This window comes from Rhodnius prolixus, unplaced genomic scaffold (genome assembly GCF_049639745.1).
Source record: "Rhodnius prolixus isolate KJV_2025 unplaced genomic scaffold, Rpr scaffold_5, whole genome shotgun sequence".
NCBI classification, from domain to species: Eukaryota; Metazoa; Arthropoda; class Insecta; order Hemiptera; family Reduviidae; genus Rhodnius; species Rhodnius prolixus.
Genome location: NW_027411624.1, coordinates 7,509,074 through 7,752,866, shown reverse-complemented (window position 1 = coordinate 7,752,866; position 243,793 = coordinate 7,509,074). Strand labels below are relative to the sequence as shown.

The 243,793-nt window shown below is 32.1% G+C and overlaps 5 protein-coding genes and 4 long non-coding RNA genes across 53 annotated transcripts; 5 read left to right on the top strand and 4 right to left on the bottom strand.

Moving 5' to 3' along the window:
- Positions 1–211: 211 nt before the first annotated feature.
- LOC141458474 (solute carrier family 35 member F3) lies at positions 212–27,704 on the top strand. Of its 9 annotated transcripts, none has more exons than XM_074136483.1 (13): positions 212–342; positions 412–522; positions 829–1,002; positions 5,363–5,469; positions 5,974–6,117; positions 6,726–6,894; positions 6,985–7,163; positions 7,885–8,013; positions 8,105–8,294; positions 8,756–8,845; positions 9,665–9,794; positions 12,057–12,086; positions 26,005–27,704. In XM_074136483.1, exons 3-13 carry the CDS (start codon positions 846–848, stop codon positions 26,117–26,119), a joined length of 1,440 nt encoding a protein of 479 aa, XP_073992584.1. In that variant the 5' UTR covers positions 212–342; positions 412–522; positions 829–845; the 3' UTR covers positions 26,120–27,704. The 9 variants fall into 9 exon arrangements, with proteins under 9 accessions (XP_073992584.1, XP_073992585.1, XP_073992583.1 ...); XM_074136484.1 differs by having other exon boundaries at positions 245–342; positions 397–522; XM_074136488.1 differs by adding an exon at positions 15,508–15,572 and having other exon boundaries at positions 246–522.
- Positions 27,705–32,786: 5,082 nt separating this feature from the next.
- prtp (thioredoxin domain-containing protein pretaporter) lies at positions 32,787–39,353 on the bottom strand. 3 transcript variants are annotated; one of them, XM_074136495.1, is made up of 9 exons: positions 38,888–39,353; positions 38,671–38,817; positions 38,489–38,597; positions 37,496–37,627; positions 37,260–37,415; positions 36,377–36,567; positions 36,156–36,288; positions 35,374–35,466; positions 32,787–32,990 (listed from the first exon to the last, which is right to left on the bottom strand). In XM_074136495.1, the coding sequence occupies exons 1-9, from the start codon at positions 39,061–39,063 to the stop codon at positions 32,907–32,909; spliced, it is 1,221 nt and encodes a 406-aa protein (XP_073992596.1). In that variant the 5' UTR covers positions 39,064–39,353; the 3' UTR covers positions 32,787–32,906. The 3 variants fall into 3 exon arrangements, with proteins under 3 accessions (XP_073992596.1, XP_073992599.1, XP_073992598.1); XM_074136498.1 differs by having other exon boundaries at positions 35,370–35,466; positions 38,888–39,351; XM_074136497.1 differs by lacking the exon at positions 32,787–32,990 and having other exon boundaries at positions 34,226–35,466; positions 38,888–39,351.
- A 62-nt stretch (positions 39,354–39,415) lies between these two features.
- On the top strand, positions 39,416–53,892 carry LOC141458477 (programmed cell death protein 2-like). Of its 3 annotated transcripts, none has more exons than XR_012460999.1 (8): positions 39,416–39,577; positions 39,689–39,892; positions 39,963–40,123; positions 40,568–40,721; positions 41,021–41,257; positions 42,242–42,534; positions 42,984–43,287; positions 53,542–53,892. XR_012460999.1 is itself a non-coding variant. In XM_074136499.1 (7 exons), exons 2-7 carry the CDS (start codon positions 39,770–39,772, stop codon positions 43,234–43,236), a joined length of 1,221 nt encoding a protein of 406 aa, XP_073992600.1. In that variant the 5' UTR covers positions 39,417–39,577; positions 39,689–39,769; the 3' UTR covers positions 43,237–49,306. The 3 variants fall into 3 exon arrangements, 1 of the variants encoding a protein (XP_073992600.1); XR_012460998.1 differs by lacking the exon at positions 53,542–53,892 and adding an exon at positions 45,053–49,306 and having other exon boundaries at positions 39,417–39,577; XM_074136499.1 differs by lacking the exon at positions 53,542–53,892 and having other exon boundaries at positions 39,417–39,577; positions 42,984–49,306.
- Positions 53,893–54,676: 784 nt separating this feature from the next.
- Positions 54,677–113,501, top strand: LOC141458471 (diacylglycerol kinase theta). Of its 11 annotated transcripts, none has more exons than XM_074136474.1 (21): positions 54,677–55,303; positions 56,334–56,623; positions 78,394–78,473; positions 90,021–90,123; positions 90,682–90,902; positions 91,961–92,117; positions 92,199–92,321; positions 93,542–93,676; positions 93,767–93,884; positions 96,221–96,408; positions 96,725–96,937; positions 97,973–98,107; positions 100,962–101,136; positions 102,548–102,696; positions 102,796–102,966; positions 103,926–104,054; positions 106,411–106,537; positions 108,049–108,204; positions 108,727–108,883; positions 109,205–109,312; positions 109,874–110,231. In XM_074136474.1, exons 2-21 carry the CDS (start codon positions 56,512–56,514, stop codon positions 109,967–109,969), a joined length of 2,853 nt encoding a protein of 950 aa, XP_073992575.1. In that variant the 5' UTR covers positions 54,677–55,303; positions 56,334–56,511; the 3' UTR covers positions 109,970–110,231. The 11 variants fall into 11 exon arrangements, with proteins under 11 accessions (XP_073992575.1, XP_073992574.1, XP_073992572.1 ...); XM_074136473.1 differs by having other exon boundaries at positions 106,405–106,537; XM_074136471.1 differs by lacking the exon at positions 109,874–110,231 and adding an exon at positions 110,238–113,501 and having other exon boundaries at positions 54,797–55,303.
- Positions 113,502–119,404: 5,903 nt separating this feature from the next.
- LOC141458485 (uncharacterized) lies at positions 119,405–132,054 on the top strand. Its single transcript, XR_012461018.1, has 5 exons — positions 119,405–119,624; positions 120,645–120,819; positions 121,106–121,295; positions 128,461–129,985; positions 130,705–132,054. It is a non-coding gene; the product is annotated as an uncharacterized lncRNA (long non-coding RNA).
- LOC141458486 (uncharacterized) lies at positions 120,663–122,410 on the bottom strand. The gene is made up of 3 exons (XR_012461019.1): positions 122,235–122,410; positions 121,160–121,327; positions 120,663–120,802 (listed from the first exon to the last, which is right to left on the bottom strand). It is a non-coding gene; the product is annotated as an uncharacterized lncRNA (long non-coding RNA).
- Positions 132,055–132,537: 483 nt separating the features above from the next.
- LOC141458483 (uncharacterized) lies at positions 132,538–164,565 on the bottom strand. 17 transcript variants are annotated; one of them, XR_012461014.1, is made up of 13 exons: positions 164,425–164,565; positions 164,218–164,343; positions 141,421–141,666; positions 139,388–141,123; positions 138,721–138,852; positions 137,964–138,117; positions 136,986–137,494; positions 136,125–136,307; positions 135,528–135,659; positions 135,097–135,244; positions 134,502–134,634; positions 133,359–133,488; positions 132,538–133,241 (listed from the first exon to the last, which is right to left on the bottom strand). It is a non-coding gene; the product is annotated as an uncharacterized lncRNA (long non-coding RNA). The 17 variants fall into 17 exon arrangements; XR_012461002.1 differs by having other exon boundaries at positions 164,218–164,563; XR_012461004.1 differs by having other exon boundaries at positions 141,421–141,586; positions 164,218–164,559.
- Positions 164,566–167,810: 3,245 nt separating this feature from the next.
- LOC141457700 (uncharacterized) lies at positions 167,811–171,987 on the top strand. Of its 5 annotated transcripts, none has more exons than XR_012460495.1 (3): positions 167,811–167,961; positions 168,053–169,992; positions 170,791–171,987. It is a non-coding gene; the product is annotated as an uncharacterized lncRNA (long non-coding RNA). The 5 variants fall into 5 exon arrangements; XR_012460499.1 differs by lacking the exon at positions 170,791–171,987 and having other exon boundaries at positions 168,053–168,210; positions 169,831–170,780; XR_012460496.1 differs by lacking the exon at positions 170,791–171,987 and having other exon boundaries at positions 168,053–168,210; positions 168,753–170,780.
- Positions 171,478–179,364, bottom strand: LOC141457699 (uncharacterized). Of its 3 annotated transcripts, XR_012460494.1 has the most exons (5): positions 178,178–179,364; positions 177,931–178,092; positions 176,741–176,836; positions 173,630–175,343; positions 171,478–173,237 (listed from the first exon to the last, which is right to left on the bottom strand). XR_012460494.1 is itself a non-coding variant. In XM_074134901.1 (3 exons), exons 1-3 carry the CDS (start codon positions 178,200–178,202, stop codon positions 176,806–176,808), a joined length of 222 nt encoding a protein of 73 aa, XP_073991002.1. In that variant the 5' UTR covers positions 178,203–178,451; the 3' UTR covers positions 176,755–176,805. The 3 variants fall into 3 exon arrangements, 2 of the variants coding, with proteins under 2 accessions (XP_073991002.1, XP_073991001.1); XM_074134901.1 differs by lacking the exons at positions 171,478–173,237; positions 173,630–175,343 and having other exon boundaries at positions 176,755–176,836; positions 177,931–178,096; positions 178,178–178,451; XM_074134900.1 differs by lacking the exons at positions 171,478–173,237; positions 173,630–175,343 and having other exon boundaries at positions 176,755–176,836; positions 177,931–178,465.
- Positions 179,365–243,793: the final 64,429 nt, after the last annotated feature.

The following is a 243,793-nucleotide window of genomic DNA, read 5'->3' as shown; positions in this document are numbered from 1 at the left end:
CTGGGCTGTTATAAGTAAGGTTCTATTTTCCCCTAGTCACGGGCATAATTAATTTAAAATTTAGATTTATTTATTTATTTTCAATTTCTAGCAGTAAAGATAGTTTTGAAAATTTTCCATTTTCACGATACAGTCCCTTCTAGCTGCCAAGTACTACTGACTGACAAGGGCAACACAAGAAGGTAAACGGAGAAGGGTTTGAATCGGCACACTCATGCGCCCTTTGTACAAAACCCTGAGGAGTTAGGCAATCAATTTCTACTACCCCTAGAATTTCGCCTCTGTGATAAATATTCTGTTAGATAGTGATAGTGCTAGTATGAGGATAGATATATCATCAAGGTGATGATCTGATGATACCTTCAAGTGCTTACCTCATTCAACATCTAAATTTAGTTTCTTTTTTTACAGTGATTCATTGAATTTTTTATTTATATAAATAAAAAAAAAAAAGTTTAAAAATGGATTTACTCCAGTTTATCTACTTATACATATCAACAAGAGCAAGTTTGATATATTAAGGTAATTATTGTTTTAATATTTATTAAAGAATTAATGTAATAATTGAAATGATCAGATAATAGTGAAAAGAAATGTTCTAAGCTGTGGACATCATATAGGCCTAACCTAACTTTAGAGTTGAAAATAATCTTTCCAGACAATACTATGATCTTAGCTAACATTTTTATGAAGTTTTCTTACTATAAGAAAAGACAAAGAAGAGTTAAATATTTATTGATTGAAGTGACCATAATTTTTATATGTAATTTAATAATTATATCCGACTATATGTGTTTTAATAATAATTATTTTTTGGTAAAACGACAGGAATAAAATGTTTTGATATGCGGGGTGAAGGGGATATCCCAACAATATTTAACCCTCACCGGGTGAGGGCTCCTCCAAATCTTGTTGTAACCTCGGAAACATCGCCAAGATCAGGAACAGTTCCCAATGGACCATTTTCCAGGACACAACACACCTTACAGCATAATGATTCGGGTAAATATGTTTTTTTTTTTTTTTTTTTTTTTTAAGTTTCTTATTTAAGTGAAATAGTTTAAACACTTAACTTTCACTGATTGCGATTTACGAAAAGAAAAGTGTCCAGAAAATCACAAACTTTATGCAGCACTTCTAATCAACTTATTTTCTTCAAATTTGGGATTTTATTTACAATACCGAATTCCTATTTATGTTAACTGGTAATAAGAACGTACACTACACGTAGATGACACGTTAGAGGGAAACTTATCCTCATCTCCCCTTCAAAACTGCCTTAAGATGCATTTTTCGTAGCAAATGTTTCAAATAACAATTATAGAACTGCATTTGTGTAATGTGCATTAGAAGTTTTAAAAATAAAATCGTTGAAGTCATACACATTCTGAGAGAAATTTGAAAGCTCCTGTTTTTCTATCTAGGGGACCTCATGTTCGAATGTTTTCGGTTAAAATTCAAAAGAGGAAATCGTAAATTTGCAGTACACGTTCTCTAACTCAGGCTACAATCAATCAAGGAATAAGTAAGAATTATGGAAGGATAAAAGTGCGTTGTAATAGATGTAATTATTTATAAAATGGCATTAATTTTGATTGAATTATTTTGAGAAATAAGAGATGAGCGCTTAATACGAATCTCAAACTTTCTAGCCTTGGTGTTACGTAGAGTTTTCTACTAAGATCCTATGTAACGCCCATTTTATTTGGAATATAATATCGACGTGGCCCTATAAGTTTGCAAAAAGAATGTAATGTCTAAAAATGTCTTTAAAAATAAAGGATGATACGAAACAGAAGCTGCGGAAATTGAAAGTGTAATACATAGTTTATGCAGTGGACACAGCGTAAATTTCAGCAAAACGTAAGCATCTAACTCAAAAGGCTTGATAAAATTCAGTTACAGTGATGGTGAGTTGAAGGTGATCTACATTTTAAAAAATTTGAGAATCCGTAGTCCCCAGTGAGGTTGGTTTTATTCAAGAAGTGGTAACGGTTTATCAAGTGGCTAAATTTGGCGCTTTAGTCACAAAAAAAATTAAGTATCTAAAAAGCACTAAACAACTTATATGGAAGAGAGCAGTCCATCCTATAATGGCTGAACTTCAATGACAAAAGCGTGTTAAAAAAAAAATCTTTCATTCTTACTTTTGTAGTTAGAGAAAGTAAAAATATTTTTTAGAATTCAGTAAGCGAATTCCCGTAGGAGGATGTGGACTAGCTCCCTTACGAATCTTGACTCCCTGGGGGTGTCTGAGCCTAACTACACGAACCCACTGGCAAACTGTACCTTATTACATACCCCCACAACCTGCAAAAACACTTTAGTTCTCTAAAAGCATCCACATTCTGTGCAAATATTGACGCTTTCAGAATCCCTAATAGATGTTTTAGATTGCCGTGAATTTGGTTGCCGTCTTATGATCTACAATAATAAGGAAAAATAAAAACTAACCTTTCTTTCTCCTCCGTTCCTCTCGTATCTTTCAACAAGCGCAAAGGTTCACTTTGTGTGTCCATCATCTATGAACAAAAAGAAAAACTTAATTTAAAATATACTTCTCAAGCAACATTAATTTCATTCTTGACCCGAACTTTAAGGAAAACCTCATGATTTGAGAATTCTTATAAGTAGAATGACTTGCAGGCTTGAAGAGGCGCCTCACATCTAACGGTCTGCTTTTATATAAGTAGCAATTTGTTTGAAGAAAAGAAGAAGAAGAAAAACCAAAAAGAACAGCATCCACATTTGATGACATTTAACAGGTCTTTTGAAAAGAACATGGTTGCTGGCATGGTCACTTCTAAATTGTAACAGAAACTCGAAAAATTAGCATACAGCTTCTATCTTATATTAAAACATAGGTACAAATATATTCATCAATGAGCAGTAACTTGTATTAGATAATTAGATGCTTAAAAAATAATTTTAGGCTTCTCCATTTCCTTAGTGTCTGAGTTGCAGACAGTTCTAGACAAAACCATACTTATACTGGCAACATAGATGTAAATGAACATGAGTTTTAAAACAACGAAAAATAATCTTTATAAAATTACCCAAAATAAAATGGAGGTGGAGGGAAACGTAGACATATAATAATTATTTTAAATTGAAACGAAAAAAGACTGTTGAGAGTTTTTATTTGAATAAGTCTGCTCATCGCTAATCAAACAATTTAGCCCCTTTTCCGAAATAAATTCAAACAGTTCTGCTGCCTACCATGAAAAATGTTTGTTTGAAATTACAAGGCGGTAGTAAAATGAAGCTTGAACTTGAGACGAATTAATAATTAACTAGAAACTATTGATTCTTGTTGAATGCTTTCAATTCCTATCCTAGTGAACATAGTTTTTTTTCCAAGAGCAAAGGTATCCTCAGGTATTATTAGTTTTTTTCTATAGTAATGTATTTATTTGTTTAACTAAAATGTTAATTCATATTTAAATGTCTTGAAGAATATTCCCTGAAACTATTGAGAACAGTCATTGGTGAGTAATTACTTAGAATTTGTAAAATGTTCACTAATGAATGTAATTTTATTAATCACTATTAATATGGTCGTAAATGCATTTGTAGTACTTTTTTGTTTTAATGATTGATAATATTTCAATTTATTTGCTGATAATCTATTAAATATTAATATAGATCACAATAGTTCATAAAAATATGACATTATTAATTTCTGGAAAACTAAGAGAGTTGAAATTTAAAATTAGTTAAAAAAATATTTAAATTACCTTTTAATCTTTGATAATTGCTTTCTAAATATAAACTTCGTTATTTTCTTATCTAAGAATTTGTTATACAAAACATTAAGATTATCAATTATTTAATTGTAAAATTATTCTCAACAAATTTTTCAAATTGACTTCCATCTTGCTGCTTGAATTAATCAAAATGGCCGACTTAAACTGTGACGTACCAGCATGTGCTGCAGTCTAGCAGGAAGAGCAGGAATTTCCCATCAATAGGGCTAGTTTATGTTAAACTGATTATAAAATTGGGAATTTATACTTATATATTACATATATGTATATATTTAATCAATTAATATAATATTATTCTCTTAAAAAATTAAATATTAATTTTGGGTCAACACTATTTCTACCTCGTTTTTATGTAAACCTATTTCTACCAAAAGTATTCTTTAGACATCATGTTATTTAGGTAAATAAATTTGGAAGTAATAATTATAAAAGTAATTAGAAATATTTGGAACTTCTTAATTTTTTTTTTTTTTAAGAAATTAACTGAAATTTTACTGTTTAATAAAGTCAGATTTAAATATTGATATCACACACTGATATCCATGATGTCCTGCATTAATCTCGGTTTAAGTCTTCTGTCGTTGAGTTTGAAATCAATTCTTGAAGTAATGTTGGAGATTTTAGGACTTCTAACAAAATGAAACTTAAAAAGAGGTAATAAAAATGCTTTCTTTTATTAACAACATCTTATAGACTGTGTATTTAATTTTTCTATTCAATGCTATATTATTTCTCCAGATTTGTGGTTGTTCTTACCGTAATATATATATGACGTAATTCTGTGTTCAGTAAACACATTCAGTACCTGAATAACGGATATGTTTTGTAAGAGAAAGTCGTACTTATTTTTGTCCTTTAAATTTTCATAAGAAAAATTCGATTTCATACTCCACTGAATGGTTGGTACAAAATTCGACTTCATACTCCACTGAATGGTTGGTACAAAATTCGATTTCATACTCCACTGAATGGTTGGTACAAAATTCGATTTCATACTCCACTGAATGGTTGGTACAAATTTGTACGATCGTGATACAAAAACGGAAAATCGTCAAAAGTTCAAATTTGTATTTCTAATCAGTGCCACATTGGGATCTAGTAATAAGTTTTTAGAGAAAATCAGCCATCCTGAATTGGCCACTTTGCTGAAACTATTTTCAGTATCTTTTAACTTTATACATTCATTGCACACAAGTAGATCTTTAAGCTTTATTTAAAAAATGGTTCCAGGCATTGCCTTTTAAGGCAGTTATGAGAGGAAAGGTGATTAAGCTTCCCTCTAAAGTGTTGTTCAAGTTAATGAACAGCCTAATTACTTAAGTTATAATCATAGGATATAAATATGTAAGTAAAGATCAAATATAAAAGAAATTGGTTCATTGGATGTACCCCTACCACTTTAAGGAATAAATTTTGTGGTTGGTTGGGATCTTTTTCTTTTTGTAATAAACGTTTTCAAGAAAATTGTTTTATGTAAATTTCTGTGAGGGAAATCAATGTTAGAGTTTCTCACAAGAAATCTATTTTCTTTCTTTTGTTTTTTGAAATAAATGATATACATATTACATAAAATAATTATAAATGGATATTTACAGTAAGTGGAAGCCAACAGGATGGTGTGGAACCTCCCGTCAGACCTTCAGGAGCAATGGGAAGGTTGAGAAGTTGTACGAATTCCTGCTGTTCTAAATCTGCCAAAAAAGTAAGTAAATCATCTTTAGGCTTTTACAAAATTTAAAACGTTGTTTAATTAAATTAATGAAAACCAAATAATGGCCATATTAGTTAAGTGTCTCAAATAGAAGAAAATTTACATTGAATCATGATATTGCGTCCCTCTTATGTTTAGGACTTAAGTTTTCCAATGATTCTATTGTTTTGGTATTGAGGCTGATTCTCTGAAGCAGAATTGAAGTGTCAAAAAATCTTACAAAATGTTTAAATTACTATTAATTTTTTTAGAATTACTATAGATTTTTTTAAAAGAAAGAAAACAATATATTTTTCCCTTTTTTAGGACTGAAGCAACACTTTAGCTTGTGAAATTCTATTAAGGAAACTCTTACAGTTACTAAATATTCATGATCTCGATTCATTATTTGGTTTGAAGTTTTTTCTTTGTAAAATAAGATTTGAAAATTGCATTTTTCTCTCTGCAGTGCTTTATAAATTAATATTTTGGTTCTTTTTTTGTTTTTGTTTTTAGATTTATTGTGGAGTATGTGTGACAGTTTGTGTCACAGCTTCCTGGGTTGGAGCTACTCATTGTATAAAGTATATGTATGTTCCCACCTTCAACAGTGTTCCAAATGCAAATGTAACTACTTCGGTTCATATGTCTCAAAAACATGTTAGTAATATTTATTTGTTGTCACTATTTATTTTATTTTATGAGGATTTGCAAATCCTCCATGCCGAAAAAATCTTCCAAAAGATTTTGTCTTTGATAGATTCCGTGATTATGGGTTCTAATTATTATTTTTTATATCACCTTCCGAGTTTATTCAATTCTATAGACACTTGAATAGAGGGATTTCTGATTTTAAGTTCTTCTTCACCGGAGCACACATATCCTGAAATCGTCTGCATTCCCTTAACGGGTATTTGGCCATTCTGAAAACCTAAAGCCTAACTTCTTTTAGAAGTTAATCAAAGTATTTTGTCCTATAAAAATTAAATTATGATTTATTTCGTCAGGTTTAGATATATTTTTCTTTTTTAAGCGTACCAAGACTCAAATGATTTCTGAATCCTTCTTTTTGTGTGTTAATCTGATTACAATTATCATTTTACCTGGTTGTTAACTGTTGGTACCTTCTTTTCTGTTATTTTTCTTTCTCTAATTATTCAGTTGTATTGTTCATAGATAGCAGCATGTTCTTAGAAAAAATTTCATAGAAATGTTCTTTGTATCAATTATTAGATTTATAAATTCAAAAATATTTACTATTCTTACAGATGATGAGATATAATGCACCATTTTTTACTACATGGTTTTGTACTAACTGGACTGTACTGTTCTTTCCATTATACTTTTTCTGCCAACTTATTTCGAATAGATGTAAATCTTCTACAGATATACTTACTGAAAGTATAAGAAATTTTAGGGAGAAGGGTTTTACTTTAGGTAAGTATATTTAATCGTGATTTGGTTTTCTTTATTATTTTTTTAAGTTTATTTATTTTTTTTATAACACAACTTTGTTCTTATTTACAGGTAGATTTATGACAAGAGTTAGTTTATTTTGTCTATTATGGGTAGCAACAAATTACATGTACATACATTCATTAAGAATACTTCTCGCTACGGACGTTATGGCGTTGTTTGCAACGAATGTAGCATGCGTTTATCTTTTGTCTTGGGTGATATTACATAAACAATTTGTTGGAGTCAGGGTAAATTGTTATTTTATAATTTTGTTTTTTTACTTTCTCTTAGTAGATAAGGGAATGATGTCAAATTTTAGATTTCGTGTATTCAATGGAAACTGTCTACAATTTTTGTTGGAAAAATTTCGCCTGGATCATTTCTGTAAAATGTACGGTTTTGTGACTAATATACTCGTATTATAATGGAAGGTTGAATGTGATGCTGTTATTCCGAGTTAAGATAATTTACTTTTTTGAGGTTTTTTTAATAATGGCGCCAATGATTGGTTTTCAAATTTTTTTTCTCCTCATTGCATTAGTTCTTCTGCGTTAGTGTTCTTCATCAAATTTTATTTTTAGAACTTTTTCTACGACTATTTGATTATTTGATATGAGAGGTCATTCATCTCTCTAAAGTACCATTGCAGTTCGACTTTTGAGTTTGTTATATAATAAAAAGAAATTAAAGTCTTGATAAAAATCTCATTCTTAGAAAATTCCAAATCTGGATTGGATTTTTCTCTATCCTGAGAGTTTTCCCAAAGTACCTCGTAAATTTTGTAAAATGTAAAAAAAAATTGAATAATTTTTCTAAGAAAATTTAATTCGGACATTTTGAAATGTATTAGAATGTTCCCGATAATCGAAAATTTGACATTAAGTAAAGCCCTATCTATTAAGAAAAAGTAAAACTAATTATTAAATCGACGAATTTCTCATATTTTATAATTGAATCTTAAATATTTAGATAGTAGCTGTAATCTTGTGCGACACTGGGACCGCATTACTAGCATACATGGATGGAATCACTGGAAGCCCTACGTTAAGTGGTGTTGTTTTAGCAGCTTGTGCAGCCGCTGGATCGGCCATTTATAAAGTAATTTAGAATATCGTTTATAGAAAAGAAATTAACTTATATTTCTAGACAAGTTATATAATATTCATGCGTGAAACAATATTTCTTACAGGTACTATTTAAGAAAGTTATTGGCGATGCAAGTTTCGGTCAAGTAGCGTTATTTTTTTCTTTAATCGGCCTCTTCAACGCTGCCTTCCTCTGGCCAGTTGTATTGACTTTGTACTTTACTGGAGTTGAAATACTCTACTGGCACTATATTCCTTGGCCTCCATTACTAGCAGCATCTGCACTTTCACTTGGTTTGTTCCATTATTTTTTAACGTTAATGTAATATTTTTTCTGAACGATAAAAGAAGTGAAAAATACTTTTAATATGGCATTGACTTTATTTGACTTGTGTTTACTTATCAATGACAGTAAATGTTAAGAATAAAATGACATGAGTCACGGCTAAAAACCCAACCGAAATGACTTCGGTGTGGCTAGAAATATTTAATATTTGATGGACTCCCTTAAACTTCTGCTTCGAATTTGAGAGATAAAGATTGTTAAATAAATATCAACACAATTGCAGTCAAACAATTTCAAGCATTAAATAGACTGAAAACTTATAATCAGCCTTTGTCCTCAGAAGCAAAAATGACAAAATTATAGATTCATAGTCTTACGAGAATTTTAGAGCATTGAAAATAAAATCATTTTTAGGAATTTATTTATTGTTATTTAAACGTTATAATTGTAGGTTTTTTTTTATTTCTAGTGGCAAACTTATTGGGTAACTTCAGTGTGGCGTGGACGTACGACCTTTTTATTACTCTAGGTTTAATAACAGCGGTGCCTGTCTCAGCAGGTTTGTTTATTACTTTTTTTTAAATTAATTGTAAATTATTTACTCGTATTGCTTTAAGAGTTAAGATTGCTGTAAGATTGTACCTATCAACCCAAATTTTCGATGTTTGAGTTTTCGTCGAGAATGCCTAACAGTATTTTAGGCATTTGTTTTATTAACCTGAACGATAAGAAGTTGCGGTTGCAATTAACCAATTGGGCTAGTTGAAGATTTTTAAGGCACTGCTCTGCTCTGCTCTGCAACTTTAAGCATTAGAGCTTAAACGAAAGAGAACCGGTGCCTTTATTCCACTACTGCCAATATGTCACGGTAACTGGTCAATTCTTTGTTGTTAAATTATTTTTAAGAAAAATACTATTAACATTTTTCTCACTAATATTTTCCCATGACTCATCGCCTTTTATTTCTTTCATGATTAAATTGTCTAGACTCTAGGGCAGCTGCTCCATCGTGCCCGTGGATCATAGTTTACTTCAATTTGGTCGTAATGCCATTGTTTTGTATTATCTTGGAAGATGGATTTAAATTAGTATGGTTTCAATAGAGGAATCGTGAAGTTCAGTTGTGCTTTCTAGCGAATCTGTCACTCAGTCTGTTTGTTGCCATAGAGACTTCATTGAATTGCAAACGTTACTCCGATTTTCCAAAAAACGTTTCAATATTGAAGAAAATCTTGTATCCAGAAGAGTAAATTTTCTTGCAAGAGGTTGATTATGTCTCAAGAGGAGCATCAAATTCAAAACAGACATTTCCGTTAGGTTGAAATTTGATACCATCTCCATTACTTTCCTTACATAATGCTAATTAATTATTTTCCAGCTCTAGACGTTGTACTGTACGGAGCTCATTTCTTCGGCATGAAGCTGGCTGGCATGATACTCATCTCCATCGGGTTCTTCTTAGTAATGTTTCCTGACAACTGGCCTACGTACATTACCAGATTATTAAGGTAATAAAACTTATTAATTTATTTTAAATAATTTATTAAACAAAATATTATTTTGCTTGAGTTTATTATTTATCTCATTATTTACTTCCTTTCACATTAAATGATTTTTCATTTTGGTTTTATTAAGAAATTACTTATTTTATTTTGTTTATCCAATTACATAATGCAATTATTCTCTATTGTAGTTTACAGATTAAATTAACATTTCTTCGGTTATCTTTTTTATTGATTTAATTTTTTTCTTTGATTTTTATCCCTTTTGTAGTGCATCAAATATATTTTTGAATAATTCTTCAAATTCTTTGTCCACATAAAGCTTCAATTGAGCACTAATATTTTTCCAATTGAAATTTTTTATTACTATAATTTTTTTTTTAAATTATCCATTACCTATATTTGAAGTAATATTTTAATTAAGAATATAAAAGATGCACCGTGTCCCTCTTTTGAGTTTTTTAGTTTATTTACTTTCGTATTGTTTAAAATTAATTTCAGTCTCACTTAAATGAAATTATTTGTATATAAATTAGATAATGAAATGTTTAATTAGGATATGTATATACATTGAAAACCAAGTTTTACTTTCTGTTTAAGAAACAGAAACCAGTTACTTTTTAACTTAAAAACAAAATTTAGTTTTATCTATAATTAATTTTAGATTAGAAAAATTTGATAGCTTGTTTTTTAATATTATTAGTAGAATGAAGTAGAATTGTAAATTTTCAGATTAGTAAACATTGAAAGTCGGATAATTTTATTGATTATTTTTAGATTACGAAGAGACCAGTGCCAATTTTTTTTTAAAAAAAATTTAACATGCTCTTGTTTTGTTTTTATGCAGAATTTGGGAGTTAGTGTCATAAAAAGTCAATGAGTTTTCTCTAAAATCTGGAAATTCGTCGGTTTTTTTCTGGACTGTGATTAGTTAAAATTATATTCATTAGGGTACCACTTGAAGTAGTATTTGAAGTAATGTATATAAAATGGATAGTGTAAGTCCTATTAGAGTTGTTTGAGACATGCAGATTCCTGAAGATCATGGTCAAATTCATAAATAGTTTACATAAGACATGTGGGGCCATCTTAATGAAAAGTTTTACATCAAATAGAGTGTTTTTCCGAGTGTGGATTCAGTACCTTTCTAGATTTTCTGTGATGACAGTACCCTTCTTATCAAGCACGCATAAGATCTATAATTTTGTCCACCACTGCGAATCCAACAACATAATTTTTGAACGTTCAGCTCTTGATGGCAAGTCCAGTTCTTTGGAAGAAGAAACAACTAGTCAATAACTGTGTGACTAAACTGACAGCTTAAACTTCGGGGTACTGAATAAGTGAGAATACTGAATGTTGCTGTTGTTTTTACTTCTATTTGTAACCTAATGGCGTTTCCAACTTGTTGTTCTAAAGTTATTCATTTGCCAATTGGTTTTTTACAAGTCAAAAGAACAGTAAATTTAAAATAATCAGTATAATATCACAATTTCAATTGTGATGTTGTTAATGACTGAAAACTCTGTTGAGATATTTAGGGGTGTTTATTTCAGTTGTTGATCAGATAGGGTGAATAATTGGTTTTTGTCCAATCCTTGTACAGGTTCTCTGGCTTTCATCTTCTTTCTACGAGAGATTGCTTAATCAGCTTCATACAGACATTTGCGATCCATTTTTAAAGCCCAATGATAGTAGCGTGTGTAGAAATTCTATTAAATGGAAGGCAAAAATGTGTACTACATTTGTGGCTTAGATTGACCTATTTCCTTAGTAGGTGGATGAAAAATTAGAAAAAAAACTTGCAGGTTGTGAAGGAAAAAGGTATATAATGAATAAAATCAACAATCTTTTCATTTTGGCCTAACTCTACAATTCTAACAAGACAAGAGCCATAATTCTGGAAGAGAGTTTAATGAAGCAAAAAAAAAAAATTAAGTTTGTTTAATTTAAAATAATTTAGTTATAGCAGAAAACCAACGAGAATAAAGAATTAGTAAAATAATAATAGCCATAAATATTGTGATTTCTTTCTTAAATTATTCATTTTCTCATTGTTTCCATAAAGGATTTTTATATTTTTCTTTTTGAAACCATTCGCCCATCCAAACGTTCTCCTTTAGACAGTTCATATTGTTTTTTGTTCTTTTTTTTTCTAGATAATTTATAAATCTAGAAAAACCTATTTTTTGGTTTTGTTTTTTCTTTTTCTGTTTTTGTTTTTTAATTAAATCGATTTTGCAGTCAGTCATGTTTTGTGTATTACAGAAATATCATCCTATTGAGTCATAGTGCAAGGTGAGTGTTTAAATAAAAATCGGCTTGAAATGAAATTAAAACAAAAAAAAAATAGAAAAAAATAAATGAAATAAATTATTTAAATAACAATAATAAATGACAATAAATAATAATTAATTGCATGGGCTGATGATGTAGCATGATTGTACACATAATTTTTTTTTTTTTGAACTTTTTCAAAAAATTAAACTTGAAGAAAGTAATAAAAAGTAATAAATAAATAAATAATTATTTTAATGCGGGTGTACACGAAGAATCTTAACATTTTATAAAATTATTTTATTTTAAATATTCAAACTGTTCATGGTAATTCATGTAATTGTTTCCGCTACAGAAAATAAAAAAAATACTACAAAGATCCTACTTAAAGCAGTATAAATTCTGAACGATGCATTTGCGCCTCAAATAATTCTTGAGAAAATTGCTTAAGCGTTGGGCTTGATGTGATCTACAGTTACTGAAATCTTATTACTTGTCGAATTGAAGGTCCTCACAGTTTTACGGCGAAACCTTATTATTACTTTTTATGTATACTAAGTAACTTCTGCATATGTCAATAATAATCATCTATATTACATTAATTTCCTTGCTTCGGTATAGAATAACAAAATTAGAAAAGCATTGGGGGTGCGTGGAAAGAAGGGTATCTCCAGGGTAAAAAAGTTTAAATTAGGCGAAGAATATTCTCTCTTATGCTTACTGATCCTGAGTGCTTCAAGTTGCGATGAGGTAGTGAGGGGGGGGGGAACGTTTTAGTTTTGTTTGTTTGGGAGAGAGAGAGATGGGACTTTCAAGATATTGTTTGGGGGATTTGGAGCTCAAGAATAAATTTCGGAACAAATTTTTGTAACAAACAGAACGCAATAATTGCACATGTTTTCACAGTGCCTTCATTCACACTTGCGCACCCCAAACGAAGTCACTCTCAATACCAACAGCATAACAGCAACATTCAACAATTCCAATTAACTCATTAAATCCAAAAATTTGGCTGGTTCAGTGCTGCAACATACGCCATCAGTTGCCGATCTCTTGTTCTATTTCCTCCTATTCAGTGCATTAAAGAAATATTTTCCTGAAGTTAGTAGGTAAAAGAAAGCAGGCTATAATTTTGCCAAAGAGAACGCGTACAGTTCGGTAGAAAATTAGCGCAAATGCATCACACTGAATTGGGACTGTTGGAATTAGTGCGACTTTGTTATAACAAATATTACAATGTTCTATGCACAGTTCCGAAAGAGCAAAACAAATTGATGGACCCAATGCAAATTTTTTCCTGTTCACCCCTCTTAGGTTTTATTAAGTTAACAGCATGGAATAAAACAAAAATTTCAAAAATATATAAACTAAAATCTATTAATATATACTTAAACATTTTCTTTATTTACTTTTTTTTTCTTTCTTAATTTATTAAAATATATTTATTTTTATTTTTTATTCAAGGAACACGCCAAATGAAACTACAGTTCATGAGAATCATTCCCAAAAATGAGCATCTTTCTAGGATTCGAAAAAACCTGGTTTTAGAACAACCGTACATGGTGTCCTTTTATTGTAAATCTCCTTAATTAAAAGTGTCAATTTGTCTTCACTATAGAATGTTAACCAAATCAAAATATTGATTGCTTAATTCAATATTCATTGCTCACCCAAATCTGCCCCTTAAAATCAATTTTCTGGAAAACAAATTTCTAGTAGATTTAGGATATATTACAAACACTTTCTTATTGAGAGTATTCCTGAGTACTTTGCTTTTCCAAAATAAATTAGACACTATTTTTTTCTTTGAGCTATAAAAAAATTTTTTTTTAGAAATTAATAGTCATTTTGTTTGATTAATTACTTTAAAAAAATCATACTCTAGCAAAATTTACGGCATAGCAGAAAAGCACAGTAGTGCAGCAAAAAAAAACATAGACACTTGTAGCGATCGTAGCAAAAACCTAGGACCACTTACTCGTACATTCAATTTTTAAATTAAAGCATTGCGTCGAGAATGAAGATAGCAGATAGATTCGTGGATTCTGTATCACAGCGAAGAAGGGACCATTGAATCTTGTCTTTGAGCTGGAATTTCGTTAAAAAGGGATATTATAAAGATGAGCCCTGCAAAGCTGATGTACTATAGAACTGGGTTCAATTAAAAGTCTAGCCCTTAATTTTTTTTGTTTTGTTTTATGGTTAATATGAGAAATTAACAGTAAAGTACATTTTGCTAATCAACAAAGGCACCTAATTCGGGAATTGGACTTAAAAGTCCGCCTATAAGTTTTGTAGGTAATACTTATAAGTTTTGACAATACAATATACATATTTTTGGAATACTTTATTTTTTCATATTTTCCAGCGGAGGCGTGTTCATCTTCTAAACCTGTCCTTTATTGTTTTGAAAATATTTTAATTGAAAGCTTTACTTGGACATCCTTATTAGTACATTTTTTAAATTCTAAAACGAACAATCTATTGCGAATGATTCTCATATTTATTTAAACAATGAAATACAGAAATAAATGATAGGAATTTAATTACCCCTTACCCTTAAATTCAATAGAAATAATAATTTGAATAGTTGTATTGAACGATTCTCTCCTTATTTTATTTTTTTTTCTCTTGCAACAATCACTAATTCACAAAGGCAATTTACACACAATTTTTGTTTAGCAAACTGGAGTTTTTACTTAGGTTAACTTTACTGCTTTAGTGAAGCATTTCTTCTCTGCATTAAATTTTTGTTGTTTTGATTTTTTTTTTCTTTTTTAAATAAAAGGAAAAAAAAAAAGGCGATTTGATTTATTGAATTAATTTCTAATTCTAATTTTCTAACACTGCACATTTTAATTTTTTGTTTTGATGTTGACATATTTTCTTTGCAATTATTTGTGTAGTAATCTATCAATCGTGATTATGTCTTGAGTTGATATGCTAATAATGGAAAATAGCATGAATCAATTTAATTGAATTAATGTTATACTTTGTGTTTTTTTTCATGTTATTGAATCGTTTTTCTTATTCATAAAATTTTTAATAGTTGCAATGCTAATATTAATTTTATTAAAAAGAAAAAAAAATTAAGAGTTTTAAATTAACAAAAAATGCCTTTCATTCTTATTAAATTTTGTTTTCAAATAATTTAGATAGATTTCCAATTATCCTATTTGTGTAATCTGTTGATTTCCTTTTAAACCTTTTGTTTTACATATAGTTACCCAATAGTTTTATTTATTTTGGTTTAATTAGTAAAATATAATTAACCAATTTTTAGAAACCAATTTTAATTTTTCAAAAAAGAAGTTTGGCATTAAAGAGAAAGTATCTGAGTTTGGAAAAGAAATTAAATTTGCAACTATGAATTTCTAGTACATTGTTTGTTGTGTGTTCGTGTGTATTGGCTATTTATAATAGTTAGATCCTGTTTCTTCAGAAGGGAGCATCTTCCTCTAATGGAAACAAGCCATTCATGATGATCTTGTTGCGCAGTTGGGTAAGGTAAGGGCTTATAATAATGTCTGTCTGTCTAAAATTCATCTATTATTTAAATGTTTGTTGAATGCTGCAGACCGCTATCAATATTTTTTGTTTTATTTTTCCCAAATTCTAAACACAGTGCATGATCCAGAAAAAATGTTTATATTTAAAAATATAATTACGTTTTTTCATACATTCAGAGTAATCCAACCTGGAGCGTTGAATTCTGTTTTTCAATTAAAATACTAATCCTTTAAGCCAGTGTCTTAATTGTGACAATCTTGTCTCATATAATTTAATTTGTTCACCAAAATTAAAATTATTAAATCTGAATTATATTCTTTTAATTAAATCGATCAACTTGTCAAGGGAAATATTTATACAGTGGTCAAAAAAAGTATTCATACACTAAGTTTTCTTACTTTATCTACTGAACTTTTGTTTCTAATGAATTTAATGCCCTCATTTTCTTTTATAAACATAAAGAATTGAGTAAAAAGAAGAAAAATAAAACCCTATTGAAAATCCATGGTCTTGTTTGGAGCGAAAAATTCGAAAATTGAAATGTTCTTCCAGAAAAGAACTCAGAACCAATTTAACACGTTCGCGGACGGCCTGAATTTAGCTAGGGTACAGATATCAGCACCCTCCTAAATGCAATTTCCAGGTTTGTTAGATGAAATTGGACAAGAGGTTTTTGATACATCTTACTATATAGCACCAAAAATATATAAATAAATAAAAAATAATAACTGCATTAGCAGTACTGTTTCATATTGCTCAATTTTGCAATCGAAAGAGTCAGCTACTTGCAATTGCAATTAGACTCATACAATAATCACTGCAAATGCAGTAGTGACCCACTAGAACATAGCGAAAGTACTGCATATGCAGTAGCCGTCCGCAAACGTGTTAAAGAAATCATGGGCAGAAATCATATCTCAAGAGACACCAAACCAGGTGTAATCTATGCTAAGGAGGCTTCAGGCAATAACAAATGCAAAGGGTTTGCTTACAAAATATTAGGTCTTTAGTGTTGCGTTAATTATAACATTCAGACTGAGTGTACGAATACTTATTTTGCATCCAATAAATTATTTTTCTGCTTTTAAATCAATTCTTTATGTTTATAAAAGAAAATGAGAGCATTAAATTCATTGTTACTATCTTCGATTTCAGTGCCGAAGAAATAGTCATCCTAGAAACAAAAGTTCAGTAGATAAAGTAAAAAAAATTAGTGTATGAATACTTTTTTTGACCACTGTATTTTGCTTACTTCCCGAAAGAGGAGGTATTGTACGAACTCATGTCATCGTAATTTCTAAATCTTCAACTTATATTTTAATTGTTTCTTGTTTGTATTTAACGCCTTTTAAAATTCATACAAATCATTGTTATTTTTTGCTAGAAAAAATCTTGCTTTTTTTTTTTATTAGATGTCAGTTTTCTCTCTTATTGGGCTGAAATCATTAATTCTAAAATCGTCTTTTTCGTTAAAAATAAAATCTTCGACAAACTGTAATAAAAAGTATTTAGTACTGACAAAGAATCGTACCTCAAAGAAACATACATTCAAGCTCATGATTATTTTAAACGTATTTCTTGATAAATCGATACACCTAATGTGCTAAAACCGGTTAATTTAACGTAATTGTTTTATTGATTTAGTTTTAGGTTCAGGTTGTATAAGGAGTTCAGGCTATAAGTAATCTAGTCGTTTGAGTGTTTCAAAACTTTTTAAAGTAAAGTTTTGAAATGGGAGTTATTTTCTCTTGGTCCCACACTCAAATTTAATTTTTCAATTTTTGAAAAATGAACACAATATAGGATTGGTGAATAAATTTCAATTATTTTCCAAATAAAAGAAATCTTTAAATCATGATTTACTTTTCTTTCATAATTTGTATGATTGTAAAGATTCAATTAAATAAAATCACAGCTCAAAAGAAAACAGAAAAGAAAGAGAAGGTTGAATTACTCTGTAGTATTTAGTGATGAGCTACTCGCAGACATTAAAAAAAATCATTGGTTCTGAAAATTATCATAAGAAAAATTTTGAAAATGCTAATAATAAATTTATACACTGCTTCTACTCAGAAATTTATTTATTGTTTAGCCAGTATTTGAATTTTAATAAAATAATAATAATTATAAAAATAATTATGCTTTTTAAGTGCAGAATAATTTGTATAATTGCTTGAATTAAATGAAGAATGAAAGAGAAAAATTAAAACAAATATGGCTTGAATGAATATTGGTTATTGGCTAAAAATGAAACAATAGTAAGAATGATATTGTTATAATTATTTTTTTGGTTTTTTTAAATAATTAAAGGTTCACTTCACACGAATTATGAGAGGGAATGGACGAATTATCTCACTCACTTTTCTATTTTATTTAATTTTATTCTGCTGAATTCATTTAATAATATTTAAATCTATATTTTTCGGAAAAACACGTGGGGAAAAAATTCTGCGTATTGTAAGATTCTGAGGCAATTTGCTGCGTTTTCTCAAGGTGTTTTTTTTTTTTTTTTTTTGACTTTCGTGTTTTGCTTTTTCCAAAGAGAGGTAAATGCAAAGTTGGATGTTTCGAACAGAAACTACATTTGTGTGCTGAACAATAGACACAAAAAGTGAATACTGTATTTATTTATTTTTGTTCCATAATATATTTTGGGGAAGCTCAGCTTGGCATATATTGAGAAACTTCGTCACTGTGTGCAACTATTTGGGTTTAGTGTGAGTGTAGGGCTTGAAGGGCTTATTCCAGTAATAGTTCATGAGAAAAGTTGTCGGGTAGGGCGAAGGCAGCAACTGCAACAGCTAGTTCTAGCGAAAGATCCGTGCTGTGGGTAAGCATGCTCTAAGTAGCTGAAAAGAAAAACCTATGTTAAAGGTAGCCGACGCACCCTGCAGCTAGACGAATTTTCTACTTTTCTTCTGTAACATGTTCATTTAGCATTGCTGGCCTAAAGCATTACCATATCGGTTAGATGCTCGGCAGCACAGTACTGCTCTGGCCCTTTCTTGTAAAACGAATTCCATATTTTAATGAGACGGAAGGAGGAGTAGTTGTGGTTCTTAAAAACCTTCTAGAATCTCTACTAAATTCTTACTAAAAGAAAATCTAGATAAATGAAAATAAGAACTTAAACAAAAATAAAAGTATAACTTGCCCTTGATAGTTAAAGTAGATGCCTTTGGAGATTTTGATGATGATAATACAGTTTAGGATTTTTTTCAAGCATACATTGCTTCAGTAGGTATTATAAAGTGAGGTAAGAGGTGTTGTTCTGAATACCAGTCCACAGGGTATACCAGGAGGGCCAAGGTTACGAAATGATTCTATAGCTCCAAGAAAGCTCCAACTTTTTCTAATATTTTTTCGCTTTACGAACTTACTTCCATAGAAATAACCTTAACCCTTAAGGGATAAGAGCTATGGTAAATTTAATTACGCCGACCGAAAGTTTCCATAGCATGTCAAAAACCCTTGCTCGAGTCAAAAAATAAAATGAATGCGGTCTCGTTTGAGAGCTATAACAAATTTCATTAACTTCAAAAATTCATCTCTTAATATCTTTGTTTCTGTTTTGAATAATAACAGTTAAATCTCCTAAATTAAATCAAATTCTATTCAAATGTATTTGTTTATATTTTCTTATTCGTTTTTAGTGCAAGTGTAAAAGAAAAACTACAAAATGAAATAAGTAAGAAGTAATTGATTTTTTTAAATATTTAATCCTCCATTAAATTTTATGTTATCACCCCGTATTTTGACATAGAAATGCACCTAGTACAGCCATTCCTTGAAATTAAATTTGTAAACAGCAGATTTGAAAATGGTTGAGAATTTGGCCATGTTTATTTGAATATGAACTCTTTAATCACGAATGATCGGTTCTTTTTCTTTTCTGTGACCATTTTAATCTTGTATGTTTCCTACGATAAGCCATAATTATGGCCTTGGTGCTGTTTAAGGTAGATTGAAGTTTTAAAAAAACCGTCTTTCGTCTTCTTTTGTATATATTTTATATATATATATTAAGCACTATGTAGACATTTCGTTGAAAAAAAAAAAAACACTAAGATTCGTGTAGTTTTAAAATTCACAACTATCTTATTGTTTAACTGCATGCTAGTGATTTTTTGAAACTAGAAGCAAAAATGTTTATCTCTGTGGTACAAACAATACTAACAGAGGCTGACCCTCTTGTGTATGGTTTCAATTAATTTTCTTTAGCTTAATTTTTAATTTGTAAAATTATTATGAGTATCTAATAACTTGAAAAACTTTAATTTACCAAAATTAAAACTTGAAGTTTAGATAAATGTAAAAAAAAAATATTTAGCTAACCACAATGTTTACTAGTTGTAATAACTAGTAGTAGTTTGAGATTAACGAAATGCAATAAACTTATTTGAACTATAATTTGTTTTCTGTATTCTTCAAGAAGATAGATTGAATGCTATTTCTGTTGAAGTTTTACTTGTTCTTTACTAGTATTTATTTGAGGTGGCCCGTCAAAGAAAATAATTTCTTTAGCTTCGGCAGTTATTTTATTCGGTAGATGCCATAACTATAGTTTGATTAAATGATTTTTACCAAAATAAGCCAATTTCCATTGCTTAGAGTCTCTTACTTCCGAGTATGGGGATTGTTGTCTATATCAAGAAAGTAATGCCTGGAATGTAGAAAAGCAATGAATAGTTTCTTTAGGTCATTTTTCATCAAATGCTGACGCTTATTTTAAATTAAAAAAAAAAAGATAAGAAGAAAATAACATTAAAATTAGATTTTCTAGATTAGGGTAGGGTCCTTTTCCGCTGGTTAAGCCAGTCTTCCTTTTTGCTTTTTTTTTATTTTTTCTTTAAATTTATGAATGCAATCACAGTGTTGGGGAAAAGTTAGAATCTGGCGTCTTTGAGAGTAAGGGTTTTTTTTAGGCAGTCGCAATAAAAATTGGGTTGCAGATTATCTTGTTCACTGATTTATTTTGGCTCTTAATTGAAGCTTGAAGTTTTTCAAGTTTCATTGAAGTGCAGTTACATCTTTCCCAGTAAGATGTGGCTGAAGATGGTCATGCTTCTTTGGTATTTGTACAGAATACTCTCAATAACGTCATACTTTGCAAGCACGATTCATAAGGTCATAATCAAGTATGTATGTAGTCATCGTCCTTTTAAAGATGTTTTTCGGCTTTTCTTTAGTCTTTACAAATAAGGTTTTCTATGTTCCCTATTATGTCAGTTTTCCGATTTGTATACATTTTGTGCATTAGAAAATTTAATTATTATTTTAATCTATTTATGTAAACTAAAATAGACAGATATTTTTATAAGACATAGTTACAAGCAAAATTTAATGCCTTCTTTAGTAGTTAAAATTTAGTCAAACCAAAAAACACTTAGGCTTAAAGCTATAGAAATTGCACCGGCTAAAATTAAATAAAATGTATTTTAAACCAAGTAGAATTTTAAATAACAACTCCGTAAATTCTGTGTTTAGAAAGCATGGAACATAGCTATTGTAGGCATGTATATAATATAAAACAATTAAGAATATGGAAGGACCAAACCTCTTGTGAATCGGATTATCCAGGTTTTCTTATAAAGAGTTCAGTAATTTACTAGAAAGATAAACAAACACTTGCAAAAAGCTTAAGATTAGTTAACCATCTTCGAAGAAAGAAAATAGAGATAAAAATGCATAAATATACAATATTTGAAAATATTTTATAGCACTTTATTACAACCACTTTTCCGTCAATTTTTTTTTATTACAAATACCTTTAATTTTATTGCATAATGCTTCCTTTTTTTATAGTAAAAATCCGAATATAAAAAATTCTTTCAAACTAAGATGGGAATTTAGTTTTTGCAAAGTACTCTTTCCTTTCACCATTTCTTAACACTTAATTGCACATTTTTAACATTAATTTATCAAATTAAATAGTTTTTCAAATAATATTTTTAGTTATAATCTTTTTTATAATCATTAAATCAGACACTTTACAGTTAAGTTATTGAATTGAAGATTGCGATTTCCCTATCTGCATTAAGAGAATAAAATTGAAATAATCAGCAAGAAGATAAAAGATACTAACATAAGAAAAAGTGGTCAAGACAAACTTGTGTAAGGAACGTTTTTAGCTTGAGCACGAAGTCAATGAGAAGTTTAGAAATTGTGAATCAGAAGTATTTGAGAAGATAATGATGGTGGCAATTCTAGGAAGAAAAAAAACCTAGGCAACTAGAAAGTTTTCTCTTCATCATATAAGAACGACTTTTCTTAAAAAAAAAGTCATAAGAAACAAAATATTCTTGAAGAAAATGTGGTTGATTCATTAAAGACAACTTCAATGATAGGCAGTGTGCTACCTTTTTCAATGTTAAATTTAATTTAAGAAGGCAACGTCGAGATTCGTCGAGAAGGGCTTCAAGGATCTTCCTTGTAAGGGTCTTTCAAGAATAAAAGACAACAGAAACATAATAAGGTTCATGAAATCAAACCAAATTCCACCGTTTGGACTAAAACCCCCGTTAATATAAAATATTTTGAAAATTTTCTGCCTTTATAAAAAGATACAAAATGGATAAAAGGAGTTGAAAATTTCATTAACTTAAATCATCTTTTAAATGCACTGCTGCAACGTTTCAATGGACCCGCAAAAGAATCCATGAGATTAAAGAAAGCTGAGCTACTGATCTCTGATCCAGTTATTTATTTTTTTTTTTTTAATTTAGGGCGCATTAATATCTGAAGTTTATTTCAGAACTCTGCCAGCCTCCTGATAGTGTTCTCTCTTTTCAAACAATATTGTCCAATTCCTTGACATTGAATAGTAGAAAGCTCCTAAGAAGCAGCCTTATTTTAAGAAGGAAGGCTAAATTTATAGAGCTCCTGACCAATTATGATTTTATCAGGGCTCACATAATTTGGATGTGGGGGTTCTTGATGTTTCAATATGCCCACTCTGCTTGATCGAACCAATGGATTATCTCTAGCACCAGCAAAATTGTTCATTATTTTCTTATCAGATCTCAAGAATGGCAAGAGAAAACTGCAAGAAATATCATTTTTGAGAAAGCCTTCTAAATTGCGTGAATAAAAAGTTAATAAATAAAGTAAATTCAATAAAATTAAAGATTTTATACAATTTCTGGAAGTAGTTGCTAGCCCTCACCTCTTTTTTTTTTGCCTGAGTTGGGGGCGGCAGCTTCAAAAACAAATATGGAAAACTACAGTACCTTCGAGAAGAACCTAGGTCTTCCTAATTGGTTGTAGCGTAAGGGCTAAAGTTTTAAAGTGTTCAAAGGCAAAGATCAATTTCAAATTCAAGAGAACAGTTTCTTTATCTAAAGTGAGCACCTCAAAAGTTAATTTGGCCCTATTTTCATTATTTAAATAAAATGACTAGCATTTTAAGGGAAATGAAATTTAAGGACTAGCTCAAATAAAAATTTAATGCATACTTTTTCAATTTCTTTTTCAATGAACGAATGTATTTTTAAGCTACCAAATTCTATTTTATTCATTATACTCTTCACTTTTATCCAGATTAAAATTTGGCACTTGGCTTTATATGGCAATATATTAATATTGTTTTAATTTTAAAAAAAATGGATTTAATTTAGCTTTACTCGAAAAGTTAAATGAACTGTTTTTTATTTTTTTAAATGAAAATACATATTATACAATCCTACTTCTAAAAGAATATAACAAATAAAATATCAAAATCATCGCGGGATTGCAGGGGAAACGCCTAAATAAATTTTATTATTAATGTCTACTGAAGGAAAGTTTGTATACTCGAGTTTTCAGCTAGATTCTGTTTTCCTGAAAAATTGTTAGATTATTGAAATTTTTTCCATTATCTTGAGTTTTTCAACAACTAGGACATATAAAGACGAGCCGTGGTTTTATAATCTTAAGGCATGTAAGAGTTACAAAGTTTTGTTTTAGTCTGTTGCAACATCTTGGGTCTGCTCGTGCCCTTTATTATCTTCGATGGCCACCAACTAACTACTCAGCTTCCTTGTAAATTATGTACGGCCTTCAGCAACCTTTTTTATATTATTTTCACAAATCAAATAATGCCAAAAAAATAGGCTTTTAAAGGTGGAAGCAACATTTGTATCTTTTTGTGCAGGTACTTTTATAATATTCATTTAAATTGAGGTTTAAAAGCACTCTGCAGTTCTCCTTGACTCCGTTTTATCTCATCAGGGAACCTGAAGGGTACTGAACGAAATAAGTGTGTTCTTCCCAAGTGATATTAATTTCGTATTGTCGAGTGGCTACGGTTACAATTGTTTACTAGCTTTCTGAATTATCTGTTAAGGCTTTAACAAAAATATCGGCCTGCCTTATCCAACTAATGCTAGTGACCATTGTGAAAATCTATTATTTTAGGCGTTTCCCTAAGAAGGTTTTCGTTCTAATTAAAAGAGTTCGCTACCCTGAGCGATACATCTTATCCTTTGAACATAGTTGGAGCTAAAATTGATTATTGCATTACCTCAATTTTATTCTAAAGATTTCATACGTATTTGTAAAATATAATATTTTCCATAGTAGATTTAGTTTACTTTTCTTCCACTCTGCTGTTTCTGAAAAAATGCAGTTCATTCAAGCCCTTTGCTGTCTGCTCTTTACAGCTTTCTTTCAAAAGTTATTACGAACCGTCGTCCTTGATTATGAGTTTGATGCTGGTAAAAACATCAGCTTGTACGAACATTAAATTATAAAATATTTCCAGTGATTGTATCTTTAGAGCTGGCCTTCCAGTCAGTCTTTCCATCCATCTTCATTCATTTTAGGGTTTAATTCGTTACTTTTTTTTTTTAAGATAGCATTAAAATCTACATCATTAGAGCACTAAAAAGAAAACTTTGTTTATACAAACTTATAAACGCATCTGATAAAATAAGGGGTAAACAATAAACAAATTTTAAAGAAAGGGAGCTATGTTTTTAAGATAAGAAAATCAATGAGGGATGTACAAAAACAAAAAATCATTTCTTTTAAAGAAAGGATTTTGTTCTTTAGCAAACTTTTTTTTTTATTTCTAGGCCGCACAAAATTTTTAATAATATTGCTTAACAAGATTTTAAAAATTGTTATACAATGATTCCCTCTTAATATATTCATATTTCATGATTGTGTTGTCTAGAAAAAAGAAAAAAAATATTTAAAAATTAGCTGAGATTATAATAAAATAAAAAGTAAAATAAGTGTTTACCCATTTTGTTTCAGATGGTGCTTGTTATAACATTATTTGATCTAATTTATTGACTACATTGTAAATATATAGTAATAAAAATATTTTGAAAAAATAATAAAAGAATTTGTTAAAATATTTTTGCACAGAAATAACATAAAAATAATATATATACATTATATATTTTATTCTGCACATAAATTAGCTTTTTATTTTATTTTATTTTTCGTTTTAACATATATTAAAAAAATATATTTTTTCCTTAAAGAAAAATTAATACTTCTGGTCATATTGACTCATTTTGTCTTCTAAACTAAAAAAAGTATTTGTAATCCAATTTTTTTGGTATAGAAAAATGAATAATAGTAATAAAAAAAATTGTCTGCCTCTTAATTTCCTCTTTTGTTGATCTTCCAACCCTGCTACATATACCCGGGATAAGTACGTTTTAGATTCATGCAAGAATATACTACGCAGCATCTAACGTAATTATGTGACATTCTGAGAAGGCCCGCGGTATCTTGTTGTACGTTTGATTGAAACCAAAATAGAACTGTAGCGTGCCCTCCGCACGATGAAGTAAAGGTAACGTGAGAAGGTTCAAGGATTTAAAAGCAACATAAGCATTTACGTAACAAACCCTTTCATAAGGGTTAATGAGATAAATTGGATTCTACCGGGGGATGAACAGCAAATCAACACCTCCGCATTCCAGAGAGTCTACCTCTGGCTTCTACGAATGGAGAGCACTTCTCCTAGTCCTGTCTCACGAGGTCGCAAAGCTGTCAGAACCAGGAACAGTCGCAGATTAATGATAATCTAAGTTTACTAGTTTTAAATATTCACTTCCTCTTTATGCATAAATAGATATGTATAAAGCTTTAAAAATAAGAAATTAAAATTAAGGAAAAATATTTCTTTCAAATTTTCTGTAGACAAAAAAGAAGCATTGTATAAATAATTGGAGTAGTATTTTTTTAAAATTATTTGTGAGTAGCACATTTTATTTTATTCTGCAAAAGAGAAGAAATGAAAATAATTATAATTATAATAAGTATATCGCTAGCAAAATAAATATGCCTTTGCATTAGTGCGTAGGGGCTGTGTCCGTGTGTAGTTAAAAATTTTATTTTATTTTTTATTTTATTTTGTAATTGTTCTGTGTGTATTTTGTACGTATGAGTGTGCGAAAGTGTAGCGTAGCAAAGTCATGTGACGGGGCCGCAGGTGGAGTCGCCGCCATGGACAGGGTCTGCAGTCCAGCCAACAGAGGACGGCCATCGACTACAGAACTGGATACATCAGGTCACATCTGCGTTCGCCTTCAGGCAGGGTCAGATGACCGGACCCCACATATTTGGATCCAAACGCAGATATTTAAACTTATTTATTACTTATATTATTAATAATAATACGTATATATAGGAAAAGAAATAGTTATTTATTTGACAAGAGAGTAAAGTAACAACTTTTTCACAAACTCAAGTTGAGGTTTGTTCATGCAAAGCTGAGCTAGAGTTGTAAAAAATCATTTTATTCTCACCTTAAATATATATATAATCTTTTTTTCTGCAACAGGTATAAAAATCATGGATTAGGGAAGATTTAAATCTTGTGCAAAGCCAGATAATAATTACTTAACAAGGAGATAGATTTCCTTAATTGGTTAATTTTGAAGTAACGTAGTAAGTTTGAAATCGAAAAGCAATCAGGAACTTTTTATAATGTTCCCTCTGTGCGGTTTCAAGTGATTTCTTTTGGAACTTTCAGTACAATCAGAATTTTCAAATTAAAGCAATAACAAATTTAGATGGAAAATAGTAATGATTTCAGAAATAATACTTTAGTAGAGCATAGGCCAAACAGCTCCTTTGAGAATTCTTCTAAAATCAAATTTTACAAAGAAAAGATTGAATCAAAACTAGTAAGACCTTTACAAGAGCGTTGTGTGACTTGTTGAAACAGGTTTTCAAAAATATGCTTGAATTTAAAAAAACTATTCAGAAAATTCGTGCTTGTTTTGGTTGAGAATTTTAGTTCATTAAATTTTAATTAAGATTACGAAAGTGATAGGACCAACGATTTCTCTAAAAGAGCACGTTAGAGGTAAGTCAGATCATTGACTTACCAATAGTGCTCTAAATAGAATTTTCAGGAATAAAGTTTAGAAACAAAATTTTCCATCTAAATATGAGTAATAAGTAGGCAATGCGTTTTCCATTGTAAAAGGAAACCGTTGAGCGTTTTTTCCCAGAAAAAGTCAAAACCAAAAATTCAGTGAAGCGGGGAAAGAAGGATTTTGAACGCTAACTTCCTTTCGGGTGCCATGAAAGTATCTCTCTTTTGTTTTGTTTTTGTGATTAAACTGAGATAGTTTTCTAAAAATCACTTTTCCAGACTCTTGTTACCTCAAAACTGATATTTCTTATGAAAACTGGATATTGAAAATCTGACTTGATACTTCTTCCCTGAGAGCTTAGGGACAACTCTTATTATTAAGCATTACAACTTAATTTTTGTTGTAAAAGCTTTCTAGAAGTTCCCTTGTTAAAGGGCAATAATGGTACCCGAAACATAGAGCAATCAATCCAAGAAAAATGTCGAAAGAATTTCTTTGGCTATTGCCACAAACAATTTCTCATCTTATAACTTCACTTTTATCCAATTTCGCTAATTTGAAAAGTTCATTATCCAACATTTCAATTAGAAACTTTCAAAAATCATTTTATAATTCTCTAATTTCATAGAAGATCATCTTTTGCAGAAAGAAAAAACAAAAAAAAGTTACTTTCACTTTTTACAGGGTAGCTTCTCTTCATATTTCTCTCTTGCATTTAGATTGTTTTTCTCCACAACCCACAGAAAAAAAGAAGCAATAATGTAAATTTAAGATAAAGGAGAAAATATTTTGCTAAATTTGATTTAAAGTAGGTAAGAATTTAAAAAAAAAATACGAACATCTGAGATTTAACAATGCAAATAATTTAACAAAGATGGAAAATTGCCTCCTGTCTATATTTTTTCTCATTTTATGAACAATAAGTTGTCTACGAAGCTAAAGCAGTTTAACATTGAATATTGAATTCTTTTAACAACAATTTCCTTTAATTCCAACATAAATTATACATTACTGGTGTAAATTATATCTATTCTTGCCATAAATTATACCCTAGTCTTTCCATAAGTTCCGTCGCGAATACATATTTATTTGCATTTAATAATTCTCTAACCAATTAGTTAAGGTAAATCAGGTAAGTTATTTTATTGAACTGGAAGAGACAATAATAGAAAATCGTGCTCCATTGTAATGTGAGAAAATCTCCAAGAGAAATTTTAAACTTCTCAGATCATTAGGAATCAGAGATTTGGGTATAATGTGATTGAAGAAGTAGAAGTAGAAGTAGTAGAGTGCGTACTGATCGGCTAAGGTTTGGGAGAACTTGGACGAGAATTTAAGGCGGTAAGTGTTCGGGGAAAAAATGCTTTGAAAACGGAATTCTTGGGCCTCAGGATATGAACATTTTTGCTTTGACCATTTCGAAAAAAAAAAAAAAAATAGGCATGTTCTAGACTTAAGGAATAGGAAAGGCACGCTTTAACGAACTGACTTTGGATAATGAGGAAGTAGAAGTAAAAGTTGTTACTGAACTCACTTCTACTATCTTCTTGCTTAATTCTTGCTGGCTAAAAATCATTTTAGTATTTAAGAAATTATTAATCGACAGGATGGTAGATAGTGTTCTACAGGTTTCAAAGAAGGTGCCAGAATGGTTGAGGTTCAGAGAGGACAGCATACTGCAAATGGATGAAAAGTTGTGGGCAAAGACACAAAATCAACGTTTATTTTGTTTTATTGATAATTGTCGAGCGAAGAAGCCCTACTTTTCGACCTACTTTTTGAGTCAAACAGAAAAAATTAAAAAATACAATCATCAATAACAAATCAAGCGAAGTTATGCTCTCGATTGATGGAACTTGATTGAAACCTTCAAATCGAATGCAACATTTTGTACACTAAGCTTCCTGGAATTTTTATTTATTTTTATATAATTTTCACCAAAATTCAGATGATTCCAAAATGTTTTTTTTGGGGGGGGGGAGGGGGAAAGAAATCATTTTCAAAATTTTCCAAAACACGAAAAACAGACAACTTTCTCTTACTGCTATTCCCTCAGGTATAAGTGCCAAATACTCTTCAGACTGAATTTTTAATGAAGAATTCGCCTTATTTCAGTATTAGGTGACTTAAACCACCATTAATAATTTTTGTAAAAAAAAAAAATCGTTATACAGAAAAATCGTATATCGGGTTGATAGATGTTTCTCAGAATCTTTTTTTATTTTTAGGATTTTGAGAACCTTAAATGCATTTAAATTTCAGCATTTAAGCACCGCGCAATATAACTCTTTTGAAAGGGTGAGCGTAAAATAAAGTCAGCAAAGTTTCTCCTTTATCTTTTTTTTTTAAATTTTAATCTGAATTAATTTATTTTTAATGTTTATTTGAAAAATTATAATAATTTTTTTGTCCTTTTTCAGTGAGTAAAACAAATTGTTAAGCATATTCTTTAAATTGCCAGTGAAGGTATTAAAATTCTCCCTCAGAATTTCCATCATTTGCTCAGTATTTATAATTGAAATTTTCACAAAAATTTTGTAGGATTTTTAATTTTCAATTGAATTAGTGAAATTTCAAGCCATAAGAAGCGGGATTAAAAGAAGAGAAAATATAAGTAAAATATATCCAGACATAGTTGTAGAAGAATTTACTGTAAATAGAAATCAAAAGCTGCATCTTAGAAATTTATTCAAACAAATGATATTGTACAATAAAAAGTTTAAAGAAAACTGCTACAAATAATTATACTATTTAATAGTTGTTTGTTTATTGGGAAAAGTTTGTTGAGCAGGTAAAACAAGAAATTTATTTAAATAAGCAATAAAACATTAAAACTACTACTAGTCTTTGTTAAAAATAAGATAAACAAACAAAATAATTTTGGAATATTGATCTAAAAAGTCCCTTAAATTGGCTACAAAATGATTTAAATAAGAGCTTTGAATTTCAAGTAATATAGCATATAAAAACAAAAAATCTGAATCTATTGAAAATCGATGCACCATGAAAACATTTTTTGGGAGAATCTACCAAATTTTATGTTAATTAAAACTTACAAAATTGCCTCCTCATTTAAACTAAAGATATATGTATATATTTTAGTTTTAACCAGCAATGTAGCTAAATTAATCTGGACCAACTTTTTTTTCTTTTTTTTTTTTACAAGAAAGACGGTAAAAGAAAGATAGGTATTAGGAATTGATTTTAATTCAGTGGAGAAAAAAAGCAAAAGTACGAACAAGACTAAGATGGTCTCAATTAAAGGCCCACGGATTTTTTTATTTGTTGTTAGATATCTATATATGGGCCTGTAAAAGATAAAATAATAAATGGCTTAAATAATTTTGGTTATTAACTCAAAAACATCATCATTTCCGATCTGACATAGACTTTTCTTATAAGTATCGCTTCAATTGCAGAATCATTTCTTATTCTTTCTTTACTCAGCCCTAGAGTATTCAAACTCATCTTTAACTTAAATTTCTTAAAATCTTAAATTTCCTTGAACGGTGGTTTTGAAAATAGAAAAAAAATCAAATGATTATTCAAAAATGGGAGAACAATAATTTTTAGACTTTCCCTTAACTTAATCTAACTCGACTGCAATTATTTGCTGTGATTCAGTAGAATTTTTAGAACTTTACATTGATAATTGACAAATTAAATCAGTGAAGATAAATTTCTAGCTGTCGAGTTAGTTAAACTTAACTTCAGTTCTAAATAAGGATATCTTAGAAAAGAAAAGATCTGTACTTCAAGTCTCGAAGTAAGGAGACAGATAACTAGCGCGTCCATTGTTTTCAGTCCTAAATTCATTGCCTATAACTAGAATCATTTATTCTTGCCATTCTTTAAAGGCCTAATAAGCACTAATTTTTCAGGTAGTGCCAGAACATTTTTGTAAGAAAAATAGATTGCTTCTTTTTATTGTAAAATCGAAGGATTTTTTTCAATCAGCTATTTTTGCAGATCGGATTCTTGTATTTATCGGTAGTAATGGAGCTCATAGAATGTTGATTGGCTAAGATATTGACAGTAATGGCAAGAACTCAGTGCAGTTACTTATATACTACTCCTTTGTCTAAAATGTTCTTACGGCAGTTTTTTGGTTTATACAATTTCACGCTCATTTGATTTCTTCCTGACTTAGTCCTTTTAAATACCTTTTAGCATGAAGACAACCTTCAGTGTTTCTCCAGTGCTTCTTCAAACATTGAATCGGGACCACAAACTATCCCACTTTAGCCAACAAGCTGGCTCATTTGCTGCCTTCTATCCTGGTATGTTCTAAGTATCCAGAAACTATCACATTACTTCTCTGATCAAGGCCGTACATACAATCTTCTCTTACATTTGCCAATAGATTTAGAATTTCAACATGGTATGTTCAAAGCCTTGAGCTCAGCGTGCCCAACCGACAACACCCTTATATCATGTTAATCTCTCCGTTTCCTCTTCACCTGGCAGTAGTATTCAATGTTATTCATGATCTATGCTTGAAAGATCGTGGGTGCTTCTTTAAGCTCAGGCCAAACACCCAAAATTTCTGTTCTAGACAAACCAGTTTCCTTCCACTCTCTGGAACCATAGCAAAAACGTATGTCACCTTAGGATGCTCTTCCACAAAACATCTCACGCTAAACTTTTGGGGCTTCTCAAAGCCATATTTCTTGTTCACATCTATTTTGGGATGTAGAAATTAGTTCACTACGCTTCTACACGCCTCTACGCTTAATCTCTATTTAATTCCGAATACTTTCAACCAATCTTTTCTACATTTCATCCACCAATTGCTCTTTACACTACTATCTACAGATATTATTGGTGAAGTGTAAAATACATACGCAAATCAGATCTCGACAATATATAATGATTTTTCTATTATTCACATTTTCTTTCTTTAAGGGTTGGAATTTGTAAGTTGAATTATTTATTTACAGTTACATAAAACAAAGAAACAAAAAGAACCTTTTCTTCGTATTTAATGCCAAAGAAAGCTGTCAATTAATTGATGATATGTACAAAAATCGTTACACTGAAAAAATAAATTTAAAAATAATATTTCGATCGAGGATATTGCCTTAAATATCATTCCAGAAAATAATTTACATGCCATTTTGAAAATCTAAATGAAGAAAATAATATATTTGAATTTTATTGATTTTTTTGAATAATGTGTTAAAAAAATGCAGCAAATAAATTGGAAAGAAATGAATAGATTTAAAGAATATATAATTTAAGTCTTTGATGAGGTAAATTGCGATGTGAGGTGTTTTATTTATATTTATTTGGAAAATAAATTTAAATCTTTAAATTGAAATTGGGATACTAAACTTCTAATTGGTACTAATTCTACAATCTTTCCTTTTTTTCTACAATCTCCTTTTTTAAATTTCAAGCTAAAATAAAACAAAAAAACCTAAGAATATGAAATAAGTGAATTGAAAATGTGAAAATATGCATTTTACTAATGAAATGTTGTTTAAAAAATGATTTGCTGTTAGTTTTTCTTTTGTTAAGAAAGAAAATATATAGTTTAGGGTCCGTCCTTTTTATGATTAGTACTGATCGTAATCCATTTGTGATATGTGTTAGAATAATTGTTGAAATTATTATAAAAACTGTTTTTATCTTTTTGTTTTTTATCTTTTCAAGGAACTTGTATTTATTAAAAAGATCTATATAGATTCAATTCAAAGGGACAAAATGATTATTTACTTTTTATAAAATGTATAAATTGTAATTCTGCTTCAGCCAATTCCTTAACAAAAGTTCATAAAGAAAATGCAAATAAGAACTGATGAATAAACGAAGAAAAATATGCTAGAACTGTTGAGGTAAATAAATGTAAGATGAAATATTTTAAAATAGTCAATTCATTAAGTTTAAATCACAATTACAATTCTCTATTTTTGAATGATTAAGCAAACAGATTTTACCCCATTGTTTTTATTTATTCAAAACTGAACTGGCTGGTAAAAGAAGCACATACGTATGTCTCATTTCACATTCAGATTTCGTACTTCAGTTTATATTCCATTTTACGCAGTATGGTTTTCCAAATATATTTTTGAAGTTTAACGTACTGGGACATCTATAATAAGTTGGAATCATTAATATAAGAAGCAATTATTTGGTACTGAAGATAAAATTAAGTTTAATTAAAATAGTAATTGAAGCATTTTCGTTTCTTATCAATTCTTTGGTTTTTGTTACTTGTTTTATACTCTGTATTGTACGAAATGCATATATTGTAATCAATAATTAAACTAGAGAATTTGAACTATCATTTTATATTCATAAGGTAGAGAACCTTAATTTCTGGTTTTAAAAGAGGTAGAGAATGCGATAGGTTGTTCTTAGATTGTTTATTTTTTTATATACTCCATCCGTGGGGCGTGGAAACTCTGCCATGGACCGTAACATAACTTTGATTTTGACGGAAGATGTGGTCGGACGTAGCAAACTCCTCACTAACCTGTATCCTCTGTATGAGGACAAGATCAATGTGGGCTGATGTCGTTGATTAATTTCTAAGAAGAACATTGTATGCACAGGATGCGTCCACTAATATTTCTATGCGGCGTATTAATGAGCCTTTAAATAATCTTGCTAGTGATAAGGCGTAATTAGGCAACCTTATCTTTGCACATCATTGGGAGTTACTCGCATTGTTTTCTAGCAAATCCGTTGTTTTCATTTCCTATGTACCGTATCTATTGAAACCTACTGCCGCTTTCGATAAGGAGTTTCTTTCGTTACACTTCATTACTGCTCTCGATTCTGCGCGATTTACATTCTGCACTTAAAAGTCCATACCATTACCATCATTCGTACTGTAATTTTCCCACAAGATTAGTTATCTTGCCTGAAGAAAATCGAAATCGGATGATTTCTGTGTCCACTCTGGTGCCTGGAATATACCTAGCATCTCGGACTTTAAAAGCATTGAGCAATTTTGATGTTGGACACTGTGTACAACTTATGGTTTTCAAAGTAATACCCTAAATTCAAACTAGCTGTTTTTTCAGCATAGTTAATAGTATCAAGGAGATATGAGCAGGATAGTTAAAACACATTAAAAGGGCAGAAAAAATAAATAATTAAAAAAAACAATTTTTTACTACTTTGGTTATTTTAAGTGAAATTTTACATTAATCTACATTATGGTATCTGACAAATCTCTTAATAACAACACAAAATTAAATCTAATCATTGGAAATTTGTATTTTTTTTCCGCAGATTACAATTTTTTTTAAAAAGTATAAAAAATGTATACACAATGCAAATCACAGTCTCAAATGACTATAATATACAAATTAGGTATACTATAAACAGCTACCATAAAATGTTAAAAGGAAACTGAAATATTTTGATTTTTTTTTTTTTAAGTTACGTTCTTTTTTCTAATTTCCAAAACATTATTCTATAAATAACACTTGGTTTTATATAAGTTTTAATTTCCGGAGCTAATTTATTTACACAAATAAAAAAAGTAAATACATTAATAAATAGTGAGCTTTTTCGATCACATTGACTAAAATCCATTAATATATATGTGATGTATTAATTTTTACTTTTAACGATTAGAGGTTATACCAAATATAACCTGAACAATTTTATTTCAAATTAAAATAAAGCTTTTAGAAGGTATAGGGCACGTGAGCAACTGTTCAGCAGCGTAGGCTTTTATGTATGTAGCAGGAGATGCATACGGACATTAATTTCGACATGCTCCTGGTGTTCACGTGGTACTAATAAGAATAATTGTTAATTAGAAGTTAAAAGTTTTTTTATTAATGATAGTCATGTCATTAGCCGGAACTTTATTAGTACAATAACGGCATTTGAAAATAGTCTTTTGTTAAAAAGAAATTTGTTTATCACCAGCCAGCGAATGACACTGGAAGAGAAAATCTAAGGGAAGTCCTGAGTGGAGTTAAATTCCAGGATCTCCGAATACTAGGTCTACAAGCTATCATTGAATTCCTCATTGTTAACAATTTGTAAAAATTATTTCATTGCTGCTGGGCCACTTATTGCAACTCAGCGCTCTACCATGAAACATAAACAGAGTAAATGGAACAATCTTTGCTAAGAAACTAGAGAATATTGCTTGTATTGGGGATAAAAACCTACGTGATAATCTATTTAGTTCAGACGATTATTTAATAACTTAGTCGCTACGTTCAAACGATAGGAGTGAAAACTGTTCATGTGCATTACTATTGCCCTAAAATAACCAAAACAAAAACAAACAAACAAATTTAAAGATAATATGTGCAAACGAAGAAACAAGTATCAAATTTCATATAAAACAGAACCAATCTTTTTTTCCTCCTTATAATAAATGGAAATGAATATCCTTTTGAAATTACTTTAACAGTTAGAGGAATTACTTAGAGAGGTAGTAAACAAATCTAATGAGCAAAATTTGTCTCTCTTTAAAGCTCATCATGTACAAAATGTTTACCTACAAATTCATATAAGTCTTCAAGCGATCTGGAGCCGTTGTATTCTTCAATTTTTTCTCCATCTTTATACAGAAGAAGGGTGGGAAATCCGTCAACCTAATTAAAGAAAATAAGTTTAAGTATAATTTTATTTGTTCTCAGGGTATTTATTACAAAATTATTGGTACAAAATTAAAAATTAAAGAAAATATATATATGAAAATATTAAAAAAAATAAAATAAAGGATTGGATCGAAGGACTGTTTTCAAACTAAAGTAGTTCTTACTACGTAGTAGGATAAAAACCATTTAACAGTTCTAACAATGAAAAACGCAATATTCCGAGTTACAATTTTCTTAGACTTGAAGAAAAAGTGCAAATAAAAGTTATTTAACAATGTGTATGAAAGTAATGGTTTAATAAGAGATTTGTAATGGATTGTTGCTGCCAATTTCAGACTAAAACCTTTCTTTTAAAAGTGTAATCGAATTTTAAGATTCTCTAAAGATATTTTTTTGATAAGTCCAGAATAAAGTGATTTTATTTAGCTGAAAGCAACTGATTATAGGTAAAAATTAGAATTTTGAAAAAACGCTACATTTTTTTTTAATCTGAATTGCGGCTGATTCTTCTAATAGTATGATGAATTTGTTTTAAAGACTATTTACCTAATTTGACAAGTTAAAAGAACATGTTTTCCAAAATCGATCGCCCTGTACATATCTACTAAAAAATTACTGAAAAACATTGGTTTCTAAGAACTTTGCTCTCATGTGGAAACTTTTAAAAAAAAAAATCAACTTACTTCTTGATCATTGCATAATTCCTTGTTATTTTCCACTGTACAATCAACTTTTGCAATTATTATATTTTCTTTCGAAGCAAATTTCTTGCCCAAATCTTCCCATGTAGGAGCTAATCCTTTACAGTGACCACACCTGATAAAATAAAAGCACTGTTTAAACAATCATGCAATAAAATTCGCCTACCGACCAATATCGGTTTTAGTTACTTTTTTTTTCTCACCATGGAGCGAAAAATTTAACAAATGTGAATCCAGTTGCAATTCCTTTATGGAATGTTTCCCCGGAAAGTGATATTACTGGACTTGGAGGATGTGCTTCGTCTTCTTTCACTTGATCCACAGCTCCTCCTAGCATTTCCACAACGTAATTCTTAAGCTCATCTAATGTTCGAGCACCCTGATACTTGTCGATCTAATTAAAAGTAAATAAGAATATATATTTACAGATGTTGTCTGCAAACTTTGGCTATACAGATTTAATTATTTATTTATTTACAAAACGGGCAATCACCCAGTTACAAAGAAATATAATTTCAAATAACATATAATAAAAACTCAACATTTTGTATTCCTTTTCTATTAAAAAGAGCCAAGAATAGAACCCTGAGGTACACCAGATGATAGAAGAAATTCTTCTGACATTACTGATTTGTATTTAACAGATTGATGTCTTGCGGTGAGATAGGAATAAAACCAGTCAAGTAGTGATCCATGAATTCCACAATGGGATAGTTTCTGAATTAGTTTAGAATGATTGTCACGATCGAAAGCTTTGGCGAAATCAAGATATATAACATCGACCTGCTTGGCAGTAACTAAGGCTCTCCGTAGATAGTCCTCAAATAGTAACAAATTAGTGAGCGTCGATCTACCAGAATGGAAGCCGTGCTGTACACTGAGGATGAGGTTGTATAGTAAAGGCCGAAGAATGTCAATTACAGACTTTTCAAAAATAAATATAAAAATTGTACTGGCCATTGAGTTTTACTGCGCAAAAAGTTTACATGAAAAAAAAATGAAGAAAAGCAGTATCTCTATGCTTAGTAATGAAGGCATTTCTAGTTTTTTACTAAACAAACAAAATAACTCCAGGTAATTACAAACCTTTCGTCCATCTTCAATCCACAACAAAGTAGGATAAGATTTTATGTCGTACGCTTTACAAGCTTCTTTGTTAATTGTACAATCAATTTTTGCAATCTTAACTGACTTAGAATTTAAATAGGTACTTCCTACATCTTCCCACGTTGGCGCAAGTCTCTGAAAGGAAGATAATGACAAATATGAATGAATTATGCAAAAGAAAATGTAGCAGCTTTAAGATTTACTTGTTAAAGTACCTGACAATGACCACACCACGGCGCATAAAACTTTACAAAATGTTTTCCTGTAGACAAATGTGATGCATAAGTTTCATCTGATAATTCTGTAGCACCTTTCTCTAATACTTCATTATCTTCTTCAGCATGTTTCTGGAAAGTAATGTCAATATTTCTCGAACGATGATTTCACAAGGACAAAATAAAATTATTATAGTTAAATGGTAAAAACAAACATCAAAAATTTCATATAATCACTTCAGTCGGTCGAACATTAATGATTTCTTAAAACATCCCTTTCTTGCTTTTTTTATGATGTAGCGCAATAATTGATTATTTGCGGAACATTGTCGCAACTCCCAATATATTGGTAACTTCTGCCTTCTTCCAATAATCTCACAAGTTGAGAATACTCCTCGTGGTGGACGCAGAGTGCTTTCTTCCATTTGTACCACAACTAAAGACACATTTCTCGTGGTCGGACAGTTTTTAACACAGTATAACATTTAGAATATGTCAATGTTTAGCTCTAAGTTGAAAACAGATTTCTTCAAAGAAAGAATATAACTTTAAGGGTTTTTATCACATTTCATTTCTGAATGCCTATATCTCGCAATAGCAGTTCTACAACGCGGAAGAAATAAATTGTTATAGTTTTAAAGCAGTACCATCATATACAACTCTGTTTTTGCACCTCAAAATATAGATACAGGCAGATAGACAGATAGTTCATTTTTCCATAGAAATAGCTCAAGCTACTTATACTTTCAATAAACAAGTACTTTACACAGCCAATAATTCATTAAAAATAAGGTTCTCACAGTGAGCATCTACCACAGTAACTCACTAAAGATTTTTTTTTTTTTTTATGAGAAGGTACACTAATGTATAGAGTTCGATCTCATAGGCTGCAGTATTCTTGAAAGAAAGAAACAATAAATCGGTACAAGTTGACTATTCTTTCGCTTTAGAAAACTATAGATTGAACTAAATTTAGTTAATTTAAAATCTCACCACTAAACTTGATCCTAACTGTTCATTTAAAAAGTTTGTAAGAGATGGTAAATCTCGAGTCCCGCGAAACTTGACTGGTTCTAAAAGATCAGTACTGAAATATTTCAACCTGTAATAAAAAGGCCAAACGTGAGTGAACTTTTAACATTGTATGATACACTGAAAAAAATTAAACTACTTACGTAGGATATCCGGTGATGTCTTGTTGAGAGCAAATTGATGGTTCTGTAGTGCAATCTACTTTAGCAACAGTAACTCTACTATCTTCATAATTTAGCATATCAGCGAGTTCTTCCCAAGTTGGATGTAATCTTTTGCAATGTGTACACCTAAGAAGCACACCGAATTATGAAAGTAAGAAACAAATATAACATAATTATTTACGGGGGAAATATTTACCAAGGTGCAAAAAACATAACGAAATGGTTTTTCTTGTTAATGTTTTCCGCAAACTCTTCTGCATTGTACTGAACACATTTGCTCTCGAATTCAATTTCTTCTGCTATGTTTTGAGACACTAGCAGCAAAGATTGCAGGAACCACAAGTTCAAAGATACTTTTACATTAAAATTCATGTCTTTTTTTTAAGTAGTTAATGGCCGAACAAATATAATGGATAATACTGACCGCGATAGTTTACTTCATTTTATCGACGATTAAGAAAGTGGCGTTATCAAAGCCGGTTTCCTTGCGGATACGATTTAACTCACGAGTTTTTTTTATATGACCTAACCTAACCTTAAAATTACCAACAAATTCCAAATTTAAACTTTTATAAGTTATTATTTTATTTGTTACGTTTTAAAACAAATATATTAGGCTTTATTTTTTAATCTAAAAACAATCTCCTCATTTTAAAGTAGTTAATAATCGATATTCTGTCAATCAGCTGTTTAACTCTATGATTTCAGATGATTTATAATACATTATATATAGTAGATACTAGATAGTACACAGGTATAGTTAACAGAGATCATAGATCTGTGTTCAGTGAAGAGTGTTCCAAACGGTTTTAGTCAAATCTGGATGACTTTAATAATCCTTCAAATTCCTACTGGCTTTAGCTATTAATAATCATGATATGATTTGGTAAGTTTACAGTATTTTTTCTTTTAATAGTATTCTTTTTTTTAATTGTATAATGGGTCTGGTGACATTCACACCATATTGACTGATTTTAAATGTCAACTCCGCTTTCAGGCTTTACAACGTTCCTCCTTAGGTGTTTGTGTCCGTGTAACTGGTGAGCCCACATAAATTAAATGCTCTAATGTTAATCTAATGGCTATGTTAAACATGGCAAGAATTGGTAATCGAGTATTACTTGGCTATGAGGATGAGCTTATCAGTGATAAATACAAGGATCAAGTGGATTATGTAGTGAACAAAATAGGAGGAAAACCTGTAAGTAGTGTCTATTAAGATTGCATTTTGAAATAATTGATTTTTAATTTTTCATTTGATTTCTCCACAGGATTGGCCTGGTGATGCACCAACCTCTGTTACCTGCAAATTATGCGGATTAAACTTACCATTGATTTTACAGATTTATGCTCCATTAGATTATTCTTCGTATCATCGTACTTTATATATTTTTGCTTGCATCAATCCAAATTGTTGGAATCAGAATGGCAGGTAAGTGAGTGTTACTTTAAAGTATAAATTATTATTTTTATTTGAAAAATTTGTTCAAGAGAGTTTTAGGGGGGATCACATATCTCTTTAATTAAAACAAGGAACAGGTAAAATTTAATTTCATGGAGGGCAATTAGTACATATTTTGGCAATATATGTATGTCCCTTCATAAACTTGTAATAATTTAGTAATAAGAGAAAGTAGTTAGAATATGCACTCTTTTGCTAGTGAAATGGTGGAACCTCAAATTATTCTTTAACTACTACATTTATTTTTCTTGTTGTTTTAAAGACCATTCTTCTTCTTTTCTTTTTTATTATTTAATATCTTTAGTCTCTCAAGGTTTATTTCCTACAAAGATTTAAACATCTGTCATTTTTTACAAAGAACAAGCGGAAGTAAAAATAGATTATTGTGTAACTTTTGACTTAATTATTTTGCAGTTGGGTTTGCTTGAGAAGCCAAATTCGGATTGATTCCAGTCGTGAATCGCTCCAAGGAGGTGAAGATGACAGTGTTAATAATGCCGTAGAAAATGATTGGCACATTGCTGGTGCAGACGCCTGGGCAGATGAAGAAAATGGCAACACTATTGAGGTAATATGTGTTTTAAGTTTTGGAAAAAGGAAGGGTAGCTTCTTTATTCGCGGAACATTATTTTACTGAATAAAACTTTCCCTGTTTATTAATCTAACGTGTGTTACATAAAGTTTTATCTACTTCTCCCAATCTAATATTAAGTAATATAAAGTAAATAAAAAAGTTTGAATTTAATATAACTTTACTTCTTCTGTTTTTTGCATTTTGTATTTTTAGCATGAAGTTAGCTGTAGTAAAGAAAATTATGGAAATTTATCACATGAACTTTTTTAAATTAAATAATTTCTTCTTAACAGGCTGTGTGGTCAAAAAGTGATGCCGACCTTTCTAGAAACCTGGCCATGCTGACAGTTTCTGATGAATGCAACGCAAACAGTGCTGGCTCTGTTGGTGCCGAAGGAGCTATTGGTGTTGTGCCCACGGCAACTGCTATGATTGAAGGTGACGAAGGTGAAGTTGTATCCATTGATACTCCTACAGCACCTCAGGTTAATTTAATTGCTATGCTTGAGGAAGCTGCCCCAATGCCTCAGGTTAGTGCAGTAAAGAACTTTGATACAAGAGTTAATAATTTAATGAAGTAAGGTCTGTTGTTCAGTTACTGGTGGTTGAATGCGTAGATTTAAAGTTAAAAACATTCCTATGTGACGGTTAATTAATTGCACTTTTGAACTTGGTTTATGAATATAAAATGGAGAATAATTTTAGAAGTTTTTCTGTCGTTTGATGGAAAATTCATTGAAGTAATTATTAAGAACTTTCTTTATAAAATTTAGATTTAGGACTTTACATTTATGATCTGACTATTTATAAAGTTAGTTAACAAATCATTAATCCAAAAAGAAAAAGATTTTTGCCAATTCCAGTAATAATTTTTATTTGTTTTATTGTTAAGCTTTCGACTTATAGACTGGGTCATCTTCAGGGCTGTGAAACATATTTGACATAAACAGATTTCAATGTACATTGATTTGATGATATGAAAAAAAAAAAAAAATCTACAAAATATGTTACTCAGCTCTGAAGATGATTGTAATTGACAATAATCCTTTTTATTTAGATTAATGAATTATTCACCAAAAAAAAGATGAATAATACTCTACTATCATTTTAATGAAAAGGTTTTTTCGGTAATGGCCAAAGAAAGTCTTTTTTGTCGAAGACCCATTTCTTTAGGTTTATTTGCAATTGGTGTCCCTTATGAGCTTTTTCAGGGTTGTGGAGATCTGTTAGTCGTTACTGTACAAACTGTATCAATACAGTTGTTCTCAAATCCATACACATCTTCCCACCCCTTTAGAAACTTCTGATGTAGAGCACCCTCCAATGGCACCCAAAACGCAAAGGAATAATAAGAAATTGGGCTACAAAAAGACTCTATGTCCATTGCCAAAAAGAAAAAGATTTTTGCCAATTCCAGTAATAATTTTTATTTGTTTTATTGTTAAGCTCTATGATAAAATCTCATCATAAGAGCTGACGTTTCACTAGCTAATAAACTTTTTTTATTCATTTAGGTACCGATTTCAAGTTTGCAATTCACTTCTTATTTCATAAGTGTTGGCGAAGAAGAATTAAGCAGCGCAATGAGCCCCACAAACTCTGAACATATCAAAGATGTATTAAAAGATTACCAAACCAAAATATCTGACGATGACATGCTATTTAATAAATCATCAATGGACAAAGGAGATTCAGATATAGCTGGCGTTGGAGTAGAACATTATGAAAAGACATTACCACGACATGGTGATAAACTTTTCTATCAGTTTATAACAAGGATACAAGCAAATCCGGGACATATTTTGAGGTTTGTATTTATGGAAATATAAACTTTTTTTTTAAATATTCAGTATTCATTAAGTCTTCAAACCAGACTGTTCTTCACAACTTTTCATCAAAAATGAAAAACGTTTTTTAGTAGTTTCATAATCTTCCTTTTAATTGGTTCCTTCCAGCAGTTTATGTTTCGCTTTTGTGTCGAAAATCTAATTCTGTTGTTTAATTAAAAAGTGAAAGAGTAGTTTTTACTAATTTGATGAACTTTATCTCTTTCTTGATATGTATTTCTTGAAATTTTGAAAAGTTTAGAAATAAATTTACCAACTTTCCAATTCAACTTCATCAGTTATCATTTTTGTATTAACTTGAATAAGATTTTCATTTACAAGACTACAAAAACATGACTTATGGTCAAATTATTCTATAGTTTTAAAAAATTTGTGATACTTATAATTCTTCCTTTTCTTTTCTTTTTAGATATGGTGGTTATCCCTTATTTCTTTATCCACTCCAAGAAAAACTACGTTCTTGTCGGCATTGTGGAGCTGAATTATTATTTGAATTACAAGTGCTTCCAACATTGATACCACGTCTTACTCTAGTCGGCTCTGATCGTGGTACCCATTTGGAGTTTGGCACCGTCTTCCTTTATTCTTGTGCTGTTTCCTGTTGGGAGGATAATGATTCTTATAGAGAGGAACATCTCATCGTTCAAATGGAGAAAATGTAACCAGCCTATCAGAAAACATCGTCCAATAAAAATTATTAATGCATGCACTAGGTTAGTATTTTCTCAATACAAAAAATTTAAAACATAAAATAATAATGGCTCTAAAAAAAAAGATAGTCTAGACATCAATAATTATTAATTATTTAGAAATTTAAAAACGGTATTTAGATTTTCAAATTAATAGGTGCTTTGAAATTTTACTTCTTTTTCTATATTGTTTAATCTTAGGAAGGTAAATAATAATTATAAGTACAGTAAGGTTAGACAGTACTTAGTCTACCTTCTGAAGAGAAACAAGGAATTTTACTAAGTGAATTTAATCACATTAAGCAAGTACTGATTCAAATGTAATATAAGAATTTAGTAAAACAAGAAATGTGAAAGTGTTTTTTATTTATTTTTTGTGTACAGTTTTCTTACGAAATCAAAATGAGTGGAAGTAAGTAAGATTTATTAGCTATTTAATGCGTTATTCTATCTTCCTTCTGGATTAATGAATCAGTCATCAAAAACATATTTATTTATTATTAAAATATTATTTTTATAATAACACATAATACAGACATAATCATAATTTTAAGAGGAATTCTTAAAAGTTACTACCCATGTGTAACCAATATTTCTTCAATATCAACAAATTATTTTCTGGAAAGTCGAGTTAGGTCAGTTGAAAGAGCGACTAAAGTAAACGTTTTATCTAATTGGGTGTATTTTTCTTTCATTTATTGAAGTCTCATAGCGGAATGTGAATGATAAAAGTAGAAATGGGTAATACTGTTCTGTTCTGTTTAGTGAAAAATTATGTGAAAAGCAAAAGATTTTTCATTTATATATTTTTATTAAGAAAATTTATTTACGTTACTCATGAAATATGACAGAACATCTACAAGTTAAGATTCCTCATTTGATAGGGAAAAAAGGGAAGATTAGATTAAAAATAGAAAAATTATTACGTGAAAATAAATAATAATGGGTCTTATTACTAAATATTTGTTAGATTGGGGCGAAATTTCCTATTTTTATGCTTTTTGTTTTTGGTATTACGTATTTTTTATGCGAGTAGTCACATCTAAATCCCATGGAGCATCAACGCATTCTTCCTCGTTTTAGGACAGCTCTAAACATAGTGAAAAATTTTCAAAGTTGGGTGTTTTTCAACGTCACGCTTTTTCGTGCAGTTTTTGACTATCAACCCTTATACAACTGTCCTATCGGGCAGTTTTAATAATAAATTTCATCTCTTTTTACATTTATTTTTACCGACTGATGTACGTGAACTGTTTTAAAAATGATAATCAGTGCGTAGTACGAAGAAATTTATAAATGATTTTTTAGTGCACTTTTTAATAATCATACATATATACAAATTAATTAATTCTAGTCATTAAGTTTTTTAGTCCAAAATTTATCTTCTTCAAAAACAATATTGCTCAAAATAATATCAGAAAAGGAAAAGAAGTAACATTTCGAAATTGTATGATGAACTTTGAAAAAAATCAAAGAAATAAGAACGTGTATTTTTTTTTAATAAAATACAACCTAAAAGAAAACAATTTAATAAAGTTAATCAAATTTAAGGAACTGTATTTTTTGGTAAACATTTGATGAAATCAAGTTTGTATGAAACAAAGTGTGCTATACATAAAAATCAAGCATTTCTTATTGTGAAGTTTATAATCCAATTCAACAACTTTAGTCTTGACTCATCTATAAACATTGTTAGAATAGGTCTTGACTCTCATTCCTCTCAGGAAGAGGGTGAACCTACATATTTCTGAAAAAATAATTAAAAACTTCATTAACATTTTTATTCAAGCAAAATTTAAGCTGTTAGATGTGCAAATCACTCTAAGAAACAGGCATTGCAGTATGACTCTATTTTAGACGAGGTACGTTCCAACGTCCCAAAAACAAACCTTGTACAAAACATTATTTAGTATGGTCATCTTATCTACCACGTATTTAATGGGGGTAGTTGAAACCGAAAAGTGAATAAAGGCAATGTTTTTTAAGTGGCTAATATTGATTTATGTTCATAATTGCAAGAGAAAATAAAAAATATTTGAGTAAATAATAAGAAAGGTGGTTTCTCATTTTATTCTTAGTTAAATTGTGTGCTTGCTTTTGGTACTTACAGTCGATAGTAAATGATTTGTTTTCTTTATTTATTTTTTTAATGCTGGCTGTTCTTTTAAAATAGTACCGTCTGAACTATATTTTGTACTTTTTTCAATCACTTATTTTAAAACTAAAATTTTATAATTTTTTATTGCTAATTTCTGTAGAAACACTTATGAGCTGTCATTAATGAATGATCCTAGCAGATTTTCAGGTGTTCTTAAATCATCCCCTATGAAATTGTGATTCAAAGAATCAAATTTATGTGAGTTTTCCATTGTGAATAATATAAAATGTACCGCTATAAAGTAAAAGGAGATTAAGAAGAAGATTTGAGCATGAGATGTGTCATGACTGTCAGTTAACCAAAAAAAATTTGTTAAGCCGATCTTTAGTTCTTTCAAGTTTGAGAAACTTTCTCGGTTCTATCTCGGATTTTTCTCTAAAATCTCTGTGGCCTCGAAGTATATCATGTAATCATGATGAAAGATTCTGTTATCTTTTCTTTCAGTCGTAATCTCTACATGAACACTTGGGTTAACTAGTTGCACTTCTAAAGATAATTTTTCTGCGCCTATCATGCCCTGTAAAGTCGCATACAGTATGTTAACCGCAGTGTATACCAGGATGGATTTATGTGCCGCAATGCTGCTCTTAAGTAAGAGCTTCAAGTATCATGAACGGCAGTAGTATTGCCTGGAACAATCGCTGGATCTTGTAAAATTTTGTCAGCCAGGTATTCGTACAGATCATGTCTAGCGACCGCCTGAGAACTGCTCCTAACATTGGTTCAAACTTAGGCCTAAGAACACTAGACATCTTTCCGAAAAAACTAGATTCCATGTCACCAGAAGCATCAGGAAGTCCTGTAAAGGAAAGAAAGGAGTTTCAACTAAGAGTCGTAGGTGCGCCCATATGAAGTGTATTAGAGAAAGATCTGGACTTTGGAACAAAAAAAATATGTACGTTTTAAACGAACCAGCATTGGACTGGGCATTAATTTACTTATTTTAAATTTATTTAAGGAATAACTGTTAACAAATTAACAACAAATATTTTTTCAACTGAAGAAACATAGTTGCGTAAGAACAACTTCATTTATCTCCTCGGGCAGTTAACCGATGCGCGTCTGGCAAATATTGGCACATCTCTACGAAAACAGCCTTCGTACCATCATTTCTTAAAAGTTAGCCTAAAAACCATTCGTCGGTTTTATGTTATTGTTTGAATGTGATTGATAATAAGAAAGATCTCTAATATTTACTTTGTACTCATATTCTTAGATATGTTTAGAAATTGTTGTAAATTTATTTAAGGAATAGCTGTTAAATAATAATAATAATAATATACATATATGTATACAGATTATATATGTTTCAAAAATTTTATTTTTTGTCTTTTAAGCTTTTGAAACTTTTAACTCTGTAACAAAAAAGAGAATGGTTAGTTTTTGTGTTTTTATAGTTGATTAACTATTTAGCTGAGTGAACCTTTATTTTTTTTCATTTTCTTATGTAGATGAAAATGTTTTTTCTAATTTGAAACAAATTCATATTTTTTCACAAAAATTTGAACAATAAATAAGATTACTGCTTAATGATAAATGTCATCATCAGGTTCCAATTAACTCATTTAGATAAGCATTACGGCATGTTAATGTTTTTCTTATCGCTCAAGTTTCTTGCTCCAATACTTCACTCATTTTGGTCCTTAGCCGTATACCTGAGTTTGTATGATTGAAACAAATTTAACAAATTATTATATATATATTTTTTGCTTTGGCTTTTCACCATACAGCCACCAACTTTTCTATCATAAAAGTATCCTTAATTATATCTTTAAACCTCTAAATTTCAAATCTATTGTACAATTTATTTAAATATTTTGTATTCCTAAGAAAAAATTAGCACATCTTGTTGGACGAAAAGACAGCACTGAAGTGTTTTAAAAGCAAAAAAGGTTTAGAAAATTATTCAATACTCAATTGATTTTTTTTTTAGGAATTATAAGTTTTATTTAAGTTGTGCGTGTAATTCAAGCTTCTTTTTAACGGTTTTATACCGCGAATGACTGTTTTATCTCCAGTGAATCCTTGTGAGCGGTGTCGTCAGCACCTTTAGTGTCGCTGAGCCATTTACGGCGGCCCAACAACAACTACAATTCAAACACGAAGCTAGCAAAAATAGTTTTTGTGAGCAAGTATTTTGGTTTTAGCGAACTCTAACACTATTTCGTTCACAGTGGTTTTAGTAACTAAAAAGCTGTTTTAGTTTTTGACTGGATTTAACTTTAGTTACCTTGATTGTAGAATTAATTATTTATTTTTACTAGATGAATCTAAAGTGGTCCCACAGGATTAAGACTTGGGAATGAAAGAATATACGCTTAGGAAGAATAAGATTATGTGCAAGTATTTTATTTTGTAATAATTCTAAAAAGTGACGTTTAGTTTCCAAACGGTAAAAAGTACAATTTTAGTTATTAAAATTAATTAAGACTGATAGAAAATTCAATTTTTTAATTTTTGAATTCGGTTACATACTTTTTTGTTATTTTTATCCAGTATTCAGAGAAATATATTTACTAAAAATATTTTTTTGTGATATATGAAATAACTTTATTCCAGATGTTTCATCAAAAGTAATTTTCGTTTCTATTTCACTGAATAAAAACTAAAAACATGATGAAAAACAGAAATAATTGATTGTAATTATGGCAGAATGATTTGAATGATGAAAAGAGTACTTGTCGGTTTTGATTTAGTGTTTTTTTAGTGTGAATTTTTGAACATAGGTTTATTTTTTTATAATAAATGTTTTTAAAAAAATGTGAAGTATAGGTTAGGTAAAATTATCAATATTTTTAGCTATCATCTTTCAAACTTGATCAAATCATGGATACTCGGATTGAAAAACGCTTCCTTGGTTTGGGTTTCTAAAAAGATGGCCATCCTTTTTCCCCTCTAGAGGATTCTTTTTTTCTTTAATTAGAGGAGCCTTTAATTATATTAGAATACATGGGAGAAATGTGGACTTGTTTCAAACCATGACATGTCTTGAGCTGAAGACTAGGAATTTTCTCAAGATTAGTTTTGAGTTGTATAAGTTTCGGGGTATACAATGGAATGTACGATCATTAGCGAAGTTAGGGAAGGGATTAGCTATGAGGTTAGCATACTGGACTCCCACGCGGAGGTCCCGGGTTCGAATCCAGCAGCTGACCCTTAGATTTTCTCTTCCTAGGAGCTTCTTACAGCTCACTGTCCGTTGATGGACAGTGTTGTCTGTAACGAGAGAACACTGTCCGGAGGCCGGCAGTGCACTGGAAAAAGCTCCGGGCGCTAATGACCTCAGCTGTTGATGCGCCAAAAAAAAAAAGAAAAGAAAATTAGCGAAGTTTAGGCTCCTCTCTTGGTGATCTCATACAGAAATTTCGTCTTATTTTTAATCTTTCTCTTTAGGATTTTAAACAATATTTTTAATGAATTCAATGATCGCTGATTATTATCTTGTTAGAAATAAATTAAAATAATAATAATAAAAGCAGAATAAACTCACTACCCAGTTAATATTTTAACAGTACAAATGAACTTTATAGTCCTGGGTTATTGAAAAATTATTTCAAGACTAGATTATCAGTCTTAAACAGGAGGTTTCATGAAGAACTCAGAAAATAGGTGGATTCCGTAAGCTTGATGGAATACAATAATCATGCTTATTATCGAATTTTATTCCATTCGTATAAAACTATACTGAAAACAATCCCATTTTGCTTCATTGGCTGACATGGATAGGCTTATAATTTAAAAATTTGAATTTATGATATTTCTGGAATTTTAAGCACAAAGCAAGCTTTTCTTCTTATGCTAATCTGGCCAGATTGAAATTTGAAATTTAATCGAATATAAGAAGAATATATCCAAATCTCAGAATATTGTGGGAAAAATCTCAAATGAATTAAGAACGAAAGCAAATAAACAAGGGCTATATTTTAAATTAGCTGATCAACTCTTATGTTGGTGGACTGTGGTTTCAGGACAATTATTTTTCATAAATTTGAAATGTGTTGTTTCAAATTGGTCTCACTGAAAGTAATCTAAAATATTACCTAGAAAATAGTGGAATTGTCTCATAAACATTAACAGTTTAAAAAGATATTTAGCTGAATACAATGTGTCCATATTTGAGTGTATTATTGTTAAAAGGGAAAATTAATCGAATAACAAAGAATATTTTTATAGTACTAGATAACTGTTAAAAAAATAATTGCACTAGTTAAAAAAATAAATAAATGAAAATAGTAAGGAAAAAAATGTAAACGGATAATTTATGTGTGTTGTCAATTAAACAAAAAAAAAAAAAATTTCATCTTGAAAAACTATAAAATAAAAAAAAAGACGTAATTTGATATATCGTAGGAATTTTTAAATTTCTTCAAACAGATTTTATGTCAGTAGGTCCTAAGTAGTATGAAACTGTGATTAAATAAGTAAAAGAAACAAAAACTTTTTAATGTATTATTACCTAATAAATACTAAACTTTGGATTTATAAAGACATTACATTACTATTTAGGATGTATTAAACAAGTTTTTAAAATTTAATAGTTTAATATGTATTTATGAAATTGATTATTTTGTCGGTCGATGGTTAAAAATAATTCAGAAATTATTTAATACGTAATGAAATTAAAAAGTTTATGAGGTACCTTCTAAAAACCGATTAATAGCTATTATCGTTTTCTCATGTAAAAACTATTATGTATTTTTTTTTTTGCATCCAGATTTGTTTAATTTTTTTTTTTAATTAAGTTTTGTAGTAAAAATCAGTTAGAAAGCAGTACCGTTCTTGTAATATTCCAGGATCGCAGTTTGCATTTCACAAAAGGATCTGTTATGAAGATTAAATCCACCAAGTCTTCCATTCTGAAGAGAGAGAAATTTATTCATTGAATATGAATTTGTGATGTGCATTTTTCAGTGGATATCTTTCTTTTTGGTGAAGAGCAGAGGCTGCTTTCTACTGAAAAGATTTGTTCATTGGTTTTTCATACTCCATTCTTTCATGTTTGATTCAGAATACATTGTTTACTTCTTATCAATAAGCTCATTTTATATATCTACATATTTATTTGTCGCTTATCCTCCTCCTTTCAAATGATTTCCAAATGATTTTCATTGGTACAGAATTAGTTTATTTGTAGGATTGCTCCGTTTCTTCGAAAAAGTGTATTTTTTCAAAGTTTGTTGTCAAAAGAAGTCTCAAGCGTGGCGCTAAATATCTAGATTTCTATGTTAAGTAAAAGATTTTTACTTTTTACGATTCTGTCCATGATGTTGAAGCGTTTTGTTAAACTTAGAAGCTTATCTCTTATATCTTGTAGCTTATATTAGTCTATCTGAGTTGAAAACACATATTAAATCTCAATAGTTATACTGGTGAGTTCAAAAATCTATACGCTAAAACAAAATACAACCTTGCTCCTTAATCTCTGGCTAATTTTTACCCTACCGTGGTCTTTGAAAAACATCCCAATTTATGGACTACCACAAATGATAGAAATTATAAGAATTCTCGTTATTCTCCTGTATTTTTGATAAAAATAAAAGATAAAATAAAAATTGATTAAATTACGAAAAAACTGTACAATTTTTTGAAAATGATGTATATTTTTAGATTAATTTTTCTAAGTCATGTCATACTACAATAATTATGTTCGTTACAAAGAATTAGTACTTAATTATTTTTCAAAATTGCCAGTATTCATTGCTACAACTACAGCATTTTTGTGGCGGATTATGTTGCATCCTAAATATTTTTTCTTCCTGAACATTTGTTTCTGCATCACAGAATTTATTGCAATCCTATTTCTTCGTAATCTTCATAATTCGCACCTTGTCCTTGGTTTCATTATATTTGAATTCAGAGTACCCGGAAGTGTAGTGAGAGATATGTTATCAGCAATTAATTTGATATCGCATCGCAAAAACTTCACGAAACTGAGCAGATTATATTGTAAATCTGCTACAGGGATCCTGGCGTTCTTGAGGTCATCGTATCTTAACATCACTGAATACTAACTGTTCCTGTTCTCAAAATACACATAGCGTCTGCAGAGGTAGTTGAAGTGTACAACTACTTGGAAATTAGAGAAGCTGTAGGACAAGCTTTAACTCTACATCACATATTCATCCTATCACATTTACAGATACCCACGTTCTAAGTAAACCCTCACATTTATGCCATAATAAATTTGTTGGGTCGTAATCCCTAATCAGTCACTCCCTCCTCAATTTACAGTCTAAGGAAAAATATGCAATGATGAGTAGCACCTAATGGTGAAGTAATGAAATTACATTATTAAGAATAATTATCAGTTCTAATCGTTTAGCTGAAAAGTGTACTCGTGTTTTCAATAATTAAATGATAATAATAGTCATATAGCCAACACTTACAGCATCCTAATCATCAAATTAAGGACAGAATTATAAGAAACAAATTTTTGAAAAACTTCATATTGAATTGAAGTGAGCTCCAATTTTGAATCTAATTTTTCTCAGCTGTTTCATAATTTGAAGTCATGAACGCATTTAGTTAAATTCATTTTTCTGAATTTTTTTTCGTACAACGATTTCTGTATTTTTCCTCTCGGCGCAAGCTCATCAACCACACTGATTTCAGTATTGCTTCCTTTATTATGATATATACATAGATATTTCAGGATGTTTGCTTATGAATTGTAACGCATATCGTTGCTGATATGGTTATTAATCATATTATAAAACATATTCAAAATAGTGCAAATATTTTGGAAGAATATTTTGCAGCACATTATCCGTAATTGCTCCAGTTGTGGCATTGTATGTTTGAAAATAAATAATCAAATTATTTTTTGGAGGACTACACATAATTATTACTATTAAACATTTTATATTACAATATTTTCAATCGTTCGTTACGTTTTAAAATAATTTTCTCCCTAAATAAAACAAAAAGACACGTCCTGTTTCATGGTGGACTTCAGAAATTTTTAATTTCTTTTTTAACTGAGGTTTTCTTCAGCAAAATATTTCCTTAAATTTCAGCTTCACTGGATATACCCCAGTCTTCTCTCAGTCCGTAGCAGTGGAGGCTTTCTCGGGCGCCGTCTGTCCATTTTTTTCATTTAAATAATTTTGACTTAATTCCTTCAATTTCATAGAATATTGTACGGCTGCCAGGAATACTCTCGATTGATTATTACACGGTCCTTAAAATGAGATGGAAGAAGATTGAAGTGCACGATAGATTTAGACAGAGTGAGGAATGAGAGTAGGTGGTGCTTTACTGTAGCAGTAGATATTATTGAACTGTAATTAGAATTGAAGAGACTTAACTTGTGTTAGAACGTGATGACTAATGTTGAATTTTCCATTTTATTCTTTCTAAAAATAGTTTCTAAGTTTTTAAAAACTTCACTTATTGGACAAGTAAAAAGAACAATCTTGATTCTTGTACTTAGAAATTGTGGTAGCACCCCAAATGGATCTTCTTGGGAAACCAGGATAGAGTGAAAAGAAAAAATCGTACGTTCCCGAATCAGTTACTATGATAAAGAAGTTTGTCGAAATTTTGTTGTAAATTATAATAGTTTCTGGCAGGATTTCTAAGTTTTGAGTTGTTTTAAAATGGATTTTAGCCTTTCCATGTTTTTTTCTTAAGTTATTAATAATAAGGATTGTAGGAATGTTGTGATCTGCGTTCTTTGTATTTTTTTATAATTGTGGGATATTTTCTAGATTTTAATTATTATTTTCTTTTGTTGTTTGGTGATATTTTTTTTAAACAATAAGTAACAATTTCTGAAGTTGAATTTTACTAAATTACGTAGATTACACATAAATAATATATGTGAATGTTAAATTCCAAAACAAAAATTGAAAAAGTTATATAATATATTTAAAGTAGTTTTATTGTATTATTAATAAACATTACTGTTGTGTAGATCTATTTATTCAAGAGCCCATCCAGTTATTTATGTCATTTTACGGCTTTGTTGCTTTAAGGTTTTTTTTTTTTGTTTTTACGATTTTATTTTGGAAATACATAGTTAATTTTAGAAAAGGTAGAGATGTTGAAAATATTTATTTTTATTTATAGGTTACATTTATTTAGTTGAAGTACATATGCTCAATTTTTCTTTGTTTTAGTGTACCTATTTATCAGATGTCATAACTTGACGTTATATTATGTCAGGTTATTAATGCATGGCTAGTAATCTATGATTCAAAAGTGTTTGGTTTTCGTCGGGGATCACTTTATTATTTATTTGTTTAAAAATATTGCAATCATCTGTAAAAAGGTATTCAAATTAACTTATTAGATATTTAGGTTCCAGGTTATTTAAAAGAATTTAGGTGACACTGTTTGTCTAAAAATAAATATAAGGAATTCATCGTAATTTTTTTTTAATAACTAAAAGTTATTTATAGAATGTTCTCTTAAATGATTCTTCAACACACGATAAAAAAAGCAAATATACCGTTTTTTGTTTTGTTTTATTTATTTATTTATTTTTTGTGGGAAGTTCGTTTTACAATTGTTCTACCAAGATTTATAGCATGAAATTATTTTAATATCAAACAAAAATGCCAGATTTTTTTTCCACAAGAGGTTTTTAAAACGTACCATTTTTACGTGTTTACAATTATATTTATTGTATTCTGTAGATAGTGGTTTGCGAATGGTACGTTTAGTTAAATCCTATGCCGGCTCCTAGTCAAGGCATTTCCTGCCAGCTGACTGTGGGCAGCCCAATACTGTGTTTTTTGACACATTGACATCGAGATTCTACAATTTATTGCGGATGTCCAAATGTTAGGAGATCTGTCGACGAAGGATGGTGTAGTGTAGACCATAAACCAATATCCTCTCGTCTCTTGATGTGAAAGAGACTTCGGAGTTTATTGCTTGTAAATTACAATTTCAAAAATAATATTGATTAGCGTTTTCTTCTAACTCTAAATATGGGCAACAATTTCGTTGTTAGATTTTATAACTGCTTGTTTCTGTACGTGAGAACTATATAAGGGTAAAACTCAAAAGAGAATATCTAATTTTATAAGCAATTTCTTCTTTCTTTTCTGTTTTTCAGTAGTGCTCATCATATTGCAAATTTTCTACCTGAATCTAAATCAAGAATTGTTGAAAAATATTATTTTGAAACCCCACCAAATGAAAAAAGTTAAAAAAAAAAAAATACTTTTTTCTTTAAATAAATTCCGTTATTCAGTACAATTAAGTTTTTATCTGAAGTTTATCTTCCGAAATGAATGTTTCCAACGCTTTAATGAATGAAAAAATCTGGGCAGTTGTCTTACACTGGCTAATTTGATCAGTTTTTACATCGAAAAAAAGTTTTTTTTAAAACAAGGAGCTTCAAATGATATATATACAAATTTAGGTGTGCGATGAAAGTTTTCTTTTTTCGCCTGAAACAAACCTTTTTGCAAGGATTTGTGTCCATATCTAAAATAAAGTTTTCTTAAAAATAAAGCGAAGCAGCTTTGGGAGTTATTATTCGCTTTTTTTTTTTTTTATTTCGCTGGTTTTCTCCGTCGTAGCACGCTTGTTTATTGTATCCATTACTGATTCCGGACTTCCTTTCATCAAAGGTTAATTATCAGTGTGATGTGGAGAATTCGACTTCAACTATGATTTCGTCTCACTCTTCCTTGCCGACTCAAATACAATAAACACACGTGCTTTGTTGGATAAAATCAGAAATTTTATCCTTCCCTATGGATTTAACATATTACTTTTAAGTTTATAAAGAAGGAAAAGACTGTCGCGCTAAGTTTTTCAAGATGCAATCAGAATATTCTGGACGATGAGACAGGACCTGCAATTGCAATGGTTTTGCAAGTTTATACAGCAGAAAAGCATCAAATGAAACCATTTTTCAAATTCAACGTAAGTGACTTAGTATTTATTTTTTTGGCCGATGTTTTAAGTGTGTCAATGTTTTTTTTTTTTTAATATCAATATTCCATTTTCACGTAAAACGAAGTACGCATTTTTTTGCGTCCAGTCTTGCTTGCTAATAAATAAATAAATTTGAGTGAATTAGTTTGATGCAATTTAAATATTCGAGCCTATAAAAAATTTGCGAATATTTTGATGTGTAATTTAAAAAAAATCAACCGTAACACATACGAGTACATACATTCAAATACGTGGTAAAAGAATTATATTTAATGACTACAAAAAAAAATGAAGAATCAATTATAAGTTATCTTAGAAAATATATTGATTTTCAACTTCTTACTGGGAAATTAAGGCAAAGCTGTTGCCGATAAGGTTTTCATAATGATTGACTGCTTTTATTCTAATTCAGCGAAAAGCAATCGAAATTGAAAGGATTATTGATTCGAGTTATACCAAACAAATTTGAAATTAAATTCACAATGAGCCTATATTTGCCCAGTCAAATGTAACGATTAAAATTTGACAATGTCCAGGTCTCTTGCGAGCGCAAGAGCGCTAGTGTCTCTTCTTTTGAATTTTAAATTTTTATTAATTGATATATTAGTTTATTTTCATGTATTTTGAGTATATTTTATTTATGTATTTTGTATATAAAACATGCAAGTTTCAAGTAAGTACTCTATTTAGAGTGCACTTGATTCACTGTAACAATTATAATTATAGGGATTATATTTTTGTTGATTTTATTTTTAGGTAAGAGTTTTTACTCTTGATTTAAATTTTAAAGGTGTAAAATTTGTATTTGACGAAAATTATGCTTTGGTTATTTTAGGACCAAGCCTCTTCGCCTTAAAGAATCTTTTTGACATACAAATTCGTGTTCTTCTTCATTGTTGAACTAGACAAAAAAGTACATTATTTTAATATTTTCAGCTATTTTTAATTTAGATTGTAGTATATATGATTTTATTGATTTATTTTTTTTTCACTAAATTAAATTTAAAATATTTTCTAGTGGATGATTTCAAGAGTCAATAACAGCATGGTGGTGGGAGAATAGGAGGTGATCGTGGTGGGAGAGATGGGTTGCGCAGTGAGTCAGTGCCGAGCCAGCCATGGTCGGGAGTGGACGCCATGCGTGAGCTACACCATGGCAAGTAGGGACGTTACATAGCCCTTCTCCCAGGTGAGCCATGGCAGATCACGGCCACAGTTTTGCAAAGAAGACATTTCACAAACCAACCTACTGTCATCACTGCACGGATATGCTTTGGGGGTTACTCCAACAAGGCTACATCTGTGAAGGTAAGTGTCATTCTGTGTATATGTATTGTACCTTTATTTATTTACTTATTTTCTTTCTTTCTTTCTTTTTTCTTTTTTTGTAACCCTAGGAGCAACTCAACTTCCAGTCCTTTCCCCTATGCAGAGTTGCAGGGGGTCTTATGTACCCTTCCCCTTCTACTTTTAGGGGCCACCCTGAATACCACCCCCTTTCTTGCTTTCATGATTTCACCCTTTTTCTTACTTTTGATACATATATATTCTTAGTTCTTTATTCAGTTGTGTTATAGTTTCTTTTTTAACCAATTCCGGAAAATTTAAGGAGGAAGAAAAATCTAAAGTGCAATTTCCATTGCGCTGAGTTCTACATCAAAATACAGTTTGACCTTCACTTTTTCTTTTTCTTTTTGACGTATCCCCAAAAACATTCTTCGAAGTCACACCCCTCTTTTAGAAAAATCCAATATTAACTCCCTTTCTTCCAACAGAGCGAAATAATTTGCAAAATTATTATTATTTTTTGTGGGGGATGGTTGACAGTTAAAGGGAAAGAAAGTGATTAAAATAAAATGAAACAAGGTTTCAGACAGCTGAATGTCCAGTGCTGCGCGCAAAAACCCCATCATCATACACAATAGCCAAAATGGCCGCTCTTATCTTTGTTCCTGATAAAACCAGGGAGCTGCTATACTATTGCAGAGAGCAGCAACAACAAAGCGCCCCAACTTACCCATAATTTGGGATTTTGTAATCATTCGTTTTTAGGTTGCCCAGTTTATTGTTTTTTTAAATGTTATTGTTGCCCAGCTTATAGTTTTTTTTTTTTGTACACGTATTAAGAAATATAATGAAACAAAAATCTTTTACGTATTTTTTTAAAATTTACGTAAATGATATAAAAAGTTTATATAACCGAAAAACAATCTAAAAGAGAATATTGTGTGAAAATAAGTTTTGAAGCTTTGGACTCCGAGACAAGCAAAGCAGTCAACAGTTTAACTCGGCCGGTATGAATCAATAGGGTTGATATAAGAATGGAACTCTCACGATGTCGACCCTGTTTATCAGAAATACACCTCAACTGAGGCAATCTCCCGTTTGCTCGTTCACTCACTCTCTTTCTCTTTCATTCCCGCATATTCTATCTCTCTTTCACACACACGCACCTCTCTCTCTCTTCTACAGACCCGCACTTCTCCTCCAGCCAAATCAACCGCTCTTTGTCATTCTTTCCCGCTTGTTCGCTCATTTTAGCAGTTGAACAGTGTTGGCGGGGGCGGGAATATTTCTCTCTCACTCACTCCTACATCTCACTCCACTTGCTTCACTTCAGTATGTCATATGTCTTTTGTTTCTCACTTCGACATACGCCCTGATAACGTTTCCTTATTTTGTACAAGCCTCACTCATTTTTGCCTTGTATATAAAATTATTTATAATATATATTATCTACATTAAAAAAAAAAATCCAGTTTGAATTATTTTTTTTTTTAATATTGTAAATATATTATTACTGTTTTTTGTTACTACTGAAATATTTCTTTTTTAATTTTTGGTTTGTTTGAACGTACATTCACATTATTTTTACTCCTCCTTTTATAATTTGTCAGAGGAGTTAATGCTTACTTATAGATTTGTGGCTTTACGTTATTAAACAAAATCTACTTTTTTTGATAATTTTCTCAATTTTTGAAAGATGATTTCTTGGAGAATAGGTTCTTACGATTATTTTCATAGAATGTTTTTTGCTAGAAAATTAATTCTATTACGTTTTTAAAGGAAATAGTGATATCCATAAAGGTTCTATTTTAGTGAAATATTTGGTTTTAAAGCGTATATTAACGGGGATTAAAATAATTACAGAAATAAAAGAGCTTTTTATCAATTGCCATGATGGGGAAGTGCGAATTTTCAAGAGGTAGTTCTCAGTTTTCCCAAAATTCACTCCAGCTAATTAAAACTTTATTACGCTAACTAAGCTCTTAGATGCTGAAACTTAATCTCTCTTTGAGCATTTAGATCTTCTAATGTGCTATTTTAGTAAATTTTACTATTTTATCATTGACATAGTATCTTAATGGTTTTCGCAGACAAATGGTTTTATTTAAATTTTCTTTCATGAAAATAATTTTAAATAATTCCATAAAGAGGGACGAACACTCTGCCAGCAAAAGTACAGCTTTTGTTGCAGTGAAGCTGTTAAATATTTAGTGAAGATTCTAAGTTTGAAGGAATTGTATTAGATAGAACCTTGAGAATTTCAGTTAAATAAACATCGTGTGAAGATAGTCCTAGGTTTTAATTTGTTTTTATTTTTAACTTCATTCAGCTAGCGATCATCTCAAATTTTCCATGTCGAGTTTACATAGGAAATATTAATTTTGAGTCCGAAAAAATGTTTTTAGGAAGTGTTCTGTGTATTTTAGTAAATATCTCTCAAAAACCAAAAAGTCACAATGAGTTCGTGACTTTATGATGTTCCGTTTCTCCTGAGAGCTCCTGTGAGACCTGACTGTCATTTAATGAAGAAAATTCCAAAAAAACCTAAATTACAACTTTCAGAAAGTTTTCTTTCCCCACTTTATTGTTAGTTTCTCGAAAATTACTTTGAAGTTGTCTGAAAAAATTCGGATGGATATAAATTACAATAAACACAAATAGATCAATAACATTTATTTGAATAAATTTCCTTGGAAAGTGCGTTTTTAAGACATTTATTCTGAAGAGGAAGTGGTTACAAATGTAATTTATATGTAATGAGCAGTTTTTATTATCACGATAACCTTAAAAACAAATAAATTTGTTTCAGAATTAGGAGTTCAAAAAAAATTATAAAAGTTAAAACTTCAAGAATTGTAGTAAGGGATTTGTCATGTGAGTAAATTGCATCAAGTTCAAACTGTACAATCTATTTCAGCTCGCTCGTAGGACTTGGGAAATAGATAACGATCAAATTCCGAAAGTAGCACTTTACGAAAGCAATCTTTCACTTTTTTTCAGATTTTTTCAAAAATCACTCCTTTTTCTTTAATCAGCCGTGTTGTTGAAAAATTTTGTATTCTTAGTTGGTTAGCCAACTATTTCTTAGTGCACTTTATTTTATTTTGACAGTATTTGGTACTGCAAAGTTTCGGCAAAATTTAGCTGTTAAGGCCAAAAACTATCTCACGATTCTAAATTGTGATGTATGTTTAATTTCTATCACATGTAGAAAACTGCTGAATCTCACAGAAATATGTTACAAATATGTCGCATATATTTGGATATTTTCGCTGTTTATTTGTGTCTTCAAGATTTTAATCTTTTTTTTTAATATAATATTATTAATTTTTTTAAATATGAAAATTCAAATCAGCTTTGTAATATCTCTATAAGAGTTTTACTTCCAGAGTATCGTTGCGGTCGAGTGTCGACCGAGAGGGTTCTACTCTTGCTTATTCTGCCTAAATTATGTAATTTCTTTTGATCATTTCTTACTAGGATCAATTACTGTATAGAATGTACAGCTTGCAAATATTTATGTTGCAGTAAGTGATACTAAACTTCTTTTGTGTGCTATTATAACTCAATTGTTGTAAGTTTTTTTTTTTTTTAAACTTGACCAATTTCCGGAATATTGTTTGTGAGCGCCTATTGTACCCTGTAATTCCTATTTACATAGCTGGTTTTGCAAGCAGGTCAGCTATTTTGGATACAATTGTAAAAAGATTCGTTGTTCTTGTATGAAGTGGAAATAGAATTTCCTAGCTCGTTTCAAAATTAATCTTTCTAGCGAAACTGTAGTTTGAAATTAAAACGGTTTATAGAGATTTTTTCCTTTAAATTTGTTTATTTTATGATCACAGTTATTTACAAGTGAATAATATGGTGTAAATTTGAGTTTAATGTTTTAAAGGGAAACCTTAAAATTCAATATATCCCAGAAACCTGCTGAGAAGTAAATGCGGACCGTCTGTAATATTTGACAAAAATCGTTCACGTGATTCTCGAGAAAATTGATAAAATAAATCAAAAATTGGTTTTAATTTTGAAATTCTGCATCACTCAAAAATTGTCACAACAACTTCGAGTTCTCTCAGTATTTGTTTTCGATATGTCAGTTATTCTTCTGTATTCCATAAATATGAGGTATTTCTGTCTTGAGACCTAAATACTTTTTATTTGCAGTGCATAATTACACGTTCTACACTGTCCTCTACCTAACATGCCTCCGCAGGTTTTATTCTGTACCGCATTGGTGGTGAATTGATTGCTCAGATTGCTCTCCTCGTTCCATTCTTTCACAGTTAGTGTTTTTAAATAGTTAAGACTTTTGCCTTAATACTGAAATCCATTTTTTGCTGCTGCAACTCTTGTCATTAAAAATCCAGTGTGATCTTTAATCTGTTGTTACGTGTGGCTGGAGTCAAGAAGCACAATTTAAAATAAATAAATGAATAAATAAGTTTGTTTGCTACATTTCGCACTTCTTTGGAGACCTCAAAAAGCAATCATATCGGAAAATTTAATTTTGATTTGGTTCCAACTGTAACTGTATCTTAGCGATCTAAATGCCTGAATCGAAAGTTCCTTTTTGCTTTGTAGATTTTTCATTTTTATCACGATTTTCTCGTCAATGCCTTCAATTATTTTTTTTTTCAAATCCTCACTTATTTTTTAGAAGTTCTTTTTTAGATAACTAAACTTTCCGCACAACTCTTGCAACAACTGTATCTTGCTTATAAATACCACTTGTCAATAAGATACAGTCTCGTCGTTTGCATAATACCAAGCAATATTAAAAACTGTACTGAATTTTAATATTGATGAAAATAGGATAATCGGAGAAGCCACTTTGTGTTTAAGTAATGAACAGTCCATTTTATTTTTAACCTCCTTTTTTTGGGAGAGATTTTCGCGAGTTTCGAAAATCCCTGTTGGGAGTTATTGTTGTGATTATGTGAATTCTTTTCGTTTGCTCCATATGTGTTGTTCCTGGTTCAGCACATCATACCTGCACGAAACGTCATGTCATACGAATTTTAAAAAGTATTTAATTTTTTCTTTTTCAATCCTTGCTAACTATTTGTGTACTTTGTGGTGAACATTTTAATTACAATAGGTAATATTCTTGACCTACATCGTTGGAATAATTGTACCAACATGTTTTCATCGATTGGCAGTTCGAGGCCAGAGAAGTTTTCTGTTTTGTTTTGTTTTTTCTTTTACTTTCTCTTATTTTTATAGTAAGTGCCAGAATTGCGATTGTATTAAATTTTTTAAATTCTTTCTCATTTCAGAAATACATGTTTTGAGGTCCATAGAACACAAAGATCTATTTTAGCGAGTGATCGTGAATTTGAGAAATAAACAAAAATGAATGCTGTATAAATTTTCCAGTTATTCGTAAAAAAAATAACAAACGATTTTATTTGAAGTTCTTACTTCACAAATAAATATCTTTTATTATTACATTTTTTTTTGTTTTGCTTAAAACAAAGGGAAGTGATTCGTTCAGTGAGGTAGCGAGTACTGCATTTCCACTCAGAGATCCCGGTTTCGAACCTATCAGTTGGACCCCTAGGTTACAATTTTCCTAGAAACTTCTTACACCTGTGGTGGACAGTACCCTGAAAACAAGTCCGGCCGCCAATGCGCTTAGATGTTGACTCTCCTTCAATAGATAAATAAAAAAGCTGCATCTCCTGAGAGTGTACGAGGGTCGTTTGAAAAGTCCGTGCAAAAATAAAAACTACTTAATTTTTTGGGGTAAACCTTTTTTATTTTTTCAACATAGTCTCCTTTTAGGCTTATACACTTCGTCCAACGGTGCTCTAGTTTGTTGATCCCTTCCGAATAATAGGATTTGTCCAAGTCTGAAAAATAGCCATTCATTTCTGCAATCACCTCCTCGTTTGAATAAAATCTTTTTCCCGCCAGCCATTTCCTCATATTAGGGAACAAATAGTAGTCCGAGGGAGCCAAGTCTGGAGAATAGGGGGGATGTGAAACGAGTTGGAACCCTATTTCCATTAATTTTGCGACCACAACTGCTGAGGTGTGAGCTGGTGCGTTGTCGTGATGGAAAAGGTCTTTTTTGTGGGCCAATCGTGGGCGTTTTTCTTGCAGCTCGGTTTTTAAACGGTCCAATAACGATGTATAATATGCACCTGTAATAGTTTTACCCTCTTCCAGATAGTCGATGAGGATTATTCCTTGCGAATCCCAAAAGACAGTCGCCATAATCTTTACGGCCGAAGGAACGGCCTTCGCCTTTTTTGGCGCAGATTCCCCCTTGGTAACCCATTGTTTAGATTGTTCTTTGGTCTCAGGAGTTTAGTGATGTATCCATGTTTCATCCACAGTGACGAAACGACGCTTAAAGTCCTGCGGATTATTCTGGAACAGCTGCAAACCGTCCTTGCAACACTTCACACGAATAGTAGTTATTCTACTTTCCTAAAAAACAAAAAACATCTTTTGGGATTGCTATATTCTCAAAATAATTCCAATTGTACTTTCTGTTTAGCTGAGAAAATCTCCAAACTTTCCCTTTGAATGTAAATAAGGAAAAGCTTAAAACATCTACTTTTCATTTTTCTACTCTTCAATCAATGTCTGATAAAAGAATATTTTTTAGTGTTCAACAGACGCTGGCAAGAATACTAATTAGAGAGTGGTTTCAGGGGGAAAAAAATGGAAGGATTTATTTCAGTTTACATACATTATGTAGAAAGGTATTAGTTCTGTTGTCATTTAATTGTATTAATCTAATTTAAGGCATTATCATTTATTTATTTGTTTAAATATTTATTATTTTCAAATCCTCTTAACCAACGTTAGAGAAAAAATACATTCTTACAGAATTTATATTTAGTCTTTTTCTATGTATTTAGAGGATTTACACTGTTTAAGGTCCCTTGAATTCGAAAACTCTATGATGGATAAAATCAAATATATCCAGCACTGCAGTCCAAACCACGTTTTCGAAAGTAAATGGGTTGTTAAAATTCTTAAACCAGAATTAGCACCTTCCTGGAGTGCATTTTTCATCTTTTCTTTTTTTTTAAAAAAAATAATAGTTTCTCAGAACTAATTTCGAAAATTTTCATACACAGATCATTTATTTGGTTAAATTCTTTTTAGGATTGTATTCAGATGAATATGAATTTCAGGGTTTCTTGTTAGGTTTTATTTTAGAGTACTGTACAGTTTTACGATTTAAAATTAGGATTTGGTGACTGTTGTATACGAGGGTCGTTTGAAAAGTCCGTGCAAAGTCAGAGAGATAGCACTACTGGCGCGTATCGAGGTTATGTTTAGTTAGTAGCATTTCTTGGAAGAACACACACCAAGTTTCAGCCAGATCGGTCTATTTCTTTGTGTTTGGCATTCGTTTGAATCGAGGAAGTCGAGTGATTTTCAAAAAATGGACGAAAAAGAATTTCGTGTGTTGATTAAACTCTACTTTATGAAAGGCAAAACGCCTCAGGAGACTAAAGAGAAGCTTGATAAACATTATGGTGACTCTGCACCTTCGATTAGAACAGTTTATAAGTGGTTTCAAAATTTTCGGAGTGGCCATATGGGCACAAGTGACGCTGAACGTTCTGGACGCCCTGTTGAGGTTACTACTCCAGAAATGATTGATAAAATCCATGATATGGTGATGGATGACAGAAGAGTGAAGATGCGTGAGATTGCTAGTGCTGTGGGCATCTCGAATGAACGGGTACATAATATTTTGCATGAACATTTGGATATGACAAAGCTATCCGCAAGATGGGTGCCGCGATTGCTCACGCTTGACCAAAAACGAAATCGTGTGAAGTGTTGCAAGGACGGTATGCAGCTGTTCCAGAAGAATCCGCAGGACTTTAAGCGTCGTTTCGTCACTGTGGATGAAACATGGATACATCACTACACTCCTGAGACCAAAGAACAATCTAAACAATGGGTTACCAAGGGGGAATCTGCGCCAAAAAAGGCGAAGGCCGTTCCTTCGGCCGGAAAGATTATGGCGACTGTCTTTTGGGATTCGCAAGGAATAATCCTCATCGACTATCTGGAAGAGGGTAAAACTATTACAGGTGCATATTATACATCGTTATTGGACCGTTTGAAAACCGAACTGCAAGAAAAACGCCCACGATTGGCCCACAAAAAAGTCCTTTTCCATCACGACAACGCACCAGCTCACACCTCAGCAGTTGTGGTCGCAAAATTAATGGAAATAGGGTTCCAACACGTTTCACATCCCCCCTATTCTCCAGACTTGGCTCCCTCGGACTACTATTTGTTCCCCAATATGAAGAAATGGCTGGCGGGAAAAAGATTTTATTCAAACGAGGAGGTGATTGCAGAAATGAATGGCTATTTTTCAGACTTGGACAAATCCTATTATTCGGAAGGGATCAACAAACTAGAGCAGCGTTGGACGAAGTGTATAAGCCTAAAAGGAGACTATGTTGAAAAATAAAAAAAGTTTATCCCAAAAAATTAAGTAGTTTTTATTTTTGCTCGGACTTTTCAAACGACCCTCCTAGGTAAGAACCTTTAAGAATTGTAACAGAGAGAGAGTCGTGTGTTATGTTTAACACTTTGATCCAAGAGCGTGGAATGACGTTACTGAAGGATAAAGTGGATGAACGTATGGAGGTAGTTCTTGGATAGGTTATGATTGGACCACTGGAGTCTAGGGTTTGATTAAGGGTCTTAATAATTATAGCGAGACGGGAAATTCCAACTACTTATGTTCAGTAGCGTAGCTGAACCTACCCAAAATAGGTTTTAGAAAAAAACACTGCTTGAAGTTTCGTTTTTAACTACTTGTATTTCTCAGTTTTGAACATTTGTTGAACAAATAATTTTGTATGTTCATCTTTTATTGGTGGATGATTTAATTAATCCTAGGGGAAAAAAAATGTTTATCCCCAATTTGAGTCAAAAGTTAAATTATATTAATGCCAATCTTTCTACCTAGAGCTTGAAAATCTGTCAATTTTCACAACTTCTTGCATTTGCGTAGTTCATCATTATAGTGATAATTATTTTAGGCATCTTCCGTTAATCATTTGGTAAGACATTGATGCCAATCGAGCTATTCTGCCATTTCCAACGAAATAAACTTTATTAAACACTTTGTTCTCTAGCCATAAAATTATTCCATTAATTTCGGAATTGCTTATCCGAAGTAGGAAATATTTTGTGACTTTTATTTGAAAAGTTGTTGATTTCTTGAATTTACAGAAGTTTTCGAGATTTTTTTCTGCAACTTTCTTGGCTACCGTAAAAAAAAAGAGCTTCCAGTTTTAACTTGAGACATAATCTTATGTTAACGGTGGTTTTAAAGCGAAGATTAATTTCAAAGGTGCTCTAGGCGGGCTGTGATTTCGATTTTGGTTTTCTACTAAATTTTTTATTTTTCTTGATTATCTGTAATATTAAAGTGAATTATTTTCCTTTTTTTTTTTAGGGCAAATTCTAAGTTTATAACAAATTTAATTACTTGATCTTATTTCATAACGAAAAGATGAAGTCATATGAATATTACACTAGATTTTTGAATGTTCTATAGAAAAGTCATATCGGTGGTGGAGAGAGGGAGGCATTGCGATGCTAGCAAGATGCAGACTCTCCTAATATGTTCACGGTATTGATTAGACTGCGTGAAATAATTTTTAACTCTGAAAAAGGAAGATTTTCTTTCTCTTTCGCACTGTGCTAGAAGATAGCGTCAAGTTAATATGAACATTTTTTTTATTTTTTATTTTAACACTGCAGCTAGTGAAAGAGAAAGTATTTGCAATAATGCAGGTTTTCTAAGTGAAGCTGTCATCGGTAATACATGTTTAGAATTCCCACTTAGTTAAAAATTTCTCTGTGAGTTGTGTGTATACTAGACAAGAATATTCTCAAAAAGAAAAACAAAATAGAGAGCAGGATGTCCAACTTTAATAAAGCAAATTTTACTGTTATACGCGATTTTGTTCGCAAAACCATTTTGCAAACCTTTAAGTGAAAGTTTGATTCAAGGTATTAGCTATTTATGTATAAAAATATCTTTGTGCTACAAAGAATTCTTGCACTCCGATTACATCTTACGTAAACTTCTTATTTAGACAATCCTGTAAACGCACTAGTTGATTGTCTTTAATTTCTTTTAAACATTTTAATCCTTTTAAATTTAGTGGTATTAACTTTCGATTTCCAATTTTGCATTTTGAGATCCTTTGGCCTTGTATTAACGAATTTGTTCGCTGTACTTTTAAATTGATCTTACAAAAAAAAAATCAATATCAATTATATAGTTAAATTCAGTATTAATATATATAATTTTAAAATTAAAATTGTATATATTATATGAAATTTTAAACACGCCTGATCTGTAACCTGGTAAAAACCTTCTTATGGGTCTTAACATGATGTGCCTGTAACTTGCGTTAGTGATAAATATGTTTATGAAAATATTCCTTTTGAAGTTAAATCAATTCCAGAAAACTTATAGATAATTTATAAAGTTGATAACTCATAGATTTACTGATGTAATAGTTGGCAAGCTTATGTAGCATTACCAGTTACGGAACAGTTGTAAGTACAGGAAAAATCTTAATCATTTACTGGTAAAAAATAAATTTAAATGTATCTTAGAAATTTTAATTTGGTTCTTAACTTTCTTTACATTTTTAAAGCTCAAATTAATCCAGTATTCTTAATTTCAATAACTTACCCTAACCTCTTCAACGGGTTGTAGCCTTTTCGTTTGAGTGTTGTTTTATTTTGTCTTATTCAAACGATTACAGAAAAAAAAATTAATATTACCCATATGAGTAAAGTGTTTTTATTCCCACGTGCAGTTACTTCCCACATTTGTGTAATAAACGATTATATGTGATTTCTATTAGCGTTTGAAAGGTTTATGAGGTTCATGACGCAAAAACTATCTCCAAATCCATTACCGTCAAGTGAAGACAGCTTTTCTAAACGGGTGAAGGAAAAAAAGCTGCTTATTTGTGCGAATCACAATAAATCAATAGAATAGGTAAAACTTCTTTGAGATCTATACAGAATTTAATGTTGAAGATCAATTCTCGTGAGTTTTTTGGGAAACGTTTAAGTGTTCATTCACATGTTTGTGTGTATGTAAACACAGAGGGAGTGAATGAGAGAATATCAAGAACTAAAATAAACTTGTTAGTTCATTTTTGTATTATTGTCGCGTTATAAATAAAAGTATCAGCCATGATTTAAAAAGAGTTTTTAGAGAATTCAAATTACAAGCATCTCTCGGAAATACTAACAAATAATATTTTAAGGTACCTACCTTGCTAGAATTCATATTAAAATGTAAACTCTGTTTACCGAAAATGAGTCTCTGAGAGTAAATATGGTTGCTGATTATTTTTAGATTAAATTCTGTGGACATTGGAGTCCGGAGTATTTTTTTTTTCTTTAGAGTGCTTTGCCGGCCTCTGTTCTCTTTACAAACATTATCCATCACTGAACAATAGGCTGTAAGAAGCGCCTAGGTAAAAAATCTAAGGGCCAGCAGCTAGAATTCTAACCCAGTACACTAATCGAGTAAGTTGTCAACTGTGCTAATCCCTTTCCTTTCATTTATTTCGACAGAACATTACCTTGTAAAAAAGTTTGGTGTGAAAAACACTCACACGACCTGCTCTTATCACTATTTCTTGGTTCTAGCTCATCTATTTTTATATTTAAAAAAAAATTATACTTTAAAAGGAAACTTTACCCGTACACAATCATGACAACGTATGCAAACAAACGACGAGTTTAAACTCGTATAAAGAAAATTAAAGCCTTCTTCGAAAAACCTCTAAATTAGTGAAAGCCTGTTCAGAAAACTGATATTTTACAGGTTTAGTAATTTCTTTCGAACTCGGGATTTTAGTTACAACTTATTTAACTCTCCTTAATTTTACATTAGCGGTATACCTTACTTTTACAAAGGGTAACTTGGAGAGCACCTTAACCAAATTCCTTTTTCAGAAATGTCGTTTATAGATTTTTCTTGGTATTAAATATTGTGATGCTTTATTATAAAGTGCCACTTCAATGCGATTCTTGGTCTCATATATTATAAAGGAAGAACAAGTGTTTTAATAAAATTACTACTTTGAAGAAAATTCCACAATCTCTCGAAACAATCCAGAAACTTTTACTGGAGTGGATTTTTCACTTTTCTGAAATTTAACAAAATGCTTCTTGACTTTTATTTGAATAATTACTTATACTGTTAAGTAATAATTACTGTACTGTGTAAGATCATATCAACTTTTCCATTATAAGTTTTCCATTTTTGAGGTGGCCTGAGTTCAAAAAAATTGATACTCTTCCTGCGTGCCTCCGTGTGTGCAATAGAGAGAATGAGAGAGGAAGTGAGAGAGCAAACCAAAACTAAAAATCGCAGAAAGCTGATACTTTAAATTTTGATTAGGTCCCCCCAGATTGTACCGCAGCGATTCAAATTTTTCAACCGGAAATATTCCTTTTACTGTATAGATTCACTGGTTTTCTCAAAGTTGGCTGCAATGATTTCTCTCTTTTTGACTGAATTAATCACCTTGTTTCCATTGCACCCAGAGAGCCTCATTATCCACACTAACTGTAGCGTTCTCTAGCCTACTTACTAGTTCTAAGATTAACGAATCTATTACATTATCTAGGAACATCTTTAATCTTTTGAAATGCACATCACAATACCGCCTTTATTCCTGAAATAATGCTTTCCAGATAGCTACCACCTCCGCTATCTTCGCCGAAGTTATATCCCAGCATCCTGTGCAATTCAGGGAGATATGCATGATGTTCTCTGATCACTAAATAAACCCCGATGTCGGAAGGGGAGTAGTCTTCCTAACTGTAGGCTCTTATTTCTCGAGCTTTTTCTAGGGTAACTGACTGATGAGTAAGTTTATTAGCTGGTGATGTTGCAGGATCCCACCTGGCTTTATTGGGAGGCACAAAAGATCTAATAAAGTTTGTACTGCAGATCAAGTAACAATGGATAAGAAGTTCCGAGAATTTCATGAAAAAGTCGTGTGAGTGCCCGCTCAGGAGTTTTAATTATAAAGTCCATTCTACAATAGATGAGCTGATAAATAATGTATTGAAAGGAAATGCATATTGTTGAAGCCTGTTGCATTCGTCTATTTTCGTAAAGGACCATCGATTAGGGTGAGAAAATTACTTATCTGATATCAGATTTATTGTACTATTTTTATATGACATTAAATTGTTATGGAAATGGCAATTTTTTGTTTTGTATGATTAATATAAGTTTTTTTTTTATTAAATAGTAATAAAATAGATTTTAAGAGGGGTTAGGGGGAGTAAAACTGTGTGTAGAAGCTTAAGTGTTGAGCAGGGCTGGGTATAGATATCGCGGTGAAGCCTGTAAACTTGGTTGACGGTCTGGTATGGTTGGCTCAGTGGTTGAGATCTAGGGTGGCACATTGATCGCGCTCCACACAGCGGCTAGGTTGGGGGAGCGTGACGTCACGGGCCGTGCAGGATGGTGGGGGAGCTCCAGAGTACACCACATCTCTACCTGGTGAACAATAACACCGCCTCACCGTGCCACCAGCGGCGCTACTAGTACCGGTCTGCCACCTAGCTCTCCCGTCCCCCTCCTCACAATACCGCTAAATACTTCACTTTCTACACAAAACTGAAACAGCTGGCACCCAAAGCACCTTTTCACCTCATTACAATTCTTGTAATCATTTTTATTTTTATTATTTTACAATTTAATTCAACTTTTATTCAATCATCGTGTGCATTACTTTCTCCTTCAACCCTCTAAGAGGGTTGAGATGCCACCATCCAAATTTCATGTTGTACAGGTTTCCCAAAGAATTACCTGCCCCTTGAATCTGGTATATACGATTGCACCCTTACTGCCAGTTTACGCATTTGAATATTCTTTCAACTTGGTATTGGCCTGGAAAACCCCTCGCGTTAATATTCACCTTCACTGTACCTAAATTTTACCACTTGAAGGAAGCGTGATGACACAGGTTCCCCAAATCCCCACTCCGGAAAAGTGTTCTCCAGGGAAAAATAAATATTAAAACCAAATTTATTAATTAATTGACGAAAAAAACAATAGTCCATCCCAAGCGAAAACCTCCAGTCTTCATTACTGCAGAAGAAAGGTCATACCACACGATAGGCAGACTGTGAAGAATCCTAGTCATTCAAAGATAACGTAAATCCATAAGCCTTGCGAAGTAGATGCGCCACCCTTAAGTAGGCTTAGCAGGAGTAGTACTTGTTCTCTGTTTTTTAGTTCAGGAAACAACCGAGCCAAAAGAACAAGGTCCTCTTGATGTTAAATACCCTGGGGGGGGGGGGTTAAAATTCTGGAAGAAATAAACTATTTTTCTTATGGTAAGGGGCAGGAAATCCTACCTCTACGAAGTTCCCTAGTTATGAGGGAGCAAGTTAAAATGCCTTTTCAATAACTGAAGTTTTTTAAAAAAAATATACGTGTAGTGAATCTGAAATTTGGAGGCAAAATAATTAGAATCTTAGGGAAAAATGGCCTGAAATAAAAATACCTTTGGTAGTGTAACATTAGTGTTGTACGTTAAAGCTGCGTTGACTCTGGAAGAAAGTAGAGAGTAGAACCTCTAGCTGGATTCGAACCCAGTGGGAGTTCAGTATGCTCAACACTGAGCTAATCCCATCTTTTAATAGTTGAGTTTATGCTTTAAAGTATGCTTATTGAAACTTGCAAAAACTTTTCCTTCTAACCTAATATTTTTATTAAGTTTGTAAATTTTATAACGCATTAATATTCCTTCGCCAAGGACCCCTTTCTAATACTTTCCCTGAATCAATATTATTTCGTGACATACATTCACAATGACTTTTTTTTTTTTTTTACTGTGACTCATTTTCTCCTCCCTAAATTTTTTACTGTTGAATTTTAATAATATTAGTTCTACAAGTTATTTCATTGAAAGTAACAAGATTTTGTTTTTTTTGAAGTAAGGACACATCAACTTTATATTAAATATAAAGAGGTTTTTAGGATGTCTCGCTTTTTCTGGAGTTCTTTTTTTATTAATGATACCTCTAATTAAGCAAACTAATTCGGATTTCGAGAAGAAAAAAAAAAAAATCTTGATCAAAGTTGTGTGATTGTTCGGCAGGACATTTATGTGTTTATGAAAAAGTAATTAAGTGCTATCTTGTTACTCTTGGGACAGAATTTAACGGACCAAGATGACACGTTCCAATGTCCAAAAACTAAAACTTTGAAGGCATGTTATTGACTGCCCACACAAACAATTGTGCGTTTGGCATTGACGTCATCTAATACGCAACTTCCGTTTAGTGTTCTGCATTAAAATGTTATTCATTTATAAGATAAAACAGTATAGTGTACTCTATTATGCAATGTAGATTACATTGTGCCTTGTATCTATCCAATGTGGACCACCCAATTTATCTACCTTAAAAATTTCATTTTTATTTTATTTATTTTTTTCAAATAAATCAAACAAATGAAAATTCGCTTTTCTTTTTTTTTTTATAGGAAATGTGTGTTTTTTAGAAAACATAGAAACAAAAAATTTGTTTACTGTCTCTTTTTTAAGGTAATGAGGACAGCTTTAGAGGTGGCGAAATCGAAAATTCATAAGAAAATTAAAGTTTTTAAGAGATTCATTAAAGGGAACATTCTCAACTTTCATTGACTTTAAGAAACATTTTAAAATTTTAACTCAATTAAAAATTCCCGAATTTGCTCCGAAAAAGGATCTAAATAATAACTTTTGATATAACAAATATAAAATGAAGTTTTAAAAATCATTTCATCGAATCATCGAAATAAAAAAGGCTCTGAAAAATGAAATGGATTCATTGATTAATTTGTTACTTTTGGTAGTTTTTGGAATTTTCCAAGAAATTTCATCGCTCTTTATTATATAAAACTCGCAGAGTAGTTCTTTAAGTTGAAACGGTACTGCACAAGATCAAGAATAATAGCCCTCCTCGCGTATTGGATTCCCACGCAGAGATCTGGGGTTCGAATCCAGTTGCTGACCCCTAGATTTTCTCTTCCTAGGAGCTTCTTACAGCTCACTGTCCGGTGATGGACAGTGTTGTCTGAACGAGAGAACACTGTTCGGAGGCCGTACACTGAAAAAAGCTCCGGGCGCCAATAACCTTAGATGTTGACGCGCCTTAAATAATTCTTTTTTAAAAAAATAGCCCTCCCCTCTAATAAAAAAAAAAGGTCTTAAATAAAATAAAAAAATTGTCCAATGTAACGCGACGAGAATACAATATTTAAAGGAAATAGTTAAACATATTTTTTTAGAAAATTCAAAGAATTAAGTACTCCAAAATTGTACTTCTCGTTGTGAAATTTTCTGCAAAATTGGAATTTTAGCGACTCATTTAACCCTCCTTTATAATTTGTAGAATGCTAAAACCATGGTTCTTTACAGGAAAACTTACCACTTTTATCTAGAATCGAATTTTTCTAAATAAAATGCTTAAATAATAAAAATTGTCGGCTATTATGAGAATCATCATTTATTTACATTGTAAAGACAAATCTTTGGAGCCATTTAAGAGAAAATCTCATGTCAAAAATCCGCTCAGTAAAAGTATTTTCGTTTTTTAGGATATGTAGATCGCTTTGGTTACTGTCAGGAAAATGGTTTTTAAGGTAGACCTAGAATAGGGAGTTCTACGGTTGTTTAGCTTTGCTGCACGAACAGTGGTGGCCATTCTTGAACTATCATCCATGGGGGATGCTTGACCGAAAATGTGAATCTTTTTCTTTGGACGATTTCTTTTCACCTTTTGGGGACCTATTTCTCTGACATATTTGCCTGTCATGTAAATTGATTTTCAGGAGACATTTTTGTACGTATGCTTAAAAATATTGCGTTATCGTGTCTTAATTTTCAGTTATTTATTGCGGATCTTTTGTTTTGCATCTTTTATTTGAAACAATTAGGGCATTTCTAAATAAGAGGGGGTTTAATGTAAGTGCGTTCGTAAACTGCAGTAAAAAGTATGTCTGTTCACATGTTATTATTTATTTTTTTTAAATAGAACCTCTATTGTAGAACTGAGGAAGTTAAACAAGGTAGTGTGTAGGTGGTTGTTTATAGAACTGTAAACGGGAAATGTCATTTTATTGAAGAAAAGCTACGATTGTATTAAAATTGTAGAAGAGTTGTGAATACACTTACCCTAGTCTTTTTTGTTAATACTAACCCCCTTTTTCCGCCATTGTATATAGTCTAGTGGCCTGGCTTAGGGGATATTTGTAACCAGTGTGAACTTTGACCTTAACATTGCAGCAGTAACTGAGCACACAATTATCGTTATCATATAATACACTGTATTATGTTGCATAATGCATAGTTGTGCACTCTGTCCTCATTATTGAGAACATTATGAAAATGAAGTTTAAATAATCCTCTTACTGTCTAGTTATTCTATTTAGATAAAAACCTTGAGCGAAACACATGCGTTTCTCTTGCTGCAATTTGAAATTTTGAATTTATGTGACAAAAAGACATTTCCGTTCAATATATTTTTCTTTAACTATGGAATTTCATTTAAATATTTAATTCCTATTAATACTGTCCAGGTAAGAAGGCGCAAATTACACCTAAACGGCACTTTTGAGAGGTACTTGATCCTACCACTTCTGCACACCTCGCAATAGGAAGATGCGTTCAGTTAAATTTCGACAGGGGCTATCAAGAACGGGAAATTATCATCTTCTCTCGGATAGCCGCCAGGCTGCCACCAGCAACAGTGCTGAATTCTTTCTTATTTTCGAAGATAGTCCTGGGAATGCCTTAGGAAATTCAACAACCTGTGGATATAGGTAATAAATACAGTTGCCTTATTATGGGTGCAATGGCATGTTGGCATTTAGGAGGGGTATGACCCCCTTTAAATGGCTAAGACCTGCTTTATGGAGGCTGATCACTTGGTAGGAGATGGTCTTTATTTTGGCAAGGAGTTGAATAAGGAGTAAAGATGTTTGCAGAAAAGTCCAATTTAGACCCATCTAGCCTACTACAGCATAGCCTGCAAGCTGTAGCCTGTAATTACAGCGTATTGGGTGGGTTACCGCTGTACGGAATTCATTTTTTGGAATTAACTATGTGGTTAAGCATGGTTTAGTTAAGCAGTGGACAGAGCAAGCCGATATTGCTGCCATCTTATCGCCGATTATTTCATAAAACTTTACAAACTTAGATGAATTTCCTTTTGCTTGTCCAGGAAGGATAATTTTTAACCGGAGTACAGCATGATATTTCATTTTAGCCATTTCAACGAAATAAACATAACTGGTTTACTACAGATTGACTTAAGGTTTTGCTAGGCATGAGAAATGATTTAAAAATTTCGATGATAGCAACGCCATCTGTGTGCGCGGCCGAGAACTTTTCTCCTTGCCCCATTCGTGGTGATTACTTAGTTGAAAGAGAATAGATGCGAATCAAATTAGAATACACATAGAGAGGAGGAACAAGTTGTAAGTTTTGCGTGAACGGAGTCCCTTAAAATATCTATTGTTGATAAAAGTCAAGCTCCTATTAGATAAGGGAAGAGAATCTAATTGATAATGATTGTATACAGTGTAGGTGGCGTGTAAATGACAAAAGAGTTACATCATTCTCTATTCATAGTTGTGTAATACGGTTTTATATCATTCATAATTTTGAAGGTAGATGGTGTCTTGCATTAAGAAGCCGTTTACTACCCTCTCCAGAATATTACCTACTAATCAATTACTTAAATAATACTATATAAACTGGTATTATTACGTCAGAGTTATTTTTTAACCAAGAGTTTTTTTTTATTGTAATTGTTTAAAATAGAAACTACAGATGAATTTCAATTGTTATTATTGATTGATGTTGAATGCACAGCGCTGTTGAGTGTGAAATAATAATTTATTTAGACACGACCTGTCGTCAGGGTCTCTTGTACACTGTTGAACAGGTGGTTTAATCTGCAACACTGTGGACAATAGTGCCACTTCCGGCATGGTGCTTGCACCTTGCACGGTCTTTTTATCGGCTTCACCACTGTTTCGACAAACAGCAGCAACTCTCTGGTTGGTATTGGTTGAGCGTCACGTCACTCATTCTCTTCATAAATTGCCTAGTTTCATTTCTACTTCGGCCTTCAGTCTTGTTTTGTTTCAAAATTATCTGGCCCTTTCCTGTTTATGCCTTGAGTTTTCAACAAAGCAAAAAAACATTGAATTGTACCTTTTGCAGTTCATTTCATCAGTGTGCTTCGCTATTTCTTTTTCTTGGTTTAGCGAAGACTTAGATAGTCATCCTATCTGTTTCGAAATACAAGTAGACATGGGACTAAACTACATGCAGGCATTATACTTTCAGAATTTATTTTATGGGGCGAGAGTTTGGTTTCAGCAGTAATACTTTATTCATTTTTAAATTATTCATCCCATTTATGATTCAACGCTGTTCCTTAACCCCTTAATGCACAGTATTTTTGAAAAAAAACGCTATATTTTATACGATTAAGTAAGTGTTATAGCTTGCAATCCCATGTAAATGATAAATATCAATAAAACGATTGTTTTTCTTTGCTTTCACATTATTTTCAATTCTCGATTATATTCGAGTGTGAAAAATTATAGCAGCATAAAGTACAATGCTCGAGCGTGCACGTTAAGGGGTTAATGTGATTGTTCCTGACAGTATGGTACCAAATAAGGTTGACAACTCTGTCTTTAAACTCTTTAAGCTATCAACAATAATTAAAAATCATTAAAAATTGTAGGGAGAAAGATATTGTTAATTCAAATCATAAATATATATATATATTTTTAATGCTAAGTCCCCAACCTGGGGGCTAGGTCATCTTCAGAGCTTGTACTTATGATCAATTACAATACGTTTTACCTTTTGCATGTTTGCCTTAAAAGTTGACGTGCTATCTGTCCTGGTAGTTGAAGTACTCAAACAGAAAATACCTGATCCCTAGGTCTAAAACTTGACATTGATACAAATAAAAAACTAGGACTGAAACTGAGAAAAATGAATATTTACTCTTTTTGAATTAATGGGATCAGTCACAAAATAGAAAAAAAAGAACAGTACTCTTCTACAATGTTTCTACAATTAATTAATTTCTTTAAACTTTGAGGTTCCTGGACGACTGCTAGATCGAAGAAGTAGGTAGCGCCAAAATCCCGAGTAAAGTGACTTTTCAGACAGAGCCAGTTGGCTGATAAGAAATTCTGCTGAGGTTATTAAAGAAGAAGGTTAATTAATTACGCAGTCGTAATTTTCTCAGAACTCCAGATAGCCTTTATTGGCTATCAAGCCGTATAAAGTTAATTAATGCAATTACTGCCTGGATGGACTTTCTGATGTAGTATATCGATGAATGTTGTCCAGGTGACCGAGCATTCAGAACAAAAGCGTAATGAGACGGCAGAGAGTCTAACCAGGCTCTCAGAAAATCCATTCGGACGATCCTTAGGCTGTTTAAAGAATGGGTTACTGTTTGTCTTAGTCAAAACAAGCAAACCTGTGCTGGTATGGATAGGTTTGTTTGAAAGAAGTGAAAAAAAATGATACACGTATTGAGTGTGAAAATGGAGTTTGGAGCGGAGAGTTCGGCACAAACACACAGAGAGAGTTGGGGTGCTCTACGTAGAAGGTGCCCCTCAAACCCTCATGAGGCGCCGCTCTGGTTTAGGCTGCCTAAACTAAACATATGTTCAATCTTTGGATTAGAGAAATTTGTTTGTATAATGCAGGCAGAGAGATTCATTTTGCTGGAGCATCGAAGTCTTGACTTAAAGCAAGAATGATCTAATTAATTACGATTGCATTTTTTTCAGTACAACAGTAAATAAAGGTTAAAATACTTCCGCTCCTGCAAATCATAATATTAAAGCTGCATGGAAGGTTTTAAGAAAGTGTAAGATAGTTTAATCCTGCGACACACGTCGTCATTGCAGTCTAGTATAATCTTGCGCCGTTTTCAAGAATGTTGTACGCACAGAGTGCTTTGATTCTCTATTCTCTTGAATTTTCATTTCTCAGTTACTGAAATTTCATTTTAAATTTTATATTCAGATACTATTTACGCCTGTACGGTGTATGGAAATTATCTACGACCTTGACCCAATTGGCTGCTTACTTTTATAGCTTACTCTTGTTTACTTACGATTTACAGCGGTACAAACTTCATTCTTTCCACCATTATAGCTGACTTCGTTTTTATGCGACGGAAATTTCAAATTATAAGAAAATCGCTTTACTCTTATTTTTTTTGTTTGTACGTTTTTCTTGAGTATTTAAATAAGGTGTTTAGATTTAAAATTGTTTATTCTATGATTAACAAAACTAATCTTAAAATCATGGAAGAATAGTGAATTGATTTGTGTTTTATTACAACCTAAATAAGGATTATTTGAGGGCATAAATAGAAACCGAAACTTACTTACAATTGTATAATATTGTCAAAAAAAGTGGTATTTACAATTTTTTTTAAAAAAATTCCGCCTCTTATATAAGCCTGGTTGCGTTTAACCCACAGAACTTCATAAATCTATGCAGAATTCAAATTTGATGTATAGTTTATGTACCAATAGAGGGGAATTTATTCATGTATTGTAAATAGTGTTAAGAAAAAGATATATTTTACATAAGATGTTCCTTTTGAACTATTTAATTGGTCCCATATTCCTAATGATATTTATGTTGTATTTTTTTTTTAAATAATTTATTTATGAAATTATGTATTTGTTACAGTATGTAATTTTGTGGTACATGATCGCTGCCTAAAGACTGTCATATCGCCGTGTTCCAGCATTGCGGCAAGCCTCATTAAGGTGAGCATAAATTCTTTATTATTTTTGCCTTATTTCATGGTTTTACCATTTAATGTAAGTAATGTTTTGATGCCTGGGCGCCGCTAACTAGGCATCCAAGTGGGCATGAAGCGATTGCCTCTTTCTCAGCCTCTTTGGGTGTGTTTAGACTATTCTCACTTACGATTTAAGGTTTAACTTCATCAACCGTTTAAGAATTTCGAACCATTCATTTATCAAATTGTTACAGTGTTGTTTTATAAATATAATCGTCTTGATTTTGTATTGTTTTCTTTATTTTTTTTCAGGTAAGAAAAGTGTTGTGATCATTCCAAATTTTGGGGAATTGTGTTTGTTTTTTTTTGCGGACCTCTGAATCAGAAAAAGAGGCCTATATGAGACACCACTTAAATATCTCAAAATGTCATGGTAGCTAAAACTTCAAATTTCTTTTTGGTTACACCAGAGGAGCTGTCGGTAACTTAGCTATTTAAAAAAAATCCTCTTAACGGAAACAAATCAACCAATTAACGAAAACCACTTCACTGAATAGGTTTTCCCCCCATCTGTTTTTGGACACTTACTAGGAAATGGCTCTTTTTCCCTTCATTTCACTCATTTTAGTACAACCTTTATTAGAAACAAATATTACTACAGGACAATCCGCGCTTCTTGGAAAGAAGAATGGGTAGGCTTCCTCTGAAGCACCCTTATACTGTGTATAATCTTGCCATGTTCAAGTTATTATAATAATTCTCAAATAAGGAAATAAAAGCCCTATACGATTTTATTCAAATTTTTGTAGTGATTAAAATATCATATAAAACTACAATTTATATTGTTACTCAAAAATTCAATAAAATGCATTTCTGGTAAGAGGAATTGTTTTTGATTCCTTTGATAAATGAATGCCTTTTTTTGCTGTAATGCGGACGATCCTAACTCATTTGTATTCTTTGAAGGGGATTTAAATTTAATGCTAAAATTGAGTTGAAAAAATTGATCTTCAAGTACTACTTTATTCCATGGATTACTCACTTTCTGGATAATGGGTCCATAAGGCTTTTCTAAACAGGAGGTCGTGTGAGTGTTCATACCAAATGTTTATTCTTAGTAATTAAAATCATTTCTCAACTGTCTGTATGGTAGAGTAGCCATATTCAATTATAACAAGGTATTGCTGGATTCTTCGGTTAGAATAAAGGTGAGGTGGGTGGTTTAGAAACCAAATTATTTCATTCATTTTGAACTTGTTTAATTTAATTAACCCAAAGTTTTGGGGGGGGGGGTCGCGGAGGAAGGGGGAAGAAAGAAGAAATTGTGAAAGGAGGTTGAAAATAAATGAAAAAGGGTAAAGGTCAAAAAATATTTGTGCAGACTTTTGGGGAAAGGGCATCTTCATTTCTATTCTATTATCTAAATGAACTTCTCTTATTATTTATTAATTTTTAATATACTTCCCCTCCATGCCTACCTAATTCATCTTTATTAGTTAATTTGGGGAGTTTTTTTTACTCTTAATAATGGTTAATTGTAACTGACATCCTGGAGTGGTCAGGGCGGATAAAGGTGTAGCGGTTATATTTTTAGAACTGGATAATTTTATTTTAAGAATTTTGTATCATTCTAAACGTATAAAATCCTTAACATCAGTCCTTGTTAACGTCTGAGAAATATATCATATCTGGGAAGATTCATTTCCTTCTTGGAATCAGAAATTAACTGATCTAATAGTCTTGTAGATTTCTTTAAGTTTATTTAAATTTTATTAAGTTTATCCACTTTATTGCATTTACTCATTTAGTAATTAATTTTTGGTGTTTTAAGGGAAAATTACTTCCTACAATCGCTGTCAAGGACAGTCGGATATTAATTTATAATCCTTACCGAATACTACGGAGAACGCAAAACCAACTAGAAATGAAAATAGAGTGAAAAACATCCAATTTCTGGTCTCGTGAGAGCTTCTTACAGCTCATTGTCCGGTAATTTCGATTAAGAAAATTTTTTTCACTAAGTTACAGTCAGGTTCCTCTCCAAAATCAGCTTTTAAATCGAAATATTAATTATCTTCTAAGGCGCCACGGTAGCCGAGCGGGTTAAGAGGCGAGACCTGCAAAGCTAATATGCATTGTGGTACTGGGTTCGATTCCTGGTCTTGGCCTTGGATTTTATTTAATGGTTAAATGAGAAATAGTAAAGTATGTTTGCTATTCGCCTCCGTCCACGACACCTAGTAAATGGTAGTTGGACGTTAAGCCCCGCCTGAAAAAATAGGCGATTACTTTACTTTACTACTTTTATTAATTATCTTCTAGCTGCGATTAGTATATTCCTCTTCCTCCATGTTCAAGAGATTTTGTAAACATAAAAAAAATATTCAGATATTCCCCGGTGAAAACGCATGATTCAAAATTTTTGGCATGATCGCAACTTCTTTCTTAATCTTGTAGTGTAAGTGATGGTAAAGGTAGTGTAAGTGATGGTAATAAAGTCTTTGAGGTTTCTAGTGATTTATTTTTGTTGGATTATCAATCATTTTGTGCGTAAATCTTATTAATAAATTTCTATTCGATTCAAGAAAAAATAAATTTAAAAAAATAGGAGAATTTTCTGATGATTCCCATCATTAAGACATCTTACATATCTTCAAACATTTGTTTAATAAACATGTCAAAACAGTTCTTCTAACGCAAAAGAAAAAAGTAAATAAACAAAATTTTCATTTATCTGATAAACATCTTTTACTTTGAACTGATTTTCTTTTATTATTTACTTTCTCTTTTATCAGAAGTTTATTGCCCTCCTATTATTTTATTTGCCATTTATCCCAACAATTAAAATAAAGCGGGAGAAGTATTGCTCACTGTTTGCTTCAATTTATCTCCCTAAGACTCTCTTGAAGGACCCACAGTCTTGACCATTGTCTCCATAGGACCATAGGATCACTTATTCTTCTCTATCGGATCTGCTTAAAACTAAATTTCCCCTTTCTTGGATTATGGACTGTTTTCATCGAGGTTAATGATAAGTTTCCTGTTTGTTTTTTTGAATAAACCAGGAACACCTGATTACCTGATTGCGTTTATCAAGATCATGTAAACTTTATGAGCGGTTGTTTTAATTTGTAGAGAACGATTTCCTCACATCCTGCAATGTTTGGGAATTTGTTGGACAACTAGAGCTTCTCCCCCGAATCTTCTGCTGTTCCTCCTGGAGTTACCTTACATTTCCAGTTGTTGATTAGAGTAATTTTCATTGGATTGGCCAGAATGACCAAGGCCACCAAACCTAAACGTGAATTTTACGTTAAAGGTTAACTTTTCAGTCCTACCTGCTTGGCTATACCCAGAAGTTGAATATAAAACTCTTGTGGGTAATGTATGAAAAGATAAAGGTCTTTTTTTTTTTGTCGCTGAAGAGCCGAACTCTTCAGTCACAAAACTCTTTACATTGACACAATACAGACATTGACGTTGGCTCTTCTTCTACAATATGAAACTCAACACAAACATATCCTTAGTCAAGCACATACGATACATGTACTTCTTGGCCGCCTGCCCTTGTTAGAATAATGGCATAGTGAACCTACGCGAGTGGCTAATAACCAAGTCGTATTCCTTTTGCCTGCGGTTCATCCAACATTCCTGCGCATTATTGCCGAAAACTTTCAGTCGAAATCCGTTATCAGAATATGTAATTATTTGTCAGCTTGAAAATTGCTGTTAACAATTCCTTTTATACGTTGTACACAAAATATTACAACTACATGTAAGCAATAAGTATTTCAAGTTTATGACCATGGTAAAAGAAAGTAACAAATCTTTTCAAGTAAAATTACCAAGTTTTTTGGAAAAGATATTAATATGAAAAATCCGGTTAATTTAGCAGGCATTTCCCATTTGGTTTAGAGCAAAACCTTATTCCACATCCTTTTGGCAGTAACTTAACGAAATATGATATTTCAACCTTCTACGATTTTCGGTTTTTACAGTTTTGTTAACTTAATACTGATATAGTTAACCCGAAGAACAATTTTTCGTACTTAGTAGCTCGCAAAACGTATTTTCGATGAAAACCACTCGAATGTTTTAGCCGCGATACTTTAGATTAGGAATTTAGTGGTTTATTAAATAATGATGTTTGGAAAAAAGATAGATCTGGATGAGGAGGAAGTGTTTGGAGAAAGTGGTTGACTGAAAATACGAATTTATCGAACAATTTGTACTCCCTCTTGGTAAGGAAATTATTTCAGCCATTAAAATAGATTCGTTATCCATTTTTCGCCAGAAATATTCTTATAAATCTTACATTTTGAGTGCCCCATACGTCACTTGAAGTAACTTAGCGATGAAAATTTCTCATATGGAAATAATATTTAGACATTTTCCCAAAAACATCCACGATTTAGGCACCAAAAAGTACTTGGAATTTATAGAAGTAGACGTTTTGCGTTTAAGAAATCCTCCACCTTCGCAGTATTGTGACAAAATAGTTTTTAAGACTACGTACAATTTGCCGCCCAAAGGTCATCCAAAATAAGAAGCTTAACCTTGTCGAATCTTCAGCCCAACGTCATCTCATAATAAAATCGAAGTGTATATGAAAGAGAGAAATGGTAGAAAGTGAGCGTCTTCAGTGGGTTCACTGCAGATTTTTTAGAGGCTAATGCAGCCTCAGAATAAGAGAATGAGTTTGTTCTTTTTGTGTGTGTGTAATGTGTTGCAATAAGGTCATGTTGCTTCTGTGTGCGTCCATCTAGAGGTTTCTCTAGCTTACTACTACCATCATATAAGAGAAAAGTATGCAAGAACACCAAAAGAGAGAATTGTTAGAGAAAGATGATGCTAGTTGAGAATTTGGTATGTTAGAGTGAGATAGAGGGCAAGTTACTACTCACACTTACTCGCTATTTGTGTGTTAGTATGTATCTGCGCGTAATATGCGTGTGTGTTAGTGTTTGTGTGCAAAGGGGATCGATCCATGGGGTTTCTCCCCTCCATTTCACACAGTCTCCACTAGCTTTTCGTCTCCAAGGCAACAGGGGCCATCTTCTATCTCTTTCTCTCCTTCACATTGTAGCCTATACATCTATCTTTTACTGCTTGGACTACCCTCTCCCAACAGTATTTATATACATATACATATATATCCTTTATATCCACAAAGTGTTGCTTTAATCTACTATAGAAAGTTTTTGACTGAAAAATTGAAAAATTTTAAAAGCAGAAAAAAAATTAACTGGCAAATTTTTATCTTTTTTTAATGTATTTATTTATTATTTTGTATTTATTTATTTTTTAAAGACTTTCATAACATGACCTTTACTTTTTCTCTTACATTTTCGACATTTACTCCTGTAGAAATCTTATTCATAATTTTCCATGTTTTTCCTGGCACATAACTCGTAGATCTGAAAAAAAAAGTACGGTAATAGGTTGCAGCTGCGCAGTATGGTCCGCATATACAACTACTTGTACGCAACAGGCCGCTCTCTAGTTGTTCGTCCTAGTATAACACCCTCCCCTATACCTCTTTATCACAGGTCCCTCATATCCAACATTATCGTCTTGAGAGGTGTCGTTAGTGTGTCGTTCTTCTCCCTTCTGTTTTTCTCCCTCCTTTATAAGCGAGAGACTAGTCAATGATTTTTAATGTCAAGAGCAAGTTATTAGTACTTAATTCTGTCTCCTTCCAACCGCACTTCACCTGAATTCTCTGCGGTAGAGATATTTGTTTCTGCCGCCTCCAAATCGTATTGACCAAGTTTTCACTTACTCTCACTGAAATGTGTACTGTATGTACTGCACACGGTTTTAGGTTCTGATCTATCCCAATAGTGACTCTGTTGAATACTGTACAATTCCTTTGATGAGTTCATGGAATTTAATCCGTTTTGGAAAAAGTAAAGTAAAGTAATCGCCTATTTTTTCAGGCGGGCTTTACGTCCAACAATCAATTAGGTGTCGTGGACGGAGGCGACTAGCAGACATACTTTGCTGTAATTTTCTTTTATTAACCATTAAATAAAATCCAAGGCCTAAGACCGGGAATCGAACCCAGTACCACAATGCATATTAGCTTTGCAGGTCTCGCCTCTATCCGCTCGGCTATCGTGGCGCCTGCGTTTTGGAAAGATCGCTATGTGTGAGCATAATTCGTTTTTCAAGTTGGGAAAGAAAAAGTGATTATTTTTTTTTTAAAAAATGCTTCATTCTCCGTAAACGTTTTTGTTTTCTCTCTAAAATATAATTAGAGATGTTTACAAATTAATAAAACAAATTAATTAATTTTTGTGATATGTTTATAAATTTAAAGTTCTTCAACATCTCTGATGATTTGCGTACGAATATGGTTCTCTATCTATTGGCCCTCCTAGCCTATGGTCAGTGAATCTGAAGAAAAGGTATAAGTTAGATCTTAAAAATTTAGGATCCTAAATGCAAAATTTGATTTATTGGCGTTCCAAAACAGATGTTCATGCTTTACTGGCCGTTTTAATTTAGTTTATCAGTAGTGTGATATTTATTAAAGACACTTTGGTCTACACAGAAGGGAGATTAAAGATTGTTTTATAAATATGTCTAAATTAATAACAAATAAATTTAGTATTAACAGTCGAAGTTATTAGACTGCTTTCAATATCAGCTACTATTTCACACCACGACATAAAAAAATGAAACAAAACTTCATTTTTTTTTTTGCTGCTCGAAACTGTTTCGAGTGAATAGCATCCTCATAATTTTCTTAATGGTTCTAATCTCCCCTAAGGTATTGTCCAATTATTGTTAAATAAGAAAAAAAAAATCGTGCCTTATGTTTGGGTTTATCTTTAATTTAGGCCGTTTGTGTGTGTGGCTTTTATGTCAGCATAAGCATGGTATGAGGTCAGCATGACTCAAAAAATAAAAACCAAAAACATCATAGAAACTTCAAATTTGACTTATAGTAGGTTCCACGATTACATTTGGTAAACTCTACTGTTCGATAGTGGCACTTTATTTTTTAGATTTTTCTCGAAAACTCTTATTTTTTTTCTTAACTTGGTGTTCTTCTGCGCACAAATAGTTCTAAAGTTTTATTTGGTATATTTTCCCCAGAAAATATGATTAGGAACATTTTCTCCAAAAAACCATTCAAGTGTAATTAATGGACTTATCTTCAATTAAATTTTTAAAAAAGTTTTAAATATTAAATCTATACTCTAACATTAAAGAAATTCTGCGGACCAAAAGTCTACCAGGTTCATTTAATAACATTTAGATTATTGCTTAGTTTGGTCATTAATCAGTACAGAAAGAATTTGGCTGAAAACAAGTATAGACTAGTTCCACAGAGTTCAAACTATTTGAAGTATTGACAGCACTGAAAGCTGTTTCATGGATTTGAGATCACGTAGCTAATAATAATAGCTAAGACAGTTTTACTTCTGATTAGCAAATAACTTCATCCCTGCTGGGAAATATGAGGAAACACTCGAGGATGTATAAGAAGAAATAAGGACCAATTTCATGGAATTGAAGAAAGAAGTTAGATGCGTAATACAACTTTATCAGGGTAAAAGCTGCTATTAGAGTAGAGAGGAAAGGAAAAGGGCAGAGATCTTGGCCAAGGAATGCGCAAGAAGCCAGCGAGAGAAAGTTTTACCAACGACTGCAGTTCTTTAGAGTAAAAAAAAAAAAAATTACCCAAAAGCAGACAAAATTGTAACCTGAAGATAATTTATGGAATATAATCAAAATATGTACATACTGGGTCACGGACACACCTAAAGTTATAGCAAACGTTTTAAAAATACTTGAAAAATGATAAATGCGTATACGATGTGATCAAACCTTGCAGAATGTCTACTTCCATCTAAAAACACAAGTTCTGAGGATTTCCAAAGCTTAGCAAAGAATATGGTAGGTAGAAAAAACTTATTTCCAAATGTATTGTGTTGGCCAATCAAAGAGAAATAATAAGCTCTGTTGAAAAATTTGTGTAAACATTGTCAATTTAATTGCTCATGATTGTATTAAAACCAAATTTCAAATCTGTAGGGTTTTTATTTTTTTGTGAAACATCAATTTAACCAATTTAAATAAATAATTCATTAAATTTTGCTTTATTAATTAATTTTGAAACTGGTATTTGTAAATTCATTATAATATGCATTTTACTGTATTATAAATAAGCCAGGATCGTATATTTTCGAAATGTTTATATTCATTTGATAAAATTATTTCAATTTTTCTTTTCTCAGATTAATTCTTTACTTCAATTTTTTTATTAAAAGGTACATTAAGTTACTGTTTAAGTTTTTGTGTCTAAGAATATTTTTTTGTCTAGACTTTCTCATTGGATACTGTCTGGGAATGCTAAAAATAGAATTTTTATTCTGGAAGTCACATAGAAAAAGAAATATATATATATTATATATACATATATGTGTTTGTATATATACAAGATCAGTTGTAAACATTCATTCGACTTGTGTATGGTAGAATTTTGTAAAAAATTCCATGGGACAAATTCTCTTTACGATTGTTTACAAAATGTGCTAGGCTTCTCTCTTAAAGTATCATTTTAGTGTGCAGTTTGTGGTCTTATCACTTCACTTGTAGTAGAATTAAAGGAGTTGTTAAAATTCCCAATTTCTAGATAGTTAGCTTCTTTTTTTAAAAAAGTAACAATTAATAGATAGCTCTTACAAGTTTTACTAAGTTTCTTGTACCATATACTCCACATTTAAATAGCTCTCTATAAAAATTGCTTTAGGGCAGTTCTGAGATGTTGTGGGATTGACTGGCAATCCTGCAGAGTGTTGTTTTAAGTGTGATTTATAGTTTTACGAACTGTATAATGTTGGGAATAAAATCAAATTTATTGCAAAAAAAAAAATCAGTCGTAAGAACTTTTGGAACTTAAGATTAATTGAGAAAAAAAAAACTCGTTTGAGAGTACACTCCAGCTTTTGGTTTTAATATTAAATTACCAGCGCCGCCCCTTTCTCTGTGTCCAACTGAACGCTTCATACCGATCTCAATTCTTTTAGTACAATTTATTAAAATCTGCTGTAAAAAAGAAAAAAAATTCCCTAATTTTCCACATCCAACCCGCTCATTCACTAACTTTCCTCACTTACAATCCCTCCTAGCAGCCTGAAATTTCCCTCGCCTCACGACCATCTGTCTACATCTGAAGTGTTAATGGAGTTCCTCCACTATGTCAAGAGGTGCAAATTTCTCAATAGTTTTTGGTATAGTTGTGAAGTTTTAAATATAAATTAAACAAAAAATAATTAATTGATTAATAATTTTATAAATAGTAAACATTTGGCAGAAGTCCAGAGTATCTAGCCTCCTCGGTCCTAATTTTTAGTCCTAAGAACTAAAACTCCGTGAAGTACTCCTAAACATTTAGTACAAAAATGGATCTTTATTTATTAATCATGATATTAAATTCAAAATTTAAAATTAATTTTTAGAAATAAATTCCAGTTAATATTCTGAATTTTAACTCAACTGAAATTTTTATCTCCCATCAAACACGTCACTTATATTTATATATATATATATATATATATATATTCTTTTATGTTGAGTTAAATTTAGCATTAAAGCAATATTTTACAGCAAAAATTGTGAAGATGTGGTCTACAACTTTTGCAACTTCGTATTAATAAAACGCCCACTTACTTGTGTAGATAAATAGATAAAAAAAAAGTATTGAAGTGAATTTGTCATGTTTAAAGTTATGCTTGAAGGATTTACAGAAGAATTTATTTGAATTTTACTTGAAAAATCAATCGGAGTGTTGTAACGATTTCCATCGTAAATAATCCCATCGTTGATAAAACTTTTCTAAAAATCTCAAGTCATCATCACTTCTTGTCTAGAACTGTGCTAATGAAAATGATTTTTATTCTGAGCCAATCATTTATTACGTTACTCTTGATTCCATCCTTAAATTCTTGAATCGAATCATTATCCTTTAAATAAGCGCATATTGATATTGGCGTTGAATCACTTTCCTTCCAATTCATGCAGCATATCTCCTTAGACTTAATTTGTATAGTGCGCTAGATCTTGGTTTAAATCAACAGGTTCCTATAAAACCTTATCAACTAAAAAATCGTTCAGAAAAGCGGTACTAAGTTCGATTTTGACGAAAACCCTGCCCCATCATGGTTTCTCCTGTGATATCTTAAATGATTTTTGCAAGTTGCTGCTTGTTTTATTATGCTAATCCTTAATTTTGTGAAAATATTTTCTTTCTTTTTTTCATGAATAACGAACCTCAAAACGTGTTTGAAAATGTGCACGATTGCAAAACTTCCTCTCATACGAAGTGTAGAGAAACTTTAAGAAAAAAACAAAACACATCGTTAGGTTAAAGAACTCACCTGTAAAATATTTATAGTCGACCCAGTAACTAGAAACAAACTAGACAGTTAGCAGACAGCTGTACAAACAAATACACCCATTAACATGTGCAAATACAAACAATAATAAATACAAAGTGAGATCATGTTACTAATAAAATAAAGAGTGAAAGGAGAAAAATAATCATTACGACTTTTAACCTCACAATGCTTAGAGAGAAATAACTGCAAACCTTTTTTTTTTAAACTAAGGATTTTTATTGATCTTAATGTGAATAAAGATGTAATAGAAGCAAAGTTTAAAGAAATTTAATCAATCGTATGTGGTTTTAATGAATCACTGAACTGGCAGAAAATTCAGCCGCAATCACTTCTGATTGATGAGATTCCTTAGTAAACGTCTAAACATGTTTTCTCTTTAGAAAAGGTACTAAGTCTTCAAGATTCCGGATTGAAAGCCGTTAAAGATCTGATAAGTGAAGGTAGAAGCAAAAATTGTTATTTCTCCTGGGTACTGGATATCCAAGTAATAGGTAATCATTGTCTCTCGAGTGATCTGGAACTATCGCTCGGCTTTATAAGATAATTTTGTTGGAGATTAGATATTGAGAATGAAAAAGGGATTAAAGAAACATTAGAAGGTCCCAAATAAATCCTACCAGTAATAAAATAAAATTAATTACATATGTAAAAAAACAGTTCAGTTATCGCTAGAGCCAACAGAGGATGCTCTAGAATAAGGTTTTCTTTCATTTGGAATCCAACTGCATCTATACCTTTCTTTCTCCCAGTTACATCTCTTTACCCCATGTTTGCTTTCTACGGAGAAATTAGTAATACATTTCCAAGAGAGAGAGACTTCGCAAAAAATCATAAGTATCTTATCAATGTGTAAGATAACGATTTATTAGAGAATATGAATTTGAATTATCCTTATAAAGGTTGTAATGTTCGACTTGATAATTCAGTTGTATTGGTATGTCCCAAATGCACTGGGACATTCTCTTTTGCACTATTTAAAGGAGAGAATTTGTATGCATTCATTTTTCTTTTTTTTCTCACTTATTTTAATTGTTTATAAATGTATCAAAAGTATTTTCTTAAATACCAGCCATTAGTATTAATGAAAATATTAATTTAATGGGTATATCATACAGTTCTTTAATTAAACTGAATATAAAATTTTATTTTTCCTGTCTCAGAACCCAGTGGCTCACTGCTGGTCAGAGCCTACACATCACAAAAGAAAATTCTGTAATGTTTGCCGCAAAAGACTTGATGACAGCTTATCAACTCACTGCGAAAGTAAGTAAAGCATCATTCAGTTTTAAATTTCTGTTCAGATTGTGCTTATCTTTTAGTCAAATAGAAATTAAAAAATTTGACTAATATAGTTAAATTACATAATATATAAAATATAGTGTGAAGAAATTTTGTTTTTAAATTTCGCATGGCTCCCTTTGGTTGGTGAATTTCTATTTGATTTGAGAATCGTTCATTTTTTGTTTTGTTTTTGTGATAACCTTCAATAATAGGGGAAAGGTATCCCTTCAAGGGTATACCTTTGTGTACCCTTGTTACACAGTTAAAAACCAATATTTTCTGGTATTGCTTAACTTCAAATGTTCGGTTCTACATTTTACTTCAAATCTCTTGATTTATATAAAGAAATCTTGAAAAGACCCCAAAATACGTATATTTTACTAACTTTGGACTTATAAAAGCCAATATTTTGTCCTTATTTTATTATTTCATCATAAATTAATTCTTCAACTACATTCCATCTATTTCTCTAAAAAATATTTTAAACCCTATTTCTGCCTACCTTAAATATCATCAATTTCTTTTTTTTCTTCTTTTCAGTCTGTGAGTACTTCGTACATGGGGAGTGCCAAGATTTCGCAGTAGCTGATTGTAAAGAAAATGCAACATACCTGCCGGGGAAGGAACTGTCGTTGGTCCACCATGAACACCATTGGCGTGAAGGCAATCTATTCACAAATTCCAAATGTGCAGTCTGTAAGAAGGCTTGCTTTTCTGTTGAATGCCTCTCCGGTTTCCGTTGTGAATGGTGTGGAATTACAGTAAGTCATTATCTTATAGTTAATAAATTTATTTATTTTAAGGAATCTCTAATGTATTGTTTCTGCAATACTTGCTCAGGCCTTTTCTGGATGGATTATCCTTCGTAGTAAAACGATACATTTCTTATTTTTTAATTTTTTTGGATTTTTCTCCGCTGTAGAAGAATTTTGGCTTATGTAACCATGAGTATCAGCACACAGTTCCGCTGTACCCTTAATTAGCGTGCACCTTTCAAGCCATTGCACACCCTTAGGGCCAACTTCAGCTCACGCATATTGAGCACAAACACTGGAATTAAAAGGGAGCCACAGAAATGTTTTAAGCTGTACTGGATTAGACTTCAGCATATTCAAGTTTGGAATTATAAGTAGAAAGATTCTAGCCAATTCATGTCATTTTTTTTTGTAGTTGCCAAACTTTCACTTTGATATCTTCAGGTGTTAAACATATTTACAGTAACTGATTACAAAGTACATTTATTTGGTGATATTTTGAATATATATTAATTTCTTACATCGCCAAATTAATGTAAATTATTATCTCTTTATGTAAGTATATTCCACAGCCTTGAAGATAGTCAAGTCCCTGGCTCGTAAGCTTACGATGAATGGGTCTTCCCTTTGGTGACGGTGATTAAATAAGTTAATGGAAGTCCTCCGCTGCATGACAAAAATTCTTAGTTCCTATCCTAAGGAATGATACCTATCTTGAAATCCAGAAACTTGCCAAAAGATGGGTAACTCCTATAGAACCATGTTCAACCATATTTTGAATATTATCGGTAACTTAGTAAACAATAAAAATAAACAATTGACAATAAACTATAAAAGTAATTTAATTTTGTACACACCCCTACACAATGCTCATGATATTGACTATATGTTACTGACATAATATTTACATTTATTTGTTGTAAAACTCTCTAAAACAGCGTGTCACAGATCTTGACTTAATCTTACTTAATTTTGTATTGATAATTAATTAAACTGATGCAGTTAGTTTAATACGTAAATGCATATTTTTTAAATTACTGATTATTTTATTTTTTAAATTCTAGTCACATGCTGCCTGTCGTCGAAATATTTCAAGTGAGTGCCAATTTGGAAACTTGGAACCAATTTACCTTCCGCCTCATGCCGTCAGCATCCCCCGAACAGAAGTGCCCATGGAGGCCATTATTGGTGTACAAGTACGAAGAAAGGAAACAATGTCTCGTAAGTATTAATATCAACTCATTACCCTGATGTAAATGGTATATATAAATGAAATTGATACATACATTAAGAACTGAACAGAAGACGAACTGTTTGTAGCTCGAAGTATATCTGAAGAATTTAGCAGTGGTGACAGTAGGTACAGGGACAACGAAGAGAACATCCATAGCAGAGATCGTAAAGACAAAGAAGACAGAGATGAAGGTATTGTTTCTTTTTATCAGTTATTAAAAGGATTGTTATCTTCTTGGTAGAAAAACCAGAACAAATGTATAAAATAGTTAATAATAGTTTGAGAAAAACAAAATAGCTGGTATTATTCCTGAGATTTTTTTATTCGTATCGGTTACAGATTTTGGAATTTTCTCTACAAATTCTTGTAGACTATTTATTCTTGTAACAAAAACAGAAAAAGTCTGAGTGTCTCAATGAGCTTGATGCAATAAAACTCTGGTGATAAAACATAATCCTAAAACTCCCGTTGGTTAAGTGGACTTCTTCAGGAATCTCAGCGCCCCTTCAGGTCAACTCCATCTTAACAGCCACAACACTCACACGATACATATGGCTGTAGAGATAGTTAATGTATGCATTTACTTGGGGCTAGCAAACCCACTAGGGCGAAATCTAGCTCATCATCGAACCTACAACTCACTACTAGCGTTTAACTTTACAGACTCCTGTATTCTGGGTTCAATAACTGATACTTTAGGGAGTCGCATTAGATGTTCTTAGGTCGCTCTGTATGTATCAAGTTCAAAATAAGTGTGACATTTTTTCTTTTCATTTGAGCAAAATGGTTTTTGGTGGCGGATCTTTTTCATGAGGAACGTTGGGCGAAGTAATAACTTTTTTTTTTAAAGTAATTCCTTTTTGACTAAAGTCCAAACTGTATGACTAGATCTCGAACTATTTGTCATACTCCTTTCATTTCTTAACTTTACTTTCTTACTTTAAAAATCGTATCTTTTCTTTGAACCCTCCTGGCTGTTTGGTTAGTGCGAACAACATACTCATAAATGTGTCGTTGCTACCGTTGTTACAGTTTGCCGGTAATATCTGCAGAATTTTTTAAACAAAAAATCAACTAGGAAATTTGTATCATTCATACCCAATCAGGGACTAATATAAAATTCTCCGTTAAGCGATTGATGCGTAAATTCAGAATAGATTTAACCGTGAAGAAGTAACCATTAACAGATCTTAATAGTACTATTTTATGATATAGGTATATAAGTATTTGTGCGTAACCATCGGTTCTTCCCATATTACAAAACAAAGTAAGTATGTGAAGAGCTTCTCGGTTTGTACATTGGGCTTCCATGCTCTTGTGGAAATCCGGCTTCCTTCCCTTAACCTTTTTTCCCTGAAAGTTTTTTAAAACTTGCTGTCAAATTATTATTTAATTGTGTTTTTGCTTTTAGAAGTTATAAAAGTGTACGATGGGAACAATTCTGTAAGGAGACGAATTTTTAGAACCATTACAGTATCACGTCTTGCCACGACGGAGCATGTACTAACGCAGGCTCTGCGCGCCTTTCACATCACTAAAGATATTAGTAATTATAATATTCTTATTTTTTTTTTAAAGTAAATGACATCCATTGTAATTATAGCTTCTTAATTCTTCTGTTTTGTTTCTTTTTTAGTGAATTTTTATTTAACAGATCTTTACGCCACATACGAAATACCTTTAACAGATCCTAGTCCTATACAAAACCTAACTAGGAGAGAAGGGAAAAGGCCTGCAGTATTTCTGAGATTTAAGTAAGTACTTGGTTTTTCTAATCGTCTTATTGTAATTTTTAATTATTCAGTATTTACAAATTGTTTGAGTCACAAATCACATTCTCTTGTCTAACTTGAAACTTGAACAGCGAGATTTCAGTCTTCATAAACAGGGGTTCAAGATTAAATAAAATGCAAAAAATAGTTTTAACACTCTCACTAATCTCTTTTATTACTATTTTAGACGTTTTAATATGTTTTTTGCGTTTATTTTTGCTGCAATCAGCGCGTTGGTGCTATAAGTAACAGTGATAACAGTAACAATAAATAACAGGAGTATACTAGTGGAGCAATTACCCAGTGGTAACACACCAAAACATTAGGCTATTAGCCGTTCTCTTCACTTGAGAGGAGATCACGAGGCCACTGTCTCTTAAAGCGTCTTGTCTGGTTGTCAGGAAGAGTTCTTGAAGAAAGTTTTTGAGCTATGAGATTGATATGAGATTGCAGGTTGAAGTGGAGTTTTCTGTATCGTGTTTTAGCGACTTGTGTGACAAAAGGAATGTTAAGGTTAGTGTGTATAGTCAGGTTGGAGACATAAAATGGAGCGTGTACAATAGTTCGAAGTATTTTAGATTGAAGGGACTGAATCCTTTGGAGATTTTTTGCGTTTGGTTGAACCCCACAGCTCTATTCCATACGCCCAGATGGGTTTTAAAATTAGAAGTATAAATTAGTCTTTTGTTGTCCAGAAAGAGTTTTGATCTTTCGTCTAAAAGTCCTTTAAGTAGTCGATAGCGTCTGTTTAGTTCTGTTCTTTCTATTCTAGTGTGGGGGTTCCAAGAAAGTCTTCGGTCTGAGTAAAGCCCAAGGTAGCGGGCAATGTTCACTACTGGTAGAGGTGTTAGGTTATAGAAGACTGGAGGAGGAGTAATGCGACGAAGAGTGAAGGTGATGTTTTGAGACTTGGTTTCATTAAGCTTAATAGCCCATCTCTTGAACCACTGTTCTAATGAGAAGAGGTGTGACTGCAGATTTCTGTGAGCAAGTTTAGAATCATGGTTGGTAGACAGTAAGGAGGTGTCATTTGCGTTTGTGAGAAGTGTGGTGTTAGGATCAGTTGGTATGTCAGAAGTGTAAATGGAATTAAGAATAGGACCCAGAATGCTGCCCTGTGGAACTCCAGCGTCGAAATGTTTAATTGGGGACGTTCTAATATGTAATTTATTTATTCAAACTTTGAATTTTGCAACATTTGAGTTGCTACAAAAAGTTTTTTAATGAACATGTAGCAGTGTTTAAAGAAAATACTTGAGGACATTTACAAAAACCCTTATGAATGTATGAAATCCATTAAGTGAAGTGGTATTTCCATTTAAGGCATTTTTGTCGCTAAGATACAGTTGGGATACCAAATCGAAATAAAGTTACAGATTCCTGGATTTTTTTTTGAGATATTTTGTTCACAAGACTTCTTGCAAACTTGAAATGTTCAATTTACTAATTTAATTAAAACTTCCTCTAAACTATTAGGTTGGGGAGACCTGCAATTTTTAGCAACAGTCCAGATTTCAGTTATGTATCCGCAATTATGGTTGTTACAGATACAACTAACAGCCACCCTTCCTTTTTTATTTTTCTCTTCACTTCTTACTTCTGATTAACACACAGTGGATACACGCCATTTATAGATTTTCTCTTCAAACCTCGTACGTAACATTTAAATTGGTTTTCAGTAAACTCACGGTCTTGGTGCTTTATTCAAGATTTTTTTGCGCATCTATTCGGGTTTATTAGCTCCTGGAATATCATTATATCCTCTTTAATGTCCGCTAGCCATTCATGCTGAGATAGCTCGCTTGCTAACTCACTGTACCTAGGTAACATCCATTCCTTTTCCAAATAGCTAGTCCAGGAAGGAAGAGGTACCCCTATTTACCAGGCGTAATCCATACATTCCCTCTTTGTCATCGTTCTAATCGACGAGCACGGAAAGTAGATGTTCTTATTTTCAGCACAATGGTAAACAATCTTAGATTCAACAACCTCTCAGCAGGTTTAAGTGCTTGACTCCATGGATGTTTAATAGCAACTCTTATCTCTTGAATTTTTTTAATCTAATTTATCCTCAATATCTGTCTTTGGCGCCCGGAGCATTTTTCAGTTCACTGCTGGCCTCCCTACAGTGTTCCATCACCGGACTTTCAGCCGTAAGAAAGAAGCTCCTAGGAAGAGAAAAATCTTAGTGTCAAAAAAATCAAGCAGCTGAATTCAAACTCGAGATCTCCATTTGCTAACCACTCAGCTAATCCCTTCCCTCACAATGGTTGTCATTTTTAAATAGGTATTTAAGCAAGTGATAACATTTTTTTCAGAGACAGCGATACAGGTGAAGTTCGCGTATATCCAGGGAAACTGCAAGTAAGTCAACCGTTTTGCACGATATCTGTAAACACGGATACAACAATCACCGAACTTATACACGAAGCACTCATCAAATTTGGTTTAGAATCACTTAGGCCAGAAGATTTTCGTCTAAGTGAAGTTTTATTAGATCGTGGAGGTAAGAGAATTATTATGAATTCAATCTAGCGCAAATAAACTGAGGTTTAAAGACCTAATCTCGCTACATCCAGATATTGGCTTAAGTTAAGATTTATGTTTTCAAAAAGTAATTTTTTAAAAGTAAAAGTAAAAACCAGTAGTGTTTTGTTTAGATTTAGGATCCTAGAAATCAGTGATTTTCTCTTTTTCATTTTAAAAAAAATGGTCGTGACCCTCCAAGAAATTATTGATATTTTGCTTAATGATAACATAAATGGTCTTAAATTTTATATTTATAAAATTATTTCTTTTATTTATTTATTTATTATTTTTAGTTACCGAAAGAGTTTTGATGGTTGATGAAAAACCATGGGAAATCATGAAGGCATTGGGTAAAGATTCCATAAGACAGATGGAATTAATGAGATTCTATTTACAAATGAAGGAAGATCCTCACGGTCCGAATTTGGCTTTATTTGTTGGCTGCCTTCCACCATATTTATCGCAAAAAAATTATGAAAATATTCTTATTGAATTTTTAGGAAGAGGTAAGTAAAGAATTTTAAAAAATTGTTGAGTTTTGGTTGCAACCTTTTTATTAAAAAAAAAAAGGAATAGCGTAGGAATGATTATAGTAATGTTGTTTGCTTTTTTGATTGGATTGAATTCTGATAAACTCATTGAGCCGATGAGAAATGTACTGTAAAAATGACCTGACTACTGATAATGAAAATTACTATTGAAGTAGAATTATCTTTAGCAAATCGGAGGTTATTGTGGTTCTAAAGTTAGACGAATTGAATATTTTTAAAAGTTTCGAAATCCTTAATTTGCATACTGTAGGGTGTAAAATCTAGCGCAAATCAGCTGAGGTTTAAAGACATAATCTCGCTACACCCAGATCTTGGCTTAAGAGTTGTTTTCAAAAAGTAAAGGTAAAAACCAGTGGTGTTTTCTTCTAGAAATCAATTATTTTCTTTTTTTTTCTGTTTAAAAAATGATCGTGACCCTCCAAGAAATTATTGATATTTTGCTTAATGATAACTTAAATCGTCTATATATGCATAAATGGTCTTATACATCCATCCATGCCACCTATTTCTTATTCCATTTAATATATAAAGTAGAAAGTACATCAAAGATTAGAATAAATATAGATTTCAATTGACATAATTCTATGATTCTCAAAAATACTTCTAAAAAGAAATAATTGAAGAATAAGTTTTAGGTTTTTAGATTCAATAACATCCCTTTTTGTTAGAGTTGAAAGCTTTATTAATAATTCAGAGAAATCATCTTTAAAATAAATCGTTTAATTGTATGATCATCAGTCTTATCGCATAGATATGGCTTATAATTAAATTACTACTGTTCAATAATACTATTGATAATCGTGGAAGAAACGAAAAGTACTCTTTCATCAGACAGGGCAGTTTACGATCTTTACTATTGAGCTTCTATTTTGTAGTCGACAGATTTTAGCTTCACTCTTAATCAGTATTGATAAAGATTTCTTCGGGAAAACTTTTTTTAGAAATTTAATTTTGAATTTGACTGGACTGATTTTGTTTTAATAATTCTAGAAAACAAATTTTCTTCAATTGGTCCAATTTATTATGAATACGGATCTATGGTGATTATTTATGAAGATGCTAAGAAAGCTGTCAAAGCGCTCTATACACTAAGAGAATCTTTATATGAAGATAAACAGCTTCTAGGTAAGCCTTTATATAAAATATTAACGATAATAATTTAACACTATTACACTGATAAATAGTAAAAAAAAATTATTGATTAGAGATATAGATAATGATTTTTCTAAAAATTGGAGGAGATAATAATGTAAATATACTTATAATTATGCGCTACATAAGTAAGTTTCACAAAGTTTTTGCGATTAATTCACAATTTCATCGTGCTTTTCATGCTTCTTTTCCTCAGTGGTTGACTATGGAAAAGAAACATGATTTTGTTTTTTTAAGAATGTTTATTCGAGTTTCTTTCGGTCACTTCTTTAAAACTAAAGAGGGTAAGAGAGGGGATGTGCTTCTAAGACCGAGCCAACCATTTGACAATGTATTGTAACAATGGCCATAAAAAATCCAAATAAACATTGTTTTACTATTTAACACAATGTAAAGTTTTCCATTGAAATTGAAATCGAAAAGTTTATTTACAATTTAAAAATAGTTGTACAAATATACATATAAGTATACAAAAGGAGGTTTCAGGCTGCAGTGCCTATATACACTCCACAACCATTGAAATTTATAGGTGTATGTATTTTAACTTATTAAATAAGCTTTAAATCTAACCTCTTTTTAAATCAAGACTATCTTGATATTTAGTAAGATAAATTAAATAAAAATTTGGTTTGTAAATGTAAAAAAATAAGTTGTGGGAATTTTTAAAGAAAACCCCTGGAAAGTTATAAAGAAATTACTCTGTAAATGTGGCACTTTCGGTCCGGTGAATTTGTTCTAGATTTTATTAATTCGTTTAATATTCTAATGTTTAATGACCCTAAATGCAACGCCGTGGATACCGTTTCTCCAAACGTGCCTGATATAAATTTTCCTACAAAGATATTGTTGATTATAGAACTATATAAGTTGTGTCGAAGTTAAAAGAGAAATAATATAATGGTTTGTGAAGTCGAAAAAATAGCAGCCAATGAGAAAATAATTCAAGATTATTCCAGTTTCTTATTAATAATATTCTTTAAACTCGGAGTTGTTGAAGCTTAATTTATCCCCAGGAGAATTATATTCTGATTGGGGCCTAACGTTATACTAAAATGGCACTTGAGATGAAACCCTAAAATAAACACCCTTTTCTCTCGGTCTGAATTTTTCTGGGAAACTGTTTCAAATGAACATTGTAGATCATCATACTCGTATCTCAAAAAATATAAAAAATTTCAAGAAAATATTTTTGAGAGGCTCTCAAAAAAGTGAAAAATAACTTTTGTAAAATTCTTAGTTACGTTGAGGGATTTTGAGCCGATTTCTTCTTTTTTTTACACAAACTCACAGGCCAATTTTTTAAAACCTTTCACTCAGACAGTGAGTTTCAAAACATATATTATCTGGTGACTACTCAATTTTGAAAATTTTAAACGTTAGGAAATATTGAATTATTAAATTTGCAAATCTGATTGTAAATCTTAGAGGAAATAATAAATGTTTATACTAATTAAATATTTATTTCTTTGTTGCACTGGTGTGAAATTTTCACATAATACAAAAAAAATACAGAAATTAGGATTGTTGTAAGTAAAGTTGGCGGTTGGTTCATTCATTGCTTGCCAGTTGCCAGCTCCATCGATTACCAGGCCAGCCAAGTTGGCGTCTGTTAAATCATGCCTGGCCAGAATTGAATGGATGATCACAAGGGCTGGCCACTGATTGCATCAGGTGGCTTTTATGACTTAACTTGACCGGCTGCGTTTGTATTTTCCTTTATCAGAAAACTAGGGGTTTCCCCCCCCCCTTTGTATAAACTGTAAAGAACAATATTTAGCTTTTCTCGCAGTTGAAAAAGCGTAGTAAATTTAACTAATTACAGAATATATTTATTTTCAAACTTCTTTAGGAAAAATTACTAAAAGGTAGAGAAAAAAAGTATTGGGACACTCCAAAAATTTCTCGAAATGTTGACGTGTCTTATAGGAACTTATATTAATTTTTATCTAAAAATGTACAGGACGAATTTTCTCAGAAAAGTGATTCAAATAAAAATTTTGTATGCGTACTACAAATTTAAATAAGTTAAAGTTATCTTAACTCTAAATCGTTGAAAGCATTTACGAAAAATGGAAAATACATTTAGTAAAGTGTGGTACCCTCGGTTTTACCATGTTTAAAAAGTTAATTCTAGGCTTCAGGCGAGTCATTTGCACTTCTTTTCCCAATAGAAATCACACAAGCCTTTACATCTTACTGGTAATTTCTCAAAAATAAAATTTGTAGACAAACTTAAGACATTTTAGACTAAAGAAAATCGCAAAAAAGTGAATAATCCATTCAGCGAAGTGGTGTCATTGTGAGAAATTTTTGAAAATGAGTTTTCCTCAGAAATATCTATTAAAGTGGATTCCTTGACATTGGGGTTTTCCCCCAAAAAAACTGGTTAGTTTTTTAGTGCATTGTCTGTGGTAATTTGGTGAGAATAGAATTTCTCTAGTTTCAATGAAAGCTAAAACATGGTATTATGTTTATGTATTACTAAAATACTTTAAGTTGCATTTTATTGGCTATTTTTGAAATATTCTCTAATTTGTGTGCTCTAATCGAACTCCTATTTAATAAATATACATCTAAATGGATTATTTATTTATTTATTTTTGTAATAAATGTGAGTAAATACTTTCCTTATGAGTACACCTGCATTGTTACATTGTTAGTAATAATGTATGTAGCTAAATTGCCATATCCATACTGTTAAACTAAGAGTATTTACTGATTTTTTTTATACATATCAGCCAATAATAAGTTCTCTTGAAAACATTTCATTCAAACAAAGGAATAACTAAACAGAAATCATCTTTAACTAATGGTTGTTCTTTTCCAGTAATGCTTCTACCAAATATAGAGCCAAGCATGGTACCGACCGATGTGAAACCATTACTGGTTTTTGTCAACGTCAAATCTGGTGGTTGCCAAGGGCTAGAATTGATTACTAGCTTTAGGAAATTGTTGAACCCTTATCAAGTGTTTGATTTGGATAATGGAGGTCCCCTTCCAGGGTGAGTAAAAACTTTATTCTCTCTCCATCTCACTGTGCGTTAGTGTAGAAATAGTTTTTACGCCACTTTTACTTCAGTTAGAATACCATTAACATATTAATAGTATTTATTAAAAGAGGATTAGTTCAGTAGCTAGCGCAATGGAATTCGCTATCCGAGAACTCTGGATCGAGTACCGTGCACTGAGAAGGCTTTGGGCACCGACGTCCTTATATGATGATAAAGCGTCTTAAAGTAAAGAAAAAAAAAATGCTAATCGTAATTACTGTCTTATTTAACGAGAGCTTTCCTTCTAAGTCTAGAATTATATTACAACAATTTCAAGCTTTTCATTTATTAATTAAATTTTCCTCACTTCAGGTTCTTTGCCTTATAATTTTAATTTCTTAAAAAATAATAATAATACTTTTTGAAAATAGCATGTAGCTAAAATGGTAACCGTACAGTAGGTTATTATTATCCACAAATCAGTTTTACTCTGCTACTGACAAAGTGGTTTTAGTAATGGTTTATGAATATATAGGTTTCGTGACCGTAAATTGTTATGCTTAGGATTCAAGATTGGTAAGGAATCGGTCAAATAAAAAACAAACTCGTCTTCTTGCCAACATTTCGACCTAATATATTGTCCTCTTCAGGGCCTGGATATTACAAATACACAAATACAAACACTTCAGTAACTCAGAAAATCAGTGAAAACAGTAATATAAAAATAAAAATACAATAAAAAAAATATATATATATATAAATATTTAGTAAAATAAATAAATTAATTAATTAAAATACAATAAATTCTTTATAATTATTGAAAACTTACGTGGCTATGCGGGTTGGTTGAGTTACAGAAACTAAGAGCCAGAACTGGAGAACAGGTATATATATATATATATACAGATATAGCGGGACTTACACGGGAATTTTGGTAATGACAATGGGACAGATACAATAGAGTAATTACAATGTTCAATTTTGTCAATAAAATAGATATTTGGAAAATTTCTTTTAATACAAAAAGCCGGAAAAACCAAAAACCCTTATGAACTAAAAAACATAACCAAATGATTAGTAAATTTAAAAGAACACAGCAATAATTATGTACAGAAGTTAGAGATCTTTTTATTTTTTAAAGATAAAATTGTAGCAATTGGCTAAATTCGACGTGACTATGTGACACATTTCTAGAAAATTACGTTTGTATTGGTTCTTTTCCCTATCAAGTACTGTCACATTCTGGAAGTTGGCAAGGAGACGAGTTTGTTTTTTATTTGACCAATTCCTCGCCAATCTTGAATCCTAAGTTATGGTTTATACTAACTTTTTTGATTCCATTTTTAAATTATGCTATACCTAAATTGCATCTTCTTATGAACAAAATTTCTTGAAACAGTTTGCATATCTCGTATTTTTGTAGGCTGTATGTATTCCGCCACATAAAGGACTATAAAATATTGGTTTGTGGAGGAGATGGAACAATTGGTTGGGTACTGCAATGTCTGGATAATGTTGGCCAGGACAGTGAATGTTCTTCACCTCCTTGCGCTATTGTACCATTAGGAACTGGTTTGTTATTTTAATTACTAATATACGTATATATTAACTAATCTGGCAAATCAACGAACTGATTTTCTTAAATGAGATTTTATTACCAAAAAAATATAGGCAACGACCTGGCTCGAGTTCTAAGATGGGGACCTGGATATACAGGCGGTGAAGATCCTCTTAATCTACTTAGAGATGTCATCGATGCCGAAGAAATTCGCCTTGACAGGTGGACTGTAGTATTTCATCCGGAAGATAAAAGCGAAGATAAGACAATTTCTAATTCAACAGGTATGTTTTGTATAGTTAACGCTCTAAAAAAAGTAGATTTTCATTTATTTATTTTAATATCCAAAAGTACCTATCCACTTTTCTTTCTTTTAACAAGTCGAGACGTAACATTCTCATCTGTGTGTAACTCTAAATCAGGAATGGGCAATATCTCCCCTCCTTTTAATTACTCTGTTTTTTGCGTTGAATATCAAATACTTGATAGTTCACATGGAACTAATTGGATTCAGGATGCAGTTATCTACTAACGAGTGGATGACCTCTTGTACCTTAAAGTAACATCTTTTTTTGAAACGGTCTTGGTATGAAAAAGACAGAACAATATATTCTAGACAACTTTCAGCTTAACTGGCAGAGAGAATGATTTATACAAACTAAAAAATCCTTGTAAGCACCCATAATCTTCATTAGTTTTTCTGTCTCATTCTCATTTTTTTACTTCTTCTCTTTTGCAATTTTCTTTTAAGATCGACCAGAGATACGCTTATTTTATCGTCATTACTCCGCAATGGTTGTATCTACTTTTATGCCAAGGCTAATAATATTATTTATGGAAAATCACTATCTTGGTAGCACCATTAATGCGAGTGAAATTTATAAGAAAGGAAGGACATTGACAGAAGAGTTAATCAACACTGTACTTATTTGTATGAGTGTGAAGGATCGAGAGTTGGACCCTCAAATAAAATTTTAAAAAAATTCACGCTTTTAAACTGCGTGCAGGAGCCTCTCACCAGACTCCTAAGTCTAGTTAAACAGACAGGACTAGTGCTGTAATCAGTGGGTGCCAGAATAGAACCTCTGGGTTGTAGTGACACAGGCTTTCTGGCCAACATAGAATCTAACTAAACCGAAAATAAAACTTCTTTTTTTTTTTGTTTTCTTTTTTTTTTCATTTCCGTCAAAAACGCAAATCGTTATCAACTTTTTTTATTGGTATGAACTGTTTTGTTTCACAGTCGCTTTCGTCAACCTAGAGGAAAGAGTTAGAGGAAGAAAAACGGAAAAGTATAAGAGGAAGATGAAAGGGAAAATGTTGATGCCTTTGAAGCCCAGGAGGTACTCTAACCTCGTACCAGTCAAGCCTGGTGAGTTGGGTTTCTTTCCCCTTTCATCTGCTCTCTTTTCATTTTCTTCTTCTTCTTCTTCTTCATTAACTTTCTTCTTTCATCTTTCTTACCCTCTTTTTTTTTGTTGTTCTTGGTTTAAACATACACATGACTAATACTAAACAGTCATACAAAATTGTGTGGACAATTTCTTTTAATTTTTCATTCTTAATACATGATTGTTGTTGTGTTATGTTTAACTGTACTGATTGGATTGTGTTCGTTGTTCCTTTATTAACGTTTGTTATTTTTTAATTTTTGGGTTTCTGGTTACTAACAATATGCAATATATATGTGTATATATATATATATATAGCTGACTAACATTCATACTAACCAACTACTTTTTTTATTTATTTGGTTGATGCGTACATTCGTGCCATTTGATATAATTTATTACGTCAGAAGTGGACTTGCAATTAATCTGGATATTGATTGTTGAATTAAAAGTATATGCTTTAATAGTCTCAAAATTTTATTTTATTTTTCAATATTTAAACGTTATGGGCTAACTTGCACCATCTGTCAGCCTCTAGTCAAAACAAAATATTATTATTCAATATTTAAACGTTATGGGCTAACTTGCAACATCTGTCAGCCTCTAGTCAAAACAAAATATTATTATTCAATATTTAAACGTTATGGGCTAACTTGCACCATCTGTCAGCCTCTAGTCAAAACAAAATATTATTATTCAATATTGAAAAATGAAATAGAATTTTGAGATTTGTGGTTTTATTTTTTATTCAACAATTTCATTATCAACTTTGCATTCCCCTTCGATGGTGGCCTAAACTACTAAAAGGCGAATAGAATGACTCTCAAATGAAACTTGAAGTTCATTCTTATTATTAAAGACTCTGTAAAGAGATTAAGAGACAGAGCAAACAGAAAAAAAGGTGATGTTCTTGATCTTCCCTTCGTGTACCCTGAATGGTTAAATTATGAATGTTTAAAATACTATTTTGAAGATGATTTCAGTAGTCGATTTGGAAATTTCTGTTTAGTCAACTCCACAGTGTTTTGTGGTGTTCTTGTTATGATTTCTCTGCAACATTTCTCCATTAATAATGGAGCTGCCAGGTTTTTCATCAACTTATTATCTGTGGTAAGCCCCTTTTTATAAGGAAAAGGACTTCAAATCCAAGCTAGAAGATGCTCTGCTTTTTTTTCTCTATTGTAGAAGACATCTAAAAAGAAATTGTTCAAGTGATTCTAGTTAAATGATTTTCATCGAACTAGGCAGTTGAATAACTCATTTGATTCTCAAAGTGATAAAAACCTTACTTGGCATACCAGATACGAGTGGTATTTTCAACTAAATGAAAATTTACATTTAAACTTCTGCGATTATCCGCTTTTGAGTTATGATCATTTGGACCAAAAATCATGTGTTTTTCGGTGAAAAATCAATATCAAAAGATTTGTCTCCACTTCTACTGTCAATAAGAGAAGGATAACAAAGAAAAAAAAAAGAAACATTTTAATTAAAATGTTAATAGCTTCACATTTTTGCATCGATAATATATGGTCAATGAGTTATGTATTACAAACTACTTTTATTGGTGCTATTTTTGAAATTATCAGTGGCAAACTCTTCTGGCACAGAATAAATCGGCATTGGCAGCAGTTTGAGAAAAAAATATTTTCCAATTGCGTATTGTTTGTAATTTTATTTTATTCCTCATCATATATATATTCTGATCAAAGAACCTGGTAGGAGATTGAATGCTTTTTTTTTTTTTAAAAAAAAAAAAAAAAGGTACGTCTTTTGAAATTTTTAAGCTGAACGTTTCTCGTAAAGGAGGGGGAAACATTAATTTATCTTCATAGTATACAAAAATTTCCACCACCCTTGCGATTGAGTGATGAGTCCCATTGTCGTCTGCGGTGAAATTATTAAAAATTGACGGTGAGTGATTTCCGTGGCGTAATCTCCTCTATGTCAAATTTTTTTTCTGGTACACGAAATCTCAATACCAAAAATGTTGTAATATTTAGCAGAATATCGGTTTCGAATAATCCATTTCTCGAGCGAATAACAGTAACTGGTGCCATTACAGTTCATCAATTTGCTTGATTGGCTCATTTTTTCCCCTTTCATTAAAACAGTTTTCACTGCTCCTTTCTGTGAAATTAATTATCTTTTTTGTTGTAATTATTTTGTTTTTGTTGTTACTAAGGTTAACAAGTGTAGTTTTACGAATTGGAAGTTTCGATGTTAACCTTGCAAAGTAGAAAAAACAAAACTGCACATAAATGGAGTGAATAAAATTGATCATTTATAAAGTAATTGAAACTATATTATTATCGTTTAAAACTTGTCAAGGTGCAGGGTCCACAAGTGAAGAGGTATCTACAGTAATGGTTATGAACAACTATTTTGGCATTGGCATTGATGCAGACCTTTGTTTGGACTTTCATAATGCAAGAGAAGAGAATCCCAATAAATTTAATAGCAGGTAATAATTATTAATGAAGTGCATATGTCTTTTTTTTCTTTCTTTTTTTTTTTTTTTTAAAGGCACTTGATGAAGTTTTGAAGACATTGGCGTTCGTAGCTTTTTCAGTTGCAGTGCCGATTTCTGGACACTATTGTTTCTTTAAGATAGCTTTAAGCAAGATGTCTGTATGAGACTCTTGGTTAGAAAAAAATTATAGCAACAAATTGAAATTGAACCCGAGACCTCCCCTCCGCATTTGCTGCCAGTATATTATTTGTATACTTGGATTTATATTCTTTTAAAAACTTTTATCTCGGATTTATTTATTTTGCTTTGCTTTCTAATTTAAATTGAGGAAATAAATTATAAATTTTATCCTTTAAAATTAAGCAAACTTTTAAAATTGCTGAATATTAAACGTGAGCAAAATATTCAGGGGAAAAATGGTGTTTCAGTGAAATTTACCTAAATGAATAAGACAAAGAAAAATATGAATTCACTAAAATATATCTTTAATATTATTTTTTAATGTTCATAGAAAATTCAAATAATAATTATTTAACAAATAATTAATAAAAATATTAAAAATTGAACGCAAGATATGGGTGTGCAAGATGGGGGAGTACATATGATTCAGTCATCGACAAAATCTATAACATACCTTACCGAAGATAACCTTCCCTTACCATTTGTCGAGAGGAATTGAGAAAAACTATTTTTGAATATTCTATTACAATTAGTCTAGATAGCGGTAGAAGAAATGTATTATTGTGACTCTACAATTTGTTCATTATGTAATAGATCCGAGCAGGAGGATGTATTTCACTTTCTGGCGATCTGTCCCATCCTGAGTGAAATAAGATTCAGATTTTTTAAACAAACCAGTCTTTCTAGAGAACAACTTATAAAATACTTAAATGGCGCCAATTTTTATTTGTTAATAAAATATTGCAAATTGGCTTGGTCATTCAGATATAATTTAATTTTAAAGTTCAATTTTTAATTTTATACTGTTTTTATTGAGCATTTATATTGTTTTTAGTGCAAAGCCTCCATTTATTTTTCCTATTATTGTTTTTTGATGCAACTCCTCTGATGGTGTTTTACACCAGAGAGTATTGTCTTTATTTGTTTGTATTATAATTTTGTATTATCTGTAATTTAAATTCATTATAATAAAAGATATTATTATTATTATTGTGACTCGAAAATAAAATAAGAAATAATAAGAAAGAATTTTCAAAATTGTAAATAAAAAATCCTCATTTGATATTTCAGAATACTTTTTTTTAAAAAAGCGGAGAGCACTACTATTTTTGAAAAAAAAGTTCGAGAACCTTCTGGATTCAGAGAAATCGTTTGTATCTGATAGATAAAATGTCAATAACACTATCATATAAAGCGGATAATAGTGCAGTGTACACACTTAGAGCGACCCTATTGAGTATCTTTCTAGGGATACATATCTACATTTCTGTACTTCCATATAAATAATTTATTCTTTTATTTCTTCTTTTTTTGTTAATTAGATTGCACAACAAAGGTGTTTACGTGAAGATGGGTCTCCGTAAAATGGTTGGTAGAAAATTATGCAAAGATCTTCATAGAGAGGTAAGACTTGAAGTTGATGGCAAACATGTTGAACTACCTCCAGTTGAAGGAATCATCATTCTCAACATTCTGAGGTGAGCTTTTTTTGTGATCATTAAAGCTAATGGATGGTGAAAATTTATTTCGCCTATCCATAAAAGTTTTTTTACTGCTTTACGGTTCGGTCTCAATTATCCAATTAATTGGGAGTTATTCGTTTTATTATCTCATTAAACTTAGATTTATTTGTAGTTTCTCGCCGGTGAACTCAAAATTTTCTTTATAAAATGTGTACTAAAAATTATTATTTAAGTATATATTGATAATCTGCTTTAACTTTTTTGTCTGTAATGTTAATATCAACTTCATTATATGTCAATTTCTAATGTTCCTAGAGAAGAGATATCCAGCCTCAGGTTAAAGGCCTTTTTGAAGGTGGCTAGTAAATGAGAACAATTTAAGAAGTTTTCTATATAAGGCTATAAATAATAATAATTTGAAAGCTCAGTTTTGAAAATTTGCTACAATAATAATGTTTTCTCTTCATTAAACAATTAAGAGAAAAACAAATTATTGTAAAGTAAGAAAAATGTTGTAAAAAATTTTTTCTATTACAGTTGGGGATCAGGAGCAAATCCTTGGGGTCAGGAAAAAGAAGATCAATTTTCCAAACCCAATCATTGGGACGGGATGTTGGAAGTTGTAGGGGTGACCGGTGTTGTGCATTTAGGGCAGATACAGTCTGGACTTAGATCTGCAATGCGAATAGCACAGGTAAACAGCATACGTCTAATGTATATAAATAATATATACTCGTGTGTGTGATTGCATTTATCCGTTAGGTGTTTTTATACTAGATTTACGCAGGAGTGTGAAGGTATGGCGTTTTGAAACCCATTGATACGATGAGTCAGGATACCATTTTTAATATTTAATTTTGTTTTTACTTGTCAGATATATTGAAATATTGACAATAAGTTAATAGTTTAATCACTGTTACGTGACAGTTCATGGATATGCAACATTGGTATTTCTACGTTTCTGTTATTTGTTTTTTTAGGTACATGAATATATTTTTTGTTTTTGTTTAATTAGGGTGGCCATATAAAAATCCATATACACTCAGACATGCCAGTACAGGTAGACGGCGAACCATGGATTCAGGCACCTTGTGAAGTGGTTGTCTTAAAATCTGCTCTAAAGGTAAAAATTATTTTAAACAATAATTATTTTAATTAAAATTTCAATTCTCTTTTTTCACATAAACTAAGGAAATTTTAAAAAATGCTACTCATATAAAACCATTTTTTTTTTTTTTAAAAAAAATGGAAAAATAATGCATAAAATGCATGCTTTCCAATGTAGAAAAACATTTGCTTCAGTTTTAATTTTTGTTTTGTCTGATTTCATTTCCTGTCGATTCCTAAACTAAAATCACTGGCATGGATTTATTAAAGAATTTATTTTTATTTCCGATGATTCCTCTTTTTCGAAATTTTAAAATCGTACACAGGCATTTTGTTCATATTTTTTAATTTAAATTAGCAATAAGAATAAAATGCATGGCCAAACCGTACACAAGGAAAAGCGCAAAAAAGAAAAAGTTTTAAATAAAATGTATAGAGCACTAATGCTGCTGGGCACACACCTTAATACAAAAATTATTTTTCATTTAGCCTTGAAGCTTTCCTTTTAAAAAAAATTAAAAAAGAAAATTTTTAAATGAAAATAATTGTCACGCGTCCTTTACCTTCTCCCTCGCAGGCGACAATGCTGAAGAAAATTAAGATGAAGAGGCGCAACACGGAACCTAACATTGTCTCGGCTAGTACTGACGGAGCAAAGAGTTCGAACGACTAAAAGAAATACTTTGTTTTTCTTTGTTTTCATCATTCTATAGACTTCCTTTACTTCCACTTCCTCCTTCTTATTGAACACCCAATACGTTCAAAGATTTTATACATAAGAGAGAAAAATAAAACTAACAAGAAAATAAAACATTAAAGTTTCCATTTCAAGTAGAAGATCCTTTTTAAATTATAGTTAATTGTAGTTCCTTAAGGAAACACAAAAAACTTTTCCTACCCTACGTAAAATTTGACTGAGAGGTATGATGCGGATAATATAGGCAACCATGTTGAAGAAGATGAAAGGCAAGATGAAACGTCGCAATACGGAGCCATTCATGGCACAAGTAGCGGCAAGCGGGAGTGGCACATCACCAGGACTCAGCATTGCAGTGGTCTCTGAACAAGGAGAATCACTCAACCACAACAATGAGTTCTAGGTCCCACTATCTTTTTTTAGTTCATTTATATTTTTTCAAAAAAAATTCTTTAATTTTTGGCGATCTGCAACAGTTTTAGGGCAAAAAATAGGGTGCATATTTTAACAATAAATTGTACTAATATAATATTTAAAAAACAAAGAAAAAGAATATTTTAGAACATCAAAATAAAATAATAACCTTACCTTCTTATATTACTAAATGCACCATTTTTCCATTGCCGTTAAAAAATTACTGTTTTCTCTGTTAAAAAGTCTTTCTGAGTTTAAGAATTCTGTTTTTTTTGATAGTGGGATACATTCGTTATTTTTTATTATATTTTTTTTTGTTAAAAGAAGTCTTTTAAAGACTATTTGTTTTAAATTTATAATTTATATAAATTAAAAAAAAAAAATATGTGAGGTTATTGTAAACTGTAATGAACAATATTACGATAAAGTATGGTAATTTTTTACCAACATTTGCAAAATATTTAAAAAAAAAAAAAATGACTTATTCAAATTTGAAGATAAAAAAAAAATATATAGGACCAGAAAAGAAGAAAAATCTTTTATTTTTTAGGAAAATTTTTAATTTTATTAAAAGATTATTGTTTCCTTTCTTTTACCATAAGTTATTTAAATCCAAAGTAGAAGTTAAATTGTCAGAAAGGAAAAAATGAAATAGGTTTCATTCTTGTAGAATGTTACTTTGCATAACTTCGTTACATAAAATGAAAAAAAAAGAAAAATAGCATATGTAATATTCTTTTTGAAAATGCACAATCAAAAAAGGTAAGACTTAATTTAGAGAGAAAAAAGAAAACCTTGTTAATTTCTTGGAAAAATATAAAAGAATAATGTTTTTTAAAATATTCAAGACCAAAGAGTTTTTTTGTAAAGATTTATATATTAAATATTTATTAAAAGAAATATATACCTCATATGTTTTTAAAAAAGAAAATAAGGAAGGTATTTATTAAAATGATTTATTTTTTATTCTAGTCATGTTATCTTTATTATGAGTGCTTTTAAGAAAAGAAACAAAAAAACCAAAATATGAGAAGAAAAGTATTGTGATTCTTTTGTACAATTGTTTTTTATGTATACTTCTTAGTCATAATTTCTATTTTAGTTTTGTTTTTTGTAATAATTGATTATATTTATTTTTATTTATTTATTTATTTTTTTTTTTAGAAATAGCATATAATCTATTTTTTATAGTATTTACTCTTTTTTTTCTTTAAAAAAATTATTTAAATGTAGCCTTGTTTATGTTTTCGTTCATCAAAAAAATGAAAAATTTTAAAACTTTTTATAGAATAAAAATCAAAGAATTTAAGAACTAATGAGAAAAATAAAACTGAACAAGGCTTGAAGGATCTCAAAAAAAAAAAAAAATTAATAATAATAATAAATACAAATAATAATGAAGTTGCATATTTTTCAAGGAATTCAAGTGCCTTTATAATAATAATAAAAAAAAAGAAAGGGAGAAAATTATTATGTAGAATTTTAGTATTTCAGAGAAATTAAATTTTAAAAAGTTAAAAAAAAGAAACTATATATATAAAAGAAAACATTGTTATATTGAGGCAGTTGGGTTGCTTGAAGAATAATGCATCTGAACAAATTCTCTGTATTTTTGAAGCTTGTCCGAGTACAATTTTTTTTCTCTCTCTTTTTAATCCAAGAGTGTAGTTACTGGTGTTAACTTTTTGGAATGAGGTTATATATATTAGTCCACCAGATGATTTAATCTTTCTTGAATGGTGATATATGAAGAGATGATGATGTTGATGATAAACAAATAAAAGGAATATTGTTTTTTTTTGTAAATATTATTATTAATATTGGTGGTTATTTTTATGCGACTGTTTATAAAGCTCATTTATCTAAAAGGACAATTTACAAGTTTATATCAGTCGTATTTTTTTTTTTTCTGTGCAACTGTTGGATTTTGTGAGGAAGTGTTTTAACACAATATTACTGGTGGACTGTTGTATTGCGTATTTATAAACAAAAAAGGTGTCAGGTACTTGAACGAATTGGATGGAAAAAAATTAAATGTAAATGGAAAACTTCTCGGGCGATAGCTGAGAAAACAGGAGTTTGCTTTGTAAGAGATCATATTGTAGTTCGTATAACAAAAAAAAAAATCTCCTCTCCCGCTAATCTTGTTAATTAATAATTAATTGATAACAGTATCAAAATAAAAAAAAAAGTACTGTATCATGTACAGTCACAGTTCGGCCTGTCATCTGCTTACAGTTATATTAAAAATATAATTAAAAAAAAATTATGGTGAATACAATTTTAATCTACCTAATTTTTCTTTTTTTTTTGTAAAAATATAACTGTTTAAAATGGCAGGCTGAATGTTAGACTCGAAAAAAATTTACAAGATTGATCCGTGTTGTAATTCCCAACCGGAAAGGGAAAATATCAACATGTTCTCTAACCAGCCAGTTGTGTATGGGGCTCAGTCACTCACGTAGCTTATTTCCGGCTATACATTCTTTGTTTTTTTTGTGTATGTATACTGCTCGTGGGCGATAACACACAGTTGGCTGGTTTGCGAAGCTATTTAACTATTTAAAAAACAAAAATGCTTTGCATCACTATGTATTTAATTAATTTAATAAAATAAAGAAAAAAAAAATACAATAAACTATGTAACGCTCGGTACAATCTTATTTCTAAAAAAAGAAAAACCTTTTTATTTGGGGAAAAACTATTTTTCCCCAAATAAAACTCTTTTTTTTAAGAAAAAAAATTAAAATTAAGTAAAAAATAATATTTAAAAAAAAAGGTAAAAAAAAATTTTTGAGAGCGTTGTTATTAGCAAACAGTTGCAAGGAACTCTAACTTTATCTTCCCGACGCACCAAATAAGTGATCGTTTTTTATATACGTATCACACTATTTAAACTCGAGTTCCGTTGCAAATTTGCAATTTCTAAATAAATAATAAACCATTATAACCCTTTAAAAATAATTCAGATTATTATTAATGTATATGATGTCATGGTGAATAGATCATGCCATTACTACCTACTTACATAATACACTGTGAGTATATTTAAATTAAATAGACAAGTATTAAATGTGTCTCTTTGAAAGCACTAGACAGTTGTTTAATTCTTCCTGGATTATTTAGTTAAAAATAAAAAATAAAATTAATAAAACAGAGATATACCCTTCATTTCATTGCTTAAAAGGGGTCCCGAGTGACGACTATATTTATTATTCATTCAAATGATCCATGTTTATATTGGGGTAGACTGCATAAGGGACTCTTTAATTTTTATACAACAAAACTTCTTCTTACAGACGAACCTTCGGAATTGTAATCAAAATGATATTATAACGGTTTTTTGATTGAATAAGAAGAAAACTAATATTTTATTATAAATTTCACTCCTCATGGGGAGTAAAATTTATAATAAAATAGTACTTTTCTTCTTATTCAACCAAAAAACCGGTAAAATATTATCATTTTGAAATTTCTTATAAGAATCATGTTTTCATTCATAACTTGTAAAATATCGCTCACAGAAAAAAACCGTTCGTGTAAATTTGTCTTAAAAAAAATAGAGGAATCTATTTCTGAAATAAAAACCACACCTCCCCACTTGAAAAAATGAAGTTGGTGCCTGTATCTCGCTTCTGGGAGCACCGAAAAAATTTTACAAATTAAATTTGGTTTTGTAACAAAAAAACTAAGGGAACACGTATTTTTTAGTTTTTTTTTCTAGCTATCTTAGTTTCCGAGAAAAAGTCGTTATCCATATAACTTGGGACACCCTGTATAATATATATATATTAATAATTACAATCAAATTATTGCAGATTTTTCAATAAAAAATGAAGGTGTGATATATTCGATGCGCACTTCGCCCTTGCGAAAACGTAATTTTAAAAACATTTTCATCTTTATCCCGTGTTTTCCAGAGAAATGGAAGACTGAAACTTTCATCAGTGCTTAATTTTCAGGCAGTATTTTTTTCATGTCAAAAATGTATATAAAATAAAATAATCATCAGTTTTGGGTAGAGTTAGCTTAGGGTGTAGGAAGCTCTCTGCCTCTGCACCATAATATCCATTAGATGGTCTTTAAAGGTCTAGGAAAATTGGTATAAAAATCAACCTATTTCTGCGGACGTCTATCAAACTTTTGTAATGTAGTGGCAATTAAAACATATCTCTTTCTGTTAATTTTAAAAGATTATTAATATTTGATAAGTACATATTAAAAATATAGGCTGAAAGCAGGCCATTTGACTAGCCCCTTCATTAAAGCCATCAACAGTTATTCTTACTAAGTTTAACCTCCGCTTACACGTAAGTAACTATTTATTTTTTCAGTAGAATGTGTCAAAAGTCAGTTGATTTTCATTTTAAAGTTTAAAAATGGTTTGTTTTCTGTTCGCAAACTTCCTTCGTAGAATATAAATAATATTTTTCAATGACTGGAACCCGTATTTGTTGAATTATCCATATAAAATAAAAATCTATTCTACACTGCAAGTAATAATGCTACTTCATTTGGTGAATCGATAATCTCTGATTTTGAAGAAGGTTTTTATAAGCCTCAATTTAGATGCGGGCATGTTTGACATTTAGTGATGTGGAGTGACATTTGTAAGAAATGTGAGGACACTTAGTATATACTGTAAAGTTGTGTTTTAAAAGAAGAAAAAGCAAAGACTTATGTTACACCACCCTAATAAAGAAAGTTTTAAGAGAAACTGTTAAGGACAAAACAGACGGAGTGATTTATGTGTGGGTTAACGCTGTAGGAGTTTTAATTTTGGTAGCATTTTTTTTTTATGCTTTAGTAGAGCCTTCTTGCTAAACCATACAATGCCCTGGAATGAAATTCAACAGCACCCATCTCAAACAAAAATATTAGACCAATCTCAGAACCTAGGAAAGTTCCAGGGTGGCATGCAATTCATCTGGTAAGTTCCTAGACATCTATCTAAATTTACAATGGAGATTAAAACTGCAGCTCCTGAATCTTTTCAAGAAAGTAGTCCACAAAACCGCGTATAAGACCGAAAACAAATTGGAAAGCAGTATATTTATACATACAAATCAACCAATCCCTGTAACTAACTACAGAGGTATTTATGAACTAGTTTTTCCAGATTGTGATAATATCTATATACTACACCCAGAGCGGGGGGAGGGGAATATCAATGACAGATACGACAAGTTCGCTCCTAAAAATTCAACAAAATGAACTCAACTTATGCAAACCACCTTAACTGCAGTCACTACCTGGAGGATACATGACTCTGTTCCATAAGCAAGAAACGGAAGACGTATGAACATCATAGAAAGGATAGAAAAATACAAACACTAAGCCACTGAAAAAACATCACGACTAAATTTAAATATAACTTTTAAATTTAAATTCATTATGAACCAAACACAGTAGTGCCAACATCACCGATACAGTATAGAACAAAAAAGTAAAAAGTGTAAGTAAATAGATTATGGTTTTTCAATATTTAATTTTGTGATAATTTCTTTTATTTTACAATATTTCCTAGTTCAATTGAACTTGATTTAATTCAGTGTTTGCATACATAAAGTGGGCCCTTTATGTAAAATATAGTTTTAAAACATTACCTGTGTAAAAAAATACACAAGCCTTGAATTCTTACAATATTTAATTAATTTTTATTTTGATATTGGCATCGCAGTAACATTTTAAAATACACACCTTGTGTTATTGCGTAGGTAGCCTAACATGTAACCTCGCTCACTCAGTCAGCAAGTGTATGTGCTAGGGGGAGTTATGTTGGCACAGAGGGTTAGTAGCGTAGGATTGTAGAAAGTTCTTATACTTAATGTTTCTGAAATCAAATACTTATATTTCTGTTTTAATTTTCTTATCTTTATGAAAGTTAAAAATTTTCAATCCCGTTGGGATTGAGAAATTTTGTTACTTGAAACTGAAACAACTTTCGTATTTAATTCTGTTCTGTCAAATCTCCAAGTTTTATTTTGTAACGCAATGAATTTGAAACTTCTTTATTGTAAGTCCCATTATATAAATAATTTTTATCTTAAAGGTTAAACCATAATTAATGGAAATTGTAAAAAAAATTGAGGAAAGCATGGATTATATGGAATGGGAGTTCACATGCCAGCTTTATTTTGTCCTTTAACGAACATAACTGCTAAATATGAAGAATATTTGAGTAAAAAGTAAGTAAACTACGTTTTTAAAAAAGGTCAATATATATATTTTTTTTCTTTTTCTGGCTTTGGCTTTCGCCATACAGCCAGCATCGTCTAGGTGCTTATCACTAGAATATCACTCCATTCTTACTTATAAATAGATTCGCTTCACACATTCATCCCTCTACTATATCCAACTATTTACATATACTACAACTAATGGATGGATCTGTACTCTATATTCCTGCCATCCTTATAGCTTAACCGAAATTAAAATCACGTAATCCTTCTGTAATCATTTTCTTGCATTCATTCTATAACTTTTAAATACATTCATATTTCATTGCTAGCTCTGCTATAGACTTAAGCACATATATGTTGGTGGAGAATATTATGTCTTCGTAGCGAAATGGTACATCTAAATACCTCTATAAGTCGTCAAACATTCGTTTCCTTTCTACCACATAACGTGGAAACATCATTATTATATGTTTGAAATCCTCCTCCTCATTGCAATCTACGCAAAGAGGAGAGGACCTTTTGTTGATCCTGTATAGATACGATCCGCACACCGCGTGGTTCGCTCTCAGCCTGCTTATTGTCGTAACAACCCCTTTATTAGTGAAAGTTCCCTTAAACCATGGTTGTCTAGGTAACTGATCAGCCATAGTTTTATAGAATCTTCCTGTATTACCATTACTGTAATCTGTATGCCATTTTTGTAGTGCTGCTTTTGCAATTATACACTTGATATCGGTGTGTGGTAATTTATAGTTAGCCATTTCCCCATTATTGGTGGCTTCCTTTGCAAGTTTATCCACAATTTCATTTTCTTTTATACCATAATGACCCCTTACCCACAAAAAATTAATGCAGACCCCCTTCTCTTTAAAAGTGGCAAAAATTTCTACAATTTCTGCGATAATATGACTCATTCCTGCAGGCTGGTTGTGTATATGTGATAATTTACACAACGCACTCTGGCTGTCACTAATAATGGTATATTTTTTCTCCGACAACGAATAAATATATTTTAAGGCCGTTAAAATAGCAATTAACTCCGCTGTATAGATGGACGCCTCATCTTCTAATTTAATTATAGTAAAATAGTTCCGAACCGGATCATACACAGCACTTCCGACTTTACTGTTGATTTTGGACCCATCTGTAAATAAACGATATGAGCCAGGATAATGGGAAGGAATATAATCTTCCAAGGCCGAGGTTCTCATCTTTTCTGGTACCTTATTCAAGTCGAAGGCAGTGCTAACACTTAATTCGGTCAATAAATGTTCGTATTTTAAGTTGTACACATCTAACTTATTATTAGAATATAGCTTATCTCTAAAGGCAGAGATTCTAATAATACTTTCTGTGTAAATGGGGCCTTCCTTTTTTGTCCAATATTTGTGAGTGAGGACTTCGGTATTTAATTGACATATTTTATTATATATTATCCGGTTCGTGGCTAATTTCTTTAAGACATATCGATCGGACAGTACTACTATTCTATAAGCAAGCGGCAATTCGCCAGCCTCTGCGTACATTACGTCCACAGGTGTGCTGTTCAAGAATCCGAGACACAATCTGATACATTTATTTTGTAGAACGTGAAGGGGTCGCTTAACAGACTTGCAGGCCTGACCATACAGAAAACACCCGTAATCCAGTACCGGTCTTATTGTGGCCCTGTAGAACATAGGGAAACCTCCGGGTCCGCCCCCCACTTCCTATGGGAAAAGGCTCGTAACGTGTTAAGAACTTTTCTATTTTTAGTTCCACGGTTTCGATGTGCTTTTTCGAATTAAGTACTTTGTCCATAGTCAGCCCTAAGAATTTTGCGGTCATTTGGCATGGAAATTTCCAGTTCGCCAATACCATCTCACCGGAGAGGCCCAATCTCCTCTTTCTAGTAAAAGGGAAGGTCAATATTATTTATGTAGGAAATTATTCCAGTTTGCTATGGTAATTGCTAGAAACGTTACGAAACAGCTTCAGATTTGAGCAATATTGAGGAAATTAAATTGATAAGCTTATTCGATTTTCCTTAACTAATGTAAACATGGTCATAATAAACATAGATCTTTTATATACTTTATTGTTAACTATTCACCTTTTTAGTTATTCATAGATGCATCCTAATGGTGAGAGAAATTATTGGCAATTTCAAGCCTTTTAATCTTGTTATCCAAGCTTTCAATTTGAATCAAAATATGCTCACAACTTTTAGTGCCAGATTTCACAAATTAGAAAGTTTTTCTTTTGTTTTTAAACTTAAGATTTTTTTCTTTTGTCATATGTAAGTGTTATAAAAATGTCTTTTTGATTCTGATGCTTCAAAATTGGTTTTTAGTTATTATTACAGTCAGTTTCATTTTGTTATAACGGTCAAATTTTGTAAAATTAGGTTTTATTTCGCGGACCATATGAGTGCCCGTGGGTTGGCTACCCATATTCTAAATAATAAAAATTAATTTTCTTTAATTGAATACGATTTTCTGCTATTCGTGTAAGATACATTAACTAAGACATGTTATTCATAAACACAAAATAAATTCAGACTCGAACAATATATTATGATTTTATGATATTGATATTAAATTCTTCACATTCTACTGTTGATTAAAACTGTCCGTTAGGACAATTGTTTAAGGGTTGATCGTCAAAAAGGGCACGAAAAGCGTAACGTTGAAAAACACCCAAATTTGACAATATTTTTATCTTTTTCTATTAAATTCTCTTTAAAATATAAGGGCAAATCCCCTCCTTTATAACTTTTAATTATAAATTACAACTAATGTACGATATTTGTTCAAGAGACACTATTGTCTATTGCACTTGCTAAATTTATTCACAATCCTACACATCTAAATTGGCGTGGCGTCATTTGTTATCTAGAATAATGCTCGTTATGTAATTGAATGAAAAACCTATGAATTTTCTGAATCAGTTGAGGGTGCTTTATTGGATGAAATTAAAGAAAATGTCTTCTCTTTCATCAAGAAAGAGATTCCAATATATTATAAATTAATATAATGAATATTGATACGATAAACGTATGTATGTTTGTTTTTTTTATTTAAAGTGTGCAGCCATCTACCTTTAAAATCTATTCATTTAACATACTACATTCTTATTGTTATTCGTGGCACATTTTTGTTATTGTGCATTCATTTTCATTTTAGCTTAGGAATTCATTTGCTCTTATTATTTATACCTGCTTTAATACATTGTTTTTTGGTAGCGCAAATAGCGTGGCGACATTTGTCGTCCTTACTTGATGAAAGCATGCTTTAAACGGATGAAAACCTAAAACCTGTCTTAATTAGGTTAGCGTGTTGAATCGAATGAAATTAAGGAGAGAGAGGTACTAAATTATGGCATATTAGTATGATAGAGTATAAATATTGTGTTAGATTTTTTTTATTTACGTTGTATTGCGATCTTCCTTGTAAAATCCTGGAACACATTCATATTTGTGCCTTCGAAGTGACATCATTTTTGTCTCTCAAGATAGTAGAGTAATAAATCATTTTTTATTTTATTTAATATTTATTAATTGAAAATAAGACCAAGTACATATTAAATTTTATGTTATCAAATATTTTTGAAAATTTCAGAGCTGCTATTAGCTTTTTTAGAGCTTACGGCTCTACGAGTATAGTAAAATAATTCGATGATATTGGAGTACATTTTTCGATTTGTTGTTTCTAAAAAATCCTAAAATGTTGAATGGGCGTTCCGAGGAGCCTGGTAGGTAGGGTTTGAATTGATGACGTCTGTGACAAAGAGCACTGTTCTTCCATATCTCTGTGTCCGGCATGAAAGGCACATTTTCAGCGTTAACTGTGAAACCAAAAGAACTACAACCCTCTGTTTATATATTACGTTTGCCTCATGTTGGCTGTGAACGACCAAAAATAGTTTTGCAATCGATTATTGGTTATTCCTATATTAGAAAATCATCCGTCAATGAAGACGACACAGAATATTTCTCTAAATGACAAAAATTTCTGACTTCTTACAGCGAAATCCTTTATTTCGGAATAAAGGATTATTGATCTTTATATTTACAGATGGTGCACCAAAGTAGATCGGAATTGAAGTTTAGAAGGAAGTTGCCACTGATCGCCTGAAACTTTATATCTGAAGGATCTATCAGACTGATGACTTAAAACTCTTCTTCTGCAAAATAGTTAATGCAACTTGCGTAACATTTCCAACCGCAGTAGATCTGTAACATATGAATAGGTATGTTATAGTTAATACTCAAACGCTCAACAGAGAGAAGCGTAACTAGAAATATAATTAGAGAGACTTATCACAAATTAGAAAAAATGTATTCCTTCTTTTTTTAAAAATTTTACTCGTAAAACATTTTAACAGAATATAATTTTTTTTGTTTATGATTAATGTTTTCCTCAGAATGTAAATAAGTTTTTATTTGGTTGAAAAATGTAATGAACCAACGTACATTTAATTACTGTAGTGATTTTTAATTAAATTTTATTAAAAATGCTAATTTTGTATTTTTCAGAAAAATTGACCCGGTTATGATTGGAATCATATTCTTGGAAATGTAACTCCTTACTTGTAAAGAATACGTTAGGGGCCATTCATTACATTGGACATTAAATATCCATCATCAAAGGCTGATCAAATTGGTACAGGAAATTCCAATTCAGCAATGTTTCCGTCTCACTTTACATTTGCTGAGTATGAAGGAGGTATGTGTGGTTTTATTCAAAATGTTACTGAACTGTAAACATACAAAAAACAAGGATTAAAAAACCCTAACTTTCTGCATATCATACTTGTTAGTATACGAAATTAATACATAATTTAACTATAGAATACGAGATGTACAATCCAAAGAAACTATTATACACAACAGTTCCCCAACATCCTGCTCTATATAAACTAACCACCCTTTGACACCTAACAAACAGATTAAAAAGTATACCTCTTGCACCGATAGCTATAAGATAACACCAGTCGAACAATAACCAAAATAACGGTTACGATACCAACATTTTTAAAAAAAAATACTAGTTCAAAAAACTTTGCCTAAACCAATAACTTATCCAACATATATGTCATGATTGCTCGCATCGTATGCTAGACTTTCAAACTGTGTAACAATTTCTAGAAACTAGACCTCAAAACAGCATTTAGTATCAACGACAACTAAGAAACACAGGATACTTGCACTTACAGAAACAAAAACACTAAGATAGATACAAAGAAGAAATCCGCTCGTAAAAATACATTAAAACTTATGCAAACCACATTATCAACCAGTCACTGACCGGACAGCAAGAAGTGACGCTGTTACATAAGAAATAAAACGGACTTGTGGATAACATAAAAAGAATTGAAATATTGAACACCAAGCCATTCATATAACATATTTAAAGACTACACTATAACTCGATCACGCTACATAAGTCATTCCATCTCAAACACCCAGGAAACTACACCAAAACAGTATAAAAAATAAAAGTATAATTCCAGCGTGTTGCTCGTTGTTTAATTTAAAATTTTCAAGATTTGACTATTTAAGATTTGTTTATTGAGTAATTAGATTCAAATCCTTGTCAGTATTTAATCCTATAATAATTTATTGTCATTTTATAATATTTCCCAGTACAAATGTACTTTCTTACATTCAGTGTTTTCTGCTTACAAAAAACGCGCCCTCTCACGTAAAGTACAATTTTAAAAAATGCACAAGCCTTTAATTCAAAATAGATTTCATTAATTTTATTTCATTATTTTTACACAAAATGTTTTACAATTAAGAATTTTTGTTACACGCGCACACACCATATGATACCTCTTAAGTAACCACAAGTAACCTCCCTCACTCAGTCAGCTCGGTAAGGATACCGATGCGAAGTAACTAACACATATTTACATTTCATAGTTATTATAATGTAATATAATATATGTATATTTAAATTGATTAATCACCGTCTGATGATGAATGGAAGTCCTAAATTGATCAGGGTTACAAAAATATGGAAGGGTGACTTTCAAATCCGTGACACTACATTTACATTGAAGTTATAACATAGAATGGTAATGCTTAGTGATATTTCAAAATGCAAACGTTTTGTTACAGTATTAGAAAAAATTTTTTTTTGGATTGATCACATTGGATTTACATAATATTTTTGGATATACACTTTGTTCTGTGCCTTCCATTATATAATATAGGTAATTCTTTTTTAAAAAATTATTAATTCTATGAATATAATGAACGTCCAAGAAAAAAACTGTCGGGGTTTTAATGTTCAGAACTTCGTTATTGCTATCTATAAAAACAGAATCTATTTTGTCAGCGTGCATCCTTGATTAGGTTTATTGGCCTTTCATTCCATCAGTAGCACGGGGATAAATGTTATCTGGAATATATAGAAATCTGCCTACCACACTGCTTTTGTTAACTGTTCTTCAGGTAGTCTTATCTCTTATTCGTATTACAGCATAAACTATTTAATAATGTAACTTACTTGAATAAACCAGGAGTTAAGTTCTTAAAAGACATAATGTAAAATTTCATGTCCACCTGGGGCTTTATTTGGACTATGTACATTTATATTGATTGAAAGATGTATTGGGTTCGATTTACGGTCTGGGCATTACATTTTATTTTATTAATGCATAATGGTTTAATTTGCTTGAGAAAAGGTTTAGTTTCACAGAAAACAAAAAATACGTTTGATGCAATATTATAATAGTGTAAATCAAGTTCTAATTATCAGCTGAGGTTTTCATGTAGTATTTCTCTTTTCCAATGCTTCCATGGGCTTTTCAACTCTGGGGCAACTAGCAGCAAGTAAAGCTCAGCTTACAATTTAAGTGTTATTAAGGGCCCTTCTATCTATCAATCCTGCAACATGACCGTAAATATTATGTGATTCCATTTTGTCTCCGACTGTAAAAAAAAAAGCAAGCGAATCTACTTACCACCCTGTGATTCAGGTATTCTTAGCTATTACTTAATACGCTCAGTGAATTAAAGAGAATTTTTTTTTCCGCTAAATTAAATCTTTCTTTTTGACTTTGGAAAAAGATGTTTTATTTTTTGTTAAAAGAAATTTAAATTTGATAGAAAAATTCACCGTCTACGAGCATGCGAATCCTTAATAATTTTTCACTTAAATAGAACTATTTTACTAAACATTCAAAATTTTGTTTACTTTAAAAAAATATCTATTTTTTTGTTGTTTAATGTGTGTTTATTTGAAAAACTTAGTTTATTTGTGTTACTAGTGTTTGATAATAAATCTTTGAACAAATTAACATTTAATTAGTGCTTTAAGGCAAAATGCCACTTTGTGGCATTTCGTCCAGTAATACTACTTTACCTAATAATGCGGCTAAATCTAAACCTATGGCTGAATCGCAGGTTGATTCTAAAAAGCGTAGGAAAGAAGACAACTGTTTTGAAATTACAGTGAGTACTGATAATAGCTATGAACCTCTGTCGGATTTGGAAAGCATGGATGAGGACTCTCCTCCTCCTCCTGTATCTAGAGCGTCTACTGTGAAAAAGCCTGAACGGATTCCTCCAATAGTGGTGTACAGTTACATCAAAGATCACAGTGCCTCTTTAAAAGCCCTGAGATCTGCATGTAAACAAGATTTTGATCTCAAATGTAGAGGTAACCGATTAATTTTTCTTGCTAAATGTAAAGATGACTACAAAAAAATTATACAAGAAGTTACTTCTGCCCAATTGGAGTATCACACGTACACACTAGCAGATGAACTAAAACATACGCTAGTTCTTAGAAATATACCACCAAACGTCACGTGTGAAGAAATTAAACAAGACCTGGCTGATAAAAATGTTACGCCTGTTAAGATTACGCAGATGTCGAAAAAAGAAATGACTGGTCGAATTACTAAGTATCCACTGTTCATTGTCACCTTTGATAATTCAGTGAATATTAATGAAATAATTAATTACAAAAAGGTATGCGGTTGTATCATCAACTGGGAACGATATAAAAACTTTTCTGGAATTACTCAGTGTTACAAGTGTCAGTCTTTTAATCACATTGCCAAAAATTGCTATCGCAATCCCAAGTGTTTGACATGTGCCGGAACTCATCTTACGGTAAATTGTCCAACTCCTGATAGTCCTCCAGTTTGTGTGAACTGTAACGGCGGCCACGCTGCTAATCACCAGGGTTGCCCTGTACTACAGAAACATCTTAAAGCTCGCCCTTCAATGACTGCTGAAAGGAAGTTACCTTCTAAGCCTCCATTTCTTTTAAATGCTTCTGACTTTCCTTCTCTACCAAAATCAAGTTTCTCTAATATTACTGCACCAACTAACTCAGCATGGGGTCCTTCTGGGAGGTCCAACAATCTCTCCCATACTTCTGCTACTGCTTGGAAAAGCCTAGCCTCAGATAACAATGCTTCTGATTTTTCAATCATACAATTATTGCATGAAATTAAATCTTTCTTCTCTTCTTTCAATCTTGTAAATATCCTCTCAGGTCTTAAAAATTGTTTAGAAAGGCTAAAACAAGCACCCGATACCTTAAGTAAAGTCAGCATTCTAGCAGATTTTATATTTAATTTAATATGATGCCCTTAGTTAAAATAATGAGCTGGAACGCTAGATCCGTTATTAACAAGTTCCTAGAATTATCTCATTATATTCAAAAGTACAATATCGACATTATTGCACTTTGTGAAACCCTACTAAAAGGTAAACATAAACTGAAATCTAATGGCTACTCAACTTATAGAAATGACACAGGTAGGGGAGTGGCTTTATTAATTAAAAAAAATATTAAACATTTTCCTATATTACTTCCTCCATTGAAATCATTAATAGCTGTAGGTGTCATGGTAGAGTTTGAAAATATAGAGCTCCTAATACTGTCGGCATATCTGTCACCATCTCTCAGACTTGACTGTAGAGATTTGCGCGCGCTTTTTGATTTGCACAAGCATGTAATATTGGTGGGTGATTTAAATTGTAAACATGCTGCTTGGAATTGCTTCACTAATAACAGAAGTGGTAAATCTCTGCTTGAATTCTCCTTTAAATTCGGTATTGGAATTTTAGCACCTGACAAGCCTACCTACTTTCCTGATCGATCAAATGCCCGTCCTAGTGTGCTTGACTTCGCTCTAATAAAAAACTGTAATTTTAGTATTACAACAACCTCTCATAGTGCTCTCTCTTCTGACCATAACCCTGTCATTTTTAATTTAACGAACAAAGTAAATGAATTTCAATCGAAGAAAGCTTTCAACTTCAAAGCTGCTGATTGGAAAAATTTTAGGTCCTTGGTGGACGAAAAATTAGATATTAATCCAATCATAACTAACTATCACGATATTGACACATTAGCGACCAACCTCCAAACCATACTATTAACGGCTGCATTGGATTCAATTCCGCTTAAAAAATCAAGGAGTAAATCTGAAGAATTGCCGCCTCTAATCCTGCTATGTATAAAAATTAAAAATATTATCAAAAAGGCGTTTTCTAAGTACCGTCACTCCTGGATTAAGAGAACGCTAAATAAACTTATATCCTTGATATCAAGACTTTTGCAACTGCACAGAAACGCTAGCTGGAACAACTTTCTTTCGCAGCTATCTACCCATGATAACAAACTTTACAGAATTGTTAAAGGAGTCCGCAAAGGAACGCCTAACATACCGCCACTCTCTTTAAATAACAATCCTCAGACCACCTCTCTAAACAGCTATGCCTTTAGTTCTCACCATAAAGCTTCGACGTTGGCCGACTTCTTTCAGAATGTTCACATCAGGAACGCAGATCTAGGCGTTCCTTCGTTCACCCGTAGTGTAATATCTACGAACAAACAGTTTCTTATTCCAAATGTAAAGCACGACACCTGCAAATTAACTTCTCCGAAAGAAATCAGAAATATTATTTCCAAATTAAAAAATAACAAGGCTCCTGGTGTAGACGGTATTCAGTCACGAATGATTAAAAATATATCTCGCAAGTGTTTAATTCACTTGACTAAGATAATTAACTATATTTTAATGTTTGGATATTTTCCAGAAATTTGGAAAACTGCAAAAGTGATTGTCCTCCCCAAGCCTGGAAAAGATCACTCTCTACCCAGTAGTTATCGACCAATCTCTTTATTACCCTGCCTTAGTAAAGTCGTTGAACGTGTTGTACTAAAGAGACTAAATGCATTCATTGAAAGTAATAATTTACTATCTCAAGTGCAATACGGATTTAGATCTTTTCACTCCACTACTGCGCAGCTAGCAAGAGTCACGGACATCATTGCGGACGGATTTAATGTGAACAAGCACACAGGAATGGCATTGATCGATGTTGAGAAGGCTTTCGATTGTGTTTGGCATGATGGTCTAATCTATAAAATGATCCAGAATGGCTTCCCTAAATACTTAATTTACTTTGTCAAAAGCTATTTGACTAGCAGGAAATTTTGCGTAGCAGTTGATGATGCTACTTCTAACCTCAGGCCAATTTTAGCCGGTGTGCCGCAAGGTTCGGTCCTTGGACCAACTCTCTTTAACATTTTTATTAACGATTTAACCAAAATTAAACTTAAAGCCAGTAGTGCGTTGTTTGCCGATGACACTTCCTTTTTCATATCCTCCTTCAGAATTGACACTATAGCCAATCATTTGTCAATAGCTCTTGCTAAAAGTTTCAAGTACTTTAAAAAGTGGAGAATCAAACCTAACCACACTAAAACGGAGCTGATGCTATTCTCTCGAAGAAGACCCACAATCAACCATACTGTTACAGTAAATGGAGTCTCTCTACCATGGCAAAAAGAAGTTAAATACTTAGGATTAACTTTAGACTCAAAACTAACGTACACAAAGCATGTAAATAATGTATGTAATAAGGCGCTAGGCGTTATGTGCAGTCTGTTCTCCTTGCTTAATAGACACTCATCCTTGGACTTCCAAAATAAAAAATTAATATACTATCTCTACATTCGACCTATACTCCTGTATGCAGCCCCAGTCTGGTCTCAAACTTGCATAACCAATCATAATAAAATACAGAGAGTGCAAAATAAATGCCTGAGATTGATTGGTTCGTTTCCCAGATGGACGCCCATAGACTACATGCACGCAGTAATTGACGTTCCTAGCATCTCCACTACTGTTTACTGTCTTTTAGAAAAATTCGTCTCCACTTGTTACAATAGTCCGTACCCTCACATAGTAGCCATTGTAAATTACAATATAAACTCTCTCAGTTATAAAAAATATAAATATAAACGTTTAAAGCATCTTTTGTAACACCCACCTGTATATCAAGCTAAGGTTTTTTTAAATTTTTCCTTAATTAAACTGTATTAAATATAATTTGATGGGTGTATATAGGCGATAAGCTTGAAACCTCTATTTCATTTCAAATTTGTGTACTTTGTGTAAAGTTTTGTAAATAAATAAATATTATTATTATTATTATTACTAAACATTTTTAATTCATTTTTATTCGAGTAATTGAAAAAGTATGAAAGAAATGTGACCTATTTTTTTAGTCATATTAAGTTTAAAGATAAATCGTGTTCTTGGTTTTTTTTTTTTTTTTTAAATATTTAAGTATATGACAGCATAAAAAGATTTAATGATTTAAATTTAAAGTGTAACTTGACTAAAGGTTAAATTGCAACGGAGGAGAAATTCATGTTAAAATAATTTAATGTTTTAAATGCTAGGAATTCATTCTAAAATCTTTAAATTGAATTTTTAATATATTGCCTTCATTCTTGGGAGATAAAAATGTTTCTTTAAAAACAGTTGTTTTATTTGTAGTATCTTTGAATAAAATGTTTTTTAAGTAAAGATTAACTATATAAACTGTTTATTTCATTGAATGATTTTTAGATTAAAAACTTCCAATACTGTGGATTACTACCTGCAAAACCATCCATCAACTGAAGTGGAAATGAAAAAGACGTCGAGAAAACATCTATCAAATGAGTAAGTACAAACAACTTTTGTTATGAAACAATTGCTTAAAAAATGAATTATTTAGGTACAGGTAATTTGCATGTTTGTATCACAATCTTATTTATTTAATGATTTTTTGACTTAAAGTGAAAATAAAAAGTATTATTTAGCAGGAGAATAAATAAAAACCTTTATTTGCATAGCTATTTTGTTTTTACATAGACTTATTATTTTACATTCTATTACTCGAAAAATATACATATAAATTAATAAAATACAAAAAGAATTGCTAAAAAATGCTTAAAACTAACAGAGAAGCTTAAAAAAAAAAATTATTTGAAGTAAAAATCTTACTTCGATTCTGAATGAAAAAAGTTTAAATATCGTTCAAACTAGTTTCAAAATTTATTATTAACTTCATTGTCATTGAGAATTTGTAGCATTTATCTTAAAAAGTACTTAATTTGATTTAAAAATTGCTTCACATGAAATATTTGCAAGAAGAAAGAAGACTTAAAATTAGGTACAATTGAAATTGCTTCCATATTGTAATCTGGACAAAAATTAAAATACATAACTAAAAGCAGTCACAACTGGTAAAGCGCTCTATCGGCAAGCTCTAGAACTACTCAGCAAATAGTAGTTCTCAGGTCTTCCACTAGATCGCATAGGTATGTAGAATTCCTGTCTTTAATTTCATATATCATTTACATTCATTTTTGTTACTTTTAATAATCTTCACTGCAGATAACATCGGTGATAAAACACACGATTAATATTGGTATTATTGAATATTGGTTGGGATGAGAGTAACAGTGTAATTATTGTGTATAAATGTAGTTTATTATAAATTTTTTTAACATTTAAATAATTTTTTTTGCGTGTAAGTCAACATTTTACTGATTCAGAGTAAGTAAAACTTACGAATAATTTGTTTAGGTATTCTTGAGAGATTACAGGTAACGAATAAACATTTATTTACATTCCATTCTCTTTGAATAATATCTATTCCTACTCTATATTGAAAAACTAATTATCTATTATTATTTTTGCTTCTGTGAGTGCAGATTCTAAAGATTCTCTTCTGAAGGAATAGTTTTTAATTAACTTTAATCGTAAATTAATATGAACCACAAGTTTGATTATGATCTTAGATTTTTTATTGCAATTTTCGACTTCCAAATGATAAATTTGTACAAATATATTTACGTATTTGTGAATGAAATTCAAATAGTGTATTGAGTTTTAATGTATTTTGTTTTTCTGTATCCAGTGCGTTCGTCCAGGGCTACCATTTTGGTCATTCGCTAGCTGGTTGTTCAGATCATCTATCATCTAAAATGTGTACTGTAAAGGCTTTAAAGTTGAATATCATCTATTCCTGCATTACAATGTGAGCATTCTACCATCAGTGTCTTACACAGCTGCTCTTAGTGTAGTTTTCAGTTAATACATTCAGGTACCTTTACTTAATACTTCCAAAGCATGTTGAAATAATTTTCTTTTTAATAAAAAAGATAATTAAAATCTTTCTCTTTAAGTTGGAATGAGAAAAGTTTAAATTTTGTTGAAAGAAGGTTTGAATTTAATTGAATAACACAATGTAAATCGTTGGAAGTGTTAAGCATTTGATCATCAATTGCAACTATTTTTCATCTAACCCTAATCTTTTCCAATCGAATTCGTTCACTTTTAAAGAGTATAATCTATCTTTTCATTGGAACTTAACATTTTTTGAATTTATTTCAAGTAATTGCAACGTAGAGTAATTTAAGTTTAAATAATTAGCTGTCAGAATGTTTAAAAATGCTACGAATTCATTCTTAAAGAATGATCCGTTTAAAAGATTTAAGCTTTCCTTTCATTCCTGTAAGATAAAAATATATCTTTGAAAGCAGTTATTTGTAGTTCATTGAATAGAACGCTTTTTTATTTTTATCTTTTATTAAAAATAGAAAATGTATTACTAGTAGGAGAATAAAGAACAACCTTCAATTTTTAAAATAATAATTTTATTTGCATAAGTTTTTTTTCTTTACATAAACTTAGTAAATTATAATCATTTATATGAATAAGTTAATAAAATACAAAAAGAAGTGTTAAAAAGTGTTTACAACAAAAAAGAAAATTAGAATTTAACAGCAGATGTAATTTAGTATTTCTTCTGTTTATTTTCAGTGCTTTCATCAATGGGCCCTTTCGTATCTCCTTTAATCTGAAGTGATTACCTTTGAAGGTCTCTTACTTTACGTCCAGTAAGCAGCTCATCTGCACATATTTTGAGGGAATTCGCATCTATTTGTGCTGGAGACATTAAGCTAAGTAAAGGAGATGTACCTACCACTTTATATATTCTGTTAAGGTACTGTTATGTATTATTTATTTTTTTGCATACTCATCTATATATACAGTCTAAATAAATAAGTGAATAAGTTTTACCAAACATAATAACATGGTAGCTTTATTTCTGTCAGATTTAAACTTTATTTAATTTTTAAAAAAAAATACGTTTTAAAGGGTAATGCATGTGATTTCCTCGCTTCTTTCATTACAGTTCAATACTTTTGAACTAAATCAAACTTTTTTGAAAGAAATTGAATGCAGAACGGTTAATTTTGATTCAACATTGTGACATCGTAACATCGTTGTGAACTCAAACCGAGTCTTATTCATTTAAGAGATATAATGTATAAATGTATGTATAATTTAAAGTATCTCAAACTTATGTTATGTTTTAATTTGTAGAGTCATTGAATAGAATGTTTTTTATTTCAAGAATAACTCTATAAACTGTTTATTTCATTGAATGATTTTCAGATTGAAAACTTCCAATACTGTGGAGTACTACCTGTAAAACCATCCATCAACTGAAGTGAAAATGAAAAAGACGGTGAGAAAACATCTGTCAAATGAGTAAGTACAAACAACTTTTGTTATTAATCAATTGATAAATAAATTTATTATTCAGATATTTTTAAAATGCATGTTTGTATCACAGTCTTATTTATCAAATAATTTTTCGACTTAAAGTGAAAATAAAAAGTATTATTTAGCAGAAGAATAAATAAAAACCTTTAATTTACAAAAAAAATTATTTATTAGCATGCCCATTTTGTTTTTACATTATACATGTTATAAATTAATAAAATATAAAAAGAAGTGTTAAAAAAACGTTTAAAACTAACAGAGAAACTTAAAATAATAAAAAAATTAAGGTAAACAAAAAAGTAAAAAATTAGTTCCAAAAAAATCCGTCAGAGGGCGCCACTTATCAGACAGGTGTGAAAATAGTTCCAGAAATGGCCACCAGGTAGCAGTGCTGTAACCTTCCCTATATATACGGCAACACAGGTAATTCTCGTCAGTACGGCTTGAGTAATGCAGGGGGGAAGGTCGCTCTGTGCGCTCCCAAACATATCTATCTATCTAGTCTAGTCTAACATCTATCACCTCTCTCTCAAAGAATCATGAAGTGGGGAGATGTTGTCGCTTCGACGGTTCTCCCCACCCTGCCCCGCCCTTCCAGCGAACTTAGTTATATAGCCTCCCAGAGCAAGATGGCGGCCAATTAACTCACCTGATCCACTGGCTCCTAGATCGCTCAAGCTGACTGTTGCTCTTGCACACTCTTACGACTCTGCCAGCCATTTCTAACCTTCCCTCTAGGTTTTCTTTTTTACTTCTACTACTCTCTAGACTTTGTAACCTTCCTTTTAGGTTATCTTTTTTATTTTTTCGCATTTTCTTAATCACTTTGAAATATTAATAAAATACTATTAATTTATTACGTTTTATTTTTACTTTTTCATATTAATTAACACATTTAATGGAATAATAAATAAAATAATTTTTTTTAAGACTTTTTTTATTAATTTTTTTCTAAACCTGCAATTTTTAATTTTGATAACATCATGCACATTACATATCATAACTACTTACTTTTTACAATAATTGGATTGATGTTTTTACGTCTTTTTCACTTGGGCTTCCATTGATGTCTAGTTTTGGAGGCAGTACTTTGGTATCACCATTATAGATTCTGAAAATCATTATTTATTGTAATTTAAATAATTATAGTGTTTACTTAGTTTTACCTAGCATTAAGAAATATATGTGTAACACTTTATGTATATTAGAAAAATTAAATAAAGAATTGATAGCTCATTTAAATTCTTTTATTTAAAAAACCTATATCTTTTCACTCAATAATAATGAATTTATTTCCAAAAAAAAAAAAAACACTCCTTATAAAAAAATAATATGATTGAAAAAATATAACCTACTAATACTATTTTGATAATAGTAGAAGCTCGAATAATAATAATTCTGTGTCATTGGAAATGAATACAGAATAACCATGCATGTTTCACATTGAATTTGACAATGAAATATATTCAAAAAACACAAAAATTAATATAGACGTCTGTAATTAAACTAAAGAATTGATTTTTTTTTTAACAACCTAAAACTTTTCATTCAATGATAATGAAATATATTTCTAAAAAACACACTTATTCTCCTTAGGAATAAAATTAATTTGATTGGAAAAATATAGTATTGTACATAGTCTACAAGCATTATTATTATGAAATTATTGTTTTGGTAATTAATTAAAAAATTATAAGTTCAACTAAAAATAGTTCTATGTGATTGGAAAATGATGTAGAGTTCACACACATCTTTGATGTTGAATTTTCCAATTGAATTACTGCTACCTACAATCAACAAAAATTAAAACTTCTTTCAAGTACAAAAAAAAATATGTGTATGAAAAAAAGTTTTAATTCTGGTTATAACATGCTGAACATAATAAATAATAAGATAAAACTTACCTGGGTGCGAATAACTTCATATTAATGGTCGTTCTGCTGGAAGTACAGAAGGACCCTTAAATATTCATCTCAGGTTAAAGCTTAGGACTACAAGTTGACAAAAAGCCCACCGATGTTAGCACTGCTTGAACTGAAAAAAATATTACATTAAACATAATTAGGAGTAATACGAATTTCTTAAAAATAAAATTTTACACTATTCCAAATGTGCCTATTACCAGATTCATCTGGTACCTTCTGGTACGACTAATAACACATACTTCTGTCACAAAATAAATGAACATGGACGAAATAAACTAGAGTTCACATGTTTTAATAAACAGAGTTTTAAGAATTTACTTCTTTTATACCAATAAAATCGAATCAAATCTTCAAATTTACTTTATTTTATTGTCAATAAGGTTTCTTTGTCTAAAGAAAAATACTGTTTTTAAATTCTTGGAATATTAAACGTTTTAAATAAAATAACTTTACTATGAAATTCAAGTTAACAAAAAGTCAGAATTCAATAAAGAAATAATTATTATTACTGAAAAGAAGTTAAAACTGGCTGAATAAGAGTTTCACTTGATTGAAAATGCATGCATTCACATGTACGTTTATCGTTGAAAATTTACATAGTATATTAAACATCAACTTTCTTGTTTGAAAGTGGAAACATTACTTATTCCGATAATTATCATAAAAAAAAGGGTTTACTTAATGATATAATAAGTAGCACTTACGGATATTACCTGAAGAACATTTCTACAGGCCAAGTGGTAGGTAGATTTTTTTGACTTCTTTAATCTCCAAAATAGAATAGATGAGAATCATCCAACATTTACCAAATTGATGATGGATGTAAAAAAGAGGTCATACATTTAGCTTTCCAATGAACGCTGAGCATTACTAGGCAGCGTTAGAAAAGCTAATTGATGAAAGCACTGGATGGATAATGATTAAAAAATAATCCTTTATCAGTTTCCATTAATTTCACACGAACTAAATTATTCTAAAAATCAGGGCATTTTTCTGTCAAACTAAATCTACATTTATGTTTATTTTATCACAATGTTATTGCAGTAAGTTATCTACTAGTTTTTTTTTTTGCAATATTTCATTTTAAGTCTTTAAATACATACATGCATAATAACTACTTACCTTTCTTTATAGATTCCTAACCATGTTTGTTGGAATATTGGATTGATCTTTTACGCCTCTTTCACTTGGGCTATCAAGGCTTTCATTGATGAACAGTTTTGCAGGCAGTACTCTGCAATCACCAGTATTGATTCTGAAAATCATTATTATTTATTGTAATTAAAATGTTGTAAGGAGTAGTATTAAAAAGCCAGATAAAAATATCTGTAACTATTTATGTATATTATAAAAATTAAATAAAGAATTGATAGCTCACTTAAATCTTTTTATTTAAAAAACCTACATCTTTTTATTCAATGATAAGGAATTTATTTCCAAAAAACACACTTACTCCTTATGAATAAAATTAATATGATTGAAAAAATATAACCTACTAATGCTATTTTGATGAAAATGAATTAAAAATACAAGCTCTAATAATAATAATGTGTGATTGGACATGAATACAGAATAACCATGCATGTTTCATGTTGAATTTTTCAATTAAATTACTGCTACTATCAACAAAAATTAAAACTTTTTTCTGATACAAAAAAAAGAAAGACAAAGTTTAGTTTACGTTTTATTACTCGGAACATAATAAATAAAAAATTACCTGAAGAACAGTTCCAAAGACAGTCCTCAATTTAGTTTATTTTCAGAAATACAGTTGACGCTAATCACTGCTTATTTATGAAAGTGCTGCTGAAACTATAGAAGGATCCTTAAGAATTCATCTCAGGTAAATACTGAGCTTAACGGAGCTGCAAGTTGATAAAAAGCCCTTGGATGTTAGCACTTAGTACATGAAGAAAAGATACTACATTAAACCTAAGCAGTAATACGAATTTGATTCACACTATATTAATACAATTTTTTACGTTTCATTTTTACTTTTTCATACTAATAGACAGAATTAAATGGGAAAATAATTATTTTTTCAATACTTTTTTATTTAGCAACAAAATTATACTTTTTCTTTAACATGCAATTATGATATTTTTAATTTTGCTACAATCATGCATAATACATATAATAACTACTTACTTTTTTTATAGATTCCTAACCAAACTTGTTGGTCTACTTATTAACTGGATTGATGTTTTTCGTCTTTTTCACTTGGGCTTCCATTGATGACTAGTTTTGCAGATATTCACTACGGTATCACCAGGGTTTAATCTAAAAATCAATCTTATTTATTGTAATTAAAATAATTAACATGTTTACTGAGTTTTACCTTGCATTAAGAAAAACATCTGTAACAATTTATGTATATTATAAAAATAAAATAAAGAAGACTTTGATTAAACTAAAGAATTGATCATTTTTTAAAGAACCTAAATCTTTGCATTTAATGAAAGTGATATATATTTAAAAAAAAAAACACACTTCTTCCACATTAATAAGATTAATTTGATTGAAAAAATATAACACACAATCTACTAACATTATTTTTATAATATGAATTAAAAAATTATAAGCTCGACTGAAAATAGTTCTGTGATTCGAAAATGATGCAGAATTCACATGCAGCTTTGATGTTGCATTTTTCAATTAAATTACTGCTACCAACAATAAAAATTAAAACTTTAATTTATATAAAAAAGTTTTATTTATGTCATAATAAATAATACATAAGATTACCTGAACATCAGTGCTAAAGATATCATATTTCATATTTAGTTTATTGTCGAAAATACAATGGATACGAATCGCTTCACACTCATGTCATGCTGCTGGAAGGAAAGAACCCTGACAAATTCCTCAGGTAAGAGGTGAGCTTAACGGGGCTGCAAGTTACCAAAAAGCCGCCCATGGATGTTAGCACTGCATGAACGAAAATGCTATATTAATCCTAAGTAGGAATAATTCCAATTTGATTCACAAGATATTAATACCATATTTAAAACGTCCGATTTTTTCTGTTAAACCTATTTAAAAAAAAATTGGAAATTTTGCACTTAATTTCTTAAAATAAAGTTTAATAACATTCAAAAAACGTTTGCCAACTATTATCACAAGAAGATACGACACATAATTCTGTAATGAACTTACTCGAAATAAAACATCAGCGTTGACACGCATTAATAAATAATTTTAAGAATTCAATCTTTTTTTTACCAACAAAAACTTCAAAAATATTTTATTTTATTGTCAATTAGGTTTATTTGTATAAAAAAAAATAATTCTTCAAATATTTCAATTTTTAAATAAAGTACAAACATTTTTCATCAAATTTTAGTTTATAAATAAGTTACAATGCAATAAACGAAAAAAGGTTAAATTGGCCGAGTAAGAGTTTCATTTGATCAAAAACACTGTAGCATTCATATACGTACATATATATGAATATGAATTCATTCATTAACGTTGAATATTTATAATAAACTTCAACTTTTACTTGAAAACATACTTAGGCCGATTTAAAGAAAAAGATTAATTACCATGAAATAGGTTTTACTTTGATGTAACAATTCGAACGTACTAAATAATGGATAACATTACCTGAAGAACGTTTCCACAGCACAAGTGGATTTCCATGACTTCTTTAATCTCCAGAATAGAATGGATGAGAATCATCCAAAAGTTGCCAACTTGCTGTTGGATGTAAAGATGAGTCCGTACAGTTAGTTTTCCAATGAAAGCTCTATTACTAGTAACTTGGCAAACGAAAAAAAAAGCCAATGGATGAAATCCACTGCATTGATGGATGAAATATTAATAAACAATTATTAATTTTTTACGTTTTACTTTTTCATATTTATTAAACAGTTTAAATAGAAAAATAAATAAAATATTTTTTTAAAGACCTTTTATTTTTTTTAAAATGCAATTTTTAATTTTGATAAAATCATGCACATTACGTATCATAACTACTTACTTTTTGTTTTATAGATTCCTAACCAAATTTGTTGGAATATTCACAATGGATTGACGTTTTTACGTCTTTTTCACTTGGGCTTCCATTGATGAACAGTTTTGCAGGCAGTACTCTGTTGTCACCAGTACTGATTCTGAAAATAAACATTATTTATTGTAATTTAAATAATTATATTTACTTAGTTTTACCTAGCATTAAGAAATATATGTATAACAATTTATGTGCATTAGAAAAATTAATAAAGACGTCTGTAATTAAACTAAAGAATTGTTTTGTTTTTTTAAAAAAAAAAAAAACCTAAATCTTTTTATTCGGTGATAATGAAATGTATTTATAAAAAACAATTATTCCTTAAACAATAAAATTGATTTGAATGGAAAAATAGAACACGTAATCTACAACCATTATTATTATGAAATTATTTTAAAATGAATGCAAAAAGTAAAATGTTGACTAAAAATAGTTGTTTAAGTTTTCAATTAAAACTTCACCCACAAACAACAAAATTAAAACGTTTTTCAGTTATATAAAAAAATAAATCTATAATTTATATGAAAAGTTTTTGTTGTATCACTCTGAACATAATAAATAATAACACCTACCAGGATGCGAATCATTTTATATTTATGGTCATGCTGCTGGAAGTTTAAAACCTTAAGGGTCTTTGGACCCTGTTAAAACTCCATCACAGGTAAAAGCTGAGCTTAACGGGGGTGCAAGTTGACAAAAAACCCTTTAATATTAGTATTGGATGAACTGAAAAAATACATTAAACCTACATAAGTAGGAGTAATTCGAATTTGATTCACACTACATTAATACTTCATTTACAACGTAGAATTTATCAGTTAAACTAAACCTTTTTTTCAAAAAAATATTTGGAAAATATTCTCTTTACTTTCTTAAAGTAAAATTTTATAACATTTACAATGTGCTTATTACCAGAGAAAGGTACGACTAATCACGTCCTTCTATAACAAAATAAATGAACTTGGAGTTGGCATGTTTTAATAAACAGAATTGCAAGAATTTACTTTTTTTATACCAATAAAATGGAATTAAATCCTCAAATTTACCTTATTTTATTGCCAATTACGTATATTTGTCTCAAGAAAAATACAATTTTTTAAATTCTTGGAATATTAATTTTTTTAAATAAAATAACTTTTTCCACGATATTCAAGTTAACAAAAAAGTTAACAAAATAAAGTAAGAATTATTATTATTGAAAAGAAGCCATCAACCTTTCTTTTACTAGAGAGAGAACATTACCGATCAGATGGAAAGATAAATCATCTTAAAAAAGGTTTTAATTTATAATGTAATACTTTGAACGTACTAAATAAATGATAAGAGTACCTGAAGAACATTTCCTCAGTCCCAGTAGTAGGTAGGTTTCCTTGTATTCTTCAATCTCCAGAATAGATCCAATTTTACAAACTTGCTGTTGCATGTAAAGAAGGGACCATAAAGGTAGTTTACCAACGAACGCTAAAAAAAAAAAAAAAAATCCAATGAAAAAAGCTCTATCCAATGAAAAAGAATAATACAAATAGACTATAAGTTTCCATTTAATTCACACTGACTGAATTATTGTATAGTTTTTCTATTAAACTAAATCTACCTTTATGTTTATTTTAACCCTGACCAGTTTCGAACTTTCATTTATCAACATAAATAATCAATCGTGACTGATTTACCAAATTTATGAAGACTTCAACATCGACTTCATTCCAACCACACACTGCACTTACTGACTAAGTAAGGAAGGTTATATGGTGGTTATGTATGCCATTCAAAATGTTAATTAATCGTAAAATAACGTTTAGTGTATTTAGAATGTTTTAAAATTGTAAAGATGGAGTTTTATTTTATACAGCAAGGGGGTGTAGATTTAAGCAAAATACACACAATTATATTTCTTTCATTTTTACCGGAAATAAAATAAATGATTTAAATAATCAAAGGTAAATAACAATAAAAAACATAACAAAGGCGTAAAATCTTAAAAAGAAAACTTACATACCATATTCATTTTAGCGTGTGTGTTTGGACATTCACAACTTCTCAAGACAAAGGACTTAAATATAAAAACTTCAAAAACATTGAACATCATCGCTGGAAAGGAATTACGATTACTACCACATGAAAAAAAAATCACTTAGCGGCTGATATTATCGAAAATATACTACAAAACTTAAAACTCAGAACTAATAAGATAATCTGGAACTAAGCACGCGAATAACCTAAGATAGAAAATAAAAGATAATCCCGCATTAACTAAAGCGGATAAAGGCAACTCTACGGTATTTTTACCACACTCTATGTTAACAAAACGACTGACTTAATCAACAAAAGCGGACTCAACATACGAATAATCCGATAACACGTTTCCCATAGCAAGCCCAAATTTTGGTAAAAATGATAAGGTGTATTGATGTTACAATTAATAATGCCATATCCGAAGAGACCGACGATAGAGTGTCCTCGCTCCTTGAAGTCTCAGATTATACTTAAGGAAATTTATTAATTTTATATTTAAAAGTCCAGTTAGTGTTGCCCTCTGGTGGCGCTTTTCAGAACTATTTGTGGAGACCGACAGTGTCCTCTCCCTGTGATCACCTGGATGATACTAAAGAAAATTTGTTATATAGTTCTATATATAGAAGTCCAGTAAGTGCTGTTACCTAGTGGCGCTTTTTGAAACTATAACTTCTTTTTTCATTCTATTTATATTTCTTTCCAATCTCATTAGACAGCACCTAATACCCCAATATTCCCAGTATCTAAACTAAACCAGTAACTAATTCCCAATAATTAATCCCAGTATCTAAACAGTTAGGACAGAAGACACAATAATCTTAGATGTAACAATGTATCAACACATATAATTGCGTAAGCCCTGAAGATGTCCTAGTCCCAGAACGAAAGGTTGACACAAAAATAATGGCTGAAATTGGCAATTTTTTCTGTAATCTACATTTGATGAATTAAATAAATTAAACTTTAGAAAGTATTAAACATTAAAAAATTATTAAATAGTGCTGTAAGAGTGTCAATCCTACAGCAATCGCATCAACATTTATGTTGTAGTATATTTCAATCTAAATATAACCTTCTTTCAATAAAATTAAAACTTATTCATAAAGGAAAAGATTTAAATCATTTGAAGAAAGAGTTCTATTTTTTGTTAAAATGCTTTGCGAATTCAGGGATTAACTTCTAACTGAAAGTACAGCCTTACAAGTGATAATGAAAGTTTGCACCTGCATCTTGAGGAAAAATATAAATATAAAAATTTACATAAAGCTAAAAAGCAAGGGTATAATCTGCAAGTTACCTTAGCTTTATCAAATTGTGCGAATGTTAAGTGTCCCTGGCAGTCAGTAAGTTAAAGTTTAGAAAACAAAATATTTCAAATGTAATCTCCGTTAGGGAATGGAATGATTACCTACAGGCGCAACACCTGTGGAGTACACTCCCCTATGAAGTGATAGGTTTCCTCTTTTTCATTAGAGTTACAAAGGGAACATCTACCTGAGGATCTTCCGTTCAAACTTTTCCCTTTTTCAGTCAGATTGCAAGTGACAAAAATGGTTATCTCACATCAGATTGGTTTTTCCCTCAAAAAATTTATTAAGGTGATGAAAAATAAACAGAAATTCCATTTATTATTTGAACATGTCCAAATATATTTATTTTACATTTTACCATGTTTCATCTATTAGTTGTCTCTAGTCCTTTCAATGTAGTAATAAAATCCTGGAAAGAGATTACCAAAAATATAATAATTTTATTTCCTTATCATAACAGAGGAAACTTTTAATAACTAAAACAGGAGTTCCATTTAATATCCTTTCACAGAAATTATTAACAATCCCAGGATGTAATTTTTAGCGTTTCCTGTACTCTTTTAATGCATCATTTTATTTAAAGACAACCTGAATTCATTGCAGACCACTAAGAACTTCCGCATAAATGTAAATATTACAATTTATCAGCAATTATTATAAAAACTACTTCTGAAAAATTAGAAGCTTGAATTTTCCTTGAACTAACCTTAAGTGGAGATGGTAGAAAAACAGTTGAAATTGAGCGTATTTAGATTTAGAATTCAGCAACTAAAAATCTCTGAAAATCCACTTTCTCCCACCTCTACAACGTTTACAATCACAATTGGACAAATCTTCTTAAAGATAGATATAATAGATAAATTGTTTTATTTCTGAAAGTACACACAATAATTACAATTTATGAATTACGCATTTTTCTCACATGGATACCTCGGTCTGCCAGGAAAATTTACTGAAAAGTAAAATTACATCTCTTGAATTGACTAAGAAATAAATTAATAACAAATAAAAATAACTACACCTACCATAAAGCTAACAAAACAAAAGCTGTGTCATTTCTAAGGAACATAAATGCAATGAAAAACTCTCATGAGGAGATAAAAAAGAAAGAAACAGAAATTAGTTAATATTTGAAATGGCATTCTAAACTTCCCGTAATTCTCCGATATTTTTTCCGGTCTTTTGCATTTAGAATTTGAATTACTACTTCTTGTGTCTGGTTAGCCTTATTGAAGAGCCACAATAGACCCAAAGGGGTCGCAGTGGCGTAGGCCCTGAGGCCACCCAAATTTAATCTAGCCTTATTGAAAACGGACTCTCTAAATTCATTCAACACCGGGCAGCTTGCTATGAAGTGGTTTGTATCTTCGTTCTGGCTTAAATCACACAGAGAGCACCGATATTCTTTATTTACCATATACTTATGTCTTACAATTCAAATTCACTAGATTGCTCCCACTCTTGATTACAATACTGATACCTTTTAATTTTAAATTTGTACTCAGGTAATTAATAATATTATTCAATTGACTGTAAAGACCGTGATAAATGCCTTTTGTTGCTCGTTCAATACAATTCTCGCTATACCTGGAAGCGAGCCTTGCTACTACAGTTGTATTTACAATTTCTTTCATTTTTTCTGGGTGCGCGACAAGTTACAGGAGGGGTTACATACTCTAGTTAGGTGTTCCCAGTAATATTTTATCCTGGATGTGTTTCAGACCATTTGGATCTACAAAAATTACTTTTTTCAAATCTAATATAACATTTAGGTACATGATTCTATACTGTAGTAACTCCAGATTTTATTAAATTTAAGTACTTTATCAAATAGAACATTCATTTTTATTGAAAACATACATAGAATTAAATAAATCGATATTTATTTAAAATTCATGATTCTTATTTAAATATGTTGCCCTTTAGAACTTACAATAAGAAGATTTTGGTAAAGCTTACAATTTGTCGTTAAATACGAATAAAAATAAATGCTTGTATAACAATTCGATGTTAGAACAGAAATAGTTTTTTTTTTTTTACTATTGTTACAAATATAATTCACAAATTCATCTTTGCTTTTAAGCTTAGTTTGATGATGAACCATATAATTGTAGCTATTTTGGGTAAAAAGATGAACCAGAATTGAGCGGTAGAACACTACCTACCTCTTTTCCACCAACTTTTACAAGTATAAATAACAAATAACAAATTTACATAGAATTCGTAACTATTATGTAACTTTATTAGATATTAGACTGCTTACTGTTTTTGTAGATGATGGTAGATCATATAATTGGAAGATATTTTGAACGAAATGAGATCCCAGATTCTCAATTCTTTGTAGCTATATTAATATTCAGGATTCTAGGTGGTATATTATTGTTAAACATATCTTAATTTGATCTAAAATTGCTACATTGATCAATCAGAAAAGTAAATGTTGAACGTATGTATTGAGGATAGGTTTTTAAGCTATCTTAGTAAACTGAACATCACATTTAGGATCTTAACTGTTCTTAAGCTCAATAAAGCATGTTTTAACCATGTAAATCACAAAAGAAAAACCTAAATTTAGTTTTTTTTATTAATATTAACCAATAGAAAGGAAATTGATTGAGTGCACTTGTAGGAAAAAGGAAGATTGGGTAAAGGCTGATTTGAGTTCTTTAGAAAATGGCTTACGGGTAAAAGTTACCGCCTAAACTCAACTATTATTCTTTAATATGATGCAAAATTCAATTACAATGAGTAAATGATCAGTTATTGCGAGCTAAAATTTCATTATGAAAGAATATTGACGTAACTAGGTTTTCCAATCTAAGGCTCACATATGAAAAAATTTCAATGTAAAATTAAGATCTTACCACTAATGTAGAATTGCAGGCAATGAAGATTTTGTACAAATATTAACTTAAAAGATAAAATTATTTCGTAGGTTCATGAAAATTCTCCATCTACAAAGGTAGGTAATAGGTTAAGTGGTTATTACGGATTTTCTAAAAAACGGCTTCAAAGATTTTGTTCAAACTTTGTGTACTTTTTATTTAAGCCGTATTACATAAATTTTACTGAAAACCGTTTTCTGAATTCTTATTTTGAGACCATTTTTGGAGTAGAACTTCAGCCCTAGATCAAAATCGTAAACTAGCATTTTAATAAAATTTTTAAGTTTTACCACTAATTTATTATTAAACATTATCTATTATTTAATTAAAATTCCAAATTTGAAGAAAATCTATCGAGCAGATTTTCAAGAATTAGCCAAAGAAGGTCAGAAGTATAGGTGCTCATTTTTGCCTTAAAAAACAATCTCTAGTGGAAAATCAATTTATAGCTACTTAATTCAACTTGATTATTTAATATTCTTTCATTTTCTTAAAGAAAAGAATTAGTATTATTAATTTTTAAATGGAACTACTTTTTGTATTCTTCCGCAAAACCATGTGCTTAGGTGTGACGTCATAAAGTAGTCCCAAATTAATTATTTAAAAAAAAGACTTAAAACGTATTAATAGAGTGGGAAAATCATTTTTTTTTATCTAAATTAAGTTGTTATTAATCAATTTTAAACAGAATTATGTTTAAATTTGATTTTATAAAAAATCCCAGTACAAATATGGCGACTAACGGATTTTTGCAGCCAGTTGCCATTGTGCTCCCGACCAGGGAACATCTATGCTGTTCATGTAAGTAAGATTTTATTATTTTTTTAATTAAATTCAATCAAATTTTTATTAAACCAAATAGAAAATTAAATTAGTGTTACAACTATATTAAATTTACGGAGTTTTACATATTTTTTTATTAAAAAATTAAAAAAATTGAATTAGCACGTGGTCGACCAATGAATCTTGCATGCCTGGACAAGCAATGATTCGTATTTCTTTAATTATTTTTCTATTTCAATTTATTAATTTTTACGTTTTTAGTTGAAATTAATTTTTATTATTATTTTAAATATTTTTTTACTAAAAATTCAAGTACAAATATGGCGACTAACGGATTTTTGCAGCCAGTTGCCATTGTGCTCCCGACCAGGGAACATCTATGCTGTTCATTTATTATTTTTTAAATTAAATTCAATCAAATTTTTACTAAACTTAATAGAAAATTAAATTAGTGATACAACTATATTAAATTTACGGAGTTTTACATATTTTTTTATTAAAAAATTAAAAAAAATGAATTAGCACGTGGTCGACATGAATCTTGCATGCCTGGACAAGCAATGATTCGTATTTCTTTAATTATTTTTCTATTTCATTTTATTAATTTTTACATTTTAACTTGAAATTAATTTTTATTATTATTTTAAATATTTTTTTTTACTAAAAATTCAAGTACAAATATGGCGACTAACGGATTTTTGCAGCCAGTTGCCATTGTGCTCCCGACCAGGGAACATCTATGCTGTTCATGTAAGTAAGATTTTATTATTTTTTAAATTAAATTCAATCAAATTTTTATTAAACCTAATAGAAAATTAAATTAGTGATACGACTATATTAAATTTACGGAGTTTTACATATTTTTTTATTAAAAAATTAAAAAAATTGAATTAGCACGTGGTCGACCAATGAATCTTGCATGCCTGGACAAGCAATGATTCGTATTTCTTTAATTATTTTTCTATTTCAATTTATTAATTTTTACGGTTTTAGTTGAAATTAATTTTTATTATTATTTTAAATATTTTTTTACTAAAAAATTAAAAAAATTGAATTAGCACGTGGTCGACCAATGAATCTTGCCTGCCTGGACAAGCAATGATTCGTATTTCTTTAATTATTTTTCTATTTCAATTTATTAATTATTACGTTTTTAGTTGAAATTAATTTTTATTATTATTTTAAATATTTTTTTACTAAAAATTCAAGTACAAATATGGCGACTAACGGATTTTTGCAGCCAGTTGCCATTGTGCTCCCGACCAGGGAACATCTATGCTGTTCATGTAAGTAAAATTTTATTATTTTTTAAATTAAATTCAATTAAATTTTTACTAAACTTAATAGAAAATTAAATTAGTGATACGACTATATTAAATTTACGGAGTTTTACATATTTTTTTATTAAAAAAATTGAATTAGCACGTGGTCGACCAATGAATCTTGCATGCCTGGACAAGCAATGATTCGTATTTCTTTAATTATTTTTTTATTTCACTTTATTAATTTTTACATTTTAACTTGAAATGAATTTTTATTATTTTAATTTTTTTTTTTAATAATCTGTGGCAAATTCTAAAATTCATTTCAGATATTTAAAAACATTTTAATTAATATTTTCGAATTAATTTATTTTTATATTTTGTAACTGCACTCTTGAAATGTGTAGCTGTTTACCTTGGGACATTTCTTAACCACTTCACTAAAACAATCAATAATCCAAATTGTGAAACAAGTCACCCCGAACAGGCGATTGTCTTTACCTACCTTGAACTGAATATGCAGAGGGTTAAGTAAATTTTGAAAAAAAAAAACAAGTAAGTGATATTTATTATTTAATTCAATAAGAACTACAAATTAAAAATTTTTAATAGAAATTCAAATAGTTTAAAATAAAATGAATTAATGAAATCAATTAAGACTTCAAATGAAACATGCTACAATCTACAATTGATTGGATTTTGAAATAACTTTAAAGCGCACAATAAGAAAGGCAACCTTCACTTTGGAGTTAAGCATTGAATAAAAAGAAAGATATAAATATCTTTGATTTAAAATACACTAAGTGAATTTATATGATTCTTATGAGTAATGGGCTAGTCAATTACTTCATTAAAAAAATTGTAAGCTATGGAAAGATCCATCAATTTCTATTTAAAACAATTGGAGGACTTTCCGTTTCCCTAAAAAGATTTCTTATATTCTTAAATATAATATACTAGACTGAAGGAAAATAAAATATTATTCAAGGTTTATGAGAAATTTTATTATAATAATTCTTCCATTACACGTCGATACAGCAAATCTTAAAACGTTCTCAATTATTGAAAACAATATCTAGATTTTAAGTTGGTACAATGCATTAATCATCCTTAACCTTATGGTTATTGCGATAATCGGTAGGTAATTTTTGGGGAGCGAAATCTGATCTCTACCTCCTCGAGGTGCTCCCTGGGCAACTACTCCCGGGAGTAGGCTAACAGAGACAGTACACGTTTAAAATTTCTAGTATAATCTTTCGCTTCAATGTTGATTATAATTCCACTTATTTTACATTTTCATATTTAATTAATATGGTGTAACTAATAGCATGATAATAATGCATGAAAAAATTAAATCATTTCACTAATTGCATGTTCGCTACTCACCTAAATGAATACTTGGAATTATAATTATTTAAAACATTTTAGTGGCCACTAACGATATTTTTACTCGTTTTTTTAAGACTAAATATGAATCAAATATAGCGACAAATTAATTATTGTATCAGATTTATCTCGGATACACATCCTGTACAACCTTCGTGACAAAAAACACTGGCTCCGATTTTATACATTACACGTGTACATTATTTTAAAATCTTTTGTTTCTTAGTTGGCTTGTTTAATTTCAGGATGGGGTTTCAGTTGTTAATCGTCTTCTTGTTGATTCTTGTATTTCGTTTTCTTTGTTAGTTTTGCAGACTTTGTTTTCTTCAAGTCTCTATCTTTTTGTAAGCCCATTTACCCACCAGTCCGATCAGAAGAAACTATATCTTAGGAATTTCATTAGATGACTAAAATATCTAATTTCTAAGTTAGGTTAATCTTAGTTGTAAGTTGGGCAGTGTGCCCCTACCATATCAGAAGAAACCATATCTTAGGAATTTCAGTGGATGATTGAATTATCTAGTTTATAAGTTAGGTTAAGCTCCTGCCATATAAGAAGAAACCATATCTTAGGAATTCAAAGGAAGATTAAAGTATCTAGTTTGTAAGTTAGGTTAATCTTAGTTGTAAGTTGGGCAGTATGCCCCTGCTATATAAGAAGAAACCATATCTCAGGAATTTCAATGAACGGCTAATGTATCTAGTTTATAAGTTAGGTTTGGCTTAGTTGTAAGTTGGGCAACTGAGCCCCTGCCAAATAAGAAGAAACCATATCAAAGGAATTTAAATACATGACTAAATTATCTAGTATGTAAGTTAGGTTAAGCTTAGTTGTAAGTTGGGCAAGTGAGCTACTGCTATATAAGAAGAAACCATATCTTAGGAATTTCTATGGATGGCTAAATTATCTAGTTTGTAAGTTAGGTTAAACATAGTTGTAAGTTGGGCAAGTAAGTTACTGGCATATAGGAAAAAACCATATCAAAGGAATTTCAATGGATGACTAAATTATCTAGTTTGTAAGTTAGGTTAAGCTTAGTTGTAAGTTGGGCAAGTGTGCCCCTGCCATATAAGAAGAAACTATCTTAAGAATATCAATGGATAGCTAAAGTGTCTCGTTTGTAAGCTAAGTGAGCCCCTGCCATATAAGAAGAAACCATATCTTAGGAATTCAAAGGAAGATTTAAGTATCTAGTTTGTAAGTTAGGTTAGGCTTAGTTGTAAGTTGGGCAAGTGTGCCCTTGCCATATAAGAAGAAACGATCTTAAAAATTTCAATAGATATCTAAAGTGTCTCGTTTGTAAGCTAAGTGAGCCCCTGCCATATAAGAAGAAACCATATCTTAGGAACTCAAAGGAAGATTTAAGTATCTAGTTTGTAAGTTAGGTTAAGCATAGTTGTAAGTTGGGCAAGTGAGCTACTGCCATATAAGAAGAAACCATATCTTAGGAATTTCAATGGATAGCTAAATAATCTAGATTGTAAGTTAGGTTAAGCTTAGTTGTAAGTTGGGCAAGTAAGCTACTGGCATATAAGAAGAAACCATATAAAAGGAATTTCAATGGATGACTAAATTATCTAGTTTATAAGTTAGGTTAAGCTTAGTTGTAAGTTGGGCAAGTGAGGTACTGGCATATATTAACCATATCAAAGAAATTCAAATGGATGACTAAATTATCTAGTTTATAAGTTAGGTTAAGCTTAGGTGTAAGTTGGGCAAGTGTGCCCCTGCCATATAAGAAGAAACTATCTTAGGAATTTCAATGGATGGCTAAAGTGTCTAGTTTGTATTAACATACAAACCTTATAAGAAACCATATCTTAGGAATTTCAATAGATGACTAAATTATCTAGATTGTAAGTTAGGTTAAGCTTAGTTGTAAGTTGGGCAAGTGAGCTACTGCTATATAAGAAGAAACCATATCTTAGGAATTTCAATGGATGGCTAAATTATCTAGTTTGTAAGTTAGGTTAAGCTTAGTTGTAAGTTGGGCAAGTAAGCTACTGGCATATAAGAAGAAACTATCTTAGGAATTTCAATGGATGGCTAAATTGTCTAGTTTGTATTAACATACAAACCTTAGAAGAAACCATATCTTAGGAATTTCAATGGATGACTAAATTATCTAGATTGTAAGTTAGGTTAAGCTTAGTTGTAAGTTGGGCAAAAAAGCTACTGGCATATAAGAAAAAACCATATCAAAGGAATTTCAATGGATGACTAAATTATCTAGATTGTAAGTTAGGTTAAGTGTGCCCCTGCCATATAAGAAGAAACGATCTTAAAAATTTCAATGGATGGCTAAAGTGTCTCGTTTGTAAGCTAAGTGAGCCCCTGCCATATAAGAAGAAACCATATCTTAGGAACTCAAAGGAAGATTTAAGTATCTAGTTTGTAAGTTAGGTTAAGCATAGTTGTAAGTTGGGCAAGTGAGCTACTGCCATATAAGAAGAAACCATATCTTAGGAATTTCAATGGATGACTAAATTATCTAGTTTATAAGTTAGGTTAAGCTTAGTTGTAAGTTGGGCAAGTGAGGTACTGGCATATAAGAAGAAACTATATCAAAGAAATTCAAATGGATGACTAAACTATCTAGATTGTAAGTTAGGTTAAGCTTAGTTGTAAGTTGGGCAAAAAAGCTACTGGCATATAAGAAAAAACCATATCAAAGGAATTCAAAAAAAGATTTAAGTACCTAGTTTGTAAGTTAGGTTAATCTTAGTTGTAAGTTGGGCAGTATGCCCCTGCCGTATCAGAAGAAACCATATCTTAGGAATTTCAATGGATGACTAAATTATCTAGTTTATAAGTTAGGTTAAGCTTAGTTGTAAGTTGGGCAAGTGAGCCCCTGCCATATAAGAACAAACCATATCAATGGAATTTAAATGGATGACTAAAATATCTAGTTTGTAAGTTAGGTTAAGCTTAGTTGTAAGTTGGGCAAGTGTGCCCCTGCCATATAAGAAGAAACTATCATGGGAATTTCAATGGATGGCAAAAGTGTCTAGTTTGTAAGTTAGGTTAAGCTTAGTTGTAAGCTGGGCAAGTGTGCCTCTGCCATATAAGAAAAAAACATATCAAAGGAATTTCAATGGATGACTAAATTATCTAGTTTATAAGTTAGGTTAAGCTTAGTTGTAAGTTGGGCAAGTGAGGTACTGGCATATAAGAAGAAATCATATCTTAGGAATTTCAATGGATAGCTAAATAATCTAGATTGTAAGTTAGGTTAAGCTTAGTTGTAAGTTGGGCAAGTAAGCTACTGGCATATAAGAAGAAACTATATCAAAGGAATTTCAATGGATGACTAAATTATCTAGTTTATAAGTTAGGTTAAGCTTAGTTGTAAGTTGGGCAAGTGAGGTACTGGCATATAAGAAGAAATCATATCTTAGGAATTTCAATGGATAGCTAAATAATCTAGATTGTAAGTTAGGTTAAGCTTAGTTGTAAGTTGGGCAAGTAAGCTACTGGCATATAAGAAGAAACTATATCAAAGGAATTTCAATGGATGACTAAATTATCTAGTTTATAAGTTAGGTTAAGCATAGTTGTAAGTTGGGCAAGTGAGGTACTGGCATATAAGAAGAAATCATATCTTAGGAATTTCAATGGATAGCTAAATAATCTAGATTGTAAGTTAGGTTAAGCTTAGTTGTAAGTTGGGCAAGTAAGCTACTGGCATATAAGAAGAAACTATATCAAAGGAATTTCAATGGATGACTAAATTATCTAGTTTATAAGTTAGGTTAAGCTTAGTTGTAAGTTGGGCAAGTGAGGTACTGGCATATAAGAAGAAACTATCTTAGGAATTTCAATGGATGGCTAAAGTGTCTAGTTTGTAATCTAAGTCAGCCCCTGCCATATAAGAAGAAACCATATCTTAGGAATTCAAAGGAAGATTAAAGTATCTAGTTTGTAAGTTAGGTTAATCTTAGTTGTAAGTTGGGCAGTATGCCCCTGCCATATCAGAAGACACCATATCTTAGGAATTTCAGTGGATGGTTGAATTATATAGTTTATAAGTTAGGTTAAGCTTAGTTGTAAGTCGAGCAGTATGCCTCTGCAATGTAAGAAGAAACCATATCTTAGGAACTCAAAGGAAGATTTAAGTATCTAGTTTATAAGTTAGGTTAAGCATAGTTGTAAGTTGGGTAAGTGAGCTACTGCCAAATAAGAAGAAACTATCTTAGGAATTTCAATGGATGGCTAAAGTGCCTAGTTTGTAAGTTAGGTTAAGCTTAGTTGTAAGTAGGGCAAGTGAGTCCCTGCCATATAAGAAAAGCATATCTCAAGAATTTCAATGGATGACTAAAGTATCTAGTTTGTAAGTTAGGTTAAGCTTAGTTGTAAGTTGGGCAAGTGAGCCCCTGGCATATAAGAAGAAACTATATCAAAGAAATTCAAATGGATGACTAAACTATCTAGATTGTAAGTTAAGTTAAGCTTAGTTGTAAGTTGGGCAAAAAAGCTACTGGCATATAAGAAAAAACCATATCAAAGGAATTTAAATGGATGACTAAATTATCTAGTTTGTAAGTTAGGTTAAGCTTAGTTGTAAGTTGGGCAAGTGTGCCCCTGCCATATAAGAAGAAACTATCATGGGAATTTCAATGGATGGCAAAAGTGTCTAGTTTGTAAGTTAGGTTAAGCTTAGTTGTAAGCTGGGCAAGTGTGCCTCTGCCATATAAGAAAAAAACATATCAAAGGAATTTCAATGGATGACTAAATTATCTAGTTTATAAGTTAGGTTAAGCTTAGTTGTAAGTTGGGCAAGTGAGGTACTGGCATATAAGAAGAAATCATATCTTAGGAATTTCAATGGATAGCTAAATAATCTAGATTGTAAGTTAGGTTAAGCTTAGTTGTAAGTTGGGCAAGTAAGCTACTGGCATATAAGAAGAAACTATATCAAAGGAATTTCAATGGATGACTAAATTATCTAGTTTATAAGTTAGGTTAAGCTTAGTTGTAAGTTGGGCAAGTGAGGTACTGGCATATAAGAAGAAATAATATCTTAGGAATTTCAATGGATAGCTAAATAATCTAGATTGTAAGTTAGGTTAAGCTTAGTTGTAAGTTGGGCAAGTAAGCTACTGGCATATAAGAAGAAACTATATCAAAGGAATTTCAATGGATGACTAAATTATCTAGTTTATAAGTTAGGTTAAGCTTAGTTGTAAGTTGGGCAAGTGAGGTACTGGCATATAAGAAGAAATCATATCTTAGGAATTTCAATGGATAGCTAAATAATCTAGATTGTAAGTTAGGTTAAGATTAGTTGTAAGTTGGGCAAGTAAGCTACTGGCATATAAGAAGAAACTATATCAAAGGAATTTCAATGGATGACTAAATTATCTAGTTTATAAGTTAGGTTAAGCTTAGTTGTAAGTTGGGCAAGTGAGGTACTGGCATATAAGAAGAAACTATCTTAGGAATTTCAATGGATGGCTAAAGTGTCTAGTTTGTAATCTAAGTCAGCCCCTGCCATATAAGAAGAAACCATATCTTAGGAATTCAAAGGAAGATTAAAGTATCTAGTTTGTAAGTTAGGTTAATCTTAGTTGTAAGTTGGGCAGTATGCCCCTGCCATATCAGAAGAAACCATATCTTAGGAATTTCAGTGGATGGTTGAATTATATAGTTTATAAGTTAGGTTAAGCTTAGTTGTAAGTCGAGCAGTATGCCTCTGCAATGTAAGAAGAAACCATATCTTAGGAACTCAAAGGAAGATGTAAGTATCTAGTTTGTAAGTTAGGTTAAGCATAGTTGTAAGTTGGGTAAGTGAGCTACTGCCAAATAAGAAGAAACTATCTTAGGAATTTCAATGGATGGCTAAAGTGCCTAGTTTGTAAGTTAGGTTAAGCTTAGTTGTAAGTAGGGCAAGTGAGTCCCTGCCATATAAGAAAAGCATATCTCAAGAATTTCAATGGATGGCTAAAGTATCTAGTTTGTAAGTTAGGTTAAGCTTAGTTGTAAGTTGGGCAAGTGAGCCCCTGCCATATAAGAAGAAACCATATCTAAGGAATTTCATAGAGTGACTAAATTATCTAGATTGTAAGTTAGGTTAAGCTTAGTTGTAAGTTGGGCTAGTGAGCTACTGGCATATAAGAAGAAACCATATCTTAGGAACTCAAAGGAAGATTTAAGTATCTAGTTTGTAAGTTAGGTTAAGCATAGTTGTAAGTTGGGCAAGTGAGCTACTGCCATATAAGAAGAAACCATATCTTAGGAATTTCAATGGATGACTAAATTATCTAGTTTATAAGTTAGGTTAAGCTTAATTGTAAGTTGGGCAAGTGAGGTACTGGCATATAAGAAGAAACTATATCAAAGAAATTCAAATGGATGACTAAACTATCTAGATTTAAAGTTAGGTTAAGCTTAGTTGTAAGTTGGGCAAAAAAGCTACTGGCATATAAGAAAAAACCATATCAAAGGAATTCAAAAAAAGATTTAAGTACCTAGTTTGTAAGTTAGGTTAATCTTAGTTGTAAGTTGGGCAGTATGCCCCTGCCGTATCAGAAGAAACCATATCTTAGGAATTTCAATGGATGACTAAATTATCTAGTTTATAAGTTAGGTTAAGCTTAGTTGTAAGTTGGGCAAGTGAGCCCCTGCCATATAAGAACAAACCATATCAATGGAATTTAAATGGATGACTAAATTATCTAGTTTGTAAGTTAGGTTAAGGTTAGTTGTAAGTTGGGCAAGTGTGCCCCTGCCATATAATAAGAAACTATCATGGGAATTTCAATGGATGGCAAAAGTGTCTAGTTTGTAAGTTAGGTTAAGCTTAGTTGTAAGTTGGGCAAGTGTGCCTCTGCCATATAAGAAAAAACCATATCAAAGGAATTTCAATGGATGACTAAATTATCTAGTTTATAAGTTAGGTTAAGCTTAGTTGTAAGTTGGGCAAGTGAGGTACTGGCATATAAGAAGAAATCATATCTTAGGAATTTCAAAGGATAGCTAAATAATCTAGATTGTAAGTTAGGTTAAGCTTAGTTGTAAGTTGGGCAAGTAAGCTACTGGCATATAAGAAGAAACCATATCAAAAGAATTTCAATGGATGACTAAATTATCTAGTTTATAAGTTAGGTTAAGCTTAGTTGTAAGTTGGGCAAGTGAGGTACTGGCATATAAGAAGAAACTATCTTAGGAATTTCAATGGATGGCTAAAGTGTCTAGTTTGTAATCTAAGTCAGCCCCTGCCATATAAGAAGAAACCATATCTTAGGAATTCAAAGGAAGATTAAAGTATCTAGTTTGTAAGTTAGGTTAATCTTAGTTGTAAGTTGGGCAGTATGCCCCTGCCATATCAGAAGAAACCATATCTTAGGAATTTCAGTGGATGGTTGAATTATATAGTTTATAAGTTAGGTTAAGCTTAGTTGTAAGTCGAGCAGTATGCCCCTGCAATGTAAGAAGAAACCATATCTTAGGAATTTCAATGGATGTCTAAATTATCTAGAACGTAAGTTTGGTTAAGCTTAGTTGTAAGTTGGGTAAGTGAGCTACTGCCAAATAAGAAGAAACTATCTTAGGAATTTCAATGGATGGCTAAAGTGCCTAGTTTGTAAGTTAGGTTAAGCTTAGTTGTAAGTAGGGCAAGTGAGTCCCTGCCATATAAGAAAAGCATATCTCAAGAATTTCAATGGATGGCTAAAGTATCTAGTTTGTAAGTTAGGTTAAGCTTAGTTGTAAGTTGGGCAAGTGAGCCCCTGCCATATAAGAAGAAACCATATCTCAGGAATTTCATAGAGTGACTAAATTATCTAGATTGTAAGTTAGGTTAAGCTTAGTTGTAAGTTGGGCAAGTGAGCTACTGGCATATAAGAAGAAACCATATCTCAGGAATTTCAAAAGATGACTAAATTATCTAGATTGTAAGTTAGGTTAGGAGGAAAACGGTTGTACAGGTTGATAGCTACCCCAGCAAAGGATAGTTCCCAGGAGTCTGATAGTTATTAAGTTAATAGCTTTGCAGTCAGTTGGAAATTTTTAATACTTTTATTTTTAATAATTGATTCTCTTCCTTTTACAAATTTCTATTATAATCTTGCATTTCAATAATAATTATAATTCCACTTATTTTACATTTTCATATTTAATTAATATGGTGTAACTAATAGCATGATAATGATGCATGAAAAAATTAAATCATTTCACTAATTGCACGTTCTCTACTCACCTAAATGAATACTTGGAATTATAATTATTTAAAACATTTTAGTGGCCACTAACGATATTTTTACTCGGTTTTTTAAGACTAAATATGAATCAAATATAGCGACAAATTAATTATTGTATCAGATTTATCTCGAATACGCATCCTGCACAACCTTCGTGACAAAAAACACTGGCTCCCATTTTATACATTACACGTTTCATTATTTTAAAATCTTTTGTTTCTTAGTAGGCTTGTTTAATTTCAGGATGGGGTTTCAGTTGTTAATCGTCTTCTTGTTGATTCTTGTATTTCGTTTTCTTTGTTAGTTTTGCAGACTTTGTTTTCTTCAAGTCTCTATCTTTTTGTAAGCCCATTTACCCACCAGTCCGATCAGAAGAAACTATATCTTAGGAATTTCAATGGATGACTAAAATATCTAATTTCTAAGTTAGGTTAAGCTTAGTTGTAAGTTAGGCAAGTGTGTCCCCACCATATAAGAAGAAACTATCTTAGGAATTTCAATGGATGGCTAAATTATCTAGTTTGTAAGTTAGGTTAATCTTAGTTGTAAGTTGGGCAGTATGACCCTGCTATATAAGAAGAAACCATATCTCAGGAATTTCAATGAACGGCTAATGTATCTAGTTTATAAGTTAGGTTAAGCTTAGTTGTAAGTTGGCCAACTGAGCCCCTGCCATATAAGAAGAATCCATATCAAAAGAATTTAAATACATGACTAAATTATCTAGTTTGTAAGTTAGGTTAAGCTTAGTTGTAAGTTGGGCAAGTGTGCTACTGCTATATAAGAAGAAACCATATCTTAGGAATTTCAATGGATGGCTAAATTATCTAGTTTGTATTAACATACAAACCTTAGAAGAAACCATATCTCAGAAATTTCAATAGATGGCTAAATTATCTAGATTGTAAGTTAGGTTAAGCTTAGTTGTAAGTTGGGCAAGTAAGCTACTGGCATATAAGAAAAAACCATATCAAAACAATTTCAATGGATGACTAAATTATCTAGTTTGTAAGTTAGGTTAAGCTTAGTTGTAAGTTGGGCAAGTGTGCCCCTGACATAAAAGAAGAAACTATCTTAAGAATTTCAATGGATGGCTAAAGTATCTCGTTTGTAAGCAAAGTGAGCCCCTGCCATAAAAGAAGAAACCATATCTTAGGAATTCAAAGGAAGATTTAAGTATCTAGTTTGTAAGATAGGTTAAGCATAGTTGTAAGTTGGGCAAGTGAGCTACTGCTATATAAGAAGAAACCATAGGAATTTCAATGGATGGCTAAATTATCTAGTTTGTAAGTTAGGTTAAGCTTAGTTGTAAGTTGGGCAAGTGAGCTACTGGCATATAAGAAGAAACCACATCTTAGGAATTCCAATGGATGGCTAATGCATCTAGTTTGTAAGTTAGGTTAAGCTTAGTTGTAAGTTGGGCAAGTCAGCTACTGGCATATAAGAAGAAACCATATCAAAGGAATTTCAATGGATGACTAAATTATCTAGTGTGTAAGTTAGGTTAAGCTTAGTTGTAAGTGGGGCAAGTGTGCCCCTGCCATATAAGAAGAAACCATATCTTAGGAATTTCAATGGATGGCTAAATTATCTAGTTTGTAAGTTAGGTTAAGCTTAGTTGTAAGTTGGGCAAGTGAGCTACTGGGATATAAGAAGAAACTATCTTAGGAATTTCAATGGATGGCTAAAGTGTCTAGTTTGTAATCTAAGTCAGCCCCTGCCATATAAGAAGAAACCATATCTTAGGAATTCAAAGGAAGATTAAAGTATCTAGTTTGTAAGTTAGGTTAATCTTAGTTGTAAGTTGGGCAGTATGCCCCTGCCATATCAGAAGAAACCATATCTTAGGAATTTCAGTGGATGGTTGAATTATATAGTTTATAAGTTAGGTTAAGCTTAGTTGTAAGTCGAGCAGTATGCCTCTGCAATGTAAGAAGAAACCATATCTTAGGAACTCAAAGGAAGATTTAAGTATCTAGATTGTAAGTTAGGTTAAGCTTAGTTGTAAGTTGGGCAAGTAAGCTACTGGCATATAAGAAAAAACCATATCAAAAGAATTTCAATGGATGATTAAATTATCTAGTTTGTAAGTTAGGTTAAGCTTAGTTGTAAGTTGGGCAAGTGTGCCCCTGACATATAAGAAGAAACTATCTTAAGAATTTCAATGGATGGCTAAAGTGTCTCGTTTGTAAGCAAAGTGAGCCCCTGCCATATAAGAAGAAACCATATCTTAGGAATTGAAAGGAAGATTTAAGTATCTAGTTTGTAAGATAGGTTAAGCATAGTTGTAAGTTGGGCAAGTGAGCTACTGCTATATAAGAAGAAACCATAGGAATTTCAATGGATGGCTAAATTATCTAGTTTGTAAGTTAGGTTAAGCTTAGTTGTAAGTTGGGCAAGTGAGCTACTGGCATATAAGAAGAAACCACATCTTAGGAATTCCAATGGATGGCTAATGCATCTAGTTTGTAAGTTAGGTTAAGCTTAGTTGTAAGTTGGGCAAGTCAGCTACTGGCATATAAGAAGAAACCATATCAAAGGAATTTCAATGGATGACTAAATTATCTAGTGTGTAAGTTAGGTTAAGCTTAGTTGTAAGTTGGGCAAGTGTGCCCCTGCCATATAAGAAGAAACCATATCTTAGGAATTTCAATGGATGGCTAAATTATCTAGTTTGTAAGTTAGGTTAAGCTTAGTTGTAAGTTGGGCAAGTGAGCTACTGGGATATAAGAAGAAACAATATCATAGGAATTCCAATGGATGGCTAATGTATCTAGTTTGTAAGTTAGGTTAAGCTTAGTTGTAAGTTGGGGAACTAAGCTACTGGCATATAAGAAGAAACCATATCAATGGAATTTCAATGGATGACTAAATTATCTAGTTTATAAGTTAGGTTAAGCTTAGTTGTAAGTTGGGCAAGTGAGGTACTGGCATATAAGAAGAAACCATATCAAAGGAATTCAAATGGATGATTAAATTATCTAGTTTATAAGTTAGGTTAAGCTTAGTTGTAAGTTGGGCAAGTGCGCCCCTGCCATAAAAGAAGAAACGATCTTAAGAATTTCAATGGATGGATAAAGTGTCTCGTTTGTAAGCTAAGTGTGCCCCTGCCATATAAGAAGAAACCATATCTTAGGAACTCAAAGGAAGATTTAAGTATCTAGTTTGTAAGTTAGGTTAATCTTAGTTGTAAGTTGGGCAAGTGAGCTACTGCCATATAAGAAGAAACCATATCTTAGGAATTTCAATGGATAGCTAAATAATTTAGATTGTAAGTTAGGTTAAGCTTAGTTGTAAGTTGGGCAAGTAAGCTACTGGCATATAAGAAGAAACCATATCAAGGAATTTCAATGGATGACTAAATAATCTAGTTTGTAAGTTAGGTTAAGCTTAGTTGTAAGTTGGGCAAGTGTGCCCCTGCCATATAAGAAGAAACCATATCTTAGGAATTTCAATGGATGGCTAAATTATCTAGTTTGTAAGTTAGGTTAAGCTTAGTTGTAAGTTGGGCAAGTGAGCTACTGGCATATAGGAAGAAACCATATCTTAGGAATTCCAATGGATGGCTAATGTATCTAGTTTGTAAGTTAGGTTAAGCTTAGTTGTAAGTTGGGCAAGTAAGCAACTGGCATATAAGAAGAAACCATATCAAAGGAATTTCAATGGATGACTAAATTATGTAGTTTGTAAGTTAGGTTAAGCTTAGTTGTAAGTTGGGCAAGTGTGCCCCTGTCATATAAGAAGAAACTATCTTAAGAATTTCAATGGATAGCTAAATAATCTAGATTGTAAGTTAGGTTAAGCTTAGTTGTAAGTTGGGCAAGTAAGCTACTGGCATATAAGAAGAAACCATATCAAAGGAATTTCAATGGATGACTAAATAATCTAGTTTGTAAGTTAGGTTAAGCTTAGTTGTAAGTTGGGCAAGTGTGCCCCTGCCATATAAAAAGAAACCATATCTTAGGAATTTCAATGGATGGCTAAATTATCTAGTTTGTAAGTTAGGTTAAGCTTAGTTGTAAGTTGGGCAAGTGAGCTACTGGCATATAAGAAGAAACCATATCTTAGGAATTCCAATGGATGGCTAATGTATCTAGTTTGTAAGTTAGGTTAAGCTTAGTTGTAAGTTGGGCAAGTAAGCAACTGGCATATAAGAAGAAACCATATCAAAGGAATTTCAATGGATGACTAAATTATGTAGTTTGTAAGTTAGGTTAAGCTTAGTTGTAAGTTGGGCAAGTGTGCCCCTGTCATATAAGAAGAAACTATCTTAGGAATTTCAATGGATGGCTAAATTATCTAGTTTATAAGTTAGGTTAAGCTTAGTTGTAAGTTGGGCAAGTGAGCCCCCGCCATATAAGAAGAAACCATATCAATGGAATTTAAATGGATGACTAAATTATCTAGTTTGTAAGTTAGGTTAAGGTTAGTTGTAAGTTGGGCAAGTGTGCCCCTGCCATATAAGAAGAAACTATCATGGGAATTTCAATGAATGGCAAAAGTGTCTAGTTTGTAAGTTAGGTTAAGCTTAGTTGTAAGTTGGGCAAGTGTGCCCCTGCCATATAAGAAGAAACGATCTTAAGAATTTCAATGGACGGCTAAAGTGTCTCATTTGTAAGCTAAGTGTGTCCCTGCCATATAAGAAGAAACCATATCTTAGGAACTCAAAGGAAGATTTAAGTATCTAGTTTGTAAGTTAGGTTAATCTTAGTTGTAAGTTGGGCACTATGCCCCTGCCATATCAGAAGAAACCATATCTTAGGAATTTCAATGGATAGCTAAATAATCTAGATTGTAAGTTAGGTTAAGCTTAGTTGTAAGTTGGGCAAGTGAGCTACTGGCATATAAGAAGAAACCATATCTTAGGAATTCCAATGGATGGCTAATGTATCTAGTTTGTAAGTTAGGTTAAGCTTAGTTGTAAGTTGGGCAAGTAAGCAACTGGCATATAAGAAGAAACCATATCAAAGGAATTTCAATGGATGACTAAATTATGTAGTTTGTAAGTTAGGTTAAGCTTAGTTGTAAGTTGGGCAAGTGTGCCCCTGTCATATAAGAAGAAACTATCTTAGGAATTTCAATGGATGGCTAAATTATCTAGTTTGTAAGCTAAGTGAGCCCCTGCCATATAAGAAGAAACCATATCTTAGGAACTCAAAGGAATATTTAAGTATCTAGTTTGTAAGTTAGGTTAATCTTACTTGTAAGTTGGGCAAGTGAGCTACTGCCATATAAGAAGAAACCATATCTTAGGAATTTCAATGGATGACTAAATTATCTAGTTTATAAGTTAGGTTAAGCTTAGTTGTAAGTTGGGCAAGTGAGGTACTGGCATATAAGAAGAAACCATATCTCAGGAATTTCATAGAGTGACTAAATTATCTAGATTGTAAGTTAGGTTAAGCTTAGTTGTAAGTTGGGCAAGTGAGCTACTGGCATATAAGAAGAAACCATATCTTAGGAACTCAAAGGAAGATTTAAGTATCTAGTTTGTAAGTTAGGTTAAGCATAGTTGTAAGTTGGGCAAGTGAGCTACTGCCATATAAGAAGAAACCATATCTTAGGAATTTCAATGGATGACTAAATTATCTAGTTTATAAGTTAGGTTAAGCTTAGTTGTAAGTTGGGCTAGTGAGGTACTGGCATATAAGAAGAAACTATATCAAAGAAATTCAAATGGATGACTAAATTATCTTGTTTATAAGTTAGGTTAAGCTTAGTTGTAAGTTGGGCAAGTGTGCCCCTGCCATATAAGAAGAAACTATCTTAGGAATTTCAATGGATGGCTAAAGTGTCTAGTTTGTATTAACATACAAACCTTAGAAGAAACCATATCTTAGGAATTTCAATAGATGACTAAACTATCTAGATTGTAAGTTAGGTTAAGCTTAGTTGTAAGTTGGGCAAAAAAGCTACTGGCATATAAGAAAAAACCATATCAAAGGAATTCAAAAAATGATTTAAGTATCTAGTTTGTAAGTTAGGTTAATCTTAGTTGTAAGTTGGGCAAGTGAGCCCCTGCCATATAAGAACAAACAATATCAATGGAATTTAAATGGATGACTAAATTATCTAGTTTGTAAGTTAGGTTAAGCTTAGTTGTAAGTTGGGCAAGTGTGCCCCAGCCATATAAGAAGAAACGATCTTAAAAATTTCAATGGATGGCTAAAGTGTCTCGTTTGTAAGCTAAGTGAGCCCCTGCCATATAAGAAGAAACCATATCTTAGGAACTCAAAGGAAGATTTAAGTATCTAGTTTGTAAGTTAGGTTAAGCATAGTTGTAAGTTGGGCAAGTGAGCTACTGCCATATAAGAAGAAACCATATCTTAGGAATTTCAATGGATGACTAAATTATCTAGTTTATAAGTTAGGTTAAGCTTAGTTGTAAGTTGGGCAAGTGAGGTACTGGCATATAAGAAGAAACTATATCAAAGAAATTCAAATGGATGACTAAACTATCTAGATTGAAAGTTAGGTTAAGCTTAGTTGTAAGTTGGGCAAAAAAGCTACTGGCATATAAGAAAAAACCATATCAAAGGAATTCAAAAAAAGATTTAAGTACCTAGTTTGTAAGTTAGGTTAATCTTAGTTGTAAGTTGGGCAGTATGCCCCTGCCGTATCAGAAGAAACCATATCTTAGGAATTTCAATGGATGACTAAATTATCTAGTTTATAAGTTAGGTTAAGCTTAGTTGTAAGTTGGGCAAGTGAGCCCCTGCCATATAAGAACAAACCATATCAATGGAATTTAAATGGATGACTAAATTATCTAGTTTGTAAGTTAGGTTAAGCTTAGTTGTAAGTTGGGCAAGTAAGCTACTGGCATATAAGAAGAAACCATATCAAAGGAATTTCAATGGATGACTAAATTATCTAGTTTATAAGTTAGGTTAAGCTTAGTTGTAAGTTGGGCAAGTGAGGTACTGGCATATAAGAAGAAACTATCTTAGGAATTTCAATGGATGGCTAAAGTGTCTAGTTTGTAATCTAAGTCAGCCCCTGCTATATAAGAAGAAACCATATCTTAGGAATTCAAAGGAAGATTAAAGTATCTAGTTTGTAAGTTAGGTTAATCTTAGTTGTAAGTTGGGCAGTATGCCCCTGCCATATCAGAAGAAACCATATCTTAGGAATTTCAGTGGATGGTTGAATTATATAGTTTATAAGTTAGGTTAAGCTTAGTTGTAAGTCGAGCAGTATGCCCCTGCAATGTAAGAAGAAACCATATCTTAGGAATTTCAATGGATGTCTAAATTATCTAGAATGTAAGTTAGGTTAAGCTTAGTTGTAAGTTGGGTAAGTGAGCTACTGCCAAATAAGAAGAAACTATCTTAGGAATTTCAATGGATGGCTAAAGTGCCTAGTTTGTAAGTTAGGTTAAGCTTAGTTGTAAGTAGGGCAAGTGAGTCCCTGCCATATAAGAAAAGCATATCTCAAGAATTTCAATGGATGGCTAAAGTATCTAGTTTGTAAGTTAGGTTAAGCTTAGTTGTAAGTTGGGCAAGTGAGCCCCTGCCATATAAGAAGAAACCATATCTCAGGAATTTCATAGAGTGACTAAATTATCTAGATTGTAAGTTAGGTTAAGCTTAGTTGTAAGTTGGGCAAGTGAGCTACTGGCATATAAGAAGAAACCATATCTCAGGAATTTCAAAGGATGACTAAATTATCTAGATTGTAAGTTAGGTTAGGAGGAAAACGGTTGTACAGGTTGATAGCTACCCCAGCAAAGGATAGTTCCCAGGAGTCTGATAGTTATTAAGTTAATAGCTTTGCAGTCAGTCGGAAATTTTTAATACTTTTATTTTTAATAATTGATTCTCTTCCTTTTACAAATTTCTATTATAATCTTGCATTTCAATAATAATTATAATTCCACTTATTTTACATTTTCATATTTAATTAATATGGTGTAACTAATAGCATGATAATAATTAAATCATTTCATGAATTGCATGTTCACTAATCACCTAAATGAATACTTGGAATTATAATTATTTAAAATATTTTCAGTGGCCATTAACAATGTTTTTACTCGGTTTTTTAAGACTAAATGTGAATCAAATGTACCGACTAATTAATTATTGTGTTAGATTTATCTCGGATACACTTCCTGCACAACACTTCGTGACAAAAAACACTGGCTCCGATTTTATACATTACACGTTTCAGTTTTTTTAATTTGTTGTTTCTTGTTAGATTTGTTTAGTTTAAGGCTGGGGTTTTAGTTCTTAATAATTGTTTCTTGAATGTCGTTTTCTTTGTTGGTTTTGCAGAGTTTTCAAGTTTTCGTTTTCTTCAAGTCTGTATCTTTTTATAATGCCAATTACCCCCCAGTCCAAAAACCCTTTTCTTTCCGAACGCCTTTCTGATTATCCCCCATATTTCCCTAATTGCCCAATCATATACGTAACCTAGAAATCTAGATTTACGTCATTCTAGTCATTGGTCAATGCAGACAGATCTCCCTGCATATCCCTCAATCACTAAACGATTTATTTACCCTATTCCCTTATCCTCCAATTTTCTCCTGATCTATTTTTACAAACTCCATTGACTGGAGTTCTCCTTAATCCTATGCCTGTTTTAAAGACCAACTAGAATGCGGATGTGGGTAGAAAGGCGTTCTTTAGGGAGCGAAAACTGATCTCTACCTCCTCGAGGTGCTCCCCGGGCAACTACTCCCGGGAGTAGGCTAACAGAGACAGTACACTTTACAAAGCTCAAAAATAGCTTTCATTTAAATGTTTTCCAAATTTAATTTAACTTTTTAAAAACAAAGATTTTCATTAACGATAAAACCTCCCGTGCGGGGGAAGTGGACTAGCCACTTCTTTGGGGAGTTTAACGTCCCTGCGGGTACCCTAGCCTAACAACACGAACAATAGGCTCATTTTAATGGATTTTTTTTTTTTAAATGCAGTTAAACTAGACTTACAATTCTTAATGTTTTCTAAAAAAAGAAATCAAAGAAAATCTATTACTTACTTTCCTAAAGTCGTAAAAAGAAAATGTAGATTGCTAGGTGATTAAACTGGGAAACAGAGCACACGTATTTCTCAACGTTTTCCAAATGAAACAGCCTGCAGTCTTGTACACCTCTTGACTGCATTTCTGTTAAAATTCAATATATTTATTGCAAAAAACCAAAACACTGTTTAAAGAACCAAAGTATTCCACGTTGTTCTTTATTACCAAAAATCACAATACACCAAACGGTACAAATGGAGGGAAACTTCTAGAATCATGTGTCCCCACTTTTCAGAAAGACAGTGTAGCAATTATATATTTATTATTTAACAATATGAAATATGTTATAATTAATTGAAAGTATTTTTAAATTTTAAATATAAAATCATTTTTATAAAACCTTCTGAGAAGTAGTTATAATAATTTTTAAAATAATTTCCTATTTCTTTATACTGTTCTTGTGAACGAATCAAGATAACATATTTACTTTGATTCACTTGAGTTTGATTCAGTGACTTTTATCTAAATCACTAAATCATAAACAGAAAAAAATTCAAGAGAACTAACTCGCGATTTTCTTTTACTATAATAATTGTCAAGGTTCTTCCATTACACTTCGATACTGCTAATCTTAAAACGTCTCAATTTTTAAAGACTATATCTAAATTTTAAATTTGTACATTGTATTAATAAGAAAAGATATCCTTACATATAATGGTTATTCCGATAATTGATAGATAATTTTTGGGGAGCGAAAACTGAACTCTACCTCCTCGAGGTGCTCCCTGGGCAACTACTCCCGTGAGTAGGCTAACAGAGACAGTACACGTTTCAAAGCTCAAATGTAGCTTCAATGAACAATTTTTCCAAATCTAATTAAACTTTATAAATACAAAGATGTTCATTAATGCCTACAAACTATAAATTATGTTATCTGGTGCAGTATCGTGAACGGTTGAGATATAGTATATCTAAAATTGCTAACAAAAAATAAACTTCAGTTCGAGCATGAAATAAAAGTAATAAGATCTCATCAAGTTAATTCTTCCACTCCAGCAAGCGGGCTTAATTTTTTCAACTTTTTTCTGTATCGATGTCTTCTTTTTACTTAAATTTACCGTTTACCTTTTATGATCGAAACTTAAATTAACTAGCGAAAAATTTATTGCCAGCTAAATGTGCAATTTCTGTACTAATCTAGGAATCAGAGTCCTTTTTAAATCAATAATGGTTTATTTACAAAAAAAAAGTAAAAGTAATAAACAGAAAAATAAATACATAGCGATACTTCATAGTAGAATAAACATTCTGGCCTGACACATTTAAAGAAGGCCTTTTGTTAGTTTAAGTGTGGTTTATTTAGTGACGTTTCACTGAAATAACTTTATAGTTTACCTAACAAATTAAACTATTCATGTTCCAAACAATTAGTTTTAAGTATAGTTCAGATAATAATTGAGTTCAAGGATAATGAAGAACGTCAATGATAATGAAGATGTAGAACCAAGCTTTGAAGTGAAAACTAAAAAATTTAAATGCTACTTAGTTATAAGTTGGTTTTAAGTAACGCTAATCCCAAGCTGTGATGAGGAAAACCAACTTCGTTCAGTTAAGTTAGTTTTAAGAGACTTTAAGTTTGTATATTGCATTAAAAGAAAAAAAAAGATATCTCTTACTATTTTTCTCCCTCATCCTCTTGATAATAGGCACCAGTATGACATTAAATTGTATGACCAAGGGCAAAGCAGCTATGATATGGAAGCCAAAAATGGTTAAAACGAATTAAGTAAATAAGAAGTTTTAGATGTGAGCCAAATCCTGACACACAGTGATGTGGCCACGCTTGAGATGGATAAATAGACAAACCAGTCTGCTATTTTAATAAAATATTTTACATATGGGAAAATAAAGAAAAATATTTTTTTTAATTAACATTCTCGTTCAGGTAAAAAAAAACACTTAGTTTTAAGAAATAGTTTTAATGAGGCTAGGATGACGTTATGGATGGGCAAAGTGGATATGGATGAAGGAGTGGAATTTTAATAGTCCTACAAATATTTTGGAAGTAATGGTAAATGGCTCAGCGGTCAATTGAGAAAAGAAATTGTTCTAGACAATTTGGGATTTGTTGGAATTGGTTCTTTCGTTGGTGCTCCCCGGGCAACAACTCCCGGGATTAGACTAACAGAGGCAGAACACGTTTCAAAGCTCAAAAATAGCTTTCATTAAAATGTTTTCCAAATTTAATTAAACTTTATAAGTACAAAAGGTGTTCATTAACGATTAGAGAAAAGACTACAAACTAAAAATTGTGACAGTTTTAAAAGGGATGTAGAATATATAGCAAGCGGGTTTAATTTTTTTTTAACTTTTCTCTGTATTGTAACTTGTTCTCACTAAGCTTGCTAGTTTTGGATGTGAAAATGGAAAACTGAATAATTTTCATTACTTTTACTGGTATTTCTTTGTTTTCTGTTTCTTTAATTGTATTGTTTAGCCAATCATAAATTATACAAATTAGATCGGCTATTCTTGGATTTGCAGATTCTGAAAATGGGGAATAATGCATAATTTTTATTATTTTTGCAATAGTTTCCTTGTGGTCGGTTTCTAACATTGTAATTAATGCCAAACGCATATTATACTCATTAGTTGAACCAATTTTGGATGTAGAGTTTCACAAAGAAAGAAAAAAGGCATAATCTTCATTACTTTTACATGAATTTCGTTACTTGGATTAAATATTGGACATATTTAAAATATAAATAAATGAAAAATGTTGTATTGAATAATCTAAAAGATAGGTTGTAGAAAAGATTGGGAAGTCTTCCTTTGGCAAGGGTAAGACAAAATTAATAGTAAAATTTAAATTTCGGTATCGAGCTGAGTGAAGTTTTTAGTAAGTAGTAAGCGATATTGTCATCCGATAAAAGTTTGGCAGCACTGCATTTAAGTACGAAGTCACCTTTGAGCCAATCTATTATCACCTTCAATGTATTTCATATTAGTATAAAGTAATTGCAAAAGATTGAAGTCTTACTGTTGATTGACGGATACAATGGATTAGAATGGCTGAGGAACAACGTTAGATTTGTTGACAACATTTTACTCCACATCTTCAATTTCTTATAAAAATTGATTTTATTGATTTAATTATTGAAATTTTAGTTGCATTACTTGTAAATAGTGAAATATCAATACATCTTAAGGTGATTTATTAAAAAATTTCGTCGCTTGTTGTGCCAAAATTATTGTCCCATAATTATTAAAATACTTTCATACGATTGATTGGTTCTATTATACTTGTGAAGAGAGCGAAATTTATAAATATATTACTTTGGTATTTGCTCTATTTAAATCAAAGACTAAATCAGAAATTGAAGTCCTTATTTTTAAATTAAAGAAATTGGGCAACCTTATTAGAAATTCTGAACATTCTGTTCTTACGTTAAAATTAGGAATAGAAAGAAATTTGACGTATTAAGATCATGCCAGTGCTTTTTAGCGGCAATTGCTTAAACTAAAAAGAGGTAATTACATTGAAACTAGTTTCAGTGATCACCGCTAGGTAGCAGGAACGTGTACTTTGACACTATTAAAATAAACATGAAATAACCTCCTAACTAAACAACTGTCTTATTAGGTAGTAGGGTAAAAAGGTAATTAGGTTTTCACCAAATATTCTCTTTATTATGTAGCGACAGTAATAATTTGCTTTATTTATTAAATGTTCTTCACCCACGTTGATAAACATTTTATATCGTTAGTATTTTAAAAAGAAGTTTTCCTCTAACAAAATTTCCTGTTAAAATTCACTGTATACCTCATAATTTGATGTTTTTTTTTTATTTAGGATTGATAGTTTTAAGTTGATGCTGCTGTAACTAAGTGAGTGAGAACTTTACATAGCTTAGAAAACTGATTGTATTATCTATTTGCATTAAGCGATAACTTCCTAGGAAATTAAAAAACTTGTTTTTGCTTCATTACTGCGATAATGACTCCTTGCTGGTAAGCAATATTTTTTGAGTATACTTTTATTTTGAATTACGAGTTGATGTGATTAGAAGTGTTTATGAAATTGAGATGTTTCCAAGACAGTTGATAGTAGATGCATTTCAAGTGTAAGCGTGTAATTTTAAAAAGTTGATTTTACTCTTCATTATTTTGTTTCATAAAAATGTATCTACGGTCATAAGTAGGTAGATTTAGTTCGCAACGTGGTAATACTTTATTCCTGTCGTCTTTATTACTGTAAAAGTAAATTGCAAATTACGATTATTTTTTTGGGAATTATGAACTTCCACGTAAATATTCACATTTCTCTCATTTAAAGGGAAGTATAATCTCCATGAAATTTAAATTAATAATGTAAAGTTAAATAACGTCCTATAATTATGGACCTTGGATTTTGCAAGGCTCGCACCAGTAGATTTAACTTATTGAAATAGTTTTTTATCAAAATGTTTGTAAATTACAATGAAAACAATAGTTTATATAATTTTTTTTTTTGTTCTCATTCTTTTGACATTCTAATGGTAATTCTGAACTAGTTCAATCCAAAAAAATGGCTGGGTTGATAACATTGATGACATTTTTTGCTGTGTAAAACATTTTAACTCCTACAGCAATAGTAAGTACATGTTTTCTGCTTACAGCATGTTGTTTCTCAGTTAAGATATGTCGTATTATCTAAAGATAAATCATAAAGTATACAGTAATAGATTAGATACCTAGAAAGTGCAATGATTTGCCTAAATTTAAACTATCAAGAAGATACATGAACTTGGAACGTAGATTTAAGTTTAAAAAAAAAGTGCTTCTGCTTAACTTTTAATGATTCTCTATCATCTTAGGGCTTTTTTGTGATCAAATTGGTTTACTGAAGTGAATTATTAAGTCATAAACATTAGTGTTGTACAGATTGCACATTCAGAATATTAATTATATAATTTGGTATTTTACTTCTTCAAAACTGAACTTTTTGCATCAATTAAGTCAAGTATCTCAAATAGGCAGCTGGGCGTGTTGTCTTCCGCTATTATAACCCATTTCATTATTTTGAAGGATCCTTCTATACTTTCAGCAAGTACGACCGTATTTACGAGGTAATTCGCATCCATTCTATTTTGATAATAAACTAAACTAGATTCTCTAATTGTGGAACTGTTCTTCGAGTATTCTTATCTATTATTTACTACGTTCAGAGTAATACTACTTAAACTAATACTTTTTTCGTATACATTTTTATCGTTGTAGCTGAAAAAAAGTTTTAATTTTTTGAAAGGTTTTAATTTGATTTAAATTCTGTTATATAATAAAAAAAACTAGAATATTAGTAGCATGTTTGTGTATTGTTCAGTCTGAGTAATCTTTTTGATAAATAAGTATGTTTTTTGAAAATATATTTCATTTTCTTTGAAAGAAAGGGTTGGGTTCTTTAAAAAATGATTTAAACTTTTACGTCAATGCTTTAGTTTTATTGCAGTCACATTTATTTAATTTTTATGAATACATAATCAATTATTATAATTTTTTTTTGTCTAGGTTCTTAATTCAAGCTAAACTCAGTAAAATCTTATTATTTTAAGTACATAAGTATTGTTGATTGTACATAATGTTGATTTTCAGATTAAATACCTCTGATACTGGAGTACTGCCTGCAAAACTGTTCATCAATAGAAGCCCAAGTGAAATAGACGTAAATCATCTATCCCAGGAGATTTTTGTGAAGAATCAATTAATAAAACAAGTGTTATTAAAACTGTCCGGTAGGACAGTTGTATATGAAGGGTTTGTAGTTAATATATGTAATATGCACGTTAATTTCACAATGTAATGTTAGAATTTTTACTTCAAATTGCAAATTCTTTGTTTTTAATAAAATGCTTAATTTGTTTGCGGTCTAAAAAAAAATTATAAATTTAAAAAAGAATTTATTCTCCTTTTCATCTGAAATAAAAAAAAATTATAAAATTCAAAAAACTTCGATAGCGAACAGACAACAGGATGAAAGAAATAATTTCCAAAAATAAAAATAAACTGTTAAAGATGTTTTATTATTTTATATTTATTCACATCCAGGAAAGTCTTATTTGATTATTTATTATTTTAGGAGTGATACAACAAAAACCAAAACTTTTTTTCATACAAATTATTCTTTTTTTGTATCTGAAAGAAGTTTTAATTTTTGTTGATTGTAGGTAGCAGTAATTTAATTGAAAAATTCAACATCAAACATGCATGTGAATTCTGCATAATTTTCCCATCACATAGAACTATTTTTAGTCAAGCTTATAATTTTGTAATTAATTTTCAAAAAAATAATTTCATAATACTAGTAGATTGTGTTATTTTATTTTTTCAATCAAATTAATTTTTTTCCTGAGGAATGTGCCTTTTTTGGAAATATATTTCATTATCATTGCATGAAAAGATTTAGGTTTAAAAAAATAAATAAATACTTTAGTTTAATTACATTTGTCTTTATTTAATCTTTTTTAATACATAAATTGTTACAGATGTGTTTCTATAGCTTCTTATGCTAGGTGAAATTCATTACATTTTAATTACAATAATGTTAATTTTCAGGATTAAATACTGGGGATTCCAGAGCACTGCCTGCAAAACTGTCCATCAATGGAAGCCCAAGTGAAAAACACGTAAAACATCAATCTAGTGTGAATATTCCCACTAATTTGGTTAGGAATCTATTAAAAATGATATGAACCGTCGAAGTGACAACATCTCCTTCACTCATTCTTTGGGAGAGAGGTGATGAATGTTAGACTAGACTATCTTACTAGATTTATCTTACACTCACATTTAACCACGTTAGAAACTCACTAGACTTATATAGGTACAACTTACACTCATATTTAACCCTGTTTGCGTCTTACTAGACTTATACAGGACTATCTTATACTCGCTATTAGCTTATTTTTTTACCGCTTCACATGTAACCTATTTATTAATTTGTTTACTTTTGTCAATCTATTATACAAAAAAAAAATAAAAAGTGAAAAGTATTCTACGTTCCAAGCACACCTGTTTCTTTAGAATTTAAAAAATACATAAAAAACAAAAAGTGAAACCTTTGCTAAGTTTACATATTTATCTTTCGAGGTTTTCGCTTTAATGATGAAATATTTTTAATTTTTTTAAATATATATTGACAAAATTAACAAATAGGATACAAGTTACATGGTAAAAAAAAAGATAAACATGATTGTAATGTGGTCCTCTCTAAGTCCTCTTAGTCACCAACTTGGTTAGAAGTGTGTGTAAGGAAGTTCTTTGTAAGTCTTGAGAGTCACCAACATGGTTAAATGTGAGTTTAAGGAGGTCCAGTATAAGTCTTGTGAGTCACTAACATGATAATAAGTATGAGTAAGGTGGTCCTATATAAGTCTCGTGAGTCGCCAGCATGGTTAAATATGGGTGAAAGGAAGTCCTATATTAGTCTAAAGAGTCACCAACATGGTTAAATGTGAGTTTAAGGAAGTTCTTTGTAAGTCTTGAGAGTCACCAACATGGTTAAATGTGAGTTTAAGGAGGTCCAGTATAAGTCTTGTGAGTCACTAACATGATAATAAGTATGAGTAAGGTGGTCCTATATAAGTCTCGTGAGTCGCCAGCATGGTTAAATATGGGTGAAAGGAAGTCCTATATTAGTCTAAAGAGTCACCAACGTGGTTAAATATGAGGTTGTAAAGCTTTTATAAAATTTATTGTAAAAAAATGTATCAATAATTAAAAAATAAATAATAAACGATTTATTTATAACAATATATTGTATTTATTTTCCCTTTTAATGTCTCAGTAATATGAAAAATTAAAAAAAAAATGAAAAAATTGCGTAGAAATTAAAAGAAAATAAAAAAAGGGTTAAGAATGGCTGCCAGAGTCGTGAGAGTGTGTAAGAAGCATTAAGCAAGGTTACAACAATGGCCGCCGAAGTCTAGAGAGTATGTAAGAAGATAGGAAGGTTACAACAATGGCTGCCAAAGTCTTGAGAGTGTGCAAGGAGAGGTAAAACAGACAGCACGAGCGATCTAGTGATAGTTGGTGGAATTAAGAGTAGTGGGGGGAGCCCGTTGTCATGGTGATATGACGCCATCTAGAGGGTATATAAGAAAGTTCGCCGCGCGGGCCGGGCCGGGTGGGGCGAATAGTTGCCTTCAGACCGTCGAGGTGAACGCATCTCCGTAACCATTACCCATGACATATCAAAATTGTATATGTGGAGAGAGGTGTTTTTTTGACTTGAATTAGATATTTTGGAGCGACGAGCGACATAGCCCCCTCCTCACGAGTACGACTCTGCAGTCGTACTGAGGAGACATCTTGTTTGACCATAGTATATAAACAGTTTCAGTGCTACCTGGTGGCAAACATGTGAACTAAATTTTGTTTACATAGTAAAAAAGTCCAGTAGGTGCTGCAACCTGGTGGCAAATATGTGAACTAAATTTTCTTTTTTTGTTTTACGTCTTTCTGATGCAATTTTTTCAACTTTCTTTACTTTTTCTGCTTTTTAACGCTCTCTGACGCCATTTTTTCCTACTACTATTACTTTATTTTATTTTTTTTGTTTAATTTAAATGGAATTTTTAGATTTACCTTACTTTATTTGCCTCTTATCATTTTTAGTCTTTTTAACTTTGTTTTTAGTTGTAACTTCGTAAATATAATAAAAATAACAAGACTATGGGAAAAGAGAAAATACATAATGATGTTTTTAATAATTTATAAATAATTCTTTATTTTGCTACCAATTATACATTTTTTTCCTTTCGTATTACAAAAACATTTTAAATTCAATTACATCTTTTAGGTAATGATTCTTAAAATTACCTACATAATAAAATTAAAATTTACATTACATTTTCCAACTTCAAATATATATTTTTTTACAAATAATCGACTAAATAATAAAGAATTGCAGTTGGATAGGTGTTTTCCAACGTCTTTTTCATTTTGACTTAATTCGATAAACATTCTTTGCAGGAAGCACTCCAGTTTCGCCTGTTTCAACACTGAAAAATAACATTATGAGATATACTGTTCGTCTACAAATCAAACTCAACTTCCTTGAAAATAAATGTTAATTTTTTTTATTCGTCTAAATAAAAATAGATCAATCTCTTAGAAAGAAAACGCATGAAAGTAAAACTGAGTGTTAGTAATTACATTAACTTAATTCATATTGAAAATAGCAGTTTACTGCACTCTTTTAAGTGAAATAAACATTTTTTAATTAAACACTCGTCATTTTTTGTTCTTGTACCTTTCAATTTTCCAATCAAATTAAAACTTTCTTCAACACAGAATCTTTACTATACTCATTCCGATTCTACAGGAATATATGAACAAAAAGGTTTAATCACGTAAAAATGCTCAAGTTTTAATAAATAATGGGTAAGATTACCTGGAAGATAACACCACAGAGTGGTAGGTAGATGTCCTTATTTGGATATTGCAGGAATAGAGATGGATGGAAATCACTTCTTATTTACGGAAGTGCTGCAGCATTAAAAGGAATTCCCTCAAAAGTAATCATTTTAGATTATGTCTCAGCTTCACTGGGCTGCGAGTCGGCCAAGGGCTGAAAGTATTAAAACAGTAAATGATTTGAATTTCATTCACACTTATTGTAGTACGGTAGCATTTTACATACAAAATCTTAGTTAATTCTGTTTATAACAAATTAAACCATTCTGCAACTAACTCGGAAAATCTAATTTAAACCATCTATTGCACAAAATAACAACTTTTTCTCTTCCTAGGAGCTTCTTACAGCTCACTGTCCGGTGATGGACAGTGTTGTCTGTAACGAGAGAACACTGTCCGGAGGCCGGCAGTGCACTGGAAAAAGCTCCGGGCGCTAATAACCTCAGCTGTTAATGCGCCAAAAAAAAAAAAAAAAAAAAAACTATTCTGATTCAAAGGAAAATATTTAATTTATCGGAATAAAGGTTTAATTGATGTTAAAATGCTTTAGATGCTTATCAATAATGGATAAGATAACATGAAGATCAGCTCCATAAGGTAACATGGTAAGTATGGAGATTTCATCATTGATTTATTTGAATGTAGAAATAGTTGCGAATTATCTCAAATTATTTGCAATAAATAATAGTTAAGACTACCTGAAGTAGAATTCTACAAATTAACAGCGTACCTTCGAAGATTTCCTGATTTGTTTCATGAACGAAATGTAGAAATTAGATGTGAATTACCTCAACTTATGTAGGAGTGCTGCTGGATGTAAAGAAGGGCCATGATCAAGAATAGCCAGCGAAGGGAAGAAAGGGTCCTTGAGCAAAGAAACTGGATGGAGAGAAACACATACTACATTTTGAAACACATAACTTTTATTTTTTAATGCAATTTTGATATTGAAACATTAGTTGAAGTTGAGGCGTAGCCTCTAAAACAGTCCACTATATGGGACCCAAGACTTCAATATAAACAATTAACATTGCAACAGAATAACCAATTTGGAAGATATATTTATCACATAGAAGTTGAAATGTTGTAAAGAAGATTTAATCTGAGTAAGCTTCATAATCAAACTCCATAATTAATATTACATTACAGGTAGGTATTACATAATGTAAAGCCAGGACAAAAGTAATTTAGCACACTTCCCTTGAGCATATATAAGACAAACCGAACATATTATCTCTTTTATCTAATTTTAATGGCATATCTGATAATTTATCAAACACCTATGGGGAGAAAATTGTTTTAAACATCTTAATTTTTCTGTGAAATAATAAATAATTAAACTTAAGACGGCAGAGGAAGGGGAGCAAAGTGAAGAGTAAAAAGTAGGAGCTAAAAGGGATTTATTTATACTTTATATTGCATAGAAATATTGAGTACAGAAAATCAGTGAGCTCGTGGAGGTGTTCCTGCCATGCACATTCAATTTTATGTAAGATTAAGAACTTACATGTTTTTCAACCAACTTTGCACTTAAAGTTTCCTTATTTTTGTAGAATATTAGTTTCATTCTTCTCTCTCAGGTGGTGTGTTTGTTAAGAATAACTGCGCACTTATTAACCGACGTTGGTTACTACCTACTCTACTGTGACTCCAGTTTACCTCTCTAACCTACAGAATAGTTGCTATCCGATCTAAAGAGACATATTGTAAAGTTTTTCAAAAAAAAAAAACTTTACTTACACAACTAATGCCTGCCACTAGTTATTAAATATGTGGGTTTGATTAACTAATAAAACTCGCTAAAGTTGTAAGTAATAACCTGATTTATTAACACGTTAACATTACTCACATTAACATTTACAAGCAACTAACGCTATTCATTACAGTCACCATTTACAACAGTCACAACAGTTTACTGTTACTTACTCACTTCGTAACGCCACAAAACTGTTCCCCGACTGACCACTTGTCCGTACTGCACCGAATTGCACTAGTCTCAGCTACACTAACACAGCTCTACTCATCAACTGACTAATTGCCCAACTAGCTACCACTGAAGCACTCCGCAACACTGACTCTCCAAAACTATCACTTCCAAAGTGTCTCCCAAAACTGTCTCTCGAAGACTCACTCAAAACTAACTGATTAAAACTATAAACTCTAATAACTCCTTAAAACTTGCTTAAAAACTCTTAAAAACTTAATTGAAAACTAGATTGAAACTAACTTCTCCAGCTGTGTCGGCCTCCTTTTAACTGCGTGCCTCCCTCCAACTGGGACTGCCCTCCTCCAACTTTCTGAGCATAAGTTTCCACGCCCTCCTGACGTTCATTGGCTGGAGAAAACATACTGCCACCACCTCAGCTGTGAGCCGCCTCCTCCCATTCTCTGTCTCTCTCCAACTCCGTCTGTCTCACTCTCACCTGTCAATCACCGGCTGGGAAAACACATATGCCACCACCCCAACTGAGGCCTTTCTCTTAGCTGCCTTTTACACAGGTCACTAACACCTTGAACAATCTAGCCCTTTCCTTTCTAGTTCAGGTATAGACCGGCCCTTTTGTCTACACAGTGGTGGCCTGTTACCGGCTTTAGTCGCTTAACCCCTAGAACAATCTAGGCCTTTCTTTTCTGCCACAAGTAGATACCGCCCCTTTTGTTTATGCAGTGGCGGCCTGTTACTGACTTTGGTCGTTCAACCTCTAGAACAATCTAGGCCTTTCTTTTCCGCCCAGGTCAACTTCGTTACAATATATAAAAAAAAGTAAAGAAACACATTTTTTCTATAACTACTGATGAAATATTATTCATAAAATTAAATAAATGTGACTGTAATTAAACTAAAACAATTATATGCAAATGTAATATATGAAGTCTATGTAAAAATAAAATACGCAGGCAAATAAATATATTTTTTTTAAAATTAAAGGTTTTTATTTATTCTCCTACTAAATAATACTTTTTATTTTCACTTTAAGTAAAAAAATCATTTAATAAATAAAATTGTGATACAAACATGCAATATATCTATACCTAAATAGTACATTTTTTAAGTAATTGATTCATAAGAAAAGTTGATTGTACTTACTCATTTGATCGATGTTTTCTCAAAGTCTTTTACATTTCCACTTCAGTTGATGAACGGTTTTACAGTTATTGGCTCACAGTATTGGCTGTTTCCAATCTGAAAATCATTATTCAATGAAATAAACAGTTTATAGATTTAATCTTAAATTAAAAGCATTCAATTCAATGATACTACAACTTAAAATTCAACCATTTGTTCAAGATAAATTTGTATCTTTCAAAAATTTAAAAAATAAATAAAATATGAATGCTGAAATTTTAGTTTAAATCTTTTAAACGGCTCAATTTTTTAGAACGTATTCGTTCATTAAACATTAAATTATTTTATCATAAATTACGTTGCAATTAAACTGTTATACTAAACTTGTTTTAGTCAAGCTGCCATAAATTGAAATAATTAGTTTATTAGGTTTGTCAACCAAAATAAACAATTTTTCAAGTTCAATTTTGTTCAAAATTATTTCATTTAATTCGTTAAAGTAAAGAAACACATTTAATATCTATCACTACTGATGAAATATTATTCATATAATTAAATAAATGTGACTGTAAGTTAACTTAAACAATGATGTGCACATAATAATTTTGCAAAGAAAGGATTTCGCTAGATAGAGGATAAAAGATTTTGAGGTCATTATGAATGGTAAAATCAGTGCAAACCGAAGGGCATTTACTATTTCCCTAAAGATTTTAGACTGGGGAGACTGAATTCGTTGACAATTGGAAAGGTTGTAAGTACCCCACGATTTCTGTCAAAGTACAAATTGCTGCATACCAGCTGCTACAGCAGTCTTATTTATTACAGAAAGTTTTTAGTTTTTATCGATTTTTTGAGGAAAATGTTTCAATACATGCTCTAGATCATAATGACATAATGAAAGTACGTTGTTTATAGGAAATCGTTAATTTGTAGTAAGATTGACAGATTTTCGCCAAAAGGAGCCAATTGGCTAAATATCAAAATCTAAATTTTCTATTATTGATTTTCATTGCACACAAAACTTGACGATTCGTAAAAACATTTATCGAAAACAAATATATCCATTGAAAATTGAATAACATTCTACTTGATCGTAACACCTTGTAATTATAATAGACAATAAAAAGTAATTGAATTGTAACGAGTGCTTCGTGGATATTAAAGTAAAGGTGAAAAATTAAAGAGCCAAGTGACAAAGATAAGCAAAATACCTTATGAAGCCGATACAAAAGGGAAGGTCTTGTTCACACAACACTTGCTCCAGCATGTATCTCTCATTCTCCTCCTGCTTGTAGACACTACTACCCTCTTCATTCTTGTTACGAAATAGTCCATTACCAGCGAAACGCAGAGCTAGTAACTTCTTATCAGTCCTATCTTTGAAACCATTTAATTTTTCATCTGAATTGCCGAAATCACCATCATGTATAAATACCAAAGATTCTATATATTTCTCACCTTTTTCTAGTCCTAACATTGTCATCTTGTTATTTTTTCTTACACTGGCTATATTATACGAAGTATAACTATAGCAAAAACTTCAAACGATTCTCCCAAAATACATAAACAACTGTATGTAATACATACATACGTTACTTAATATCATTAAATAAGGTTCCTTTTTATTAAATCTCAGAGGAAGAATAACAGACAAGATTTCAACCTGACTGTTCTCCCCAGGCCATACTTCACTTACTAAGCAGACTGACTAAGGGAGGTTACGTGATGTTATCCAAAATATTAATAAATTCTCAAACATTTGTAAAAATTATGAATAAAAATAATTGAAATCTAGTACGTGTTAAAAAGATATATTTTTCCTTTTAATTCTATGCAACTAATATTTTAGAACTGAGAAGTTGGAAATGTATTTTATTTGAGGGAGGCGCGAGAATTTAAGTTTAAAACACGGACAATGTTGCATTTTCACTGCAAAATAATTATTGTTAAGTAAACTATGAATGAATATGCGATTCTAATCATTTAAAAAATGCGAAAATTAGTAAAATCTCTAAAGGAAATCTTTTAATCAGCACAGAACATGCAATATGCTGGTACATTCAAGCTTTGTTAATGGCTTTCTGTTTGCATATTTCTAATACTTACATTTCTATCCGTAGCAGAAACACTTCAGTTTTTATAAAACAGAAACTTTATGAAATTGGTTCATAAAGTACATAATTGAATTAATTGAGAATGAACGATTCTACATTAAAATAATCAATGCATTATAAGACATACAAGTGGCCCAGATTGGATTTCTCCAAAGCACTTTTCTTTAGGTTAATACGCTAGGTCAATCTATTTCGAGAAACAAAAAAGAAAAACATTGGTAAAAGATGATCTTTTCATCTAACGTTACAGGAATGATGCTGCTCCTGGATTTAATAGTTAACACTAAAGCCAATGCTAGATTGCACTAATTGGGTAGATCTATTTTGAAAAACAAGGAGTAAAAGCAGTTGGAAAAGGTGGAATATTTCTCGTAATTTAACTAGAATACTTATGTTTCCGTATTTGACAGTTAGTTTTAAGATTATGTAAGCTAGATCAATCAATTTTGGGAAACAAGAAAGAAAAACCATTGGAATAAGTGAATCAGCAGTCTACCTGGGGACAAAATCTCCTATATCCAATGGTATTTACTTGTTGTGTTTCGAAACTGATCGACCCATTGTGCACAATCATTAGCTCTAGCCTTAATATTAACTATTAAATACAGGAGCAGAATAATTTCTGTAGCATTGTCTTATTATTAACTATTGCATACAGAAATCACGCACCTCAGTGAAATCGGGATAAAAGTTCAATTTTTGCAATTGTTTTTACATTCTTTTTTTCAAAAATGATAGACTTTACAATTATAATCTAGCATTGGTCTTAATACTAACTATCAAATAAGCAAAATTAGACGACAATTTTGTCTTTCTCTATAGCTTTTTACCTCATACTCTTAAAAAAAGATCGTACCTACATGTACATTTTACCATAGTGACTACCAAATACAAAGCAGGAGCATTCGGGTGAAAGTAGAAGACGATTTCTACTTTTGCCAATGGTTTTTGCTTCTTGATTTTCAATACAGATCGATCCAACATAAACTGTAGGATTGCCTTTAATATTAACTATGAAATGCGGATACAGCAGCATTACAGTGAAATTAACAGTCCATTTCCATTTTTTCCAATGGTTTCTGCCCGTTGTTTTTCAAAACACATCAATCCAAAATGTACCAACTTCAATTGACCTTATTATTAACAATCATAACAGAAACAGGAGTATTCTGGCGAAATTAGGCAAGAACTTCAACTTTTTCCAATCTTTTTTACTTCTTACTGTTAAACAAAAACCTATCTAAATTCACATTCGTACTTCTGCTTTAATATTAACTATCAATTACGAAACAGGAGTTAACTTCTATAAAGTTAGAAGACGATTTCCACTTTCCCAATGGTTTTCAATTGTATTTCAAAATAGATCGACCCAACATGTACAATCTAGCATTGCCTTTAGTATTAATTATCTAATGCAGAAACAACAGCATTCCAGTGAAAAAGTAAAAAGGTTTATAAATTATTTTTAAATAATAAAAAAAATTGTGATTGTGAATACCTTTAAATACCTAGGTATTTTGTTTCCTAAGTCGGGATGCTTCAATTTAACTTGTAAAGATATGGTCTCAAGAGCGACAGGAGCAATATCGGCTGCTAAAAGTATTTTCTCTGGATCTAAATTAGCTTCTTGGGCTTGCAAACAAAAGGTTTTTGATAGCTGCATTTGTTCTGTACTACTCTATGGTAGTGAAATCTGGGCGCTTAGGTACACTGACCAGATTGAGGTGGTGCAGACAAAGCTCATCAAGTCATTGTTCTTTTGGAAACGTAATACTCCAGGTTACATGGTCAGAATAGAGACCGAAAGAGTTAAATTAAAATATTTTGTTTTTAAACGTGCGCTGAACTGGTTGATCAAGCTGTTAGGTATGCGTAGAGACAGGCTACCGAAACTCTGTTATAATAAATTATTACAATTGGACACATCAAATGCTAATATTGTGAAGTATAACTGGGTATCCCAGATCAAGAATTATTTTTTCAGCCTCGGTTATGAATGGTTGTGGTACGAACAGGATGCCAGTTTAATAGACAAATTTAAAGAAAAAATGCTGTGCGACCTGAAGCAACATTTAATTACTGACGATTTGGTTAGAATTAATAATTCTACTTTTAGTTCAGTTTACAGATTGATAGCTGATCAAAATTTCAATTAATATTTGAGGTTCAATGTTTTACTTGAAATTACAAGGGTAATCAGTCAAGTTAGAATGGCCTCAGATAACTTGTGTATAACTGTGACGGGCACAGTTTGGGGACAGTACACTGTCTTAGAATCGTGTGTTTGCGTGGTTGAGAGAATTTAAGGGCGGACGAGAACGGGTTGAAAACGAAAGTCATGATCGACGCCCAAGGACAAGCCTTATAGATGACAATATTCGTGCCGTTCGAGAGCTTATTGAACGTGATCGCCGGTTAGCCGTGAGAGAAATTTCATCAGAAGTGAGTATTAGCTATGGAAATGTTCAATCCATAATCACTGATCAACTCGGTTTCAGAAAAATTAGTGCTCCGAGGTTGTTGACTGAAAACCAAAAACAGTTCAGGTCGCCCACGCAAACACACGATTCTGAGACATTCTGACAGTGTACTGGCCCCAAACTGTGCCCGCAGTTAAAATTTCCGACGGTTTAACGCCTTCATTGATTAAAAACTTTATGATAATCCGCTGCGCAACAGACGAAGGAACCTCTTGCTCGGTCATGGCTGTACTGTGTAGTGTGTACTGACTTACTGACGGCAATGGCGACGTTGAACGCTAAACAGACCGGTTCCCCCACTCCTCATAAGCCAAACATCTACTCCACACAACATTATCTAGGTAGGACCTGCACTCCAAGAAGAATAGCAAAATTACCGTTTATATTTGATTTACCGTAGTAGCTTCGCAGTCAGTCGGAAATCTTTAGGAGTTTTATTATTAATAATTGATTCACTTACTTTAACAAAATATTATAATCTTGCGTTTCAATAATAATTATAATTCCACTTATTTTTCATTTTCCTATACTATTAATATGGTGTAATTAACAGCATGATAATAATGCATGAAAAAATTCAATCATTTCACTAATTGCATGTGCACTAATCACCTAAAAAAATACTTGGAATTATAATTATTTAGAACATTTTAGAACTATTAATGTTTTTCTTCGGCTTTTTAAGACTAACTGTGAATCAATTAAACAGACTAATCAATTATTGTGTTAGATTTATTTTATTTCGGTTACACATTCTGCACAACACTTCGTGACTAAAAACACGCTCCGATTTTACACATTACACGATTCAGTTTTTTTTAATTTGTCGTTGCTAGGTTGATTTCATTTTCTGGCTGAGGTTTCAGTTGTTAATCGTCTTCTTGTTGTATCTTGAATTTCGTTTTCTTTGTTGGTTTTTTCCAAGTCTGGATCTTTTTATAATAAATCCCATCATTCCAAAAACCCTTTACTTTCCGAACGCCTTTCTGATTATCCCCATATTTCCCTAATTGCCCCATCCTATACGTAACCTAAAAATCTAGGTTTACGTCATTCTAGTCACAGGTCTATGCAGACAGATCTCCCAGTATATCCCTCAATCTCTAACCGATTTATTTACCCCATACCCTTTTCCTCCAATTTTCTCCCAATCCATTTTTTCAAGCTCCATAGTGTGGAGTGCTTCTATATAACCCTGTGTCTGCTTAAAAGACCAACTAGATTGCGGATGTGGGTAGAAAGGCGTTCTTTGGGGAGCGAAAGATCTCTACCTCCTGGAGGTGCTCCCCGGGCAACTACTCCCGGGAGTAGGCTAACAGAGACAGTACACTTTTCAAACCTATTAAATTAATTTTTTTTCCAAATTTAATTAAAATTTATAAATAGAATGATGTTAATTAACGATAACATCAAGGGGTAAGGGGACTCGCCACTTCTTTAGGGACCTTGGCGTCCCTGTGGGTACCCTAGCCTAACCACACGAACAATTCACTATTATTTACTGTAACGTAAAAATTGAAATTTAATTTGTTTATTTTTGTACAATTACTCATTATTTTTCTTTTTGTATTAAGTGGCAACTCGCCTGACGGTCTAAGACCAAGGCTATACATTTGGTTAAATTTTCAATGTAAATCAATAACTAAATAAAAAAATGTTTAATAATAATACAACACGAACAATACACTTTCACCAAAATCTAGCGCACCATACAGCCACACACATTTTAAGTACGTAAAGTATTTTGTTGCGTTAAATTTGTTTAACTTGTGACATGTCTATATTTCAATGATGTCCTGAAGAAAGGAGGCCTTCTAGGTAATGGGTCTGGAAGATGATGTTTCTCATCCCAACTTACATCATAAAAACGCAGAAGAATTTTCCACCTTTACAGCAAGCGAAGTTTGAAAACTGTTTTCGCTTACCGTTGATTAATCGATTAAAAATCGTGACGTATTTGTTTGTTTTAATCAAAGCGAAATGATTATTCTCTTGAAATGACTACAAACTATAAATTATGACTGTTTTAGAAAGGTTGTAGAGCATAAAAGTATTATCTGGTGCAGTAGCGCGAACGTTTGACATATCGATATCAAAACTTGCTAAACAAAAAATAAACTTCTACTGCTCCAGTTCGAGCTTGAAATAAAACTAATCTCGTCAAGTTATTTCTTTCTCTCCACCAAGCGGCATTAATTTTTTTCAACTTTTTTCTGTATTGATGTCTTCTTTTCACTTAAATTTGCCATTTACCTTTTATGATCGAAACTTAAATTAACTATCGAATAATTTATTACTAGCTAAATAAGCAATATCTGTACTAATCTCGGAATCAGGGATCATTTAAATCCATCATTGTTTATTTACAAACACAATCAAAAGTGATAAAAAGAGAAATAAATACATAGCGATAAGCGATACTTCGTGGCAGAATAAACAATACATTACACTAATATAGCGGTATGTATATGTAACGGTGATACCACCCTAATTCTATATCTATCGCCTAACATTGGCAGAGGAAATGTTTTTATCATCCTGATGGTGATGAACTGATTGCAGCAAAAATTGAAAACTTCAACTTCTTCTAAAACGGAAAAATGTAAAGACTTTGTCACAATCCAAATAAATATTTGGGTTCTATGATCACATAGATCACAATATGAGAAAGACCGACGCTAAGTGAGTGGAATCATGTTGGGAAAGACCTCAAGGAGGTGGCAAGAAATGTTAACTGGGAAACCTAACTACTGGGAAGTACACTTAGCTACCTCAATGCGACTAAAGTTTCTTGAGGTCTCAGATATGTTGTGCGCAGTCATACTAGCGCATTTATCTAAATACTATGGTATTTATTGGAATACTACTGGCCAGAGTCTTCATTCTCAAGAAATGTCCACTCAGAATACTTGATGGACGTGGTACTGGCTCTGTTAGCCTGCTTCGGGGAGCAGTTGTCCGGGGGGCACCTCGTGGAGGAAGAGCTCAGATTTTTGCCCCCCAAAATGCCATCCTGCCTTTAATATCGTATTCCAACTGGTTTTCATCCTCTATTAAGCAAGCGTAGTAGCAAATCTCATTAACAATGGAGATGCATTACCTGCGATGTTAAGAGGGGGTAAGAGAAAACCAGCTTTGGACCCGTTAAGGAATACGATTATACGAGTTTGGGTATGGTAATGGACAAATAGCAGGAATGGCAGAATACAGGATACGCTATTTGTGAAGAACTGTGCTTGAGAAAAAAACCGTTGGAAGTAATCTTGGAATCGTTCAATCAATAGACAATCAACCAAGCGATAAATAGGAAATAGCAAAGAAAATATGAACCCTGAATAAATTTTAAAATGCAGTATCCACTTGGTGGTAATAAACTAAGATTAAACCTAACGCGCATCCTATATATTAACGGAAAAGTGTCTCATCTACCTCACGGTGAAACACTAACATACCAACAAAGTAATACTCTAAATAAAGTAAATTAGATAACCTAACTTGGAAGAAACTGAACAAACAATGTGGCACCTAAAGTAGCTGGTTAGCTAGGGAGTTAAACAGAGGGTGTCATCACCCTTACTCATGAATTGCCTCCGAAAGTGTACTGTTAATGTGGTGCTGGAAGAATTTAAGAGAAATCTAGTAGTTACACCGCATAGTGAAGTATTAGAGCATTAAAGCTACACTAATGTGCACCTAAGTTCAACTAGTTTGCACTAATGTTACAATTAACTACTCTAATCTTCATCGATGTGTACTTCACTTCCACTAACGTGCACTAGTATTCTAATAACATGCACTAATGTTACAATAATATGCACTAACGATCGCTTAAAGAGCAGGTATGTCACATTAATGTGCACTAATATTCTACATATTAGCACTAGCATTACTTAGGGTGCACTAATATTACACTAATATGCAATAATGTTGCACTGTAAGATAAAAGAAAATTTAATTACTTTACAAAAAAACACAATGTTCCAAAATTAATAAAAAATAACTTCAAAACAATTGGATGCTGTTTTCATTCATAACCATAAAGCTAATCGTTTCAACAAAGCCCAGCAGCAATATTAACAGAACTCATTCGGAGGCAATCCATGAGCCAATCGTCCTCATCGAGGCACTGTTTTACTCCAAAACTAACCAGACAGTTTATGAACCACCCAAGTACTTTAGGTAGCTAATAATATATAACATCCGTTTATAGCATCTATCCACATTCAACGTAATTATTAAAAGAATACTAATGAAGCCAGTATTAGATTGTCCTCCAGAATCGGAACGAAAACCACAAATATTAGGGGTCATGTTAAAAGAAAAATACCATTATGCAGAAATTATTATGATCCGGATTCCATCTACCCTGTAAAGTCTATATTACATAGCTAACACAGCAACCAGATAGTAATACCCTAACATATTGAACGCGTAGTAACATAAAAATGTACAACGAATCTCATGGTGATACTTTAATAGTAAAAACTAAATGAGTAACAACAAGGAACAGAAAAGTGATTCATTATCCTAATGGAGATACATAATTTTAGCTACTACACGCGTCTTAATTAGCCTAAAAACCTGACAGTGGTACTCTAATCTTACAAACTGAATGCTAAACCAAATACACTCATCTTAATAACTAAAAACTCCATCTCTAATAACGGTAAAGAGTTGTATCAACCAGACGGTGATACACTAATCATAATGACTAAACGAGACAAATTCAAAATCTGTAAAGTGTTTTATGAGCCAGATGGAGATACTCTAATCTTAATAACTATAAGCGTTATATTTAATAACGTAAAATGTAGTATTAACATGACGGTAAATTTCTTATTTTAATAACTAAATACCTAATAACCAGCAGGAAAAAACTATTCTATCAACCTTGCGGTGATACCCTAATATTAATGACTAAATGCCTAATATAAATCAGAAGAAAACTGTTGTACCAACCTGACGGTAATACCCTACTCATCATAAGAAAATGCGTCATATTCAATATCTGTAAATTGTTGCACCAACCTGGCGATGATACCTTAATCTTAATAACTAAATAGCCAGAAACAGGAAACTGTTGTAACAACCAGACGTTGATACCTTAATCTTGATAACTAGTTGCGTAATGGCCAGCAGCAGAAAACTGTTGTATCAACCTGATGGTGAAACACTAATGTTAATAACTAACGCGTAATATTTATTAACGGTGAAGTGTTGTATCAACCTGATGGTGACACCCTACTATTAACAAACAAATGCGTAATGGCCAGCAGCAGAAAACTGTTGTATCAACCTAATTGTGATACCCTAATCTTAATAACTAACGCGTAATATTTATTAATTGTGAAGTGTTGTATCAACCTGATGGTGATACCCAAATCTTAATAACTAACGCGTAATATTTATTAACGGAGAAGTGTTGTAACAACCTGATGATGATACCCTACTCTTAACAAATAAATGCGTAATGCCCGGCAGCAGAAAACTGTTGTGCCAACCTGATGGTGATACCCTAAACTTAACACGTAATATTTATTAACGCTGAAGTGTTGTATCAACCTTATGGTGATACCCTAATCTTAACAAACAAATGCGTAATGGCCAGCAGCACAAAACGGTTGTATCAACCTGATTGTGATACCCTAATCTTAATAACTAACGCGTAATATTTATTAACGCTGAAGTGTTGTATACCCTTATGGTGATACCCTAATCTTAACAAACAAATGCGTAATGGCCAGCAGCAGAAAACTGTTGTATCAACCTGATGGTGATACCCTAATGTTAATAACTAACGCGTAATATTTATTAACGGTGAAGTGTTGTATCAACCTGATGGTGACACCCTACTATTAACAAACAAATGCGTAAAGGCCAGCAGCAGAAAACTGTTGTATCAACCTGATGGTGATACCCTAATGTTAATAACTAACGCGTAATATTTATTAACGGTGAAGTGTTGTATCAACCTGATGGTGACACCCTACTATTAACAAACAAATGCGTAAAAGCCAGCAGCACAAAACTGTTGTGTCAATTTGATGGTGATACCCTAAACATAATGCGTAATATTTATTAACGCTGAAGTGTTGTATCAACCTGATGGTGATAGCCTACTTTTAACCAATAAATGCCAGCAGCAGAAAACTGTTGTATCAACCAGATTGTGATACCCTAATCTTAATATCTAACGGGTAATATTTATTAACGGTGAAGTGTTGTATCAACCTTATGGTGATACCCCAATCTTAATAACTAACGCGTAATATTTATTAATTGTGAACTGTTGTATCAACCTGATGGTGATACCCTAATCTTAACAAACAAATGCGTAATAGCCAGCAGCACAAAACTGTGCTATCAACCTGATGGTGATACCCTAATCTTAATAACTAACGCGTAATATTTATTAACGGTGAAGTGTTGTATCAACCTGATGGTGATACCCTACTCTTAACAAATAAATTCGTAATGGCCAGCAGCATAAAACTGTTGTGTCAACCTAATGGTGATACCCTAAACTTAACGCGTAATATTTATTAATGCTGAAGTGTTGTATCAACCTTATAATGATACCCTAATCTTAATAACTAACGCGTAAAATTTATTAACGGTGAAGTGTTATATCAACATGATGGTGATAATTTACTCTTAACAAATAAATGCGTAATGGCCAGCAGCAGAAAACTGTTGTATCAACATGATAGTGATACACTAATTTAAATAACTAACGCGTAATATTTATTAATTGTGAAGTGTTGTATCAACCAGATGGTGATACCCTAATCTTAACAAACAAATGCGTAATGGCCAGCAGCAGAAAACTGTTGTATCAACCTTATGGTGATACCCTAATCTTAATAACTAACGCGTAATATTTATTAATTGTGAAGTGTTGTATCAACCTGATGGTGAAACACTAATGTTAATAACTAACGCGTAATATTTATTAACGGTGAAGTGTTGTAACAACCTGATGATGATACCCTACTCTTAACAAATAAATGCGTAATGGCCAGCAGCAGAAAACTGTTGTATCAACCTTATGGTGATACCCTAATCTTAATAACTAACGCGTAATATTTATTAATTGTGAAGTGTTGTATCAACCTGATGGTGATACCCTAATCTTAATAACTAACGCGTAATATTTATTAACGGAGAAGTGTTGTAACAACCTGATGATGATACCCTACTCTTAACAAATATATGCGTAATGCCCTGCAGCAGAAAACTGTTGTGCCAACCTGATGGTGATACCCTAAACTTAACACGTAATATTTATTAACGCTGAAGTGTTGTATCAACCTTATGGTGATACCCTAATCTTAACAAACAAATGCGTAATGGCCAGCAGCACAAAACGGTTGTATCAACCTGATTGTGATACCCTAATCTTAATAACTAACGCGTAATATTTATTAACGCTGAAGTGTTGTATACCCTTATGGTGATACCCTAATCTTAACAAACAAATGCGTAATGGCCAGCAGCAGAAAACTGTTGTATCAACCTGATGGTGATACCCTAATGTTAATAACTAACGCGTAATATTTATTAACGGTGAAGTGTTGTATCAACCTGATGGTGACACCCTACTATTAACAAACAAATGCGTAATGGCCAGCAGCACAAAACTGTTGTGTCAATTTGATGGTGATACCCTAAACATAACGCGTAATATTTATTAACGCTGAAGTGTTGTATCAACCTGATGGTGATAGCCTACTTTTAACCAATAAATGCCAGCAGCAGAAAACTGTTGTATCAACCAGATTGTGATACCCTAATCTTAATATCTAACGCGTAATATTTATTAACGGTGAAGTGTTGTATCAACCTTATGGTGATACCCCAATCTTAATAACTAACGCGTAATATTTATTAATTGTGAACTGTTGTATCAACCTGATGGTGATACCCTAATCTTAACAAACAAATGCGTAATAGCCAGCAGCACAAAACTGTGCTATCAACCTGATGGTGATACCCTAATCTTAATAACTAACGCGTAATATTTATTAACGGTGAAGTGTTGTATCAACCTGATGGTGATACCCTACTCTTAACAAATAAATTCGTAATGGCCAGCAGCATAAAACTGTTGTGTCAACCTAATGGTGATACCCTAAACTTAACGCGTAATATTTATTAATGCTGAAGTGTTGTATCAACCTTATAGTGATACCCTAATCTTAATAACTAACGCGTAAAATTTATTAACGGTGAAGTGTTATATCAACATGATGGTGATAATTTACTCTTAACAAATAAATGCGTAATGGCCAGCAGCAGAAAACTGTTGTATCAACCTTATGGTGATACCCTAATCTTAATAACTAACGCGTAATATTTATTAATTGTGAAGTGTTGTATCAACCTGATGGTGAAACACTAATGTTAATAACTAACGCGTAATATTTATTAACGGTGAAGTGTTGTAACAACCTGATGATGATACCCTACTCTTAACAAATAAATGCGTAATGGCCAGCAGCAGAAAACTGTTGTATCAACCTTATGGTGATACCCTAATCTTAATAACTAACGCGTAATATTTATTAATTGTGAAGTGTTGTATCAACCTGATGGTGATACCCTAATCTTAATAACTAACGCGTAATATTTATTAACGGAGAAGTGTTGTAACAACCTGATGATGATACCCTACTCTTAACAAATAAATGCGTAATGCCCTGCAGCAGAAAACTGTTGTGCCAACCTGATGGTGATACCCTAAACTTAACACGTAATATTTATTAACGCTGAAGTGTTGTATCAACCTTATGGTGATACCCTAATCTTAACAAACAAATGCGTAATGGCCAGCAGCACAAAACGGTTGTATCAACCTGATTGTGATACCCTAATCTTAATAACTAACGCGTAATATTTATTAACGCTGAAGTGTTGTATACCCTTATGGTGATACCCTAATCTTAACAAACAAATGCGTAATGGCCAGCAGCAGAAAACTGTTGTATCAACCTGATGGTGATACCCTAATGTTAATAACTAACGCGTAATATTTATTAACGGTGAAGTGTTGTATCAACCTGATGGTGACACCCTACTATTAACAAACAAATGCGTAATGGCCAGCAGCACAAAACTGTTGTGTCAATTTGATGGTGATACCCTAAACATAACGCGTAATATTTATTAACGCTGAAGTGATGTATCAACCTGATAGTGATAGCCTACTTTTAACCAATAAATGCCAGCAGCAGAAAACTGTTGTATCAACCAGATTGTGATACCCTAATCTTAATATCTAACGCGTAATATTTATTAACGGTGAAGTGTTGTATCAACCTTATGGTGATACCCCAATCTTAATAACTAACGCGTAATATTTATTAATTGTGAACTGTTGTATCAACCTGATGGTGATACCCTAATCTTAACAAACAAATGCGTAATAGCCAGCAGCACAAAACTGTGCTATCAACCTGATGGTGATACCCTAATCTTAATAACTAACGCGTAATATTTATTAACGGTGAAGTGTTGTATCAACCTGATGGTGATACCCTACTCTTAACAAATAAATTCGTAATGGCCAGCAGCATAAAACTGTTGTGTCAACCTAATGGTGATACCCTAAACTTAACGCGTAATATTTATTAATGCTGAAGTGTTGTATCAACCTTATAGTGATACCCTAATCTTAATAACTAACGCGTAAAATTTATTAACGGTGAAGTGTTATATCAACATGATGGTGATAATTTACTCTTAACAAATAAATGCGTAATGGCCAGCAGCAGAAAACTGTTGTATCAACATGATAGTGATACACTAATTTAAATAACTAACGCGTAATATTTATTAATTGTGAAGTGTTGTATCAACCAGATGGTGATACCCTAATCTTAACAAACAAATGCGTAATAGCCAGCAGCACAAAACTGTGCTATCAACCTGATGGTGATACCCTAATGTTAATAACTAACGCGTAATATTTATTAACGCTGAAGTGTTGTATCAACCTTATGGTGATACCCTAATCTTAATAACTAACGCGTAATATTTATTAACGCTGAAGTGTTGTATCAACCTGAAGGTGATACCCTAATCTTAACAAACAAATGCGTAATGGCCAGCAGCAGAAAACTGTTGTATCAACCTGATGGTGATACCCTAATGTTAATAACTAACGCGTAATATTTATTAACGGTGAAGTGTTGTATCAACCTGATGGTGACACCCTACTATTAACAAACAAATGCGTAATGGCCAGCAGCACAAAACTGTTGTGTCAATTTGATGGTGATAGCCTAAACATAACGCGTAATATTTATTAACGCTGAAGTGTTGTATCAACCTGATGGTGATAGCCTACTTTTAACCAATAAATGCCAGCAGCAGAAAACTGTTGTATCAACCAGATTGTGATACCCTAATCTTAATATCTAACGCGTAATATTTATTAACGGTGAAGTGTTGTATCAACCTTATGGTGATACCCCAATCTTAATAACTAAAGCGTAATATTTATTAATTGTGAAGTGTTGTATCAACCTGATGGTGATACCCTAATCTTAACAAACAAATGCGTAATAGCCAGCAGCACAAAACTGTTGTATCAACCAGATTGTGATACCCTAATCTTAATATCTAACGCGTAATATTTATTAACGGTGAAGTGTTGTATCAACCTTATGGTGATACCCCAATCTTAATAACTAAAGCGTAATATTTATTAATTGTGAAGTGTTGTATCAACCTGATGGTGATACCCTAATCTTAACAAACAAATGCGTAATAGCCAGCAGCACAAAACTGTGCTATCAACCTGATGGTGATACCCTAATCTTAATAACTAACGCGTAATAATTATTAACGGTGAAGTGTTGTATCAACCTGATGGTGATACCCTACTCTTAACAAATAAATTCGTAATGGCCAGCAGCATAAAACTGTTGTGTCAACCTAATGGTGATACCCTAAACTTAACGCGTAATATTTATTAATGCTGAAGTGTTGTATCAACCTTATAGTGATACCCTAATCTTAATAACTAACGCGTAAAATTTATTAACGGTGAAGTGTTATATCAACATGATGGTGATAATTTACTCTTAACAAATAAATGCGTAATGGCCAGCAGCAGAAAACTGTTGTATCAACATGATAGTGATACACTAATTTAAATAACTAACGCGTAATATTTATTAATTGTGAAGTGTTGTATCAACCAGATGGTGATACCCTAATCTTAACAAACAAATGCGTAATAGCCAGCAGCACAAAACTGTGCTATCAACCTGATGGTGATACCCTAATGTTAATAACTAACGCGTAATATTTATTAACGCTGAAGTGTTGTATCAAACTTATGGTGATACCCTAATCTTAACAAACAAATGCGTAATGGCCAGCAGCACAAAACGGTTGTATCAACCTGATTGTGATACCTAATCTTAATAACTAACGCGTAATATTTATTAACGGTGAAGTGTTGTAACAACCTGATGATGATACCCTACTCTTAACAAATAAATGCGTAATGCCCTGCAGCAGAAAACTGTTGTGCCAACCTGATGGTGATACCCTAAACTTAACGCGTAATATTTATTAACGCTGAAGTGTTGTATCAACCTTACGGTGATACCTTAATCTTAACAAACAAATGCGTAATGGCCAGCAGCACAAAACGGTTGTATCAACCTGATTGTGATACCCTAATCTTAATAACTAACGCGTAATATTTATTAACGCTGAAGTGTTGTATACCCTTATGGTGATACCCTAATCTTAACAAACAAATGCGTAATGGCCAGCAGCAGAAAACTGTTGTATCAACCTGATGGTGATACCCTAATGTTAACAACTAACGCGTAATATTTATTAACGGAGAAGTGTTGTATCAACCTGATGGTGACACCCTACTATTAACAAACAAATGCGTAATGGCCAGCAGCAGAAAACTGTTGTATCAACCTTATGGTGATACACTAATCTTAATAACTAACGCGTAATATTTATTAAATGTGAAGTGTTGTATCAACCTGATGGTGATACCCTAATCTTAATAACTAACGCGTAATATTTAGTAACGGTGAATTGTAGTATCAACCTGATGGTGATACCCTCCTCTTAACAAACAAATGCGTAAAAGCCAGCAGCACAAAACTGTTGTGTCAATTTGATGGTGATACCCTATACATAACGCGTAATATTTATTAACGCTGAAGTGTTGTATCAACCTGATGGTGATAGCCTACTTTTAACCAATAAATGCGTAATGGCCAGCAGCAGAAAACTGTTGTATCAACCAGATTGTGATACCCTAATCTTAATATCTAACGCGTAATATTTATTAACGGTGAAGTGTTGTATCAACCTTATGGTGATACCCCAATCTTAACAAACAAATGCGTAATAGCTAGCAGCACAAAACTGTGCTATCAACCTGATGGTGATACCCTAATCTTAATATCTAACGCGTAATATTTATTAACGGTGAAGTGTTGTATCAACCTGATGGTGATACCTTACTCTTAACAAATAAATGCGTAATGGCCTGCAGTAGAAAACTGTTGTGCCAACCTGATGGTGATACCCTAAACTTAACGCGTAATATTTATTAACGCTGAAGTGATGTATACCCTTACGGTGATACCCTAATCTTAACAAACAAATGCGTAATGGCCAGCAGCAGAAAACTGTTGTATCAACCTGATGGTGATACCCTAATGTTAACAACTAACGCGTAATATTTATTAACGGTGAAGTGTTGTATCAACCTGATGGTGACACCCTACTATTAACAAACAAATGCGTAATGGCCAGCAGCAGAAAACTGTTGTATCAACCTTATGGTGATACACTAATCTTAATAACTAACGCGTAATATTTATTAAATGTGAAGTGTTGTATCAACCTGATGGTGATACCCTAATCTTAATAACTAACGCGTAATATTTAGTAACGGTGAATTGTAGTATCAACCTGATGGTGATACCCTCCTCTTAACAAACAAATGCGTAAAAGCCAGCAGCACAAAACTGTTGTGTCAATTTGATGGTGATACCCTATACATAACGCCTAATATTTATTAACGCTGAAGTGTTGTATCAACCTGATGGTGATAGCCTACTTTAAACCAATAAATGCGTAATGGCCAGCAGCAGAAAACTGTTGTATCAACCAGATTGTGATACCCTAATCTTAATATCTAACGCGTAATATTTATTAACGTTGAAGTGTTGTATCAACCTTATGGTGATACCCCAATCTTAACAAACAAATGCGTAATAGCTAGCAGCACAAAACTGTGCTATCAACCTGATGGTGATACCCTAATCTTAATATCTAACGCGTAATATTTATTAACGGTGAAGTGTTGTATCAACCTGATGGTGATACCTTACTCTTAACAAATAAATGCGTAATGGCCTGCAGTAGAAAACTGTTGTGCCAACCTGATGGTGATACCCTAAACTTAACGCGTAATATTTATTAACGCTGAAGTGTTGTATCAACCTTATGGTGATACCTTAATCTTAACAAACAAATGCGTAATGGCCAGCAGCACAAAACGGTTGTATCAACCTGATTGTGATACCCTAATCTTAATAACTAACGCGTAATATTTATTAACGCTGAAGTGTTGTATACCCTTATGGTGATACCCTAATCTTAACAAACAAATGCGTAATGGCCAGCAGCAGAAAACTGTTGTATCAACCTGATGGTGATACCCTAATGTTAACAACTAACGCGTAATATTTATTAACGGTGAAGTGTTGTATCAACCTGATGGTGACACCCTACTATTAACAAACAAATGCGTAATGGCCAGCAGCAGAAAACTGTCGTATCAACCTTATGGTGATACACTAATCTTAATAACTAACGCGTAATATTTATTAAATGTGAAGTGTTGTATCAACCTGATGGTGATACCCTAATCTTAATAACTAACGCGTAATATTTAGTAACGGTGAATTGTAGTATCAACCTGATGGTGATACCCTCCTCTTAACAAACAAATGCGTAAAAGCCAGCAGCACAAAACTGTTGTGTCAATTTGATGGTGATACCCTATACATAACGCGTAATATTTATTAACGTGTTGTATCAACCGGATGGTGATAGCCTACTTTTAACCAATAAATGCGTAATGGCCAGCAGCAGAAAACTGTTGTATCAACCAGATTGTGATACCCTAATCTTAATATCTAACGCGTAATATTTATTAACGGTGAAGTGTTGTATCAACCTTATGGTGATACCCCAATCTTAACAAACAAATGCGTAATAGCCAGCAGCAGAAAACTGTTGTATCAACCTTATGGTGATACCCTAATCTTAATAACTAACGCGTAATATTTATTAATTGTGAAGTATTGTATCAACCTGATGGTGAAACACTAATGTTAATAACTAACGCGTAATATTTATTAACGGTGAAGTGTTGTAACAACCTGATGATGATACCCTACTCTTAACAAATAAATGCGTAATGGCCAGCAGCAGAAAACTGTTGTATCAACCTTATGGTGATACCCTAATCTTAATAACTAACGCGTAATATTTATTAATTGTGAAGTGTTGTATCAACCTGATGGTGATACCCTAATCTTAATAACTAACGCGTAATATTTATTAACGGAGAAGTGTTGTAACAACCTGATGATGATACCCTACTCTTAACAAATAAATGTGTAATGCCCTGCAGCAGAAAACTGTTGTGCCAACCTGATGGTGATACCCTAAACTTAACACGTAATATTTATTAACGCTGAAGTGTTGTATCAACCTTATGGTGATACCCTAATCTTAACAAACAAATGCGTAATGGCCAGCAGCACAAAACGGTTGTATCAACCTGATTGTGATACCCTAATCTTAATAACTAACGCGTAATATTTATTAACGCTGAAGTGTTGTATCAACCTGAAGGTGATACCCTAATCTTAACAAACAAATGCGTAATGGCCAGCAGCAGAAAACTGTTGTATCAACCTGATGGTGATACCCTAATGTTAATAACTAACGCGTAATATTTATTAACGGTGAAGTGTTGTATCAACCTGATGGTGACACCCTACTATTAACAAACAAATGCGTAATGGCCAGCAGCACAAAACTGTTGTGTCAATTTGATGGTGATAGCCTAAACATAACGCGTAATATTTATTAACGCTGAAGTGTTGTATCAACCTGATGGTGATAGCCTACTTTTAACCAATAAATGCCAGCAGCAGAAAACTGTTGTATCAACCAGATTGTGATACCCTAATCTTAATATCTAACGCGTAATATTTATTAACGGTGAAGTGTTGTATCAACCTTATGGTGATACCCCAATCTTAATAACTAAAGCGTAATATTTATTAATTGTGAAGTGTTGTATCAACCTGATGGTGATACCCTAATCTTAACAAACAAATGCGTAATAGCCAGCAGCACAAAACTGTGCTATCAACCTGATGGTGATACCCTAATCTTAATAACTAACGCGTAATATTTATTAACGGTGAAGTGTTGTATCAACCTGATGGTGATACCCTACTCTTAACAAATAAATTCGTAATGGCCAGCAGCATAAAACTGTTGTGTCAACCTAATGGTGATACCCTAAACTTAACGCGTAATATTTATTAATGCTGAAGTGTTGTATCAACCTTATAGTGATACCCTAATCTTAATAACTAACGCGTAAAATTTATTAACGGTGAAGTGTTATATCAACATGATGGTGATAATTTACTCTTAACAAATAAATGCGTAATGGCCAGCAGCAGAAAACTGTTGTATCAACATGATAGTGATACACTAATTTAAATAACTAACGCGTAATATTTATTAATTGTGAAGTGTTGTATCAACCAGATGGTGATACCCTAATCTTAACAAACAAATGCGTAATAGCCAGCAGCACAAAACTGTGCTATCAACCTGATGGTGATACCCTAATGTTAATAACTAACGCGTAATATTTATTAACGCTGAACTGTTGTATCAACCTTATGGTGATACCCTAATCTTAACAAACAAATGCGTAATGGCCAGCAGCACAAAACGGTTGTATCAACCTGATTGTGATACCTAATCTTAATAACTAACGCGTAATATTTATTAACGGTGAAGTGTTGTAACAACCTGATGATGATACCCTACTCTTAACAAATAAATGCGTAATGCCCTGCAGCAGAAAACTGTTGTGCCAACCTGATGGTGATACCCTAAACTTAACGCGTAATATTTATTAACGCTGAAGTGTTGTATCAACCTTACGGTGATACCTTAATCTTAACAAACAAATGCGTAATGGCCAGCAGCACAAAACGGTTGTACCAACCTGATTGTGATACCCTAATCTTAATAACTAACGCGTAATATTTATTAACGCTGAAGTGTTGTATACCCTTATGGTGATACCCTAATCTTAACAAACAAATGCGTAATGGCCAGCAGCAGAAAACTGTTGTATCAACCTGATGGTGATACCCTAATGTTAACAACTAACGCGTAATATTTATTAACGGTGAAGTGTTGTATCAACCTGATGGTGACACCCTACTATTAACAAACAAATGCGTAATGGCCAGCAGCAGAAAACTGTTGTATCAACCTTATGGTGATACACTAATCTTAATAACTAACGCGTAATATTTATTAAATGTGAAGTGTTGTATCAACCTGATGGTGATACCCTAATCTTAATAACTAACGCGTAATATTTAGTAACGGTGAATTGTAGTATCAACCTGATGGTGATACCCTCCTCTTAACAAACAAATGCGTAAAAGCCAGCAGCACAAAACAGTGCTATCAACCTGATGGTGATACCCTAATCTTAATAACTAACGCGTAATATTTATTAACGTTGAAGTGTTGTATCAACCTGATGTTGATTAAAAAATCATTACTAAAATTACATTAATGTGCATCAGTACTATACTAAGATGCAATAATGTTACAATAATGTGCACTAATGATCTCTTTAAGAGCAAATATGTACCATTAATGTGCTAATGATTACATTTATATGCATTAATGTTCCATTTAATTACCCCAATGATCATTAAAGAGCACTAAAATTACATTAATGTGCATCAGTACTATACTAAGATGCAATAATGTTACAATAATGTGCACTAATGATCTCTTAAAGAGCAATTATGTTCCATTAATGTGCAATGAAATTTCATTAATATGCATTAATGTTCCATTTAATTACCCCAATAATCATTAAAGAGCTCTAAAGTTCCATTAATGTGCATCAGTACTAGACTAAGATGCCCTAATGTTACAATAATGTGCACAAATGACCTATTAAAAAGCAACAATCTTCACATTAATGTGCACTGAAATTTAACTTATTAGCACCAGTAATAATATTCACTGTAAGATGATAGAAAATTCATTGACATTATAAGAAATGAAGATGATGAAATTAATAAGAAATATTTTACAAAATTCTAAATAATCATTAGATACTTCCGGGATTCATATCCAGAAAGATAATAGTTTCAAGTCAAGCAACAATATTAAAAGTACTCATTCAGAGGCAATCCATGAGCCAATCGTCCTCATCACAGCACTGTTTCACTCCATAACTAACCAACCCATTTATGGACCAGTTACGTACATTGAGTTGCAAGTAAGATATAACATCCGTTTATTTCATTACACTAACACTATACCTGAATGCGTAAAGCTGGCAAAAATAGAGATTAGTATCATCCTCATGGAGACACACTAATAATATCTATACCCGCAATAAAAAATGGTTGTATCAACCTGCTGGTGATACATTAACATTAACTAAAACTATACCTAAACGCGAAAAGCTGGCATAAATAGAGATTGGTGTCATCCTGATGGAAAAACCGTAATAATACCTATACTGGCAATAAAAAATGGTTGTATCAACCTACTCGTGATACATTATCATTATCTAACACTATTCCAAAACGCGTAAAGCTGGCATAAATAGAGAATGCTGTCATCCTGATGGAGACACCCTAATAATATCTATACCCGCAATAAAAAATGGTTGTATCAACCAGCTGGTGATACGCTAACATTAACTAAGACTATACCTAAACGCGTAAAGCTGGCATTAAGAAAGAGTGGTGTCATCCTGATGGAGACACCCTAATAATATCTATACTTGCAATACAAAATAGTTGTATCAACCTGTTGGTGATACACTAACATTTACTAACACTATACCTGAATGCGTAAAGCTGGCAAAAATAGAGATTAGTATCATCCTCATGGAGACACACTAATAATATCTATACCCGCAATAAAAAATTGTTGTATCAACCTGCTGGTGATACATTAACATTAACTAAAACTATACCTAAACGCGAAAAGCTGGCATAAATAGAGATTGGTGTCATCCTGATGGAAAAACCGTAATAATACCTATACTGGCAATAAAAAATGGTTGTATCAACCTACTCGTGATACATTATCATTATCTAACACTATTCCTAAACGCGTAAAGCTGGCATAAATAGAGAATGCTGTCATCCTGATGGAGACACCCTAATAATATCTATACCCGCAATAAAAAATGGTTGTATCAACCAGCTGGTGATACGGTAACATTAACTAAGACTATACCTAAACGCGTAAAGCTGGCATTAAGAAAGAGTGGTGTCATCCTGATTGAGACACCCTAATAATATCTATACTCGCAATAAAAAATAGTTGTATCAACCTATTGGTGATACACTAACATTTACTAACACTATACCTGAATGCGTAAAGCTGGCAAAAAAAGAGATTAGTATCATCCTCATGGAGACACACTAATAATATCTATACCCGCAAGAAAAAATGGTTGTATCAACCTGCTGGTGATACATTAACATTAACTAAAACTATACCTAAACACGAAAAGCTGGCATAAATAGAGATTGGTGTCATCCTGATGGAAAAACCGTAATAATACCTATACTGGCAATAAAAAATTGTTGTATCAACCTACTCGTGATACATTATCATTATCTAACACTATTCCTAAACGCGTAAAGCTGGCATAAATAGAGAATGCTGTCATCCTGATGGAGACACCCTAATAATATCTATACCCGCAATAAAAAATAGTTGTATCAACCTGTTGGTGATACACTAACATTTACTAACACTATACCTGAATGCGTAAAGCTGGCATTAAGAGAGAGTCGTGTCATCCTGATGGAGACACCCTAATAATATCTATAATCGCAATAAAAAATAGTTGTATCAACCTGTTGGTGATACACTAACATTAACTAACACTATACCTGAATGCGTAAAGCTGGCAAAAATAGAGATTAGTATCATCCTCATGGAGACACACTAATAATATCTATACCCGCAATAAAAAATGGTTGTATCAACCTGCTGGTGATACATTAACATTAACTAAAACTATACCTATACGCGAAAAGCTGGCATAAATAGAGATTGGTGTCATCCTGATGGAAAAACCCTAATAATACCTATACTGGCAATAAAAAATGGTTGTATCAACCTACTCGTGATACATTATCATTATCTAACACTATTCCTAAACGCGTAAAGCTGGCATAAATAGAGAATGCTGTCATCCTGATGGAGACACCCTAATAATATCTATACCCGCCATAAAAAATGGTTGTATCAACCTGCTAGTGTTACGCTAACATTAACTAACACTATACCTAAACGCGTAGAGCTGGCATTAAGAGAGAGTGGTGTCATCCTGATAGACACACCCTAATAATATCTATACCCGCAATAAAAAATAGTTGTATCAACCTGCTGGTGATACATTAACATTAACTAACACTAAACCTAAACGCGAAAAGCTGGCATAAATAGAGATTTGTGTCATCCTGATGGAAAAACCCTAATAATACCTATACTGGCAATAAAAAATGGTTGTATCAACCTACTCGTGATACATTATCATTATCTAACACTATTCCTAAACGCGTAAAGCTGGCATAAATAGAGAATGCTGTCATCCTGATGGAGACACCCTAATAATATCTATACCCGCAATAAAAAATGGTTGTATCAACCAGCTAGTGATACGCTAACAATAACTAAGACTATACCTAAACGCGTAAAGCTGGCATTAAGAAAGAGTGGTGTCATCCTGATGGAGACACCCTAATAATATCTATACTCGCAATAAAAAATAGTTGTATCAAGCTGCTGGTGATACGCTAACATTAACTGACACTGTATCTAAACGCGTAATGCTGGCATTAAGAGAGAGTGGTGTCATCCTGATGGAGACACCCTAATAACTCCTACACTGGCAATAAAAAATAGTTGTATCAACCTGTTGGTGATACACTAACATTTACTAACACTATACCTGAATGCGTAAAGCTGGCAAAAATAGAGATTAGTATCATCCTCATGGAGACACACTAATAATATCTATACCCGCAATAAAAAATGGTTGTATCAACCTGCTGGTGATACATTAGTATTAACTAAAACTATACCTAAACGCGAAAAGCTGGCATAAATAGAGATTGGTGTCATCCTGATGGAAAAACCCTAATAATACCTATACTGGCAATAAAAAATGGTTGTATCAACCTACTCGTGATACATTATCATTATCTAACACTATTCCTAAACGCGTAAAGCTGGCATAAATAGAGAATGCTGTCATCCTGATGGAGACACCCTAATAATATCTATACCCGCAATAAAAAATGGTTGTATCAACCAGCTGGTGATACGCTAACATTAACTAAGACTATACCTAAACGCGTAAAGCTGGCATTAAGAAAGAGTGGTGTCATCCTGATGGAGACACCCTAATAATATCTATACTCGCAATAAAAAATGATTGTATCCACCTACTGTTGGGCACTAACATTAACTAACACTATACCTAAACGCGTAAAGATGGCAAAAATAGAGAGTGCTACCATCCTCATAGGGACACCATTATAATATCTATACCCGTAATAAAAAATGGTTGTATCCACCTGCTGGTGATACACTAACATTAACTAACACTATACCTAAACGCGTAACGCTGGCATTAAGAGAGAGTGGTGTCATCTTGATGGAGACACCCTAATAATATCTATACCCGCAATAAAAAATTGTTGTATCAACCTGCTGGTGATACGCTAACATTAACTAACACTATACTTAAGCGCGTAATGCTGGCATTAAGAGAGAGTGGTGTCATCCTGATGGAGACACCCTAATAATATCTATACCCGCCATAGAAAATGGTTGTATCAACCTGCTAGTGTTACGCTAACATTAATTAACACTATACCTAAACGCGTAGAGCTGGCATTATGAGAGAGTGGTGTCATCCTGATGGACACACCCTAATAATATCTATACCCGCAATAAAAAATAGTTGTATCAACCTGCTGATGATACATTAAAATTAACTAACACTAAACCTAAACGCGAAAAGCTGGCATAAATAGAGATTGGTGTCATCCTGATGGAAAAACCCTAATAATACCTATACTGGCAATAAAAAATGGTTGTATCAACCTACTCGTGATACACTATCATTATCACACACTATTCCTAAACGCGTAAAGCTGTCATAAATAGAGAATGCTGTCATCCTAATGGAGACAGCCTAATAATATCTATACCCGCAATAAAAAATGGTTGTATCAACCAGCTGGTGATACGCTAACATTAACTAAGACTATACCTAAACGCGTAAAGCTGGCATTAAGAAAGAGTGGTGTCATCCTGATGGAGACACCCTAATAATATCTATACTCGCAATAAAAAATAGTTGTATCAACCTGTTGGTGATACACTAACATTTACTAACACTATACCTGAATGCGTAAAGCTGGCAAAAATAGAGATTAGTATCATCCTCATGGAGACACACTAATAATATCTATACCCGCAATAAAAAATGGTTGTATCAACCAGCTGGTGATACGCTAACATTAACTAAGACTATACCTAAACGCGTAAAGCTGGCATTAAGAAAGAGTGGTGTCATCCTGATGGAGACACCCTAATAATATCTATACTCGCAATAAAAAATGATTGTATCCACCTACTGTTGGGCACTAACATTAACTAACACTATACCTAAACGCGTAAAGATGGCAAAAATAGAGAGTGCTACCATCCTCATAGGGACACCATTATAATATCTATACCCGTAATAAAAAATGGTTGTATCCACCTGCTGGTGATACACTAACATTAACTAACACTATACCTAAACGCGTAACGCTGGCATTAAGAGAGAGTGGTGTCATCTTGATGGAGACACCCTAATAATATCTATACCCGCAATAAAAAATTGTTGTATCAACCTGCTGGTGATACGCTAACATTAACTAACACTATACTTAAGCGCGTAATGCTGGCATTAAGAGAGAGTGGTGTCATCCTGATGGAGACACCCTAATAATATCTATACCCGCCATAGAAAATGGTTGTATCAACCTGCTAGTGTTACGCTAACATTAATTAACACTATACCTAAACGCGTAGAGCTGGCATTAAGAGAGAGTGGTGTCATCCTGATGGACACACCCTAATAATATCTATACCCGCAATAAAAAATAGTTGTATCAACCTGCTGGTGATACATTAACATTAACTAACACTAAACCTAAACGCGAAAAGCTGGCATAAATAGAGATTGGTGTCATCCTGATGGAAAAACCCTAATAATACCTATACTGGCAATAAAAAATGGTTGTATCAACCTACTCGTGATACACTATCATTATCACACACTATTCCTAAACGCGTAAAGCTGGCATAAATAGAGAATGCTGTCATCCTAAAGGAGACAGCCTAATAATATCTATACCCGCAATAAAAAATGGTTGTATCAACCAGCTGGTGATACGCTAACATTAACTAAGACTATACCTAAACGCGTAAAGCTGGCATTAAGAAAGAGTGGTGTCATCCTGATGGAGACACCCTAATAATATCTATACTCGCAATAAAAAATAGTTGTATCAACCTGTTGGTGATACACTAACATTTATTAACACTATACCTGAATGCGTAAAGCTGGCAAAAATAGAGATTAGTATCATCCTCATGGAGACACACTAATAATATCTATACCCGCAATAAAAAATGGTTGTATCAACCTGCTGGTGATACATTAGTATTAACTAAAACTATACCTAAACGCGAAAAGCTGGCATAAATAGAGATTGGTGTCATCCTGATGGAAAAACCCTAATAATACCTATACTGGCAATAAAAAATGGTTGTATCAACCTACTCGTGATACATTATCATTATCTAACACTATTCCTAAACGCGTAAAGCTGACATAAATAAAGAATGCTGTCATCCTGATGGAGACACCCTAATAATATCTATACCCGCAATAAAAAATGGTTGTATCAACCAGCTGGTGATACGCTAACATTAACTAAGACTATACCTAAACGCGTAAAGCTGGCATTAAGAAAGAGTGGTGTCATCCTGATGGAGACACCCTAATAATATCTATACTCGCAATAAAAAATAGTTGTATCAACCTGTTGGTGATACACTAACATTTACTAACACTATACCTGAATGCGTAAAGCTGGCAAAAATAGAGATTAGTATCATCCTCATGGAGACACACTAATAATATCTATACCCGCAATAAAAAATGGTTGTATCAACCTGCTGGTGATACATTAACATTAACTAAAACTATACCTAAACGCGAAAAGCTGGCATAAATAGAGATTGGTGTCATCCTGATGGAAAAACCCTAATAATACCTATACTGGCAATAAAAAATGGTTGTATCAACCTACTCGTGATACATTATCATTATCTAACACTATTCCTAAACGCGTAAAGCTGGCATAAATAGAGAATGCTGTCATCCTGATGGAGACACCCTAATAATATCTATACCCGCAATAAAAAATGGTTGTATTAACCAGCTGGTGATACGCTAACATTAACTAAGACTATACCTAAACGCGCAAAGCTCGCATTAAGAAAGAGTGGTGTCATCCTAATGGAGACACTCTAATAATATCTCTACCCGCAATAAAAAATGATTGTATCCACCTACTGTTGGGACACTAACATTAACTAACACTATACCTAAACGCGTAAAGATGGCAAAAATAGAGAATGGTACCATCCTCATAGGGACACCATTATAATATCTATACCCGTAATAAAAAATGGTTGTATCCACCTGCTGGTGATACACTAACATTAACTAACACTATACCTAAACGCGTAACGCTGGCATTAAGAGAGAGTGGTGTCATCTTGATGGAGACACCCTAATAATATCTATACCCGCAATAAAAAATAGTTGTATCAACCTGCTGGTGATACGCTAACATTAACTAACAGTATACCTAAACGCGTAAGGCCGGAATTAAGAGAGAGTTGTGTCATCCTGATGGAGAAACCCTAATAATACCTATACTGGTAATAAAAAATGGTTGTATCAACCTACTGGTGATACATTATCATTAACTAACACTATACCTAAACGCGTAAAGCTGGCATATATAGAGAGTGCTGTCATCCTGATGGAGACACCCTAATAATATCTATACTCGCAATAAAAAATAGTTGTATCAACCTGTTCCTGATACACTAACATTAACTAACACTATACCTAAACGCGTAACGCTGGCATTAAGAGAGAGTGGTGTCATCCTGATGGAGACACCCTTATAATATCTATACCGGCAATAAAAAATGGTTGTATCAACTTGCTGGTGATACACTAACATTAACTAACACTATACCTAAACGCGTAAAGCTGGCAAAAATGGAGAGTGGTATCATCCTCATGGAGACACCGTAATAATATCTATACCCTCAATAGAAAATGGTTGTATCAATCTGCTGGTGATACACTAACATTAACTAACACTATACCTAAACGCATAACTCTGGCATTAAGAGAAAGAGGTATCATCCTGATGGAGACACCCTAATAATATCTATACCCGCAATAATAAATGGTTGCATCAACCTGCTGGTGATACATTAACTAACACTATACCTAAACGCGTAAAACTGGCATAAATAGAGAGTGGTGTCTATCTGATGGAGACACCCTAATAATAACTATACCCGCAATAAAAAATGGTTGTATCAACCTGCTGGTGATACGCTAACATTAACTAACACTATACCTAAACGCGTAAAGCTGGCATTAAGAGAGAGTGGTGTCATCCTGATAGAGACACCCTAATAATATATATACCCGCGATAAAAAATGGTTGTATCAAATTGCTGGTGATACGCTAACATTAACTAACAGTATACCTAAACGCGTAAGGCCGGAATTAAGAGAGAGTTGTGTCATCCTGATGGAGACCCCCTAATAATATCTATACCCGCAATAAAAAATGGTTGTATCAACCTGCTGGTGATACGCTAACATTAACTAACACTATATTTGAAAGCGTAAAGCTGGAATTAAGAGAAAGTAGTGTCATCCTGATGGAGACACCGTAATAATATCTATACTCGCAATTAAAATGGTTATATACACCTGCTGGTGATACGCTAACATTAACTAACACTATACCTAAACGCGTAACGCTGGCATTAAGAGAGAGTGGTGTCATCCTGATGGAGACACCCTTATAATATCTATACCGGCAATAAAAAATGGTTGTATCAACTTGCTGGTGATACACTAACATTAACTAACACTATACCTAAACGCGTAAAGCTGGCAAAAATGGAGAGTGGTATCATCCTCATGGAGACACAGTAATAATATCTATACCCTCAATAGAAAATGGTTGTATCAATCTGCTGGTGATACACTAACATTAACTAACACTATACCTAAACGCATAACTCTGGCATTAAGAGAAAGAGGTATCATCCTGATGGAGACACCCTAATAATATCTATACCCGCAATAATAAATGGTTGCATCAACCTGCTGGTGATACATTAACTAACACTATACCTAAACGCGTAAAACTGGCATAAATAGAGAGTGGTGTCTATCTGATGGAGACACCCTAATAATAACTATACCCGCAATAAAAAATGGTTGTATCAACCTGCTGGTGATACGCTAACATTAACTAACACTATACCTAAACGCGTAAAGCTGGCATTAAGAGAGAGTGGTGTCATCCTGATAGAGACACCCTAATAATATCTATACCCGCGATAAAAAATGGTTGTATCAAATTGCTGGTGATACGCTAACATTAACTAACAGTATACCTAAACGCGTAAGGCCGGAATTAAGAGAGAGTTGTGTCATCCTGATGGAGACCCCCTAATAATATCTATACCCGCAATAAAAAATGGTTATATACACCTGCTGGTGATACGCTAACATTAACTAACACTATATTTGAAAGCGTAAAGCTGGAATTAAGAGAAAGTAGTGTCATCCTGATGGAGACACCGTAATAATATCTATACCCGCAATAAAAAATGGTTATATACACCTGCTGGTGATACGCTAACATTAACTAACACTATACCTAAACGCGTAATGCTGGCATTAAGTGAGAGTGGTGTCATCCTGATGGAGACACCCTAATAATATCTATACCCGCAATAAAAAATGGTTGTATCAAATTGCTGGTGATACGCTAACATTAACTAACACTATACCTAAACGCGTAAAGCTGGAATTAAGAGAGTGTTGTGTCATCCTGATGGAGACACCCTAATAATATCTATACCCGCAATAAAAAATGGTTGTATTAACTTGCTGGTGATACACTAACATTAACTAACAATATACCTAAACGCGTAAAGCTGGCAAAAATAGAGAGTGGTGTCATCCTGATGGAGACACCCTAATAATAACTATACCCGCTATAAAAAATGGTTGTATCAACCTGCTGGTGATACGCTAACATTAACTAACACTATACCTAAACGCGTAAAGCTGGAATTAAGAGAGAATTGTGTCATCCTGATGGAGACACCCTAATAATATCTATACCCGAAATAAAAAATGGTTATATCAACCTGCTGGTGATACGGTAACATTAACTAACACTATACCTAAACGCGTAAAGCTGGCATAAATAGAGAGTGCTGACATCCTGATGGAGACACCCTAATAATATCTATACCCGCAATAAAAAATGGTTGTATCAACCTGCTGGTGATACACTGACATTAACTAACACTATACCTAAACGCGTAAAGCTGGAATTAAGAGAGAGTTGTGTCATCCTGATGGAGACACGCTAATAATATCTATACCCGCAAAAAAAAATGGTTGTATCAACCTGCTGGTGATACACTGACATTAACTAACACTATACCTAAACGCGTAAAGCTGGAATTAAGAGAGAGTTGTGTCATCCTGATGGAGACACCCTAATAATATCTATACCCGCAATAAAAAATGGTTGTATCAACCTGCTGGTGATACACTGACATTAACTAACACTATACCTAAACGCGTAAAGCTGGAATTAAGAGAGAGTTGTGTCATCCTGATGGAGACACCCTAATAATATCTATACCCGCAATAAAAAATGGTTGTATCAACCTGCTGGTGATACGGTAACATTAACTAACACTATACCTAAACGCGTAAAGCTGGCATAAATAGAGAGTGCTGACATCCTGATGGAGACACCCTAATAATATCTATACCCGCAATAAAAAATGGTTGTATCAACCTGCTGGTGATACACTGACATTAACTAACACTATACCTAAACGCGTAAAGCTGGAATTAAGAGAGAGTTGTGTCATCCTGATGGAGACACCCTAATAATATCTATACCCGCAATAAAAAATGGTTGTATCAACCTGCTGGTGATACACTGACATTAACTAACACTATACCTAAACGCGTAAAGCTGGAATTAAGAGAGAGTTGTGTCATCCTGATGAAGACACCCTAATAATATCTATACCCGCAATAAAAAATGGTTGTATCAACCTGCTGGTGATACACTGACATTAACTAACACTATACCTAAACGCGTAAAGCTGGAATTAAGAGAGAGTTGTGTCATCCTGATGGAGACACCCTAATAATATCTATACTCGCAATAGAAAAACGGTTGTGTCAACCTGCTGGTGACCCACTAACATTAGATCTAAGCGCGTAACATTGGCTGTAAAAATGTGTTGTGTTGGGTGCATGGTATACTGAGCTGTGGTACCCGTGGGGTCGCTACATCCCAAGCGACTGCATGGATCAATCGCTCCTTGCGGGCAACTTTTAGAATTGTTTTCAGAAATAGAAGTACCATTCAATTACGATAGGAAATCATATTCTTCCCAAAAATAGAATAAGAGTGTCTCTTCAATGTAAAGTCTTGTAATTCAGCCTAACTGACGGTTAGTTAAGAAATCGAATCCTCAATGGTTCCGCGAATTCAATTATGCTGGCGGCAAAATGATTAAGTAGCACCTATCTATTCACTCAGGTCCCTAGACAAATAATTTTAATATTGTAGTACGTGATGATAACGTTTTACACTGAGCTATAGATGTCTTCCAGTTACTTCAACTTATATACGAATTTTGCTGAGAAGATCTTAGAGATTGCTACAGATGGAACTAACTCGAATTGCTGCAGAAATTGAGTACTTCAACTACTTTAATAAACAATAAATTCGTAAAGACTGTCACAATCCTAATAAAGAATTGGGTTGAAGACCACCTTTAGAAGATGACAAGAAATGGTAAATGGGGTACTTAACTTAGTACTTCAATACGGCTGAAGTTTTCTTGTGGTACCATAGGGTCTCAGAAATGGTGTGTGCAGCCAGACATACGCAGCTGCCAGAATACTCTGAAATCTATTGGAATACTGCTAACCTGAGTCTTCATTCTCAAGAAATGTCCACTCAGAATACTTGATGAAAGTGGTACTGGCTCTGTTAGCCTGCTCCGGGGAGCAGTTGTCCGGGGGGCACCTCGTGGAGGTAGAGCTCAGATTTTTGCCCCCCAAAATGCCATCCTGCCTTTAATATCGTATTCCAACTGGTTTTCATCCTCCATTAAGCAAGCGTAGTAGCAAATCTCATTAACAATGGAGATGCATTACCTGCGATGTTCAGAGGAGGTAGGAGAAAACCAGCTTTGGACCCGTTAAGGAATACGATTATACGGAGTTTGGGTATGGTAATGGACAAATAGCAGGAATGGCAGAATACAGGATTCGCTATTTGTGAAGAACTGTGCTTGGGAAAAAACCGTTAGAAGTAATCTTGGACTCGTTCAATCAATAGACAATCAACCAAGCGATAAGTAGGAAATAGCAAAGAAAATATGAACCCTGAATAAATTGTAAAATGCAGTATCCACTTGGTGGTAATAAACTAAGATTAACGTAACGCGCATCCTATACATTAACGGAAAAGTGTCTCATCTACCTCACGGTGAAACACTAACATACCAACAAAGTAATACTCTAAATAAAGTAAATTAGATAACCTAACTTGGAAGAAACTGAACAAACAATGTGGCACCTAAAGTAGCTGGTTAGCTAGGGAGTTAAACAGAGCCATGACGCGAACGATTGAGGGCCCTTACTCATGAATTGCCTCCGAAAGTGTACTGTTAATGTGGTGCTGGAAGAATTTAAGAGAAATCTAGTAGTTACATCTCATAGTGAAATATTAGAGCATTAAAGCTACACTAATGTGCACCTAAGTTCAACTAGTTTGCACTAATGTTACAATTAACTACTTAATCTTCATCGATGTGTACTTTACTTCCACTAACGTGCACTAGTATTCTAGTAATATGCACTAATGTTTTAATAATATGCACTAACGATCGCTTAAAGAGCAGGTATGTACTACTAATGTGCACTGAAATTCACTAGTTATACATTAATGTTCCATTCAACTACCCCAATAATCATTAATGTGCACCAAACATCCACTAACATGCACCAGTAAAGTACTAAGATGCACTAATCTTACAATAATGTGCACTAATGATCTCTTAAAAGGCAGGAATGCTCCATTAATGTGCCCTGAAATTTCGTAAAATGCACTTATGTTCCACTTCACTACTCTACAATCATTACTGTGCACTAAAGTTCCACAAATGTGCACTAGAATTCTACTAAGATACACTAAGTGCACTAAAGATCTCGAAAAGATCACCTATGTCACATTAATGTACACTAATATTCTACATATTAGCACTAGCATTACTTAGGGTGCACTAATATTACACTAATATGCAATAATGTTCCACTGTAAGATAAAAGATAATTTAATTACTTTAAAAAAATCACAATGTTCCAAAATTAATAAAAAATAACTCCTAAACAATTAGATGCTATTTTCATTCATAACCATAAAGCTAATCGTTTCAACAAAGTCCAGCAGCAATATTAACAGAACTCATTCGGAGGCAATCCATGAGCCAATCGTCCTCATCACGGCACTGTTTTACTCCAAAACTAACTAGACAGTTTATGCACCACCCAAGTACTTTAGGTAGCTAATAAGATATAACATCCGTTTATTGCATCTATCCACTTTCAACAAAATTATTAAAAGAACTCTAATGAAGTAAGTATTAGATTGTCCTCCAGAATCGGAATGTAAACCACCAAAATATTAGGGGTCATGTTAAAAGTAAAATACCATTATGCAGAAATTATTATGATCCGGATTTCATAGACCCTGTAAAGTCTATATTACATAGCTAACACAGCAACACTATAACGACTTATATTCAAATGTTCCATCAACCAGATAGTGATACCCTAACATATTGAACGCGTAGTAACATACTAATACAAAAAAAAAAAAAAAAATTGTAAACATTATAATGGAAAACTAAATTAATTACGAAACTCACCAAACTGATAAAAAGAAAAAATTATATCATCCTAATGGTGAAATAACGAAATAAATGAACCATAACCAGCTACATAAAAATGTACAATGAATCTCATGATGATACTTTAATAGTAAAAACTAAATGAGTAACAACAAGGAAAAGAAAAGTGATTCATTATCCTAATGGAGATACATAATTTTAGCTACTAAACGCATCTTAATTAGCCTAAAAACCTGTCAGTGGTTCTCTAATCTTACAAGCTGAATGCTAAACCAAATACTCTAATCTTAATAACTGAAAACTCCATCTCTAATAACGGTAAAGAGTTGTATCAACCAGACAGTGATACCCTAATCATAATGACTAAACGAGACAAATCAAAATCTGTAAAGTGTTTTATAAGCCAGATGGAGATACCCTAATCTTAATAACTATAAGCGTTATATTTATATTTAATATTTAATAACAGTGGTATCAACATGACGGTAAATTTCTTATTTTAATAACTAAATACTGAATAGCCTGCAGGAGAAATCCATTCTATCAACCTGACTGTGATACCCTAAGCCTCATAACAATGCGACATATTTATTATTTGAGAACTGTTGTATCAACCTGGCGGTGATACCATAATCTTAAGAAATGAATACGTAATAGCTAGTAGCAAAAAACTGTTGTATAAACTGTTGGGGATACCCAAATCTTAATAAATAACGCGTAATATTTATTAACGAAGAAATGCTGTATCAACCTTATGGTGATACCCCACTCTTAACAAATAAATGCGTAATGGCCAGCAGCAGAAAACTGTTGTATCAACCTGATGGTAATACCCTAAACTCAATAACTAACGCGTAATATTTAATAACATTAAAGTGTTGTATCAACCTGATGGTGATAACCTAGTTTTAACAAATAACCCGTAATGCTTATTAACGGTGATGTTTTGTATCAAAATGATGTTAACCTACTCTTAAAAAACAAATGCGTAATGGCCAGCAGGAGAAAAATGTTGTATCAGCCTGATTGTGATACCCTAATCTTAATAATTAACGCTTAATATTTATTACCGGTGATGTTTTGTATCAAAATGGTGTTAGCCTACTCTTAAAAAACAAATGCGTAATGGCCAACAGGAGAAAAATGTTGTATCAAACTGATTGTAATACCCTAATCTTATTAACTAACGCGTAATATTTATTAACGGTGAAGTGTTGTATCAACCTTATGGTGATACCCTACTCTTAACAAATAAATGCGTAATAATTATTAACAAATAAATGCGTAATGGTGAAGTGTTGTAATTATTAACAAATATTAACGGTGAAGTGTTGTATCAACCTTATGGTGATACCCTACTCTTAACAAATAAATGAATAATGGCTAGCAGCAGAAAACTGTTGTATCAACCTGATTGTAATACCCTAATCTTAATAACTAACGCGTAATATTTATTAACGGTGAAGTGTTGTATCAACCTTATGGTGATACCCTACTCTTAACAAATAAATGCGTAATGGCCAGCAGGAGAAAAACGTTGTATCAACCTGATTGTGATACCCTAATCTTAATAATTAACGCGTAATATTTATTAACGGTGAAGTGTTGTATCAACCTTATGGTGATACCCTACTCTTAACAAATAAATGCGTAATGGTCAGCAGCAGAAAACTGTTGTATCAACCTGATGGTGGTACCCTAATCTTAATAGCTAACGCGTAATATTTATTAACGGTGAAGTGTTGTATCAACCTGATGGTGATACCCTATTCTTAATAACTAACGCGTAATAATTATTAACAAATAAATGCGTAATGGTGAAGTGTTGTAATTATTAACAAATATTAACGGTGAAGTGTTGTATCAACCTTATGGTGATACCCTACTCTTAACAAATAAATGCGTAATGGTCAGCAGCAGAAAACTGTTGTATCAACCTGATCGTGGTACCCTATTCTTAATAACTAACGCGTAATATTTATTAACGATGAAGTGTTATATCAACATTATGGTGATACCCTACTCTTAACAAATAAATGAATAATGGCTAGCAGCAGAAAACTGTTGTATCAACCTGATGGTGATACCCTATTCTTAATACCTAACGCGTAATAATTATTAACGGTTAAATGTTATATCAACCTTATTGTGATGCCCTACTTTTAACAAAGAAATGAGTAATCGCCAGCAGCAGAAAACTGTTGTATCAACCTGATGGTGATACCCTAATCTTAATAACTAACGCGTAATATTTATTAACAGTGAAGTGTTGTATCAATCTGGTGGTAATACCCTACTATTAAGAAATAAAAGCGTAATGGTCAGCAGCAGAAAACTGTAGTATCAACCTGATGGTGATACCCTAATCTCAACAACTAACGCGTAATATTTAAAAACATTGAAGTGTTGTATCAACCTGATGGTGATACCCTAGTTTTAATAAATAAAACGTAATGCTTATTAACGGTGATGTTTTGTATCAAAATGATGTTAACCTACTCTTAAAAAACAAATGCGTAATGGCCAGCAGGAGAAAAATGTTGTATCAACCTGATTGTGATACCCTAATCTTAATAATTAACGCTTAATATTTATTATCGGTGATGTTTTGTATCAAAATGGTGTTATCCTACTCTTAAAGAACAAATGCGTAATGGCCAACAGGAGAAAAATGTTGTATCAACCTGATTGTAATACCCTAATCTTAATAACTAACGCATAATATTTATTAACGGTGAAGTGTTGTATGAACCTTATGGTGATACCCTACTCTTAACAAATAAATGCGTAATGGTCAGCAGCAGAAAACTTTTGTATCAACCTGATGGTGATACCCTAATCATAATAACTAACGCGTAATATTTATTACCGGTGAAGTGTGGTAACAACCTTATGGTGATACCCTACTGTTAACAAATAAATGAATAATGGCCAACAGGAAAAAACTGTTGTATCAACCTGATTGTGATACCCTAATCTTAATAACTAACGCGTAATATTTATTAACGTTGAGGTGTTGTATCAACCTTATGGTGATACCCTACTCTTAACAAATAAATGCGTAATGGTCAGCAGCAGAAAACTGTTGTATCAACCTGATGGTGATACCCCATTTTTAATAACTAACCCGTAATATTTATTAACGGTGAAGTGTTATATCAACCTTATGGTGATACCCTACTCTTAACAAATAAATGCGTAATGGTCAGCAGCAGAAAACTTTTGTATCAACCTGATGGTGATACCCTAATCATAATAACTAACGCGTAATATTTATTACCGGTGAAGTGTGGTATCAACCTTATGGTGATACCTTACTGTTAACAAATAAATGCGAAATGGTCAGCAGCAGAAAACGTTTGTATCAACCTGATGGTGATACCTTAATCTTAATAACTACCGCGTAATATTTATTAACGGTGAGGTGTTGTATCAACCTTATGGTGATACCCCATTTTTAATAACTAACCCGTAATATTTATTAACGGTGAAGTGTTATATCAACCTTATGGTGATACCCTACTTTTAACAAAGAAATGAGTAATGGCCAGCAGCAGAAATCTGTTGTATAAACTGTTGGGGATACCCAAATCTTAATAAATAACGCGTAATATTTATTAACGAAGAAATGCTGTATCAACCTTATGGTGATACTTCACTCTTAACAAATAAATGCGTAATGGCCAGCAGCACAAAACTGTTGTATCAACCTGATGGTAATACCCTAAACTCAATAACTAACGCGTAATATTTAATAACATTAAAGTGTTGTATCAACCTGATGGTGATAATCTAGTTTTAATAAATAACCAGTAATGCTTATTAACGGTGATGTTTTGTATCAAAATGATGTTAACCTACTCTTAAAAAACAAATGCGTAATGGCCAGCAGGAGAAAAACGTTGTATCAACCTGATTGTGATACCCAAATCTTAATAATTAACGCTTAATATTTATTATCGGTGATGTTTTGTATCAAAATGGTGTTAGCCTACTCTTAAAGAACAAATGCGTAATGGCCAACAGGAGAAAAATGTTGTATCAACCTGATTGTAATACCCTAATCTTAATAACTAACGCATAATATTTATTAACGGTGAAGTGTTGTATCAACCTTATGGTGATACCCTACTCTTAACAAATAAATGCGTAATGGTCAGCAGAAGAAAACTGTTGTATCAACCTGATGGTGGTACCCTAATCTTAATAGCTAACGCGTAATATTTATTAACGGTGAAGTGTTGTATCAACCAGATGGTGATACCCTATTCTTAATAACTAACGCGTAATAATTATTAACAAATAAATGCGTAATGGTGAAGTGTTGTAATTATTAACAAATATTAACGGTGAAGTGTTGTATCAACCTTATGGTGATACCCTACTCTTAACAAATAAATGCGTAATGGTCAGCAGCAGAAAACTGTTGTATCAACCTGATCGTGGTACCCTATTCTTAATAACTAACGCGTAATATTTATTAACGATGAAGTGTTATATCAACATTATGGTGATACCCTACTCTTAACAAATAAATGAATAATGGCTAGCAGCAGAAAACTGTTGTATCAACCTGATGGTGATACCCTATTCTTAATACCTAACGCGTAATAATTATTAACGGTTAAATGTTATATCAACCTTATTGTGATGCCCTACTTTTAACAAACAAATGAGTAATCGCCAGCAGCAGAAAACTGTTGTATCAACCTGATGGTGATACCCAAATCTTAATAACTAACGCGTAATATTTATTAACGGTGAAGTGTTGTATCAATCTGGTGGTAATACCCTACTCTTAAGAAATAAAAGCGTAATGGCCAGCAGCAGAAAACTGTAGTATCAACCTGATGGTGATACCCTAATCTCAACAACTAACGCGTAATATTTAAAAACATTGAAGTGTTGTATCAACCTGATGGTGATACCCTAGTTTTAATAAATAAAACGTAATGCTTATTAACGGTGATGTTTTGTATCAAAATGATGTTAACCTACTCTTAAAAAACAAATGCGTAATGGCCAGCAGGAGAAAAACGTTGTATCAACCTGATTGTGATACCCAAATCTTAATAATTAACGCTTAATATTTATTATCGGTGATGTTTTGTATCAAAATGGTGTTAGCCTACTCTTAAAGAACAAATGCGTAATGGCCAACAGGAGAAAAATGTTGTATCAACCTGATTGTAATACCCTAATCTTAATAACTAACGCATAATATTTATTAACGGTGAAGTGTTGTATCAACCTTATGGTGATACCCTACTCTTAACAAATAAATGCGTAATGGTCAGCAGCAGAAAACTGTTGTATCAACCTGATGGTGGTACCCTAATCTTAATAGCTAACGCGTAATATTTATTAACGGTGAAGTGTTGTATCAACCTGATGGTGATACCCTATTCTTAATAACTAACGCGTAATAATTATTAACAAATAAATGCGTAATGGTGAAGTGTTGTAATTATTAACAAATATTAACGGTGAAGTGTTGTATCAACCTTATGGTGATACCCTACTCTTAACAAATAAATGCGTAATGGTCAGCAGCTGAAAACTGTTGTATCAACCTGATCGTGGTACCCTATTCTTAATAACTAACGCGTAATATTTATTAACGATGAAGTGTTATATCAACATTATGGTGATACCCTACTCTTAACAAATAAATGAATAATGGCTAGCAGCAGATAACTGTTGTATCAACCTGATGGTGATACCCTATTCTTAATACCTAACGCGTAATAATTATTAACGGTTAAATGTTATATGAACCTTATTGTGATGCCCTACTTTTAACAAACAAATGTGTAATCGCCAGCAGCAGAAAACTGTTGTATCAACCTGATGGTGATACCCTAATCTTAATAACTAACGCGTAATATTTATTAACGGTGAAGTGTTGTATCAATCTGGTGGTAATACCCTACTCTTAAGAAATAAAAGCGTAATGGCCAGCAGCAGAAAACTGTAGTATCAACCTGATGGTGATACCCTAATCTCAACAACTAACGCGTAATATTTAAAAAAATTGAAGTGATGTATCAACCTGATGGTGATACCCTAGTTTTAATAAATAAAACGTAATGCTTATTAACGGTGATGTTTTGTATCAAAATGATGTTAACCTACTCTTAAAAAACAAATGCGTAATGGCCAGCAGTAGAAAAATGTTGTATCAACCTGATTGTGATACCCTAATCTTAATAATTAACGCTTAATATTTATTATCGGTGATGTTTTGTATCAAAATGGTGTTATCCTACTCTTAAAGAACAAATGCGTAATGGCCAGCAGGAGAAAAATGTTGTAACAACCTGATTGTGATACCCTAATCTTAATAATTAACGCTTAATATTTATTATCGGTGATGTTTTGTATCAAAATGGTGTTATCCTACTCTTAAAGAACAAATGCGTAATGGCCAACAGGAGAAAAATGTTGTATCAACCTGATTGTGATACCCTAATCTTAATAATTAACGCTTAATATTTATTATCGGTGAGGTTTTGTATCAAAATGGTGTTATCCTACTCTTAAAGAACAAATGCGTAATGGCCAACAGGAGAAAAATGTTGTATCAACCTGATTGTGATACCCTAATCTTAATAATTAACGCTTAATATTTATTATCGGTGATGTTTTGTATCAAAATGATGTTAACCTACTCTTAAAAAACAAATGCGTAATGGCCAGCAGGAGAAAAATGTTGTATCAACCTGATTGTGATACCCTAATCTTAATAATTAACGCTTAATATTTATTATCGGTGATGTTTTGTATCAAAATGGTGTTATCCTACTCTTAAAGAACAAATGCGTAATGGCCAACAGGAGAAAAATGTTGTATCAACCTGATTGTAATACCCTAATCTTAATAACTAACGCATAATATTTATTAACGGTGAAGTGTTGTATGAACCTTATGGTGATACCCTACTCTTAACAAATAAATGCGTAATGGTCAGCAGCAGAAAACTTTTGTATCAACCTGATGGTGATACCCTAATCATAATAACTAACGCGTAATATTTATTACCGGTGAAGTGTGGTATCAACCTTATGGTGATACCCTACTGTTAACAAATAAATGAATAATGGCCAACAGGAAAAAACTGTTGTATCAACTTGATTGTGATACCCTAATCTTAATAACTAACGCGTAATATTTATTAACGCTGAGGTGTTGTATCAACCTTATGGTGATACCCTACTCTTAACAAATAAATGCGTAATGGTCAGCAGCAGAAAACTGTTGTATCAACCTGATGGTGATACCCCATTTTTAATAACTAACCCGTAATATTTATTAACGGTGAAGTGTTATATCAACCTTATGGTGATACCCTACTCTTAGCAAAGAAATGAGTAATGGCTAGCAGCAGAAATCTGTTGTATCAACCTGATGGTGATACCCTAATCTTAATAACTAACGCGTAATATTTATTAACGGAGAAGTGTTGTATCAACCTGATGGTGATACCCTATTCTTAATAACTAACGCGTAATAATTATTAACGGTTAAATGTTATATCAACCTTATTGTGATGCCCTACTTTTAACAAAGAAATGAGTAATCGCCAGCAGCAGAAAACTGTTGTATCAACCTGATGGTGATACCCTAATCTTAATAACTAACGCGTAATATTTATTAACGGTGATGTGTTGTATCAACCTGATGGTAATACCCTAGTTTTAATAAATAACCCGTAATGCTTATTAACGGTGATGTTTTGTATCAAAATGATGTTAACCTACTCTTAAAAAACAAATGCGTAATGGCCAGCAGGAGAAAAATGTAGTATCAACCTGATTGTGATACCCTAATCTTAATAATTAACGCTTAATATTTATTATCGGTGATGTTTTGTATCAAGATGGTGTTATCCTACTCTTAAAAAACAAATGCGTAATGGCCAACAGGAGAAAACTGTTGCGCCAACCTGATGGTGATACCCTAATCTTAATAACTAACGCCTAATATTTATTAACGGTGAAGTGTTGTATCAACCTGATGGTGATACCTTATTCTTAATAACTAACGCGTAATAATTATTAACGGTTAAATGTTATATCAACCTTATTGTGATGCCCTACTTTTAACAAAGAAATGAGTAATCGCCAGCAGCAGAAAACTGTAGTATCAACCTGATGGTGATACCCTAATCTCAACACCTAACGCGTAATATTTAAAAACATTGAAGTGTTGTATCAACCTGATGGTGGTACCCTATTCTTAATAACTAACGCGTAATATTTATTAACGGTGAAGTGTTATATCAACATTATGGTGATACCCTACTCTTAACAAATAAATGAATAATGGCTAGCAGCAGAAAACTGTTGTATCAACCTGATGGTGAAACCCTAATCTTAATAACTAACGCGTAATATTTATTAACGGTGAAGTGTTGTATCAACCTTATGGTTGATACCCTACTCTTAACAAATAAATGCGTAATGGTCAGCAGCAGAAAACTGTTGTATCAACCTGATGGTGGTACCCTATTCTTAATAACTAACGCGTAATATTTATTAACGGGGAAGTGTTGTATCAACCTGATGGTGATACCCTACTCTTAACAAACGATTGCGTAATGGCCAGCTGCACAAAACTATTGTATCAATCTGATGGTGACACCCTGCTCTTAATAACTAAACGCCTAATATTTAGTAACGATAAAGTATTATATCATCCCGACTGCAATACTTTAATCTTAATATTTAATCGCGTCATAGCTAGTAACAAAAAAAGTTGTATTAACCTGATGGTAATTGAGACCTTAATCTCAATTACAAAACTCGCATTCTGTAGAACAGACCACATTGTCAATCTAGAAACACACCTATCTATCAACGTATTGTATTCGGAATATATAATTTTTATTATTAATAAATAAATAAACTATCTTAGGTGTTGGACATAAACCTGGTTTAGTTTTGTAGATCTTTGTAGGGCCCTTACTCATGCACTACCTCGGAAAAAGCATTGTTGCTGGATGAAATTAAGATAAATCTAATAGTTACATCTCATAGTGAAATATTAGGGCAATATAACTCTAATAATGTGAAAGAAAATTTAAGTAGTGTGCACTAATGAACCAATGAATTACTCATATCGTCATATGGACTAATGTTCCAATAATGGGCACTAATGATCTCCTTAAGAGCAAATAAGTTCCATTAATGTGCTATTGATTTCATTTATATACACTAATGTTCCCTTTAATTACCCCAATGATCATTAAAGAGCACTAAAGTTACATTAATGTGCATCAGTACTATACTAAGATGCAATAATGTTACAATAATGTGCACTAATGATCTCTTTAAGAGCAAATATGTACCATTAATGTGCTAATGATTGCATTTATATACATTAATGTTCCATTTAATTACCCCAATGATCATTAAAGAGCACTAAAATTACATTAATGTGCCTCAGTACTATACCAAGATGCACTAATGTTACAATAATGTGCACTAATGATCTTTAAAAAGTAAATACGTGCTATTAATATGCAATGATATTTCATTAATATGCACTAATGTTCCATTTAATTACCCCAATAATCATTAAAGAGCACTAAAGTTACATTAACGTGCATCAGTACTATACTAAGATGCAATAATGTTAAAATAATGTGCACTAATGATCTCTTTAAGAGCAAATATGTACCATTAATGTGCTAATGATTACATTTATATACATTAATGTTCCATTTAATTACCCCAATGATCATTAAAGAGCACTAAAATTACATTAATGTGCCTCAGTACTATACCAAGATGCACTAATGTTACAATAATGTGCACTAATGATCTTTTAAAAAGTAAATACGTGCTATGAATATGCAATGATATTTCATTAATATGCACTAATGTTCCATTTAATTACCCCAATAATCATTAAAGAGCACTAAAGTTCCATTGATGTGCATCAGTACAATACTAAGATGCACTAATGTTCCAATAATGTGCACTAATAATCTCATTAAGAGCAAATATGTACCATTAATATGCTATTGATTACATTTATATACACTAATGTTCCATTTAATTACCCCAATGATCATTAAAGAGCACTAAACATACATTAACGTGCATGAGTACTATACTAAGATGCAATAATGTTACAATAATGTGCACTAATGATCTCTTAAAGAGCAGTTATGTTCCATTAATGTGCAATGAAATTTCATTAATATGCATTAATGTTCCTTTTAATTGCCCCAATAATCATTAAAGACCATTAAAGTTCCATTAATGTGAATTACTCATATCGTCATTAATTATGGACTAATGTTCCAATAATGTGCACTAATAATCTCATTAAGAGCAAATATGTACCATTAATATGCTATTGATTACATTTATATACACTAATGTTCCATTTAATTACCCCAATGATCATTAAAGAGCACTAAAGTTACATTAACGTGCATCAGTACTATACTAAGATGCAATAATGTTACAATAATGTGCACTAATAATCTCTTAAAGAGCAGTTATGTTCCATTAATGTGCAATGAAATTTCATTTATATGCATTAATGTTCCATTTAATTACCCCAATGATCATTAAAGAGCACTAAAGTTCCATTAACGTGCATTAGTACTATACTAAGATGCAATAATGTTACAATAATGTGCACTAATCACCTATTAATGAGCAACAATCTTCACATTAATGTGCACTGAAATTTAACTTATTAGCACCAGTAATAATGCTCACTGCAAGATGATAGAAAATTCATTGACATTGTAAGAAATGAAGATGATGAAATTAATAAGAAATATTTTACAAAATTCTAAATAATCATTAGATACTTCCGGGATTCATATCCAGAAAGATAATAGTTTCAAGTCAAGCATCAATATTAAAAGTACTCATTCGGAGGCAATCCATGAGCCAATCGTCCTCATCAAAGCACTGTTTCACTCCATAACTTACCAACCCATTTATGGAACACTTACGTACATTGAGTTGCAAGTAAGATATAACATCCGTTTATTTCATTACACTAACACTACATCTAAACGCGTAAAGTTGGCAAAATTGAGGAGTGTTATCATCCTGATGGAGACACCCTAATAATATCTATACTCGCAATAAAAAATAGTTGTATCAACCTGCTGGTGATACACTAACATTAACTAACACTATACCTGAATGCGTAACGCTGGCAAAAATAGAGAGTGGTATCATCCTCATGGAGACACCCTAATAATATCTATACTCGCATTAGAAATTGGTTGTATCAACCTGCTGGTGATACACTAACATTAACTAACACTATACCTAAACGCGTAAAGGTGGCATAAATAGAGAATGGTGTCATTCTGATGGAGACACCCTAATAATATTTAAAACCGCAATAAAAAATGGTTGTATCAACCTGCTGGTGATACACTAACATTAACTAACACTATACCTAAACGCGTAAAGCTGGCAAAAAAAGAGAGTGGTGTTATCCTGATGGAGACACCCTAATAATAACTATACCCGTAATAAAAAATGGTTGTATCAACCTGCTGGTGATACACTAACATTAACTAATACTATACCTAAACGCGTAAAGCTGCCATAAATAGAGAGTAGTGTCTATCTGATGGTGACCCCCTAATAATATCCATACTCGGAATGGAAAATGGTTGTATCAACCTGCTGGTGATACACTAACATTAACTAACATTATACCCAAACGCGAAAAGCTGGCATAAATAGAGAGTAGTGTCTATCTGATGGTGACCCCCTAATAATATCCATACTCGGAATGGAAAATGGTTGTATCAACCTGCTGGTGATACACTAACATTAACTAACACTATACCTAAACGCGTAAAGCCGGCATAAATAGAGAGAGGTGACATCCTGATGGAGACACCCTAATAATATATACAATCGCAATAAAAAATGGTTGTATCAACCTGCTGGTGATACATTAACATTAACTAACACTATACCTAAACGCGAAAAGTTGGCATAAATAGAGAGTGGTGTCATCCTGATTGAGACACCCTTATAATATCTATAATCGCAATAATAAATGGTTGTATCAACCTGCTGGTGATACACTAACATTAACTAACAATATACCTAAACGCGAAAAGCTGGCATAAATAGAGAGTGGTGTCTATCTGATGGTGACCCCCTAATAATATCCATACTCGGAATAGAAAATGGTTGTATCAACCTGCTGGTGATACACTAACATTAACTAACACTATACCTAAACGCGTAAAGCTGCCATAAATAGAGAGTGGTGTCATCCTGATGGAGACACCCTTATAATATCTATAATCGCAATAAAAAATGGTTGTATCAACCTGCTGGTGATACACTAACAATAACTAACGCTATACCTAAACGCGTAAAGCTGGCAAAAAAAGAGAGTGGTGTTATCCTGATGGAGACACCCTAATAATAACTATACCCGTAATAAAAAATGGTTGTATCAACCTGCTGGTGATACACTAACATTAACTAACACTATACCTAAACGCGTAAAGCTGCCATAAATAGAGAGTGGTGTCATCCTGATGGAGACACCCTTATAATATCTATAATCCCAATAATAAATGGTTGTATCAACCTGCTGGTGATACACTAACATTAACTAACACTATACCTAAACGCGAAAAGCTGGCATAAATAGAGAGTGGTGTCTATCTGATGGTGACACCCTAATAATATCCATACTCGGAATAGAAAATGGTTGTATCAACCTGCTGGTGATACACTAACATTAACTAACATTATACCTAAACGCGTAAAGGTGGCCAAAATAGAGATTGGTGTCATCCTGATGGAGAAACCCTAATAATACCTATACTGGCAATAAAAAATGGTTGTATCAACCTGCTGGTGATACACTAACATTAACTAACACTATACCTAAACGCGTAAAGCTGGCAAAAAAAGAGAGTGGTGTCATCCTGATGGAGACACCCTTATAATATCTATAATCGCAATAATAAATGGTTGTATCAACCTGCTGGTGATACACTAACATTAACTAACACTATACCTAAACGCGTAAAGCTGGCATAAATAGAGAATGGTGTCATTCTGATGGAGACACCCTAATAATATTTAAAACCGCAATAAAAAATGGTTGTATCAACCTGCTGGTGATACACTAACATTAACTAACACTATACCTAAACGCGTAAAGCTGGCAAAAAAAGAGAGTGGTGTTATCCTGATGGAGACACCCTAATAATAACTATACCCGTAATAAAAAATGGTTGTATCAACCTGCTGGTGATACACTAACATTAACTAATACTATACCTAAACGCGTAAAGCTGCCATAAATAGAGAGTAGTGTCTATCTGATGGTGACCCCCTAATAATATCCATACTCGGAATGGAAAATGGTTGTATCAACCTGCTGGTGATACACTAACATTAACTAACATTATACCCAAACGCGAAAAGCTGGCATAAATAGAGAGTAGTGTCTATCTGATGGTGACCCCCTAATAATATCCATACTCGGAATGGAAAATGGTTGTATCAACCTGCTGGTGATACACTAACATTAACTAACACTATACCTAAACGCGTAAAGCCGGCATAAATAGAGAGAGGTGACATCCTGATGGAGACACCCTAATAATATATACAATCGCAATAAAAAATGGTTGTATCAACCTGCTGGTGATACATTAACATTAACTAACACTATACCTAAACGCGAAAAGTTGGCATAAATAGAGAGTGGTGTCATCCTGATTGAGACACCCTTATAATATCTATAATCGCAATAATAAATGGTTGTATCAACCTGCTGGTGATACACTAACATTAACTAACAATATACCTAAACGCGAAAAGCTGGCATAAATAGAGAGTGGTGTCTATCTGATGGTGACCCCCTAATAATATCCATACTCGGAATAGAAAATGGTTGTATCAACCTGCTGGTGATACACTAACATTAACTAACACTATACCTAAACGCGTAAAGCTGCCATAAATAGAGAGTGGTGTCATCCTGATGGAGACACCCTTATAATATCTATAATCGCAATAAAAAATGGTTGTATCAACCTGCTGGTGATACACTAACAATAACTAACGCTATACCTAAACGCGTAAAGCTGGCAAAAAAAGAGAGTGGTGTTATCCTGATGGAGACACCCTAATAATAACTATACCCGTAATAAAAAATGGTTGTATCAACCTGCTGGTGATACACTAACATTAACTAACACTATACCTAAACGCGTAAAGCTGCCATAAATAGAGAGTGGTGTCATCCTGATGGAGACACCCTTATAATATCTATAATCCCAATAATAAATGGTTGTATCAACCTGCTGGTGATACACTAACATTAACTAACACTATACCTAAACGCGAAAAGCTGGCATAAATAGAGAGTGGTGTCTATCTGATGGTGACACCCTAATAATATCCATACTCGGAATAGAAAATGGTTGTATCAACCTGCTGGTGATACACTAACATTAACTAACATTATACCTAAACGCGTAAAGGTGGCCAAAATAGAGATTGGTGTCATCCTGATGGAGAAACCCTAATAATACCTATACTGGCAATAAAAAATGGTTGTATCAACCTGCTGGTGATACACTAACATTAACTAACACTATACCTAAACGCGTAAAGCTGGCAAAAAAAGAGAGTGGTGTCATCCTGATGGAGACACCCTTATAATATCTATAATCGCAATAATAAATGGTTGTATCAACCTGCTGGTGATACACTAACATTAACTAACACTATACCTAAACGCGTAAAGCTGGCATAAATAGAGAGTAGTGTCTATCTGATGGTGACCCCCTAATAATATCCATACTCGGAATGGAAAATGGTTGTATCAACCTGCTGGTGATACACTAACATTAACTAACATTATACCTAAACGCGAAAAGCTGGCATAAATAGAGAGTAGTGTCTATCTGATGGTGACCCCCTAATAATATCCATACTCGGAATGGAAAATGGTTGTATCAACCTGCTGGTGATACACTAACATTAACTAACACTATACCTAAACGCGTAAAGCCGGCATAAATAGAGAGAGGTGACATCCTGATGGAGACACCCTAATAATATATACAATCGCAATAAAAAATGGTTGTATCAACCTACTGGTGATACATTAACATTAACTAACACTATACCTAAACGCGAAAAGTTGGCATAAATAGAGAGTGGTGTCATCCTGATGGAGACACCCTTATAATATCTATAATCGCAATAATAAATGGTTGTATCAACCTGCTGGTGATACACTAACATTAACTAACACTATACCTAAACGCGAAAAGCTGGCATAAATAGAGAGTGGTGTCTATCTGATGGTGACCCCCTAATAATATCCATACTCGGAATAGAAAATGGTTGTATCAACCTGCTGGTGATACACTAACATTAACTAACACTATACCTAAACGCGTAAAGCTGCCATAAATAGAGAGTGGTGTCATCCTGATGGAGACACCCTTATAATATCTATAATCGCAATAAAAAATGGTTGTATCAACCTGCTGGTGATACACTAACAATAACTAACCCTATACCTAAACGCGTAAAGCTGCCATAAATAGAGAGTGCTGTCATTCTGATGGAGACACCCTAATAATATATACAATCGCAATAAAAAATGGTTGTATCAACCTGCTGGTGATACATTAACATTAACTAACACTATACCTAAACGCGAAAAGTTGGCATAAATAGAGAGTGGTGTCATCCTGATGGAGACACCCTTATAATATCTATAATCGCAATAATAAATGGTTGTATCAACCTGCTGGTGATACACTAACATTAACTAACACTATATCTAAACGCGAAAAGCTGGCATAAATAGAGAGTGGTGTCTATCTGATGGTGACCCCCTAATAATATCCATACTCGGAATAGAAAATGGTTGTATCAACCTGCTGGTGATACACTAACATTAACTAACACTATACCTAAACGCGTAAAGCTGCCATAAATAGAGAGTGGTGTCATCCTGATGGAGACACCCTTATAATATCTATAATCCCAATAATAAATGGTTGTATCAACCTGCTGGTGATACACTAACATTAACTAACACTATACCTAAACGCGAAAAGCTGGCATAAATAGAGAGTGGTGTCTATCTGATGGTGACACCCTAATAATATCCATACTCGGAATAGAAAATGGTTGTATCAACCTGCTGGTGATACACTAACATTAACTAACATTATACCTAAACGCGTAAAGGTGGCCAAAATAGAGATTGGTGTCATCCTGATGGAGAAACCCTAATAATACCTATACTGGCAATAAAAAATGGTTGTATTAACCTACTGGAGATACATTAACATTAACTAACCCTATACCTAAACGCGTAAAGCTGCCATAAATAGAGAGTGCTGTCATTCTGATGGAGACACCCTAATAATATCTATACTCGCAATATAAAATAGTTGTATGAACCTCCTGGTGATACACTAACATTAACTAGTACTATACCTATATGCGTAAAGCTGGCAAAAATAGAGAGTGGTATCATCCCCATGGAGACACGCTAATAATATCTATAACCGCAATAAAAAATGGTTGTATCAACCTGCTGGTGATACACTAACATTAACTAACACTATACCTAAACGCGTAAAGCTGGCATAAATAGAGAGTGGTGTCTATCTGATGGAGACACCCTAATAATGTCTATACTCGCAATAGAAATTGGTTGTATCAACCTGCTGGTGATACACTAACATTAACTAACACTATACCTAAACGCGTAAAGCTGCCATAAATAGAGAGTGGTGACTATCTGATGGAGACACCCTAATAATGTCTATACTCGCAATAGAAATTGGTTGTATGAACCTGCTGGTGATACACTAACATTAACTAACACTATACCTAAACGCGTAAAGCTGGCATAAATAGAGAGTGGAGTCTATCTGATGGAGACACCCTAATAATATCTATAATCGCAATAAAAAATAGTTGTAACAACCTGCTGGTGATACACTAACATTTACTAACACTATACCTAAACGCGTAAAGCTGCCATAAATAGAGAGTGGTATCATCCCCATAGAGACACGCTAATAATATCTGTACCCGCAATAAAAAATGGTTGTATCAACCTGCTGGTGATACACTAACATTAACTAACACTATACCTAAACGCGTAAAGCTGGCATAAATAGAGAGTGGTGTCTATCTGATGGAGACACCCTAATAATGTCTATACTCGCAATAGAAATTGGTTGTATCAACCTGCTGGTGATACACTAACATTAACTAACACTATACCTAAACGCGTAAAGCTGGCATAAATAGAGAGTGGTGTCTATCTGATGGAGACACCCTAATAATATCTATAATCGCAATAAAAAATAGTTGTATCAACCTGCTGGTGATACACTAACATTTACTAACACTATACCTAAACGCGTAAAGCTGCCATAAATAGAGAGTGGTGTCATCCTGATGGAGACACTCTTATAATATCTATAATCGCAATAATAAATGGTTGTAGCAACCTGCTGGTGATACACAAACATTAACTAGCACTATACCTAAACGCGTAAAGCTGGAATTAAGAGAGATTTGTGTCATCCTGATGGAGGCACCCTAATAATATCTATACCCGCAATAAAAAATGGTTATATCAAGCTGCTGGTGATACGCTAACATTAACTGACACTGTATCTAAACGCGTAATGCTGGCATTAAGAGAGAGTGGTGTCATCCTGATGGAGACACCCTAATAACTCCTACACTGGCAATAAAAAATAGTTGTATCAACCTGCTGATGATACACTAACATTAACAACACTATATTTGAAAGCGTAAAGCTGGTAAAAATACAGATTGGTAACATCCTCATTGGGACACCGTAATATTATCTATACCCGCAATAAAAGATGGTTTTATTAACCTGCTTTTGGGACACTAACATTAACTAACACTATACCTAAACGTGAAAAGCTGGCATAAATATAGGGTGGTGTCATCCTGATGGAGACACTTTAATAATATCTATACTCGCAATAAAAAATGGTTGTATCAACCTGCTGGTGATACATTAACATTAACTAAACCTATGTCTAAACGCGTAAAGCTGGCAAAAATAGAGAGTTGTATCATCCTGATGGAGACACCCGAATAATATCCATACTCGCAATAAAAAGTGCTTGTATCAACCTTCTGGTGATGCACTAACATTAACTAACACTATACCTAAACGCGTAAAGCTGGCATAAATAGAGAGTAGTGTCATCCTGATGGAGACACTTTAATAATATCTATACTCGCAATAGAAAAACGGTTGTATCAACCTGCTGGTGTCCCACTAACATAAGATCTAAGCGCGTAACATTGGCTGTAAAAATGTGTTGTGTTGGGTGCATGGTATGCTTAGCTGTGGTACCCGTGGGGTCGCTACTTCCCAAGCGACTGCATGCATCAATCGCTCCTTGCGGGCTACTTTTAGAATTGTTTTCAGAAATAGAAGTACCATTCAATTAGGATAAAAAATCATATTCTTCCTAAAAATAGAATAAGAGTGTCTCTTCAATGTAAAGTCTTGCAATTCAGCCTAACTGACGGTTAGTTAAGAAATCGAATCCTCAATGGTTCCGCGAATTCATTTATGCTGGCGGCAAAATGATTAAGTAGCACCTATCTATTCACTCAGGTCCCTAGACAAATAATTTTAATATTGCAGTACGTGATGATAACGTTTTACACTGAGCTATAGAGGTATTGCAGTTACTTCAACTTATATACGAATTTTGCTGAGAAGATCTTAGAGATCGCTACAGATGGAACTAACTCGAATTGCTGCAGAAATTGAGTACTTCAACTACTTTAATAAACAATAAATTCGTAAAGACTGTCACAATCTTAATAAAGATTTGGGTTGAAGACCACCTTTAGAAGATGACAAGAAATGGTAAATGGGATACTTAACTACTGAGAAGTACACTTAGCTACTTCAATACGGCTCAAGTTTTCTTGTGGTACCATAGGGTCTCAGAAATGGTGTGTGCAGCCAGACATACGCAGCTGCCAGAATACTCTGAAATCTATTGGAATACTGCTAACCTGAGTCTTCATTCTCAAGAAATGTCCACTCAGAATACTTGATGGAAGTGGTACTGGCTCTGTTAGCCTGCTCCGGGGAGCAGTTGTCCGGGGGGCACCTCGTGGAGGTAGAGCTCAGATTTTTGCCCCCCAAAATGCCATCCTGCCTTTAATATCGTATTCCAACTGGTTTTCATCCTCTATTAAGCAAGCGTAGTAGCAAATCTCATTAACAATGGAGATGCATTACCTGCGATGTTCAGAGGGGGTAGGAGAAAACCAGCTTTGGACCCGTTAAGGAATACAATTATACGGAGTTTGGGTATGGTAATGGACAAATAGCAGGAATGGCAGAATACAGGATTCGCTATTTGTGAAGAACTGTGCTTGGGAAAAAACCGTTAGAAGTAATCTTGGACTCGTTCAATCAATAGACAATCAACCAAGCGATAAATAGGAAATAGCAAAGAAAATATGAACCCTGAATAAATTGTAAAATGCAGTATCCACTTGGTGGTAATAAACTAAGATTAAACATAACGCGCATCCTATACATTAACGGAAAAGTGTCTCATCTACCTCACGGTGAAACACTAACATACCAACAAAGTAATACTCTAAATAAAGTAAATTAGATAACCTAACTTGGAAGAAACTGAACAATGTGGCACCTAAAGTAGCTGGTTAGCTAGGGAGTTAAACAGAGCCATGACGCGAACGATTGAGGGCCCTTACTCATGAATTGCCTCCGAAAGTGTACTGTTAATGTGGTGCTGGAAGAATTTAAGAGAAATCTAGTAGTTACATCTCATAGTGAAGTATTAGAGCATTAAAGCTACACTAATGTGTACCTAAGTTCAACTAGTTTGCACTAATGTTACAATTAACTACTCTAATCTTCATCGATGTGTACTTTACTTCCACTAACGTCCACTAGTATTCTAGTAATATGCACTAATGTTACAATAATATGCACTAACGATCGCTTAAAGAGCAGGTATGTACTACTAATGTGCACTGAAATTCACTAGTTATACATTAATGTTCCAATCAACTACCCCAAAAATCATTAATGTGCTCCAAACATCCACTAACATGCACCAGTAAAGTACAGTGGAACCTCGCATAACGAGCACCTCTCTTAACGAGTAATTCGCATAACGAGTAAAACAAATTGATTCTTATAGCGAGCGATGTTTCGCATAACGATAGTTTTCTAATGACATTTCGCTGACTGCGCAGTTTTCGCTGACTCATCGATTAGTCATTCCTGTTTACGCATATGCGTTTCATATTCTCCACGTATCTAATGCATTGATACAGTCGAAACCGAACTTCACCGAATGAGTGGTGTATAGGGGAAGTCCATATAGTGATATTTGTGTTTAAATATTATTGTGTTTATTTTGTTATCCCTCTAACAAAATGGCTTCGAAAAGAATTAAAATAACGTTAGAATTGAAACGTAAAATCATTGAGAAACGAGAAAATGGTGTAAGTGTGGCTGATCCAGCAATTATCCTCTTTTATTTTAATTTATATAAAAAAATTGTTTCGCTTAACGAATATTTCGCGTAACGAGTAAGGTTCTGGAACGAATTATGCTCGTTAAGAGAGGTTCGACTGTACTAAGATGCACTAATCTTATAATAATGTGCACTAATGATCTCTTAAAAGGCAGGAATGCTCCATTAATGTGCCCTGAAATTTCGTAATATGCACTTATGTTCCACTTCACTACTCTACAATCATTACTGTGCACTAAAGTTCCACTAATGTGCACTAGAATTCTACTAAGATACACTAATGCTCCAATAAAGTGCACTAAAGATCTCGAAAAGATCACCTATGTCACATTAATGTGCACTAATATTCTACATATTAGCACTAGCATTACTTAGGGTGCACTAATATTACACTAATAAGAAATAATGTTCCACTGTAAGACAAAACCAAAATTTAATTACTTTACAAAAAATCACAATGTTCCAAAATTAATAAAAAATAACTTCTAACCAATTAGATGCTATTTTCATTCATAACCATAAAGCTAATCGTTTCAACAAAGTCCAGCAGCAATATTAACAGAACTCATTCGGAGGCAATCCATGAGCCAATCGTCCTCATCACGGCACTGTTTTACTCCAAAACTAACCAGACAGTTTATGCACCACCCAAGTACTTTAGGTAGCTAATAAGATATTAGCATCCGTTTATTGCATCTATCCATTTTCAACAAAATTATTAAAAGAACTCTAATGAAGTAAGTATTAGATTGTCCTCAAGAATCAGAATGTAAACCACCAAAATATTAGGGGTCATGTTAAAAGTAAAATACCATTATGCAGAAATTATTATGATCCGGATTTAATCTACCCTGTAAAGTCTATATTACATAGCTAACACAGCAACACTATAACGACTTATATTCAAATGTTCCATCAACCAGATAGTGATACCCTAACATATTGAACGCGTAGTAACATACTAATACAAAAAAAAAAAAAAATTGTAAACATTATAATGGAAAACTAAATTAATTACGAAACTCACCAAACTGATAAAAAGAAAAAATTATATCATCCCAATGGTGAAATAACGAAATAAATGAACCATAACCAGCAACATAAAAATGTACAATGAATCTCATGGTGATACTTTAATAGTAAAAACTAAATGAGTAACAACAAGGAACAGAAAAAAGATTCATTATCCTAATGGAGATACATAATTTTAGCTACTAAACGCATCTTAATTAGCCTAAAAACCTGTCAGTGGTACTCTAATGTTACAAACTGAATGCTAAACCAAATACTCTAATCTTAATAACTAAAAACTCCATCTCTAATAACGGTAAAGAGTTGTATCAACCAGACGGTGATACCCTAATCATAATGACTAAACGAGACAAATCAAAATCTGTAAAGTGTTTTATGAGCCAGATGGAGATACCCTAATCTTAATAACTATAAGCGTTATATTTATATTTAATATTTAATAAAAGTGGTATCAACATGACGGTAAATTTCTTATTTTAATAACTAAATACTGAATAGCCTAGAGGAGAAATCCATTCAATCAACCTGACGGTGATACCCTAAGCATCATAACAATGCGACATATTTAATATTTGAGAACTGTTGTATCAACTTGGCGGTGATACCATAATGTTAAGAAATGAATACGTAATAGCTAGTAGCAAAAAACTGTTGTATAAACTGTTGGGGATACCCAAATCTTAATAAATAACGCGTAATATTTATTAACGAAGAAATGCTGTATCAACCTTATGGTTATAACCCACTCTTAACAAATAAATGCGTAATGGTCAGCAGCAGAAAACTGTTGTATCAACCTGATGGTGGTACCCTATTCTTAATAACTAACGCGTAATATTTATTAACGGAGAAGTGTTATATCAACATTATGGTGATACCTTATCTTAACAAAGAAATGAGTAATGGCCAGCAGCAGAAAACTGTTGTATCAACCTGATGGTGGTACCCTATTCTTAATAACTAACGCCTAATATTTATTAACGGAGAAGTGTTATATCAACATTATGGTGATACCTTATCTTAACAAAGAAATGAGTAATGGCCAGCAGCAGAAAACTGTTGTATCAACCTGATGGTGATACCCTAATCTTAATAACTAACGCGTAATATTTATTAACGGAGAAGTGTTATATCAACATTATGGTGATACCTTATCTTAACAAAGAAATGAGTAATGGCCAGCAGCAGAAAACTGTTGTATCAACCTGATGGTGATACCCAAATCTTAATAACTAACGCGTAATATTTATTAACGGAGAAGTGTTATATCAACATTATGGTGATACCTTATCTTAACAAAGAAATGAGTAATGGCCAGCAGCAGAAAACTGTTGTATCAACCTGATGGTGGTACCCTATTCTTAATAACTAACGCCTAATATTTATTAACGGAGAAGTGTTATATCAACATTATGGTGATACCTTATCTTAACAAAGAAATGAGTAATGGCCAGCAGCAGAAAACTGTTGTATCAACCTGATGGTGGTACCCTATTCTTAATAACTAACGCGTAATATTTATTAACGGAGAAGTGTTATATCAACATTATGGTGATACCTTATCTTAACAAAGAAATGAGTAATGGCCAGCAGCAGAAAACTGTTGTATCAACCTGATGGTGGTACCCTATTCTTAATAACTAACGCCTAATATTTATTAACGGAGAAGTGTTATATCAACATTATGGTGATACCTTATCTTAACAAAGAAATGAGTAATGGCCAGCAGCAGAAAACTGTTGTATCAACCTGATGGTGGTACCCTATTCTTAATAACTAACGCCTAATATTTATTAACGGAGAAGTGTTATATCAACATTATGGTGATACCTTATCTTAACAAAGAAATGAGTAATGGCCAGCAGCAGAAAACTGTTGTATCAACCTGATGGTGATACCCTAATCTTAATAACTAACGCGTAATATTTATTAACGGAGAAGTGTTATATCAACATTATGGTGATACCTTATCTTAACAAAGAAATGAGTAATGGCCAGCAGCAGAAAACTGTTGTATCAACCTGATGGTGATACCCTAATCTTAATAACTAACGCGTAATATTTATTAACGGAGAAGTGTTATATCAACATTATGGTGATACCTTATCTTAACAAAGAAATGAGTAATGGCCAGCAGCAGAAAACTGTTGTATCAACCTGATGGTGATACCCTAATCTTAATAACTACCGCGTAATATTTATTAACGGAGAAGTGTTATATCAACATTATGGTGATACCTTATCTTAACAAAGAAATGAGTAATGGCCAGCAGCAGAAAACTGTTTTATCAACCTGATGGTGATACCCTAATCTTAATAACTAACGCGTAATATTTATTAACGGTGAAGTGTTGTATCAATCTGATGGTGTTACTTTACTCTTAACAAATACGTGCGTAATGGCCTGCAGCAGAAAACTGTTGTATCAACCTGATGGTGATACCCTAATCTTAATATCTAACGCGCAAAATTTATTAACGGGGAAGTGTTGTATCAACCTGATGGTGATACCCTACTCTTAACAAAGAAATGAGTAATGGCCAGCAGCAGAAAACTGTTGTATCAACCTGATGGTGATACCCTAATCTTAATAACTAACGCGTAATATTTATTAACGGAGAAGTGTTATATCAACATTATGGTGATACCTTATCTTAACAAAGAAATGAGTAATGGCCGGCAGCAGAAAACTGTTGTATCAACCTGATGGTGATACCCTAATCTTAATAACTAACGCGTAATATTTATTAACGGAGAAGTGTTATATCAACATTATGGTGATACCTTATCTTAACAAAGAAATGAGTAATGGCCAGCAGCAGAAAACTGTTGTATCAACCTGATGGTGATACCCTAATCTTAATAACTAACGCGTAATATTTATTAACGGAGAAGTGTTATATCAACATTATGGTGATACCTTATCTTAACAAAGAAATGAGTAATGGCCAGCAGCAGAAAACTGTTGTATCAACCTGATGGTGATACCCTAATCTTAATAACTAACGCGTAATATTTATTAACGGAGAAGTGTTATATCAACATTATGGTGATACCTTATCTTAACAAAGAAATGAGTAATGGCCAGCAGCAGAAAACTGTTGTATCAACCTGATGGTGATACCCTAATCTTAATAACTAACGCGTAATATTTATTAACGGAGAAGTGTTATATCAACATTATGGTGATACCTTATCTTAACAAAGAAATGAGTAATGGCCAGCAGCAGAAAACTGTTGTATCAACCTGATGGTGGTACCCTATTCTTAGTAACTAACGCGTAATATTTATTAACGGAGAAGTGTTATATCAACATTATGGTGATACCTTATCTTAACAAAGAAATGAGTAATGGCCAGCAGCAGAAAACTGTTGTATCAACCTGATGGTGATACCCTAATCTTAATAACTAACGCCTAATATTTGTTAACGGTGTAGTGTGGTATCAACCTTATGGTGATACCCTACTCTTAACAAATAAATGAATAATGGCTAGCAGCAGAAAACTGTTGCGTCAACCTGATGGTGATACCCTAATCTTAATAACTAACGCGTAATATTTATTAACGGAGAAGTGTTATATCAACATTATGGTGATACCTTATCTTAACAAAGAAATGAGTAATGGCCAGCAGCAGAAAACTGTTGTATCAACCTGATGGTGATACCCTAATCTTAATAACTAACGCGTAATATTTATTAACGGAGAAGTGTTATATCAACATTATGGTGATACCTTATCTTAACAAAGAAATGAGTAATGGCCAGCAGCAGAAAACTGTTGTATCAACCTGATGGTGATACCCTAATCTTAATAACTAACGCGTAATATTTATTAACGGAGAAGTGTTATATCAACATTATGGTGATACCTTATCTTAACAAAGAAATGAGTAATGGCCAGCAGCAGAAAACTGTTGTATCAACCTGATGGTGGTACCCTATTCTTAGTAACTAACGCGTAATATTTATTAACGGAGAAGTGTTATATCAACATTATGGTGATACCTTATCTTAACAAAGAAATGAGTAATGGCCAGCAGCAGAAAACTGTTGTATCAACCTGATGGTGATACCCTAATCTTAATAACTAACGCGTAATATTTATTAACGGAGAAGTGTTATATCAACATTATGGTGATACCTTATCTTAACAAAGAAATGTGTAATGGCCAGCAGCAGAAAACTGTTGTATCAACCTGATGGTGATACCCTAATCTTAATAACTAACGCGTAATATTTATTAACGGAGAAGTGTTATATCAACATTATGGTGATACCTTATCTTAACAAAGAAATGAGTAATGGCCAGCAGCAGAAAACTGTTGTATCAACCTGATGGTGGTACCCTATTCTTAGTAACTAACGCGTAATATTTATTAACGGAGAAGTGTTATATCAACATTATGGTGATACCTTATCTTAACAAAGAAATGAGTAATGGCCAGCAGCAGAAAACTGTTGTATCAACCTGATGGTGATACCCTAATCTTAATATCTAACGCGCAAAATTTATTAACGGGGAAGTGTTGTATCAACCTGATGGTGATACCCTACTCTTAACAAACGATTGCGTAATGGCCAGCTGCACAAAACTATTGTATCAATCTGATGGTGACACCCTGCTCTCAATAACTAAACGCCTAATATTTAGTAACGATAAAGTATTATATCATCCCGACGGCAATACTTTAATCTTAATATTTAATCGCGTCATAGCTAGTAACAAAAAAAGTTGTATTAACCTGATGGTAATTGAGACCTTAATCTCAATTACAAAACTCACATTCTGTAGAACAGACCACATTGTCAATCTAGAAACACACCTATCTATCAACGTAATGTATTCGGAATATATAATTTAATACCCTACTCTTAAGAAATAAAAACGTAATGGCCAGCAGCAGAAAACTGTTATATCAACCTGATGGTGATACCCTAATCTTAATAATTAACGCTTAATATTTATTATCGGTGATGTTTTGTATCAAAATGGTGTTATACTACTCTTAAAAAACAAATGAGTAATGGCCAGCAGCAGAAAACTGTTGTATCAACCTGATGGTGATACCCTAATCTTAATAACTACCGCGTAATATTTATTAACGGTGGTGTTGTATCAACCTTATGGTGATACCATACCCTTAACATATAAACGCATAATAGCCAGCAGCAGAAAATTGTCGTATCAACCTGATGGTGATACCCTAATCTCAACAACTAACGCGTATTATTTAAAAACATTGAAGTGTTGTATCAACCTAATGGTGATACCCTAGTTTTAATAAATAACCCACAATACTTATTAACGGTGATGTTTTGTATTAAAATGATGTTAACCTACTCTTAAAAAACAAATGCGTAATGGTCAGCAGCAGAAAACTGTTGTATCAACCTAATGGAGATTCCCTATTCTTAATAACTAACCCGTAATATTTATTAACGGTGAAGTGTTACATCAACCTTATGGTGATACCCTACTCTTAACAAAGAAATGAGTAATGGCCAGCAGCAGAAAACTGTTGTATCAACCTGATGGTGATACCCTAATCTTAACAACTAACGCGTAATATTTATTAACGGTGAAGTGTTGTATCAACCTGATTGTAATACCCTAATCTTAATAACTAACGCGTAATATTTATTAACGGTGAAGTGTTGTATCAACCTTATGGTGATTCCCTACTCTTAGCAAATAAAGGGATAATAACCAGCAGCACAAAACTGTTGTAACAACCTAATGGTGATACCCTAATCTCAATAACTAACGCGTAATATTTAATAACAATGAAGTGTTGTATCAACCTAATGTTGATACCCTAATCTTAATAACTAACGCGTAATATTTATTAACGGTGAAGTGTTGTATCAATCTCATGGTAATACCCTACTCTTAAGAAATAAAAACGTAATGGCCAGCAGCAGAAAACTGTTATATCAACCTGATGGTGATACCCTAATTTTAATAATTAACACGTAATACTTATTAACGGTGAAGTGTTGTATCAACCTGACAGTGATACCATAATCTTAAGAAATGAATACGTCATAGCTAGTAGTAGTAAACTGTTGTATAAACTGTTGGTGATACCCTAATTTTAATAATTAACCAGTAATACTTATTAACGGTAAAGTGTTGTATCAACCTTATAGTGATACCCTACTCTTAACAAATAAATGCGTAATGGTCAGCAGCAGAAAACTGTTGTATCAACCTGATGGTGATACCCTAATCTTAATAACTAACGCGTAATATTTATAAACGGTGAAGTGTTATATAACCCTTATGATGATTCCCTAATCTTAATAACTACCGCGTAATATTTATTAACGGTGGTGTTGTATCAACCTTATGGTGATACCATACCCTTAACATATAAATGGATAATAACCAACAGCACAAAACTGTTGTATCAAAGTAATGGTGATAACCTAATCTCAACAACTAACGCGTAATATTTAATAACAATGAAGTGTTGTATCAACCTTATGGTGATACGCTACTCTTGACAAATAAATGCGTAATGGTCAGCAGCAGAAAACTGTTGTATCAACCTGATGGTGATACCCTAATCTTAATAACTAACGCGTAATATTTATAAACGGTGAAGTGTTATATAAACCTTATGGTGATTCCCTAATCTTAATAACTAACGCCTAATATTTATTAACGGTGAAGTGTTGTATCAACCTTATGGTGATACCATACCCTTAAAATATAAATGCATAATAGCCAGCAGCAGATAACTGTCGTATCAACCTGATGGTGATACCCTAATCTCAACAACTAACGCGTAATATTTAAAAACATTGAAGTGTTGTATCAACCTGATGGTGATACCCTAGTTTTAATAAATAACCCGTAATGCTTATTAACGGTGATGTTTTGTATCAAAATGATGTTAACCTACTCTTAAAAAACAAATGCGTAATGGCCAGCAGTAGAAAAATGTTGTATCAACCTGATTGTGATACCCTAATCTTAATAATTAACGCTAAATATTTATTATCAGTGATCTTTTGTATCAAATGGTGTTATCCTACACTTAAAAAACAAATGCGTAATGGCCAACAGGAGAAAAATATTGTATATACCTTATGGTGATTCCCTAATCTTAATAACTAACGCGTAATATTTATTAACGGTGAAGTGTTGTATCAACCTTATGGTGATACCATACCCTTAACATATAAATGCATAATAGCCAGCAGCAGAAAACTGTCGTATCAACCTGATGGTGATACCCTAATCTCAACAACTAACGCGTAATATTTAAAAACATTGAAGTGTTGTATCAACCTGATGGTGATACCCTAGTTTTAATAAATAACCCGTAATGCTTATTAACGGTGATGTTTTGTATCAAAATGTTGTTAACCTACTCTTAAAAAACAAATGCGTAATGGCCAGCAGTAGAAAAATGTTGTATCAACCTGATTGTGATACCCTAATCTTAATAATTAACGGTTAATATTTATTATCGGTGATCTTTTGTATCAAATGGTGTTATCCTACTCTTAAAAAACAAATGCGTAATGGCCAACAGGAGAAAAATATTGTATATACCTTATGGTGATTCCCTAATCTTAATAACTAACGCGTAATATTTATTAACGGTGAAGTGTCGTATCAACCTTATGGTGATACCATACCCTTAACATATAAATGCATAATAGCCAGCAGCAGAAGACCGTTGTATCAAACTAATGGTGATAACCTAATCTCAACAACTAACGCGTAATATTTAATAACAATGAAGTGTTGTATCAACCTTATGGTGATACGCTACTCTTGACAAATAAATGCGTAATGGTCAGCAGCAGAAAACTGTTGTATCAACCTGATGGTGATACCCTAATCTTAATAACTAACGCGTAATATTTATTGAAGGTGAAGTGTTGTATCAACCTGATGGTAATACCCTACTCTTAAGAAATAAAAGCGTAATGGTCAGCAGCAGAAAACTGTTGTATCAACCTGATGGTGATACCCTAATCTTAATAACTAACGCGTAATATTTATTAACGGTGAAGTGTTATATAAACCTTATGGTGATTCCCTAATTTTAATAACTAACGCCTAATATTTATTAACGGTGAAGTGTTGTATCAACCTGACAGTGATACCATAATCTTAAGAAATGAATACGTCATAGCTAGTAGTAGTAAACTGTTGTATAAACTGTTGGTGATACCCTAATCTTAATAACTAACGCGTAATATTTATAAACGGTGAAGTGTTATATAACCCTTATGATGATTCCCTAATCTTAATAACTACCGCGTAATATTTATTAACGGTGGTGTTGTATCAACCTTATGGTGATACCATACCCTTAACATATAAATGGATAATAACAAGCAGCACAAAACTGTTGTATCAAACTAATGGTGATAACCTAATCTCAACAACTAACGCGTAATATTTAATAACAATGAAGTGTTGTATCAACCTTATGGTGATACGCTACTCTTGACAAATAAATGCGTAATGGTCAGCAGCAGAAAACTGTTGTATCAACCTGATGGTGATACCCTAATCTTAATAACTAACGCGTAATATTTATTGAAGGTGAAGTGTTGTATCAACCTGATGGTAATACCCTACTCTTAAGAAATAAAAGCGTAATGGTCAGCAGCAGAAAACTGTTGTATCAACCTGATGGTGATACCCTAATCTTAATAACTAACGCGTAATATTTATAAACGGTGAAGTGTTATATAAACCTTATGGTGATTCCCTAATCTTAATAACTAACGCCTAATATTTATTACCGGTGAAGTGTTGTATCAACCTTATGGTGATACCATACCCTTAAAATATAAATGCATAATAGCCAGCAGCAGATAACTGTCGTATCAACCTGATGGTGATACCCTAATCTCAACAACTAACGCGTAATATTTAAAAACATTGAAGTGTTGTATCAACCTGATGGTGATACCCTAGTTTTAATAAATAACCCGTAATGCTTATTAACGGTGATGTTTTGTATCAAAATGATGTTAACCTACTCTTAAAAAACAAATGCGTAATGGCCAGCAGTAGAAAAATGTTGTATCAACCTGATTGTGATACCCTAATCTTAATAATTAACGCTAAATATTTATTATCAGTGATCTTTTGTATCAAATGGTGTTATCCTACACTTAAAAAACAAATGCGTAATGGCCAACAGGAGAAAAATATTGTATATACCTTATGGTGATTCCCTAATCTTAATAACTAACGCGTAATATTTATTAACGGTGAAGTGTTGTATCAACCTTATGGTGATACCATACCCTTAACATATAAATGCATAATAGCCAGCAGCAGAAAACTGTCGTATCAACCTGATGGTGATACCCTAATCTCAACAACTAACGCGTAATATTTAAAAACATTGAAGTGTTGTATCAACCTGATGGTGATACCCTAGTTTTAATAAATAACCCGTAATGCTTATTAACGGTGATGTTTTGTATCAAAATGTTGTTAACCTACTCTTAAAAAACAAATGCGTAATGGCCAGCAGTAGAAAAATGTTGTATCAACCTGATTGTGATACCCTAATCTTAATAATTAACGGTTAATATTTATTATCGGTGATCTTTTGTATCAAATGGTGTTATCCTACTCTTAAAAAACAAATGCGTAATGGCCAACAGGAGAAAAATATTGTATATACCTTATGGTGATTCCCTAATCTTAATAACTAACGCGTAATATTTATTAACGGTGAAGTGTCGTATCAACCTTATGGTGATACCATACCCTTAACATATAAATGCATAATAGCCAGCAGCAGAAGACCGTTGTATCAAACTAATGGTGATAACCTAATCTCAACAACTAACGCGTAATATTTAATAACAATGAAGTGTTGTATCAACCTTATGGTGATACGCTACTCTTGACAAATAAATGCGTAATGGTCAGCAGCAGAAAACTGTTGTATCAACCTGATGGTGATACCCTAATCTTAATAACTAACGCGTAATATTTATTGAAGGTGAAGTGTTGTATCAACCTGATGGTAATACCCTACTCTTAAGAAATAAAAGCGTAATGGTCAGCAGCAGAAAACTGTTGTATCAACCTGATGGTGATACCCTAATCTTAATAACTAACGCGTAATATTTATT

Bases quoted from the DNA above. Each gene is read 5' to 3' on its own strand.
- LOC141458474 (XM_074136483.1), top strand. From the start codon at position 846: ATGCGGGGTGAAGGGGATATCCCAACAATATTTAACCCTCACCGGGTG. The intron at 8,014-8,104 runs GTAATTTAGAAT...TATTTCTTACAG, and splicing joins CTGGATCGGCCATTTATAAA to GTACTATTTAAGAAAGTTAT. The intron at 9,795-12,056 runs GTAATAAAACTT...TGTGTATTACAG, and splicing joins TACATTACCAGATTATTAAG to AAATATCATCCTATTGAGTC.
- prtp (XM_074136495.1), bottom strand. From the start codon at position 39,063: ATGAATTTTAATGTAAAAGTATCTTTGAACTTGTGGTTCCTGCAATCT. The intron at 38,818-38,887 runs GTAAATATTTCC...TGTGCTTCTTAG, and splicing joins GTTATGTTTTTTGCACCTTG to GTGTACACATTGCAAAAGAT. The intron at 35,467-36,155 runs GTAAGTTGATTT...TTCTTTAATTAG, and splicing joins AATTATGCAATGATCAAGAA to GTTGACGGATTTCCCACCCT.
- LOC141458477 (XM_074136499.1), top strand. From the start codon at position 39,770: ATGGCTATGTTAAACATGGCAAGAATTGGTAATCGAGTATTACTTGGC. The intron at 40,722-41,020 runs GTAATATGTGTT...TCTTCTTAACAG, and splicing joins AAAATGGCAACACTATTGAG to GCTGTGTGGTCAAAAAGTGA. The intron at 41,258-42,241 runs GTTAGTGCAGTA...TTATTCATTTAG, and splicing joins AAGCTGCCCCAATGCCTCAG to GTACCGATTTCAAGTTTGCA.
- LOC141458471 (XM_074136469.1), top strand. From the start codon at position 56,512: ATGGCAGATCACGGCCACAGTTTTGCAAAGAAGACATTTCACAAACCA. The intron at 96,938-97,972 runs GTAAGTAAAGAA...TAATAATTCTAG, and splicing joins TATTGAATTTTTAGGAAGAG to AAAACAAATTTTCTTCAATT. The intron at 98,108-100,961 runs GTAAGCCTTTAT...GTTCTTTTCCAG, and splicing joins TGAAGATAAACAGCTTCTAG to TAATGCTTCTACCAAATATA.
- LOC141457699 (XM_074134900.1), bottom strand. From the start codon at position 178,202: ATGACAATGTTAGGACTAGAAAAAGGTGAGAAATATATAGAATCTTTG. The intron at 176,837-177,930 runs GTATTTTGCTTA...AATGATTTTCAG, and splicing joins TTTTGTATCGGCTTCATAAG to ATTGGAAACAGCCAATACTG.